Source organism: Lemur catta, chromosome 13, assembly GCF_020740605.2.
Source record: "Lemur catta isolate mLemCat1 chromosome 13, mLemCat1.pri, whole genome shotgun sequence".
Taxonomy (NCBI): Eukaryota; Metazoa; Chordata; class Mammalia; order Primates; family Lemuridae; genus Lemur; species Lemur catta.
The window spans coordinates 68,588,165-68,876,522 of NC_059140.1; the positions used below are offsets into that span (position 1 = coordinate 68,588,165).

The 288,358-nt window shown below is 38.4% G+C and overlaps 4 protein-coding genes across 8 annotated transcripts in view; 2 read left to right on the top strand and 2 right to left on the bottom strand.

Annotated features, from left to right (window-relative positions):
• Positions 1–397: 397 nt before the first annotated feature.
• On the bottom strand, positions 398–111,292 carry NHLRC3 (NHL repeat containing 3). 5 transcript variants are annotated; one of them, XR_006738841.1, is made up of 12 exons: positions 111,033–111,292; positions 110,509–110,661; positions 110,061–110,208; positions 107,790–107,990; positions 105,876–105,967; positions 102,528–102,640; positions 101,771–101,972; positions 93,035–93,113; positions 90,862–91,013; positions 90,521–90,622; positions 86,568–86,873; positions 398–583 (listed from the first exon to the last, which is right to left on the bottom strand). XR_006738841.1 is itself a non-coding variant. In XM_045566885.1 (7 exons), the coding sequence occupies exons 1-7, from the start codon at positions 111,114–111,116 to the stop codon at positions 101,720–101,722; spliced, it is 1,044 nt and encodes a 347-aa protein (XP_045422841.1). In that variant the 5' UTR covers positions 111,117–111,292; the 3' UTR covers positions 101,366–101,719. The 5 variants fall into 5 exon arrangements, 1 of the variants encoding a protein (XP_045422841.1); XR_006738840.1 differs by lacking the exon at positions 398–583 and adding an exon at positions 57,785–58,175; XR_006738839.1 differs by lacking the exon at positions 398–583 and having other exon boundaries at positions 86,436–86,873.
• A 329-nt stretch (positions 111,293–111,621) lies between these two features.
• Positions 111,622–139,570, top strand: PROSER1 (proline and serine rich 1). Its single transcript, XM_045566780.1, has 13 exons — positions 111,622–112,510; positions 115,857–115,922; positions 118,092–118,160; positions 120,300–120,394; positions 121,403–121,496; positions 123,374–123,484; positions 125,298–125,381; positions 126,705–126,783; positions 127,399–127,494; positions 132,160–132,204; positions 133,924–135,709; positions 136,198–136,348; positions 138,233–139,570. The coding sequence occupies exons 1-13, from the start codon at positions 112,466–112,468 to the stop codon at positions 138,353–138,355; spliced, it is 2,844 nt and encodes a 947-aa protein (XP_045422736.1). The 5' UTR covers positions 111,622–112,465; the 3' UTR covers positions 138,356–139,570.
• A 7,370-nt stretch (positions 139,571–146,940) lies between these two features.
• Positions 146,941–164,172, top strand: STOML3 (stomatin like 3). Its single transcript, XM_045566726.1, has 7 exons — positions 146,941–147,269; positions 155,575–155,678; positions 155,760–155,832; positions 158,522–158,604; positions 159,320–159,523; positions 161,188–161,322; positions 163,030–164,172. Exons 1-7 carry the CDS (start codon positions 147,218–147,220, stop codon positions 163,252–163,254), a joined length of 876 nt encoding a protein of 291 aa, XP_045422682.1. The 5' UTR covers positions 146,941–147,217; the 3' UTR covers positions 163,255–164,172.
• A 12,932-nt stretch (positions 164,173–177,104) lies between these two features.
• The window catches only part of FREM2 (FRAS1 related extracellular matrix 2), a 144,266-nt gene continuing 33,012 nt past the window's right edge, over positions 177,105–288,358 (bottom strand). Inside the window, exons 3-24 of the mRNA XM_045566735.1 lie at positions 258,261–258,407; positions 253,281–253,511; positions 243,646–243,771; positions 242,365–242,616; positions 213,017–213,166; positions 211,111–211,320; positions 209,528–209,725; positions 207,645–207,809; positions 206,933–207,115; positions 203,805–203,935; positions 202,044–202,202; positions 200,472–200,775; positions 198,412–198,543; positions 195,974–196,305; positions 185,544–185,736; positions 183,924–184,028; positions 182,324–182,451; positions 182,086–182,220; positions 180,852–180,978; positions 179,823–180,010; positions 179,464–179,610; positions 177,105–178,334 (exon numbers count right to left, since the gene is read on the bottom strand). Of these exons, the coding sequence (XP_045422691.1) occupies positions 177,828–178,334; positions 179,464–179,610; positions 179,823–180,010; positions 180,852–180,978; positions 182,086–182,220; positions 182,324–182,451; positions 183,924–184,028; positions 185,544–185,736; positions 195,974–196,305; positions 198,412–198,543; positions 200,472–200,775; positions 202,044–202,202; positions 203,805–203,935; positions 206,933–207,115; positions 207,645–207,809; positions 209,528–209,725; positions 211,111–211,320; positions 213,017–213,166; positions 242,365–242,616; positions 243,646–243,771; positions 253,281–253,511; positions 258,261–258,407 (4,250 nt within the window). The 3' untranslated portion in view covers positions 177,105–177,827. The remainder of the gene's footprint in view (positions 178,335–179,463; positions 179,611–179,822; positions 180,011–180,851; positions 180,979–182,085; positions 182,221–182,323; positions 182,452–183,923; positions 184,029–185,543; positions 185,737–195,973; positions 196,306–198,411; positions 198,544–200,471; positions 200,776–202,043; positions 202,203–203,804; positions 203,936–206,932; positions 207,116–207,644; positions 207,810–209,527; positions 209,726–211,110; positions 211,321–213,016; positions 213,167–242,364; positions 242,617–243,645; positions 243,772–253,280; positions 253,512–258,260; positions 258,408–288,358) is intronic.

The following is a 288,358-nucleotide window of genomic DNA, read 5'->3' on the forward strand; positions in this document are numbered from 1 at the left end:
GGTGAAAATCTTTAAACAGGGATTTCTTTGTACCAGTCAAAATGCATTTATACAGCTTAAGTTTACCTTAAGTGTAAACTGCTTAATATTATGAGAGAGAAGGATCTTAGTGAAACATTTTAAGTATAATTTGGAGCTGAGATGGTTCCTAGAGAAAACTACAGAAAATTTGCTATCAGGAAAGTGGGACCCCAGAGAACTGAGAAGATGAGTGAAGAGTCTATAGAGGGACAAGGACTGCAGGAGCCCCGACAAGGATAGAAGGTCTGAGAGCTGGCACTGCCAGGCCAGGCAACGCGAGAGTGGATTCTTCAGGACCGTGCCCAAGAGAGCATGCAATTCAGAGCAATCCACACCAAGAGGAGGCAATGTCCTTGTTCCTTTTCTACCCCACAGTTCTTGAAGATGATGTCTACAGTCTTGTTACTACTCTGAGCCCAGAGAGTTGCTAGATGTGACCCGATGCGCATAAAGAAGGCTGGGTGGGAGTCTGGAGAAGAGGGCGACTCTCACTCCTCCCTCAGAGCTAAAGGAGGCAAACGCTTTTCTCCTTTTTAGCTCCATTTTGTTTTCTGTGTAGAGGCTGAAAAATAAAAGATCAAAACAATAATTAAAAAAAAAAACAAGGATTAAAGGAAGCAACGAGCAACACTAGCCAACAGCTTTTTAATTCTGTTCATTTGTTAATATGTTGCAGACTGTACCTGTCAGGGTTTTCTAGAGAAACAGAACCAATAAGAAGCGTGGAGGGGCAGAGGGGAGAGAGAGAGAGAGAGAGAGAGAGAGAGAGAGAGAGAGAGAGAGAGAGAGGGAGGAGGGAGGGATTGACTTATTTTAAGGAATTGGCTCTGGCAAGTGTCAAGAAAGTAAGGCAGGCTGGCAGGTTGGAAATTTCTTTCTTCTTTTCTTTGTTTTAATGGAGAGGGTACCTGGATCAGGCTAGAAATTTCAGCAAGAGTTGATTTGCAGTCTTAAGTCTGAAGGTCGTCTGGAGACAGAATTCCTTCCTCCTTGAGGGACCTTAATCTTTTCTTTTCAAGCCTTCAACTGATTGGATGAGGCTCACCCACAGGGTGGAGGGTAATCTGCTCTGCTCAGAAATGTCTTCACGGCAACATCTGGTGTTGAAGCAAACAACTGGGCATTGTAGCCTCGTCAATTGACATATAAAATTAAACACCATGGTGGCAAAATGTTTCCAGGAAAAATATTAAATTAGGGTATCAAAATTGAATTGGAGGTTTTAAAATTCAAATCTAAGATATTTGTAGAACGGAGGAAACACTTTCATTTTGGTAAGCAGATAACACATGTTGTAGTACCATTTTAGTCACTCTCTGGCTGTGTGACTTTGGGCAGGTACTTGGCATCTCTGAGCCTCATCTCTGTCCTCTGAAAAATGAGTAGGCTGCTTCATGGATCAGTTTGTTCAATTTTCTTTCATTGATTTGACAAAAACTTAATGAGTCTCTAAGATAGGCCCACCTGGGTCTATGTTAGATGTTAGAAGTTCCCTCAAGATCTACATTATGGAGACAGCTCTGCAAATTATGATTGACCCTGGAATAACACATGTTTAAATTGTGTGGGTCCACTTATATGTGGATTTTTTTCAATAAATATATTGGAAATATTTTTGGTGATTTCTGACTATTTGAAAAGCTCACAAATCATGTAGCCTAGCAAGGGCAAAAAAATTAAGAGAAAGGTATGTCATGAATGCATAAAATATATGTAGATACTATATTCTATTTTATCAACTACTACCATAAAACATAAGATAGACCCAAATCTATTAGAAAAAGTTAAAATTTATGCATATAAGCAGTACTAAATCATAACTGCATAAAATTAACTGTAGTATATTTGCACTATGGTGATAATTTCATAGCCACCTCCTGTTGCTAGTGTGGTGAGCTCAAGTGTTGTAGTGTCCGTTTAAATGCTTTGTAACACTCATCGTTCTGTGTGAACAGTTCATCTCTCCAATTAATTACATAGCACAGTAAAAGGTGATATCTGACGGTTATGGGGTATTTTTCATCATGTTTAGTGCAATACTGTAAACCTTGTACAATGCCATGGGACTCATACAAAGTGCTGCTAGTGATGCTGGAAGTGCTCCCAATAGGCAGAGAAAAGTCCTGACATTACAAGAAAAACTTGGATTGCTTGATATGAACCATAGATTGAGGTCTTTGGCTGTGGTTGCCCACCCTTTCAGACAGACGATGCATCTTACAAACAGAGGATGTAAACTTACCATGTGGATAGATACAGTGCAGTGCTGTAAATATCTTTTCTCTTCCTTATAGTTCTCTTAATAGTATTTTCTTTTTTATAGCTTACTTTATTGTAAGAATACAGTATATAATACATATAACATACAAAATACATGTTAATGCACAATTTATGTTATTGGTAATGCTTCTAGGCAACAGTAGTTAAGTTTTGGAGGAGTCAAAAGTCATACTTGGGAGAGGCTGGGCATGGTGGCTCGCACCTGTAATCCTAGCACTCTGGGAGACCGAAGCAGGAGGATCCCTTGAGGTCAGGAGTTCAAGACCAGCCTGAGCAAGAGTGAGATCCTGTCTCTACTAAAAATGGAAAAATTAGCTGAGCATGATGGTGCATGCTTGTATGACCAGTTACTTGGGAGGCTGAGGCAAGAGGATCACTTGAGTCCAGGAGTCTGAGGTTGCAGTGAACTATGATGAGGCCACTGCACTCTACTCAAGGGTGATAGAGTGAGACTTGGATTTTTGACTGTGTGGGAGTTGGTACCCCTAACCCCCACATTACTCAAGGGTCAACTGTACTATCAAGTTAAAGATTTTGACAAGTAGCAACAACAGTGTCACAGCTAGTTCTGCTTCTTCTTTCAGCTTTCCATTTTTCTTTCAGTGTGAGGCAACTTCCATTGCAAGACCTTTCCACATGAAGAGCTGGAGGCTAGGATTTAAAATATTGATTTTTGCTAAGTATAGCTCTTGCTTGCATGTGATGGGTTCTTTGGTTAATGTCTAATTAATGACAAGGCACAGCTATGTAGTTTAATGAAAAATATCTTTAAAATAATAAAAATGTAAGTGACTTCCTGGCCTTCAGATATTGCTCTCAGAACAGAAAGCTATTTTATATCAATTTAAAGCCACAGTAAAAAAGAGATTTAGATAGACATTTTTTATATGCTGTGTTCAAGAATGTACTCTGTTATATTTAAATATATTAAATATATCATCCAAACTAATCAATGCCATTAGATGGTCCCCATTCTAGACACTTCTCTATGCATATATTCAAAGAGAATGATGGACGCAGAGAGTCTTCCTTATTAAGCACTTACTATGTGCCAGGCACTATTCCAAGCCCTGAGGATACAGAGGGGTCAAGACAAAGTTCCTCCATTCATGGAGCTTATTCTGGAGAGGGAGATAAACAAAAGAACAGTTTTGTAAAAATTATATATAATACAGTTTCAGATAGGAAAAGTGCTCTGAAGAAAAATGCAAATGGCTATGAGAATAGAGATCGATGGTAGCAGAAATGTTTGGTTGGTCAGCAAAAGCTTCTCTTCTCATTTGAACAGGAACCTGAGTGAAGCAGGGGTGGGTCCCTGAGGACACAGAGGAAGAGACTTGCTGGACGAGGGAAGCGCGAGAGGGAAGGCTCTGAGCTGGGAAGGGGCTTGGGGTATTTGAGGCACTTCAAATGGTCCTGTCTACCTAGAGAGCCCTGCCTTCACCCACTCCAGGGGGTTCCTAAAGTTTTTAAAACACTAACTTTGGACAGATTGTTATTGTATCACTAATTCACTTTAAAATGCTTCAGTTTATCGAAATGGTACTCTGTATGCCAGTTTGTGCTTTCCTCCTGGAGTGGGGAGCTCACGTGTGAGCAATACGCCCAGTCTGGGCTGGGCAGGTGCTCTCTCTCCCTGGGGAAGCCACTGCAAGTCTCCAACCATACGCGACACTGCTTTAACACACTGAGTGCCAGAGAAAACTAGGGGCTTATTACCATGATGACTACTAGAAGTGAACTCTCACTGAGGAAACTAAAGATATGAATTATAAGTGGATTTGCTAAAAGAGTTTAGAGCCACTCTCTGCCCCAGCCTGAACAGCCTCTAAGTAAGGAGCAAGTTTGTAACCTATATTCTTATGCACAAGGCCCCAGACACACTCGCTGATGGCCCTCTCTCCGGCCACAGGTGTACAGTGGGTTTTGACCGAATGGTGCAGCTTAGGACCCTGCTTCAGGAAGGTTGTCCTGTCTTCCTGAAATGAAACTTTTCGAACTTCACTGAACTTACAGAACCTTCACATGGCATTTTGTGTCTGCTTTGCTCATGGGTGTTGTGTGTAACAAATTGTGGTTGAATTTGTTCTTAGGTTTTCTTTTTTAATAACCTGGTAGGACGTTTGGGGGAGAGTGGCTAACCCTCACCATCTCAGACTCTTGGGGCAGCTACATTTATCTACCAAAAAAATCCTAAGAGTTGTTCATGAGTAAATTGACTTTGTTCAGTTTGCAACAGACATTTAACTCAGATTTCACAGCCTCCACAAAGCCCTCCTGGGCACCTCTTTACTCCTCTGTCAGTCGTAGGTGCTCCTCTGCCATGTTTCCACATTCCCTGTGGATGTTTCTGTCAATACACTGATCGGTTTTCTCCACTGTGCTGTGAATTCCTTGGGGACAGGTACTATTTCTTATTTATCTTTGTATTCTCAGCACAGGGGACTATAATTATTATTGAAAGGGACACCATTTATTAGCGCTATACCATGTGCCAGATACTGTAGTATGCTCTGAAGATGGAAACAAAAATACAGACGTAATTTCTGTTCTCCTGGAACCACAGTCTAGTGACAAGACCAAAATCCAAAATTGATGAAGTGCGATGCAAGCAATTATTAAAATTAATGAAGTGCTAGGAAGCAGATATACAGGTTACCAAGAGAGTATGTAACAAGAGGATGACTAAATATGGGAATGAAAAAGGAAATTTCTTCATAGAAAATGATTTAAAGTATAAGGTATAGTTATTTATCATTATGTTTAATATCTAAGAGTCCCAGCCTCCAGAAAATTGGGCTAAGGCACTAAACATCTTGTTGAAAACGTGAAATAAAGGTCTAAAGAGCCTTGTCTTTTCAGTCATTAAAATGTATTCCTTCTTAATGCCTCAACAAAAGGTTTCAAAAGTGACTTATCCAAGCAGTGCACACACAGAGCCAAAACAAACAGACATGAAATGCTCCTAGCCAGGAGTCTGGTATCATGGAAATGGATTCCATTCATCAAATGCATGTTTAGTCTGCAAATGCTAGAGAACTGATTCGACTAGGACATAAGCTGATTTTTCTACTGCAAAGCTGCTGGTGGATGAAGAGACAGAATACGAATGACTTAGCCAACTTTGAAATTGTTCTTTTCTGAGACACCAAAGAAGGCCTTGGGTTTCCTGATCAGGGCTTCGCACCCTGTGGTTACCTCTCAAAAGCACTTGGTGGCCCGAGTCATGAGATGGGGAGGAGCAGTGCAGCTGAGGGTACCAGGAAGAAGAGCTTGCATGGGGGGTCTTGGAAACGGTCACTGCCATCTTAGGCAAAGGGTCACAAAGCTGTAGCTACATTGATGTATGGTAATGGAACTAAAGATGATTTTTTTTTCTATTTTTATCTATTTTCTATGATGAGACTATCATAGTGATAATAGCTAACATTTATTAAGATTTCATAGTGGGCCAATACTATACTAGTTGTGTAATCATCAAAATAGTCATGTAAAATAAAATGATGTTATTATCCCTATTTAACAGACGAATCTTGGTGAAAGCTAAGAAAAAGGAAAGCCCCTAGCTGTATAATTTTTAAATAATAGAACTTGGATCTGAATCCATGTTTGTATTTAAGCTCAAGTCACAACCACTATATACTGTTCTAAAAAAAAATCAAAATTTCATTTTTAAAATCTTTTGGATTATAATTGTCTGGCTAATAAAACTTGCTTTAAACAAAATAATTTCATGACATGGGTTTGGTCTCGCTCAGTAGAATAACATCATAAATTGTCACACAATTAGGCAAACTCTTGGAACTACCCAAATTTAGTTGTTTAATCTTTTAAAGAGAGAAGGGTTGTATGGTCCCCAAAATGTAGGAGAAAATGTAAAATCTCATCAACTTCAAAGTTCTTTATCATCATATGGAAAATACATTTGCGTCCTAGGAGCCTATCAAATTCAACGGTTTTTAGAATTAGAAAATACTTATACGTATCTTAAGAACAAAAGAAATGTAAAATCAAATCAAATAATCTATTTAAGTGGGAGTGAGTTGACTGAGAATAGCTAATGTGAGCAATCCCCTCTCTAGATTTGAAGCCACGACAAAACGACCATAAAAGGCAGTTCCATAAACTTTCCCAGCCTGAAAAGGACCATGTGTCATATTTTCACTGATATCATGAAACATTGTTACCAGCAGCACATAAACCTCTCATTTTCCTTTCCAATCACTACCCTACCATATATCAGTCTTGCCTGTTTGTACACTTTATGTAAATAGAGTAAGACAGTATGTACTACTTTGAAAATGGCTTCCTTCAATCAAAATCATGTTTGTGAGATGTGTCCATGTGGTGAGTGAGTGCTCATTCTCATTATCTGAATTCCACAATTCATCTATCTGTCTTACGGTTGAGGGCTTTAGGGCAGGACTGGCCTGAGCATTCCTGCACTTGTACATCAGTGAGTGCACACTTGCATTTCTGTTGACTGTGTATCCAGTAGAGGACTTGCCAAGTCACAGAACGTACATGCAACCGTCTTTCACAGAAATTACCAAACACCTTCCCAATGTCGCTGTACCAACTGACCATCCCATCAGCAGAGCGTGAGGGTTCCAGTTACTCCACATACATTTTTCAATGTTTCCATCTTACTTATTTTAACTATGCCGATGGTGTGTTGAGGCGCCCTGTTGTGTTTTAGTTACATGCTTCTGGAGCCTGTGATGAGGGCATCTTTTACTGATCATTTGGATATCCTCTTAAGTGAGGTACCTGTTCAACTCTTTTGCCCATTTTAAGATTTTCCTCTTTGACTTTTTTCTTTTAAACTGATTTATAGTCTTCTACATATTCTTTCTATATCCCTTTGTTGGATATATGTTTTGCAAAATATCTTTCCCCACTCCATAGATTCCATTCTCTCTTCATTATTAAATTTTTTACAAACACAAATTTGTAGGTCTAATGTTTTCCAGTGTATCAATATTTTTTATAGCCTGTTTAGTGTGTTCTGTTCTGTGTCCTGTTTAGGAAATCTTTGCTTACTCCAAATTTGGAAAAATCCCTTAACAAGTTTTGTAATTTTTTTTTTGTTGTAGAAAATGTGTAAAATTAAAAAAAAAAAAGTCCAAAGAAGGAAATAAAAATCAATGGCAATGTCACTACCAGCAAAGTAGTCACTATTACAATTTTAGTTTTAGTCTTTTTATCCTGTGTGTGTGTGTGTGTGTGTGTGTGTGTTTGTGTTACATAATGGGGATCCTGTACATGTACACTTTTGTATCACACTCTCTTTTTTAACCATTCATCCCTATTCCTTAAAATTCTTTAAAGGCCTCTTTTTATAGTAATTACATACCCTGTTAAAGTCACAGAACATATAAAGAGTCCATTATAAATACTCTATATATGATATGTAATTCTTCATTATTCTAAATGAGATGAATATTTATCTGCATATATTTTAAGCATATCTAATAAATATTTATAATAAAATTCATAGATCTGAGCTCTAAATATTTGTTCAGTTCCTTGATGTCTATTGTGAAATGCCTTTTAGGAAAGTTACATCCATGTGGCTCCCTCAGTGTTTAATGGGAGTACACACCCCACTGCACTCTTGCCAGCACAACAGAACATACAGCATAACAATGAACAGGCTTGTGAAAATTTGATGCCAAAAATGGTAACATTTTAATTTACACTTCTTTGATTTTAAAAGCTTGTATATTTTTCAGATGTTTATTCACCATCTGTATTTATTCTTTCAGGACTTATGTCTACCTGCTTCCTTCATCAATTTTTTAGAGTTACAACTTGGTTTTTAGGATTCCAACAAATGTGTAATAATAATGTACATTTACTTGTGTGCAGATTTATGTATGTAGGTATGTAGGAAAAGACATGGAAAAATAAGAAGCTACTGAGATTATAGGAGTAGTTAAAGAGATTTTCAACCTTCTGTGAAATATTTTAATTACCTATGTATTTAACTAATTAAGAGTGGATTGTTAAAAAGAATACTCTAGTTCATTGTATGACTTCAGCTGCTGGTTTTGCTTCCATAAGACGTGAATGGCTCTTTGTTCTTTGGTGGCAATGACTACAGAGTTCAGCAACCTTTCACCCACATGACTGACATCCTGTAGCTTGGGGAGATCCGCTCACTTTAATCTCGTGGGCCAATTCTGACTGATTTTTCATGCCGGCCTATGGAACAGAATTGACCATCATTCTGCAGCTGATTGATCAATGCTGCTTGGCATGGGGTTGGGAGTTCCGGGAGCAGAGGGACAGCACAAGGGCCAACGGGTGATCATTTCTGCTTCAGATACTTAGATTTTACAATTGCATTACACCATTTTAAATGAGCCCAGGGACAGGGAGAGTAGAGTGAAACATAGCAGATAGTTTAGCACACAGGGCACATTTTGGACTAAGAAACCTACTTAACGCTATCAAAAACAAAACTGAAAATTTTTGCAAGTATCTTTTGCTATAAAAGAATATTTGTATGTAATTATCAGCTGATTTAAGTAGATAGTCGTGGATGCTAATTAGTTTTGAGATTTTCTCCCCTAGTAAATCAGTCTCTCCCTGAAACTTAAGATGTCATCATTTTGTTATATGATGACAGTTGCTAAATTGTTTCTGTCAGTTAATGTGCCATTAGCTGAGCTATTTCACAAGGATGTTCTTTCTAAGATGAAGAGGGCGTATTGTACCTAAGGATATTCATTTTAAAGACTGCAAGGCTATGGCCTCTATCCAACCATGCAGGTAACAAGGAGACATCTGGAGACACAGGTCCAAAGCCCTGATCATTTGATTTGCTTTTGAACTTCTTTATGCATCTTAAGATGTTGCGAGGGAACACTGACCTTGAAGAGTCAGCTAAGTAGCAAACAATGGTCTCTGAAATCCTAAAAGGGCGGGGAGAGTAGGATAAGGTGCAAGAAATGATTTAGCAGAGAGGGCAAATTTTCCTGGACTTTCACTGCAGCAAACACTGTCTGGCCAGTTTCAAATAATTATTACTAAGACCACCACAGGCCAGAGCTTTGCTGTAATAATCCTCTGATTTCAGTCTCTGTTGTGACTATAATCAAACTTTATTTAAGGCTATCAGCTATATCATCATCATCATCATCATCCAAATAATAACTGCAATTTTATTGAGCACTTAGTAAGAACTCAAAAATATTAGGGACTACAATTGTTTTCTTATGCTTCAGGCTTTGTGCTAAGCATTTTTAATTTAACACATTGTGCACTAAAATACTTTTATTCACACTTTAGAAACCAGGAACTGAGGTCGCTGATGGGAGGTAACCTGCTGCAAGTCATGAGCCTGGGGTCTCAACTCAGTTCTGTCTGGACGCAGAGGCCACGTGCTCTGTCAATATGCCACACTCTCCATCTTCACCCTGCTACCCACTGTCATGAGCCTCTCCATCTGCATGGTCACATGCCCTGCTGTGGCAGACAGGATAACAGGCACCCACAGATGTCCAGAAGCTGTGACTATGTGCTGTGTTACGTGGCAAAGGGGAATTAAGGTTGCAGATGGAAATAAGGTTGCAGATCAGCTGGTCTTGAGATGAGAGATTGTCCTGGGTTGTCAAGGTGTGGCCAATGTGATCACAGAGCGAGGTGGAGACTGTCAGGGTCAGAGGAGGAGATGTGATGACAGGAGCAGTGATTCTGAGAAACACAACTTGCTGATGCTGGCTTTGAAGAAAGAGGGAGAGCCACAGGCCAAGAAATACAGGCAGACTCTAGAAACCAGAAAAGACAAGGAAACACATTCTCTGTGTGATGGTTACTCTTGGGTGCCAACATGACTGGGCCGTGGGGTGCCCAGATTGAACATTGTTTCTGGGTGTGTCTGTGCAGGTGTTTCCACAAGAGATCGAATTGGTGGACTCAGTGACGTAGATGGCCTCCCCCAACATAGGTGGGCCTCATCCAGTTCTTCGAGGGTCTGAGAAGAACAAAAATCGGAGGAAGGAAGAATTCGTGCGCTTTGCTTGACTGCTTGAGCTGATACATAGTCTTCTCCTGCCCTTGGCCTGAGATTTGCACCTTTGGCACCGCTAGTTCTCAGGCCTTTGGACTTGGACTGGAATTACACCTCTGACTTTCCAAGGTTTCCAGTTTACAGACAGCAGATTGTGGGACTTCTCAGCCTGGATAATTGTGTGAGCCAATTTCTCACCACACACACACACACACACACACACACACACACACACACACACACACACACACATTCCTATTGGTTCTGTTTCTCTGTTTAGAAAACTTTAGTACACTCTACTAGAGCATCCAAGAAAGGAATATAGCCCTTTTGATACCTGATTTTAATCTGAGGCTCATTTCTGACCTCCTGAACTGAAAAATAATAAATTTATATTACTGAAGCAACTAAATTTGTGGCAATTTGCTCCAGAGGCCATAGAAATTTATTACACCTGCCTATGACAGAATGAGGACCTAAGTTAGTGGCCCTGGACCAAACCAGCGAACACTGGTGACAGCAGCCAGAAACAGACAGAGCGTGTGGCCAAACACAGGTGTAAAATCAGAGATGAGTTATTCCCACTCACGTGCCACACACTGTAAGGTTGGAGGTGGAGTAACACATTACACACAGAGAAAACTAAGCAAGGACATGACTAGATGTGAGACAGCCTGGCACATAGCATAACATAGCATAATAAGAGTATGCTATTTTGTCCAAATTATAAAAACGTTGAATGATTCCTTTTCTTATGCTTAATTGACTTTTAAATCTTTAAACTATTAACTAACTCAGAATTAAGTAACAGTTTTGATAATTAGACATAGTCTTAGTGATATTGACTGGTTGGCCATTATTACTAATTCATTCATGGGCAAAAATAATCCAAACTAAGTGTTATCTAATTCCAATTATATTCAAGAGATTTCAAAATTTAAAAGGAGGGACAAGGACATATATTCACATGTATAGTGATAGGCCACTCCTTATGGATTTGGGCTTTTAAGACTAGCTCACCAAAAGCATGTCATGGAGATGTAAGTGTGAATTCTAATTTTGCTCCTTAGTATCTAAATGAGCCAAGGTGAGTTACTTCTTCTCGATGACATTCAATTATTTTTACCTATAAAATAAAAATAACAATATCTACCCTATAGTGTTATTGTGAGAATTAAATGGCATTTTAAATTAAATGGGACTATATATAAATATGTATTTATATATAATTAAATGAGATTACATAAATATATATTTATAAATAATTAAATTAGATTATATATAAATATATTTATAAATCATTAATTGAGATTATATATAAATATATATTTAGAGCACAGAGAATTGCATTATGTTAAATGGAGATAATAAAATCTACTTTGCAGTGTTGATCAAAGGATTAGAGATACTGTATTAGAAGTACCTGACATTAGGAAAAGAAACCCTTGTACACTGTTGGTGGTACTGTAAATTAGTACAACCATTATGGAAAACAGTATGGAAGTTCCTTGAAAAATTTAAAATAAAACTACTATATGATCTAGCAATCCCACTACTGGCTATAAATATTCAGAGGAAAAAATATCAAGTGGGTCAAAGAGTTATCTGCACTTCCATGTTCATTGAAATATTTTTCACAATAGCCAAGGTATGGAACCAACCTAAGCGTCCAACAGTGGATGAATGGATAAAGAAAATGTGGTACATATCCACAATGAAATACTAGTTAGCCTTAAAAAAGAAGAAAATCCTGTCACTTGTGATAACATCGATGAACCTGGAGGACATTATGTTAAGTGAAATAAACCAGGCACAGAAAGATAAATACTGTATAATCTCACTTATATGTGGTATCTAAATAAATTGAACTCACAGAAGCAAAGAATAAAATGGTAGTTTCCAGAGGCTGGAGGTTGGGGAGATAGTGGTCAAAGGATACAAAATTTCAGTTAGACACGAAACATAACTTCAAGAACTCTATTATACACATCAACTGACTGCCTTCCAGACTGTAAAGAAACTGATTTATAGATTATTCCAAACATTAACCTCTGTTTTTCTTCCATCTGAAAGCTTGTCTACAACACCATCTCCTAAAATGAGACACAACTATTTAATGAGACACAACTATTTAATGAGACTGGCCTGTTTCCAGAAATGGGAGACTGGTTTAATGGGGTCCTTTGCCACTTGGTTATTAACAATTTTTCTCTTCACAGCCACCAACTCAGCTTTTAGTGTGTGAAACTTCTAGGGAAGTTTCAGACAGGGGGATGTAGGGCCACAGAGACCGATATCTCAAAATACGGCGCTTTGACATGCCGAAGCGAAGAAGCAGCCTCAAGGTCTCTCTGGCCTTTCCCTCACATCCACTCTCTCAGCCCTCCGTCTCCCCCAAAGCACAAGATGAAGTTGTTCTCCAAAGTTCCCTTATCTGCCTGAAGTCTGGACCCACCAAAGGAAAAAAAAAAAGCAAATACTTCTGCTCCCTTCTTTGAATTTTTATTAACTGAACTCATATCACAGGAAGAAAGACTGACGTCTGTCAAGACACCTGGATGGAACTTCTGTCACAAACCAGTGTGCCGTCTGCAGGCCCAAGACTTTGTCCCAGGCCACTGCATGTTCTTTAAGACCATCAGATTCCCATAAAAATCATTTACTAACCCCCTAAAATCACCTACACTTTCCTACCTCCCTTTCCCCTAAGAAGGTTATACATCCATTTGTACCCATGGCGTGGTGGGATAATCACTCCCCGTGCACATTAATACATTCGTGTGCCTTTTCTCTTATTAATCTGCCTTTTGTCGGTTGATTTTCAGTGACTCTTCAGAAGGTGAAGGAGTTTTCCCTTGAACCCTACACCTGCGTGTTGTTTGGGCTTCATTTCTCTGTCATTAATTTTAACAGTTAGGATGACTAGAGGATGGAGCCTCGGGTTTTTCATTCTCTTTCCTATGTTTGCACATTTCTCCCTGTGGTTATTTTTGGTCTTTACATCACATTCTGACCTCTCAGACTTTGCTTAAAGGCTGTCTTCTCTCACAGAATGTTAGCACTAAAGAGACTCCTAAAAGATCCACCTTTTCATTTTATATAGAAGGAAACTGAATCTCCACGAGGTTCCAGGATGCTCTTTGAAGTTGCCCAGCTAATTAGTGTCAGGGGCAATCTGTCGGCAGCTTCTCCCCTCCACACAGTGCCCATTTCTCCCTTGCACACAGCAATTTCTCTTTTATCCAGACCTGCTGCACCATGAGCTGCCCAGTAGTGACCTACATTACTGGCCCAAGCTATGCCATTGTCTGCAAGGGACTGACAACCAGGAGCCCAAACTAAAATGCTAACGAGACATCCTGAGCACTGAAAGAACACACAGAGAAGAGACAAAACGACAGGTAACAGGAAGGTCAAAAGCAGTCACCACACAATTAATGCTCTTTGGTGTGTTAGTCAAACCCATGGGGGAAAAGAAGATGCAGGGGGTGATGTCAGCCCACTCAGTTCATCTCAGGGAACAGCAACAGTGATTCCCATCCAGGTAGGCTGCTCCTGTTGTTCTTCTCAGGATGTTTTTTATTCCAGTTTTGATTCTATTTATGTGCTCCTTCAATTCATGGGTGTTTATTCTTCTCTTCCAGGGAGCTTTGTTTGTATTTTATAGAAAGTAGCGTGCCATTAGGTGGATGGATTCCAAGTCATAAAGTTTAGTAATAGGCACAGAGAACATGATGCCCAAGACCTCATTTCCCATTGCTTCTGTAACACTTCTCATTTCTTATAAGTCTGGAATTTGATCTTTGTATTTAAAAAAGCAACAAAAATGTTATTTATAAGATTTGCTTCTATTTGGGGTCATATCCCCTGCTTTCCAGGACTGTAGAAATTGGTTGGCATTTTAAATTAATTAATTAACTAATTTAAAAAATTGTCTTTGCTCTTACTCATCCAGGGTGTAGCCATCCAGCAACAATATGCAGTCCATAAGTTTATTTCTAGCTTCAGCTACTGAGTCACCATTGGAGCAGCTGGAATTTGGGGGAGTAGCATAAACTGCCATGTTGACAATAGCTTTGGAGAGAAACTGAGCATGTGAGCAATCATGTTTCTGATCTTATGTCTGCACCAATTAAACCTCCAGAAGGTTAGGGGTGGGTCAGCCAGACGAGTTAGCGATAAGCCTCTAAGATTCTCTTATTAGGGGTGAAATGGTGTCACCCTAACAGTCCCAGAGTTTAATGGTACAATAGAGTCAAAACATAGCACCAACAAATTTCTTCCTGCTCTACCCTAGCTAGCCAGATGACTGGAATTCCAGTCTTGGAGAAATCTACCCAGGTTTCTGAATCACTACGGGGACACTAAACTGCTGATAATTCTGGTGTCCAGCAGCCCTGATGTTTCAAATGGAGTTGAATGAAACACTGCTGTCATTGCCAGTGGGCACCTGTATTGATGCCTGTAGAACTTGCCACTTTCTAGTAGCTTCTGTCCATTCCAGAAATTTCAGAAGTGACATCAAAGGAGAAAAGCATTAGGACTAAATTCTGGGTTGTCACAAGCTTCCTCCTCTTCTCGGTTTCCAAGATAAATTTTAGTGGATAGTAGAGCTTTTACTTAACTACTCTCAATTATGCTTCTTCTCATTTAGGTCTCTGTCATTTTCCCTAATGAATCAGGCTGTTCCTCTGTCTCCACCTAACCTCCAGGGCATACTTCCAGTAGATTCTCTCCTAGACCCATAAGCTTTCCCTGTGACCAGTCTCATGCATCTCTTTTCCATCTAAGCTCCTTTCCCACCTAGTAGAGTGAAGAATAGGCGAGAATGGGAATAGAAAAGTAAATAGGAGAACCGTTCTTGTCTTTTTTAAACAGCTATGTCCTCTTAATCTGAAGCTGAGAGTCAACTTCTTGGCGTTCACTCATATTTCTTTCCTTCCAAACTCTCAGTTTCTTGTGCAAATATTCCCTGACAGGACAACCCTGGCAGCAATTCAGAAATGATAAAACATTCTAAATGGGATAAAAATACATCACCTAGAACCATGTGCTACGATTCTTGTCCTACCTACTTGCAGCCTTGACATCAATAAAAGGATCTTGGCTTTAGAGTAGTGTCTTCAGTGGGATTCTTAGGGAATCAGACTCTGAGTCAAAGACTGGATTGCTAGAGGTTATTGGGGAGTGATCTTGGGAATATTCGTAAGGAAGTGAGGCAGCAAGATTGGGAAGGAAGCAAGGAGAAAAGCTGAACGGCAAAGCGGTTGTGACAGAGACTACAGCCAATCCCACGGGGAATTCTGGAGTTGGAGTGGCCTTTCAGATTGGCCAGAGTTGAGGCCTGGAGGACAGCCTTTGTACTCCGAATTTACTAGTCATTGGATGTAGACTGCCAATCACTCCCCAGGAAGAGGGTAATCTTGGGCAAGGCAGCTATCTTCATTGGAGGGCAGTTCTCAAAGAGAGAGTCAGCAGTTAACACTCCTGGCAGCTGGAGGAATAAGTGTCTTGATCCAGAAGTGGGGATTTGGGTGACCCACTCCAGCACCCACTCCCAGTGGCAAGAGTTTCTTGTTGAGTTTTGGTTTTTTTCTGCACTCTGGGCATACCGGTAATGCTTGACACTTCAAACCCAGGGATAGAACATAAGGATATATAACATCATTAGGGAAAGTTTTTGCCTTTTTTCATTCCACGGGTCCTTTCAGCCCAGAAGCTGATAAGCAAAGCTGGCAGACGGCAGAAATATGTAATCACATGATCTATCACCCGCAGTGCTTTGCCTGGTCAGTGGCAGGTGTATCTGACCGTATTGCAGCCTTTACTAACTTAAATCCTTTTTTGTTGTATTAGTTAAGCTTCCCCTCCTATCATCATCTCCCTCTTTGATATTTCTCACTTAATATTCCCCACACCCTGCTCATATCTCTTTACAATGTTTGCATATTTCTAATGAAAGAGAATTCCATTGGTGATTCTGTCACTGTCATTTTGTTTAATATTTTTTGTATTTATTTTTTGTTATAATACAACAATACCAGAGGAATAATGACACTTTTACTATATAATTTTTTTCCTACAAAACTAGGCAAAATATTAAATGCTCTAATTCCTTCTTTCAAAGATACTGGTGGATATGGTAGCTTGGCTAACTTACCATCTGTTTCTCTCTCTTTCTAATGTGCCTTTCTGTATGCAGAGGCCACAACACTAAAGTTGCCAGTATGATCTAACTTCTCCCATTAAGATGTACCTATGCATGACTCAAATTCAAACCCAAGTCAAGTGAAGAGAAAGGGGCATGCAAGACATCTGTTTTTCTGAGGTAGATCTAGCAGGCTTGGGGTTACTCTAGAGCCCACCATTTTGGTGGTGGGTCCTTGATTCCTAGATTGTGGCTGACATATTATGGTCTGGCGGTCATCAGTTGTTTTGCAACCTCCTGACTTCCTTTCTTCCTGATGGTGCTAAAGGTAGTAGTTATTCTTGGCAGGCTAGTTCTGTGATGTTATTCTTAGTAGTAATCCTTTAGGCTCAGCTTCCAATGGTTTTGGAAGCATCTAATTCCTCTAATTAAATTTCTTTGTATTTGTTAACGAAAACTAAGTCCTGATGTATAAAAACCAGTAATTAAAAAAAATTAACCTCTATTTAGAAACATTGAGAAGCTATTTTTGACAGCCAGTTTTGTCCTAATATGTTTCATTTTATTGTCCTAAACATTGTCATGATTCAGAGATGTTCTCACTTCCCATTAAGGAAAGACTCCCTTGTGAAGTGCCAAGCCATTTTCAAGTCATTTCTTCTATCCTACTTAGTCTTATCTTTCTCTTGGACTTTGAAATTCAGAGAAGAGTGCCTAGAGTGAGTGAAGCAGGACCTAACTATAATAATCTCCCAGAAGCTTTAATCTTTAGGCATGCAAATTATCTTTCTGGCAGAGATGACTTGGCCTTTCCTGACAAACCCAATTTTTCTCCCTTGAGTCTGGGGCCAGTTGCATGTGGAAGTCGTGGTGACCTTCAAAGGAGGAGGCATTTCCTGCCCTCCCCCCTGCCCCTCACATCCCCATGATCACAGTTCCAATAACCTTAGCAGCTACCATCCTCGTCTGGTGACAGACAAAGATGAGAAAGCTTGTGTGCTTCCTGTCCTCCCAAGCTTCTTCGCAAGCCTGGCATAGCTCCAACCCCTGCTGGAAGAGATGGTGAAAGATCTCATTTGTGTACTTCTCATTCTCTTACTGTTCTGACTTTTGCCATGACCAAACCAACAGAAGAGCCCTCTAATCTTAAGACGCCTGCTTCCAGGTCATTTTCCTCCTCTAGACCACCACTTGGGTGAAACCCTTCAGAAGAGTCCCCTTGCCCTGGTGACCCAGCTCTCAGAACTTCCCTCTTCCTGGCTGCCTCTGTGGTTAATCTCTGTAGCAACTTCCTCTTGTCCTGGTCCTGTTGCTTTGCAGCCTTTTCCTTTACCTAGTGGTAGCTCCTTGTATTCCACAAACAGGAACATTCCCCAACACCACCACTACCAATATCTTGAGGGATATAAAATAGTTTCCCCACTTCCAAAATGAGAAATGTATATATCAAATTTATACTGACCTGGATTTAGTGTCCTTGGAAGAAATTTCATTCTATGAGATTGTGCCAGGGATGTGCCCCTCAGCCCCAGTGTCTCCATGGAGACCAGTTCCAACACACTGCTCTTTCTGCCATGTGGACAACAGGCCCAGCCCTCAGGGCTGTGGCACAGTGCGGACAGCAATCAAAGGATGCAGTAGGCTGTTGCGATTGCTCCAAATACAGGTCAGCATCCACAGGGCACCTGGACAGGGAGTTTTTGCCTTTTCCAGCATATAATTCTTTCCAAACAGAAGTGCTGATGTGTGAAGCAGGTGAGACAGTGTGGATATGTGACATTGTGATTTATTGCTGTACTAACGGTCAGAGTACAAAATGTAATAAGTCAACAGTACCCAAAAGTCCTCTCTGCAAGGTCTAACTGACCTGTACAGTTTCTCCCAGGAAGTGCTAACTTAATTCCACTTATGTCTATAGACAGCCCTTAATGTCCTTCCCTCTTTCTATTGGTGACCTTCCAAAATGAAGCTACCAGACTCCAAGAGTGCTGGAAGAAATTTTTAACACTTATATTTATTTTTTTAACTGATTGTTTTAAATTTTCTTTCACTGAACTTTTATAAAGTACATATATGTACAGTCATGCATAGCTTGACAATAGAATACATTCTGAGAAACGCATCATTAGGCAATTTTGTTGTTGTGTGGATATCCTAGAGTGTACTCACACAAACCTAGATGGGGTAGCCTACCACACACCTGGGCTACATGGTGCAGCCTATTGCTCCTAGGCCACACACCTGTACAGCATGTTACTGTACTGAATATTGTAGGCAGTTGGTAAATATTTGTATATCTAAACATATCTAAACATAAGCATGCATGGAGCTGTCATCTCCTGTGATAACAATGACTTCTGGAATACCTCCTGAAGGACCTGCCTGAGGTTGTTTTACCATCAACTTTTTTTTTTAATAAGTAGAGGAGTACATTCTAAAATAATGACACAAAGAATAGTATAGCATATACATAAACAGTAACACAATCATTTATTATTATTATGCATTGTGCACAACTGTATGTGCTATACTTTTGTTATGGAAACCACAGGGGGGTTTCAGCATAGGTCTATTGCTCACCACACAATGATCCAATTGTTGAGGCAACGAGGATTGCCAAGGAAGGAAGGATTTTTTTTAATATGAAAGACATTTTGTTGGGAGAAAGGGAGAAGCTGCCTCAAATTCTGTCCCCTGGACTAAAGGAGAGTCCTTAGTCCAGGCGTTTTAAAGAGGAGAAATTAACAAGGGGATACATGCATTTTGGCAGGTTGTGAGGAAATTAACAAGGGTCTAGTGCATGGGGAAGGTTCCGGAGGGATGGTGACTCTTGGTGTCAGGAAGTCTGCCCTGCAGCTTTCAGAATCTCAACTCCTTTGTCTTACAGAAAATCCACCATTTCTGGAAAACTACTCAAAAGGTCAAGTAGTTAGTTAAGAAAGAGGATTATAAAAAAAATATATAGGGGGTCAGTGAAATTTGTTCATAGAGTCAGTTACACTTTTATATGACTGGCAGCTCCGTAGGTTGGTTCACACCATCACCACAAACACATGAATAATGTGCTGCAACATGATGACGTCACTAGACAATAGATACTTCCCAGCTCCATGATAATCTTATGGGACCACTGTCGTATATGAGGTTTGTTGTTAACCAAAACATCATTATGCAGCTCATGGCTGTATATGTGTGTGTGTGTGTGTGTGTATTAGTATAGCAGCACATGCATACTGTTTATGAGTAAATATATACATATTGGACTGTATGAGCTCAATTTTTTTAAACTGTTAGTGACGTGTAATCAAAAGCTGACAAAACATCACTTTCATCAATCAACTCAACATGTAGGACTGTAGTATTTTCTAAATATTTGGAGCATCAGAATTGATGACATGATAATTTTTTTCTACTTATTGTTTGAAAAAATATAACAGACAAAAATTATGAATTCAGTAATGCTTTAAAATGGCAAGGTATCTTATCACTGTAGCATTTATGAATTTGAAAAATAATAGTGCATATCTATGTGTAAAATACATGCTTTGTACAAGTTATAGTTGTAGATTCTTTGCAAGTACCTCATGAACGCCACATAGACTGTGTAGCAGTGGTTGAGAAGTACTGGCTTAGTGTTTTTTGGTGTGACTTATAAGGTCTTTGTTTACAACCTTTAAATATATCTGACAACTTGTTTTTGTAAAAACAGGTAGATTAACTGTCTAAAATGAGCTGGTGAGAAATGATAAGACTGAATCCCCCTAGAGCGGTGGTCCCCAACCTTTTTGGCACCAGGGACCAGTTTCACGGAAGATAAGTTTTCCATGAACAGGAAGGTGGCGGGGTGGGGGGGACATGGAGCTCACGCAGTGACGTGAGCCATGGGGAACGGCTGTAAATACTGATGAAGCCTCACTCTCTCTTGCGCCACTAACCTCCTGCTGTGTGGCCCAGTTCCTAAGTTTCGTGGAAGATAATTTTTCCACTTGGGTGGGGAGCAGCGTGGAGCTCAGGCAGTTCCTAACAGGCCATGGACCAACACTGGGTCATGGCCTGAGGGTTGGGGTCTGCAGCCCTAGAGAACAAATATACCTTTCAGAAAGTTCCCCTTAGTAAACATTCATTAACCAGGGAATATCTCTGTGGCTTATCAGAGTTACTCCTTCCTCAGAAAGTGAACAGTGCACTATAAATTGGCTCAAGTATAGGGCAATAAAGTCTGTTGAGGCATCCAGGTGGTGGGGACATTCCTATTAAATACCATACACTGAAAGTATTACGTGCATTAGCTTTTAGCTGCTTTTCTTTTACAAATATTGGCATGAATCTCTATAATTTAACCTTTCAGTTGAAGAGATGTGACATTTATAATTAGGGTCATGTCCTTCCTCTTTATTAAGTGATGCTAAGGAAACTATGTCATCACCAGAGTACTCCAGGGGCGGTTAAATAGAATGAGGCTGACAACCAAAGGTTTTCATTTCTTTTCCATAGTCAAGCTGAGGATTGGGAATGAACACACAGATGAATCATGAGCCCTTTCTGGTTGTGATGATTTCAAAGGGAATACCTTTGTGGCTCACAAATAATATGTAAGAGAAAGAAATCATTGTGTTTAAATTTTCTTATCATCATGATTGGGTTTCTCAGTTTTTCCTGAAGCTAATGGATTATGCTTTGGCAACATAGTGTACACTAAAGAGTTGGTACATTATGACCAAAGCAGGTCACTTAGTCTTTCTTTGTCACCTCATACTTCAGAATTTAATTTAAGATACTGTCAAAAGAAAAATGTTTATTGTAAATGAGTCACCCTTCGGTGAAATCATTTTGGCAAATACAACCCCAACAGAAATGTATTCACTGTAATTGTCTCATGTCCCCTGAGCTCCCTTAAGTGCCCACCTGGCTCTTGTACCCTTGGTGAGGGCACCAAGGGATAGCGGTTTTTTGCACCATACAGAATCCAAACGTTCTATTTCTTCTGACTGGAAATCCCTTCTACTCCTGTCCATCTCCAGCTAAAACCTACTCACACTTAAAACTTCTGTCTTAATGGCATTTCCTTGGAGCCTTTTGATCCCTATTTAAAATAGGCTCTCTTGTTATAATCCCTCATTGCACACTCTATTTTGCCTTCGTGTTGCAATGCATTATAATTTTCCTACATTTTATACCAATTTACAATACTATGTTTATCTGTATTGTTATTTGTTTCATGTAAGATACCTAAGAACAAGGTTTGTGTCTACTATGCTCACATCTCTATTCTAGAATGTGATGTGGCTCTTTGGGGAAGCTCAAGATATAGCTATTGAATGAATAGACTCTTTTCTACATGATTTTATTAACGTATTTTAAAGCATTCGAATTTAAATGTATAAAAATCACTTTGCTTTATTATAAAGTTATCACTGTTATTCTCAAAGAGAAACTAAAAACTTTCAATTACTTTAAGGTATTAGAATTGTTGAAATATCTCTTTCAAGAACAAAGTAATTTAGTAAACGATGGTCTGATTTGCTTAGTGGGCACCAAATCAACCATTACTTTCAGAGTTGATGATTCATAAAAACTTCCACTAATAGGTGAATACACATTAAGAGCAATTGGGGTGCACATCCTTCATTTGGGAAAGAAAACACTTCAATATTGAATATCTTAAGATTAGAAGTTAAAATGTGATGAAAAGCTAGGCTTACGTGGTTGCAATGTACTAGTACTCTTTTCTCCAAGATTCTATTAAGAAATAATAGGAGTCCAAAGGTTGTTTTCTATATTTAAAAAAACCCAAGAACCATCATAACATTTATCCTCAGTAAGATTTCACAGAAAAACTGAAATATCATATTCTTTTGATTTTGATTGGAATTAGATTTATCAAACATAATTACTTACAGTGATCAGTTTCTTTTACAGGCTAAGAGGAAATGTTAAATCAAATCAATAAAAACTAGAAGCCTAATTTTTACTTTATAAATGTAGTTTGCTAGATAGTATCTTTAAAATACCTAAGGACTTATGAGAACATAGTATAAAAGGAATCTTTGATGGTAAAGAGTTTAGGAATCTCCATAATTAACAGTTGCAAGGAGAGGGATGTTTTCTTGCTGGAGAGCAGCATAAATTAGGAAATAAATAATGAAAACCAGCACTTACAGTTGGCCTATTAAAAAGCCTTAATTAGTAATGGTTTCTGGGGAGGTCCTAAGGGTATGACATATGTTCCACAGAAATATAAATTAAGAACTTCCAGGCACCCTAGGAAATTAATTATTTTTCCCAATTTCCAGCAAACAGTCTTGCCTCCTACTTTACAGAAAAATTGGGTATCATCAAATAGGAATTTCCCTAGCCATAGCTACAAAGTAGCTTGCACCTACCTGGAGGGAAGGTAGTCTCTACATATAAGTACCAGTTGCTAGGCATTATAGCAGGTAGAAAAACAGATTGAATGCTACCACTAAGACACAAACGACCAGATTCAGAATGTAGGATATTCTACAGCAAAAATACTCTGTTTTTTCCCCAAGATATCAGTGGCATAAAATAAAAAGAGAAGGACAGGGGAAACTACTCAATAATAAAAGAGACTTAAGAGGCAAACACAACATTAAACAAATGAGCCTTCTTTGGTTGCGTATTTGAAGAAATCAACTGCAAGAAGACATTTCATGACATTTGGGAAATTTGACTATAGACTGATTATTAAATATTGTTAAGAAATTATTCTGTTTTTCTTTCAGATGTGATGATCATGGTTATGGTTGAACAAAAAAAAGTCCTTATTAGCTATGGAGAAGAAGAAGGAGGAGGAGAGGAAGGAGAAGGGGAAGGACAAGAAAGAAAATACTACAGGGAATAGGTAAGACAGTAAGAAAAGCATATGTATCAATGTTGAAACTGGGTGATTAGCTTGCAGGATTCAATATACTATTTTTATTTTTGCTTGAAAATTTTCATAATAGCAATCCTGTAGAAAAGGGAAAATTCATATCAGATAATTTTTTAACTCAGCTCTATGCTGCTTTTTAAGACCAAAACTTAAGGAAAAATAAAATAAATAGATAATAAAGCTATGTTAAAAATATATCAGGAAAATAGGCAAAGGAGGCTATAATTACTACTATCAGAAAAAAGTAAATTAAAGGAAAAATTGTTATGAGAGTTAAAAAAAAGCACTAGTGATAAAAGGAACAACCCACAAAAATATAGAGTTATCATGAAATGGTATCATGAATGGTATGCATAAAGTCAAGTCAGACACAAGAGAAATGGATAAATCTACAGTCATGTATGAAGATTTAAACATTTCTCAGAAATTGAGATTAAAGTAGGAACATTTAGCAAGGACACAGGTAATTTGAACAATGCAAGTGCCAAACTTAATCTAATAATTTCCTATAAAATCCTAAACCAGTATTAATAAACAGAGAATATAGATTCCTTTCAAACATCCATGGAACACTTGTGAAAACTGACCCTTTAGGTTATAAAGTTGCAAAAGGTTGATAACCTGTAGATCATGTCCTTTGACCACAATGCAATTAGATTCAATGTCAGCCAATAAAAGACAGGAACGAGTAAATCACAGTGGAAATTATGAATTTCTTAAAAATAATTTCCAAAGAACGCTTTAAAATCTGATAGGATATAATCAGTGCTTAAAAGAAAATTTCTAACTTTAAAAGCATAATTTATAAACTGTTTAAAAAACAAGAAATATTAAATATAAATGAGCTTAAATATTCAACTTTAGAAGCTACAGCAGAGAACAACAGAGTAAACACAAAGGAGAACAAAGAAAATAATAAAGATAGGACTAGAAAGTAGTGGAAAAAAAGGAATATTTAGTTAACCAACAATACAAAAAAGCTGCTTCTTTGAAAAGACTAACTAGAAAGGTAGTAAATCCCTAAAAACATGTATCAGGAAAAAGAGGGAGAAGAATGTAAAGTGATAAAATGTAAAGAAATCAAATACATTATTAGTCAGGCTAGGATAGTTTGAGCTGTAGAATTCAATACAAAGATTTCAGTGGCTTAGCAAACTAACAGCTGATCTATGCTCACACAAGGTCTTAAAAATATCCAGGCGACTCTCCAAGATCCTCCCTGAGGTGGCTCAGCATTCTAGGTTGCTTTGTTCTTCTGACACCTGCTTCCATGATCACGCCACAAGAGAGAGCGATACACTGACTATCAGCTACACACTGGCAGCTGGGGGTGACACTTCTTCTCACATGGCCCTGGACGAACCAAGTCAGACTTGCAGGCTGGATGTCCAGGGAGTGGGGAAGTGTGATACCTCTGAAAGCCTCCTGAGATGAAGAGAATAAAAAATATGGCCACGCCTACTTATAATGCCTGCTCAGATTATGAATAACTTGGTGATAATAAATTTAAATATGTACCTGAAATAAAAATTTTCAAGAACAACATAAATGATCAAAACTGACTCAAGAGGAAATAGAGGACCTTTGTCTTGTGAGTTGTGTGTGTGTGAGTGTGTGTGTTTGTGTGTGTGTTTCCGTAGTGACTTCCCTTCACCCATTGCTAGAGATCTCTTGTCTGCAGTTCTCTTGGTACACATGGACATGTTTCCATCCCAGCTTCTCACTTATTTATTTTGTGGTCCTTCGGAATCTTGTTATAACCTCAGCATTCTTCTGTTGATACCCATGTGCCCCTCCAGGTGGTCCCATTTTGCAGCAACTAAGGTAATCTCACATCAACTCTCTGTTGCATATGACACATCTCGCCCTAACAAACTCTGGGAGGAAGACTGATCCCAGATGCCTCAGCTTCAGCAGCAAGCCAGCCAATCTTTAGCCCCTTAGCTTTTTAGGTGGGGGTCAGACATCAGTCCACTCTGTCCCCCTAACCTTGGAAGACACACAGCAAGCTGGCAGAGTAGTCCTGTTGGACCACCTTCTACTAGGTTTAAGGAAAAGAAGCAGACATACTTACTGTCCCAAACAGTTCCTGGTTTGAATTAGATCCTGCCCCATTGCACACAGGCAGTGCAGAAAGGATTGGGCCCTACAGTTCCCTCTGCCATGTGTCTATGCAGTGAACCCCCGCACAGACTGCTGCAGTGACTGGCCCAGCCCCACCTCTTGTTGTTATGGTAGAGGATTGGGGGGAGGCTCATGTCATATGTAACTCTTTACAGAAAAGTGCTCTTCTAAATCTTCCTTTGAAACTCTGACTCCAGAATCTCTTATATATCCTTGATTTAGGTGAAGGGTTTGAGAATCATCTAACAAATTTTTAGTCACCTCTCCTCCAAATTCTACTGGGCAGTCTGTTTCAAAGTTCACTATTGTCTGGTAGCTGTCATTTTAGAATCTCAGCCAGAACCTCCAGTTTAATAGCCTGTTGAACTAGCAAAGAAATTTCCATGAATGCTATGATTATCCAAACAGAAAATGCATTATTTTAATTCACTATAATAATGAATTAACAGAGAAAATATGCAGTCATTTCATTAGATGCAGAAAAAGCCTCTAAAAATAAAAATTCTTTTACGGTTAAAAACTCCTAGAAACCTAAGAGTGAAGGAAATTTCATAAATTTCATTTACTTGAGAAAGTGTATTTTTTTTTTAAACATACAGTAACATACTTCTTCTCTCTCTCCTTTTTTTTTTGTTAGAGATGGGGTCTCTTTTTGTCACCCAGGCTGGAGTGCAGTGGCACAATCATAGTTGTTCACAGCAGCCTTGAATTCCTGGGTTCAAGCAATCTTTCCACCTCAGCCTCCCGAGTAGCTGGGACTACAAGTGCACGCCACCATGCCCAGCTTCTATAAACATAATTCTTAATGATGAAACAATAGAAAAATTACCATTAAAATAAGGAGTAAGACAAAGATATCACTATCATCCCTGCCATTCAATATTATATAGGAATGTCTAATCAGCGCAATAATACCAGAAAAAAACAGAAGCTATCTAATGCTCTAAAAGGGAAGACAAAATTGACTTTTTTTCCTGACAATATGATTGTGCACATTAGAAGATCCCAAAGAATTTACAAACTATCAAAATTAATGAAAGATTTAATCAAGACCAGTTGATATACGGTCAACATAAAAATTAACAACAGCCTTATACATTAGCAATGAACCACAATAAAATGTAATAGGGAATAGTTATAAAAACAGATCTAAAAATTAAATCTAATACTAAAGGTACATGACCTTTATGGAGAAAATTATAAGACATTACTGAAGGGCATAAAAGTGGACCTAAATAAGTAGAAAAATATACCAGGTTCACAAAAATTCAATATCATACAGATAATTCTTCCCAACTTAATTGGCAAAATAAATGTCATTCCAATAGAAATTCCAAGTATGTTTTTCATGAAATTGAACAAATACTCTAAGATTCATATGGAAGAATAAAAGTCAAATAATAACCAAGATAATTATTTAAAAGCAAAATAAGGAGGGGAAATCCCTTCTTCCCATATAGCAAAGAATTATAAATATCTATGAATATATTGTAATTAAGACAACATACCATTATGTAGCAATAAAACAAACAGATGACTATGACAGAATAGTGAGCCCAGAAATAGAACCAACCATATCTAGGACCTTGGTTTATACTGGAGAAAACAACTGAAATAAAAGGGGAAATAATAGACTGTTTAATAAACTGTGTTGGTGTAATTCAAGTTCTATGCGGGAAATAAAATAAAATTAGAACTTAACTCATACAGAAAAATAAACTCTAGGTATATTGCAGACCAAACTATTAAATAAAAATTAAAACCCATCCTAAAAGAATAACTTTAAGATCCTGGAGTAGAAAAGATTTCTTAATCAAATCACATTACAAAACAAAGCACAAAAAAGGGGGAAATTGATAAAGAAATTAAAAGAATTAATAAACAAATTAACTGATAAATTTGACTAAAGAAAAATTTTATAACTTCTAAATGACAAGAAGTACTATAAATAAAGGTAAACATCAAACAGCACACTAAGAGAATATATTTGCCATATGTTCAAGAGTTAGTATTGAGAGAGAGAAAAACCATGTTCTCCTCAGAAATAAGAAGGAAACAAGAAAAGACAAGTGAAGATGCCAATAAATGTTGAGTTGGAGATGCAGAAATGATAAGATCGCAAGTTTTATGTTCTCAATTCTTCATGAGAGGAGGTCATCTTTTGAGAATGAGGGATATGGAGGGTGAAAAAATTGTGGCATAGTTGTTGGGACAAGTCCTAGACAGACCAAGGCTTCCATATGACTATTGGCATTTCTATTGGAGTTGAGATCCAAATGTGGAAAAAGAGTGGACACAAAATGATCTCACCCACTTCAAATATTTAGGGGTAAAAAGCATATGTTACTCTGTGAAAGTTTATCTCTCAAGAAAAGTCTGGATTCCAAAAGGCATTTCTCTATAAAAATATTTAGTCATCCAAGAAATAGTCATATATTAAAAGAATTCTAATAATTTAGGCCAACATCCACCAAAGAATGCTGGTTTCTAGCTGCTTGCAAAATAGTTGTAATTAATTAGCCCAACAATGTTCTTTTGTAAGATCCAAAAGGATGCCAAATAAGGGAAAGATGAAAGGCACTGATGAAAATGTGTTTTCTGTTAAATAGGTTATGGAAGAAAACCAAAAATATTGAAGTAGTAAACATTTCAAAGAGAAACAGTGGAGGGAGTCCAAATTCTCAGTAATTCCACTGGAAAAAATTTAGTAAGATTTGTGTGAGGTTTAACTCCCTCATGTCTTAAAATAAGTCACCAGGACATAGCAAAAGGTTGTCATGTTCTAATTAATTTAGAAAAAAGAACTCTTTAGAACTGTATTCAACTAGTGTTAAATTACTGAAGCCAAATCATATGCAACTAAATGAGGAATCTGTAAACTATGGCCAGAGGGCCAATTTCAACCTGCACCTGTTCTTGCTTTCTTTCATTTCTCTCTCTCTCTTTTTTTAATGGCCCATGACCTAAGAATGGCTTTTAAATTTTCAAATGGTTTCATTTTAAATGGTTACATAAGTACCTTCATAATATCTTTGATTGTGACTTTTGGCCAGCAAAACCTAAAATATTTACAACTTGGCCCTTTACAGGAAAAGTCTGCCAACCCCTGAGCTAACTGATCATGAGTTTGGGAAATAGGAACAGGAGGCAAGCCTCAAAGGGAGAGGAAATATTTCCAGATGTCACTGAAATAAGATTATGATGTTTAGTGACTAATAGTAGTCCATTTGCACCAGTTTTCCTGTAATAGTGAGAGGCTGGTCCTGCATTTGATCACTTATCTCCATAGTGACAAAAAAATCAATCCCATGCATTTGTGGAGGGCTGGCATGGGCACACGGATTTACTTTGTGATGCTATCTTGCTGGTTTGGATTACTGGCGTTGACTGTGGCTATGGTAATTGTAAAATAGATCAATCAAACACATGGTGGGATGCAGTGGCCTCCAGGTGCATACAGGTGTTTGGGAGTGACTGTGAGTTACTGAAGATGGTGGGTTCTGGAGCTAAAGGAACCATCTGTTGAATGGACTGAAGGTGAGTATGATGACTAATCTAGGTGGAAAGCAAAGATGGTGTGTCCTCTTGGAGATCACAATGTCTTTCTGGATGAGCTGTCCAAATAGACAGAACTTCCGCCAAACAAGATTCTCCAGAAAATAAAACTTGAAGTTGTCACAGCCACGGTTCCTACCTGGTCTTCTGCATGGGATTTGGCCATGTGCATTTCTATATGCAATGGTTGCCTCTGAGTGAGTTGGCATCTGAGAGTGGATGGCAGTTCCCCTGAGTGAGGTGTGGGTTCTATTGCGTCTCCTTGACGTATTCACTCTTGTTTAACAACAGAGTTCTGACCACAAAAACACAGTGCTAACAGGTGCTTTTTCTCTCACTTTCTCTCGTTTATACTCTTAGTAATCTTATAAGTTAATGCTATTTTTCCCATTACAGACAGGCAAGCTGACACTTAGAGCAGTTTGCAATGTTACCAAGGTCACACACCTAGTGTTCCTTTAATGACATGTTCCATTCCCAGAGAGTGTTGGACACTGATTTATGGACAGTGGGATTTCTTTTTATTGCTGGTTCATTTGGTAATTATTTTTATTAACTTTTATTGTTAGCAGCTTTATTGTGGTATAATTAACGTAAGATAAACTACACATATTTAAAGTGTAAAATTTGATGAATTTTGACTTATGCATATATCTGTGAGAGCGCCACCACAGTCAAAACAATGAACATGTCCATCACCCCCAAAGTCTTCTCATGCCCCTCTGTAACCTCTTCCTCCTGCCCCTCCCCACTCCTCACTTCCCAAACCCTTGCCCCATCTCCAAATCTGTTTTCTGTCACTATAGATTAGTTTGCATTTACTAATTTTATATAAATGGGATCATCCTGCATGTGCTCTTTTTTTGTCTGGCTTCTCCCACTCAGCATGATTATTTTGCAATTCAACCTTGTTCTAGCATGTATGAATAGTTTATTCCGTTTTATTACTGAGTAGTATTCTACTATGTGGAGATACCACAGTTTGTTTATTCTTCCACCTTTTGATACACATTTGTGTTTTCAGGTGGTTTCTTTATATATTGTGGATCAAGTCATTTATTAGCTACATGATTTGCAAATTGTGTCTCTCAGTCTAGGGCTTGTCTTTCCATCCTCTTAGCAGAGCCTTAGAAGAACAGCTTGTAATTTTGCTGACAACCTAATTCATCATGTGTTCTTTACAGATCTTGGTTTTTGCATTTGGACAGTTTTAAACTTATGGAGAATAAGCACACAGAAGATTTACTGGTGCCATAGAGTCGTCTGCTCTGCTTGTTTACCTTATCCCAGGATGCCATTGCTTATCTCTTAGAAATGATGAAAAAGTCTCTGAAAGTTTTTTCAATTACATATTTCATTTCCAGATAGTGTTCCTTATATTTGGAGATAAATGACTGCCCAATATTTTATTCATTTTAGATAGGATTTGGGGGTCCAAGTTATGACTGTAACTGAAAAATTGGCATAATTTACTGAATGTTGGTATTGCTCGAAAGGACATCATTTTGTCATGTTTGTAGAAGGCCCTTTATCCTAGAGAGATCAGATAATTTAGCATTGAAAAGGGACGTTAGCAGTCATCTTGTCCAGCTTCCTGTGCAGCACACAGCTTCCTTTCCATGGCATCCTCCCTCTCTTATGCAGGTTTTTGCTTAAAAGTATTGATTAGCCATTTCCTGATCCTGCCTAATATAGCAAAGTCCTCCCAGCCTCACCATCCTCAATTTCCTTTCTCAGCTTTACTTTCCTTTATAGTATTGATCACTACCTAAAATTCGATTGTATACTCTGATTATATTCACGTATTTACTTATTTTCTGCCCCTCCAGAAAAGAAGCCTTTATAAGGGGCAGACGTCCTGGTTCATGACTGTATCCAGGTACCCAGCCTAGAGCCATTCAAAACCTATTTGTTCAATGAATGAGTGTAGTCTCAGCCCGAGTGGCTTTTATGACAGATAACACCATATATTATAGTACGAAGGAGAACCACATGTCCTGAGTTCTTGGTTCATCTCTACCACCGTTGCGGAACTTTGTTCGATGAATGGGTTGACTTGGTGATATTTAAGGACCCTTCCAGCTCCACCACTCTATCATCCCAGGAAACTCACACCATGAAGCAGCCCCTGCCAGTGTGGGAGCCCTAAAATGTGAGAATGTTTTTTCTCTTTTAGGGAACCAAATTGAGCTTTTCTAAAAAAGAAAAAAAAATTAAAGCAAAATGGAGACCATTTCTATTTTATCTACTGGTCTGTGGATTCTCTTCCTTTGAGAAACTTCCTTTGATGACTACTAAGCATGTTCTAAGTACTTTAATGCTCACAGCAACTCCAGCAGGTATGTATTATTAATATTATTATCTTCATTTTACAGACAGGGAAACTGAAGCAAGAGTTGAGAAATTTGCCAAAAGCAGTAGTGAGCTAGTAAGTAATCCAGCTGGATGGAGCATGAGAAATTTGACTCCAGAGTTCGTGTTCTTTCTTCTATATTTTACTGCATTTTTAATTTAGTTTCGCTACTTAATAAATATTACATTTACATACTTTAAAAAGCAAAACAATATACAAAGTTAAATATTGAGAATCTTGTTCCCACCCTTCTTTCTCCTCCCTATTAAAAACATTTTACTCAATTTTAAAATTCATCTTTCCAAGGTTTCTTTATGGAAATACGAATATTTTTGTTTCTCTTCATTTTTGCCACAAAGGTAGCATCCTAGATACACTGTTCTATTTGTTTTTTAAAAAGTCATAGTTTTAAGCAGACACTGTTCAGCCTTTATTTTGAAGAGTTTTAAACCAATAAAGAAAATTAAAAAGAATATTATCATAAACAGTAACATATGCTTCACCTAGATTTTCCAAATTTTAACATTTTTCTACCTTTATCTTTTTCTTTTTAACTTTTTTGTTGTTGTTTTGCTGAATTTGAAGGTAAGTTGCAAATATCATGACACATCATTCCTAAATACATCAGTGTATAACTTCTAAGTAATCAAAATATCATTTTTACATCTTGAAGAATTAATATTAATTCAATACCATCTAACATACAATCCTTATTCAGGTTTCCCCAATTGTGCCAATAATGTCCTCTATAACTGTTTGTGTTTTGCTGATTCAGAAAATCATGAATTGCATTTAATTTTATGTCTCTAACTTTTTTTATTTAGAAATATTTGCCATAACTTTTCTTGTCTTTCATGATATTAATATTTTTGAAGTATCCACGCCAGTTTTTTTGTATAGCATCTCATACTCTGTATTTCTCTGGTTGTATTCTCATTACACATTTAGGACAAATACTTTTGGTAAGACTACCACATAGGTGATGTTATGCCCTTCCTACTACAGCACATCAGGGGGCACTGAATTTCAACTTATTCCTTTGTTGGTGATGCTACGTATGATTACTTGGTTGAGATTTGTTCACCAAATTTCTCCATTGTAAAGGCAACTTTTCCCTTGAGACTGTGACTATCCCGTTTCCCATGGTCTTTCATCCAATAATTCTTACTATTCATTGATGATCCTTGTCTGATTAATTTTTGCACTGATGTTGAAATTCTACCATTTCTAATTCTGTTATTCTTTCTACATTTATTAGGTAAAATTCTCAGTGAGATCTCCCTCCCACATACATAGTGTTTAATTTAGTATCATTTTGGTCTCCTGGATTTTGTAACCTCATACATTACAATCCATTACTGTCATTATTCTTTTTGATGCTCAAAACTTTGATGTTTCAAATTTGACCTGATCCTATATTCAGTTCACCTATTTCCATTAGTCTTTGAGTACTGTCTTACTTTCTGGCGCAAGCAGATGTTCCAGACTCACTCTGTACTTTACCTAATCACCGTGCTTTTTTCTTTTTAAAACATATCCTGGAGATTTCCCAAATCAGTGTATTGAGCATATCTTCACTTTTTTTTTTTTTTGAAAGATGCCACAGTAAGTGTTTCATTCTATGGATTATTTATTAAACATGTTCCTTTGCTGAACTTAGACGTTATTTCCAAATAATGTCATGATACGAAACCTTGTACATATGTCTTTTCATGCTTGTGAATCGGTAGAATAGATTCCTGGAAAGGAAATTGCTGAGTCAATGAAATACATGCTTAATTGTTAAATGTTGCCAGATTTCCCCTATATATTATACCATTTTGCACTGACACTAGCAATGCAAAAGAATTCCTGTTTGCTCTCAGATCCATAGTGTATAGTTTCATACTTTTGGATTTTTGCCAATCTGACAGATGAGAAATGATTTGTCAGTTTGGTTTTAATTTGCATTTCTCTTTTTATAAAAGGGATTATCATAATTTCATATGTTTAATATATTTCATATGTTCATATCTGCATTTTTTTGGTGAACTGTCTGTTTATACCTTTTCCTTATTATTCTATTGGGGCTATTGGTCTTGTTCATCTCAGTTTCTGGGACTCATTTATGTAACGGAGATTAGCCATTTATCTATAATATAAATGGCTAACAAATTGTCCCAATTTATCATTTGTGTTTTTTCCTTTGATTATAGGTTTTTTTTTTTTGTCTCACAAAAGTTTTTGATATTTATTGAGTCAAATTTTGTATGTCTTTTTGTTTGGTCTCTGCATTTTGCGTCAAACTTATAGCTCCAAGATTATAAAAGAATTAACTTAAACTTTATTCTAGTTCTTTTATGGTTTCATTTGATTAATTTGGAGTTTACCCTGGTTTGTAATGTAAAACCTATATATTCAGTTTTATCTTTTTCCAAAAGGATACCTACTTATTTGTTATTTATTAGAATGTCCATCTTTTCCCACTGACTGGAGATGCCACCTTCATCATACACTGAATTTCGGTATATTTTGAGATTTATCTAAGAACTTTCTATTCTGTTATATTGGTCTATTGATTCATGTGCCATAGCCATTATGTTTTAATTAATGAGACTTTACGATATATTTTAATGTATGTTTAAGATGGCCTTCTGTTATTACACTCATGTTTTAGAGGATTTTTTTTTCTGGCTTTCCTTGCTTATTTATTTTTCCAAATAAATTTAGAATGAGTTTGTCTGGTTTCAGAAAAAAAAAAACTTGGTATTTTCATTGAGATACCATTAATTAGAGATTACAAATTAATTTAGGGCAACTTAAAGTTGAACTATGATGTTGGATCTGCTTATCCAAGAATATGGTATATCTTCCAATTTAGATAAATCTTTCTGTGTAGACCCCTTCACAGAGAAACATACCAAAAGACACCAGGAGAAAATTCAGAATGTGGGAATACGCTACAGGACAATTGACTACATCTCTTTAACAAATAAATGGCAAGGAAAAACAGAGAGAGAGTGGAGCTTTCACAGACTAAAGGAAACTTAAGAGACATATCAACCAAATCAGTGTGTGGACCTTATTTGGATCCTGGTTCAAATAAACCAACTGAAAAACAAAGTAATGACTGGTCATTAAATATTAAGGAATTTGTTACTTTTAAGTGTAATGATAGTATTTTGTTCAGGATTTTTAGAAAGGGGCCTCATCTCTTACAAATGCATACTGAATTATTTACAGATGAAGTCATATGATGCCTGGAATTGGCTACAAAATATTCTGATGGTGTGGGGAAAGGAGGAGAAAAAATGAAGGAAGATTGGCCCTATGTTCATAATTTTGAAGCTGAGAGGTAAGTACATGGAGGTGCATTACAATAGTCTCTCTACTTTAGTATATGTTGAAAATTTTCCATAATAACAACTTTACAAAATAACAAATTAGAAAAAAATAAATGAATGCAGTGCTCTAGCAAATAAGGTAATTGAGTCATGTAAATACAGGGAAAATAAGTTCTTGGGTTGTACAGTATTGGTTTTGACTATGGTTACCAGAGAATCACATGTTAGTCAAGTTATAGTCAATAACAGTCCATGAGCATGCATAGGGAACCAGTCTTTGGTGATGTACTGGGTTCAATGGAGGCCTCCCAAAAGATATGTCCATCCAGAACTATGAATGAGACCTTATTTGGAAAATAGTTCTTTGCAGATTTAATTAAGTTAAAGATCTTGAGATGAGATCATTGTATGTTAAACTGGGCCAAAAATCTAATAACAAATGTTCTTAGAAGAGAAGAGAAGGGGAGAAAAGAGAGAGGAAAAATGACATGAAGACAGAGCCACAGATTGGAGTGATACATCTATAAATCAAGGAGTGCCAAGGATGGCTGACAACCACCACAAGCTAGGAGAGAGGCATGCGATGGTCTTTCCCTCAGAACCTCCAAAAAGAGCCAACCGTTCCCACATTTTCACTTCAGACTTCTGGCCTTTGGAACTGTGAGACAAAAAAATTTTGGTGTTTTAAGCTGCCTAGTTTGTGGCACTTCCTTATGGCAGCCCTAGGAAATAAACACAGGTGAGAAGGGAACAGAGGCACAGAAAGAGGCAGAGATGAGAGAATGGCTTACTCAGAGCTTGATGGCATCCCTTCTTTCATGTAACCCAGCTGTACTTAAATTCTATTATTTCTTGCAAGGATAGAAATAAAATTTTCTAGTGGCTAATTTCTGGAATCCAGCCTTCTCACATTTTTGAAAACAGGTGCAATATTGGCCCATCTCTCTAGTCTTCTGAGAAGGGAGTCATCCTGATCTCTCAAATGTCCTCCTAGATAATATTTTTTAGGGGAATTCATTTTAGTTCAATTCTGTGAGCCTCGCTCTATGGATTTAAAAATCAGGTTATTAACACTGAAGTATATGAATATGTTTAGTGTCATCAGTGATACCAAAGTTAAAACTTTGATCAACTTATGGGCCAATTCAATTTACATTGCCCTAAGACTTTATGCAGGCTGTACCTTAAGTCTCAACTATGCCTTTGATCATTGGTATGATCAAGAGAGTGAGGCTGGATGGGTAAAGATACATTTACTTTGATGAAAAAAAAATAACTGTGAAAGACACTGTAGATTCCCTGACTCTACATCATGTCAATGGCCTTCTAGTGCAATTTCCTGTACTAAAAAAGGATAAACCTAAAAGCTACATTTCCCAGCCTTCCTTGCAGCTAGGATTCAGTTTCTGCCAACTAGATGCATTTATGGGAAGTTTAAAAGGCAGAAATAAGGTTGAAACACTAGGTTTTGAGATACTTCTGTTTCTATCAGAAAGCACAGCCATGGGCAATGGGCTGGATTTTGAAGTAGATTTTAGTTATGACCTTTCTGGGGATAGAGACTGGGTGACAATTTTTTTTTTTAATCTTGCATATCTGGCAGGTATAGTGTGACTCCATTGTAGTGGTATCAGCTTCTGGATTTCTGGATTACTGCTAGTGAGGTGTATTTCTGAAGTTCCAGTGGTTTCCAAATTTCCCACCTTCCTGACTGAGGCTGAGGTGGCAGCTCCACAGGTCGGCCAGTTCAGTGGTGACTTTCTGGGAGTCATTCCTGGAGGCCAAGCCTACAGCCCACTCCTTGCATGCTTCCAGTAATTTTGTAAATGCCCCTTTTCCAGTCCTAAATTCCTTTCATTTTAAAAACCCACAGAAGTTTCAGCTTTATCTACTTGAACCCTGTCTGGTCTAACTCAAGGTTCAAGTCCTGACTCAGTTTATCATCTTCTACTAAGAATAGTACTGCCAGGTCCTCCTGTGGAGAAAAGGGCAGGTTAAAAAATATTGCATTTGCCATGTCATTTTATGTCTTTAAATGTTCCTGGAAGGGCATCCAAGAAAAATGTGATCTTTGTGTGATACTTTGTGTGATAAAATTACTGTGCTTTGATTGTTTGTTTGTTTTAACAAATGTAGCAGATGCTGTAAGTTCACTGCTTATATCTGCTTGGCTCACCCTGGGGTCACCTGCAGTTTCATCACACACCAGCTATACACACCAATGGTTTCCTGCTCACGCCCCTGCTGTGGGAATGTGCTTGGCCTGCATGGGGTTGGTCAGAACTGCTGCAGAGAGAATGTTCTAGGAGTGATGCTCGACTGGTAGGGGACATAGGTGGTGGACAAAGAACTGCATTCTTTGTCGCTCTGTGGAATGATTTTTGAGGCATAATACTCTCTCTCAGAGACCCCAGTGGGATTAAGTCCCAGTGGCCCATAACAGTAACCAGCTTATTAACACACTCCTTACTGGCTTCCCTTCTTTCTAGGCTTTCTTCCCCCACTCCCTCAGGATCACTCCTACCTCCTGGGATCACTTCTCAAATAGACAACTTGCTTCCCAATCCTTGCATCAGGGTCAGCTTTCAAATTAAGAAAACAATGAACATATATTATTCTTATAATTAGGGTAAAAGTTATTTTAAAATCCCGTTACAAGGTGGTGTCAATATATCAAAATTTCAAAAATGTGTTAAAGAGCATACTGATATTTGATATTTGATTTGGATTAAAAGTAGAAATCTTTATTTCCTATTATGATGGGATTAGACTTAAAGTATTAATATGGAGATATTTTTCCACATCACTGAATTCACTAAACATTTTTTTTCTCCCAAATCTTAAATCATTCACAGCAGAACTAGAAAATAGGCCCCAAAGGCAAGACAAAAACAACAAAACAAAACAAACAACTGTCTGACCTAAAAGAAAGAAATATTTGGTCGTATACTTGAGTAGTGATGTTTTTCCATACCAAGAAGATAAGTGACCTTCACCATGGCTTGGAAAAAGGGGTATAACAGAGAGGGAGCCCATGGGCACAGGGCAGCGTGTGAGAGGGAGGCAGCCCTGGTCAGGGTAGATGTTTTCCTCCCCAGCAGGACCACAGGGGCAGTGCAGTCTGGAGCAGTCCAGTAATTTTATTGGCCACTTAATACCTACCTCCAAGCTTCAAGGGTTAGCACATTGCCCTTCAATTGCCTCTTTTGGAGTTACCCTCAACTGAGCTGTGAAAAGGTGCACATGAACGGGTCCGTCCTACTCATTCATGTGGACAATCCCTGTCAGATATGCCAAGATGCTTGTCAACGTCACCTTCCCAAACAAGGTGGGGTGATCGGGACACCTCATGGGATTATGTTGATGTGAAGGGTAAATCTTGCCTTTGAGCAAGGTGTAGCCATAAAAAAGCACCTTGAAATTGCCTTGTGAGCTGAGAAAGTGGTGAAAATGTTCTCCCTATTCCTGCTACATTATGACTGCTATTACTAATAGCATTGCTGATTGTTTTTCAGTGCTTATGGTCTATGCTCTGTATTTAATTTCACAGCAACCTTTTGAAGTAGATATATTTTTTCTCTCATTTGATAGATGAGGAAATGAAGATACAGAAAGGGGAAGTAATACAGGGATTATAGCATTAATGTATGCAGAACTGGACTTCTCATACTACTGTGTGACTGAACTCTTAACAGCTACAGTGTACACAGCATCAATTCTGACTACTGTTGCATCGCAAACAAGAGAAATGAAAGAGGCACATTTAAAACTGAGCAAAAGCAGGTTAGGAATGGCCGTCATGTTGTTGGATTAAAAATGATTAATCACTTCCTGTTTTCCACTAAAATACAACGTTATTAATCATCCAGTTGTTATTTTTACTCTCTCTCTGTTATATAGCTAGAGTCTTGAGTTTTAGAGCAGGAGCATCAGATTCTCATTTTAATGTTACAAAAAGAATAGGCTTTGTGCCTTTTCTTGCTTGTGTTATCACCAGTGTTATTAGGATATATTCATTTGGTGTCATTCCTTGCTCCCATTACAACTTTTATCACAATAATACGGGACAGTATTGGAATTTTAATGGCTGATATATTTTGTGAAACATTATGGTAATAAACTGTAGTGCTTTGACCTCAGCTTTTTAATGTTGATGCATTGTCCATTCCCAAGTCACCTAGTTCCCCCTGTCCTCATGCTACTTGAATGGGGATGAGTTGGAATGGACACTCACTTAAAGCAGGAAATATTTACCAGGCAGAATAGAACTCTTCATAAGCCTTTTAAAAATGTATAGCCATTCATGTTCCATTTTGAAAAAAAATCACCATTTCTCCTCATGACAGAGAATACAAGGAGAATGCAAAATAGAAAAACATGAATCAGCTCTTATAACAAGGATTACAAGAACAAAATGTGACACATGCATCATCTGTCCTTGAGGCGATGGCTAACCTGGGAGTTGGAGGCGCTGTGAACGCAATTTTCTTTTTCCTGGTGTGGGTTGCATATATCTGTTGGCAAAGTCAAAAATATTACAAGATGAATCAAAGGTAAATTCCACATCAAAGAACAGCCTCATTATTCATTTAGAACCTATACCATAACTCAGGTGGAACCCAGAAATGGGAGCCCAGCCTTTACGGAACTAACCAAGAAACATGACGGCCGGAAGGAGTATTGGATCATGTGCGTCATGGCTCAATCTCTCTGTCGTTTGTCTCTTTATCACAGGACTCTAAAAACAAACACTGCAATTATTCTTGCTACAACCTTTCTCGACAAATGAAATGCTCTTGTTCTTCTGGTACCAAGTATATGTCTGTCACTTTTCTACAAAGTGGTGATATTAAAATGAAAAAGCTCCACCCCAAGATGGTATTGAAGGTTAAAAGAAAGCCTATGGCAAGGGAGAGGATGCCAGCAGAGGAAGGGGAGTAGCATTATCTTGGAGGATTGACTGTGCTATACTGTGTGATCCTCAGTTTTGTGAATTCAGAAACTCAATTTTTGGTCCCCCAGAGTTCATCAAGCTCAGTTGATTTAATCATGCAGAGTACTCCATGTGACAGGATGAGCAGAATGCTAATTTATTAATTTATAAAGAAAAATATTGCCACACATTGACTCCAAGGTTTAATTAATTGGATAGCCTGATGATGCATCTACCCTGACAGCAGGGAACTTCCTTCCGGAGATTAGATAGGGCAAGTCCATAGGGAAGGCCACCCTGTTCTTTTGTCTAATGAATTATTGACCATAATAATATCTTTTATCTGTGTTCCTATGCTTTATTGCCAACCCACCTTGCTTCTCTCGACTTTCTTTAGATTTGTTACTCCCATGTACGCTATGGTAGATGTCCCTTGCTTCTTTCTTATTTTATCATTTTTGCTTTTATTCCCAAGGAAATTTTGGATTTAAATATTTTGGCAAATGCTTAATCTGTGATGCTCAATTGGTAATATAGAACATGTGTCTCAGAAATATTATGAAAACAAGTGGGCCAATTTTGAACAATTTTGGGAAATGCTGAACAATATATTCCACTGTTAATGATTCATAATGCACTTGAGTATAATGAAGACTCTGAGAAACGTTATGCCATAAATACATATATTTGTTAACCTAGTGTTTCACAAATTTTCTGTCTGGGGAAATCCTTCCTCTTGTAACATCTATTATCATCTCATAGAAAACACTGATCACATCTGCTGTGTGCTTCTTTGATCACTTAATTCCCAATCAGATTCCTGGAAATGACCTGGAATCTTGATATGTCTCCTATACAGGCAGATCATTATAAAATAATTGAGGAACCAACAGTGCTGATAAACCCATAACCTTTTCCCAGCCTCCAAATTCATATATACAATGTCAGAATCACCATGTCTTCTTTCCTTTCTAAACATTTTTTTAGTTTGGTTCTTTCTTCATCTTATAGTCACTGCCTCTTTTCATATACTCATTATTTTGCAAAATTACTCACTCCTTCATTTGAGACTCCTCAAATTTATCCACATTATTATCAGAATGTTTTTATAAATTATTCTCTTTGCCATTAACAAAGAACTTTACAGTAACATATGATCATTTTAGATAATTTGGAAAGTACAGAAATAGACAGAGGAAATTAAAAATAACTCTTTAATTCCATCATGTAGAGAAAACTGTAGTTAATATTTCATGAATTGCCAATATGTGTCCTTTTTTGGGTTTGGGCAAAGATTTTATAGAGAAGATCTCAAAAGCACAGGCAACAAAAGCAAAAACAGACAAATAGAATTTAATGAAACTAAAAGTTTCTCTACCGCAAAGGAAACAACAACAAATTGAAGAGACAACCTGTAGAATGGGAGAAATTATTTGCAAACTATTCATCTGACAAGAGATTAATATCCAGAATATACAAGGAACTCAAACAACTCAACAGCAAAAGAAACAAATATGATTAATAGATGGGAAATGAGCTGAATCTCTCAAAAGAAGATATATAAATAGCCAAAAGGTATATGAAAAAATGCTCAACATCATAATCATCAGAGAAATGTAAATCAAAACCACAATGAGATATCATCTCACCCCAGTTAAAATGACTATTATCAAAAGGACAAAAAATAATAGATTCTGGCAAGAATGTGGAGAAAGGGGAACTCTTACACACTGTTGGTGGGAGTGTAAATTAGTACAGCCATTACGCAAAAAAAGTATGGAGGTGCCTCAAAAAACTACAGATAGAACCACCATATGATCCAGCAATCCCACTACTGATATATATCCAGAGGAAAGGAAATCAGGATGTGTAGCAGATATCTGCACTCCCATGTTTATCACAGCACTATTCACAGTAGACAAGATATGGAATCAACCTAAATGTCCATTAACAGATGAATGGATAAAGAAAATGTAGTATATATACTCAATGGAATACTATTCAGCCATAAAAAGGAAGTTCTGTCATTTGTGGCAACATGGATGAGTTTGGAGGACATTATGTTAAGTGAAGTAAGTCAGGCACAGAAAGATAAATACTGTGTGATCTCACTGGTATGTGGGAGTTAAAAACATTGATCTCATAGAAGTAAAGAGTAGAATAGTGGTTACTAGAGGCTGAGAACGGGAGAGGGAGGGGAGGAAAGGCTGAAGTTGGTTAACAAATACAAAATTACAGCCAGAGAGGAAAAATAAGTTCTAGTGTTCTATAGCACTGTAGGGTGACTATATTTAACAGCAATTTATTGTATATTTTCAAATAGCTAGACGAATGGATTTTGAATGTTCCTAACAAAAAAATAATAATAATAAATGGTTGAGGTGAGGGATACACCAATTACCCTGATTTGATCATTACACATTGTATGCACGTATTGAAATCTCATACCGTGCCCCATAAATATGTACAATTAATGTCTCAATTAAAAATAAATAATAAAAGCAAAAAAATGCATCTGTTGCCCACTATTGGAATGCTAGTGCTTTTCTTAACTGATTGTAAGAACTACTTATCTATTAAGAATATTAATCCTTGTATTTTATTTGTTACAAATATTACTCTTAGCTTTTACTTGTTTATCCAATATTTTCTTTCCCTTTAGGTAATTTATTATTACTTTATTTCACATTTAACTTTTTCATAGTAAGATAATATGCAAATGTGATCATATCACTGCCTCAGGGATAAACCTTCAGTGGCTTCTCAGTGACTCAGCATGGCTTTGTCTTCCTTTCCAGTCACCTTGTCAGCCCTCCCCTCCACATGTATGGTGGCCTAGTCTTTCCTAGCTACATGTAATTCTCCTAAAGAGACCTGCCTCTGCTCAGACTGCTTCCTTTCTACCAAAAATGTCCATCCTGACCCTTCACCTGAGAAATCATCATGCATGCTTTGAGACTCTGCCCAAATTGAATGTCCCCATTCTCTTTCCACAGCACTATATTATAATAACTATTTTTTATTTCTCTCTTTCACTGATCTAAGAAAGCAGAAAATTTTTTTATATCTGTATTCAGAATAAGTACAATACCTGATATAGCGTAGATTTCAATAAGTGATTGCAGAATGAATGAATGAACTAGTATGGGTGTCTAGAAGAAAGTGTGATTGATTCCGCCAGGAGAAATAAAGAAAGGTTTTATAAGAGAAAGTGGTATGTGCACAAGCTATTGAGAACATAAGTAGAGATTTTGTTTAAAAATAAAAGGGATAAAGAAAAGTCATTTCAAACAGCCAATAGTCAGAATCTACTTCATACTTTTTCACTAAATTGGGAGCAATGTGGTGGAAGATTCTTTTAGGGTAAATATTTTTAAGGTAGATATTTGGGGCCATGGTACCATTTAGTGATGAGAATAATTTTTTTTTAAGGAGGCAAAAAAACAAAAGCTTTCCACATACACAACAAAATGGAAAGTATATCTGTATAGGTTAGAAGGTCTCAAGGAACGCATAGGGGGTAAGTTTAAAAGATGAAAGACTTGACAACCTGACAGAGTGATCTGACCAAACTTCTTTTTAATCCTCTTAAATAATCACATGTAGCCTTTCAAGGAAGTAGTTTACTATTGACATCAAAGAAAACTTCTCCTTGAAGCAAGATGAGATGAATCAAGCAAGATTGGAGACTCAGCCAAGATAAATATTTTAAGGCAATAAGAAAATATTTGGGACATTCAGGGTAGGATAAAAAGGAATTAATGGGCTGTTGCTGAACTAAAGGAAAGTCAGTAAAGATATTAAAGAAAATCTCCTCGAGGAGCTGATTCTAAAAGTGATGTGATAAATGACTCTTGAGCACGCTCAGAGAGCAACTGTGCATTACCAGGGCAGGAGACTGAATAATTTAAAGCAATGATTACATGTATATGTGCATGAGCATTCATTAACAGAAAAGAAAACACATTTGTTTGATCTGTGTTTGATTTAGCTGCATAGGATTCCATGATCTGGGATGAACCGATCTTGTAAAGAATGCATAACCTCTGACTGCCTGCTTTCATCCAGTCCTGAACATTACTAAGTTTCCTGTGACCATGATTTCAGTTCCATTACCTTCTATAACCCAGAGACATAGTCCCTGTAAGTAGATGTGATGGTGCATCACCCAGATCCTGTCTACAGGATTCATTCACCCAGCTGCCAGGAGTGTTGGCTCCTTTGGGCTAGCTCTGAACCGTTCTCTGGGTCCCCCTCTGGGAGATTCCTCACCCAAGTCATCCTGTGACCTCTGGGCCTGTAGAAGTAGACCATTCCTTCATCTTCCTTTGCTAACTAGCCCTCCCCTCACCCTCTCACCCCATTTGATGACAATGCAGAGGCATCTGCCTTGCAGCACTGATCCAGCTAAGTAAGTGCCAACCCTCTAAGGGAGGGAAGGGACTATACTCTGAAGAAGCACAGACAGAGGAGCTGAGGTATTGTGCCATGAGTCCAGAGAGTGCCAGATCAAGAAGGCAGAATATCCAGTATCATAAGGGAGAGCTTATCCACATGAGAGTGCTCTCCTGAGACATGGAATGTAACATCCTGGCAAAGATCTCATGAGACAGTGCTAATATGCCAGTAGGTCGGCTCTTGAAAGCCTAGAAAACTGAGGGTCCACATGAAATGAAGCAGAAATGCCAAATGGTTATGGCAAATAGCAGTGGGAGGAATCAAAAGGCTCAGAGCAATGGGCATACTGGGGAAAAGGTGCCATGTAAAAGCAGAAAACCCACAAACTGACTACATACAGTGGGCGGGCCCAGAGAAAACTAGCCTTGCTGAGAAGCTCAGGGGTGTCGGCCTTCTCCAGGCCAGGGTGTTGATAGCAAATACTGTTCACAGAACCGTGTCTCTGACAGCAATGAGGATGATAGGATATGGAAATAATAGGGGCCAGTTGGAGATGCTTAACAGCCAAAAGCAAGTGAATAAAATGATCATAATAAGTGCTAAGGTCAAGTGGCAACTCAGGGAGTGTGACCCACAGAGCACTGTGGAGATGATCAGTAATAGCACATGGAACCCTTCCTTAGGGACGAGACAAATGGACAACCAGCAAGTGTGCTGTTCAATCTATAAAACCAGAATAAATTAAGGAGAAAGATTAGGAGGGTGAGGCAGATGCCTCAATAAAAAGTTATGATCCCTTCTCAGTTTCTGGACCTGAGCCACAGCCAGATAGTCTAAGTATGGCAGCCCCTGTGTCATCCACTGCAACCACTGCCTCTCTTCCAGCTCATATCTGTAGCTCCATATGTAGGTCCCCCATGGACAGCTGATAGAGGAGGTATGTGGGTGCAAGCCCAAAATAAACTTCTGCAGTCATCCAGCCCCACCCCCAGCTGGCAATGATAGACACAGGTGAAGGGAAATCTAAAAAAAAAAAAAAAAAAAATCAGAATCCTAGAGAAACTGGGCCCAGATGCAGTGAACTTACTATAAGAAGCAAATGGTCTCCAGGAGTTCAAGTTGCAGAGCTATGATGATCCTGCTGCACTCTAGCCTGGGGGTGAAGCAAATGGTGCCAGGGGTAGACACGATACTGTGGCTCATTGACCAGATTGCTCCCTTCAGACCACGCAGTAGTTAGCCCAGCTGCCCCAGGTGTCAGCAGCTGATGCTTCGCAGCAAGATCCCTCTCTGGGGGTGCTCTTGACCAAAGGGAGGGCTTTACCCAGGTTTATACTCCCTTCCCAGCGAAGTCCACATCTCATCAATGGTTGCTGTAGGATATGAAGGCCTGGCCACTTTTTCTCAATTTGGGACAACTCTGAAGGACCATTCCAGCTCCAGAGGTCCCCTGAGAATGAGCTGAAGCCTCTGTTAAAGCTGCATCACCTCACTGCTCAATTTCTCCCTCTGGCCAGATCTGCTTCCCTCACTTCCTTGCCTATGTTATGCCTAAAAAACACCCCCTAATAAAACTCGTGCACATAAAGCTCCATCTCAGAGCTTATTTCCAGGGAACTTTCCTTACGACAACTCTAAACTTCTTCATCCTTCAGTCAGAGTGAAATACTAGAAAGAAATATATTAACTCACTGTGTTATTTGCAGCACGAGGCAGTTCTGGTTTAGTTCAATGTTCAATATTTCCAGCCCCTCGTTCCTTGCCTATTCTAGACCCCAGACAGGCCTCCCTGTTTTCATTTCCTTATCCAAACTGTTCCTCCTTCCTCCATATTTCATACTTTTTTGTCTGTTTGTTTTACTCACATTTATTTACTGAAGGATGAACATAATGCATAAGGTGCACTAATAATAAGTATACACCTTGATGATTTTTACATGTGCATCTCTTCCTATAGTCATTATGCAGATCAAGATATGGAACTTTTAGCACCTTTAAGTCTCTCTCAGACCCTTTCCCATTCTATATCCATTTTCCATTCCTACAGCAGTAACCACTATTCTGAATTTTGTCATCATTAGTTTTGATACTTCTAGAACTTCAAATGAATGTAATTGTATAGTATCTCGTGTTTTGTGTCTGGCTTTTTCATTGCATACAATTTCTGTAAAATTCACTTATGTTGCCCTGTATTTCAGTAGTTTGTTCTTTTTAATCACTCTGTAGGTTTCCACTGTTTGAATATGCTACTATTTATTAATTTTTCTGTCGGTGGCATTTGGGTTCTTCCAGTTTGGGGATACTATGTATAGAACTGCCATGGACATTCTCATACATATATTTTTGTGGACATATGTGTTTATTTCTCTAAAGGATACACCTAAGTGTGAATTGCTGGTTCATAGGATAAGCACATGTTAGCTTTAGCAGAAATTGGCAAACAGTTATCTACAGTGCTTGTGCTACTTGACATTCCAACCTGCAACCTATGAGAGTTCCTGTTGCTCCACATCCTCACTCACACTTGGTATTATTAGACTTTTTAAATTTTTGCTATTTTGGTATTTGTGCAGAGATATTTCATGGTTTTAGTTTGCATTCCTCTGATGACTAAGGAGGGTATGCACATTTTCATTTGTTTTGCTACTTGATTAGTCTCTTTTGAAGCTATCTTTTGCCTATTTTTGTCACACACTACTATTCTCTGCAATTTCACATTCTGGTTGGGAAAGAATGGATTTAAATAATAATGTGAAGAATCAAGAATAGGCAGACTTTATCTCAATTTAAGAAAGTTTTATAATGATTAGAGCTACTGGCAATGAATGGGCTGCCTTGGGAAGCTGTGGAGGAGAATGGAATATCAGACTGATGGAAGGAGAAATGTGGTTATTTCAGCATTACAAGTTCATGAAGTGAAAAGATTCTGTTGGGGGAGTGACATCAGCAAGATGGTCAATTAGGAGCCCCTAATACTTGCCCTCCCCACTCCAAAGATAGCCAGAATAATGAACAAACAACTACATTTTAATGAAAATAACTGAAGGAGAGAGCACTGGAGTGCATCAGAGGAGTAACAGAAACTCTGGTGAGTATAGAAATTTGGGATGGCCACATCAAGAACAAAAGGAAATGCCAAGACTCTAGCACCCCTTCTGCCAACTGGGATCACCTGTGACCCAAGAAGAAATTCTTTTTAGGGTAATAAGGTAAGAAGGAGGACTCCAGCAACCCCCAGCAACACCTTAGACCTCACCACTGGGGTCCCCTGCACTCCACACAGGCACTAAGCTCAGCTGAGGGAGCTTCCTGGAGTCCACATAGCTGTGCTCCCCCAGAGAAGGAGCTGACACTGTGCCCCACCCCTGTAGCCCACACAGCTACTGTGCTACACCATCTTGGAAGTAGAAATATGGCTGGAGTCTGTCTTGCACTGGAGGAGAGTAGTCATGCCTCCCCTTCATCCCTGAGGCTGCTGAACCACTCCAGCCTGGTGGCCCAACATCCCCAAGCCAAGCTGTGGCCCTTTATCATGGGGCAAAGTGGAAGTGGAGCCATTCCACCTACCCTTCTCCCCATCCACTCTGGCCAGAGTTGAAGCAGTACCCTGCCTCCTGGGAAAACAATATGTTGGCTGCTCAGAGCAGTCATGCCTCCCTGGTGTCTAAGTTGAAGCAGAAATCCTGTATCTGAGGAAACGTTGTCTTGGTTTCCCACAGAGGTCACTGACCCTAGTACCTAACCTGAAGTGGCCCAGTGCATCCCAGGAGAACAGTGCCTCGGCTTCCCAGAATAGTTATGACCCCCAGGCCTGAGGTGAGTTGGCACATTACTCCATGGAGAATCAGTGCCCTGGCCAAGCTGAACAGCTGCACATCCCAGAGCTGAGCCAATGTAGTACCCCATGTCCCAGGGAAACAGAGCAGTGACTGAGCTGAAACACCTGACCCTATAGGCCAAACAACTCTAGTACACTGCCTCCCAGAAGCTGGACTAACCACTTAGAGTCTGAGATGCTGAGACATCCATCTCCCTAGGGAGTGGAGTCATGACTGTGCTATTTCCTACACTCCCAAAGTTCAATGCAATCCCCATGTAAATACCAATGACATTCTTCAAAGAAATAGAAAAAAAAATTCCAAAATTCATATGAAATCAAAAAAGAGCCTGAATAGCCATAGCAATGTTGAGCAAAACGAACAAAGCTTAAGGCATCATACTACCAGACTTCAAAATATACTACATAGCTATAGTAATCAAAACAGCACGGTATTGGCATAAAATCATATACCTAGACCAATGGGACAGAATAGAGAACCCAAAATAAATTCATGTATTTGCAAGGAACTGATTTTTGACAAAAGCACCATGAACATTCACTGTGGAAGGGACAATCTTTTCAATAAATGATTCTGTAAAAACTAGATATCCATATGCAGAAGAATGAAACTAGATCCCCATCTCTCACCATATACAAAAACCAACTCAAAACTAATTAAAGACTTAAATCTAAGACCTGAAACTGAAACTACTAGAAGAAAACATAGGAGAAATGCTTCAGGATATTGGTTTGAGCAAAGATTTTATGAAGAGAGCCTCAAAATCACAGGAAATAAAAGCAAAAATAGACAAATGGAATTATATCAAACTAAAAAGTTTCTACACAGAAGTAGTAAACAGACAATTTCCAAACTGGGAGAAAATATTTGTGAACTATTCACCTGACAGGAGATTAATATCCAAACTATATAAGCATTCAAACTCAACAGCAAATAATAACAATATAATTTCTATATATCTCCAAGTCTTCCAGACCACATTGGCCATAGAAGTTAAGGGTCTCAGGGTCACAATCAGAGAACAGTTAGGATAAAGCTACTAAAGAGGTATCAAATACAAGCACTGGCTTGAGAAATGTTTTCCAAATAATGCATTAAAATATTTTCTTCAAGATTTGAAGTTCTGGAAGAGCCTGAGAGCTGTAGCCTGCTGCTTCTAGAGTGGAGTGTTACGTCCCACTGTGCCCCCATTATACACACACGTGTTGCCTTCCTTAACCTTCCTGTAAGCTTCTATTGTTCATTTCTGTTTAGAAGAGCAGCCAGCTTCTTCTCCCCCACGTTGGCAGAGCAGAGGAAAAGCAAACCTGCAGCCATCGGCAGACCCAGCCAGCATTGGCATGTCCCCCACCCTAATTCATCTTTGCCTCCCAGTCATCTCCTGACCTTTTGAGATCTGACAGAACTCAAGGTGCATTTCTTCCAAAATCTGTGTTCCAAATCCAATTTGAAATTAAACAAGTGTTGGCCTTGTCTTTTTGACAACGAAAAAAAATAAAAAAAAAAATACAGACCCAAAACAGAAATAAGAAACCCTTAACTATTTACATTCATGTGCCACATTGCTCCACAGAGAAAAATTTAGAATGAAGACAGATTTATAAGCTTGTTTCTCAAAGTAGACACGTCCAAATGGCTTCTGGCATACATTTTGAAAAAGCAAATAAAAAGTTTTATTGTTTTTTTTAAAAAAGTTATCTATTTAGATCCAAGAAATACTCTTACTTTTAAACTGATCATTGTCCAGTGCTGTTTTTACATGGCCCACCAGAGAAATGAATGCTGTGTTTCCAAAGTACATATCATTCGGGATAAAAACACCCAGTGCTGATGGGAGTGCTCAACTTTTCTCTTCTTTGCCTGGCTCTGCCCTCCCTGCACCCACACATCTCATTGTTCACAAGTGAAAACCCTGTAATTAGATGTGGCTTGTGCCTGACATAATAATTAACACTGAACCTTGGCCATGTGCCAGGTACTTTACATGGACTATTCCCTTTAATCATTGGGGTAAGTATTGTTATTTCCATATGATGGAGAAAGTTGACACAGGGTGGTTAGGTCACCTGTCTGGGTTAGCTTTAGCTGGGAAAGAATGAAGCGGGCATTCAGACCCAGAAAACCTAATTCTAAAAGCAGTACAATTACTCCCTTAGCTGTACTTCTTACCATTTAATGTCAGTTCACAGAAAGTGCTTTGCAATGCAGCTCAGGGCAAAGATGGGGCAAATTCTCTCTTAGTGTAATAAGTCCTGGGTATCCAGTGTTGGTAGGCAAAAAAGAAAACATATAGAAGTTACATTATAGGCTGAATTTTTCATGCACATTTGGTGAAGTGTTTGGAAGGAAATCAGTCTGCACTATGGTGAGATACATTTGACTTTGGATACTGCACAAAAGGAACTGCTATTGTCCAATGGGAACACCTTCCTCTTGCAGCCCTATGGGCCTCTTACCCTCCATAGGACTAAAGCATATTCTGCCATTTTCCCCAAAGGCAAGTAGGTACATCCAACCAGAATCCACTCATGCCTCTTTATGGAGTGGCAGTCGTTGGATGGAGGAGAAACATAACTGAAATCTAACACAGTAGGTGGCAAAATCTGTTAAATACAGAAGAGACTACTGGAATCAGGGAGACCCTAACTAAAGGTGGGGGGCAGTGCAGAAGTGGAAAAAGCAAGGACACAGGAGGGAGAAAAGGTTTCAAGGAAGAGTGCTTTGGCAAGATAATGAAAGCAGAGAGTAAGAAATGAGAGAGGCTCATGGGAGAGAATAGGCAGGAGATCTGAAGGTCATCCACATGGGACTCTTGGCAAAAAGCTAAACAGTGAACATTGTAGGTGTAAAGGGAGCAATTCAACAAGACGACATAACAATCCTAAATATATATGTGCCTAACACAGGAGCTCCCAGATACATAAAGCAAATTTTACTATAGCTAAGTAAAGAAATAAATAACCCCACTGTAATTGCTGGGGACCACAATTCCCCACTGTCAGACCTGGACAAATCATCAAAGCAGAAAATAAATAAAGAAACGATGGGTTTAAACTGGACTCTAACAGACATTTATAGAACATTCTACCCAAAAAGTACTGAATATACATTATTCTCAGCAGCACCTGAGACATTCTCCAAGATTGAGCAGATCTTAGGCCACAAAACAAGTCTCAACAAATTTAAAAAACTGAAATCATACCATGTATCTTCTCAGATCATAGCAGTATAAAAATAGAAATCAGTCACAGAAGAAGCACTCAAACCTACATAAAGTCATGATAATTACAGAACTCTTTCCTTCTCCAAAGCTAGAAAAATATCTTTTTATATTGTCTTCTAATAGTTTTACAGTTTTATCTTTCATGTTTAAATATTCACAATACCTGGGGTTGATTTTTGTGTTGGGTACTAATTCAACTCCATTTTTTATATAGAAAACCAATTGTTCAGCACAAATTATTTAATAGCCCATTGTAGCCATAAATACTAGGTATTTACAAAAATCTTTTTCCCTTCATCCTTTGCACATGAATACTTCAGATCAAGTACTTTTCCCAGTCTTTCCTGAGGTTTGAATTGGCCATATGACCACATTATAGCCAAATACATGTGAGTAGAAGGGATGGGTGCCATTTCCACATCTGTGCAGTGTTGATATGAGCAGCATGTCATCTCAATATTCTCTTTCCCTTGCCTACCCATTGAAATTTGAACGTGGGCAATGACCCAGAATTGCAGATGGCAGTAATGTTCAACAGATGATGAAGCAATAATTTCAGAAGGGCTTGAATTTCATAAATGAAAAAGCAGAAATTAGTATAATCATTTATATTGAAACTACTAATTATGAAAAAAATAAACTTCTTTTCCATTTAAGCTAGTGTATTGTGGAAGCTCTTTGTAACTTCTGCCTATCCTTGCCCTAACATAATAATTGCTACCAGAAGTGGGGTGCTACCTTAGAATATATAATATTGGCTTCGTGGACAGTCAACAAGTGGTAAAAATACAGGCTGAAAAGATAATGATCCTATTACGTGATAAAATATTTGGCAAAATCACAACCTATGGTAAGATGAAAAGAAGCTCATATGCAAAACAATCCTATATGTCTAGAAAAGGCAGTTAGAAAAAGTCAGAATATTAATATATGTTTGGTAGTTACTGCCTTTAGCAGGTATAGATGAAATAATAGATAAAAAATCTACAAGCTCTGAAAGAATCAATAGTTTATAAGATGAAATAAAAGAAAGACTGTCCAGAAACATAGAGACTCAGCAGTCACTGCAAACATCTGGACATAAATTGTTGTTTGGAGCCTTTTCCAAAGGCTTCCTATTAAACCAAACAAAGGAATGTAGGTCCATTTGGAAAATATTAGGATAAGACTCTTATGTTCCCATTCTTGTCTATTGTTGCAGATGGCTTTAAGATAACTGCCTTTTAAAAAAAGGAGCAAGATATAGATCAATCAAGGAATCAAAATAATAAACAGGGATAAGAATCTTCCAGAAGAGTCAGCACATGAAACTGACTGGAAGAAAACAGCCCCGAAGCCTAAGATTTTTAGGGAATGATATTATTAAAGACACTATAGACCTATCCTACAAAAGTTCTTGATTGTTCAAGCTTCCCCCAAGGAGGACATGTTCTCTATCCATTTCAGATGTGGCCTGGAGAACAATGGACGAGGATCAACCTCTCAGATAGCAAAGCCAAGGACCATGGGAAACAAAGAACAAGGGAGTTACTCTCTAAGAGTAGGGCAGCTCTCTGTGGGACTTATTTTCCCGGCAGGAAAGAAAGTACTTGTGATTCCTGCTTTCTAGGATTTGATCATTGCTATGGACTAATGAATGCTGTGTGTTTCTCATTCTTCCAGTCCCCAAATTAGAGTCTCCATGTGCTTATCATTTTCTGCTTCAATATTGCCCACAGTAATTGTTTGCATATTAGTGCTGGAAGGGGAGCAAATGGCTTTGAGTTTATAGATCATTGGACCTAGGAGAAGTCACATCTGGGTCCCTTATGGAGAGGACAGCAGATGACCCAAGGATCCTGAATTGGAATGCATGGCCTAACGGAATGGAACTTTGAGTTGTCTCCCTTGTAGAGAATGATCATGTTTAATGAAAGATAGAATATCTGAAGGAAGAGGAAAGGGCTGATTCTGGCTTTATATTTCTCAAATGAGTTCTTAAGAATTAATTTTTAGCTATGTGCATTGTTGAAAAGAAGTTCCAGCATATCTTATCAATTCATGTGTTTGTTTTTTGTAGTCATTTCTCATTATTTTTTGCTGCAGGGCATCTAACACATCTGCCCATGACTTTAACTTGGGCACTAAGGCTACAGAGGCAAAGGCTGTGAGGGGTTCACTCTCTGATAGAGACGACAGTTGAGGTAAAGAAAGTCTGCAGAGCAGAAGTGGCAGAAGTATTCATAATGGTGTCCACTGGCCAGTGGCTAATTTGCAGGGCCAAAAACATTGATCTGGGGACTTTTTGCGTGTGGCTGAGTAGCCTCCCAGCATCATTCTCCAGCCTTGTTGCTATTCTGGGAACTACCCATTGTCTTTGTAACAAATTTCATTTGTGCTAAATCAATTTGTGTAGATCTCTTTTGCTTGTAACAAAGAACTCTAAGATAGTCAGTATAAAACTATGGTGCATTATAAACTACTTTTTCTGTTTGATGTTCCCTTGTTCTATTTTTTGAGAAAGCTCATGTGTAGAAGGCTCAGTGAGGGAGATAAAATAATTAGAAACTGTCATTCTCATTCTTGCTTTCTACCCTTTTGTGCAGAAGCCTGGCTTCTTTCTTGACTTCTGAGCCTCTCCATGTTTTCCCTATCTCAGCCCCTCGCAAGCTTTTTATTCTGCCATATCCCTGTCTGCAGTGTGTTCTCAATAGGACCCAATTTGGAGGACTTAATGAGACCCACTCATCCTCATGCTGATCCTTTTAGCTTTGCTCTCTCCCCAACACATCTTTAGGATTCTGATGAGCATCATCATCATGTGCTTATCAACATTCATTCATTCCACAAAATCACTGTGTCAGTTCTATGGCAGTAACATTGGTAAATGTAGGAACAGCTAGTGAAAATATTTTGAGGTGACAGATTGATGGCAGCTTTGCAAACAGATTCAGAAATTCTGTCTCAGACATATTACCCATGAAATGGTATTTTTAAAGCACTTCAATACAGCTTTATTTCAAGTTAAGCCTTATAAAAACAGGCATACAGAATATAGCAAGGAATGAAAAGACTTTCATGGAAAGTCTTTCATGATCAATTTAATGGATGCAACAAATATACTCAAAACTGTGGTGGTTTTGAGACAAATCGAATCACTTTAGTTCATGATTGAAAGCAACTGTCAGCAAGGCTTGAGTTAATCAATTTCACTTTTCAGAATATTGCTTAATACAATCAATTATCTACTGAATAGACACTGTGTGATAAGTACTGAAATGGGCTACGTAGAGGGTACAAAGGCAGCACATGGAAGTGCATGAAGCCTGCCGAGAAGTAAAAATAAAGACAGGGAGGAAGGTAAAGATTGGGGCAGGGTGGCAGGGAGACTTTTTAATGCATTTACTCACAAAAACATATTTGGTATGCCTTTCATATCTCCTTTTGAAAGGTGGGAGAACCAAATTTATATGCGTGTGATACCTATATCTATGCCTACATATTTATGTTGATATTTATATCTATGTATCAAGGGAAAGAAGAGAAGAAGAAGAGAAAGAGAGAGAGAGAAGCGTTTTAGGAAATTTCTCACACTAATGGCAAGGCCATGTATTAGTCAGAATTTAATTAAATCATAGAAACCAACTCAATTAAGTCTAAACAGCAAAGTGAAATATTGAAAGGACGCCAGTAGCTTACAGAAAGGTCAGGATGGTCAGGTGAACCAGGCTTAGAGGAAGGCTGTGCAGCCAGAAATTCCCTCCAGAGCACTGACCTGGCGCCGCTGCTCCAGAAAAATCTTGCTTATTGTGGTCCACGTTGCTGCTAGAGAGACGATTTTCTCCAGTCCCAGAGTTTTGTATCAGAAATACCTGGCTCCAGTTCCAGGATGCATCTGACCCCACATACTTGTGTCCTCGCTGCAAGGGACACTGGGAAAGTGAGATGCTGATATCTGGTATTTTCAGTTACTAATACTAAAACTGGTATTAGTTTTCTGTGGCTGCTATACAAATCACCACAGATGTGGTGGCATAAGACAACAGAAATTTATTCTCTCACAGTTTTGGAGGCCAAAAGACCAAAATTAAGGTGTTGGCAGGGCCATGCCCCTTACTTTTTAGAGGAGAATTCACTTTTTGCTTCTTCCAGCCTTTGCTGGCTGCAGGCATTTCTCAGCTTGTGGCCACATCACTCCAATGTCTGCCCGCATCTTCATATTGCCTCCTCTGTGTGTGTTTGTCAAATCCTCCTCTGCCTGTTACAACACGTGGTGGTGATGGCAGAGAGGATCCACACCAGTAATTCAGGATAATCACCTGATAGCAAGATCCTGGACATAATTACATTTGCAAAAAAAACATGACCCTCTAAGGTCATAGTCACAGGTTCCAGGGAATAGGGTCTGATAGCTTTGAGATGCACCTGCAACAAATTGCTTTTTATGTTACAAGGGCAATCTCAATGTGGTCCACACCTCTGGACCCTTAGAAAATTCATTAACAGGGCAAGCCCCTACATTTTTTTGAGATTTGTTTCCTACTCTCTTCCTTACAAGTGTCTTACAAATATGTCTAGAAAAGTTGCTACTTCTGGCTTGCTAGGTCCAATCAGAAAAGAGGTAAAGAATTCCTAAAATTTAATGAGGCACACAGGCTAGCCACCAAAAAGAATGATTAGTAGATGGTACAACTAACATACAAGATTTATAACATGAGATCCCATAGACTTTTGTTAGAAGCATATCATAAATTTCGTGAAACTAAATTGTCCTTGGAAAACAACAAGGTCACCAACTGAGTAGCCAAGCTCTTTGGTTCCTCTTGCTCTTCTCATCCCCGTAATATTTTCAGTCTAAACTTAAATGTACGTGGACTCTGGCACAGGCATGCAAGACGTTAAATAAGGGAAATAAAGGTAACTTTCTACCTAGTCTGGTATATCCTTCTCAAAGACGGAAGGAAGCACAGACGGCCTAACTGTGATATAATATATAATGCTGGTTTCATGAGTGGGAAATGGAGTAAATTCTCCCAAACGCATCCCATAAACCACACCTGTCACACAAGTGTCTGCGTGTGTTGGCTGAATAATGTTCCATTTGGACTCAATCTTCTGCTTCATCAATGGCTACTTAAATGAGGAAATAGATACTTAAATGAAGAAAAGAAGAACGAGCTTTAGGCTTGTCCTTACTGGTACCAAAAACTCGCCACGGGGCTAATAGCCTTCCCCAAACCCTCGGTTATGTGACTGAAGCCCTGCTAACTATCCTCCCCTTTTCTCAGAGTATGGCCCCTCTTCCTCTGGTCACTGTCTCTGGCTAAGGACCTATTATGACCCAGGCTGTGCAAAACTGAAATGTTTCCTCCTACTTGACTCCAAGCATCTCACCACCCAAAGATCTCTGAGTCAGCCAAATTCAACCTCCCTGGCTTACCTGCCTCACGGGCTTCGGGCCACTCCACTCAAGGGCCAGCTCCACAGAGGACTCTCCTGCTGAGACAGAAGCTAGAGTTTTCAGTCTGGCTTCTTTCCTTCTCCACTTGCCTGTTATACTGGAGTCCCAGCATGGCTTGAAGCCCAGCCCCTAGTAATTCTGGCAGCAATTAGTTGCCTTAAAATTTGGTTTCTGGGAGCTTAGAGCAAGTTAATAGTGTGCGAAGTTAGAGTCACATCAGAATCACACATTTGTTGACTTGTAGGTAACTTGGATTCAGTAGGTCTACGGTGGTGTTGGGAAATCTGTGTTTTTAAAAATCTCCACAGGACTAATTAATACCTCTTGTATTATCCTGGACAGAGCTGGAGCCCATTCTTCTAAGTGAAGTATCACAAGATTGGAAAAACAAACACCACAGGTACTCACCATTAAATTGGTACTAATCGATCAAAACTTATGCCCACATATGGAAGTAATATTCATCTGGTGTTGGGCAGGTGGGAGGCGGGAGCAGGGGATGGGTAAACTCACACCTAACAGGTACGGTGCACGCTGTCTGGGGGATGGGCACACTTGTAGCTCTGACTTGGGTGGTGCAAAGACAATTTATGTAACCAAAGCATTTGTACCCCGGTAATACTCTGAAATAAAATAATAATAATGATAATGATAATAATTTACAAGAATAAAAAAAACCCTCCACAGGTGAGCTCTCTGATGCATACCACAACTCACAAATCATTGTTGTAGAATTATATGCATTCTATTGACTAGCAATCGCAGAAGTAAAGGAAGTAATTTAGGCCAAGAAGTCAAAGACCTAGGTTTCAGACCAGCTAACCATTTGACCTTAACCTTAATCATTTGAATAAACCAATGGTTTCTATGGAGTAAAAGCAGTAGGATTGGAATCACTGATGTCCCTTCCAACCTGAAAAGGCTCAGAAACATAATAAAATGCATACCTTCTCAAAAGTATCAGGATTTTTGGTGAGGTGAGGAAAAACACAACTTTGAGGTCAGATATGAGTGTGAATTCTGAATTAGTCATTTACTAGCTATGAAGCTAGGGGCAAATAATAAACTCTGAAACACAGTGTCCTTATCTGAAAAGTAGGAACAATATTGGCTCCCTCTTCCATAAAATTAAAAGCAATAAAAACAGGGATAAAAGTTTTATTTACTCTTTGGGGTTGATGTGAGAATTAAATTAGTGAAGACATGGAAAGAAGTTGGAATTGTGCACATACAAGAAATGTTTGTTACTATTATTTTATTACCGTGATAGGACTCTGCTCAATATCTGGCACATGCTAGATACCCATAGATGTCATCTGCTTTCTTTTTGCCTACCCTCTGGATAATTAATCTACCAGAGTACTCCAAGCAGAAAGATCCTATGTTCAGCAAACGTGTTAAATTGGTTTTAACTGGCTGAGTGATTTTGAACTCTTCTTTTATCTCTTCCAGTTTATTTAAGTGACTTATTTCTTCTCTGTGTTGCACGTCCTCTTGACTGTGATAGGGAGCACGATGAACCTCACGCTCCATTTAGTACGTAACGCTTATTCACGGAGTATTGTTCATCTGCTATTTTTCAAGCTAGGTGCTCCGCTGTTTTTGTGGGTAGGATAATCAGGTTGCCTGTGGGAAATGGCAGTCGTGAAAGACCAATGAGTATAATGTAGGGTCTAAATTAATATCAGCTGCTGCCAAATTAAGGGTGAAACCACAAAAACATTTCTCTAAGCATAAACAAAACATGTTACAGCCTCAATAATGGTGTTGGTAATTAACCCATGGAGAGTTACAAATGGCCAATGACTCATTGATTTGAGCAGACACAATTACCTCTAGGAATGTGTTATGCTGGTCCTTAGAGTATATGAATGGATTTTCACAATCATTTCCTGGAAGGCTGATTACCTGCTACTTCAGCAAAAATGAGACCAAACTGGGATGCAATTGACATACGTAAAATGTAATCTTGACACTGGAAGTATATCGAGTCCAACATCCTCACTTTAAAGATGATAAGACTAAGGTATTAACACATAGAGGTTGATTCTAAACATTTTAGTTATACAAAGGTAGATAATCCAAACTAGCTTTAACGGGACATCTGAAACTGTAATATTTGGTGATTGGAACTTCTTTATACATTTACAAACATTTGTTGTATGTGGCCAAAAATGTCTGAAATATCAAAATTTATGTAGGTGCAATGAGCAGAATGCTTCAAAACAGGATGGCTCAGAAAATCTAAGATATATTATCATGATTGTCAAAGACTATACATGTCTTATACCCACTGAAAGGAACAGCTGAGTGATTAAGGGAGTGGATTCTGGATCCAGACTTTTGGGGTCCAATTATTGGTGCTGCCTCTTCCCAACTGTGTGTCTTTGAGCACATTACTTTTACTTTCTGTGCCTCAATGTCCATGTTGGTATAATGGGACAATAATAGTACCTACTTTATACAGGCGACATTAAATGAATTAATATAAAGCATCCAGAAGGATCTCAATATATAATAAGCACCATAAAATGTTGGGATGCTTATATTTCAAACCCTTACATTAACTGAGAGACTCCAGTTTTCAGTTTTAAAGCACTCAACAGCTGTGTGTGGGTGGAAGACATTTCAGAGAATGAGGCCACAGAAGCAGAGCCTGGTCGTAGGGCTTTGCACTAACAGTCCATATTTTGGAAATAATTGTGGTCCTGTGATGATCTTTTTTATAATTTCACTCTTTCATGATTTTATCTATTTGAAAAATTCATTTCTAAATCAGTTCTACCCCAATATGTTCTCAATAATAATCAAAAATTAAATATTGGGGCCATAGTGCAGTTCTTCATTCCGACACAATGTGATTGAGACCAAGATTCTCAGCATTTGGTCTGAAGAGTATCTGTTCTTCTGCGCCCCACTGCCCTGAGTCCCTTTTCCTCTCTCACACACAGCCCCTGCCCCAGCCAGCCAGTCTAAATGCCCCACTTTACTCTTTCCATAGTCCGTGTACGTTCTGAGCATCTTTTTCTTGCATAAGCAAAATTGTTATTTTAAGCATGTTAAGTAGCTTTGAGATTGCCTATTTGACAATGACTCAAATTATGGTCATATTAAGACCTTTACCAACTTCTGACAGAGTTGTTGGACCCCCGTCAATATACTCCACTCCCCGTAATACATAATTCAAAATAAAAAGAATATTACACCATACAACTATCAATAGTATAACAAAGTTGAACAAAACTCCGATTTTTTCCCCTATGATGACTACTTTGAAGGTGTTTTGAAATATCCTGTAGAAAGTTTTTAAAGTATAAACTTTATTTTTGGTACTCATGTCTTCTGGGAAACCCTTAGTCAAATTTCCCTTTATAGGCCTAAAATCCCTTAACATTTACCGGATTGGCAATGAATTTTCCCTTTTTGTGGGAAACAAGAGATTAGGAAATGGAGACTGTTGTCTACTATACTGAAGTAAATCATACAACGAATTGCCATGAAAGATAAATTTATTACTGTTGAGCAAGAAAATGGATATTCTGTCTATTTGGGGCTTCTAAAAGTTGTTAGACTCTGAGGAATGTTGACTTTGGAGACTGAGTCATGGAGCATGACCTCTTAATTACCGACCTTTCATTTTAGATTAACTTCCTTCCTTATTTTCTTGTTCCCAGCTCAGACCAGATGGCACCTGAGATGATAAAAGACCCCTTGACTATTGCATCTTTAATGTGGAATGCTAAGTTCCTTCCCCAAAAGAAACACTGCCTATAACCAATCAAATTGCTATAACTATGCACTAACTTTGTATGGAAAATGCAGAAGTCCAGCTAAGCTTCCCTAGACCTTGTCTATATAAATGACACTGAAATCTCTCTACTTCAGAAAATTGACCCCATCTTTTTGCAGTCTGTGTCCTCCCAGGTGGCCATCCTCAAACTTAGCACCCAAATAAACTCAATACTTTTTCATATTGCCTGAATCTCAATTGAAGATTGACATTTTGGTGATTATGAAGGGAACTGAAGCAGACCTACAGCGATGCCCATCACTTCACCAGCAGCTGGAGCCTTGGTACGAGTACGGATGACTTTTGTTCATCTTCCCTTACTTAGAGATAACAGAGATCCTTGGTGAGGCCCCTCTCAGGTTCAACTCCTCCCAACTTTGTCGAGGACTCAGACTTTATTAGAGCTATACATTCCCAACTCAGTGGGGTTGGAATTGTAGCTCTGCTGCAAGGTAGGAGTTTTATTTGTTACTCTCTAGAGATTCTGCTAATTGCAGATTTTTGACTTTCACTTTTCTCTAAAGTTATGATTTTTGTCTTTAATTACTCCTTAGACTTTTTACAACCTTTTCTCTGGTTTGAAATTTTGGTAAGGAGAAAGTTTCTCTTTGAAAATACAAAGTGAATTTTTGTGGCTTAAGCAAAAAAAAATTATAATCTTTAAAAACAGCCAGGTTCTGAAACTCGGTTCAATTGACAAATCCAAACTTTCTTTTTGAGTGATCAAAATTATAACATCCTTTTTATGAGGATAAAATAAGTCCTGAAGATAAGAGACACTGCTCTTCCTTGCAGAAAGGCATCTTAGGCACCAAAGGCCTGGTGGAAGTGTCAGAATTAATTGCTCATGACGGTAATGGTCTTGCAGGGAATCCCTTCAGAAAAACATAAAGGGAACCTCACTTGATCTAGTGGGTGCACATAAAGGATTGATCACCTATGGCCTTAAGCACCCAAGTTGCTTGGGATCACTGAGACACATAAGAGAGAAGAAGCAACTCAAGGATAACACCTTGAGTTGTGTCCTCCCAGGTGCCATCCTCAAAATGAGGAGTCATTCCCAGAAGCAGTACACTTGATCCAAAATACCTTTCTCTAAACCATTTGGTCTTCCAGGAAAGAAAGCACTAAATTACGGGCAACCGTGAATCTAAAACTAACCTTCCTCCTTGAAGAGAGACCCATCATTAGAAGCTCTAGCTGGATTTATGTTTAAAACCTTTGGCACCTTTTCACTTAAATATTTAGAAAATTGGTCATGAAAAACACACGATGACCCCAAATTACAATGGCCAAAATAGAATACCTTTGAAATGCCTAAACTAGGTTACTTGCAAGTTTAAGTAGAAAAAGCCATCTATAAAATTAAACAGAATAACTGGGAAACTTATTTTCATTGGCATTTGGAAGCTTTCAAAAAAGGCTCTGATAAAGTTCTTTCTTTACAGGAAGAAAACAAAAACTAGTCTAAAACAATTTCAGAATTTAAAAACATTCCTGAAATTTCTCCTCCTTCTCCGTTAGCTCCTCCTTCTCTTTTTCCTTCATTATCTGCACTCCCTTGACCAGATCTACCTTCTCTTCCTCCTTCCCCTCCGACTCCTGCTGTTCCAGCTCCATCTCCTGGGCAGTAGATGTCTGGTAGAGGAGAATCTGCCTCGGTTTATCAACCATGGCCAAAGGTATAACCTGAAGGCATAATTAAAGAATTTCCTGACCCTCACCAGGACCTTACTGGTTTTGCCAGTGAACTTGAACTGAATATTCAAGCTTATGATTCTGGTTTTTCTGATTTACATCAACTAGTTCATATGTTAGTATCAAGAAGTGAAGCTAAAGATTGTATAGCTAAGGTAAATTAGAGAAACCCCTTGGAAGACTTATGCATTTTCAGAGGCTGATCACAGACATGTTCATGGTGTTGCTAAAGCTTTACTTGAAATCACCATTTTAGTCTTTCAAAAATAGTTGCTGAAATAAAATACAACAATGGCAACAAAATCCAGATGAGTCATAATGTCATCTTTTGAGAGACCTGAAAATATCTTTATACAATATTTAGGATTATCTGAAGAGAGTTATGCTAATCATCAAAATGATACTCTCCTCAATTTTAATTTCATAAACAAGTCAGACAAGGAATTAGCTCTAATAATAAAAAGACAATGCCCTAGTTGGGCTCCTTCTCAAACTCTTAATTTGGTCAATCTTGCTGATCAGTTGTTAACTGAAGGAGAGAGAGATGCCAAACACAAGAGTAGGACTAACAAGGTTATGAGTTTACAGTTAAAACAACTATCTACCCAATCTGGGTCTCCAAATGCCCGTATAAACCTCAAAACAGACCTAACCTGCTTTGCAGTTACTGCGAGAAACCTGACCACTTTAGAAAAGATTACAGAAAACTAAAATGAAAGGAACAGCAACAAAGGAAAAAGAAAAAGAATAAGAATGCTCTGAGGAAATGTAAATGGATCTTTCTTTTCCTGCTTTCCTTTCTTTTCCTTTTTTTTTTTTTAACTAACACTCTGGGAGAAACAGAAATTATTTTAAATGGAGAACACACACAAGCTCTTGTTCATACTGGAGTTACATCATCTGAAATAATTCCCACCTTATTACAAGGTTCTACTACTCAGAGTAAACAACTCAAACGCTCGATGTCACCAATACGCCTGCATCAGCATATATGACTCAGCCTGTGGCTTTTCTACTAGGTCCCTACAAGGGAATCATGTTTTCCTCTTGATTCCATTTAGCTAATAGGGAGAGACTTTTTAGAATTATACAATAGCCACATTTCCTTTTCCCAAAAGAGGGATATATATTTAGAAATAGAAGATACAGAAAATTTTAAAACATTAGATGAAGAATTTTTAAAAATGTTAAGACACAGAAAATTTAAAACTTGCCCTTCACATTGCCAGAGAGGATACTGAATTATTGAGTAATGAAGAATTACAGGAACTTCTAAAAGCAGCATCTGATCAATTATGGTCAAGTTTTCCACTGATATTGGAAAAATTATCCTGGCTGCCCAGCAAAATTCAAATAGACCCATCAAATCATCTTCCAAACCTTAAGTAATACCCCCTAAGATATGAGGCTTTGGAAGAAATAAAATTTATAATTGTAGATTATATAAAAAGAGGCTTAATTTTTCCCTGTACAAGTCCACATAACACTTCAATTCTCCCCGTGAGAAAGCCAGACAGTAAAGGATGGAGATTTGTACAGGATTTGAGAGAGTAACATAGTCATTCCTTGATATCCAGCAGGGCCAAGCCCCCATATGGTGTTGACTGCTATACCAACTGACGATGACCTCCTTACTGGGATAGATTTATGTTGTGCTTTCTTTAGCATTCCTGTTGATAAAACAGTACGTTCTTCACCTTCGGTTGGGTGGAGCCAGTACAGGGGATGATTGTGCCTCAGGATATACTGAGAGTCCAACTTATTTCTCACCAGTATTGCAAACAGATCTCTCTGATGTCAACTTTTAAAAAGAAAATCCACTTTAATACAATACATGGATGCTTTACTTTCTGTTCGGAAGACAAACAAGCCTCTATAAGAGATGGAATTCACTTGTTTCAACAATTGGCTTTAAAGGAACATGAAGTCGTAAAGAAAAATTTCAGTTTCAGCAAAAACAAGTAAAATATTTAGGTCACCTGATATGACAGAAAGCCCCTTCCTTTAATCTGGATAGGAAAAAGGGATAGTGGCTTTTTCAACCCCAAAACTAAGCAATAACTAAGAGGATTTCTGAAGTTAGCAGGATACTGCAGAAATTGGATTTCCAATTTTTCCTGAAAACCTTAGCCTTTATATGTGCTCTTGTAAAACAAGACAAGCAAGACCCTCTGGAATGGACAGAGGAAAATTAGTTAACATTAGAAGTTATTAAAAGGGATCTCATAGATGCCCAGGCCTTAGGACATTCAAATTACAATATTCTGTTTATACTATCCGTACAGGAAAATCAAGGAAATGCCCTAGGCATTCTGACCCCAAAACATAGGGATCTAAATAGACCTATAGGATACTATAGCAGCAATTGGATCCAGTAGCAAGAGGACTATCACCTTGCATGACAGCAATAACAGCGCCCCCTGCCGCCGCTGGCTAGTAAAAGCAACCAAAGATAAAGTGATGAGATAGTTCCTCACTGTCTTCATTCCATATTCTGTGGAAGCACCTCTAAGTTCACACCATACTCAGCATTACTCAGTTAGCAGGCTGGCCTCTTGGGAAATCCTCCTTCTTTCTGCACTTCATATTACAATCTCTAAGTGCAATAACCTAAATCATGCTACTCTTCTGCCCCTACCTTCAGATGAAATGTTACATGACTGTATCGCCTTAACTGATCAACTTCTCTCTCCTAGGACAGATCTGCAAGAAACTCCCCTTACTAACGCTGATGTTTTTTAGTCTACCAATGGACCTTACTTAAAGGATGAATCTGAAATTCATCATGCAGGTTATACCATAGTGTCCTTAGCTGAAGAAATAGAAAGTGCTTATCTTCCAGAAGTAACCTCAGCTCAACAAGCAGAACTGATAGCATTAATTAGAGCTTGTCAATTGGCAAAAAAATAAAAAACTTGTAACATTCATAGAAACAGCAGATATGCCTTAGCTCATGACTTTGGAATGCTATGAAAACAAAGAGGGTTCTTAACCTCTTCTGGTCAGTCTGTTAAAAAATGAACACCTTATCTCACAATTATTAGGAGCCATTTTATTACTAAAACCACCATCCATTATTAAAATCCCAGGGCATTCCAAATCAGCTACACAAGACAGCACAGGAAGTAAGCTACCTCATAAGATAGCAAAGAGGGTGCTCTAAATACATCTAGGCAAGAAAAGCAATCCATTTCAATTTTTTAAAAAACCCCCGAATTTAACATAAAATTAGCTCAATTGAGAGCTTCAAAAACAGAACAAGGAAATTGGAAAACAAAAGGGGGAACAAGGATGAAATGTAGTATGGCCAAATGACTTGCCTATACTTCCTACTGAATTACGGTCATCATTTTTAACCTATGTACATGATTTGACTCACTGGAGACCTGATCAAATAGTTGCTTGGGGAAAACAGTATTATTGGAAACCTTCTCCAGCTATAGCTCATAAGGTACACAGTTGCTGTTATATCTGCCCAAAGTATAATCCAGGGAAACCTTTACATGGTTCTCAAGGGCATTTTCCTTTACCCAAGGCTCCCTTTAGGGTATGGCAATTAGATTTTATTAAGCTACCCCCATCACAAGGATACAAATATGTTCTAGTGATGGTTTGTATGTTTTCTCATTGGGTAGAAGCATTTCCACACAGAAGAACAGCCCTTAGAGGTAAGTAAAATTCTCTTGGAAAAAATTATTTTGATTTGTAGACTCTCTTTAGAAATTCACAGTAACAGAGGTATTCGTTTCATTGGACACATTATTTGATCTGGCCAATTCTTCAGCATTTTCATTGTGCATATTGCCCTCATCTAGGTTAGCAGAACACACAAATGGAATAATCAAAACTCAGTTGGCAAAATTAACCAAGGCTTGTAAAATTCCTTGGCTACAGGCTCTTCCATTGGTTTTGCTTAACCTAAGATCCACCCCTTTTGATAGACATCAGTTAACTCCAATTGAGATAATAACGGGTAGACCTATGAAACTATACCTAGAAATTATTAACACATAATGCTAAAAAGCAATATATTACATTACTGTAGTGACCTTATGAAACAACTAACTAAAAATTACAATTTGGTAAAACATTCTTTTTATCGTGACCTCCTGGGAAACAAAGAACTTAAAACCCATAGACTTCAGCCAGGAGATTTTGTCTATTGGAAATGACATCTTCTAAAGGATTTCCCTTCAATGGAAGTGGAAAGATCTCTATCAGGTACTTCTTACAAACCTTGCACTGCAAAGTTAGAAGGCACAGACTCGTGGATCCGCATTTATCATCTAAAGAAGATTGAGCTCCTGAATGGACTGTTTTACTGGAAGGTGATCTTAGACTTAAGTCAATGGCAGGCTGAGAAAAAGACAGCATCTGAAGTAGACAGCTCTCCCAAGACAACAGACCAGGCATATATCTAAACGAATGCTTGTATCTACCTATCTACTAGTGGCCATTATCATAATTGCTTCAAGAATCTTGTTAGTCGTTATTATTTAACGTGGCATAGGAAATTTCTTCCCTTGTCCTGTTGAGAAAATTATTTTTTAGGACTTTAGCAGGTAGTTCAGTTAGAACAAAATGGATTTAATTTTTTTCCTTATGATTGTCTCTTTGTCTGAATGCATGAAATGGCATGTTAACACTTTGATTAAACTATCCCAAAGTGTTTTTACTGGAGGAAACATAACTGATTGTTGGATCTGCCATATAATTTCTAGATCTATTCATGACCAATATATACCATTAGTAATACCTGTCACTAATTTTTCAGATTTCCCTAAATTTGCCATTACATATTTAGACTGCTCTCCCTCTAGGCTAACTTTCAAAGTCCAAATAATTCATGAAACTAATGCTCTATACCTTGTCTAAAACTATCAACTATCAAATCTCCTTGGAAGAATTTTGCTCTGGCCCTCCTCATTCCATTTCATATTGAATTAAGAAATGTGTAGCTGAAAACAACAAATCTCTACTCTTCCAATGTCTCCTTTTCATTTCATATCATATGAGCAGGTTCTGCCAAATATGTCAAAAAGGAAATCTCTGGTTTGACTTGATGCTGTCTATTCTTCCTGCTAATGAGGCCATTAAGGAACGTACCATGGGAGGAGTTGTTTGTGCTCCCCCAGGTTATGTGTTTGGATGTGGTGTTGGGACTGGTTTCCCTATACACGTTGGGCATGTCATTGCCTCAATAGTTGGCAAATAGAGGACTTATGCTTGTTAGGTCATTATGTAACTCCCTTATCCTTGCATAAAAATGTAGACGGACCCCCTTTCTGTCTCCATTACAGAGCTAAGAGAACTATGTTAGCACGGCATGATGATAACTCAGGTCAAAGCATTTTGGGAATACTAATCCTAAGTGCTGGAATTTACGCTAATAAAGATATGATTCAAAACCTATCAGCCACTATTGGTCAGGTAGCTAAAGACACTGCAAAAGTATTGCAGCTCAACAAAATCTTTGACCTCTGCAGCCCAGGTGGTAACAGATAACTGAATTTCCTTGGACTATTTATTGGCTGAAAAAGGAGGAGTCTGTGCAGTAGCACACATCATTGTTGTACTTATATTAACAACTCTGGAGAAGTGGAGACTTGATTAGAAAGAATAACTCAAAATTCCAAATGGTTACAAGACATAAAAAAAACTGATCCTGTAAATGATTTGTTTAGTTGGTTACCCTCGGGGCTAGGTTCTCTATTTCCTTCTGGTTTTCAACTTATCATAATCATAATCATAAAAATAGTTGTCATTTTCCTAGTTGTCAAATTACTCATGATTTGTATTTCAGCTTGCCTATAATCAACAACTAAAACTAGAATTATGATAGCTCAGAAAATTGCCTTAATTGAAAATATGGTCATGTGACCTGAACTGGACCCATAAGTTACTTTCCTCCTGTTGCCTTATAATTCATTTAGCTCATTTTCATCTTATAAATTAAACATTTTCCCCCTCTGTGGTACATGACTCTCTGGGAATGAGACTTCCTAGTAATGCAGGACTTAACTACTCTCTAACAAAATGCTTCTTCTTCAATGCTTTCTTCAAAATATCTCGAAGAAAAGGGGGAAATGTAAAAGAAAATGAACAGTCTGTCTATCTGAGGCTTCTGAAAGTTCTTAGGCCCTGAAGAAGGTTGACTTTGGAGACTGAGTCATGGAGCATGACCTCTTAATTACTGACCTGTTTCATAGATTAACTTCCTTCCTTATTTTCTTGTTCCTGGCCCAGACCAGATGGTGCCTGAGATAAAAAGACCCCTTGACTATTACATCTTTAATATGGAATGTTAAATATACCCTTCTCAGAAAGAAACACTGTCTAGAACCAATCAAATTGCTATAACTATGCACTAAACTTGCATGGAAACTGTTGATATGCTTTCAAGCTTCCCGAAAACCTTGTCTTTGTAAACAATCCTCAAACCTCTCCACTTTGGAGCACTGATCCCATCTTTTTGGAATCTGTCTCCTCCTAGGTGGCCATCCTCAAACTCTGTGCTCAAATAAACTCAGTGTTTATTCATATTGCCTGAACCTCAATTTAAGGTTGACATTGTAACAACAGAAGGATAACACCATGCTTGCAAAGTTTCTGGAGAAATTACTGCACAAAATTGTACTGTCTTGCTGTTTCTATTTAATGTTAATATTTTTAAAAAATCCAGAAGGTTCTACTTACTGTTCCAGACCTAAAGAAGGTAACGAAATGTTCATTGGACTTCACCATGTCCAATCATTTATGTGCCAAGAGAAGTTATAAAATGGGTCTATATATCCACATCATCTGGGAACAAATGTTTTGTGTCAGACCTTTTGTGTATGCATCCTAAAAATTTGGGAGTACATTTCTCCTTGGAAATTTGAAACAAAAAGAAAAATCTCACCAGCAGAGGGCTGAAACCAATGTGGTAATATGTACATGGTGGGTATAAGGTTGTTTAATAGTGTTTGAAGTAAAAACTAAATGGATGGCAACAATAGCCCTTTGCCTGGTGCCTGGGTCTGTTGGTGTTCAGAATCTCCTGTTTCTACTTTTGAAATTTATTATTTTTTACATAGGCCTAGTCAACAGAAGGCATGACTTCAGTTTTGGCACAAACCTGAACAGCTCTGATTCACTGGTGCCTTGGCAGGTACTCAGGTTGCTGTCTGCTGGAATGGTGCCTACAGATGATAAAGAAGGAAGACTGCAAGATCATGCAAAGAAGGAGGAGGAGTAGGAAGGAGAGGAGGAGAGTGAAGAGGAGGAGGAAGAGTAAGGAAAAAGAAGAAGGAGAAAGTGGAAGAGGGGGAAGAAAAACTACAGTGAAAGAAGAAAATCTATTGAGTATAAATTATGTGCTAGATACTGTTACTACACTAACTTTTCATAAAGTCTCCCCGAGGAATGCATTTTTATCCCCCCTTTTACAGAAGAGTCACAAGAGGTGGAAAGTTAAATAATAATTGTCACTGGGTCACAAGTGAGGGGGATTCTATCCATCTCTGCCTCAGTGAAGTATTCCCTGACTTCTTCAGGTGGACTTCTCAATCTGTCCCTGCTCTGTGGCCCAGAGCACTTTGTATAAGGATCCCACTGCTCTTCAGTGGTTGATTACGTTCCTTCCCCCCATAAGACCATGGGCTCTTAGAGGGCAGGGAAGCTCTCATTCACCTTCATGCTCAGTGCCTGGCGGAGAGTAAACAAGCAGCAAATGTCTACAGCAAGAATGAAAGAAGTGTGAAGTCAAGTAGTAATGTGGTAACTTAGTGTTGAAAAAGTTAACAATACTCTTCATAAAGACATAACTCATTCTTTATTGCAAAAAGCCTGACGATATTAATCCAAAGAAATAATTTTAACCATTTTAACTTAAAATAAAATCTTTATTAAATAATGTTTTCCCCCAGTTTTTAAAATAGTGATTGTCTTTATTTTTTCAAAAAAGTTAATTTGCTATTTTATGTAAACGTAAGCAAATCTACGCATCTATTGCACTAAATTGTTACGAATCTTCTGTGCAGCCAATTCAATTAAAACGGTTAAACCTATTTTGTGCGTGGCCAGAGGGCACAGAAACAAGCTTCTTGTCTCTTTCAGCTCCTCTGGAGAAGTTTATGGATCATCAAGTGATCGCAATCAGTTTTTAAAAATATAGTTTCATAAGAAATTTTAGAAAGTACTTGTATCAGTTTGTTAGGGCTGCCATAACAAAGTACTATAGACTGGGTGGCTTAAACAACATAATTTTATTTTCTCACAATTCTGGAGCTGGGTGCTGGAGATCAAGGTCTCCGTAGGGTTGTCTTCTTCTGAGGCCTCTCTCCTTGGCTTGCAGATGGCCATTTGGGCTTTGTATGACATTGGGCACCTTAACCCACCATGTAGTTCGTTCTACAGTGCAGTTCTGCCTACCCAAAGTGGCCACTAGGCACTCATATTCCACACCCAGCTCCATAACAGCAAGCCGGACTTCTTACTTACTTCAAGTTTGACAACAGGTTGCAATTGTTTCAGCCCCAAGCCCTCTAATCATTTGCTTTACCTGATAAAACTGTACCTTTATGTTCCAGAATGCCAGCTATTCTGAAGGAAACTTCATAGGGAACTAGCTACTAGATGGTTCGACTAGTCTTTCTGTGTCTTAACATAACATGGTCTTCCCTCTGTGTGTGTCTGCGTCTTAATCTCCTCTTCTTATAAGAGCACTAGTCATATCAGAATAGGACTCACTCCAATAGTTTCATTTTAACTTAATCACCTCTTTTAAAAATTCTACCTTCAAATGCAGTCACATTCTGAGGTACTAGGAATCAAGGCTTCAACATATGAATTTGGGGGAAGGACACAATTCTGCCCAAAACAGTGCCTAATGCCATGTCCATTGTGGACATTCCTCCTAAGAGATGGACCCTAAAAAGAGAAGCTGTTAGCAGGGCTGAATGTCTCCACCCAGCAGAGAAGGACCAATACTGAGCCTAGTGGACTCTGTTGGGTTGTTAGGTTGAGTGAGTTCTGCTAAATGAGATGGAATTTGCCTGGAAATCCCAAATCTGGCTCTATACTTCTCCAAAGGAGCTCAAGGATTTGGTGCAACAATGGATCATGCTCTTTTGTGAGCTGTTCTCCAAACTTATCCCTGTGCCTTGAGCACTGGAGGCTGTGCCTATGAATGTAATAGGCAAAATGGTACCTGATAAGCCACTTTCTCATCTCAGAAATATGAGAAAAATATAAAGTTATCTGCTGAGCAATGAGCCATGTCCAAGAACACTTGGGCAGCAGTAATGGTCAGAGGGTTTGGGCTCTGTGCTAATAGATGCAAAGCTTCCCTGCATACAGAGGAGGACAGTTCTCCGGTGACAACTGATTTATGGTGTCCATGGAAGAGCTTCTCCAATTAGTGACCAGAGGCAGACTCCAGTATCCTGAATGCCCCGGAAGAGGCCTGCTGTGTAAAACTGTCCCCTGAAATGATGGCATTGTCCTCTGTCTGTCTATTTGTGGTGTCATTAACAAGTTAAAATAAAACTCTTTTGACAGGTGTTTTTGTTTCATGACTAAGAGTTGATAGCTTTGTGAATTGCAGTATGTTTTTATGAGCACACATAACTCAGTAGAATATCCACTGCAGTGCTGCTTCCTCAATGAGACACAGAATGAGGAGGTCAGACAGAGACCTAGACATAAACACTCCAGTTTGCCTAAAGCTCCCATGCAACTGAAGTGCTCACCCTGAAGATGGGGATGACAGACTTCCCCCGGCCTCCGTGCGCTTTCAGCCATCCCTGCTGGCAGCTGAGAAGCAGCACACGTTGAAAGTAACACAATATATTATAATCTCTTGTCCCAGTTTTTTATTTTTGTGTGTGTGTATGATTGCATAAAGGATTTTATCTAATGTTTTAGAAGGGAGTATCCAGCTGACACTAAAAGCTAAAAGAAAAATGGAACAAGATCTCCGCCTGAAAATGTATCTCAATACTTAATTATTCACATACATAAATAAAGCCATCACTTCATGCTCTCTCACACCACTCCCATCATCCTGGTGCAAGAACATACCATCCACAAAGCCAAATCAAAGTGCTTTTTTTTTTTTATGGCAACTATAGAATAAGCCTTATCCTTCCATTAGCATCAAGAGGGAAATCATTTTCTGTGTTTCTGCTGTAGAAAGAAAGCTATTTGGTCTTAGCTTTGTAAAGAGAGAAATAGCTAATAAAATGATCAAGGATGATTTATATGTCTCATTCTGGCTGACGTGGCTAACTTCTTTTACAGTTGCTGAGATGACTAGAAGCCTGATCTTTCTGCAGAGAGACGCTCTCCAAAGGGACGTAGAATCTGAAAACTTTCTAACATGTGTTCCAAGTTTAAAAACCAAACAAGGTTTGGAAAAAATATTGACTGGAAAAAAATGAATTGCCCTGAAAACAGATTTTCTCCTAAAATCGGTTTGCAAATTACTCAATTTGTTCATGAGAAGATGGTAGAATTAGACTCATTTGCAAAAATGTATAAGTTGGAGGTCTAATTTCTCTCTCTTGCCTATAGTTATGCTAATTGAAGAGGGTATTGCTTATAGACAAGGTAACTTCAATCACTTCTGGAAAATAGTTTTACTTTTCATGTTCAAAAAAGTGACATTTTTATTTTTAGATTAATAATAAATAGTTTAAGATGCATTTAGAGTACTAGGCAAGCCAACATACTGATTGGTTTATCAACAACTATTCTAAGTGGTGCTTTACAATTATGAATGGAATTGAACTGGGCTTCAGTACATTAGATTTAGCCACTGAAAGTTGTAAAACTCTCTGATCCACAGCACACTGGAGTAGGAGGTGGCCAATACTTCACCACAGCAGTTCGGCTCATGCCTGAGCTGAAAGTTGGCCAGAGTTTCTAGCATAAGCGACCCCAGATAGGATGGGCGGCAGTCAACCATGTCAGCTTTTTCTCTACCCTTGTAACCTTAGGGAAGGTAATTTATTCTGCCTCTCTTTCCCCTTGACATCATTTTTCCCATTTTTTATGATCCTTTCTATATCCAGAGCGATGAAAATAACTTGAGGTATAGACAGCGCCTCTCACATTGATCTCTGATGTAATCTTTCTCCTGAATTTCAGACCTTTTTCATAAGGCCTCTGAGACAAGTCTGCAGAGGAATCACAGGCATTCTAAACCTTACAACTTCAGAACTAAGCTCATTCTCTTCTCTCCTCTGTAATCGACTCTCCTTTTCTTTTAATTGGCCCAGTAGCTGAATTAGACACTCTCAAATTATCTGGACTCTTTCCTCCTTCACCCTTTCTTGGACCCAGCCAATGCATTATTTCTCAAATCCTTCCCCCAACCGACGGCAGGTGACTTGCTTAATGTCCTTAGCACTCCACTTTGTTTGTTTATTTATTTTTTGAGCTTTTGTGGGGGCCAAGCACTAATATTAATGGATTCACACCTTTGTTTTATAAACGCTTAACACCTGAAAATATGGCAGGAACTGCACTAAGCAATGAGGTTACAGAGGGAGAAGATACTAGCCCAATCTTATAGATATGGAGAAATAGTTAAAGCGAAAAAAAGATTTAACTGGTAGAAGGCAAGTAGTGGGGGTGCAGAATTGGGGAAAGAGATTCTGATAATGTTTGTCCGAGCAGAGTTTGGAAAGAGAAGTTAGCAAGGTAAAGAAGTGAAAAGGACATTCCAGCAAAAGAAATGGTATGTACAGAGCATACACACAGAGAAATCACAGTGAGCTTAGACAACCCTGAGTAGTTTTGCAGAGCTGACAGATACGAATATGAAGAAAGTATACATAGACGTAATTTTTTTACTGAATTTTTGTTAACTATAAGAAATATATATTTTCTATTTTTGTGAGTAGCTTTTTCAAAATAAAGTCCTAATCCTTTTTTCCTATTTATCCTCAAATGTTGGTCACTTTAAGTTCTCCTCATGTGTTTTTTTCTGATTCCAACTATGGATAAAAATGACCTCCTGGCTGTATATTAACCTAAATCTCTCCATAGTGCAGTGATTTCTCTGCATGTTTATGGTTTCTGACAGAAATTTCCTCTTAGCTAGGATTGTGACTTTTTCAGTCTTAGATTTCTAGAATCTAGTGCAGCGCTTACCACTTTACATGCTTGGCTTAGGCACCTTAAGTGCTTGTTAAAAGAAGCATAGATAGGAGGAGGGAGGAATGCATGTTATTCAGCTGCAGGATTGGTCACCATCAGCTCCCTGCCAGGGAGCAACCATCCTGCCCTTTCACAGCCTCTGCACTGGTGGCCACGGGGCTGGAACTGTGCTCAGAACTGAGATGCTGTTGTGGAGGGGCCTGAGAGTTTTCTACTGGGGCGACCTCATCCCTGGGAGACCTTGTCCTTAGAGGCATGACCCGCCTTTTTTCTTCCTTCTGCCAGAGTCCACACTCGGAACAGTCACTGGACAAGTCAGCGCACCACCCTTCGCTTTGGTTAGGATGGCATCCCACAAGTGCAGCGGAGGGAGTGAGGAAGTGATGGGGGACGTGGACGTCCCTTCCAAGGAGGGTGTCCAGGAAGGGCCTGGATTGCAGAGGGAGTTTTGTTTCTAGTCCCTACATTAGAATTGGTATGTCTTTTACCTTTTAAGTGAGGCTGTAATTAGAGTTAGTTCCTAGAGTGTTATCATTATTCTACTGGTAACCCATTCTGGATCTATGCTCAGAAAGTCTTGCACTGAAAAAAAACTTTACTCGTACCAATTTTGAAAACACTTATTGATTCCCCATAATCTTGTGTGCCTTACACTGAGGTACCTATTTTAAATATCTTCAAATTCCTGATAACACACCTTTGCATTTGTTTAAAGCTGATTTCAGCATGCTTTTTCTAGAAGACTGCTAAGCTATTTTCCAGACATACCAAATCTTATTAGGATTTGTTTCCCACCTATTTATGTTTAAACAATCACCAAGCAGTCTTTGAGAGGAGAGTAGGACAGGTTAGTTCTCAAGATCTGCCATTGCCAGAGCTCAGGGAAAGGCTGTGTTCACCTGAACTCTCCTGTCACTGTGATCTTCTAAGCAGACGTGACTTACACTGTGAGATCGCTAACTCAGCAGGTGTGGTGAGAGACACAGACCCAGGCAGGTGCTAATAAAAAACCCGGAGAAGGACAAAGGGAGCATTCTCTGCACTCCTCAGGAAATGCCACGCACAGGAAGGGCAGCATTGTCTGCGAGGCATGGAGGTTTCATCATGGCCCACTAGGCAGAGGGAATCAGTGCCATTGTGGGTGCGGGGCTCAATGAACACCATTGTAGCTGCTGTAATGAGTTCAGTGACAGAGCAGGATAAACTCCTTCTTGCCCATTTCATCGAGGGGCCCACCTGCCACCTTTCCCCTTCCCATGTCAAAGTCAGATTCTCCCTAAAGTCTCCCAAGGTGATGCTTTCCTCTTTTAAGGATCACCCAGCTCTACATTTCTGTTTATTTTTAATATTCTGAAGTTACATTCATACACAAACATGTGGGAAGGACTGAGAGTGCAGAAATAGGTCAGTGACTGATTTTCCTAAAGAGTCACTGACCCAATCCAATTCTCTGCACCTATATGTTTGTGTCCATAAGTTAGTTCAGGTGAGGGTTTGGTCCTTCCCCACCCACACAGACACACAGGTTTTGCATGGTACATAGGTTTCTTAGGATAGAAAAAAAAATCAGATAAATAAATGTATACCAAGGTGATAGTGATAAATCAGATTTTTTCTTCCTGTAATACATTACAAAAGAATAGCCTGGTGTTTGGGGCAAACAATTTGTTCTTGCATAAGACAATCCCTTCCTCTGCAGGACATTTAGTAACTCAGCCTGCCTCACCTCTGCCCTTTTCCCTACTTCAGCCTCCTGCATTGTGATAAACAAAAATCGCTCTCATGTATCTCCAAATACTCTTGATTAGGATCTACCACTAGAGACAATCGTGCTTACAATAATAACTACTGTGGCATACTGAGTGTTTGCTATTTACTAAATAATGTGTGCTTCATCCGTAATCCTAGATAAACTAATCTCTAGTGGTTGAATTTCAGGCACGTGGTTGGGTGAATATTTGGGAGCAGATGAGCCTTCCCAGTATTACTCAAATCACACAGGAAGGTAAACTATTCATGCCTTAGGTCAGCCCTGGCCAAGACCAAAGAGAGGAAATCTCAATGGATTTGAAACTCAAAGCAGTGCTTGCTCCATCACTGCCAATTTCTGCAGCAAGGAGGCTTTAACCATGGACAATATGGTATTTTGTATGGTCTGCTTGAGGACATATTAAGAGTATAGCTGAAAAATAGACTATAGCTATTTTGTCTGCCATTACCAAAACTTATAACATGCCTGTCCACTTGACATGCATGCCTTCCCTGCAGCTACCAATATGGTGCTAATAGGCAGAATTCAGAGTATCTGAAGGTCCTCTGTGTTGCCAACTGGCCTGGTCCACGCTGGTTCATCGGCAGGCAGGCAGTGCTATTCTGACAAGGGGGAGAAAAACTCCCACAGAATTGTCATTTGACACAAGTCCCTAATAGTGGAGATTTGAATGTAAAGAGCTTTGCAAATTAATTTTAATCTATGGCAGAAAGAGAGCCACAGGAGAATGCCTCTGTCTTTGGCTTCTTGAAGGAGCTTCGAGGCTCTGAAACAATGATGAATATTTATACTGACTGAGGAATCTAGTTATTGCTGAGATCCATCTTTCACATTAGAATCCTTGCTAACATTTCATTAAAAAAACAAGAGTCTTCAATAGCTAAAAATATTTCCAGCTCAATGTTCTCTGCTCTGTTGAATGTTTAGAAGAAGAGTATTCCTTACTCAGTTTACTAGGTTACCTCTCTGAATAGGTTCTCAGAGCTTCCTCTAATGTAAGCCTTTGATTAAGACTCTTTCAAATGTTCATTAATCTCCCATAGGATCTATATTCCAGATTAGAGTGCATCAGTGGTTAAGCAATTGCCCCTGGGTCTAGAGTCAAAAGTACAAATCACAAATTCTATGCTGAATTACTCAAGATAAATTAAAGATAACATAAAAGATAGGTTAGAGAGAGCTGCAGAACCATGAGATAGGATAAAGTCATTTCCAAAATGAGTAAGTCAAGCAGAGACAGGAAGCATTTTACGGTGTTTATTTAAGTGAGCTTCTAAGAAACAAACACTCCAGGAAAAGGGAGTAGACATACTTTTCCCTATTCCTCCCACTATGTACAACTAACATCCTTGGACATTATGTATAAAACAAACATAAAACTCTGGAAAGTAGAGAAAAGAAGGCAGTCCCACTAGAGGCCGACAGACCCAAGGAATGACCTGGTGCTGAGTTCCTTGGGTTTTCTTTTTGCTTCTTACAACCCAGACTAGGTGCTAGAGACAGTACAACAGAGAAATGCCAGTGGACACAGACAAAAAATAAACTCAACCAAAGTCTTCTCTCTGTAGCCAAAGGACCAAGTAAGGGGCAGAATAATAAGACAGAAAATTTTTAGACAATAATGACTCTATTCCAGCCAAATACCACAGAGAAAACTGTGGACCCACCCCCATCCACTCCAGCAAAAGTCAAGTAGTAGCCTACATTCCTACCCTCACCCCCCAAATAATGCCAGAGAAGGTTGAGGAGTGAACTTGGACTACCACCCCATCTGGCAGTAATGAGGTACCTCTACTCATCTCCATTGGGGTGATGTCAGAGGATTAGTGGACAGTCAGGACTTTCATCTACACCCAGAGCTAATGAGGCCATCCCCACTGTTATGCTAGTGGAATAGTGAGGAGGCTTTCCTACCACTTCCAAGCAGCGGAGTATCACTGGAGGCTTGGTGGCCGCCAGTGGTCCAAGAGCTGCCTGGCAGCAATGAGGCCTCTCTAGCATCAATGGAGATTAAGTGGAGAACCTGGACTTCTACCTTCTATGGTAGTAGCAAGGTGGCTCCTCTTCTTTTTCCCCCGTGGGAGCACTGTCAGGGGAAACCAGCCAAAAGAAAAAGTTTAAATAAGATCCAGAGTCTTATAATACCCAAAATGTCCAGGTTTCAATGAAAAATCACTCATCACAGTAAGAACCAGGAAGATCTCAAACAGAATTAAAAAATAAATCCAATAAATGCCAATATCTATGTGACAGAGATATTAGAATTATCTGACAAAGATTTTAAAGCATCCACCATAAAAATGCTTCAATTAGCAATTATGAACACACTTGAAATGAAAAACATAGAAAGTCTCATCAAAGACATAGAAGATATAAGAAAGAACCAAATAGAAATTTTAGAATCAAAAAATAAAATAACCGAAATTTAAAAAAAAACATTAAAACTTAATAGATGGGCTCAGCAGTAGAATGAAGGGGACAGAAAAAAGAATCAGTGAAACTGAAAGATAGAACAATAGAAATCACGCAATCTGAATGAAAGAAGGAAAGTAGATTTTGAAAAGAAGAAAAACAGAACATCAGAGAAGAGAGCAGAATGATGGTTGCCAGAGGCTGGGGGGTGGGGGTGGAGGGCGGGGAACAAGGTGTCACTAGTCAGAGCGTACAAAGTTTCAGCTAGACAGGAGGAATAAGTTTTGAGATCTATTGTGCAGCAGGGTGACTATAGTCAATAACAATGTATTGTATATTTCAAAATAAGTAAGAGTAAATTTCAAAAGTCTAATAACCACAACAAAAATGAGGTGATGAATATGTTAATTAGTTTGATTTAATCACTCCACGTTGTATACATAAATCCAAACATCACACTGTACTCCATAAATGTAATACAATTATGATTTGTCAATTAAAAATAATATAAATTCTATTTAAAAAGAAACAAAATATTTTAAAATGCTCTTTTGGTTTTTGGAAAATTGCCACTATTGAAGGGTTCTACCAATAAGAATTAATTTCTTAATCATAAAAACCCCATTTAACATATGTGGAAAATGAGACATCACATATTTTTATGCACCACAACTATTATTTTACTTATTTGCAAAATGGGATAATACTTTTTTTCATAGGGTTTCTTCATAGCTAATATCCATAAAGGACTTGGAATAGTGCCTACCACATAATAAGTACTCAATAAATGTTAGCAGTAGTTAGTATCATTGTAATCTTACATTTACTTCTGTGATTCTTTGATTAAAGTCTCGCTCTGTCACTGTCTTGTAAACACTATCAACATGGATACGGGTCTCCTTTGTGCTTGCTATTACATCCCTTGTTTCTACCTAGTGCAGTCACGCATAGTAGATGCTCAATAAACATTTATAGACTAAAAAAAGAAAGAAAATTGCCACTCACTATAGTATAGTGCTTATTTTTTATGCCAGCTGGAACTTCGCAGCATAATTATATTAACTGCGTAGCAATATTGATAGAGCAAGTTATACAATTTCATCACCTCAGGCTAAGTTGTGCTGCAGTAACAAGAGACCCCCACATTTCTCATTCATGTTATACCCCATCGTGGGTCAGCTGAGGCTCTATCCCATATCTTCACTCAAGGACCCTGTCTGACCAAAAAGCCCCTGTCTGGATTTACTGATCTCCTCACAAAGGACAAGGAGAGATAGGGAACTATGTACTCGCTCTTAAAACATCTGCTCAGGGCCAGGCATGGTGGCTCATGCCTGTAATCCTAGCACTCTGGGAAGCAGAGGTGGGAGGATTGCTTTAGGTCAGGAGTTTGAGACCAGCCTGAGCAAGAGCGAGACTCTGTCTCCACCAAAAATAGAAAAATTAGCCAGACATGGTGGCTCCCACCTGCAGTCCCAGCTACTCAGGAGGCTGAGGCAGGAGGATGGCTTGAGCCCGGGAGGTTGAGGTTGCCTGTGCAGGGTCGGAGTGCACAGCCCTCCTGCAGGGAGTGACACAACAGAGAAGGCCCCACAGGAAAGCTTCCATTTCAGGGAGAGGCCACAAATAATTTGTAAACTAATAAAATCTACCACAACAATATATTTTGAACATATGAGTACATATTATAAAATAGATTGACTCCAAACCCCTGCCCTCATTTTTTAGCTTTTTCCTCATTGGCTTGAATTATGCTGTAACTTGAATGTTCAAAGCAAAGAGTGTATTTGTGAATTCATGTGAATCTGCAAATTATCACACACTCCCCTGGTGGGAGGTGCCCATCACTCTACACAGGGCAGATAAGCAATGATATAGAGCTTGTAATATTTTTCTCTAATATTGTCAGCACTGCTGTGCTCTCCAAGCATCAACATTTTACGTGGAAAAGAAAGTAGATATTAGTAATTTTCCAAATCAAGCAAAATAAATGTGTAGGGGAGCCATAATGTTATAGAGACCTCATTTTCTTGTGTTGCTTTAGAATAGTGAGTTTCCAAATGCTTGGATGTCAAAATTGATACTGCTGAACCTAAACCCCACCCAAGCACCACCTCATGCCGCAAAAGCTGAGTTTCATATTTCACCCTAGTGTAGAAGGAAAATTCTATAATTTCCTTCTTCTGTAATTAGAATCTAAAGAACCAGTTAGTCAAAGCAGTGCATCATTTTCTTTTCCTTTTTTTCTTCTTTTTGAAAAAAATCAACTTTTTTGCTTTGCCATTCTTTTTGGCATTAATACTTTGTACGTAAGCCAAGGTAGTTGCCTTCTGTGAAGGGGCGTACTAGAGTATAATGCAACCACCCACCCAGCTTGAGCTAGAGACCTGGGCATCTCTAAGAACTGTCACTGTCAAGCACTGTCTATTCCACCTGCCCTATTTTTTCTCTCCACCATTGACTTAGTTCAGGCAATTAGGATCCTTTGCTATATTAGTGCCTTAGCCTCCTAAGGGCCTTCCCACTTCTAGTCTCTTCCCTCCCTAACCCCCAAAACAGCCAGTGAGACGAGAGCTCCACCTGAGTTTTCTTTTGGTAACTGACCTAGAGAAGCTTGAACTAGGTTGCCACCAGTCGGAGGTAAGAGATTTGACACCCTTAATTTTGCATTTTTTGACACCTTGTGTCTCCTGGGGGCAAAAAATGTCAAAAGGTACAAAGAATCTGTTGTGGAGCCTTTTTTTTTTTTTTTTTTTTTTTTTACTGTTAGAGCTTAGGGGAAAAAAGAAAAGGGCATTCACATTTTGGATGAGGAGAACTCAAGGTACTTGAGATCTTGATTAAGCACTTAGGAAAAGTAATACAGTCTCATGAATCCTGGCTCATGGCAGCCCTTGAATACTTTTGGCTCTCCCAAGGAAAGGCAAACAGTGACTGGCATTTGAATCTTAAGGAGACACTAAAGTCGTTGCAGATCCACAACTGAAAAATAGGTGGCCCTGGGTGGGATCAAGGAAAGAACAGCATTTGAACATGGGTCTGGGAAAGATTTTGAACTCACTCCCATAGCTAATCATATTTGTTTATTTTTGGCTTATCCTTCTTATGTTTATTTTGCAAGATTGTGTGCCTGTGTGTGTGTACACACTTACACACACACATATATATACATATATATTAGATACGTGTGTGTGTATATATATAACCTCCCCTTATTTCTTATACAAAGTCGCACACTATCTTCTCACTTGCATCTTGTGTTTTTGGTTTTTTGTTTGTTTTTACTTATGAATGTACTTTGGAAATAGCTCCATACCAGTTCATAGAGATCTACCTTAGTATTTTTATTACTAACTAGTAATCTATTATATGGCTGTATCACAGTTTATTTAACCAGTTCTCCTTGAATATGCCCTACTTTGTCTCCAACATTTTGTTATTTCAACAATACTGCAATGTGTAACCTTGAGCAAATGTTGTTCTATGTTGTGGATGTATACCTTCACAATACATTTCTAGAAGGGGTTTTTCTGAGTCAAAGGCTAAATACATAGCTAGCATTAAAGGATATTGCTAAATTCTCTTACATCATGGTTGTGATGGTTAATTTTGTACGTCGGCTTGCCTGGGCCATGGTGCCCAGATATGTGGTCAAACATTATTCTGGATGTTTCCCTGAGGATGTGTTTGTATGAGATTAACATTTAGAGTAAAACAGACTGCCCTCCCCAGTGTGGGTGGCCCTCATCCAATCAGTTGAAGCCTGAATAGAATAAAAGACTGATCTGCCCTGAGCAAGATATTAATATAATCATGGTTTCCTAATAACAATAACTAATCCTTTATGGAATTCAGGATACACATGTCCTTTATTTCATTGTTTTTATATTTTCTTTTTTAATAAGCAGAATTCAATTAGCAAGGTAATATATACTGGGAAGATTTTTTGATAAAAATGTGTCCTCCTGATTGAGATTCTAGATTTTACAGCAGAATTGTAAAAACCCTCCGGGAGAAGAGATGCTTTGTTCAGGCACCTGGATTCCTGACCTGGCATCTTTCTAAGGATAGTCTTTACTTTCTCCCTCTCCTTCTTCTTACTTCCTCCTCCTCCCCAAAGTTCTCTGAAGATTTCTGTCTACTGATTGAATAAAGACAAGCCTGTGCCTTTTTCCTCCTGTAGCCAAATACTTTCCTTGATTAACACTAGCAAGTGTAAATAACTGCTCAAAAGGTGCAAAGTGAATGCATTTCAAGTTAAATCCACCTTCAAGGTGCTAATGCCAAAGAAAACTAAACTGTAACACGAACATTAATTTCCAGGGTGGATTGCTCACCCCTAAATGATATTCCATTTTCCCAACCTGTCAGCAGGAAACTTGTTTACTGTGAAAGGAGGTTGAAGGGATTAGCAAGCAGCAAACTAGCAGCTCCCCAACACGAACAGTTGCAAACTGGCAGCTTGTGAGAGGAATACACCTTACAGACGTGTTCTATTTTCTTTACATTTGAATAAATTGCATTTATTTAAAAACTCAGGAAATATATTGAGCCAGGTCCTAGTTTTTCTCCAATATTTTCTTTCAATCATGCTATAATTGGTGCATGTGATGAATGCAAATGTTGTTTTGTATGATGGAGATGTAATTTCATCATAAATTCCTAGAAGGGAGACTTCTGGATTGACAAGAATCTGAATGTTTCCTTCTGAAAAAATGGAGCATAGAAACTGTTTGCCAAAGTCCCCACTGCACCCTCTCATTAAACACAGTTCACTTCTGTCATTATCCTTACTCGTCTGGCACCAGTAGACATTTGAGTTTACAGTCCCTGCTGCAAAAAGCAAGGCACCCTCTGATCATGCATTAGTATCTCCATTCATGTAAAATATCCCTCTGTTCTCAAGATATTCCAAGCTCTTCCAGACCTCTAAATTTTATTCATTGTGATCTCTCTGCTAGGAGTAAGCTTCCACTTGGCTTTCTCCTGGAGAATTCCTGCTCCTTCTTTAGACCAAATTCAATGTCAATTTGGATGTGAAACCTGGCAAAATTTCCTGCTCCCTCCACTGGGCTCACAAAATAGGTGAAAGTATCTTTATTGTAGTGCTCACCATATTCCTATTACAGCCATGCATCCCTCTACTCTTCTAGACTGAGAGTTACGTAAAGGCAAAGATGAGGCTCTAACATGTCTTGGGTCCCCCGCCCCACACCTGTCTGGCACATGTTTAGATGTGAGACACGTTTGTTCTATGAATGAGCAGTGAATAGCTCCGGGGTCTAAAAACAATGTAGCACCAAGAAGAGAGAACAATATTGCTAGCTGCCAGACCTGCATCCAAAACTGGGCCCTAACCTCCTTAGGCACTTGGTCATTTGTGATAAGGGTTAGCAAAACCTGCCTTACAGAGTTATTGTGAGAATTACATGAGATACTTTAAATAAAGTGCCTATTACCACAACCGGCAGCTATTAGCACATACACGTTGTACGTGATTGGTTTGGACTAGTTGGTCTGCAATTCATATTTGAAGTTATGAAAATAAGCATATAAATGAACAAATAACACTCTTATTCTAAACAGATAAATTGTCTGGTTTTGACTCAGTCAACCGTAACCATGTAAACCAAATTCTTATTTAAAGCTCCTTAGATGCAACAGGGGTATAGCACAAGAGTGCAGAGTGACCCAAAATGAGCAGGAAGATCTTTTACATATGAAAGAAGGCCCTAAAAATAGGCCTCTAACAACCAAGGCTCACAAACACAAGCATTCTCATTTTCCTTATTTCCATTGCCTTTTTCTTTCATTTCTGAAACAACCATGAAAAGCAAAAATTTTTGTCCCCCTCTTCTCCCAAGCCAGTTGCTGGCGGTTAAACCAAACTAAGAGGGATACAGGGTTCAAGTTTTCTAAACTTTAAAACTGATGATGAATATCATTTCAGAAACTGTATTGGGTCTAACAGACATAGTTTTATCTACATCAGAAATACTATAAACATTTATATAAAACCTTTCTTTTTTAACTTAACCAAAAGGCTAATCTCATCATAAAATATGAGAAATGAACAAGGAGAGAAAAAGAAAACCATCTCTGGGAGCTGGCGAGTGAGACTTTTTCAATTCAATGAGACTCAGAATTGGTTGCTTTCCGAAGATATTAAACCCAAACCCCGATTTCATCAGAACTGTGCTCTGAAGGGATATTTTGAGCTAGAAAGCTACATAGGAAGTAAACATGACAGAAATTGCCATTCCCCTTGTCACTCAGAAGAGCCATCTGCTCCTGAGTTAAAGCCATTTTCTATTAAATTCACCAGCATGCTAATTAAAGAATGACTGGAGGAGAGTGAAGCTGCCAGATGCTATGAAGATATATCACTGTCTTTTTATATGGTTAGGCAAACGTTTAATTAAACCTGCAGCTGCTGTGTCTATTCCAGCCACCGATACAGCTAAATCTCATTTACCTGAGAAAATCATTTCGTATTAGTGTCTTTCAAGAGGTAAAACAACTCAAAACAGACTTTGCTGAAATATTTAATGTCTTTGTACATGATTTAATTATACGCATCAGTAAATGCATCAGGGCAACTTGAACCTGACTTTCCTTGGGGTTCTTGTTGTGTCTCCTGATAACTGATCAAATGTCTCCTCAGTGGTATCCTTATTTGGAGTAGAATTACAGAGAGCCTAAGAACAGGTATTGGTGCTCAGCCTACTGCTATTACATTTTACTTGGGCATATGAGCTTTAATGCATTTGAAAGGGCTCTTTTTGAAGAAAATTAAACAAGATGGAGAGGAGAGGGAAATGAAACATGGCATCAAGGTCTGCTCGCTATGGAACTGTTGCTAATGACCAACACTATCACCACCAGCACTGTGGGCCTCTGCTGATCTCTTTAAGAAAATATATAGCCATTTTCTTTTGTAATAGAGTCTTGTTTGAATTTTGGACTTATGTGCATTCTTCTCACTTTTAAATGAGAACAATATCTTGATCAGCAATAGATTTTAGCTGGAAAACATGCTGTGTATCACAAAATTCAAAAACAAATCATAATTATTAATAGATGCGAACTTCAGGTTAAAATAGAGACAGTTGTCTTGAGGATCCTAAAGACAGGATATATATAGTCTTCTTCACTGATGGGTTTGTAGGCTAATGTCTTAAGGTTCAAATGCAGTGCAAAAATTTAAAAAAAAAATGAAATGATCCTCAGCTGTGGATTTCTCTGCTCATGCTTGGGAAGGAAAAGCCTCTCTCGAGGCAGCCAGCTTCACCTCCCTGCTTGGCTGGTCCCCAGAGTGTGGTGACAGCAAAGCTGCTGAGATGGCTTGCCTGAAAGGGGCAGGGTGTGACAGTAAATATAAAAGAATCATCATCTGCCTGGATTGTGCTGCAAATGTAACCCAAGGAGTTTGGGATTCTATTGGCTCCCACTTCCCAGAATGCTTGGTGTCCTGGTGACTCCTCGCCACGCATGACTTAACAATCAGATCCCCCGGACTTTCCAGCACCAAGCCTGTTTCTTTCCAGGAAGAGCTGGGGAGAGATGCCCCAGTCACCATTTCAAGGGGATACCTCCATGATGTACAGCTGCTGGGACAGTATGTTGGCCTCTGTGGCTTTCTTTCTTGCTAGGAGGTGGAGGGAAGTTTTCTTGGAGAATATCTGTGATATTTTAAGTCCCATGCAGTAAGTATTACATCACTCCAGTAATGGGACAGCCTGGTGCCTGACCAACTAACTCTCCCCGCTTCCCTTAATAAAAAAGAGCTTCTGAGGCAATAGTTGCAGTTGCCCAGGAAAGCAGTAGAGGCAGCACACAGGGGAGGTAAGAAGAGTGAGCGCTTGAGAGCAGAGCACTGTCTTGTGAGCCTGCACTCCTTGTGTGAGTTTTGATCCGTTTCATTATGAAAATGTCAGATTGTATGACTCTGAAGCCTGTGGAATTAGACTTTTCCTTTCCTGGATTTGTTGTTGTTGTTTCTGTTTTTAAGGAGAATGTTCCCTACCCTGTAATCACACCACAGCTATGTTTTGGCAGCATAGGACACAACCACTAACATTCTGTCCTCCTTATTCTTTATTTAGCAGCAAACCAGTATGGAAACTAAGAAGGCAAGGTAACGGATTGGAGTGGGATTCCTTGGAAGTGACTCTATGAGCAAGTGTTAGACAATCATTCTTACCTGGTCTGTTTTATATTAGTCCTCTGTCCTCTTCTCTGAATATGAAGTCGACTTGACAAATTAAAAGAGTCAGATAATCAGGAGGCTCCAACTTGAGTCAGGCCTTTCTGATTTCAAACTTAGAGTTTTCTGCGACCTCCTCGCTGGCAACAGTCCAAGAAGACGTGTGCTGTGAACACAGCTGCCCCATGTGTTCTGCCATGTACATACGCTGGACTTCAAGATATTAAACCAAAAGCTCTAGATACAGATAAGTGTGCCGCCTGTTTTTTTCCTGCAGGATCAGCTGATCTAGGTGAATTCTCTCTGGAGAGAAATTGAAAAGTGGAGGAAATAAATATTCTTAATTGGAGTTCCCTGTTTTTTCTAAAAACACACAAATAGGTTTAGATTCTTGAAAGCCTAATTCATTATAAAAATCAGGTATCCAGGGTAATTTAAATGAAGAGACATTTACTATCCTGTGAGTCAATAAAGGGGGAAAAAAGTAGTTATTTATGTTCATAGTCAATTACGGGAAAGTAATTGAAAGAATATAACAATATTTTTCTTTTAATTTATCAACATGGAACTTACAGACCCTGTTTAGGAGAAAATTGACTTTGGGTTGATTTTCCAGTGAGGGGTTATTCAGTTCCACTTTTCTGAGATGACTATTTGTGACTAAGGATGTAATTTGTGACTTTGTCCTATGACAGGCTGATTGATCTTGGCCTTATTAGCACCATCTGCTAACCAGCTGAAGTGTGCAGTCAAGACAAAGCAATAATTTGTAGGGAAAATATTATGTGTATTTTCAGGGAGGCTCCAAATGATAGCTCTCAATAATAGCCAGAAATAGCTAATTCAGATGAGATTCATGAGCTAATTCACCCTCACAACCTCATCTAATCCCAATTACCTTTCCAAAGGCCCCATCTCTGAATACCATCACATTGGGGGTTCGGACTTCAGCATATGAATTGTGGGGGCTCACAAATCCATCCATAGCAGATAGGAAGAAACATATATTTACAAATGCACTTCTGACTCACCTGTGCTCTTCTTCACTTAGCAATTATTTTTGAATACTACTAGGGGCATACAAAGGATGCAGAAATGATTAAGACACATTTCCTAACGTTGAGTAGCTCACAACCTAGTAAGGAAGTTAAACATGGAAACCAAAAATTGCAACAGGATGTGATGATGATTATAATAAAGGTTTGCAAGAAGAAATGTGTGAAGGCTTTGTTACAGTGCAGCAGGTTAGTTTGTCATCCGTGTCTCTGACTTTATTGAGCCACAACTATATGCCAGGCTATGTGAAGACACTCAGAATATAAAGATAAATAAAAACATAGAGTACTGGCTCAGCCCGAAGGATCCAAGGAAGATTTTTCTAGAGACAATGCTGGTATGTGCTCACCCAAGGTCAGTAACAAGGGGAATGAGCAGTGACAGGAGAGTGTGCAAACACGCAGGGGTATGATGTATTGGCAGAGAACTGGACAGTGTGGCTGGCACACAAGGACAAGGTGTGAGAATGACTTGGACCAGGGGGATAGGGATGGGAGGAAAGGCATAAAAATGGCCAGATTCTAGATATATTTTGAAGGTAGAGCTATCCATCAGGGTAGGTGAGAGTTAGGATGGCCCAAAGATTTTGTTTTGACAAACTGGAAGAATAGACTTATCATTTATATATATAAAGACAGGTAGAAGGAACAGATATGTGGGAAGCAGCTGGTTGAGAATCAGGAGTTTGGTGACTGTGGAGATTCAGTCACTCCCCAAGTTTTTGTGTGCTTTTTTGTTTTTTAAGTGGGCTTTGAACTGAAAGAGGATAAAGATTTAAGAGTGATTTAGGAGGTAGAACTGACAGAATTTGTGGACTAAATAGATGTAGAGAGTGAGGAAGAAGGAAGAGAGTGGAGTCTTGGATGACTCTTGGTGGCTTGGATCACAAGGTGGACAGTGGGACCTTCCACAGTGACCGGCAGTACAGGAAGGAAATCCAGCATACAGTGGGGCATTAACAAGCTCCATTTTGCACATGTCACGTAAAAGGCCTGTGATACAACCAATAGAAATGCCATTAGGGTCTCTGGAGCTAGGGAGGAAAATGTGCTAGAAATTTGAGTATCAGCCATCAGTGGTGGAAACTGAAGTCATAAGGTGTATGAGAAAGCACCTAGCGACAGGATAGAATGCAAAGAGAAGCAATGTAAAGACAGAACCTTGTTGAACAACATTTAAAGAGAAGAAAAACCCAAAGAACATCAATCCTGATCTAGTTCAAACTTTCCTGTTGAATAAAAATACACATTATCTATACAGAAGAGCCATTAGAGACTTGGAGATCAAGTTAAATTTTCATAATCATGGTAAGAACTAGGTTTCAAAGATCAAAAGCAAGGCCAATTAAATAAGTTAATTCATCTGTGCTTTATACTTGAGAAATCTAGGCTATCTTAATTTAATACAGGTTTAAAATATCTTTAAACTTGTATTAAAATACAGGCATACAGAAAAGTGTACATATTATAAAAGTACATTTTGGTGATTTTTCATAGACCAAACACACTCATTTAACCAGAACCCAGAAAAAGAAATAGTACATCAACAGCACCTTGGATAACGTATTTATCAATTTTAATATCAATGGGCATTTAGGCATCTTCTAGTTTGGGACTAAAAAAGACTACTATAAATATTCCAGAACATGCCTTTTGTATAAATATGTATAGCAGTAGACTTGTTGAATCCTAGGATATTATATGCTTAGCTTTACTTTTCCAAAGTGGCAGTACCAGTTTATACTCAAGTAGTGTGTGAGTTCCAGGTGGGTTGAAAGTTTTCAAACAGGGGAAAGGTTGTTTGGTGGGTACAATGTGTGTTGTTGCTTCAGCGATGTATGCAGTGGAGGCCCTGACTTCATCACAGTGCAATGTATCAGTGTAGCAAAAGTGCACTTGTACCCCATGAATATATACAACTAAAAAATAAATGGGAAAAAATGAGGGAAAATTCTTGCAAAGGGATTTCTTCAATGAGAAGAAAATGCCCAAATCCCCAAACTGGTTAATATTATATTTTTTCTCATTTCAATTTTCCATGGCCAAAAGAATAGTGATGGAAATAGGAATTACCCCAGTACTGCAAATGTACATTTTATTAATCACTAGTAAACTACAGCCCCTGCTTGTCTTGCAACTTAAAGTTAACTTTCTCAAAGTCCAACTCAAATGCTACTGTCTCCATAAAGTTTTCCTTATCCTCTTAACTGGCAGTGATGCCACACATTAAAACTCTTTTTCACTTTATGCTATTCATGTTTCAACTTATGTTTTGGCCACATTGTGTATCTTATCTCCCCTGATTTATTAGCGTCTTGAGGGCAGAGACTGTATATGTATGTATATCATATCCGTCTAGGCTTCTGTCCATTTGCCCATAGAAAGTTTTTCATATACTTGTTCAGTGAATAAATAATTTTCACGTTTATTGTGAAGAGTTCCACTCATTTATTTCCAGCATTGCCATGCATCAGTATCTCTTTGCTTTAGGGAACAAATGACTAAAGACTTGATTTCATAAAATTTAAGTTTGAAGCTCATCTCCAACTTGCCCCAGGGAGCAGGGTGTGGGAAGGAATGTGGAGGGGAGGCAGAAAGTCAAACAATTTTTATTGTTCAAAGGAATGCAATGCAATATGCTCTCTTGGAGCTCTGGGGATTTAAATATCACAGGAATTGCTGGCAGCTTGGGTTTGCATATGCAGCACTGTTTGGGAATGCTCATATGGTGTGTGATTGTGCTATGCCTAGAACTGACAGCGCCATCTGTTCTTTGCTTTATTGAGCAATGGGATTTAGCCTGCTCTCTCCAAGTGAGCACACGTGCATGTACACACACACATATACACACACATGTATAGCTCTAGTCCTTACCCCAGCCCAAACAGAAAATACCTGATCGACTTTCCACTTCAAGTTTTAATCTCAGCAGGAAATTCAGTTAAGTCAGGTATCAGAATATAGCCATGGTGAGATCTTCCTCTTTCATGGAGAACTCTGAGGTCCAAGTGAGAAGAAAACCAGTAATTACCACATGCAAAGCCATTCAGCATGGACGATGAGTTATAATGACAGATGGTGGCAGTAAAAAAAAAAAAAAATAGTTCCGCAAAAAGAAGCATGTTGAAAGGGTACCAGTGCATAAGTCAAACATGGGCAATGTAATAAAATAGCAATAAGGGATGATAGAATCAATATTTAAGAAATGTTAAGAACAACTGTTTTGTTAAGTATACCTGTACATCTAGCCATCATTTAGAAATAGTAATTTCCTCCTATTATCATTGTCATCATCATCATCATTATCATCTTCATCTTCATCAAATAAAGAAAAACAAAGGGGCTCAATGTTCCACAGATGCAGCTGTGTTGTAGGAGATCATGTGTCCTGCACAGAAAGGGAAAAGCGACATGATTAATGAGGCATAGATGCAGAAAACATATGCCCAGGACTTTCCGTGATTGCCTCAATTTTATATAATTTTATTCTTTCAAAAACATGACTGATTAAAGCAGTAATAAGAATTTAACTTTTACACAATTGTCTTTTCACATAAAAAGTTCACAAATCAAGAAAAGTTCTTGTTTTAGAAATGAAGTCTTCATTTTAGATTTAGAAAACATAAACATCATAATGATGGACTTGAGAAAATAAATGTATATTGGTGTCAATGTATGCAGGTGGGTGGAAGCAATGATCATTTTCAGCAAGACATTGACAAAGTTAATTAAAAAAAGAACTCCCATTAAAGGCACAGAGAAATACTATAAATATTGTAAACTGACCCTTTGTTTTGGGTAAAGGGGGAGAGTGCTCATTAGTTTAGATAACCTAAGAGCTTCAGTTTTATGCCAATAGAAGATGAGGGCTTGGGTAGCCTGACATAAAAGTTTAAGCCCAAATAGGGTATTTGCATAGTTTCAAAGTATCTCCCCCCTCAAAATATGTAGTACTTGCAAAGGGAGAAATAGTAAATTTACAATGGAGCGTCTTGGCAGACATCATCTTAGCCAAGAGATCATGATTAATATCTTGAGTAATACATACATATTGACATCATGTACCCTGTTAAGATACATTGAGAAAGCACATCACTCTTCTTGTATCTTTCTAAAGGGTGCATAACTTCAGCACAATCATGAGACAACATCAAACAAACACAAATTGAAGGACATTCTACAAAATAACTGAGCAGTACTTTAGGAAAGTGTCAAGGTCATGAAAGATAAAGAATGAGGAACTGTCCCACATTAGAGGAGATGAAGGTGTCATGACAACTAAACCTAATGTGAGATCCTGGATTAGATCCTATTAATAGAACAGAAAAAAAGACAGTTGAAAACCTGGTGAAATCTAAGTTATTTTATTTTATTAGCTTTAGCTAACAGTATTATAACAAGGTTAATGCCTCTGTTTTGATAAATGTATTGTGGTTGTGGAAGATGTTAATACAACGCAAAGCTGTGTATCATTAAGGAAGACGCTAACACAAGGGTGAAGGGCGTGTGGGAACACTATACTGTTTTTGCAATTCTTTAAGGCTAAAATTATCATTTAAAAATTAACTGTTAAAAGTACAGTTATCAGTGACCTCACTGTGGTTAAAAGGGAATCAAAAGAAAAGAATGAAACATGAAAAAAAAAGGCCATTAAATCATGGCTACAATTTATTAAATTCAACTCCAATGAATTAGCAGGGCCTCTTTTTTCTCCTTCTTTGACTGTTACAAGCCGTCTAAGAGAGTGTGTGGACACAGGGCCCATTCACCCCTTTCCACCTGCTAACATCACCTGGTAAGTGACAAGCCACTGCTAATGGCAATGTAAACCCCCAAAGGAAGCCGTCTGAGAAGCAGGCACCATCAACGTTCCAGGTGGCTTGAAATTTCCTGGAAGCGGCTCCTACCTCCTTTAACAAAACTGTGGGCTGAGCACTGTGACTTTAATGGAACTGTAAAAGTAACAAGGCATTCAACAAGCCGCAGACTTAAGAGACTGGAAAAATGAGTGTGGGGGAATATGTAATCTAAATGAATCCAATTCCACTAATGATACATTCAATCAATGTAAATCAATTACTCCAGGTTTTATGTTCTTTCATATCCCTGAGGTTTTATCTTATATTTTAACAAAAAAAAAAAAAAGATTGAGAAAAAGTGAATAAGATGGATTGTTCTAGGAAGTGCTATTACTTTTCCTACAACTTGGGGGTAAAACACGGGGGTTAGGGGTGGAATTTGGGAACAACTTGACCTCTGACTGCCAGCTCTTTACGATTACCTACAACAGCATTTAACATGGTAGATACAGACTCAAGGACTAGAAGATTTTAAATGTGGAGAAGGAATCACAGAACATGACATTTGGAGCCAAAATGGTCTTGGAGGTAATTTGGTCCAGACCCTCACTTTTGATGTGAGGAAATTGAGGCCCAGAAAGATGAACGGATTTGTTCCAGGCAACACCAATGGTCTAGCAGGTCACAGCCTGAGGAGAGGGAGAGAAAGAAATGCCTAAGATACAAAAATACAGAAAGTTTGAAAATAAAGAGATATAATAAAATACAACAGAGAATATTTATCAAAAAAAAGCTGGCAGAGCTATCCTTAACTTTACCTTTACCATAAACTTTAAAGCAAAAACATCTCATCTTGAATCTACCACAAGCATCTCAAGTTCAAATGACATCCCAAATTGAGTTCATTGCTTTGTTTCTCCAAACCTGCAGGCACTCTTCTGTTTCCTTTTCCAGGAACCCCTATCCAGGAATCTGGAGTTGTTCTAAACTCCTGGCTGTGTGTCACTCTCCTCACCCAGCTTCATGTAATCCAGGTCTCGTGGATTCAATAGTCAGAATCTCACTCATTGCTATTTCCTCCTTTACTTCCCTACTGCCTTAGTTGAGATCCTCTTCATAACTCACTTAACTACCTCAGTGATCTGGGGAATCCCTGCCATTGGGCATCTGTGCCCTTTATCTCCCTCCCCAGACATCCTCCCCACAGCGACCAATCTGACCTTTCCAAATAGTACATTTACCTTGATGTTGCACTCCTGCTTAACACGTGTCACTGTCTCCCCACTTCAGAAGTCCCTAAACTCAAGTTCAGAGATTACTGCTGGACTGTGTTCAGTAAGCTTATTTGAGGGGTGACATAGAGGAGAAGAAATATATATTTTTCAAAAGCCCTACCATGGGATTTTAATGCACAGCCAAGTTTGAAATTCTCAGGGGAAAGGGCCAAACCAAAATCACGTGGGCAAAAGGGGATTAATCACTCTGGATGAGACTCTCATACTAGTGGGAATGTGACCTAAGTGGTACCCTGTGTTTCTCAGGACAGTTGAGAACTTCTGATCAATTGGATTAAGTCAAAGCTCAGCAGGTACAGAGGGCTCCCTAGAATCTGGCTCCTGACCTAGTTCCCTGTGCAACCCCCTGCCCTCATCAAGACCCCTGTGTTCCACCCATATAAAGCTATTTATAACTTGCTATGGTTATTATGCTATTTTGTCCCTCTATATGTTCACAGACGCTCTTCTCTGGATCCGGGATGTCTTTCTCCTTTACTTGGAAAACTCCTACTCATTCTTTAAACTATGTTAAATCTTCTTTGCTAAACATTCCTAGCCTCAGTAAAGCAGAGCAAATAACTGCTCATTTATTCCTGTATTCTTCCTTGGGCATGTTTCTATTATTGCACTTACAGTGCATTTTAATTCCATTGAAACAACCTATTAGCCTGTGATATCCTTAAAGTCAGGGGTAATATCTTAAGACATTTTTGAGTCCCTCATACCTAAAAAAATACTTAAACCACATAGATTCAAATGAATGAACTCCTCCAAAGATCTCTGCAAAAGATCAAATGCCCAAATATTAGAAAATGAAGCTAAATGACAAGGATTAGTCAGTCTTTGATCTAAATTAATTCAGTAAGTCAAAAGTCTTGATTAGTATTAACCAATGGTTCTTCTAGTCCTTATCAAGTCCTTCTCTTCATTTTAATGTGCTGATTCATGGGCCATTTGGTAAACGGTATAGATACCTATCTGGTGAGTCCAGTGTTTATAGTGTTTATTTTTTCAGGGACAAAAACAAACTAGCTACCTAAGTGATTTCAATCAAGGATCAACCGTTGATCTACTGAGGAATCTATTACATGCCAGGCTTTGTACTTGGTATTGAACATACAAAGATGAAACAAACATAACACAGTTATGCTCAAAAAATCTATTGGGGCACAAAGAGATACTTGGTTAATTCTGCCTGAAAGACTATGCCTGGTCCATGAATTCATGGAATATTAGTTTATGGAAGCCAAAATGTAATATCTTAGATAATAAATGGTTATTATTCAAAAGAAAATCTGTACAAACAAGATGACAATAATGCAGGTATTAATAGTCGTACTCTATTTACAGACAGGAGCCCAAGCTGTGACAGATGCCAACAGTGGCTGCAGCACAAGGAAATGATAGTCATCAGTGGAACCAGACCTATGTATAGTTGTTTATTGATAGGTTTAATCATTTATTAGATCAGGGAGAGCCCAATGTCTTAATTACAGTTGGTATTAGGAAAAAGTATTGACTGGGCCTGGATTTCTGATGTGAAAGTAGAAATTATAATGTACTTTCTTCATCAGTAAAACATGTTGGCAGAGTTTCCTCTGATCTTAGTTTTATGTAAAAATAACATGATTATTTTATGAAAAAGGAAACTGAAACCTCAGAGAAATAAATAAAGATTCAAAGTCACATATTGGCTGTCAACTTCACTGGAGATTCCAAGCCCACCCTCTTTTCACTGCATGCAAAGTTGGATTACCATAAACAATTGACTGGATTTACAATACAAGTGTAAAGTGTTACTGAATCCACTTAACTTTCTGTTCCAAATATGCTGTGGTGCAGCAAATGGTACACCATTCAAGCATAGTATTAAATGCCACATAGAAAAAGGGTGCATGCCATCAATGCTTTTACTGTCCGAGCTTCTTACCAGACATAAGATATGAGTAACTCAGGAAGAATAGTAATTTAAGAATGTCAGGAAAGGAGAGTTATGCTTTAACATTTCAGACAGCTCCAAAAAGGGACAAGCAAATGAAATTTCTCACTGTGATTTCTGTCTTCATGTGGTAGAGCTTCTGACCTGAAAGATGGAGAAAATGTCAAGAATTCTGTTTATAATCTATTAGGCATGTGTTGGCCAGAAGTGAGAATTGCTAGGCTCCAGAGGCTGATAGACCTTGGCCAAAATCCAGCTCAGTCTCTTTCTACCCTTGTAGTTTTGGCCCTCAGTTTCCCTATATAAATGATAACATTAATAAGCTGCCTTGGATGATAGTGGTCAGGAGTAAATGAAAAAATGTATGAAAGGAAGCCTGGCATGAGATGTTCTTAGTGTGGCTTCCTGCCCTTCTCCTTTCTTTTGTGGTGCCCCAGGACTATTTCTCAGGCTCAGATTGGCTCCCAGATCTTCCCAAAGCCAACATTAGGATGAAGTGAGTGAGGCACTCAGCTCAGGCACAACATTTAAGCAGAAGTCAAAATGCAGTAATCAAGATAAGGAATATTATCATGCAGTATTTTTTAAAATCAAAATGAATGCCAGAAAAACATACCCCATGATGAATATAATTTCAACACTTTTAATTTAAGATAGGATCTACCCCTCCCCTTGCAAGACAGCCTCACTTACCTTGTGTATACCACAAATTCTAATCAAAATCACATTTTCCTTTCAAATGGCTCTGTCTCTTCAACTAGAATGTAAATTCTAGGAAAGAACAGTCTTTACCTTGTTCACCACTGTATTCCCGATACCTGACATGTACTTAATCCGTTGGATGAGTAGTGTTAATACCAACTAAAAATATCTGTTTTCTAAAATGATATTTCTAAATGATGCTTTAGTGTATTACAACCATACCTCTAGTTTTCAACAGTGTGACTAAACACTGAATTAAAGACTAGGGAAGGTCATCTGGTCTCACCATTCTTCTAATCCATGACACTGCCTAAAGGTGGCATAGGTGCACATTTGGCTGAAATATCACTAGTAAATCTCTTAAGTTTTGTTGAGTGCTTGCTTACTATATATCAGAGACTGGGCTTAAATTAAGCTCTACAAGCACGATGTTATTTGTATTCACAATAATCCCATGAGGAAAATACCAGTATTTCCATTTCACAAATAGGAAAAAAAAAATGAGGCAGAGCAGCTCAAAGTAATGCAAGTTAGTGGCAGGACCTATAACTCTGGATTCCAAGCTATGAATCACAGAGCTTTACCACTGCCAGCATTAACACAGCCCATTCTACTGCTAAAGGAAGGTTCTTCTGCTGTGCTTGGCTAATTGGCCACTCTGTTATTTCTACTCATTGTCTTAGTTCTGCAAGAAAGCTCAATAAGTCTGATCATTTAATGGTCACCCTCTGAAGGCTCCAGAATTATTTCAAATACTGTGTTGTTTTAGTCACCTGCTTTTGAGTTAAACAGTTTGGGGGATTCTACCTTAAAATGTAGCATACAAAAGGAAACTCAACACCACAGGTCTGTTTACCAGGTGCATAGACTATCCTGTCTATGAAATTGCCATTATATTTACATTAATGTTGCCTAAGATTGCAACGAGCTTTTTCTTAACAAGGCTTGTAATGCTTTTGGCCAAAAAATTTCCCAAATCTTTTTCAAATAACCTGGCCAAATCATGTTTCCTTCCACCAGTTTTTGAAAGTACATATAGGACTTACATTGAGCCATGTTAAGTTTTAACTAATTCTTTTGATCCTGCTGTCCTGACCCTCATTGGGCACAATGCCCTTTGCACACATATTCATACTTACACACATGCACACACACTGCGTACACACTGTCACCATATACCACAAAAAATACTGAATACATTTTTAAAAATTAATATTGAATAAAAACATATATATAATTAGTTCCCGAATTCGTTTAGTTAAGAAAAAATGAGTATTTCAGTTTAATAGAGTAAGCATCAAAACACTTAAATAGTCCTTTACATACTCTGTGAAGAAAAATGTTAGAAAAACATTTAACTTTGGTGATTGTGACAATTTGTATGTAAATGTCCTGTAGTAAAAACAATTTTCATAACATATCTGGTTAAGAACAAATGTAAGAATTTTGACCATGCTACTATTAATAAAATTTTCTTCCTTGGGAATGAAGTAGTAAAGTGGCTGAAGCAAGTTTATTTTATCAACTTGTGACACATGCAGATTAATCTACCTTTTCAAAGATTTTATTCAAAAGACTCAACTCTACCTTAGACATGCTTGTTTCATATGTTAACGATGTATCTTTTATTTATGAATCGTATTAAGGTAGAATTAAATCATAATATTATTTCATTGTTTACACTGGAGAGACAAAAGTTTCAAGAAATGCTATTTTTCATTACTCTAATTCTATTGAATTCTTATATACAAAAAAAGTATCAACATGTCATTTAGTGTTTAGAGGATTAATTTACTCTATAAACTCATGGATTCTCTACATAACTCTCTGGTGGAGAAATGACTTAGCCTTTTTGTAAGTAACTCATTTTTGTTATTTGTCAGCAACCACAGGGCAAAATTGTTTTTTTAGGAAAAAACCTAGTAGGGAGAAAAAAAGAATAACTCCCTGCTAATACAAACATTTTTTATTGTACTAAACTCACATATTCAGATTATAATTTCACTTTTGTTTAAAATGAGTTCATTCACTTTTGGCTGTGAGTTTGAATTATTGAAAAGGTTTAACCTCTTCTCTTTAAATGCAGAAAAGTCAAATTAAGCAGTTAAAAATTTCCAACAACCCTTGGAAAATGTGTCATTTATAAATCAATTTCCTCAAGATGTAAGCAAGCTGCAGAAAAATAGGAAAAACGAAAAGTATGGTTAACATCATAGCTTCAATTAAAAAAAACAAAGTATAAAGAAGATCAACATTTGCCCACATTTGATTTCAAGAAATGCTTATCAAAAGCAGGACTCTGCTGCCCTCTTTTGCATCAAGAATGTAACACAACACAAGTGCCAAAACAAGGCATCTCCTAGGAAGTACTGAAATGCAATGGTTTAAGGAGCTTGCTTTCCCAAGTAGGTAGGGAACTAGTAGGTCAGAGGGAGGACACTTGTCTAAGTGCCTTTACACGTTTATTGTTTCATAACTTTTGGTTGAATGAATAAAGCTGATTACTCTGACTTAAAATTTTCACTTGATGATGGCTGAAGATATATAGCAGTGACTAAAACAATTTAAAGTAATATAAATTTAGAACACTTTTTTTATAATCCTCATTTATTTTGATGAGCCGAAAAAGCAAAAATCTGAGAGTTCCTGGTTTTACTGTTAGCTATCCAATCTATCCTGCTTTCAAATCCAAAAATGTTTAAAACCAGCAAAGGCAAAACAAAAGTTAGAACTTTACTGTCTTAGTCTTATAGGTACATTGCTTGAAGCCGTCTTTTAATGTTAAGTGACCTAAGCACAAATTATGTTTAATAATTTGTGGTAAATCTTTGTTTGCCACCAGACTACATTCAAGTTTTCTCTGATTGACAAATATTCCATCTTAAAGACCCAATCTGATTCTGAAGGTAAGGAAAGATAACTACTACACCTTTCGTTTTCTAATATATAATAGAACACTCTCTGCCCTGAGAATAGACCTAGAAAGTAGAGGGATAAAGAGGTTCCACTTCTAATGCAGTAATATTGACAATTGGCTAGTTATTATTCTTCATTGTGCTCACTCACCACCTCAAAAGAAAACACTTTAAGCCTTCCAAGCAATTTTAAGCAGTATTTATGGCACAGTAGCTCATACCCTGTATGTGTATGAAAAGGGGGATATTCTTAAAAGCACCAACCTGTGATTTCATGATTGCTGTAGTTCTTTAATATAATAAAAATTTTAAACTTTTTATGACAATAAAATCAAATTTTAATTTGGGAGCCAGATAATACTGTCTTTTCTTTATAAAATTTTAATTTGTATTTCTTTAGTAGAAAATACATTTATCTTTCATTTAATCAATTAATCTAAAGAAAAACGTGAAGTACTATGATTACAAGAATGCTAATAAAATAAACACTTTTAGCAAGATAACACAGAAACAATATTTTTGGCAAGTTTTATAAGAATCCAGTATAAAACGAAGTTAAATAAAACATTTTAGAAATGACAAAATCAGTTTGCCTAACCTAAATTCCTTTAAAGAGACATCTGTACTTCTTGTCCTGGCTTAAAAAAAAAAAAAAAACAACCCTAAAACCACTTTCTTTCATCTAAACCAATTGACCATATTAACTAAACTACATAAAGTTCATTGGGATATGTTTTGATAAAAGCTATAAACACAAAATTAAGGCAAACCTGGTAGTTGGTATCAGGTAAACAGCACATTTAGAAGGACTTTTGTTAATAAAATGCCTCTAACTCACCCAGAGCTACAGACTTCAAAGGGCATGTCTGTACCTGCTGCACGTCTGATCCTCACAGCATTTGCGAAGGAGGAAAGACAATGATGTTCCCATCTTACTGAAGAGTAAACTAAGGGGACTTGTTCAATGTCATAGAGTTTGATCAGTGGCACAAACACATTTATCAATGGCTTTAGATATAAGATAGGGTTTCCTGTTGGTAGATTTACCTTCCTAACCACATTAAAATAAGATCCTAGCATCAAAACAAGTGCAAGTTCCTTCAGGTATGGAAAATACTCCAGCCATAATGCGTGATGAGCAAAGTCAGCTCTAGATTTGTCATATGCTAGGGAATTTACAGTAAAACATGGATAAAGAGGGAAGCTGACGTGAGGAAGGGGGAAGAACGATTCATAATATGGCAGTGTTCCACCAAAACCTAGAATAAACTAAAACAAACAAAAAAATGATCTTAATTGGGAAGTCAACATTCAGACCAAAGGGGGAAAATGACATATAGAAGTAGAAAGGCAGGAAATTATTCATCTTAATAACTCAAAGTGTTTGGCACATCCCCATTTAATTAATTTTCCTAAAACTTCTGTGAGGTAGACAAATGTCAGGAATGAACTGAGATCATGTTTAAAAGAAGAAAAAAAAAAAAGGAACAAAGAAAAAAGAAGGAAGCACTGAGAAGAGGCCCCTTTTCCCTTCTTAATTCCACCTTTAAAAAACACTCTAGTTATTTGTAAAAACCACTTTCAGTAAAGTGCTTAGACGCCAGCCATTTTGTCCCGACATTTAAAGGCTGACACTAAGTATCTTACAGCTAGAGGATAAAAGCTGAACTTTAAAAAATTGAACTTTTAAAAAGAAGCCTAAAAGCCTGCCAAAGCTTACAGCAAGTTTATAATTTTTTGTACCTTCTCTACTCGGACCATGTTGTTTTCTCCTCCTCCTCCCCTGGCAAGCTCATCCTCAGTTCTCCAGTTCCAGCTCAAATTCACTTCCCCTCCAAGTCTCCACGAACCCCCCAGTCAGATGTGGTACTCCTCCTTCCAAAAGCACCACTACACTCCCAAGTGGCTGTTGCTGTGTCGTCACTGTTTGCTCACCTCTCTCCCCACTGGACTGTAAGCTACTCAAAAGGCAGACAACTCTGCTTCCTCAGTTTTGAATCTTCAGGACCTAACACTCTGTGGATACTCAAATTAATCTGTAGCTCATCTTACTCGTAATCTCTCAAGCAGTTCATTTTATGTAAGTTGAACAAACTAGAGGTTGCATGTCACATAAAATTCAATATATAATCCTACAGACCTGTTTTTATTCCCATTTTTTTACTCATGGAGAATTAGTCTACCAGGGGGAAACAAGGAGGTTACAAATTTAGTCCTAGACCCTCTTTCCAACCCCATTTTTAAAAGTTATATTTCTTTCATTAAAATATCCATATGCACTTATATGTAAAACTAAGTCCCAAGAATGGCAACAAAATATATGATTCTTAATGATATAAAAACAAATCTTTCTGATATTACATCAGGTAAAGACAAATCAATTCTTGTGCTTGAACACCATTTTCAAGTACTTAATGAATTTGAGAATCTGAACTGCCTAAAATATCTCCAGGAAAAAAACGTTATAAACCAAATAAAGAAACATAGCTATTCAAAGGGGCATATTTTTGTACTTGTTTTGCTCCAATTTCTGCTACATAGATTGCTCCAGTCTTTCTATCGACTTCTAAGAGATGTGGCAAAACTTGATCTGCTAGTTGGATGGTGCTGATCACAGAACAGTCACCGATGCTTCCCACCGGGGGTGCTGCTAAGATTGAGAGCCGGCTCAGATTCAGCTGGGCCACGATCAAGTACTGCCCATCAGGAGTAAACCTAAGGAGAAAGACATTTAACATAATAAATTTATGTGAAATAAACATAAATGTTTGCTTTTTTCAACATTTTTATCTCCTACAGTGCTAAAAACAGTAGGCACCTACTTGCTGAATGATTGTTTTCAGGAGAATTTAAACTTGCTCTGTTTATCAGGGATAAGCCATCCGTGATTGCAGACATAACCAAAGATTATCTTAAATTTTTAAAAAGTATCAAAATCAGAGTCCATGAAACTAATGGAGAATTGGTGTTAGTTTGTATCTGATTTTTGCCCTGTGTCTAAAAATTTACTAAATGTATCACAGGGTAAAGGCTGTAGGAGAGGTCCAGCATATATTAACTGAGATTCTACAGGGCACTGGAGTTTACTGTTTTCATTTCATTTGGCATTTGGAAAACTCAGATATCAAATTTCTCTGTACACTTTTTTCTTCCATTTTCACTGATTTAAAATTAACAATAAATATTTTAAACTTTCAGCTAGCCATTTAGAGGAAGTAAGCAAAACAAACTGACTAAAACAAGCATTTTAAAATAAAAAGAAACAATTACCTGACTGAAGAAGGTCCCTCTTCTGTGAAACAATTATTCCATGCTCCTAACCACTCTCCAGTGTCTTTATCAAATACTTGGATTCTTTTATTTCCACGGTCAGCAACCCACACCTGAAAAACCAAAAAATTGTCAATTGGAAAAGATCTATAACATGAGAAGAAAGGAAAAAAAAGGGGAGAGAATGCTTATTTTTATTAGTTTCACATACATTATCTTAATACTCAGAAGAAGGAGAGAAAAAGACTTCTTAATACTTAAAGGGTCCTAAAGAAAAGGTATTATAAGCTCCATTTTCAGATGAGGAAAAACTAAAGTTCAGAAAGGATAAATGCCTTGTCTGAAATAAGCTTACAAGTGGGACAGGAACAATCTTGTCTCAGCCCACAGCTTATAATGCTGTTTATAGTACTAAACATGTGAATAACTAAAAACCTGGAGTATTACACCATAACACAGAGGATTAGTAGATAATGCAAAGTGACAACATTCATTCATTCCTCTAATGAACATTCACTTTCACTGAGTACTACCAGCTTGTCAGTTCCTGGGAAGACAAAGAAAAGCAGCCTTACTTCTTAGGAGCTCAGGATAGCAATAAGTGGGGTATTCATTCATACTGCAATATCATTAAACCTACACCTGCTATTACTAAGGTACCTTCAAAATGCTGGACCACTTACAGAGGAAGCTTGGGGTATTTCAGTAACATATAAAGAATGATAGTAGTTTTAATTTAGGTTTGTAACAGGCTGTAATGAGTTATTAAGCAACTGTTGCTATAAAACAGGAAGTTAGATGCATTATTAATGACATAGCATAAATCATATGCTTACAATTTATGGCATACACAAGGGTTTTGATGACATGTGGCCAAGGCTGTAGAGAAGAATTAAGGAATGGACTGGAGGGAAGGCCAACCCTGCTGACCTCCACCTGCCCCTTTCAGGTCCTTTGGATTTCGTGGGTTTGTGGATTCAGGGACTGGTTTTTTTTTTAGGGTAAACCTGTCTATATCTTCGTCAATGTGTATAAATTTTAACAGCCATTGAATTCATCCCCAATCAGACACAAAGACTCATTATACTATCTTTAGAAAGGGTGCTGATGTCTAAGTAAGGTAAATTCTCAAGGTCTTCTCTTGATCTATAATTCTTTATGTAGGATAGGTTTCCTTAAAGATTTTGGGATCAGTGTCTCAGACAAATGACCAAGGGAGAAATACGGTTTGCACCCTAGGATTGAACGATACTTCAGACAGTCAGCATTATCTTTCCTACTCAACATTCAATGAATTTCGATTATGGGAAATCCTGTTTAAGAAATGTCAACTAAAAAATAAAATCCTAAGCCCCCCACTGACTGAACAGACTCCCTCTCAGCCAAGGGGACCCCAGAAAAATCCTCAAAAACCATGTTCCTGGACAAGACAGAAAGGGAAGTCTGACATGTCTCTTTATACCTCCTCCCTTGTGGAGTTTAGACACAACTGACCAGCATTAATGTTAAAATAGAGATAAGACTGACAAAACAGACTTTGTGGCAATAAGACACCTATTTATAAACAAGACCTAAGGTGCTGCCAGTCAAGGGTTAAGTCACACCTTACAATCTATAAAATCTAGTTAAACAGTTATAGTTTTTTTTAATAGCATGGTATCACATGACAGGTAACAGATGCCCTTAACTTAAGCAACCCTTCCTACTAACTCCAAATTTTTAGATAAAGCTTAATATTCTCAACCAATTGCCAATTAAAGAATCTCTAAATCCACCTATGACTTGTAAGCCCCCACTTCAAAATATCCCACCTTTTTGGGCTGAACCACTGTATACCTTCCATGACCTGATTTATGATTGTACCTGCAATTCCTATCTTCCTGAAACATATACAGCTAAACTGTAACCCAACCACCTTGGTAACATTTTCTCAAGAAGTCTTGAGATTGTGACTCCTTGGGGCTGTACTCACTAATACTGGCTCAGAATAAACCTCTTTAAATTATTTCACAGTTTGGGCTTTTCTATTTATAGAAACTAGTCTTTAACTCTGGAACTAATTAACTTTTCATATAAGGTTATAGTGATGATTAAATGCGTTTATCATGTAAAATGCTCAGAACAGCACTGCTGTTGTTATAAAAACACAAGTATGTAGAAATTGACACTCCTTCTTTATCACTTCGTAATGTCAGAGTACTCCCATTAAATGATTTCCAAGGCCTCTTAGAAGGGTGTTCCTCACTATGATGAAGTTTCAAACCATGCAAGACCTGAGATAGGTCTTGCATGGTCTGAAACTTGACCTTTTTCTTAGCACAAAATGGGATCAATTAACCAAGCTCAGGAGGGTGATGTGTAAAACCGTAATTCCAACTTTCCAGTTCCTAATTTACATACAAAGTTCACATGGTCAGGTAACTTCTAATGACAGACACGAAGATTTAAGGATCAAAACATTCTCACTTCGTCAACACAGGAAGCCAAATAATTAGAAGTTTGCTTGCTGAGCACAGAATCAGAAGTGGAGATAGACTAAATGTCTAATGGCATAAAGGCAAGTAGCCTGATGCATCCACTGTGTGTCAAGACATTTAGTCATTTAATAAATACATACAAGATGACTATGTACTAGGCATATAAAGCAAAAGATACAAAGTAAAAGAGATTCAGTATGTGCCCTCTTAAAGCCTACAGTCTATTAAGGGAGACAGTTAAATGAATATAATATAGCATGATAATCATTATAATCGGGAAGTACAAGCTATAATAATAGGAAAACAAGAGAAACTGAAAATTTTTTGGTGGGGTTTTAGTTGTAGGAAGGTAACCCCAAAGAAGTGATACCCATGCTCAGGTGAGTAAAAGCAATAGAGGTGGTAGTGGATGGGGGTAGGAAAGAGAAATTGATTGAAATTTGTTGGTTAAAGCTTTCTGTTCCCTTAATAGAGTGGAGTTAGTGAGAGCAAGAGTTTACCTACTAGGTGGCTTTCTTTTTCAAGCTTCCAAGATTAACCTCTCCCACGCCCCCCAATCCCCGCTTTTGATCAAAACATTTTTTTCTCAAGAATTGAAAATATATTCAAATGCTTTTAGTAGAGTTTTCTGAGTAGGAGGACAACTTTTACTTGGGAAACCACCTCACTATGAAACCCAAACATTTATAAGAGAGTATATGAGTATGTGTGCATACCCAGTCCCAGAGCAATTGCCCAGACATACCCACTAACACACATACATATGTCCAGATACACATGTACACCAAGATATAAACATGCCCAAGCACACACAGACTCACACACACACATTCAGACACACAGTCTCAGAAATGATGACACTATATTTTACCCGACCAGCTGAATCAACTGTAACGCTGTGAGGTATGTTGAACTTAGCAGGCCCTGTCCCATTTTCTCCACGCAGCCAAAGGATCATGAAATCTATAAACGGTAAAAGTATACTATCAGAGCAACATATAGAATGTCTTATGTATTTGCATATTTTATGATACAAGTTGCAAAAGACTATTCAATTATACCCCCAATTCACTTGACTATGCTTTCCTAGCTTCTTGTCTATACACCGATTTGCCTACTTCTTATGTTTTACAAAAAAAAAAAAAAAAAAAAAATCCTCTACTTCAGGCAATTAATCTACTTCTTTAACTATTATCTTCACTTGAATTTTTCATGATTACTTCAAAATCATTATTTAAGGTTAATGTCATCTTTTCCCTCAAACCAGTTCCCTTTCACAACTTATATTATTTGATATTACTGTTCCACTAAGTTTAAACACTCACATTATGTTTTTATAACCTATCTCCTTTATTACCCACTGTTGTGGGTTGAACTGTGGTCCTCCAAAGAAATGTTCAAGTCCTAAACACTGGTGCCCGTGAAAGCGATATTATTTGGAAATAAGGTCTTTGCAGATGTAATTAAGTTAGGGAACTCAAGATGAACTCATCCTGGATTTAGGGCCGGTCCTAAATTCTTATTAAGAGAAAGGAGTAGAGATTTGAGACACACACACACACAGAGAAAAGGAGGCCACATGAAGACAGAGGCAGAGAGGAGACTGTAGTTATGCTGTCACAAACCAAGGAATGTCTGAGCCACCAGAAGCTAGAAGTGGCAAGGCAGAATTCTCCCCTAGAGCCTTTAGAGAGAGCAGGGCCTACCAGATTTCAGATTCTGGATTCCAAAATGGTGAAAATAAATTTCTATTGTCTGAAGCCACCTAGTTTGTGCCAATTTGTCGTGGCAGCCACAGGAAACTAATACACCCATAGTCAATCTGTCTCCTAAATTTGGTTGTTTCTTTCTTAGAATTTGTTAGATTCTTGCTTACTCCTTACCCTATCTACCTGCTTTAACTATTACCAACCAGATTCAGTTACTAAGTGATAAATTAATTACATAGCCTCCAAATGACAAAGCTCCCTCAAAATAGATACCGATATAGTATTGTGTCTTATAAAAACTCTGCTTCTGTAACATCGCTTTCCTACTTAAAAAAACCTCAAAGACACTTTATAGGCAAAAATATGCCTTTAAAAATCCTCAGATAAGCTTTCAAGGACATCCCAAATCTTATTTTCCACTGCTCAGAAAATGCATCTTCACCTCCTTTCCTAATAACCATCTGTGAACCATGCATGATAAAGCCTCCATGAAATAAGTTCCTCTCATCCCCCTCTCCTCCCACCAAAACCAGTTTAGTTCAAGAACTACTGCCATCATGAAATCTTGTCCTACTTCTCCAGTCAATTTAGTTTCCCCTCCCAATTCCCATTTTACTTTAAGAATCAGTACCATAGATGACGTGTCATTGTTTCACACATAATAGACCTGCCCCTCCTGATACTGCAGAGGACACAGAGCAGGCACTCAATCAGATTCCTGCTGATTAGTCAGCCTGTAGGATACCTGACTCTGGGATTCTGGGTTCCTTACTTCTCCATTCTTAACTGGATAGGATACCCACTTATCTCTTGAGCTCACTATAAATTCTCATTCTGCCTCCAGCTCCTTTGGAGGAATCTCCTTGCCTTTGGTGAAGAATAAGCAGGTCTGTTATCAGAATCATTTATTGCTGGCAATTCCACCCATCTTTTTTCTAGTTTTCTCCTAGTAATACACTTTAGCTCTTTACACACAGTTTCATACACAACAGTGTTACAACATTATACCAAGTATGAAATACATTAAATCCAATTTATAATATTCTTATAATACCATAGAAAATTAGGTCATGTACCTTGGGACAGTTTGATCAATCTGTTATTCAATCCTCCATCTCCATCCACAATGTAAATATCTCCTGTGTCCTCTACATATAATTCTGCAGGATTGTCAAACTGCAGGGGATTCAAACCAGTGCCTTTTTTGCCTGGGGTACCCAAGATTTGAACAAGATCACCAAAGGAATTGTATTTTTTAACAGTATGACCATAGGCTCCTGTAAAGATAGATATGCACATCTCACAAATAATACCACTGTACAAACATTCACATTTTTCAAGTAAGCCAAGAGCAAAGATTTGATAAGAATTAAACAGCAATAAAAGGTTTATGGGCTTAGGTAATTAAATGTTACAACTGCCAAGCAAAAAAAGCTTCCTCATAAGTTATAGCCAAATTTGTTCATGAATTAAAATCTGTTACTCCAAAATAAGTAGATTCTAAATTCAAATAAATAACCCCCCCAAATTTGACTCATTATACAGAAACCTCATGATGTTATTAAATTATTGGTGTACTATTTTCTTTTTTAATCTAATGACTTTGAGAATAAGCATTGTTTGTAAAATCAAGAAGAAACTATAAAAGAAATAACTTATATTTGAAACCATTGATTTCAATCATTCACATACAGATCTTAAATTTCAGTAGGTCAACAAAAAAATTCTCTATGGTACTGATTTTTTTAAACTACATTTTCTCCTAATGAAAACAAATTCAAAACTCAGCCCCTCAACTTTTCTTTCCTAAGAAGGAAATAATCTTTCCAGATCACTAGTATCTTATTTTCTCACATTAAAATTTCTTTGAGTTAAAATTATCTTAGAAGCAAAAGCCTAAAGTAGAATATTAATAAATAAGGGAAAATCATAAAGCAGTTAACAGAAATCAACACGAACGTATACAAGACCAAACTAACTGATAGGTGTTCAAAAGACAAACTGGATACATTAGGTTTAGCAGAAATAAAGTGAATCAGTTCACATTACAATTCTATCTTCAAAAACATATTTATTAAATACTTGATTTGGATACTTGAGCTAAAGTGTATAGTAACAAGAGGATACATAAACCTCAAAGTTTCTAAAGAACTAGCAAAAGGGATAGAGTACTAGTAAATAACGTTTTTTAAAAAGTGGCTGATTTGTAGCCATATTTTTGATTAGAGAAAATTTATTCCTTTGGAAAATGAGAACATAAAACTGTCTTCACATCTGTGGGTAGGAAAATAAGTTATAATGGAAAGAAAGAAGAGATCATGTGTACTCCTTTTATTTCTAGAAATCACTGAAATCATACAGGATCACATGAATAGAATGACACACCTTTAACTATGAATCCTGGGGGGGGAAAAAGTGAAAACAGTTGAATCTCATTACTATGAACTCAGAGATAATCTAGATTTTTTGGTTTAACCAGAATCTTACCATCTAAAATACAGCTTTAAAAAATAGGTCATTAGCTGAGGCCCAGAAATCTTTTGGTTTCTGAGAACAGATGTGGTAATAGACACTACTTATAAAAACTGAGACCTCATTATTTCCTCAAAATAGTATCTGAATTAGTCAGACCTATGGAAAGACATCCTTCAATTAAAGAACTGGGCCAAGGAATACTAGAGATATCGTCCTTATAATCCTATTCCTTCCTGAATTTCTCAGGTAACGACCCCCTCTCTCTGGTACTGCCTTGTCTTAAGCCACAGCACAGGCAGATAACTTTCTCTGAACACTTTCTCCACAGCTGTAAATACAATTGTACTCACTTCATTTTTCAGCATTTTCTGCTAAGAATATTTGATAGAGGAAAGATTTCAGACATGGTTCAGTGAGTGGAATTTCAAAAATATTAACACCAGCTTCTGCAAATCTTTGCACTTTGGGCAATGAAGCAGTTATGTTATTTTTTTTAGCACAATCTCTTTTGACAGAGAACTGGTAAAGGAAAATGAGAGTCAAGGATTCCATTATTTCCCTTTTAGAGACTGCCATTTTATTTGGCTTCATTGAAGAGGTTTCGACTTATTTAATCTAAGAAGAGCAACTCACATTTTAAAGAGGAAAAGTCCCTTGACAACAAGTTCAAGTAAAGATCATGATTATAGCCTCCTTGTTAAATTTCCTGATTCTGCAGAAATGCAATATAAAGATTTTTAAAAAGTTATTTCATGAATCATTAAAGAAATTACTATTAGTTTCGGCAACTCTGATTTTAAACAGCACAAGCAGGAACAGGGGCAAAGATATGATTTTTAGCAAGATAATTTAATAGGTATTACTACACATACCACTTCCTACATCCGTGATCCAGACGGATTGTTCATGTAGTGTACTGGCTGCAAACATACCATGAGGTGTGTCAACTGTATAATTCCAGGATCGAAGGAAAAATCCATCCTCTGTGAACACTAATACCTTTGGGATGTTATCCCCTCTCTGAAGGTATACAAAAATAACTTCTTAGATAGGATCAGTTTTAAAGAAACGTATTCTTTATTTTGGCAAAGAGAAACAAAAATTAAAGTTAATCGAGAAATTCAGTAACATTTGAGAAACCAACTTCAAAACCCAACAATATTACTATCTTTCACATTCAAAACCAAAATACTTGAAACCAACTCAAAAATAAATTGTACAATTAGCATAATATAAATGCATATAGTTAGTTATTACAGTAAGGCTATTGTCGCCTTCCCAGTGTTCATATGTAGTTTTTTAAATCCCTATTTTACTTACTTGTGCTACGTAAACCAAACCGTTGAGGGAGTCAACTGCAACACAAAATGTTGTTCCAGTAAAATACTCTGAATACTTAGGCCAACCCACATCCAGCCGGTAAAGAATTTTCTCAGTTCTCCAGGAAATTTTAAAAGCAAAGTTCCTTAAAACCTTAAATAAAATAGGGAGATTAAGATTCAGTTTACCCTCTAGGTAAGAAAGAAAAAGGGGGGGGGGACTTTTTTTTAAGGCATGCCTTGACAACCATTAGTTTGCTGGACTGAAATAATTCCAAAGAAATGGGCTTATAAGTCTAAAGACCAAGAAGACCATAATACAAATCTGCAAATTATTTGAGGGTGTAGTAGGAGTTAGGAAATACGAAAAAATAAGGAAAGTGGCGATGCACCATATACAAACTTTTTAACATTTAAGAGTCAAGGAAACACGTTGGCAGTTCGGTCCCAGGTGCAGACCGCGGCGTCGCCTCCCAACAGTGCCATTCAGACACCCAACCGTCATTGCCTCACTATTCAACTCACTGGAGAGCCACAAAATCGCGAATGCAAAACCAGGAATGTAAGAAATAAGCCGGCACCGGCTGCGCAGACCCAGAACCTCGCCATGGCCAGACGGGAAGCCGAGAGAGAGACAGGAGGGTCAGCCGGTGAGGGAACCCCAGGCTGAACCCCTACTGCCAATCTCCTCTTCCTGGAGGAGCGGGCTTTGAGGACGGAAGCGAGCGGAGACCAGGGCCAAAGAAAATCAGAGAAGACCAATTCCGGATACCCTACACCCTCCAGAGTCCCCACATCCAAGTCAGGTGACTTGGGACGACCCAGTGACCACCCTTCCCCCGCCCCTCGGGGCGGTCCACGACGCGGACTTCTCCCGGACCCCAAAATAGGGGCGCCCATAGATATGCCTTAACCGATTGCCGTGTTTTTTTTTTTTTAATTCAGATTGAACAATCAAAGTACGGCACATCCGAACACGAAGCATAATGAGGTGGCACTCAAGAAAATGACTTCCGGGCTCTGGGAAGGATTTTGGCCATATCCTTTTCCGAGACATGTAGGCATCTGCAATGGACGCCTATGTTCCCACAGTAGGACCCCTCCGCTGGCTTTCAGGAAACAGTGGCCCTGGCTGGCGGCGCAGGGTTGAGTTTATTCGGGCGCGACGGGCTTTACTGCAGGTCCTTTTGAGCTGGTGGAGGCGACAGGGGAAACGGGGCCGAGCACCTGGCGCTGCTGGGGCCGTGGCTTTCGGGAGTCCCCTTACTCGAGGCCGTGATCCCCCTTGTCCCGCTCCCGGTTCTCTGTGGCTGCCGGCCCGTTCCCGGAAGCCGTGGCGGCTGATAACAAAGAGCCTGTCCGGCTGCCTGCTCTCCGGGCTGAGGGCCCGAGGGCTCAGGTGGCGCGGCTAGGGGTGCGCGCGGGGCGAGCCATGAGTCCGGGTGCGCGGCGGTGACGGGCGCGGCCGGCGGCCGAGGCGCTGGTGGGGGCCGCGAGGCCGGCGCCTCCCTCCTCGCCGTCCGCGAGGCTCCTGAGACTGGTACTTCTGGCCTCCCGGCCTCTCCGCCCGGGCAGGCGGCTTCACGACCGTCCCCCGGCGCCCCCTGGCCCTCGGCCGCAGCAAACGGCGCTCAGCCCTGGCCGCCAAGCTTTTGGATTTCTCTGCGGGACTCGGAGGATCGAGCTCTAACCCAGGCTGCCCTAAAGCTTTGTGGAAAGAAGCTAGGGAAACCTGGCGGGAGTGATTTTTGTTTTTAATAAAGTTTTTCTAAGTCTCCGTTTTTAGAAATTTTTGCAGAGTTTACAGTGCTCTCTACCTCTTTACGTCCTTTCTCCTGCTCGTGGAGTCTTTTCCCTCCTCAGCTATAAACGTTTTTATTGTCAGCGGGGAAGACCAGGGATGAACCTTTTGTGATTGAACGTGTAACTGTTAAACCTACGTCGAGATAGTAGTCAAGATGGACAAAAAGTCCTTTGAAACGGTGCTGGATGAAATCAGAAAGGTAATGACAGTATGCTCCATAAATTATTTTATGAGATACGAATTCTCATGATTTCTTTTTGACGTACCGTGTGTAGATTGCGCAAAATAAGGGTCCTGAGAGTTGCCACATTGGTTTGAATGTTCACGTGTAATGTAGAAGCTTATATCTTGATATGTTTCACGATACAAACAGAAATTAAGTTATGTTAACGCTATACTTGAGAATCAGTGGGGTACTGTCGAAATTATATTCAGACAATTCTCGTTTCCGGTGCCGGCTTTACAGATCCTTGATAGCGCTGTAGTTTTGGATAAGTGATTTAATATTTCTGAGTTTATTTCAGTAACACAAGAGTGACTGAAAACTAGAGGTAACACGAAGAAAGTTTCTTTTGTGGTAGTTATTGTTATGGTAGGTTTTTCCAATCTAAGGATAGGCAGAGTATGTTGTGTTGGCCAGACAAAATTAGTGTCCTAATGATGTGTGGCATTCGTTTAAAGTTACATTCTAAGGAATTGGCTGTAAATAACTTGAATTTCAAAACTTTTTTTCTCTTGCTTTCTGTGCTTTTGCTTTTTGAGGCTGTTGTTTGTATCCTACCTCTCAGGCTGCAAAAATTTTGGAATGCAGTCTTGAACTTAAAGTATTTCAAGCCTCAAAATAAGAGGTTACCTGTTAACCATTGTTATATCAACATGGTGTGCTTAGGCCTTCCGGGCAATTATTATCTGCATTTCCATGTCTTTATGACCCTTGACTGACCTGGAAGGAATTGTTTACATGTACTCTAGTTATTTATTTCACCCTCCGAAGTTATTAGTAAAACTATCTCTGAACTTGTTTTACTTTGTTCTTTATAGGGCTTTTTCTTTTTCAAATTGACATGTTTAATTTTTCACATTTGATAATATTGAATGCTCTTTTTTGAACAAATGTCTGCTTTTGCAAACCCAATTTGTCCAATTAAGATTTGAAATAAAATGTGGGTTTGGTAACAGTATACTTAAAATGTGTCACAACTTGTTCCTAAGCTGATTTTTAACTACTGTTTATGAGAAAATAATTTGTTAGTTCAAGTAGACCAGCAGATTTCTACTTTTGGAAAATACAGGTTGTCTTTGTGCATATTTTCTCCCTTCTAAGTGTTATCAAAATGTCACATAGTAAATAGTAATGATGAGAATAGGAAATTTTCCAGATGTGAAGGTCATGTTCACATGAGATGGCAACTTGAGTCCATGTTTCTGGTCTTCAATCAAAATATGTCTTTTGCTGGCTTTGCCAAATGATTAGATATAACTACATTGTCTTAGTCTATTAGAACGGAATGAAATATTGGCATATCTAGATATGAGCATTACTACTGATTTTTAAAAAATTGATCTTAGACTTTGTAAATGTAAGTCAGTTTAAACCAAGTCATCTCTTTTCCTGAATATCACCATAGATCTATTGAACATACTAGTTGTCATTACTGTCATTTAAAACAGGCATGTTAAGAAGACACTATGAAAAGAAATAGGAAGGGAGAAGAAACAGGAAAAGACAATGTTTAATTTATTTTTCATAAAGGGGGTAATAATAGCCATAATTAGGGAGCACTTATTGCGAGCCTGTTCTAAACACATTTCCATTCATTGTTTGTTTTGATCCTCTAACAACCCATTATTTTACAGAAGGTAAAACCCCCCTCATTTTACAGAAGGTAGACCTACCCTTTGTGAGGTTAACCAGTCAGCTCAAGGTTACCCAGCTGGTAAGTGGGGGGGTCTAATATTCAAACTCAGGCACTGTGACTCCTTAGCTCCATGCTGTCATGCCTGGGGTTAGAGCTGGCCTCTTAGGCATTGATTGATGAAAGAATTGAGACTTGGTGTCTCAACACAATCCAGGATTTGGTTCAGAAACTTGCATTTGACTGTGTCCAATGATTATAATGATAATCAAACTCCTAAGAGTATTTATTCAGAATGCCATTTCCTCCCCTTTCCAGTGAAAGTTAAACTACTGAATGCCTGGGATGTTTCAGTTGACTGGTTATAATATTTTCTCCTAGCAGAATGATATATATGGAAAGTACAAATATTATTTTGTAGTAAAAGCAAAGGGATTAGACCATTTTTAATGATTAGTGGCTGTCAAATTATAATAGCCTGGTGTTTCCATCTCTAAGCTAGGTAAGTAGCCACAAGGGGAGCACATGTGATTTCTGTGGGCTCTAGATAGTGCTGGGTCAAGGCCACCAACTTCTCTCTCACCTACTGACATAGAGGAAAGTAACCATCATGTTCTGAATATCTATTACGTGTCATATCTAATGTTGGCTATTGTAATCCTCAGAGTGACTCTTTGAGGTGGGTGGTGAATGGTGTTCCCTTTATGAGTGAGGAAGCTCTATGGGAATTAAAATGCCTCTCAAAGGTCCCACTCCCAGTTAGTGGCAGGTACAAACATTGAATTCAGGGCCTTTTGACTTCTTGCATTCTCATATCCCGGTAGAAATACTGAGTGAGTGCCTCAACTAGACTTTGTCTTATTCTTACTTCTCTATTACTTAGCACTGCGGTCCTCAACCCCTGGTTAGGTTTGTGGCCTGTTAGGAACCAGGTGCACAGCAGGAGGTGAGCAGCAGGTAAGCAAGTGAAGCTTCATCTGTGTTTACAGCCACTCCCCATCCCCCATCACCCACATCACCACATAAGCTCCTCCTCCTGTCAGATCAGCAGCAGCCTTAGATTCTCATAGGAGTGGGAACCCTACTGTAAACTGAGCATGCCAGGGATCTAGGTTTCTCTCCTTATGAGAATCTAATGCCTGATGATCTGAGATGGAGGATGCTAGCTAGCACCGGGGAGTGGCTGCAAATACAGATTATCATTAGCAGAGAGGTTTGCACAATAAATGTCATGCACTTGAATCCCCCCACCCCAGACACCCCCGTGGAAAAATTGCCTTCCATGAAACGCATCTCTGGTGCCCCCAGAAAGGTTGGGGACTGCTGACTTAGCTCATAATAGTTATTCAATAAATAATTGATGAATAACAGCTGATACATTTAATCTGAAAAATGACAAATTTGGTTGGATTTGGAATTTTTTGAAACTTTTTAATCACATATTCAGGAATTCTATATGTGATTTCCACTTGTAGGAGTGAGTAGGGAGGGCTTCCTGTTCACTGGGTGTATCCCTCACAATATGGAACCTGGAAAAGTAGAATGTCCTGTCACCATGCTGACCTTAGCTGCCTCTGTGTGCCAGAGCTAAAGGAGACCTGCCACTGTTGAATTGCTTAGGCAGTTTTGATGTATGCATATTACTGTGATGCTTACATATATTAATTCTATTTTTCTGTATTTTTTTAGGCTGTTTTGACAGAATACAAATTAAAAGCAATTGAATATGTGCATGGATACTTCTCTAGTGAACAGGTATTCTGCATTATTTGTTTAAACAAAGTCACATTTTTATGAGAGTGTTCTGGTTAATGTCTATTTACCTGCTGGTCAAATTCAGAATTGCTTTTACCTTTTTGCTGTATTTATTCAGGAACTTTAGAAGCTTTAAGTTTTGGCGGAATTTATAGCTCACGGACAGTTTTATAAGCCTACCCACTTTTACCACAATTCATATTCTAAAATGATTTTAAATTACATCATCTAAAAAAAGCAGTTCAAAGTGTTTATCATTCTGGACAGAATATCAAAGATTTATAAATTTGTAATGGAAAACATAGCCAATTTTGTACAGTTATTTATAAGATAATAATTGCAAAATTCACTGCATAATATGAAAGAAAGTATGAACAAATGAAATATGTTCTTATATGAAGCCACTAAATATAAATTTCAGCAATAAGAAAAAAATACATAGTGTCTAATAAGTAGTTTCTGTAACTGCCAGAAGACGACTAATGTTTTAAGCATGGTAGTTTAGTGGAAACTTTCACCCCACCTTAGGAGGAGTTCACTAATTAAAAAAAAAATGCGTATGTATATGTATATACACAGTAGGCAGGTGAGGATTTCTGAGGGATACCTAGAAAATTCTTGATAGAGAAGTCAGGCAGAAATAGAAATGTGCATACGGATTACAGTTCTGGGACGGATGGACAATAGATGAATCTATAGGTTGATTTACTAAATGCTCTAATTTTTCATTGATCTCAAAACTTGAAAGCTTGAATAACTTTAAGCCTATAGAAGTTCTGCCTACTAAATTCTCACAAGCTACTTTATGATAATGCATTTGTTGCTGCCTTTTTAATGACGGTTTTTTTTAGCTTTCCCATTGCTTTACAAAGTCACCTGAAGCTCTTTAAATGTTTTGAAAAGATTTATAATTCCTCGCAGTTAATAGCTTTTTTCTTTTGTGTGTGAGTGTGAGATATACCACCCTTAATGGTGCTTCCTCTTTGCTGAAATCATTAAAAACTTTATTAAGCCACTTTCTGAGACATTCTAAGCCTAATTACTATATTAAAGATTTTTCTTCCTATATCAGACATGATAGTTTGTAAAGTTTTATGGTTGATAAAGTGTTATGGTTGGTAAAATATGGCATTTACTATATACAAAGAACATTATTCCCGTAAAAGTAAGGACATACACTCTTACCAAATTAACTGGAAAGTATGCATAATACTTGTTTGCTGTTTATTTATCTCTTTATAGGAAGTAAAATGTATTTTCACTCTTCAGATACCACTCCAGTTTGCATCATTAACCTTACTTTGTAGAATAATTGAAACCTTAGCACATTTTCAGGAACTCTCTTATTGCATGTTTTTCTTTTCTTTTGTAGTGTGCTTGGAGAGAGTGAAACAGGGTGGTGGTAATGATTCTGAGACTTCAATGTTGTGATCTTTATACCCTGCTCATCTCTTGCTGGCTGACTCACAATGTTTCCTTCATATATATGAAGTTCTCTAGTGGTGGAGGAGGGTGGTGTTGGTGGGAGCCAGACTATCTGAGCTCTTAAAATGATGCATCCTTTAGAAGGTGCTGGAGTAATTCATGATGATTCTTACATTTTTTAGGGACTAGATCTATGGTTTGAGTATTATGCCCTCCAGATTCAAGTAAAAGGGTAGAAGTTAATGGACCTACACTAAACCACACTACCACATCCTTGAGAATGATTAAAACTATGCCACTCTCCACTAATGTTTTAAAGTTTTTTATTCATAGTACATCTTTGTATTCCTAAGCTGATATTTTATTTCTATCTAGTGCTTTTCAGACCTTTCTTTTCTTATTAGGATATTTTCTTTTTCTTGTATTACATATTTTCCTTTTTTTCTAGACCAGTACTGTGCAGAAGAACTTTCTGTGATGGTAGAAATGTTCTCCATCTGCAGTGTCCATTATGCTAGCTATCAGCTTTGCAAGGTTATTGAACACTTGAAATGGAAGTGATTTAAATTTATGTAATCACACATTACTACTCTGTTGGACAGCATAGTCTACACTCTGGTCCCACTCTCATCACCTGGGCCTGAGCTGGACATGTTGAATAGTAATTCCAAGTAGTGAAATAAATCTTATAGAAATGTTTGCAAACACACTGTCATTAGATCTAAATTAGTTCTTTGCTTTTAGGTGGTTGATTTACTGAGATATTTTTCCTGGGCTGAGCCTCAGTTGAAGGCAATGAAAGCATTACAACATGTAAGTAACTTATTTTTGCCCTAGAATATAGAATTAAATATTTTTAATTGTCTTAGTTTTCCGTAATTCATCTCAAGTTGTAATTTGTATCAGAAAAGCTAACCCCCAATTTTATTATACATTGATTATTTAAAATAATTATGTTAAAAAATATAACTTTCCAAACTGTAAATTTAAAATGAATGTGCTATACTATTAAATTGTATACCACAGTGTCCTAATTGGCAAATTGGAGAGAAAAAATATTCATTAGCAAGCAAAATATGGGATTTGAATTCTTAAGTGTTTTTATACACTTCCTTCTATTTTTTTAATCTCCATCTTTACCCTCTTGTATTTAGTCTTGGAAGAGTTGTCAAGACAGGTTATACTTATATTGTTTATATCAGCATTGTCCAAATGAATTTTCAGTGATGATGGAAATTTTTTTATTTGCACTTTCCATTGTGGTAGCTAGTGGCCACATGTGGCTATTAACACTTAAAATGTGCCTAGTCTGTTTGAGGAACTATATATTTTATTAATTGTAATTAGTTTAAATAGGCACATGTGCCTAGTGGCTACTGTATTAGATAGCACAGCTCTAGAGTCTAGGTCAACAGGGGTGTCTAGATCACACCATCACAGCAGGGGTATCTGGCTGTATAAGATTTTCCAAGCAGTATTAGGCATGGATAGCTGTAATGGAATCAATTTATGCATCCTTAAGTTCCTAAACTGGTCTGCCTAAGAAAATATCTGGGTCTGTTAGTGCTGCTTTCTGACCTCCTCTTTAACACCTTTTTTCTACTTTACAAAAGAAGGGTTATCTCACCTGTGCTTTGGGGGTAAAATGGTTTTTTAAGTTCCAGAGACAATGCTTTGCTCCTGGGAGGGAGAACAAAAACAAAGAGAGCTTCTGTAAGAAATATTGCTGAGGGCTTGCCTTATTTTTATCAAGAGGACAGACTCATAACAAAGCTCTTAAGGTCTGCTTGCCTGTCTACCGACCTTAGAATTAAAATTCACAGATGAGAAGGGTGTTACAGGGACAACTCAATACACTTATTTGAATTAAATTAAGTATGACCTTTTCTGACAAACTCAGTCCGATTTGACTGTTTTTTTTCATACTGGAGACTGCCTTTCCAGTTATGTTCCATAACGAACATTCCCATAAATTAAATAAATGAGCTAAATTAGTAGTTCTGAAGTTTTGCAGATATATAAATGTATATGAGAAAATTGATCTTTTGCAAGTATTTAAACTTCTGGTATAATCTTTAGATGTCAATTAAAAAATGTGTAAAGGGCTATAAAGTTTTATCAGTTCTCTTTCATTAATAATAATGTTTGAAAACCATTGCTATATATATTGGGTGTTGATTCTAACCGTCTTACTTCTTACATTGACTTTGCTTTTAAATTTTCTTCACTGTTAACATAAATCTATAAATTGACCAAATCACCTGGATGCTCTTCAGAATAAAAATTTTTACCCTAGGCAAAAAATTATGTAATATCCCTCACAATCTTGGAGTGTCACAATGCACATTAACATAGAGTTAACACATAACAAGAGTACTGCAGACTCTTAAAGTTCTGCAGTAAAGAAACCTGTTTATCTCAGTTTTTAACCTGACTTATGTGACTAATGTATCTTTTGTTTGGTAACACTATTTAGCACCATGGACTCCTTTTTGGGAAGTGCTGATCTGTGGCATACTTAACCCACTAACTGAGGAATATAATAATTTTTTCTAACTTCTTGAGCAATTTAATCTCATATATATATGTACAAATATCACCTTTTTATGTAATCTTTCTGAGGAAAGTACTACTTGTAAATTTTTTTATTCTATAAGTGAACACATTGAGAAATGTGGATTAAAAAGAGCTTGTAGAAGAACTTAGTTCTTCAACTGAAGTAATTACCTTGGAAGAGCATAAGTATAACATATTTAAACATATATATAGTGTGAAGTATTTTTAGAACTGCTTTTTGAGTGGTTTTCAACTAAAATGTGAAATATTAATTAAAATGCAAAATATTTTACCTAAAATTTTTATATTAAGAGCTTTTAATTATACTTCTAAAAAAAGGCAATCTCTGGCATGAAAAGCTCATGTTAGACATAAAATTATTTTTTATATTAACAGAAAATGGTGGCTGTGCACCCAGCAGAAGTGGTCAATATACTCAACTGTTTCACCTTCAGTAAAGACAAATTAGTTGCTCTTGAACTGTTAGCTTCGTAAGTATTTCTTTTTTTTTCTTTACCTCATTTAAAAAAAATTTGGAAGCCTTTTAAATGTCTCTTAACTCATTAGTGTGTGTTATTGTTTCAGAACTATATGAGCAAATAGAACTATAATAAAATATAGTCTATGAAATCATAATGATAAATTCTGATTTCTTCATGTGGATAAATATCTAGTGTACTTATTACACACATGGCTATTATTAATACTTATAAAATAATGGGGCTTATTGAGATTAATTATTTAATTTGATTGTTTTTGCATTTCTGTAACTTACTTGGCCTTCCTACTCTGAATAACTTGAAAGGCATATTGGTAAAGATAGGAATTTAAGAGTTAAAACAGATTCTTCCACTTATCAACACAATACATTTTTTTGGCAAGGTACTTATTATTTCTGAGCCTTATTTTTCTTAATTGGAAAAATAAGGATCTCACCTAGTTAGGTAGGATATATGAACTTTAAATACTATAAGATATGTGAAAGCGTCTAGCACAGCATTTGATAGATGATCATAGTGAGTGAAGCTCAAAGAGAAAAGAAGGAACCTTTGCATAATTTAACAGTGTATAATTTGTTGTTTACTTATAGAACATACTTTTAAGTCCATAAATAGACAAAGCATAAGGTAAAACTTTATTTTTAGATCAACCATGATTTTTATGCCTTTAACACATGGGTTGGTTCTATTGCTATAGCTCTCATAGCAATCATTGAAGAGAAGGTATAGTTTGAAAAATCTCAAAACAGTAATTTTTATTTACAGTATTACTTTGTAACCCAGTAATCAGTTAGATAAACCTCAGTTCAGTTATAATTATCACCTTTATATAAAGGTTATTTAAACTCAACTTAAAGTAGATAATTAATCACACTTTTCTCCCTATGTCCCAGGAAAAGCTTATTCAGATACATTTGTGCAGTAAATAAAGGTTGCTGACCTCTGTATATATGTTCGGGTTTTTAAATGAAAATTTAAAATTTGTTATTTTCTTGGTAGAAACATTGTTGATGCACAGAATTCTCGTCCTATTGAAGATTTATTTAGGATAAATATGTCTGAGAAGAAACGATGCAAGAGAGTACTTGAACAGGTAGTTTTCTCAAGATTGCTATGTACATGGTATGCGGGTTTTTCCTGAATGTTGATGAAAAAATACCTTTCTTCCTCCTATGTTAACTTCGCTGTATAACGTGAAAGCTGTTATATGATGGGTTAAAAATGAATATCCCTGCAGTCTCTAGAGTAGAAATAGCTTGTTGAAGGGGACACTGGAGGGGGATGAGATGGCTTGAGAGTGAGAAGCCAGCTGACCATTCAGCTTGAGCTTCATGGGGCATTTAAGTCTTGGTCCCTTTGCCATGGCTCCAGGCTTCTGTCTTTAACTTTATTTAGAATCGTGACTTTTCAAATTTGTTATCAGGTTTATTTTAAGTGAATTGCTAAGAAATGAATATAAAAACAAAATTCCAGTTTATTAGCTTAAAATCTACAAGACTGTGAGAGTACTGGTTTAAGCCTAGAAAACTTGATTTATCATGTGTAAGGTAGGTATTTCCTAGGGTTCTGATGGCTGGAAGCTGAATTAATAATAATTAGAAATCTACTTGAGGAAGATAAAGATTCCCAGGGCCTTGCAGCTCAGTTGTGTTTAATATTTAATCCTCAAAACCTCCTTTAAGCTTAGGGAGGGTAGGCTACTTTTCTTTAACCGTACATTATTTTAGTGGAGTTCAAGATCTGAGCCATGTTTCTTTACTTCAATAACGTCTTCATTGGTTTTCTTGACTAAAATCTTTAAGGCATCATGCATATTACTGCTGTAGTTTTTTGTTGTCATTTTATAAAGCATTCTGACCATGTTGCCCTCTTTCTCAGAAATATTCTGGGCCTGAGTGTTTTGTGGAGTAGGCCCTCTGGGCAATGTAGATTAATACAACTTTTCTAGAAGGTAAACTTGAAAAGCCTTTAAAATGTTTATACCTTTTGGCCCAAAAGTTCTACTTCTAGGAATTTATTCTAAGAAAATAATAGAAATATATACAAATTATATATAAGGGCATTCACCCCAATGCTGTTTATATTAATAGCCAAAAATTGAGGTGATTTTTAGGTGTTTAGTAGGGGGCTGGATTCTACAGCTAATATAATTATATGTGTTGTGAGTGGACTTATAAAACCAATATAGGTCTATAACAAAATATATAACATAACATATGTATATAACTGGATATTCCTTTAATACAAGACAGATCCAGTGGAATATAATTGCCCAGTATAGTGTTTTTTATTCATTTATTGAGTATTTATTGAGCACCAACTCAGCATGTGAAACATCGTTTTAGAAGCTAGAGATGCAGTAATAAAAAGCCTAGACCAAAATCCCTTCCTTCACTATATCGTATAATTATGCAATAGTATGTTGAGGATTGTGTGTCCAGATAACTCTTGCTTTTCAACAGCATAGCTCTTTGAACACCCAATGTCCTGTTATTTGTTTGTGTTTCTCTACTAAGTTGTAAACTTCCTCAGTGCAGGGACCATGTCCCTTTCATCTCTGTGTCCTCCTTGCCTTTACTGTAACATGAGCTTGGTGTTTATAGATTTGGACTATGTTATTTTTTGGTAGTTGGAGAAATGGAATAGGTTAGGTAATAAATAGACATTTATGCACACAATTTACAAAATCCGTTGTGACGGTATCTTTGTGTAAGAGTCTGTTAGTTGCAACATTAACATTATGTTACCATTTTAATAATTCCATTTAAATAAAGTTATTTTGCTTACTATTAATACTTTTGGTCATGCTCACCACTGTAATTACTGAATGATGGATGAACAGAATGAAGTAATACTGTTCCTTAATTCATGTTTTTTTGGCTGTGCTCCCCAATGTTGAGAATACTTGACTTTAAGAGTTCTTTTCTTTTCTTTTCTTTTTTTTACCACTCTCTTCTTTTTTTATTATAGGCTTTCAAGGGGGGCTGCAAAGCTCCTCATGCTATGATATCTTCTTGTGGAACTATCCCAGGAAATCCATATCCCAAAGGAAAACCTAGTCGCATAAATGGAATATTCCCAGTAAGCATACTTTTATGGCTGTATCTGAAACTTCTCATAGCTAAATATGAAATGTAGCATAAGTTAGTGATATTTAAAGAAAATGCCAGTTGATGATGCTTCTCCAAAGGAAAGAAATTTTATTATATGAGCAGTTTCATTCATAGCTTTATCACTGATTGAAAGTTCATGTGTAAACTCCATTAAAGTATTTGTGTAAAATCTATGTTATAAACTAAACAGAAAAGAAGATGATTTTGTTTTATTTTGTTTTTCCAGGCATTTTAGAAGTACTGATTTACATTTAATAAAGGAGCAGTTCTCAAATTGTCATTATTATATTCCCCATTTCACTTAGACTATGTTTGGGAAATTCTGCATGCAATATTTCCTTCCTGGAGAATCACATTGCATAATAAAGGACCTGAGAAGTCCTGTAATAAACAACCTTTTTATATCATCCAGTGTTCCTCAAACCACTTTGTAAAATAACTTTTTCAAAGAATATTTCTATTGTTAGTAACAAATAACCCCAGATCTTAGTGGATTAAAGCAATAAATGTTTATTATCTAACATAGTTTTTATAGATTAGGAGTGTGGGAGTGGCTTAGCTGGGTACTTCTGGCTCAGGTCATCTTATAAGGTTACATTCATCCGAAAGCTTGGTTGGAGCTCAAGAATATGCTCTCAAGGTGGCTCACTTATATGCAAGTTAGTGTTGGGGGTTGGCAGGGCATCTTTGTTCCTCACCACAAGGACTTTTCCATAGTACTGCTTGCGTAGCTTCATGGCACGACAGCTGGCTTCCACCAGAGTAAGTAATCCAAGAGAGGGCAAGTGGAAGCTGCAGTGTCTCTTATGACTTGGCCTTGGAAGTCAAATGCCACTATTTCTGCAGTATCCTATTTGCTCCACAGGTCCACCCTCTTTATTCTGGAAGGAAACTGCACAAGGGCACGTAGGAGGCAAGGGTCAATGGGGCCATCTTGGTATTTGGCTGCCATATTAGTGTATACCATTTAGGGGCACACACTAATAGGGAGACAAACTGTAATAGTCTGTCAGCCTGTTCTGATCTGTTAATTATAGCAGTCTTGAATGAGATCTCGTTTACTCTTGACAATATAATAATCACACTTACTATTTATAGAGAACATTTTTTCTCATCTATTTTCAACTGTAATATAGGTACTCTTTTTTTATTCTTTGAGAATTATCCATACTGTGGCATTGGAAGTCTATTTCTGTTGCTGCTTTTTGTGGAGGAGAAAAAAATTAGAACATACAGTATTTGCAAAAAAACCAAAAAATAACAATACAGTAATAAAGAATATAAATAAAACATAGTATATATTAATAATATAATAATTATTTACACAGTACCTACATTGTATTATTAATAGGTATTATAAGTAATCTAGCAATGACTTAAAGTATATGGAAGGATGTGCATAGTTTACAAATACACAAATACTGTGCCATTTTATGTAAGAGACTTGAGTATCCATGGAGTTTGGTATCCTGGAACCAATCCCCTGTGGATACTTTGTCTTCCCCTTCTGTCATCTCTGTATATTGCATGTTTACTTCTGAGTACCTTTGCACGTGTTACCTGGAGGGTTACATTACATAGGAGGATTGAAAACCTAATCAGGGTCATGCAGCCAGCCAGAGTAAAATTAGGTCTGGAATCCAAGTCTTAACACTTCTACCAGGTCCTTTTCTTCAGTGTAATACAGTGAGATTGGTGGTGGTTGTTGGTTTGGGTTTTTTTTTCTTCTTCTAAGTCTCAATTGCCTTTCTATTTTTTTTTTTCTTTTGAAAAAATAATAGGGAACCCCTTTGAAAAAAGATGGTGAAGAATGTACCAATGAAGGCAAAGGAATAGCTGCACGGATTCTGGGACCATCCAAACCAGTATGTTTAGAAAACAAATGATGAAACAAGGCTTAACTCCTACTTGAAGTATTCTGTCTATTCAAAGCATAAATTTTATTTTTGTGTTGCAAAGTTTAAAGTATGCTAGAAATTCTGGGAGAAGAGGGGAGAGTGAATAGTCTAGGGAGAAATAGTATAATTAGTTAACAGTATGGCTGGCCCTTTTGAGGTTAAGCATTTTGTTATAAAGTAAGACCAGTCAGATTGCTTTCTTTTTTCCTCTAGACATATTCAGCTGTTCAGTTAGAGATTGACATGTAGAGAGTTTGCTTTAATTAAGGTTGTGGTTTGGCCAAGTTAGTATTTATAAAACTACACTAGAGCCAGGAAGTTGAGAGTATTTACAAGGGAGTGATTAGAATGATTGGAATATAAACTAGACAGGAGAAGACAACCCTGTGGATTGAAGAATACTTGAGTTGAAGTACTAGAGATCTACACATAGTCACCAGGCAGACCCTGCCCATCCACCTGACAAGTTCTCCAGTGGCCGTTGTTTACGGCAGAATAGTCACAGATCATAATCCTTGCACAAGCCTAGTGCTTCAAATAGGACCACAGTTATGAGAGCTGGAAAGAATCTGGGTCCCTTACCCCCAGTACATCTCCTCTCCTGCCCCAGGGTAAAAGTATAACATCTGGCTTAGCTTTGGATACTTCCGGTTTTCTGAAGACCAGTTCTCTGAATGTTCTCTGTTACTTATATATAAGTTCCATCAACTGTAAAATAAAATATTTGTGGATTTTTGGACTTCAAAGGCAAAACAACTGAAATACTGAATTCCTAATTCTAGTCTACATTCTACTAGAGTTGTCAGAATGCTAAATGCCTGAAACAAACAGTAGTTCTTTTCTTCCAAAAGAAGGTGGGAATGATAGGATGAATTCCTAATGAGTTTAAGAGGATGTTGCCATTGGGGGGGGGTGGTTACATCATCGAGATTATAAAACCTAGCAGATTTCTTCTGTTAGTTACATAAGAGGAGAAAGCAATTCTTGGATTAGCCTAGGCTGGGTCTAAGAGGAGTTTGCTATTGTTTAAGATAAGGTCTGACCCTTTATTAGAGATGAATTAAAAAATAAACATCTCTATGGCCTTCTTTGGCAAGATTTGGAATTTAATAGGAACCACATTGATTAAACCAAAGAAATTTCTCTCATTTGTGCTATATAGCCCAGTAGCATTTGATATGCTAGGGTGTTTTTAGCCTATTAGGACTAAATATTTTCAAAGGCAGGTTTTATTTTGTCAGGAGTCACCTTGGTTGGTTTTCTTAACAACTGCTTTCCTCACTCCTCTAGCCTCCTTCAACATATAATCCACATAAACCTGTTCCTTACCCAATACCTCCATGCCGACCACATGCAACTATTGCACCAAGTAAGGAGTTCTCTTATTTTTTCCTTGTTTTTGTTTTTTGTTGTTTATGTGTTAAATGGAAAGTAAGTGCTAGTCTGTGTTCTTAGGAAATCTGTAGCACTTATAAAATTCCGCAGTACGTTTAATTATGCCCATAGACAGCTATTAGAATCCTGGTGTGTAACACAGTATCAGGCAAAATTTATTTAGGATGTTTTCCTTATGATAAATTAATTACAGATTATTTTTAATCATTCTTTGTGGCTTTTCACTTTGGTAAATTATCTTGAATCTTTCTATGATAGTTGGTATTCAGAAGCATTATTAATGCATTTAACTGAAAAAGGTCAAGTATATGTGTTTGACAGAAAAGACAAATAATTTAAGTATGGCAGGTTCTGTCTGCCATTTGGTGAGCTAATGCCTGGAATGAGCACGCAGTGGGAAACAGGAATCTCTAGTTGTCTCATTTGGTCTCAGTTTTCATTTAGCCCCAATCCAAACCTCCATGTAAGATGCAACTGTATTATATAACAGTTTTAAAAATAAATGGAATAGCTGCATTAATACAGTTTAAACTACTGGTCACAGAGTGATACTAAATTATATCTTTATTCTGTTACATTTTTATTTTAGGTGCTTATAATAATGCAGGTCTGGTACCATTAGCCAATGTCATAGCTCCAGGCGTGCCCCCTCCACCTCCATATACTCCTAATCCCACAGCAACAGGTAAAGTCATGTTAATACAGGGTGTTAAAAGTAAGTAATTTATTCATACACAATAATTTGTACTTGGAGGGGACAGTTGTTTTTCATGATGTATCCTAACAGAGGGAGCACAAGCTCAAGAGCCTGATGGATCTGGGCAGGAATCCTTAGCAACGCTGGGCAGTTTTCATAATATTGATGGACTTCCATTTCCACATTTGCAATACAGGATAATAAATAGTATTGTTCAGTAATGTGTTCAACTAATGTTAGATGATCCTACCATGTGCTATACGCTGGAGATACAAAGGTGAGCAGAGAGTCCTGGTTGTAAAGAGTTAACAGTCTAGTGAAAAATACAGATAAGGAAAGAGAAGGCGATTTCAATATATTCTGCTTCATTGGTTCTGAATTGCACATTTTTTATTTTTTTCTTTTATTTTTTTTCTTTTTCTTTTAAATCCCAAACCACAGAAGAAGAATTGCACATTTTTTGTAGTTTAATTTCTTTGAAATTGGAATGTGGTTTACAGCAAATGGCATCCTAGATTCTGAGAGATAAGATGATCAGTGCTATGACAGAGTACAGGTGCTATGGAAACTCACAGGAGGGGCATCCAACCCCCTAAAATAAATGTCCCACTAAAATAAATGTGAGCTGCTTGCTAAAGATAGTTGACTTAGTAATGCAGCTGCCATTTAATTGAATTAAGGTGAAGAAGAAATAGGTAAAAACAGGCTGGTAATGAAATATGAGGAAAGGCAAAGTAACAAGGATGTGCTTTCTCTGTCACCTGGAACTACCTGGGGCACTTTTTCAAAGTATCCTCAGTTCCCCATTTGTATAGAGATTCTGCTCCAGTGGATTAGAGGTGGGGCCCTGGTATCTTTGTTTTTTAAGGATCTCTAGGTGATTCTTCAAACAAACTTGGGAAATAGTATCTGCACATAACCCAAAAGGAATCAGTGCATCAGTTTTTTTCAAGGCTCTTTGTTAACTGCCAGATTGAAGAGAGCTGAGGGACTTTCTGCCTCCTTTACTGAGAATTTTTGGACACTAGGGCAGATGCCTATCTGACTCAGCAAAGGAGCTGTTGAGAGAGAACCTGAAATTGATGGATGAATATATATGAGGTTAAAAGTGGGGTACCAAAGGATACTCTGCCCAAGGAAGTTTCTCACATGCAGGTTAGAAAGTTGTAAGACCTTTGAAGGGGTGGATTTGGCACCCTGTGCCTGGCAGAGTGGGGAAGGAGCTGGGATCCAGCTCGCTGTAGCCTTAGTTCCACTGCCAGTTGGCATGGTTGTCTCCCCATTCACTTTATAGTGACATAAAGGCTACGCGCAAATGGCCTTGACTCACATATGTGAACACAGTCAGGTTGTAGAAAACAGAACTATTTCTCTCGAGTGATAAACGTTGACAAGCTATGGAGAAGTATAATTGACTTAATGAATGCCACCATTTGGGCAAATTAGTCCTACCATGGGGAGAAAGAGCTTGTAAGAAAGCAGTGAGAAGGGCTAAAACTCCCCAGCACTTGCCAACCTTTTGCTTTAGGTCTTTTGGCTACATGGGGTAAGAAGAATAAATAGTTTTCCATATATCGCCAAACTATTATATTCTTCCAGTTAATCTTTACCAGATTATACCTGCCCATGAGAATATTTGAGCATACAGTTTCTTCATACCCTTTCAGTGTGGAAGATTATTAGTTTTTTAGCTTTGCCAATTTGATATACTGATTTTAGCTTATATTTTTGTTTTTTTACAAAATCTTAATTTTTATTTAGATTAGTTATTGTTTGTTTGATTCTTCTGAGTTTTGTGTCTTACTTACCTTCTCCACCCTAACAGTATGAAAATATTATATAAAACAATTACTTTTATAGTGGTTCTTTTTAAATGTTTAGCTTTTAATCCATTTGCCCTTCATATTTTTGTATATGCATAGAGTAATAATAGAACTTACTTTTCTGCCCTTAATAACATATAATAAATTCTGTAATAAAATTACCTCTAAATTCTGTAGTGACAAATTTAAGGCTTAGAACCTATACGTACAAAACTATAATATCTTCTTGAAAGGGGTAAAATAAGCCATGGTGAAGAAAACACTACCAACTAGACATGATATAAAGACATACACATGAATGAATGGTAAGATGATACCCTAAAAATGTCAATTCTCTCCAAATTACTATATAACTCTCTCAACATACACATATATATAAATTCAACTGATATTTTTAATTGCATAAAATGACCTTAAGGTTCATATAAAAGAACAAATTTATAAAAATAGGTAAGAAAAATATAAAAATATATGAAGGGGATCTTGCCTTATCAAATATTGGAACACACTGTAAATCTACTAATGTAATCAATGTGATATAATCATAAAATAACTACCCTGCCACTGAGTAAAGAACCCAGAGTTATACCTGTGTGTGTATGAAAAGACTTTTTTTAAGTCTGTCAGGTTTTCTAGGCATAAAATAATATTAACTGAGTTATATTCTAACTATATATTTCTTTTTTCCCTAGGTTTTATTGAGTAATAATATTGCCCAACTCCATTTTCTTTTTAGCATACAAAAATTATTTTGCTATACCTTTATTTTCAACTTTTTCTCCCCAGGGTTTTGTTTATTTGGTAGACTAGTTTGGTTTGTAAATTATATGTAGCTGAATTTCTATTTTTATACCCATTGGAGACACTTTTAATTGGAATTTCTGATAATCATAAATATTACATATTCTTAGTCCTTGCATTTTATTTGTATATTCATTATTATTCTTTTATTTCAGTTTTTTGTTTCCTTACCTTTGCTAAATTGGATCAGTCAAATTGCTGTTTTGTTTTTTTAACAACTCTTCTCTCCTTGCCCCCTCCTGAACCTAAAAATGTTATCTTTAATGTTAGTAGGGATTACCTTCATATTCTTAATGGTTGTCAGTATAAAAAAACTAAAAAAAAAAAAAAAAAAAAAAAACTATTCTGTATATCATTTTACTTCCGTGCATTCTTTTTATCAATTTCTGTGTTTTGTTGGAATACTATACATTTTTGCTTCTGATATTTAATTTTTCCTTAAAATTGCCTCTAATCATGACTTGGTACTGTTTCTTCTATTCTTTGATACTGTACCCTGTTATGTTTGTTCTAATTTTCATTTGGTAGAAAATATCTTTAAGAAGTTTCTTCATAAAAGGCACATGTGTAGAGTTGTGGATGAGAAATCCAATTCCAGTTAATTTTATTTTCTTTATTGGAAACTTGGTCTCTTTCTGTAAGCTTACAAAGAAAATATTTTTTATCTTTGGATTTCAGGAATTTTACCAAGATGTCTAGGTGTGTATCTTGTCATTAATCTTTTCTAGCACTATGTCAGGCCTTTGAATGTGAAAACTCAAGTCTTTGAAACTTAGGAAAATTTTTTTTTTTATGCTTTTAATCGTTGCATTTTCATCTGTTTGGTTTTTTTTCTTCGTCGTCGTCTCCTTTTTCTGGTACTCTTACATTGTATTTATTAGATTTTCTGTATTTGCCTTCTTTACCTGTTCACTTATGACTTTTTTTTTGGTATTTTGGCATTCTAAGCAGGATGTTTTTTTTTTTATTTTCAACTAATAAGTTTAGTTTTTAGTAATGTTATTTGTAATCTTCGCCATTCCTTGCATTTATTAATTTGGAGTCAGATTTTTATATCTAAAAGTCTTTACCTTCTCTGCTTATTTCCTCAAAGTATTATGTGTATGCGTGTGTGTTCTTAATTTGTATTACAGGTTTTAAAAGTTCTTTTTCTTTTGTTACTTCAATCTCCATTGTTCTGGTGGTTATTTGTTGTTACCTTGGTTAAGCTAGTAAATCCCTTAAACAAGCTGTGATTTTTCTTTGCTCACTTATGCCAGGGCTTGTGGGTTCCCTTTGTACCTTATGCCTGTCACAGTATTGGTTTCTTTGGCAGTTATTCCCAAGCCAGGAGAGAGTAATTTTTTCCCCTTTGCATCCTTGGCAGATGAGCTGGTTGGACAAGTCCTTTCCCACGCGGGTGGGGAGGCATGTGCTTTAGGTTGTCAGTCTCCCGGACATCAAGTCAGCCTCAGCTAGGCTAGTTCTCTGACAGCTGTTGGCATTGGGCCTTTCCCAGAGCCAAATACAGCAAGTGGGCAGGGTGGTTTCTTTCTGTTGGCTTGGAAAGTCTGCTTGGGTGTCGGTGGATTCTGCGCTCATTCACCCAGCAGCCACTTCTCACTTCCCAGTCTTCCCATGTCTGGGCAGTGGTGCCCAGAGGGTGCTGTTTGTTAGCTCAGCCAATGACAGTGGGTGGTCCTTTCTGTACTCTAGCTGCCTGCTACACTTTCTCTTGGATGGCAGGCAGTTGGCATCTTTCCAAAAAGTATTCCTAAATACAGTGTATCTATAAAATAACAATGTGTGTTTAAAATGTGACAAGCTAAGGTTGGGGGGTAGGATAGATCATTTGCTCACAATCCTCCCAATCCTCATATAGTTATTACTGTCTTCATTTCTTTTTTCATGTGCATGTATTGTGTTTCCTAACACTGTATACGTATATATTTATATGCTAGGTTATTCTTTTTTACCCCAATCTCCATTTATTGTGGTGATTAATAATTTCATTAAAGCTTAAAGTGAACTTTTATTTATTTTTATGTAGAGAATGAAGACCTGTCCAATCAATCAAAACCTGCACAGAGTCAAAGTAAGTACCAAATTTGCTCCAGGGATAGCTGTTTGCTCTTTTATTCACTGAGAACAGTATGAGTTGAGTATATTTAGAATTTTTTATGTTTTAGGAAAAGTGCCTGGTTAAGAAATGTAATTAATACTTGTTAAAGGTGGCTTAATATTGGTACATTTTATACACACAACATAAAATGCACATATTAACTGGATTTAGAATTAATCTTAGGACTTTGTATCCTATTTGCAAAACTTGCAATGTAATGTAAATGCTGTGTGACGTTGTATCCACATTCATTTTACATTCTATGATATTGGAAGCCTCATTTCTCTTTTGATATAAGCACATAGGGTGATAAAAACCCTTTCTGAGAAATGCTATGTCAGATTCTGCTTTTAGATTTAATTATTTCAATAAGTATTATTAAGCATAACTTAGACTAGAAAAGAATAATGAGCATCAAAGCAGAAAATGAAATCGAAAAATGAAGATGAACTGTGGCCTAGGTACTGCCTCCAGATGGCAGCAGCACCATAGCACTTATTTTTCCCCTAGGTGAAGTACTTCATTGACCATGTCAGCTTCCTATGTCAAAAGTCTTAATTATGTATAGATTTAAAAATGTCTTAGTCCATGAAAATGTCTTTCAGTTGATTATCACTGAATAAGGAACATTGTCTGTTTACAGCTGAAACAGAATTTGACGTGAGTACAGGATCAGATGATAGTTGTCATTATGACATTAACTACTTAAGTTATGCTTTCCATTTTACACCAAGAAGATTATCACAGGCAGACATAGTCATTGAATTTATTCAGGGAGGAACACAAATCATCCCCCAAAATGCTAAATATTAATTATTTGTGGAGTTTATCAGAATAAAAATATCATAGCAAACTTTAGAAATATTATTGAGAATAGTCTTTGAATGGGTTTGGGAACTGTAGTTTGAGGTAATCATAATACATCCAGCATGGCAAACACTTAACTACACAGGTGCTGTGCCTGGTGCTGAGACTCTAAAGATGAATTAGACACAGCTTTTGCCCCTACAGGAGCTCCCAGGACAAGCCAGATAAAGGTTGGGGATTAATATAGTATAGTGTTCAATAGGAGCAAATGTATGTGGGGAAAAACTATGCAGATTAATAATCTAGAGTATTAAATTCAGTTCAGAGTGGCAACAAACATTACTGGAGAAATGGGCATAACTTCTGGGAGGCCTTATAGGCCCCTGAAAGGGAAGCCATGTCCTGAAAACCCTTAAGAGAGGGATTGACTTGTGATTATTACTCTAGATAAGCTGTTTAAAAGTGAGATAAAGTCAGTGCACCAACACTAATCACAATTAAAATAAATTCTGTGAATTTTAAAAAAGTGGAAAAATATAAAAGGAGGGTTTGTGAGCTTCTCGAGTCTTCCCGACTGTGAATGGGAGGGCTGTTCCTATTCTGAGCAGAGTCTAGAAGACAACTGGTTCTGACTGAGGCTCCAGAGTGAACATCAGGCTAATGGAATCCAGCGATTTAGATATTACAAGAGCTTATTCTACCTGTCATTGATTTTCTTTTTTTTTTTTTTTTTTTTACAAAGGCTTTCAGATGCCTGCAAGCCTATGTCATTGATTTTCTTTGATATCTGTTAAATAGTATAAAAATGGGTTATGCATTTCTTTTGAGTTAAAATTTGACATTTCAGCATGATGATACATTCTTGCCTTTTTTCCCCTCCCACAGCATTTTCCACCCTAGCAAGTCAACTCTTTTCTCCTCATGGTTCTAATCCTTCAACACCTGCTGCAACTCCTATCCATATTGCATCCCCGGTCAAGGCAGTAAATCACCCATCAGCATCAGCAGCTGCCACCATTTCTGGAATTAACCTGCCACATACTGTCCTTCCCGTGTTCCCAGGGCAGGTCTCCTCAGCCATTCACACACCTCAGCCATCAACCCCAAACCCAACAGTTATCAGAACCCCTTCATTGCCTGCTGCGCCTGCTACTTCCATCCACAGTACAACATCCCCTCTTGTCCCTTCTATTTTTTCTGGCCTAGTGCCACTGCCAGGTCTTCCTGCTACTCCTACCCCAGGCCCTCAGGCCACATCTGCACCTCGGGCCACTCTTACTTCTAGTGAATCATTTGCTTCTACTTCTGCTCCTTTCACAAGCCTCCCCTTTTCCGCCAACTCTACTGCTGCTTCTACCAACAACCAAAATTCTGCTTCATTGTCATCAGGTTTTGCAGGTCTTTCTTTGCCCTTGCCACCAACGTCCCAAGGCGTAGCCAATCCGACTCCTTCTATAATTGCCAGTGGTTCTGCTCCCAGTGTTGCTGGTCCACTTGGTGTAAACAGTCCTCTCTTGTCTGCATTAAAAGGCTTTCTGACATCAAACGACACCAATTTAATCAACTCCTCTGCTTTATCTTCTGCTGTTACTAGTGGGCTGGCTTCATTATCTTCTCTAACTAATCAAAACTCTGATTCTCCTGCTTCAGCCCCTAACAAGTGCTATGCGCCATCGGCCATTCCTACCCCACAGAGTTCTTCCACTCCTGGCTTGGCTGTGTTCCCAGGCCTTCCCTCTCCTGTGACTAACTCAACTTCCGCCCCCGCCACCTTGCCTGTGCAGTCTCCTTTAGCCACCCCTACGGCATCATCAACATCAGTGCCAGTGAGCTGTGGCTCCTCGGCTGCCCTTTTGCATGCCTCCCACCCAGGTACCTCAGACCTGCACATTTCAGCTACCCCTGCTGTAACGACTCTTCCTGTTATGATCAAAACTGAGCCCACGAGTCCTACTCCCTCGGCCTTCAAAGGCCCATCTCATTCCGTGAATCCCTCCCATGGCAGTTTAGGTTTGTCGGGGACATTGGGTTGTGCATATACTTCAGCATCAGTGCCCATCAGTTTATCTACTTGCCTTAACCCTGCGTTGTCAGGTCTCTCCAGTTTGAGTACTCCCTTAAATGGTTCCAATCCCCTTTCCTCCATTTCCCTCCCACCACACGCTTCCTCCACTCCTATTGCTCCAGTATTCACTGCTCTTCCTCCTTTTACTTCTTTGACCAATAATTTTCCTTTAACTGGCAACCCATCTCTTAATCCGCCAGTATCTCTTCCAGGGTCATTGATAGCCACTTCATCAACCACCGCCACCTCCACCTCTGTGTCTCATCCCAGCTCTACGGCAGCTGTTCTCTCAGGGCTCTCTGCCTCAGCACCAGTCTCGGCAGCACCCTTCCCCCTCAACTTGTCTACTGCTGTCCCCTCACTTTTCTCAGTTACCCAAGGACCTCTGCCATCTTCAAATCCCTCCTACCCTGGCTTTTCTGTCTCCAATACCCCAAGCGTCACCCCTGCTCTCCCTTCGTTCCCGGGGCTGCAGGCGCCCACTACAGTCGCAGCTGTCACACCACTACCTGTGGCTGCCACAGCCCCATCCCCGGCCCCTGTCCTCCCAGGATTCGCCTCCGCATTCAGTTCCAATTTCAACTCTGCTCTCGTTGCACAAGCTGGGTAAGTGAATAGTTTAGAAATAGGATAAAATTCTTCTTCACCTAACTTGCAGTTCATAGTCTTATTTTAGTAAGACTATGCAAAAGTCCAAGCAAAAGTCAAAATTATTTGGTGATGCTAAATGATGCTTTTCTGGGCTGAAACTTCAGTGCTCAAAAAATGTTTTATGGCTCTTGAATCATGTTAAGATAAATAAATAAAATATACCTATGGACATAATTTTTGGATTTATATTTTATAGTTTTAATTATAAAATAGCAGAAAGTATTATACAACAGATAAAGTTTGAATTCGGCATAATATACTTTATAATAAAAAGTTTTACATCAGCGAATGGCTGACTTTTATGGTTCCTTCCAACAGACAAATAAATCCTGAATTTTTTTTGTTTTGTTTTCAACATCTTAAGATAGTACTTGATGAATGTAGAAGCAATAGCTTTTGTGTCTTATCTGCAGTTTGACCTGTTTTTCTGTTAATTGTTTTAGGTTATCATCTGGACTTCAAGCTGCAGGCAGTTCTGTTTTTCCAGGTCTTTTGTCCCTCCCAGCTATCCCTGGGTTTTCCCAGAACCCTTCACAGTCATCCTTGCAAGAGTTACAGCATAACGCAGCTACACAGTCAGCACTGTTACAGCAGGTAAGTAGGCAGTGTCTGGCAGAAATAAAATGGTAACATATATAACTCACTTCCATAGTGTTAACATTGCTATATCCATTGTCATATCCCTACATTGGCAAAAAATGGCTATTAGCAGAATGTGTGGAGGTTGATGATTAGTTCTCCTAAAATTTGCAAATTATGTTTGTCTTCTTTCAGAAGAGTAACAAAGGTGATAAGATGTAGTCATCTGTGTGAATTGTTTTTCCTGCTTGTAGATTTTAAAAATTAGTTTGGAGATTTTACTTAATAGAATTTAAGAATCTTTATTCATGGCAGTTAAATTTTATTTAGGTTGGTGCAAAGGTATTTGCAGTTTTAGCATTGTTGAAATTTGCCGTTTGATACTGGATACATTCCTAAATAAATGTTATGATATACCATCATTTTAATGCGCATTTCTCACTTTATGTTTTTTTGCTGATGGCTTATTACTTGCTGTTTATTTTATATTTATTTTAGACTATGGAAATGATTTTAGACAAAAAGCAAATTCGAATGATTTTCTTATTCAAGTTCAAAATGGGTTGTAAAGCAGCGGAGACAACTCACAACATCAGCAATGCATTTGGCCTAGGAACCGCTAAGGAACGTACAGTGCAGAGGTGGTCCAAGAAGTTTTTCAAAGGAGACGAAAGCCTTGAAGATGAGGAGTGCAGTGGCCTGCCATCGGAAGTTGACAATGACCAACTGAGAGCAATCATCGAAGCTTATCCTCTTAGAACCACACAAGAATTTGCTGAAGAACTCAGCGTTGACCATTCTATAGTTGTTCGACATTTGAAGCAAATTGGAAAGGTGAAAAAGCTCGATAGTGGGTGCCTCATGAGCTGACTGAAAATCAAAAAATCATTGTTTTGAAAGTGTCGCCTTCTCTTATTATACACAACATTGAACCATTTCTTGATTGGCTTGTGATGTGCAATGAAAAGAGTATTTCATACAACAACCAGCGATGACCAGTTCAGTGGTTGGGCTGAGAAGAAGCTCCAAAGTATGTCCCAAAGCCAAACTTGTACCCAAAAAAGGTCATGGTCACTGTTTGGTGGTCTGCTGCTGGTCTGATCCACTATAGCTTTCTGAATCCCAGCAAAACCATTACATCTGAGAAGTATACTCAGCAATTCGATGAAATGCGCTGAAAACTGCAATGCCTGCAGCCAGCGCTGGTCAACAGAAGGGGCCCAATTCTTCTCCGTGACAACGCTCAACCACACATCACACAACCAATGCTTCAAAAGTTGAACAAATTGAGCTACAAAGTTTTGCCTCATCCGCCATATTCACCTGACCTCTTGCCAACCGACTACCACTTCTTCAAGCATCTTGACAACTTTTTGCAGGGAAAATGCTTCCACAACCAGCAGGATGCACAAAATGCCTTCCAAGAGTTCCTCAAATCCGGAAGCATGCATTTTTACACTACAGGAATATACAAAATTATTTCTCATTGGCAGAAATATGTTGATTGTAATGGTTCCTATTTTGATTAATAAAGTTGTGTCTGAGCCTAGTTACAATGATTTAAAATTCAGTCCGAAACCACAATTACTTTTGCACCAACCTTTAATAACTTGTCTTCTATAAGCTATCTAAAATAATAGACCATTAAAGCGACTTATCTCCAGAAAACCTACTTTTCTTTGAAAGAATGTTAAATATTTTAATGACATTTCTATGCATCTCCTTCACCTAAAGAAGTTTGAATGTTTCTTAAAATTTTTAGGAGACTGAGCAGACTTTATCCCCAAAGTTTTTTCTTTCTTTCCTGTCTGGATATCTAGAGTGTGGCGTAGGCACAAGCAAATGCAGACTTGACTGAACTTGGCGCTCTGCTAAACTACATGTTCTTTTCTCCATCAGGTCCATTCAGCGTCAGCCCTGGAAAGCTATCCAGCTCAGCCTGATGGGTTTCCTACTTACCCTTCAGCACCAGGAACACCATTTTCTTTGCAACCAGGCCTGTCCCAAAGCGGGTGGCAGTGAATATATTTTAACCTTTATTCTCCTTCAGAGCAACATCAGAATTGCTGAGGACTCCAGTAAACAATCTGACAAATGTGAAGTTGGCCAAAAGTCAGAAAATGAGAGTAAGGATAATCCTGGGGACATTGTGGCAAGAGTTTGGAAATCATGGTTGCATTTTTTAAATGGCACTCCCCCATGTAAATATGCTGACAATAAATTGTATGGAGACTAGTACTTGAAAAGCATTTGGGAACTTTTCATCTCCTATCCTACAAAATTTTGAATCGTGTATGTGATCTATGTAGAAAGAATATTAAAGAGGAAATTGAACTCTTTATAGCCGAATACAGCCTTAAATCTGCTTGTATAGCATCCATTGACAGAAGTAATAGTTGTGCCTCAGACTTAGGGGTTGCATGTGGCCCTGGGGGAGTTACTACCCTTGTTACGCATGAGTGGTTCCTACTGGCAGTACTTCTTATGTATCTACAAAAGGGACCTTGAGACCCACAGTTATTTTTAATTTCTGATACTAACAATCATGCATCCTGCTGAATTTAACTCAATATATTTCAGGTAAGTGAAAATGGTGCTTAAGATAGTCTTTAGAATGACTTTCAGGTGTTTTCGACTAAAAATATATATCCAGAACTACTTTCTTACAGAAATGCAAGTAAGGTTTATGATAATTTGCCTTCAAAATATTTTTCCTAATCTCAGCGGTATCCAAATGAGTGAGGGAACACTTGACTGACTCTCGGGCCACCTCTATTACTCATTCTACTCTGGAAGCTCTTGGTGAATGTTTACAATCATGGGATGTAGTATTTCTATTTGTACTTAAAGTCAAATGCTTACCTGAAATAATTATGTGACAATAAATAGAGAAGACTCGTTCTTGTAGTAAACATGCAGTGTGTACTCTATTTAAGGATCTGTGGTAGTATAATATGATCGAATGTCATTAATGTAAGAATAATAACTGCCACACTTGGGGGATAGGGGAGTAGGGACAATGGATTCCAATCCTGTGATTAAAAGGGTAAACTAGAATCTACTGTAGTACATTTCAGCATCTAGAAGTTTTACTTTTATAAAGATGGTGTCTGGAAGATGTTGCTAATGTATTTTCCTTCAAAATAGGGAACAAACTTTTTAAGTATATTATTAATAAATATTCCTGTATGGTTAGTTTTTAACAGTTTTTTAAAATAAACTTTATGGATATGACAACTATTTTATAAGTGTTTTACTATATTCTTGGATAGGCATTTTAATTTTTTGTATGTGCTAGGGTTAATATATTGAACATTTTTGTCCAAATTTAGTTGAAACTCAATTTATACTACTGACTGCTCATTCCTTTAAATACTATCTTATGCAAAAGTCATAACCAACACTTGAACAGACTGATTTATGTCTTTAATTATCTTTGAACACAGAATGTAACCTATAATTAATCTGATACCAGTTGCTTGAAGTTGTCATTTGTTCTTTTTAAGTCTATACTCATAAAACTTTCTAAAATTATATTGTATCTTTTACATATGTTGACCATCCATTCAGAAAATAGTTATTGAATGAGTAATCTTTATGCAGTGTGATGCTACTACAAGATACATTTCTGCTTCTGTGAGCCGCTTGAGCAGAGGAACTATGTCCTATTCACCTTTAACGTATCCCTGACATCTTGCACATGTTGAGAACTGAAAATTTTATATAAAAGTGAAGAGAACATTTTTGGAACCTGGGCACTAATTCCTGGGGACTAGTTTTATATATGTGTTTCACAGCCCTGTGAGATAAGTGCTAGTAACCTAATTTACTAGACAAAGAAGCCAAGATGTGTCGGTCACACACAGTAACTCAGTGGTAAATCTGAACCAGGCATTTACATGAATACACATTAGTGGCAGGGAGGGGAGGAATAACTTACTACCTGCCCGTGTCCGGGAAGATTCTCAGTGACGTTGAAGTCTTAAAGGTTGAGTAAGAGTTAGCATCATTTATAAAGGCACAAAGTGTGACAGAATAGCATAGCAATATAATCATTTAACTGGAAGGACCATAGTACGTAGTTTGAGTAAAGCCAAATAGCAAGAGAGGGGCCTGATCTTGAAAGACCTTTAAACCTTGCCAAGGAATTGGGAATTTGTTCTGTGGTTAAAAGTTTGGAAATGTATTATATCAGAGTGTGCTTTAGAAAAATCATTTAGGCTGTGGCGTGGAGATGGGATTAGAGGAAGTAAACTGGACAGTTACCGCAGAAGATTACCCAAAAACGAAGATTATGAGGATTGTGCTCTTCTGTGTTCCTTTTATGTGAAGGTCTGTAGTTTTCCAAAAGCTCTTAATGCATTTAATTGACTAACCTTAATTTTAAGCCTCACCATTTGATTTGCCCGATGAGTTTAGTCTGTGTATTTATAAAATATAGTTGGTATCAGAAAGAAAAGATTTCATTCCAAATTTAATGAGACTTTGGTGACGCAACTTACTGGTAAATGATATCTAATATAGTCAGTTACAAGATTAAACATTGAAGAATATTAGCAAGTAAAATAGGAAGGATAATAAAAAGTAAAGTGTCCCAAAGGTCCTTGCATTCAGATGAGGCCGTATGATGCTAAATGTAAATATAACGTATAAAGCGTATGTGTGTTTGTGTACACACTTTGTTGATGTATTTATATACAGGTTGAGCATCCCTAATCCAAAAGTCCAAAATCCAAAATGCTTCAAAATCTGAAACATTTTGAGCACCAACATGACACCACAAGTGGAAAATTTCACACCTAATCTCATGTGACAGGTTGCAGTTAAAACCCAGGTGCATGATGCAGTTTATTCAGCATCCCCTAGGGAAAAAAAGACCCTCCCAGCCCCCTTCAACTATAATGTATCTTTTCCATGCATCCCCACATTCCCCTGCACAAACATGCCCACAAAGGACTGTAAAATGGCATGTGCAGGCTGGATGCACCAAAGGCAGGCTCTCCACAGTGCCCCACATAGGGTCAATGCCTAGATGCATTACTGGGGTTTTTTTGTTGTTTGTTTGTTTGTTAGTTTTTGTACTTTCTGCTCTGTGGTGTAAACATACTGTTGAAAATGTCAAAAGGGCTTGCAGATACCCCTATTATTAACAATGATAAGAAAAAGAGGAAGCATTTATGTTGATAGCGTGGAATTGGAGAAACTGAACAGCAGTGTAAATGTGGGATGTCTTACAAAAGCATATGGTGTTCAGATGACCACCGCGTATGACCTGAAGAAACAGAAGGATACACTCTTGAAGTTCTAGGCTGACAGTGATGAACAGAAGTTAATGAAAAATAGAAAAATACTAAATAAGTCTAAAAATGAAGATCTCCGTAGTGTAAAAAAGTAGATTTGTCAGTGTTGCAGTGAACACATGCCATGTAATGGTTTTCTGATTATGAAACAAGCAAAGATCTATCATGATGAACTGAATATTAAAGGAAACTGTGAATACTCAGTAGACTGGTTGCAGGAATTTAAGGAAAGACACAGCATTAAATTTTAAAGATTTGTGGTGGTAAAGCATCTGCTGATCACTAATCAGCGAAGGAATTCATTGACGAGTTTGCCAAGGTTATCACTGATGAAAATCGGATGCCAAAATAATCTAGAATGCTGAGGAAACATAATTATGTTGGTGTTATTGCTCCAGAAAGATACTGACTATAGCTGATGAAAAAGCCACCGTAGGAATTCAGGATGTCAAGGCTAGAAAAACTGCTGGGATGCTAATGCGACAGGCACACATACTCGAAAGTGTGCTGTGACAGGCAAAAGCTTGTGTCCATGCTGTTTTCACGGAATAAGGTTTTTATTTAATTATTGTTTCATTTTTATTTCAATAGATTTAGGGGGTACAAACGGTTTTTTGATACATGGATGGATTGTATAGTGGTGAAGTCAGGGCTTTTGGTGTACCTGTCACCCAAATAGTGTACATTGTACCCAATAGGTAATTTTTGATCCCTCATCCACTTCCAACCCTCTCCCCTTTAAGTTTCCAAAATCCATTGTATCACTATGTGGCCGTGTACACCCATTGTTTAGCTCTCACAAGTGAGTACATGCGCTATTCATTTTTCCATTCTTGGGAGGGATACTTCACTTAGGATTATAGCTTCTATTTTCATCTAAGTTGCTACAGAAGACATTATTTCATTCTTTCTTATGGCTGAGTAGTATTCCATGGTGTGTGGGGGGGGTATTCCCCATATTTTCTTTATCCACTCATCAGTTGATAGGCACTTAGGTTGATTCCATATCTTTGTAATTGTGAATTGTGTTGCAATAAACATACAGATACTGTCTTTTTGATAAAATGACTTCTCTTCCCTTGGGTAGATATCCAATAGTAGGATTGCTGGATTCTAGTCCCAAGCATTTCAGATAAGGAATACTCACGCTGTATATAACAAGTATATATAAGTATATATAAAGATTACCCTTAAATTAGTAAGAAAAAGGCCAAAAAAAAAAAAATGAACAAAGGACATATACATGCAATTCACAGAGGAGAGGCTGCAAATTGTGAAATAGCCTTGTATAAGTTGTTTTGCCTCATTAAAATTCAGGGAAATTTAAATTCAGATTATAATGAAATACTATTTTACACTGACTAGATTATCAAATACTAAAAGGTCTAACAATGTCAAGTGCCATTAATGCTATGTAACAAAGGGAATGCTTGTACATTGCTAGTAAGATTAAATTGATGCAAACCACTTCAGAAAATAATTTTGCAAAGTTGTTTACAACAGTCTTGTAAAGTTGAACATAAAACATAGCAATTCCATTTCTGGATGTATACACCTTGATTTTATGGCCTAGATAAACTCTTGCATGTACATGTGTCAGGAGACATGTACAAAAATATTCATGGTAACATCATTTATAATAATAAAAACCCAAAAATATCCAAATAAGTAAGTGAACTGTGGTCTATTTGCACTATGATTTATTAAATAGCACTGAAAATTAACAAGCAATAGCTTCATATGACAATGTGGATGAACCTTAGAAACATAATATGGAATGTCAAAAGCAACCACAGAACATCACATGAGTATTTTTACACAAGTCAAAAGCAAAACTAAATAATACATGTATGTTTTTTTTTAAAAAACTGTATTTTAAAAGCAAGAGAACAATCAGCAAAATTATGGATGTGGCTATGGAGAAGTGGGGATGAGACCTGGGGAGGAATACTTAAGTAGTGTCAATGGTATTGGCAATGTTATAGTTGTGATGGTGGGTAGTATATTCATGGTTGTTTGCTTTATTCAGCAAATACATGCACAGGTGGTATATACACATGCATACATTGTATATATTATTTCAAATGTATCGATATTTTCATAATAAAAATTCCTTTATTCAATAGATTGCTTTCTAACGTGTAGGATATTTAACTGGGGGGACATCCAGGTAGAGATGTTTAGTCAGCTGATAGTTGAAAGTGTGTATTATTCTGTAGAGAGGTCTAAGCCAGAGTTGCAGTTTGGGGAGTTATCACCATAACTATCCTTACAGATCCGGGGACTTTATTTGTCATTTAAAAATGTGGCAATTCAAGAATTGAATAAATGAGAATGAATACGCTAGAATGTCTGATGTGTATTGGTGAAAAATTAATGAAATAAGAGAACTACTTCATTTAAAGAAAAGGGAATATTTTCCTAAGGAGGCAGCAAATGCCCCGGAACACATGGGTGCATCTTAGCAGGAAATGATGGTGATGATGTCTGGCTGAAGAATGTTCTGAAACCAGAACTTAGGAAAGGGAAAACATCAAAGGCTAGAATGGATTGTCTCAAGAGAAGCTTTGTGCTCTAAGATGAACATTCAGGGAAAAGCAAATATGCATACTTAGGAACAGACAAGCTGTATGTCAAGACTTTCACTAGTGTGGGAATTAGTAGAGTGACAGTGTAGACACATACAGAAAAATCTGCATTGGGAGCACCATCTAGCAATTCCCCTATCCTCATTTCCCTGTGATAAAGGGGAGAATACTCCATTAATGGAGTCCACAGATGCTAAGAATCTGGGCCTAATAGTTTATATTTTATAAATGAAGAAGGAAGAAACTTGCAAATGGGCTCATATTTCATTTCCTGAGGCCCTGCTACAGGGATTCAGCTTGTCATAGGTGCTCAGTACTTGCTGAAACCGTTCTTGCTTTCTAGGCTGAGATATTTGGAACATTCTGCAGGCAGAAGAAAAACAGTTGCTCAGTCATCTTCCAAGGGGATGCACTCTGCACTCATAGCAAGTACCCTCGAGGCTCTTTTCATGCAGCCCCCAGGGAACAATTATTGTTTGTGTTGTTTTGAAGCTTGCACCTCACTCAGAGACTGGCAATGCTAGCGTAAGTGGCATTTGGCTAATAAGAAGGGTAAATGTATTTAGAAATAAGCTAAACTAGCATCTCCAGAATACTTTGCTGCGTGACTGTGGAGGGACATCTGATTCAAAGGGAAAGGGGCTGCCAGTTCCAGGCAAAGATTGTCTTTGGCCTGATCATGAGGAATGATGGAAAACAGGACGTTTTCCCATTGCTCTTTCCATGAGAGGCTGGTCAGACAGTGAGGATGACGTGGTGATTGAGTAGAGGCCAGGAAGAAACAGGATGGAATTTACATATAGACAATGCAGAGCCAGGAATGGGCCTCAAGTTTTCAGATTCGTAGCAAACTGGAGTAGCACTAGAGCAGGGAGAAAAGAGAGTGAGTGACTGTGTTGACGTACCAAATCAATGTGTCACACAGCTTCCTTTCACTTGAAACCAGGGGAAAAAGGAGACATTGTGAAAATGGACTGGATCTTCCCATTTTAGAGAAAGGGTCACTGAGTCCTGAGAATTATAGTTTGGCTCCCATTCATGGTAATAATAGTTACCATTTATGAGTTCCAGTCATTATTCTGAGTATTTCACATGTAGTATTTCATGAGATTCTCACACAGACAACTCTGTTTGGTAGATACAACTGTCAACCCCATTTTACAGATAAGAAAAATAAAACACACAGAGGTTAAATAACTTACCCAATGTCACACGCTGGTTCATGACAGAGCAAGGATTTCTTTATATCCAGGGAGTGTGAGCCCAGAGCCTGCTCTCTTACCCACTGTGCTTCCTACCTCAAGCCATGACCAAGGGTGTTGAAGGAAAATGCACAGGCAAGTGTTTTGGAGCAGACAGACACTGGCTCCGCGTGTGTGCTCGTGTGTGCCTGGTTTAATCTGTGTTTCTGGCCTCCTTGCCTGAAGTTCTCACGTTCTCTGTTAATTCTTATAATTGCAAACTGTGGATGGCAGCCACAGTTATTACTGCAATTTGAGTTTGTGGGGAAGGCAATTAAGATTATCAAGTAGTTGGCAAAAGTAACCCACAATCTGGGACATGTTTAAAGATGAAGTTGCTAAGAAGAAAATAACCAGGTGGTTGGGAGAAGAAAAACTAGTAAAGACAAGACAACCAGGGAAAGAGCTGAGATTTTGGGTATTGTTTTAACAAAATAATATAATACAATGAATACAATAACATACAAAGGAAAACAAAATATTATTTGGGATATTGATAGAGAGTTGAACATCAGAAAATTATAAAATTGGTGTTTCTGGTATTGGAATAAGCTCAAGATTGTCCTTGATTTTGAGTGGTGTGATGAAAGAAGGAATCCTAGTACAAGAGCCTAAGGCTCTGGATTTGAGAAAGAGCTTTGCCACTTATGAGCTGTTGTCATTGGCAAATGATTCATTCATTCCTTCGACAAATATCTGTTGAACATCAGCTATGTGCCTGCATTGATTTAAATGCTGCAGATGCAATGGTAAATAATATTAGACCAAGTCACTCTCCTCATGGAAATTCATAGTGTAATGCAGGGATTACCAATCTTTTTTGTAAAGGGACAAATAGTAAATATTTTAGGCTTTGCATCCTATATGGGCTTTGTTGCAACTACTCAACCTTGTAGGTGTAGTGCAAAAGTGGCTATAGAGGATACAGAAACAAAAGGGCATGGCTGTGTTCCCAAACACTTTATTTTTCAAAAACAGGTATTAGAACAAATTTGGCTGGCAAGCTTTAGTTTACTAAACCCTGGCCTAGGGGAAGAAAGAGATACAAGCCAAATAATTATGCATGTGATAACACGTGCAAAGGCCCTGTGGCAGGAAGACACGTAAAGCTTTGGAGGGACTAATGGAAGACAATGGGGCTGTGGCTGACAGAGTGGGGGGCATGTCATGTGAGAACGGAGGGGCAGACCTGCAGGGTCTCGTATGGCACTTAGGATTTTGGTCTTTACCATACTGACAGTGGTAGTCTTGGACTATTTTAAGCAGGATGGTGACATGATCACATTTGAGTTTCAAAAGATCACCCACTGCAGTGTGTAGAATGAATTGGATTCAATTTCCTCATATGAAACCTAAGAATGGGTGGACTTGCCCTGTGTAACAAACAGCTCATTGTGGTGAGCAAATTACACAAGGTACATAGAAGTATTTTATAAAATATAAAGTATAGAGAAAATCACATAATGATATTTTACAGGAAGCAATGTCATTAGAAGGTCACATTCTTTCAAATTTTCTCTATTAGCAAAAGCAGGCTGAACTCAAGAAAGAAATCTTTTTGTTTATGTTACCAGGCTTCCTTCACCAGGGTAACTACTCCTTAGAGTGTTCACTAAAGAGAAGGAACTTCCCTCACTCTCTCATACTGTCCTTCTCCTCTTCCCTCTCCCAAGCTCAGCTGAATTGCTGCCTGGAGTCCAGGCTTGGCCCCAAACCCATGAAAATTTGCCAAGTATAAAGCATCTCAAGAATGAGATGGATTCTGGGGTGTCTACACCTGAGAAGCAAGATAAAGAGAATTTAGTGGGTAAGTTCCTTTTTCCTGTCTGAAGCTTGTTTTACATCTATTAAGCAAAACAAAAGTTGGTGTCTTATAGAGAATTATAGAGTTAAGTGAGGGATATACTTACTGAAATTGGCTTCAATTTCATTTAAAGCCCAAGATTTTGGATTCACTGATTATGCTGCTTTTGTTTACTTACTGAACATTGGTCCATAAGTTATTTTTTTTCTTCAGTTTTAGATAGAATTGGTGTTTATCTTTGCATTCATGTTTTTGGCATTAAATAGCAAAGATGTGTTGAAGAGCCTGACTGTTCTCCATCTTCGAATATCATCTTTGATGCTGTGATTAAAAGAAAAGTTGGCTTGTTTAAAAATAGAGAGAAGTTGAGAAAAATAAAACTTAGCCTCTGAGAACCAACTGCCATCCTTAATACTAATGACAATTACGTATTACAAAGCCTTTTGCTTGCATTATCCTTTTAAATCTTACAATAATTCTGAGGTAGGTCCTCTTATGATCTCATTTTACAGATGATAAAACTGACTCTTGGAGAGTTTAAAAACTTGTCCAGAAATGGTAATGATGATGATGTGCATGTGTGTGCGTGTGTGTGAGAGTCTATGAGACCTAACCTGTGCTCTGTACCTTGCGTTGCCAAAGAAGCCATAGCACAAGTAAGAAATAGAGAACACATTTGGCGCTATTGATTTGTAAAAGACAAAATATACATTTAGAGACATTTACCTGAATTGGAACAGACACTTTTCTCTTGAAGCAGGCATAGCAACACTGCCATGCTGGAGGCAGTAAGTATCATTTGGTAACGCAAGTGGGAGGTCTTGTCAAGAGTCCCCTTCATTATCTTTTTAGACAAGAAGTTTCCTGAGACATGTTCACTTCCGTTTGAACAGATTAAGACATCAGCTGGGTGGATGGCATGATTGAAGTTGCGTCATCAGTGAAATATTTGAAAGCACGCATGAGTTTTCTTGGTTTTGGTTTTTTAATATAGTGAGAAACTTGCACTATCTCAGAATGAACAGAGCTGGGGCTTCCCTTTTACAACTTCTGATTTCCTGTGCTTCTGGCAGTACTTTCGTATGCTTTTGGCATCTACGAGAGATGCGATGTGGACCATTCTCTGAGATTTGGGGGATAAGTTTGCCCTTGCTCACCTCCAACTTGGATACGTTATTCAGTCAATGGACAATGTTATTCAGTCTCTTAAGCAGTACAGACATTTTTGTTTACAAATGGTGAGGGACTTCCATGAATAGCTGAGTCCTTGTTGTCAACACCAGCATACGCCGGATGCAGTAGTGTGCCCCCACTGGCATTTGCAAGCCTCTTGCTTGTGTGCATCTCTTCCCAAATCCAAGCTCCTGACGTCACAAAGGTACATTAGACTCACCTGTAAGGGGAAGTATTGACACCACGGAAGTTCTATAAATTAGGGCTTTCCGCCACAGAGAGCCAGTTGTTAGACATTTACTAGCACACCACCACTTACTAGCTTTTGGCATTCTTTCCTGCCTCCTTTTGTCTCTCTTTCGTTTTTTTAAGAGTTAAAGTCGATTGAAATCTAGATCACCTAGATCTTAGATGCTCTTCTCAAATAATATGCAAAGGAGTGTTCCTGAAGAGCTTGTTAAAACACAGATTCCTGGGCCCAACCCCTAGAAGTTCTGGTACCTTAGGTCTGGATGGGGCTGGAGCTTTTGCATCCAAACAAGCTTCCAGGGGCTGGTGAAGTTGCCAGGGTCGGATCGCGTTTTAAGTAGCACTATTTTTCTTTTCAACAATTCTGTATTTGCTTGTAAAGTGTTCCTGAACGCAAGCTGTGTGCATATTTTAGAGAAAAAGGCAGGAGGGAAGGTGAATTACAGGGGATGAAAAGATAGTGTCTATCTAGGGTTTTACTTTAGATTTCATGCTTGATGCTCAAAGTCCTTGACTCTCTAGAGAAAGAACCAGTGCATTGCTGAAGTTCTGTTTTACTGACTGTATCTTCACAGGATTGGAGGTGAATACAGAGACAGGGTTGTTAACACTCATCCCCAAGCTGACGAGGGTGGTGGTGCTCACTCACTCCACACACCTTCTATTTTCCCCCTGAGAAACATCTGCTCTTTCCCGCCCTGGAAACACAAATCATTTCTTTAAGTGTATTATTTTTTCTCAGCCTCATGACTAGCTATTACTGTCATTATCATCATGCTCCAGGGAAGGAAACTAGGATATAAGCAGGTTTGGTGACTAGGGAGATGTCACCTCGCTGTTAAGTGGAGGTGTCTGAGTTAGAATGTGTGGCCAACAGGTGCAGGGCCCGCCCTTTCCACCCCTGCTCTGCCCCGCTCCTGTCCACACACCGACCGGCTCTGCCCAGGGTTTTCCGCTCTCTTCTTACTGAGAATGCCGAGCAAACAGAATCTTCTATTCTCACAACTAGCCTGATCTCACATACTCTGGTCTTTATGTAAATTATTGATCGAGGTACAGGTTGGGTATCCCTTATCTCAAATGCTTGGGACCAGCAGTGTTTTGGATTTTGTTTTTTTTTTCCCAGAGTTTGGAATATCTGTATTATACTTACCAGCTGAACATCTCTAATCTGAAAATCTGAAACCCCCAATGTTCCAATGAGCGTTCCTTTAAGCATCATGTCAGTGCTCGAAAAGTTTTTAATTTTAGAGCGTTTCAGATTTTGGATTTTTAGATTAGGGATGCTCAACCCATACAACGTGTAAACAGTAAAGTGTGCAAGTCTTAAGTGTTTGGCTTGAGAGATTGAATATACGAACAGACAATGGCCAGATTGTACATAAAAATATAACTTTGACCCACAGCTTGCAGCAACCTGCTCAGGAAACCAACTCCCTGATCTGCAATAAGCAACCCAGGAAGACAGTTTGCTCTAAGCCAGACTTGCAGGACGCAGATTGTTATCTCCAGTAACAATCCAGGAAGCCACACAATAACTGCTGTAAGAATCATCCCCAAATAGCTAAGATTTGATGAATAACTGGTGGCTTCCCTAATTTTCTCCTCGTTTCCAACTTAGGACAAACCAGTGAAAGTCAAATATGTCCCCACTAACCAATCCCACAGGATGCCCGGCTCCTGGGGAGCCTGCCTGCAGCTCCCCATGCCAACAGCCCCAGTCAGGGCACACCGAGCCTTCCCTATTTTCCACCCTAAAGACTTCCCACTCCTCTGCCTCCCTTTGAGTCTCTGCAGAAACACAGGTGATCGTGGCTGACGCCCTTGATATGGCAGGTTCAGAATAAACAGGCTTGCTTTTCTGATTTTGTTTGTCTTATGTCTTTATTTTTATACATATTAATTAATATGTGTAAACATGTGTAATCACCACCCATATAAACATATGAATCTCTTCCAGCACCTCAAAAGGCTCCCGCATGTCCCATCCGGTTAATACCCCAACCGTCAGCAGCCCTGCTACCCAGAGATAGCTGCTACTCTTAATTCAAACATAATAGTTTTACTTGTTCTTGAATGAAATCATACAAGTCAGATCATACTGTATGTACTGTTATACATGGAATCAAAGAGTATGTCCTCTTGTGTCTGGCTTATTTTGCCCAATATTATCTTTATGAAATGCATCTGTATTTTGCATATGGAAGTTTGTCTTTTTTCTTGCTGAGTAATATTCCTTTGTGTGAATATACCACAACTTTATTCAGTATGCTCTTGATCGATTTGGGTGACACTTTATTTCTTGACTTTTATAAATAAAATTGCAATGAACATTCTTGAATATGTTTTTCACTGTCATGAGCACTCATTTCTCAGGTATTACTTAGAAATTGAATACTGAGCCATAAAGTAGGTGTATGTTTAGTTTTAGGAGACACTTTCAAATAGTTTTTTAGGTGATTGTACCAATTTGCACTTACAACAGCATATCTGAGAGCTCTGGTTACTCCATAACCTTGCTAAAATGTGGTATTATCAGTCTTTGATATTTGCCATTCTGGTAGCTGTGTGTTAGTATCTCACTGTGGTTTTAACCTTCATTTCCCTGAAGAGTAATGTACATCATTCTATTTTGATAGCTTTAGATAACATCATGATACTTAAACAGTTATTTCTGCTAAGAAAGGAAATTACTATTAATGTAACACAGATCTGTGGTCAAATATTTTATGGTTGTATTGATCTAATATTTAAATATTGTTGACCAAGCCAAGGTTGAGAAACAAGCAACCAAGTTACCTAGGCTGTTTTGTTTGCTGTAATTCATTTCCGGTTATGTCATTCAAATGGGGCTAGCCATTTGAAATTTTCTCCCTTACATCCTGGACTCACACAAGTAAACAATCTTGCCTTAAGTGTTTACCCCGGTCCTAAAGGGTACGTAAGTCTCCTCTGATGCAAAGGGCTGTATCTAAGCACCAGGAACAATGCCCAGGGCCATGTCTCTACCAGTGAAGCTTGGTTTTGTCTCACTGCCTAAATCAATAAAGGTAGACATGAATTACTGTCAGTTTGTGGAACTTGTGGGTGCCACCTTACTTAAAGAGATTAAGATGATGATGACAACACTAAGCGGGGAATTTTCTGGCTGCAAAATGAAGGACTGGCCTTGGCTATCTCTAAGGTCCATCCAGCAGTTCCCGAGTGCTGCTCCCAGTGTCAGTGGCTGTGGGCCTCAGGCTCCGTATGTGTGGCTCTACCTTTCCCTTTGCAGGTTGAAAGGAAGGTGTCGACTAGATGCTCTGCTGTTCTTAGTCACAGCCACAGGCAGGAGGGAGTCCCCACTTTTTTACTGGCTGTAGCCTGCTTAGAAGGGAGCACAGCAGAGAACTTAACCTATTATTACACCTGTCCCTATTGTCTCTTTCCCCTCCTAGATTTGAACTCTTGATGGCAAGTTCCCCATCTTATTCTCCTTTGAATTCTCGGCTCTAGCACAGTGCTTGGCATATAACTGATAACATATTTGTTAAATGAATGAAGGAGAAACCAGGGGCAATCTGTTGGGGGCAGGAAAATCCAGTTCTCTACCAGGAAGTAAGCAATGATGGCTTTATGGTTATGTGACAATTTCCACAGAAAATACCTATTTGTGGATTTTGTTAAAACGAGTAATTAGATGTGGTCAGGAATTAGTGGCCAACAAAGAAGTTGTGCAGCCCCTTTTCTATCCATCATCCCCTCTGCGCCTTGTGTAGGTTGAAGTAAAGGCAGTACGGGAGATTTCTGAAGATGCTTTAACACAATCCCAGCATATCCTTTCAGCAGAATCGTAATCCTCAAATCCAGTTATCCGCACATCATCCTGGTTCTAACCATAGGAGGGAGTGGAGAGAGGCAAAGGCTGCCAGAAAGATTTGCTCTGTTGCAAGCTGCAAAAGCAGCACTTTGTGAGTTTCCCACTCCCAGCTGTGCTCACTCAGAAGGCTGAGCTGGGGAGCCTGCAGGGAAGGTGACAACTGCGCTCCCAGCCCCACTTTAACTGGCAGCTAATGACACCCCCAGGCTCCACCAATTGTCCCAGCAGCAGTGGCCTGGGTGACTCCCACGCTCAGGTGTAAATCTTGGAAGATTAATCGCACCCTCGTCTCTTGTCTTGCTCAGCATGTTGAGTACCTAACAGAGGCGAGCCTCACGCGTACATGTAACGATGCAAGCGTTTGATGGGACTCTGGAGGAGCTCCTAAGGTCACGGTGATTTTCTCCATGACAAACACTTGCTTATGAAGCTGGTGTTAAGGCTGTGGCTACTTTGGAAATGTCGAGGGCTTGGCTCTGGGCATTAAGTAGAGCTGGCATCCTTGTCGGGGTCCCGGCTGCCTATGTGTGTTGCATTGCTAAAATCACAGCCCCAAACACCCCGAGGTTTCTGAATACCAAATGTTGCAGTGTCAGCAGGGAGGAAACATACCAAAATTGGCAGAAACTCTGCTGCTTTCTCAACACTTTTATCAAGATTTTATGAAAGTGCATTTGACCCATCGAGACACATACAAGCACAGTTATTACTTGTTTTGTAAAGGCAGAATTGTAAATAACCTTAATGTTGACCAATAGGAGAATGGTAAGTAAACTGAGATGCAGGTGTCGGATGGAAGAGTATGCAATAATTAAGAAGAATGAGGTGGATGAGTATGTATTGACATGGAAATACGCACAAGATATATTAAGTTAAAAATAGAAACAGACACAGTGTGATGCCATTAATCACAAAATAAAATCTACAAATCAAAGCCACATATGTCCTAAATGTAGAGAGCTGTATGTAAACACAGAGGAATGGGTCTATAAGGATGTACAACAAACTGATAACTGTGGACTTCTCTAGATAAAAGTGGGACTGAGAAGAGGATGATTAGAGGGACTTTAGTTTTATTGCTTGGATTTTTTTTTCAATGAGAATGTCTATATACATGGGCTGTGTTATTAATACTGAAAAAGCACTAATACAGAAAATGCAACACAGATTCTCTGAGAAAGCACCAACTATCTATCTTGCACAATGATAGTCTGACCCACCTCAAGGTGGATCCAAGGCTTTGGAAAGTGATATTTGGGGAATTTACAGAGTGTGCAGGCAAGCATTTATTTTTTAAAATATATCTTTATGTGTACTTAGAGCCTATGAAAGGACATTTGTACTCAAAAGTTTTTAACGCTAGATACGTATCTAAAACTTAGATATTTTTCACCTATCAGAATGTAACGATTGAGAAGACTGAAATTATCTAACAAGGACAGGACATGTGGGAACAGGCTCACATATACTATTTGTAAGAGCAGAGGCTGGTCCAAACTATGATAGGTATTTACTGTCTATCAAAATTGTAAACACTAATCCCTTTGACCTAACATGTCCACTGCCAGAAATTTATCCTACACAAGTGCACAAGAACACACATTTAAAACATTCATCAGAGCATTGTTTGTAAGAGCGAAAGCCTAGAACTCTCCTAAATATTCAGAAATTTGGCTCAAGTCTCAAAGAATGAGTAGCAGTGAAGTGCGTAAGTGAGGATGGATTTGAGGTGTTATCATTTAGGCTTCGTGACTTCTGTGGTAGGATAGGGAAGAGGCAGTGATGACTTGAGCCTCTAACCTGGGCAGCCGGGTGGATGGTGAAGGCATTAACTGGGATAGAGACAGACATGGTGTTTGTTGGATGACTTGCGGATACCTAGGAAATATAATTAGTTCTGTGCTCGTGTATGGAGAATGTGAATCAGCTGAGGGGATGAGAATGGGGGTGGCTGTCAAGGTGAAAGGAACAAGAAGCAACAAGGATTGAAAAGGAGGCAAAATGGGGAATATTAAGAATTCTAAAATAAAAGAGTTGGCCAGACGTGCATGTTTTACAACAAGAATTCTAAGACTTGAGAAATTATGTAATTGATGTGATTAAATCTATACAATTTTAGGTAGGATTTGAACTCAGTCCCATATTATTGCAAGGCAAAATTCATTGGGCCCAAATGTTCCCGCTGTCACAATGTATGATTAGCAAGAAGAGATCTCATGCAATGGGCCAATATAACAAAACTGAAAAGTCAGAAATGTCAACTATCAAAGTCTGACGAGTCCGTGGAATACCTATCTATCTGTAAAATAAGAATACTAGTACTAACGTGTATTTACAAATGTAGATGTTAACGTATGGGCCAAGAGCCATGTAAAAGTAATTTTATTTAATCCCCATCAAATCCTTAAAGGTAGGTAACTTCTATCCTCCTCCTCCAGATGAAGAAATGGAAACTCAGACAAACTGAGCAGCCTAAGGCCATAGAGTTTGCAAGTGCGAGAATTCGCAACAGGGACTCACACTCGAGGCCTCTTCAGAATGTTTTCCCATGGACCACATTGTTCCTCTCCAGGGATAATAGTACCTACCTGCCCACTTTAGAAGTTGCTTTGAACTTCACCTGGAAAATTCATGAGCCCAGAAATCTGATAATCCAGTGATTCTGGTGTGGGTGGGTCCACAGATCACATTTTGAGAAACATTGTTTTATGTGTTTTGAGAATAATAAATCGTGACAGCCCTATATAAATGTAGTGATAATGATTGTTCTTTATTGCTATGAGACTTTTCTTGGAAGGGACAGGTCAATTTTAATTTCTAAAAGCCTGAATAAACGTGTGTGTGTGTGTGTGTGTGTGTGTGTGTGTGTGTGTGTTTAGCTTCATTCACACCTGTGGATGGATTCAGGTTTCGCCCTCAGTCACATCCGGTGTGGCCGGCTGTCTAAAGAGTTTCCTCGCCCACGCAGCTGGCAGGCCTTTGTACCAGCCCCATCAATTACAGACCTGCTTCCTTCTCATTCCCTAGGCATCAACAATAAACGGCTTGGTGTGTGCGGCTGGATTCTGTTTTCCCTTTCTTGCCTGTTGATGATCATTACCTTCCCCATCTCCATATGGATGTGCTTAAAGGTAATACCCTGGGAAATGAATTGGGCTCTTCCTAGGAACTGATGAACCACGAAGACTAAAAGCTCTCCCTTAATCTCTTAGATCGTTAAGGAGTACGAACGCGCCGTTGTATTCCGACTGGGACGCATCCAAGCTGGCAAAGCCAAGGGTCCAGGTATGACACTGGCCGCGCCTGCCAATGACCAGGAGCACCTGTTACCACTGCTACAGCCTCTGACATTTTGCCGGGTGCCGCCTATTGAGGGTCAAAGAAAAATCACGGGAAGCTGGTGCTGTTGCCTTTCTGTACAATAGAAGGAAGTTGCCCTATTTTGAAAGTTAATGGCAGTGACCACCAGTTGGAGAGTTTGGAAATGGGAGTCTGTTTCCTAAGCCTCCCTCTGAGGGGTTCAGTGCATGTGAGCAAAGGAACATCACTTATTACCAGGGCCACTAGGAGAATGTGGGAGGAGTGACGGGAGAGAAAGTAAAAGGGTGAAGTAGACCACTGAGTTGTTCAGGGAGAACATTCCAGGAGCTGATTTTTGATTCTCTTTGAAAGGGATAATGGAAACGCAAAAGGTAGTTGCCTCTCATGGCAAGTAGATTAGTAGAACGATAGAGCTGGAAGCCATTGTACAGCTCCCTTTGTCAAATCCCCTGCTTTGAAAATAAAGAATCTGAGGCCAACATAGGTTTGATGAGTTACCTAAGTTTACCTTGCAGTTGGAGGTAAAGATAAGTTTTCAGGCTTTCTCACACCTAATGTAGTATCTATTTCCATCCATTATCGACAACCTTGGAAGGAAAAATGTTCCAAACTGGTCATATTTTAAAAGGATTTTTTCATTGTTGTTGTGTTTGGTCAGGGGTGGGGGTGAGGATGTCACTCCCTAGAAGAGAGATATTGATTTAATACTCATAACTTCTTGTAGTGTATATTTCATCGAACCATATGAAATTGCTAATATTTTTTGACTCACAAAAATGGTGATTTCATGTGGTTAATTCTAATATTCTTGAAAGGAGAGGCAATCAAAAATAGCGTCTTAGAAGGCACATGAAACAATATAACACTTGTTTTCTGCTTTATGGCTTATGTGAATAAATTGTGCTCTCTCTAAATGTAAGATCTCTGGGGGCAGGAACTTTCTTATGCAGCTTAACGCTCTGTGTGCTGCGCTCTTGACCATAAACGATGGGAGGCCCTTGGATATGTGACATGAAAAAGTATAGGAAAACCTTGTGAAGAAGATTGGCCATTTTCAGTATAATCTTACTTGTCTAATTTCATAAAGGACTTAAGATAAAGAGGGCAAGAATTGCTTATTATGGATGTTAAGTTTGGCAAAACAGAAGTGTTGGAATCATCCAACTGAGGTATCACAGAGCAAAGTTAACCATTTTCCGGTTATGTTCCATCTGGTGGGCTGAAGCTAAAATAAAGTTGGATCTAAGAGAAGCAGAATAGCCATAACTTAAGAGGACTCTAGAGAAAAATTTATCTCTTTTAAATAATTTTTCCCAGAAGAGTTCGCTGTTAAATGTCCCAGGGTAACAACTCTCGTCATAGGTGTCTCTGGGGTTAACGAGTTACCTCAGAATGTCATAAGGACCAGAGGGAAGCAAGCCAAGTTGCTCATGGAAAACCTCTCCACTCTTGTAAATTGAGAATTATTCTTTAATAATAAAATTATTCATAATAAGAGCTGCCAATTCATAAGCACTAGATACAGACCTGACACTGTGTTTAGTGCTTTATTTCAACATCATGTTAAATCATGCTTGATCTTCACTACCGACTCATACATATTAGGTGACAGAAGCTCAGAGAGGTTCCCTGGTCCCAAGGCTACTAGGTGGTCGGGCTGGGACTTAGCTCCCTCTATTTCTAAAGGCCAGGATCTGAACCAGTGACCTGGCACCAAAAAGGGAAGTAAATTGGGCAGAAATTCTTACCGCAAGTCTCAGGAAGGTTTAGAAACCAAAAGAAAAAGCACCTTAGCAGCATTTTCTGCTGATGTTACCAGCCCTATGGTGTTCAACCTAAAAATTTGTTTCTGTTTTAAAAACAAAAACAAGAACACAACACCTTCTTGAATAATGGAAAGGGACTAGTGTCCCCACATTGCTGACATGCCTTGTGGTTCTAATCTTTGAAACTCTTGAAGTCGAGAAAGAACATTCACCAGGGTGATGTTAAGGACTCTCAGGGTTCTCCAAAGAGTCTTCTTACACCCATCCTTCCTCCGCCTAGGCTGAACCCAATACTTCACAACTCAGAGAGAAGTAAAGGTGTTTACAATTGGGAAATGCCATTGTTCTTGAACTAGAACTTGGCTATGGAGAAACTGTTAATTCTGTAATACGTTGGTTTTGGGGAATCTGAGACCCTGGGAAGATTTTAATTCAGTATTCCTTCAGTACTATTGAAGATGCCAGAGAATGTTGGCAGTCGACTGATATTCAAGGTGAAAAGTCTATTACTTGAATATTGGATATAGGTATCTTTATTTTAAGAAAACCAATTTCCTTTTTAATTAAAAAAATGTTCTTTTTAATTAATGTCAAATTAGACACTTGGATAGAGCTAGCTTGTTTTAAGAATAAAATCTAAAAATTAATCTCAAGAATCTTTATCTTCTTACCAAAAGACTTTAATTCGTAGGGAACTACTTTTCTTTAGGTCTGACTAATAGGAAAAAAACATTTTCCCAAAGTTATATGTGTTCATATTAAAGATCATCTGGGGAACACATTAGTGTATAGCCCCATGACAATATTGTCCCATATAGCTATGAGACTATTTGTTGTAGCTATTTTCAGTAGGGCAAAATTTTAAACCGATTTTCTTCTTTTTGTAGGTTTGATCGTGATCCTGCCCTGCATAGATGTGTTTGTCAAAGTTGACCTCCGAACGGTCACTTGCAACATTCCTCCACAAGAGGTAATGCTGGTTAAATATATGTTACTAGAAATAAAACCTGTTTCTTCCCTATTATATGGGCAATCCCAATTTAACGGTATATTTTTAAACTATAAGGGGGAGGCCGAACTGAATACCCCCAGAGACCTACCTGAGTTGCCCTAGGTGGCCCCTGAAACTAATGGCCCTTTGTTTTGCCGAATTTGAATGAAGTCAGGGGCAAGGGCTGAATTGCAGTACCGGCCTTTCTATTAAGGTAAATGGACTTTTCATTACTTGAAGATAGAACATGGTCTCTGGTGCCATCTACGTTTTCTAAGCGGCACTGCTTCATCAAGTCTGATAAAAATCGGAAGCCAAAAAAATCACAGGCATCAAGGAAACAAGTGTTCTACCTTTGCTTAGAAGACAGAAGACAGTCAAGTGCCAGAAGGATTCTACTATTACGTTTTAAAATGAAAGTGACTGTTCTCACCATGACAAATCAAGGGCTTTTGCCTCTGGGGTATAAGATTTCCCTAAGACAAAGTTACAGGGGCAGGTGTGACCACACCTGTGGAGGAATTTTGCATCAGTTAGGAAGATACTCTACTCAAGCTGGGGCAGGTTTTAGGTGACTGCAGCGTGACTGTCACTAGTGCTCTCCTTTTGTGGAGGAGGGCTCTTGGGCTGGCTGTCACTGTCAATAGCTGTGAAAGTCATCAACATGTGATTTTGCCCTGTTCTTGCTCTGCAGATCCTCACCAGAGACTCTGTGACTACGCAGGTGGATGGAGTCGTCTATTACAGAATCTATAGTGCTGTCTCGGCAGTGGCTAATGTCAATGACGTCCACCAAGCCACGTTCCTGCTGGCTCAGACCACTCTGAGAAATGTCTTAGGGACACAGACCTTGTCCCAGATCTTAGCTGGACGAGAGGAGATCGCCCATAGCATCCAGGTAAAGACAGCGAGAACTAACAGCCTGTACCTGTAACTCATTCATTTTATTATCAGTGATTATCAAACAGCAGTTCAAAGTGTCTCCCATGTGCGCATTTGCACCCACTCACACATACAACTGCTCCAGAGAGATGAGCTTCCCTTTGGGATTTCATTTATCTGTTATCACGAGGAATAGATTTAAATATCTGGGTGGAAGAAGGGAGTTATTGAAATTGTGCCCTTTATCCATTTTCTTTGAAATTCAAAATTAGGAATTAACATCACACACCTTAGCCTTTTCTGAAGAGGTTAGAGATCAGATTTATTTTTAGTTTAGCTTATTTCTGAAGTGCAGCCATTTCTCTGGCAACCCATATATTCCCACATTTCAGTGGAGTATGAAAGTTAGAAGAAGATTCATTTGAGACAGCATGGACCTGCCATCTCTGGAAATTCTTACCCCATGCCACCAATATCATTAATGATATTAATAGTAATAATGATTCTAGTGTTGATGAAGATGTAGCCGGTATTGATCTCATTTCTTGCACACTAGTTTATAGACAATCACACTTCCGTATTTTCTTAGCACAGTTACATTTTGATCCTGAGCCCCCTTTCTGTAAGTTAGGAGGAAATTCAACTTTAGTCCTTCCTGTTGTCTCTTCTAGTGCCTAAGGTAGAGCAAAGGCCCCAAGCTTTTATGAGTTAGTACTGGTTCTGCATAACTGCCCACAGTGTTTGTAAAAGCCCCATGAGTTTGACAACTCAAATGTTTCCCATCCTCGGCCAGGTCACTGACTTCCTGTGAGGTCTCCCCTTCTCCCGGAGTCCTGCAAGCATCACAGAAAGGCAAGGGATCACTTGCCCTCTGGGAGAAGAGATCTCTGTCCCCCATTCCCTTGGGGGAACTACCCTTCTCATCTCACTGTTTTCAAGATACTCTTCACTCCAGGATAACCAGCAAGATGTCTTCAATGGTTTTAAGCTTTTATAAAGGACAAGAATATCTTTGACTTTAAGCAGCTTCTGCTCTAAAAAAATATGCCTTGCTACTTGTTTAAAACTGGCCATAGCGCAGGGATTAAACAGAGCAAGGCAAATAATATCTATCTCAAAAAGGACCCAATAATGATAATATTCATTGTCATTGCTAGGCACTGAGAGATATATGTATTATCTCCAAATCTCATGACAACCTGAAGGGAAACCTTTTATAGGTAAGAAAACTCAGAACGAGAGAGGTTAAGAAACTGGCCTAATGATTCATAGCTGCAAAGGGCAAAGCCGGGATAAAATCCAGGTCTGTCTGAGAAGCCCATGCGTTGCCGAATGCTCCGTATCAGTGACAAGCAAATTTGGGATATTTGCTCACATTTAGTTCGCTATCATATACCTCCTAAGGGATGGTTTTGAGGTAGATCCTGCTGGTAGATGTCCCCTAAAAGATCTGTCAGATTTTTTTCCTGAATTCTTTGTGAGTTTCACTTTAAATTTCAGAAAGTAATCAACAAGAATGTTAACTTCTGCTCCCTTCCCAAATTATCTCACTCCAAATGCTACACGTGCAAAAAAAAAAAAAGAAAGAAAGAAAAATTTATCTTGCAAGTGTAAAGCGTATCAGAAATGCACGCCACACCCCTGTCTTCTGATCAGTCTTTTCTTCTGATTTGGAAACAGACTTTACTGGATGATGCCACTGAGCTGTGGGGCATCCGCGTGGCCCGAGTGGAAATCAAAGATGTCCGGATTCCCCTGCAGTTGCAAAGATCCATGGCAGCCGAGGCCGAGGCCACGCGGGAAGCCAGAGCCAGGGTAAGGGCTGGGCGGTTTACAGGTGGAGGGTGGGCCAGCTGGTGTTGGGGCAGACGAGGACAGAACTCGAATGGAAGACTGGGGGCTCTCCATTATTTTTTTAAGAAAAAAATTTATTTTGTTTACTGAGAATTTTTCCTGATCTAAAAGGTAACGAGCAGCTTAATGGACCTTGAGGAAGCTTGGTAGCAGGCCTTGGGGAGGATGCTCACCAGCACACTGAGCAACTTAGCAGAGTGGGAGTCAACTCCGGCTGTGCATCAGCCTTCCCTATGGAGAATTTAACAGAGCAAAACAAAACAAAACACCAATTCCCAGCCTCGCTTCAGACCCCCTAAAGCAGGGTCTTGGGTAGGCTCAGGAACCTACATTTTTATAAAGCTGGTGATGTGGATGTAGCCAGCTTCGTGCCTGTCTTTTGAGCATCATTGTTCTAGTATTAATATATTAAATGTTACTGGATTTAAAAGGGTTAATTAGCCGGCCATGGTGGCTCACACCTGTAATCCTGGAGGGGCAGTCAGGGGAGGCCAAGATGGGAGGATTGCTTGAATTCAGGAGTTTGAGACCAGTCTGAGTGAGAGCGAGACCCTGACTCTACCAAAAATAGAAAAAATTAGCTGGGCGTGGTGGCATGTACCTATAGTCCCAGCTACTCAGGAGGCTGAGGCAGGAGGATCGCTTGAGCCCAGGAGTTGGAGGTCGAAGTGAGCTATGATGATACCACTGCATTCTAGGCAGGACGACAGAGCAAGACCCTGTCTCCCCCCTGCAAAAATGGGGGGGCGGGGTGATTAAATACAATCCAGGTTAGAATTACAAAGTGTAAGTGCACCCTGGCCCTGAGTGTCCCTAAATCTGTTGAATCTGCAGCCTTCATGTCTGTGTGGATAGGTTTCCTGAAGTATCAGAAACCAACTGAGATTAGAAGCCTTTGTGTACCCTCTTGGGAGTCTAGCTGGTGCGCTGATGAAGGTGTTTCTTTGCCCTCATTCCTTACTCACATCTCGTCTATCTGCTCAGCTCCAGCAGCTTCCAAGCAGGGACTTGGCCATGAATGAGGGTTGAGAGATCACTTTGGCACACAGGCAGCAGCAATGCCTGCAGGTGGGGCGGCTGGGTCCTGCCCTGGGCATTCCTGGGCAGTCTGAGAACTGAAAAGAGAGGGAAGCACTTATGAGATTTCTCAGGAGTGTTGTAAGGCTGGCACTTGCTCCTATTTGTAATCAAGAGCTGAGAGAACAATTCTTTGTAAGAATGAGACTAAGGTGGCAACAGAATAAAATAAAAGCATCTCTTATGATAAGTAAAAGCTACAAAAAAAAAAAAGCCAGTTAGAGGCCTTAAATTTCAGCTTTCTCTGAAAACAAACACACTGAGCAGTGGAGCTCCAAAGCGCTTCCAGAGCATTAGTAGGGTAGATGCCAAGTATTCATTTGAATTAAAGATAGTGCTTTTATATTTGTTTGAAAATGAAATCCAGGGACCTCTAATTTGTGAAATATCTCTCCCCACTTCCTCTAGTCTCCTTGAATTTCCCTAATCACATTAGGATGTGAAACTCTTATCCTTGCCAAAGAAGTAACTAGGTAAAATACGTATAGTGCTGGGGCCGGGGAGAGAGGTATCGGTACACACCCAGAAAAAGAAAGCACTGGGCACAGTTGTAAACTTTTGTTTCTGAACTATTTTATTCTATCATTTTAGGTCCTTGCAGCAGAAGGAGAAATGAATGCTTCCAAATCTCTGAAGTCGGCCTCCATGGTGCTGGCCGAGTCCCCCATAGCCCTCCAGCTGCGCTACCTGCAGACATTAACCACGGTGGCCACGGAGAAGAATTCTACCATCGTGTTTCCTCTGCCCATGAATATACTAGAGGGCATTGGTGGCGTCAGCTATGACAACAACAAGAAGCTCTCTAATAGAGCCTGAGGTCCTCTTGCGGTAGCCAGGCATTGCTTAGACAGTCCCATCTACTCTCACAGAGAAGCCAGCAGTTAGATGTGGTGAGAATTCCAACACTATTCACACGACAGTAACTCCACAGCTGGAATAGCCTTAGCAGGGAAAAGCTATAGAGGCTACAAAAGAAAAAAATTTAAAAAAGGCAAAAATTATGTATGTATTAGGCTTTTATATTTAAGAACATAACCAACTTTGCAATAGCCTTATATAATTAATTAGTGGTTATCTCTGACATATAGCAAGAATTTTCTTGCAGCAGGAGAGGAAATCATTGGGTGACTGAGACTAAGATTTCAAAACTACTTTTTAACAGTTTTAAGGAGCGCCCTAGATCATTTGTAAAGTGACATAGGCCTCATATTTATACGGCATATTTGCTTTATAATTCCAAAGTAGCTACTTGGTAAATCTCCAATAGTTGCAACCAAACCCCATAATGCTGAAAATTATGATCGATTTAGATGTTAAGGACAAGAGAGGTATAGAGGCTTCTAGCCTCAAACATGTCACCAACCCCACAAGGCAAACAGCACTCGGCTCACAGCCCAGTGCTCTTGCCCTTGCTGCATGTCCTGCTGAGCGTGTTGGCCAATCCTCAGCCTTCCAGCACCTTTGCCAGAGGGTGGGACAAGGCACAGTGAGGTGGCAAGCTCCAGTCAATTCATTTGCTTACAAGGGAGGGAGAATGCTTGCCAAAGGTTTTGCTGGTCGAAGCTCCTGGGGAACATCATCCTGGGGATTTCATGTTTTCACTCTGTTCTTAGTCCCAAGAGCCACAGGTAATCGAGAACTGTTTGTGCACTCTACCCCCATGCCTGTCCCCACACACCTAAATAACCTGTTAAAAATAAAGAAGCTATAGAATGTGGATGTATTTTAAAAATTGCTTTGTTGGAGGTTATTTTGTTGCTAAAGTGCAATTTCCTATTATAATCAGTTTTGAGAAATGGGCTAGAATTTTTTAAAGTTACTATTTATTGACTGTCTTCTTTTGGTTACACTGTACTCAGCCCTTCATAGATGCCAAAAATTATCCTTATTTTACAGATGAGGCAGTGATGTCAAGAGGTTAAATAACTTACCCAAGGTCCCTCAGCCAGAGAGTGTTGGGTTAAGATTTAAAACTAGGTCTGACTCCAAAATCCTTGCTTCTAAACATCATCGAGTTTTACTGGGGGAAGGGAGTTCAAAGGAATAGAGTCCTCTAGTTCCTTTTTTTGACTTCAATATTAAACTTTTAAGTTCTGGAAGTCCAGGTACCCACTGTATTGCCCAGGACTTCACACGCATGCACACAAGCTTCACACGCCTTTTCACACTCCACACATACTCGCCACATGACCCCACCACCCTCACATGCCCAACCCCCCTCTGTCCCCATCCCTGTCCTCCCTTCACACACATCCGGTCAACACAGATGCATCAGTTACATACAAATGCAAAATTGGGATCATGCTCGATCTTCAGTTTTATAACCTATTTTTTTCCGTGAAAGCCTGTAAGTTTTGGACAATCCACAGCTTATGAATTTTGCAGTAGGTTCTACTGACTCTATGACTCGAGCACTCATCTTTGACTCACTGAGGTTCATATGTTTTTTCTTATAGACTAAGTAATTGCCTTGTAGCAGGAATCGAGGACTTAGGTACATAGGCAGGAGCCTAACGCAGGTCATCCACGTCAGCCAGTATCTGAGTCCATGAGGTTGTACCATCTAGACACTTAACTGGTAGCCCCACATCTTAAGAACAATGACAGACTTAACACAGGCCAGGGCACCTCTAGCACTGAGAGCCACCTGTGAAGGAGGACCTACTTATACAAGGGTATTTTGCTGGTCCACAGCAAAAAATCTCTTTTTAGCCTTGCTGCAGAAATTTACAGTTATTTCTTTTTTGGCTTCAGTGATTTGCATTAAAAATGCAAATCTTTCCTGGCAATGTACAGCAAACGTTAAACTTCTTGCTGGAGGTAAATGTTCTCTCACTCACTGGAACCTCTTTTTTAAAATGCACAGCCTGCTTGCATCCCCTGTGGCCTGGGAATAGGGTATGAGCGCTATGGCGCTGTGGGAGATGTATTTGAAAACTTCCTGGGGGATTCAAATGATTCCACCCTCCTCAGCATTAAGCTTCATTAATCCCTTAGCATTATAATAGGTCATTTATTGTATTCATCACTAAAGATTGAATAATGGAAGATCCTTTGAAGGTAAGTACATTTGGGGGTAAAGGCCTCGAATAGAATCAGGAAAAGGTCAGAGCTCTTCAAGAACATGAATTCCAAGGCTGATATTCAAAGCACAGTCATGCCCCCCACCCCCCAGAAGAAGGCTAAAGTTGTTTTCTTCTGGGGCAGGGGAGCTGGAAGGGAGGGCAAGGCCAGGAGGGGTAGGCAACCTGTCTGGGAAAGACAAGTGTCCATTCTCCTTATGATATATCCCTGGGGTCCCCCATCATCACCATCCATATTTAAGCCGGTGCAGAGAGCCCCCATCAGGAGGTTTCTTGTTTTAACAACAGGTGTGGCTTGGCACTGCCCATGTGCTGAAGCAGGGTGTGAAGTCCCCAGCTGTCACAGGCATTGCCCCTTTGTTGCTGGGCCTGGAGGTAATACCAGTGATGCTGAAATTACCTTAGTCTATTTAGCTACTGTAGCAAAACATGGTAAGCTGAGTAGCTTGTAAACAACGAAACTTTCTTTGTCACAGTTCTGGAGTGAGGAAGTCCAAGATCAAAGGTGCTAGCAGATTTGGTGTCTGGTGAGGGCCCACTTTCTGGTTTGTAGACAGTGGCGTCTGCCTGTGTCCTCACATGGGAGAAGGGATGGGGGATCTCTCTGGGTCCCTTTTACAAGGCACTAATGCCAATCACGAAGGCTCTAATCACCTCCCAAAGGCCGTACCTGCTAATATCATCCCTTGGGGGTTAGGATTTCGACTCACGAGTTTTGAGGGATACAGACATTCAGACCCTGGCAGGTGCTTGCGGGGTGAGTGTCAGTTGTGGCGAATGTTCACTCCAAGGGGCTCTGAGTGGCCAGAAGACCATGGAAGGGCACTAAGAGACTGTGAAAAGGGGGAGATGCTGCAAAGGAAATCTGGATTGGAGGAAATGGAGATGATGAAACCTGAAAAAGACTTTGGAGGTCATCCAATCCAGTGGTTTTTAACCATTATGTTTAAAGCCTTAAAATATTATTTGAGTGCAAATTTAAAGTCAAGCCCAATACAGTCATGTGCTGCATAGTGATGTTTTGGTCAATGAACTGCAAACACAATGGTACCATAAAACCATTATGCCATGTTTTCACTGTATCTTTCTATGTTTAGACATGTTTAGATACACAAACACTTACCACTGTGTTACAGTCACCCACAGTATCCAGTGCAGTAACGTGCTGTACCAGTATGTAGCCTAGGAGCCATAGCTATGCCATGTAGGTTTGTGTAAGTATTCTCCGAGGTTCACACCATGACGAAATCACCTAATAGTGCATTTCTCAGATTGTATTCCTGGGGTTAAGAGACACGTGACTGTATAAATGGTGGACAAACATGGAGGTCGTCTGGCTGCAGTAGGGAAGGAGGACCTGGGGCTCCACACATGGCGCCCTTTCTTCTCCCCACTCTCCATTCATTTTCACAATGGTCCCCTTGGACCATAGACTCTTTGGTCCCCTAGACTCTTTGAATCATTGCATGTGACAGGCTAGGAGACAGAGACCCAGAGGAGTGAAGCAGCCTGCCCAAGGTCACGGTGCCAAGGTGTGTCAGAGTTATGACCCGTATGTCTCTCAAATCTAAAGCAATGGAGTGGCAGGGAAGACCAGCTTTTCCTACTGCACAGTGAACCTTGGGGCAGTCCAATTTCTGGTGGTCATTGGCATCACACACACTGTTCACAAAGTGTCTTTGGCTGTGCCCTACTTGGAGAAGGGAGTCCCCCAAGAGATGATCACTTTCTAGAGTCCCAAATGGGAAATGGGGGGCTGGGAAAAGATCCCTTCCTGCTCTGGTCTTGCTGCTAATGTCACTTACCTAATGCAGCCTCTTCTCTCCCCACACTTCCTTCCTCTCTTTCTCTCCCTCCACCCTTCCCCAGTTCCCTCTTTCACCCAACCCTCTGACACTAGAACAAGAGTAAGTTTCACCCCTTTCTCCTCTCTCTGGCTTCCCCTTACACAAAACTCTATGACCTTGCCAGAAAAGCTCAGCCCTTAATGTCCGAAAGGGGAAAATAAAGCAATTTATAGAGTCCTTTATAAAGATGATTGCCTGGCTGTAAGGTTATTGTCTAGCTATAAAATCCCACTGTTGAATGCCAGAAGCTCTTTACGTTTCTTCCAGAACACCCTGATTGGAACTTACCCCAAATTCCATGGAAAATAGATACTTTAAGTATCAGGTACTCAGAAAGTCAAAAAAGATAAAAAGCATCTTAATAATTTTCAAAATATTGATATTGTCTGTTCCTTAAAAAAAACTAGATTATTTTTATTCCTGGGACATAAGCAAGGTAGCCATTATCTTTTGTGCTCTATTCATTTTTTGTTCCTCAAATGAGGGACAGAAATAACCTGTCTTTGTGTTTTTGCTTCCTTTACATTGGGTGGATATAGAAATGGTATTGATTCATATGGTATATTTGAAGCTCATGATGTGCCTTCTGGCACATCATTTACCATTTATTACTTCCTGTTATGGCTGAATTGTGTTCCCCCAAATTCATCTTCAATCCTAACCCTGAGTACCTAAGAATGTGACTGTATTTAGAGAAAGCGTTTTTAAAAAAGTAATTAAGTTAAAATGGTGTTCTTATAAGAAGAGGGAATTTGGACACAGACACATATAGAGGGAAGAGCATGTGTAGACACAGGGAGAAGACGGCCATCTACAAGCCAGAGAGAGAGGCCTCAGCAGCAATCAACCCTGCTTACAGCTTGATCTTGGACTTCTGGCCTCCAGAACTGTGATAAGATAAATTTCTGTTGTTTAAGTCACCCAGTCTGTGGTGCTTTGCTATGGTGGCTCCAGCGAACTGATGTCCTTCCCTCTTAGTGAGTCTAAGCTTAGAGTCTGGCAGTATCTCCTCCATGCTAATGACGAAGTGTGATGTCATATACATCTCCAGTGACCTGCTTAGAAGTTCGCAACCCTGGCTACCTTTAAAATAGTCTGGGGAGGTTTAAGAAATACTGATACTTGGGTTCCATTCTCAGAGTTTCTGATTAAATCACCGTGAGGCGTGACCCAAGCATTCCCCATGTGATGCTCATATGCAGTTGAGTAGAGAGCAAGAGTTTTAGAATGATTCTACAGCCTTTGCAGTGTTTGACGGCCTGTGATGGAGACCTTGTTTTCTCTCCCTCCTGCGTAGAATTTAGACAACGTGGATCTTGTGAATTCGGTGGTGAGCAATATGGTAGGCTGGCAAATGCGGAATCCGATCGTGCTGCTAAACATCGTGACATGTGAGGAGGACGATTGGGCCCTGGGAAGGCAAACAACAGAAGGACCATCTCACACTTTATTTTTATTTTTTTTTCATCTAAATGAGAGGTGCAGGTTGTAGTAGTAACAGGAAGAAATGTAATTTGCATTTCACTTGACAATGTAGTGTTTCATCTGGAGAATTTTGGTGAAAATTCATTTCTTTGAATTCAGCCTAATCCAGGGCCCACGCAGGCTAGTCCCAAAATATTCCTCTGGATTTTAGAAAGTCAACAAAATATCCTGAATTTCGGTATGACAGAATTTCTCGATCTTCTCTGGGCTCTTCAAGACTCTGTCAAAATCAAATCTATTTCCCTGACCAAACCCATTATAGTGTCATTTACTGTTTCTTTCCTAGATCTGAGAAATACCTAAGAAATAAAAGTTTTCTTTCTGAAATCAGCCCCAGAATAGTTAAGCAAACCCTGTGGCTTTTTATTTGCTTTTGTCCTTTTAGTGAGTTGTTGAAGGAAATCATAATATCTCCAGACACATCTTTTTTTCAATGGAGAGTCTGGACTGCTTGACTGATGCTGGGGATGCTGGAATCTGGGAGAACACGAGCTAAGGCTCCAGGTGCCCAAAACTCACTCCACACCCCTGTAGGGGTGGGGCCCTCCCTCAGTCTTCCTCTCTCTGAACCATGGACTTGCTAAATCTCCACCTGAAAGACGTAGGGCTCAAGGCTTAGACTATTCTAGTTCAGGAAAGAGAACACAAGTATAAAATGTTTCCAGTTTTTCCATCTTTTTTTTAACTACTAGGATAGAAATTTCTCTGCCAACATAATTTTTGCTTGCTTGCAACTTTGTAATACCTCTGTTAGTGAAAGAAAAAACTTCCCTCAGTGCTCCAAATTAGAAAGAGAAAATGCAAATTGGATGGCATCCCTGCCAAATCATCTTAGGTATAAAAAGGAGGCAGGGACCTCAGAGGGGAGAAGCAGAGGCCAAGTTACATTCAGGGAACTTGACTCTGTATGTACATCTAGTTTCTGGCCCTCTGTGTGGTTGTAGGAACTGGCTAGAAGGTAGGGGGGTGGTCTCCATTACACTTGGACCTGTAAACTAAAGGAAACCAACTCACTAGCAGATTGTGGGAAAAAAAGTGACTTCAGGAAACATGATTAGTACTTAATGTTGTTTTGGATAGAAATCCAAATTCTTAAAAATGCCTTCTGTCTTTTGGATGTTTTAATCTTTTATTCTTTGCCTTATAAAAATAACCTATTAATTAGAGAGTTTGGCAAGGAGAAGAGAGTCTTTACTGTTCTTTGGCCAAATATTCACTCATTCCGCATTTCCCCTCAAATGTTTGAAAGACCCACCCAGACACCTGCACCTCCCTTGCTCTCCCCCAAGTCTTGTTTCTATGTTCACAGCTCCTAGAGGATCTGCTGTGGCCAGACCAATGGCCCCAGAGGACTGGACACAGCTGGAGCAGATGCCTCATCATTGCTGCTCACATACTTTTCTTTTCCTTCCTTTATCCTTCGCTGAGGGAGCTGAGTGCTACCTGAGAGAAAGGAAGACAGTCTAAACTTTTATTGGTTTACTTTGCTGTGAAAGTCTTTCTCTTTACTGCTCTGGTTCTGGGTGTAACTAAATATCTTAGAGTTGATTAACAGATCCTGGCCCCTCTCCTAGAGTCCACTTACCTCTGTCCGCTAAACAGATTCAAAGAGGACATAACTATGGGAGTGGAGACCAGAAGTGTCCTGGGACCAGGTGGCAGAGCGGTGAGCTTAGTGGCAGAGAGAGATAGAAAGTGTTTTCTGATTCTCTCCCACCCCTTCAGCCTTGGTTGGATCACACTATAATTCACTCCCATGGCATCCTTCACAGCACAATGATAATTTAATACAATACATGTTTGCATAATTCTGACTTAAACTTTTTCTCCGTTATACTGTAAGCTCCTAAGGGTAGTGAGTACCTGGCTTAATCACCAATGTATGCTTGTACTTATCCTGGTGGCTTGTGCACAGTAGGTAGCTAGTAAAATACTTGTCAAATAAATTTTAAAAATGAACAAATTTGTAAACCATTGTAAAGGAATAGTGAGATTAGCTGTTACAGGTGGTTGTTTGACCACAGCTCCTCTTGGGTCCCACAAGCTGATGCTACTGTCTTGGTGGTTCTGGCCATTCCTGTGCCCGTTACAAGGTGTGGGCATCTTGCAGGTATCTGATTTGGGAGCTGCAGTATGTAACTAGTTGGATCTACCTTGACTAAGTCTGGTTTGGGGGTTTTTCCCTTAAATTAGGTACCTCTGGGTGATTGTGGCTTTATGGCAGGGATATCTTATCTCCCACTGTTAATAATGGCGAGGCTGGATTGGGAATCTTTCCTTCTCTGGTTCCCTTCCCCAAACTTCCTGAAGACCAGGTTTTCTCCCTAGCAGCTTGGAAATTTCCTATCGCATAGGCCAGTTGTTCTTTTTTTTCCAATGTTGAAGATTGGTTGAAATGTACATTTCTGTTGCTGATGATAACCTTTCTGTGACAACACAGCCACTTCTCTCTCCAGATCCAAAAGTGCTGAAAGAGCTTTTTCTTCTACTTCTCTCTCTTTTTTTTTTTTTTTTCATTTTGCTCTTTTCTTGGGATTATCCTTCAGTATGTACAAGAGGTTGTCTTTGCATTTCTTTTTAGTATTAAATAGTTGTGGCTTCATGTTAAAAATCTGAGTTGCAATCAAATGATCATTAACTTACATGAAGTTTGCATAAGGGTGACTAGTCCACCTGGGCAGTAAAGACCAGATCAGTTACTATACCCTCATCAGTGCACCTGGACAGCGTTTCCTAATTATAGCAAGGTCTAGCCACACTGCTTCCTGGGACAAAGGATTAGTCACTCCAGCTATGTTGTTTCCTCTGAACGTGCATCGCCCCTGGCAGGCCTGCGGCTGTATCTACACCCTTTACCTGGCATGCAGGTGCTAGGACCCTGCGGGGACATCCTGCTAAGGAGTGTCAAGTTTTTACCAACAGTAACAGGATGGTGGTGGGAACCCAGTCCCAAGGCCTGCATAAGCTCATGGCTCCAGAACCAGAACCAGTCATTGCAGACTACAGGAATTCTGGCACTTCGCGTAAATAAAAGTCATAGAAACCACTGCAATAACTTGGCCATTTGAACGTTTTATTTATATTAAACACATGATATATTTTGAAGCAAAGCAGGTGTAGTTATGACACACAAGTGGTAACAAGAGTTATTTTAGACACAGATTTAAGAGTGAATGGCTCCAAATTATTTGCATAATTAGATTCCTGGGAATACACTTCAATATCCAGCAAATATGTGGTAACCTAGTAAATATATGAAAAAATTAGACCCTGTTAGTTTTCGAAAAATTCCCATGGGAAAGTAACAAAAGCTATTAAGTTCTGCAAATAATTCCATTAGACAGAGATATGTCACTCAGTGGCTAGATAAACATAAATTTACTAAGTGTTATGGCGGGCACACAGGAAGGAAGCAGGCACTTAATACAATTATAAAACACACAGCCCCTTGTCCAGAATAAAGTTTTCTTTGATAGACAGATGGGCTTTAAAAATAAATATCTTGCCAAAAACTTGAATTCCTGAAGTCACAGTGAAAGATTTTGCTTTGTATTACTCTTTGTAATGTGCTTAGTTTTAGCTTGTAGAGAAATGATCTTTTATTCTTACCAGCAATTGCCTTTCTATATTTTAAGTGATTTTTATTATAATGCTCTTTATTTTTAATGTTAGTTTTTTTTTAAATTTACATTCTGTTATTTATTCTTTTCTAAGGTACAATACTGAAAATTCTTAAGTGAGAGGATGATCCAAACATTGGAAAAAAATAAATATCCATGGTAGAAATTTACCTGAAGTGTTTAAATAATCATATAATCAGCGTAGGCAACATCTGGCTAAGAGTGGGCATGTAATAATTGTATGTTTTAAAACTTCTATGCTGTTAACATTTTAACAGTTTCTTCCGGCTATTTATTTTATTGCAAAGTATTCAATCATCCAAAAGAACTTCACATATGTGATCTTTGAGTTTTTATTCTTACTCAATTAAATCCTCAAAGGGATTTTTTTTTTACATTTTAATGTCCATGTTGGACCTCCACTGAGAGATAAATCAAGGCACAGATTGTCATCATATTATTATGACACTTTTGATCTTCTGAAGGAAGATCTTTTTTCTTTCACCTAAAAGCCTGAACATTTTATACAGAAGGGGACACTGTCCAATTGCTGGGTGGACTTACCAGTTTTCGCATGCATGAGAATGCTAACTTTATCATGAAAATGGTAATGGTTTTAAAACGAGAAGGGAAGCATTACTGGAAGAAAGAAAAATCTCAAGAAAAGAAAAAGCTAGTCCATTAAATTAAAGAAAAGATAGCAGAAGTAAAAGTCATTGCTGGAGCAGTTCTTGTTCTTTAGCAAAACAAAATATTGAAAAATAAATACAAAGCCAACAAATATCAGGGGAAAGGAACTAAATGCACTTAAAAGATAGGGAAGAAGGCAAAAATTGTTTAAAAGTTTGCAAATTTAATATTCTGATTTTTCTTTCAATAAAATTAAATCAAAAGAGAGACCCACATTGGTATATATTTTTTTGCTCAACTTTAGTTCGAGAGAGAGTCAGTTTTCTTTCTTTATTGCAAAGTTTTCTATGTAATCTTTTTGGTGGAAACTGTAGGAGAATATCATGTTCTCCTATTTTCAAGTATTTTATCAAAATCAAATAGCTACCAAAATCTCAAAGCCTTTTTGTTCTTTAGCATCAATGGATATGGAAAAGGGGAAAATACACATTGAGGGATACTTTGAACTTATGGATAATATTTCCTAAAAATTTCTATGTCATTACCATACAATGCTGCAATCAATTCTAGGGAAATATCCCAAGGCAATATATTAACCATTGAACTAATGTTAAGAAACTCCCACAATAGTATGTTTTCACAAATGATCTTTCCATTAACCTTGGTAATCTTTTATGAGCCATTTCAGTTAGAGGTATGCCTTTAAGGTTATCTTTTTCTAGAAATGAGATGTTTGGTTGTTTTTATATGCATGCACGTGTGTGTGTGTGTGTGTGTGTGTGTGTGTGTGTGTGTGTGTGTGTGTGGCTGTGATAGCACTGGTATTTGTAGTTTCCTGCCAAATTACACATTTCTGAACCTTGGTAAGTTGAACTGACTGAACATTTGAGTCCCATTCATTTGCCATCTGGTTAATAAAGACACTTGTTTTCATCCTTTTATTATGGCTATCATGTCTAGAAAAATGAGTTTAAAAGAATGGCAACATGCCTATTTTCAGATTAATACAATTATGAAAATTCCCAAGTTTGTAGAACATTTGCATGGTTAAAAATATTTTCTATTTCCTATTAAAGGACTGAATTGGTTTCCAAGTTAATATTAAATAAGTATTTTCAAAATAAGAGCAGAAATATTTCCAATTTTTAAAATCTAAATGTCATTATATTTAGCTCTATTGTTGGCACTTTACTAGTCCTCAACCTGGGAACACTTGAACTCTTAGCATTGACATGCATAAGGAAAGGCTTTCTGCAGTTTTTACACAGGTCCATTTCCATTTTTAATGTTGACCTTGGAGTTGGTACCCTGGAAAAGAACTAGAGGTAAGATGACTTGATGATGAAGCTCTTTTGCTGCTGATAGATCTAAATCCCTTCATATTGAGCAGCAGGGTTCTAGCTGACCTTCACTCATATTGTTCAAACATTGCGGATGCCTGTGAGAGGGTGGACTTCAGAGGTGCTGATGATGCTGAAGGACTGGGAGGAGGGTTTATGTGCTGTACCCCACTCTTGGAATAAAGTGGGCGTATCTTCCACCGCGAGGAAAAGAACATGCAGTGCCACCCACAGCGCTACAACGTACTTCCTCGGTTTAGGTTTGCGAAGATCAATTCCACTAAATCGCTGGCTTGAAATATTTTGTATTAGATGTGTATGCTCTATAACAGGTCAAGTTATTTTTGATGAAAAAGAGTGGACTCTACTGTTGGACTCTAAATTGTGGTTCACAGATATAACCGGTGTGCTCTTGGTCCAGGAGAGAACCTAATGAAAACCCTGACACTGCAGTCCAGATAAAGAGCCACATTCAATTATAACCTGCCTGAGGACAGGGAGAGTAGCTAGTCTTAGGTAGCAGTCAGTAAACAGTAACTGAGGAAATAAATGAGAATAAATAAGACCATCATTAAAACATATTTATTTTAATGTTTCATGGTTCATATGCTTAGCAGAGCCCCGGGTGCTAATATTTATTTTTGTTTTTGTTTTATTATGTAATATCAACAAGACCTTGACAGGGGTCAGAGCTACTGAGTATCTAAGGAGCTATTATTACTTATATCCTATTCTGTATGGGAATTTTTTGTATGTATCTATGCTGATAATACCAGAATAGTTTTCTAAAAACAAAAAATTGAAAATAAGGGTTTGTTTTATTTAACAAAATTTTTTTGCCTGATTTTTCCCACTATGAGTTTTTTAAAAATATTAATGTATATTAAATTACATATTCAGTAAACAGGTATTAGGAAAATGATGCAAAGATCTAAGTACTTTATACTTAAGAAAGCGATATGTGCCTATTTCCCACAGAGAGGTATTTTTTGAAGGGGATGAAGGGAGGGAAGGAGATAGAGAGAGGATAGAAAGAGAGGAGATGGGCAGGGAAGGAGAAATTTCTCTTTGTGACGAAATAATAGACATATTTTGTATTTTATAAGCTCTCCAATTTATATACAGTAGCCTCATTAGAACACCCACTGTAGAGTGAAATTTGGTATAAAATTAGCCTGGCCCAAAGGCTCAAAGCAGACGTGTGGTAATAAACTCCACTGATGGACTCTGTTCACCGACAGAGACCCCCCACATTGCGTGATAGTCAAACTCTGCAGCTTGTAATTGCTAAAATATCAGAAAGTCGACTGAGAATACTTTCTGTAGCAGTCTACATAAATTGAACCCAACGCTCAATGCTAAAAAGTCCGCACACTATTTGAAGCTGCTTAAGTCATGTTCATTCCTATACAAAGTATGAGGTAGCCAAGGAAGCAGTGAAGCATCTGCCAGAAGGTAAAGCAAAAGAAAAGGGAGATGCTTAAGAAAGTATTGCTATTTTGATAGGTGACTTCCTGGGCTATGGAGCACTTTCTATTTATGTAAGTCCTTGGGAGGGACCTTTGAGGCACGAGTGCTATCTGTAAATTTCCCAATGGAAAGATGCTACTGTCTACTCCATTTTTAAAAAGACTTTGAATATGTAGTGCAGAGCTGCCTAAAAGAAGAGAGGCAAGTATTACACTTTTACCTCTCTCCCAGCACCAGCGTAGCTTTCTTATCTCAATCAAGAGACGGCTGGTACTGACAGACACTAGATTAAGATGTACATGTAAGACCTGAGAAGTTTGCCCTCTGAAATTCTCCATTCTACCAGGATGTCCAGAGGGACCAGGTCATGGCTGGACATGACACAGGTTCTAGGAAGCACCTGAGGGTTATCTTTAGGCATCATTCTTTGTCTCCTGACCTTATTTTTGTATGAAATATGTTTACTAGCTCTTGGGAGGCTGGTCAATAAAATATTGAAGTTTTCCAAGCAAAATTTCTGCCATCTGTCAAAAGCATATTTCTGCAGAAAGGCAACAGGAGGCTTGCCACACAAGCCTCAGGTTCCTTGGCTTTGTGAGGTGGATGATGAGCAGGGCTACAAAATACAGGTTTGGAGACTGAGAGTGACCTCCTGTACCAGTTTCCTGACCCGGGGGATGCCAGAGTGATGCCTTCTTGAATCAAAGAAGAAGATGTTGAATGATGCTGGCCACTTTTTCTAGAATGACAGTTGCAGAGATTCCCCTTGTTTAAACCAGATGCTGATTAGGAAGCTAATAAAATGTTCTATGGCTGATTTAAGTTGTGAATGTTATTGTGTGGCTATGCCATTCTGAGGGCTAGCCTCATCTGTTATCTGTAAAAATGTCCTTTTACTCTATAAAGATGTATAAGAGGCACTCTGGTTATACACATAATAGTAATAAATATAATTTTCTCCCTTCACTATCTGTAATGATGTTTCTCGTTATCATCCATGGGTTCAATACTGCAAACATCTAGGCTCAGTTCTTAGAGAACATTGTCTTGTAGTGACTCTAACTCTATGACACTTCTCTGTCATCCGGACATCACCAACCCTCTCATTTCCTACAAATGTTGAGCACCAATACCGTATACTACCAAGCTAGAGCTCTACTATTACTTACTACATGCCAAAACAGAGCAGGCTCTCTTACAAATCTCTTACAGAATTAACATATTCTTTGGTTTAATTTAAAATTAAATAAGCAAATAAAACAAGGAGGGTCTGATGAGGATGAGAAGCAATTCACATCTGAGTGAATGAATTCCCTTCCCTCTGTCTTTCCTTCCACTTTCTCCCGAATAGCAGATAAGGTGATTTGTGGGTTGATCTACCCCTCGTCGTAATTCTATGCTGTCTTCACTTATTTGAAAACTTGTCATGATAAACAGTGTGTTCACCATTTTTCCAGACTACCAATTAAAACCTTTCTAGTAATAATCTGTTATACAACGAATAAACAGTGTGGTAATTGCACCTTCAAAGTTCACACTAACTTAGTAACGATAGACTCTTCTCCCACTTCTGAAAGAGTCTGTTAGCACCTTGCAATAGGTTCATCCCCACCATGTAGAGAATATGTTTACAACAAGAAGTACATTCCTCATTGTCCTTCTATGGCTTTGTGTATGTGTGAATACGGTGTTGCTGCCTTCTGGGCATGAGGAAAGAGGTGGTCTTGATTTGTCCTTTGATACATCAAAGAGTAGACAGAATTCAAATCAAAGTACATTAGAGTACAGTCATGCCTTCTGAGCAGCTTCATCATGGAAGTCCCCAATTCTCTGCAGCTTATCCGAAGTATCTGAGGTTCTATTGCGGTCTTTTCTGAGGCACTTGAGGAAAAGGTTGAATTCCACCTGCAGTCATCAAACCTCTGAGCTGTCATTGTGGTGGCTCTGAGGGGGCATCATGGGCTGGCCGCTGCCAGAGCCCTTCGGGGCGTCCTTCCTCCTGAACCTCTCCTTGTTCTTGCACATCATCACTGCAATGCCCGTGAGGCAGATGCTGAGTAATCCCACCGCGATGCCTCCCACGACGGTGACCAGGCTGACCTCAGAGCTGGGACTGTCGAGCTCCCGGGGCAGGACGCCATCAGGAGGGACTCTCCCCGGGGGGATCTGCCTCTTGCTGGTGCAGTCCAGGGCAATGTGCTGGATGTTGGTTCCTCGGTTGTTTTCAGCACCGATTTCCCACGCCAACGGGGGCGTGCTCCTGATCTCCCTCCTCTTCCGGCTCTTGGGGGTGCCTTGGGGCTTGTCTTGACTCACCAGAGAGTGGTACTCCACACTTCTTTTGCCAATACCTCGATTGGCGTTGTCTTTTGATTTTACTGTGTAGATCGTGTGTATATACCATTCTCGGCCCAGAGCAACCTGGAAAACACAGCTCCATTTGTTAGGGAATTAGATACTGTATCTCATTTATGACTATTTGCAAGAGAAATTAAGAGCAGAGGTAATAATAAATGATAATTTAATTTAGTCAGCAGAATTAATTTACTTAATATTTTTGAGTGAGTAGAATGCACAAGGCTTTGTGTAAAGCACTCTGATACATTCTATGCCACTCTTAAGGGAGCATGTACTTGGTAAACATCTGGCACTTATAGTCATAGAATGTGAGAGCTGTAAAGAACTTTAAATATTACATGGTCTAGCTTATTCATTTAAAAATGAATAAATAAGAATACAGAGAAGTTAAGTGACTTTTAGATTTTCTGATGATTCTTTGAAATGTTCAGAGAGGCCATATGTTTTGAGAGTTAAGGTTAAAAATGAAAACAAAAAGTATCATACTTTAACTTCTTGTTTGAAAAGATTCAACATAATAAATATGCCTTCTTAAGATTCTTCCCATAGACTGAATAACATATTTCTACAGCCCATCTTGTCTGGATGATTCTTAATAAATATCCTAAGGGTGCATTCGCTCTCTCAAAGATTTACAATCTAAACACATCTCTAAATTTGTCGCGTTTGTCTGCTTGGGATTCTTGTGCCTGCCCAACAGAGAGAAGGTCCCTCTCCACCTTCTATCTCTGAGTCAGAATTTTCTATCTTGGTTTCTGAAATTTTTGAGAATGGAGATTTTGTGTGCTCCGCACAATTGCTTTTCTGAGTCTAGCAGTTCACACAAGATCACTCTAATTAAGATGTTGATGAAAAGTCAACAGGAAGGAAGTTTTGAATAAGAAAAGCAAATTACCCAACTGTCAGACTTAAATTTACATTCTGGGCTGGATAAAAGTCTCTGGTATATATAGTCGTAAACTAACATTAACATATTAATAAAAATAATATAAGCTAGAGTTTACGAAATACTCACTGTGTGCCCAGTATGGGGCTGTGTGGTTTATATGCATTGTCTTATTCATTGATCTCATTAACTCTATGCAATATTACTATTCCTGCCGTTTAAACATGAGGCATCCAAGACAAAGAAATATTCAGTAACTTGCACGTGGTTAGGTGGCCATTGCAGGTGAGTTTGTTTTTGGCCTACCTGAAAGAGTGGTGTTGAGTCGACTTTAAATCCATCAGATCCAGGCTGATTCACTAAGAGAATGGCCTCAGGGTCATCCGCGGCCAGCTTGGCATTAAACAGGACATTCCCAAAGCTGGTGGCTTGTGTCTCTGGCTGGGCTTTGTCCTTTAAGCAATAAGGAAAATGATAATTGCTGTAGATAGTGCCAACTTTTGCAAGGACAGAATGTTTTCCTGTTAGTTTTGTACAAGTACAAATTCCCGTAACAATGTTAACCTTTGTTTTAATTTAAAATGATGATATTGTTTTAAAATACAAGACAAAAAGGCTGAACTTTGAAAATCTGTCTAGTTCATGGTTTGGGTCAAAGCTCTTACCACAATTTTAAATCGATATAAGAGTGAAGGAGAGTCCGCCAGGCAGCCGTACTCTGCATTCGCCGGACTGTACTTGGGGACGTAGCCGTCGGCGCCAGTGCACAGGAACACCTTCTCAATGCTGCAGTAAAAGGAGTCCCCCAGATTCTGGACGGGATCCACCATAACACGACCATAAATTATATCACCTGAAACAGAGATGTGGAACTGTCACTTCCGTTATGAAACAAGGTCTTTCAATGTGACCGTGCAAACAGTTCATGATAATAATAACACAGAGATTATTTCCTGTGCTCCCTAAATCTGCTGTTGAGGGTTGAAGGCCTTTTTGTGTTAGCTTCATGATCTGGTCCACTCCCAGGCCTCAGATAAGACCACCGTGCACACTAACCACAAGTGACTGAAGATCTGCGGAGTCTCGGATGCTTCGCCACTAAGTGGGAATCATTTCAAGGTCTGGTCTACAGTTTGGCACTAATATATTCCATTGTGCTTAAAGTCCACTTTACACAAGTAAATTGGTTGGTAAGATGTAAGCTAGTGCAATACAGAATAACACTAAGAAAGAAAACATCAATAAAAATCGTAATTAGCTTTATTTGCTTTATCAAACCCCCTGGTACTGCATCATTTCTTTTTGCAGCTATTACTAAACCCCTACTATGTGTGCTAGGTATCTTGCCAGGTGCTATGTACACACCATTGAACAAGACAGGCTCAATCTTTGCCTATGAGGCATTTATGATCTTATGTAGCTGCAGCATTTGATTATATGCAAGCTGAAAACACATTCAAGAAAAAAATCCAAACTTGTTCCAAAAGTCACTCAAGTGAGGGGGATAGAGGTTCTCCTCCTCAGTATATAAAAAAATCCAATTTCAATGACTTCTTACACCTCCCAATGTAGATAAAGACTTAGTTATATTCTGAAATTCATGGAAGAAGCTATAATTTCTGCCCCTGCAACCGGCATACCAATAAAGCAAAGCACAACAGATTCACATGACAAACAGAGCAACCCTCTGATACCTTCTGCAAAAGCAACATCACTCTCTTGCCCAAATCCCATGGATCCATCAGACAACCAGAGACTCTTCTTGGAGAGTAGGTACATTTGGGTGTTCAAGCTAAACTCAGCCGCCACTGGATCACTGACCTAAAATCAAGTGTAAAAGCCCTTTTATGTATTGTTGGGAGCTCTGATGGTGGACAAACAGTTACAGATACACACATTCTCTGTATACTGAGGTGTAGACACTAAACACTGCATTGCATTTTGCCAACCAAGCTAACTTAGGGAATTGTAACATTGATTTTGTTCTTGTGAAGGCAAAACTGATGGAATTAAATTATTTTGTGAATGGGACTAAACAGCATTGCTTGAGCTCATTTCCACTGGTTTATAGGGCTATGTAAGGACTTGTAAATATCACGGTAAGTGGAAGGCCAACATTTAGGGTAAGTTCATGGGCAAAAGATGCCATCACATTTCTTGTAATACACAATGGCAGGCCGGGTGTGGTGGCTCACACCTGTAATCCTAGCACTCTGGGAGGCCGAGGCGGGTGGATTGTTTGAGCTCAGGAGTTCGAGACCAGCCTGAGCAAGAGCAAGACCCCGTCTCTACTAAAGAAATAGAAAGAAATTAGCTGGACAACTAAAAAAAAATCTATAGAAAAAATTAGCCGGGCACGGTGGCGCATGCCTGTAGTCCCAGCTAGCTGGGAGGCTGAGGCAGAAGGATTGCTTGAGCCCGGGAATTTGAGGTTGCTGTGAGCTAGGCTGACGCCACGGCACTCTAGCCCAGGCAACAGAGTGAGATTCTGTCTCAAAAAAAGAAAACAAAACAAAAAAAAAACCCACAATGGCAACTAGGTACTTTGAGGGGGTTTGAACTACAGGATTTCATATTCCTATTGTTAAGAACAAGACAAAGAGGTACAGAAGTCTGGGGAAAATTCTCAAATCTCTAAAGCAGCAAACTTCAGGAGGAGACAAGATAAGATCAGATAAAAAAAAATAACCCTGGCATACACTTGAATTATAAATTTTATATCCTGGACTAACAGATAAAGGGCCATTCTTTCCTCCTCCTTTCCTCCCTCACTTCTTTACTGTCTGACTTCCTTTTTTTCTCAGCATGCAATAGTTAAAGTCATCCATGTGTGAATACTTTCTTTTTTTTTCTTACTAATAAAGTAAACCATGACTTTAACAAAGTGGGATTCTGCAAGTCAAGAGATGATGATTCTATGAGACACACCTGTTGGAATCGGATGTCCAGGTCAAAGGTGACAGGCTCTCTGGGGTTGCAGGTGACGGGCAGGCGGTACTCCTGGTGGGGTGGGGTGGTACATGGCAACAGTTTTACCGTATAGGTCCCCGAGTAGTCACGTACCTTTGAGAGGAGAGAACATTATTTATATATTTCATATAAAAATCCGAGGTGCCATCAGAAGGCAGCAGAAAAGGAAAATTAAGTAAGGGTCTCAGTCACTTACTGCAAAGTCAGAGACGAAGCTCCACTGCTGCACCGGCTGGTTATAGGTGGGTTCACTCCTTATGAGGCGGAGGGAGAATGTCAGGCCCGGATGATTAGTTGACATGATCACTGAGCTTGTAAAGGAGGCTGGTGAGTGCCAGTAATGACAATGGTATAGTGGTTAAATTAAAAGAGTACATAACAGGTTAGAGTTTTCAAAGTACGTTATCATACAGTATTTGTTTTTTTTTTTTTTTTTTTGAGACAGAGTCTCACACTGTCACCCTGGGTGGAGTGCAGTGGTGTCATCTTAGCTCACTGCCACGGCACCTGGCCTTGCTTTTATTCTTATAATAAGCTTGCAAAGCAGGGATGGTTGGTATACTTATTCTTATTTTACAGATGAAGAAATTGGGCTGAGAGTGACTATGTGACTTTCCCAAAATCACAGGGCCAGGACATGTGACGTTTGATTCCTAATTCAGTGCTGTTTCTGCACTGTAATTCTGTCACAAGGTAATTGTATAGAAATGCTCAAACTGTTCAGGGCTACTTTCCAGAAGTCCAAGCAATAAAAAAAAGGCTGATGTGAATGCATTTATTGTGCACCAAAGCTATGAGCTGAACTTAAAATAGTCTATTAGTATCCACACAGCTGGGCAAACCCAATTTATGAATAGAATCTAATTTTAATTAGATTGCCTGTAATTGTGGCTAAACAAAGCTTCAGTTTATTAGAAAGGTGGACATGTGGAAGGAAACTGTAAAGACCAGGAAATCCTCATTTTCCAGAACTGTCAATTACAATAAAGCAAAATGATTTTGTGTTTTTAGTTCTTTATTTCTTGTAGTTCAGTCTCATAAAAATACAACGAAGCCTCTTTGTCTTCCTAAACACCAGCCCTCTTCGCTGCTTTGTTAGAGCTCATGCCCAGAAAAAGGAAGGATATAAACATGGTGAGTGAACTACTTTCCCTTTCCAATCTCAGCTGGCACTCTGGAAAAACATGCAAACCAGCTGAGTAATATGGAAAGTCAAATAAAAAAATAAATTATTTCTAATGACCTTTATTAAAAAACAAAGCTTTTGACTGCACAGTCCATCAGTTGGTAAAACTGCATAGCCAATTATTAACATAATTCATTAAACATGTCTGAGACTTAAATACGAATAGTGGAGTACTGGTTCTGACTCTATTATAGAAAGCGTTCTCACAATACCTCGGTAAAAGCTGTGAACAGAGAAGTGCTCGCTGAATGAATCACCTGAAATTCAATTTTTTTTTGTACAATGGAAGCAAAGCAGAGAAAGGGATTGTTATTGCTGTGCTTTTTAATTGAAGGAAAACTCCACTTAAAATGAACTCAATAGGGCTTCCTTTTAAGTTTACTCTAATTATTTTGCATTTTCTCTAAAATTTTGCATAATGATAATTTTGAGGATTATAAAATGAAGCCAAAAAATTATCAAGCTGTCGTGGTGATAATTACACATATATAATCCATTTGAAATTAAGGGCTTCAAAGGTAACAAGGAAGCGTGCTGAAACGTGTCTGCGTAAGGAAAAACTACATCCTTGTTGTGTATGGAGGGGCTGTTAATGGATAACGGGGCTTACCCGGATGTGACAGCACAAACAAGCCGTGGAACTGAGCCTTGGTCTTGAAGTGCACAGCCAGGCGCCCCTCCTCACCGATGCGCATGCTGGTTGGGTAGAGGGAACCTACAGTGGGAGAGCACCCAGGGGGAAATGTGAGTGGCCAGAGACCCCTAAAGTACAGATTCCTTCCAAAAGTGAATGCAGATCTATTTTGTCTCTAAGAATTCTAGGCAAAGGGTATTATCAGAGAATTCTGAGTAAGAGAGGCAGAAATATTTTCATTTTCTCTTGTAAGGAGAAAAGGTGTCTAAAAGGGAGGCAAAATGGATTAGGTATACTGAGTGAGGTCACTACGAAATACACAGATTGATTGCAATAGATTAAGTTGTTTTTTTTTTTTCCACAAAACTTTAGTTTACAAAAAGGAAGCTGTAAATTGAGACACATGACAAACGAACTTGTCAACATTATGGAGATTTGGACATGAAATGGGTTTCAGCTCTTCAGAATTATTAATATTTTGAATTTTATAAACTTAAAGAAAACTCTGGAGCTTTCCCAAGAAACTCAAGTTTGACAAAATTTATTTTCAGAGATCAAGAGAAGATCAAGAGATCCTCACGTAGAAGTTGAGAACCACAGAGAAGACCCTCATTAAGATTCACCTAAATATGTATCTGCTAAGGGCAAGACATGGAATCAAAACATTTGAAATAATCTGGAATGATTATTCAGGGTGATCATGTTACCTGTCACATAGCTTTAAGGTAATTTTAATCTGTTTAAGACAGTAGATTTATATTTGAGATGCACTATCAACTTTGTTTTCCTTCTGGCTAGTAAGAAGTAATGTTGGCATGGTGCTATGACATTCATGGATCCAGAACAGTAATGCATGTCTGAAAAGAAAAAGCACTGATTCTGTTAATGGATTAATTAGCTTTATGTTTGTGGATTTTGAGTTATGATTCTGACATGGAGATTGAAACAAAGTTTTGGAGATGTTCATGGGCCCAGTAGTTAGTGGCAATCACAACCAGTGTTTCAAGATATTCAGCTAAAGTATCCCAGAATAATAGTATTTTAAAACAGAAAGAGATATTAGAAATTTTGTCTGTCATTCAGAGGAAATTAAGTCCCCAAAAGATTAAACAATATGCTTGAGATCACACAGCTAATTAGCTGTAGAGTCAGAACTAAAATTTAGGACATAATTATTTATACTAGACTTTAAAATGTATCTTTCATTTTCAGAAAGAAACACGTGACCTTTTCCCTTGGGTTCATTCCGTATTTTTGATTGGAACTTCCTCTATCCATTTTCTAGAACCCATGGAAATATATACATGTGTTATGTAACACATACATGATTAACCAGCTAAGACAGACCACAAGAGTAAAATATCCATGAAACGCAGAAAATTATATTTAACAGTTACGTATTAGGCAAAATTTGAGGCACTCGTATGATTTAGTTAAAATAAAGCTTTTCCATGACAAAGGTGAAATTATCTTATTACTGGATAGAAAAAGAAAATATATCAAAAGTTGTTTCTATTATTTTTAGCTACAGTAAAAAATCCTCTGAAGAAATTTAAGCAGGTAAGAAAATGGGTTTTCTAAGTCTTATTAACCCACCTTGGAGTTCCGCTTCTGGGGGGCTGCCAATCCCATCGTTCCACAAGATGGCAGTGTCATACACAAAAGTTAGACGAAGCTCCGATTTCAAGTCAAAATGCTGCCAGCCTCCTATCCCCACGGGGGAATGGAACACGTAGGAAACATACAGAGGGACTCGAAGGGTCACATAGGATTGCACTAGGTTTAGGACCTAAAACAATAAAATTGTATCTATCAACACCATCCAATGTTAACTAAATGAGCCTAATTTTGTACAAGCCATTTTCTGCTTTCACTTAATCACTGAGGAAAGAAAATGATAGCATGTTATACTTTTTTCCCCTCACTTAATTTTGGAGCAATTAAATAGCTACTACCTACTTCCATTTAAAACAAAGAGTATGTATCAGAAATCCTTCAGATAAACGGCATTATTTTGAAAATACTATATACTTAAACAGTCCTTTTAATTTTCTAGCAGTTTTATTAAGTTCACATACATATAATTCACCTATTTAAAGTGAACAATTCAATGGTTTTTCATATATTCAAGGAGTTGTGTAACCATCACCATAATCAATTTTAGAACATTTTTATCACCTCTAAAAGGAAGGTAATAGCAGTCACCTATTCCCTCCTCCCCTGGCAACCATTGTGTCACTATGTATTTGTCTGTTCTGGACATTTCACATAAATGGAACCATGTATGTGGTTTTTTGTGATGGACTTCTTTGACTTAGCATAATGTTTTCAAGGTGCATCCCTGATGTGGAATGTCTCCGTACTTCATTCCCTACTATTACTGAATAGCAGCCCATTGTATTCATGCATTACATTTTACTTATCTATTCATCAGCTGACGGTCATTTGGGTTGTTTCCAGTTCTTTTCTATTACGAAAAATACTGTTATGAGCTACTTTTTCATTACATACAGGAAGATAAAGCAGGAAAGATCTGGGAGCAAATATGCTTAGTCATGACATGTAACATTTACAATGTCTCAAGAATCATTAGTTGAAATGAAGTGTCTTACTTTGAATTTTATACTTTTCTCCTTCAAGTTTTTAGCAGATGGGTTGGGGGCAGTGGAGGATAAACTATCTATTGAGCACCTACTATGTTTCAGACATTATCTTAGTTTCCCCAAAGTGCTATTTATTATAATATTTTCACTCTCCCTCCATAATCATATTTATATAATATGTATGTGTGGATAGTTGGATGGATGAATGGATAGATGGATAAATGGATGATGGATAGAAAGAGAAAGAGATAGGATATTTAAGCCTCAAAGAAATAAATTTCCCACAAAATTCTCGAAACCTCCTGAGTGGCTCTGCCAAGATTAGAACCCAGCTTTTGACCCATGTTTTTTCTACTCTATCACACGTCATCATATTCCAAACAAAGCTGAGGGCAGTCCTAGGATCATCCCGCAAAGGTTATCATATTTAATTCTCAAAATAGCTCTGCAGAATAGTAGGGTGTATACAGCTAGCCTCTTCTACATAGGAGGAAAGAAAGGACTTAGGTCAGATCACATTCCTTAGAAGTTCAAGTCAGGCTGTCTGATAATGGTCTAGTTCTTTCCTCCACACTGAGCTGACAACAGGAATCACATACATGAGTCCGCAGATAATTTAAATCATGAGAACCATAATTTATAACGTTATCATAGAGTTAAAAGTAAACTCAAGGTCACAAAAATGAAAACCTCAATCCCTAATAAAATACATAAAAACAGAACCATCTGTGTGGTAACCAGCACTTCCCATTACCTGCTAACCTGGCCAGCAGGTGAGATACCTAGCAATAAAACTCCTTTGAGATAGTATTTTCTAAGGGTGGCTATTATTACTGTCATTGAGCAATTGATTTTGAAGTTCAGTATTAACACTTTGGGGAGGGTGATTAAGTCAGTCCACATGCCACTAGTGATTAAGATTAATATTTTAATAAACTATGATTTTTTTAAAAAATAGGCACTAGGCATGGATTTTTAATTAAACTTTGTAGGTGCTAAGAATAATTGTTGCCAATATTATATTCTATACATCAAATGTCATTGAGTGTGCTATTTTGGAATGAATTACCAATATTCAGTTCCTATGAATAAATTACTTGGAGTACAGCTCTCCGAATAATTCTTACTTGATTTCATTTGATTCTTGTGGGAAACTAGAGTTTGATCACTTCTGGACACAGAATCTGCACCTTATTGCACTTTCTTATTACCTATGGCCAGATCTTCTTTCTGTGTACTTAGAATCTCTACCTAGAGGAACTGGAGCCCACATGGGAATCACCTCGACCATCCAGGTAACCTCCCTGTTTATTTCTTCAAACTTGGAGAACACAATGCAACCAATCTAACTTTTATATGCCATCTAAAAAAGCACTTAATTTTCTTTCAGCCTGTACCACAAGACTTTTTAAAGGCATTTGTTCATACTAAAAGAAATGTATATGAAGTCTTAAAGACACTGAGACACAATGAGTGATTTTATGTTCTTACTGATGTTCGAAGTTTCTTCAACAAAGGCAAACAACACTTTAAATTCCATATTTAAAAGTAAAGTGTAAAATGCACATGACCTGGAAAAGGGAACCCACTGTCAAATTTATACTATTAATACTATACTAAATGGCAAGTATGTATTTAGGGAGGGTATTGTCTGCTTTAGGGACATAGAAAGGCCTCTCGTCTGTGTGTGAGATAGGCAAGAAGGGGAAGAATAGAAAGAAAGGAGAGTAGCCCAAAAGAAAAATTATAATATTGTTTATGGTGGAAGTTAGTATTGAGGAAAATTGCAGTAGATTTAATTCTTCACTTCTTTTGGCCATATAGTTGTAGCTATCCAATTTACATGTTATCTTCATGATGTTTTAAAATTCCCATAGAAGTAGGCAGTATATATACATACACATTAGTGAAAAATAATCTAGGTTTTTCTTGTTCCTTTGCAACTTTCGCTTGAGCAAGGGTATATTTTACATTTGGAGGACTTAAGCCATGGAGAACTGGCTTGCCCAAGATTATTCAGTGCAATCAGGACCAACACCCAAGTATCTACACCAGCACCATTCAGTACAAATATAATGTGAGCCCACATATGTCATTTTGAATTTTCTCACAGCCACATTCAAAAAGTAAAAAGAAACAGGTGAAATCAATCTGAATAATATAGTTTACTTAGACCAATATATATTAATATACAATCAATATCAAATAATTTTTGATAAGATATTATACATTCTTTTTATGGACTAAATCTCTAAATTCTGGTATGTATTGTAATGTACAACACATATCAATTCTGACTAGTCCCAGTCTGAGTACTCAATAGCCACACATGGCTGCTGGCTGGACTCTCCTACCCAAGGTCTTTCAAGTAGACCACATATATTGAAAAAAATAATCAAATAAAAATATTTTACCATCACGCATAGACCCCACTTTCATGTGGGATATGAGGTTTGTGTTTACTTCAAAGATTAAAAACTGGGCCAGAGCTCTTGGAATTTTATCTGAGGGCCACCCCTGGGTAGGGATTTCCCACTGGTTGAAATGTCTTTCTGTTGCTGCTTCGGCTGCCAGACACATGCCTGTAACATCAAGACGGTGGTGTTTGTGAACAGGTAAGGAAGGCTCATCGATCTCAATAGCTTGAGTCTCAGTAGAATGTATACTTAGCTACTCAGGTGAGGTCATTGTTTTAACAAGTTAGAATTTTAGCCAAATTCTCTGAGTAACAGCAGATTACACATCCAGGGACACTTAGGGGAAAAAGACTTTGGCTTTTGTCTAATTACAAACCTTTCTGAAGGTCTGTAGTATCACAGAGGCAGGAGCAGACTCTGGGATGAGGGCCAATACTGGTCCCCAAATTCTTTAGAATTAAGGACAAATCTAGGGGTATGGGATAAGGCAGGATGAGAAATAATCTAAATGACGAACAATAGGACAGTTAAATAAATTATGATCACACACTCACAGGGTGAAATATCACATGGCCATCAAAAGACATGTACCTGAAGACTACACCTTGTCAGGGGAAATGCTTACATGTTAAGTAAAAACGGTATATAAAATGTTATAAATAACATTATGCCACTGCTTTAAAAATGTATATGTATATTGAAAAGAGATTAGAAAATATGTCTATATACAGTGATGGTGTGATAATGGATGAGATGTTTTTTCTTTTTCTACACTTCTTTAGTTCCCTCAATTTCCATGGTGATTTCATTCCTTTCATTACAAAAATACATTATTAAAAAAGTAACTGGTAAATTTGACAAAATAGAAAGCAACAACACTTCATGAAAATTCTACATTTTGGATTTCTCCTGCTATTAATATTTCTTTTTTTTTTTTGAGACAGAGTCTCACTCTGTTGCCCGGGCTAGAGTGAGTGCCATGGCATCAGCCTAGCTCACAGAAACCTCAAACTCCTGGGCTCAAGCGATCCTCCTGCCTCAGCCTCCCAAGTAGCTGGGACTACAGGCATGAGCCACCATGCCCGGCTAATTTTTTCTATATATATTTTTAGCTGTCCAAATCATTTCTTTCTATTTTTAGTAGAGATGGGGTCTTGCTCTTGCTCAGGCTGGTCAAAGCCGATGGCCACACCCGGTATTATTCCCCGGCGGTCTCCCATCCAGGTCCCGACTGGCCTGACCCTGCTTAGCTTCCTAGATCAGACAGACGAGATTGGGTGCCTTCAGGGCAGTGTGGCCTCAGACTCTTGACAAATGAGTTAGAGTGGCTTACATATACAAGAGAATCAGTGTACCAAGTGTAAGAGAATGAGATGGAAAAAGACGACTTCTAAAGTATATTCTAGACTCAAAGCTCCATATTTCTATATCAAGTACACTGTAAAAAGGGAGCAAATTTTTTCCTCAAACAAAGCAAGTAAGAAAAAACACTTGTTTACTTTTCCAAAATCATACTACATCTTCCAAGTCCATTACAATTTCATGTTTTAATTGTAAACTGTAATTTGGGTTGCATTTCTGCAGCTTATTTATGCACATTGAACCACACTATCAGTTGCTGTTTGCCTAACAAGGTGAAAGAGTTGAGATTCTGACCTTGTAATCCAGCTAGCCAAGCCCGTAAAAGGTAAAACAAACTACAGTGTTTTATTTTTCAAATAAATTGTTTTCAAGACAAAAACCACCAAAATATTCAATAGTTTTCAAAACTTAGTTTAACTTTATAACCATTTGGCATCAAAAGTGTCTTTCATTGTATGCCCAAACAATTTTAAATTTTATTTATAAAACACATGTTGCACATAAAGGGGGAGTAGAATCACTCATTTAATCTACCTCTATTTTTCTTTTCCTGCTGTTTATCTTCTTTTATATTTTAGAAGCTAACTATTGAAAACAATTTTAGAGTCAAATATCATTAGAGAAATTCCAAATTTCCTTTTCTTGGTATGTAACATTTTTCATTTTTATAGAAGTGATGAGGTGACTCTTCCAACTCTATTTTGTTGATGTGTAAGCTTCCTATCTGGTGTCATCACCAGGTACCTGATAAGCTCCCTGGCACAGAGTAGGTGTTCATTAAATATTTCTTTAATGGATAAATGTACAAATGAATAGGATGTCAGAGCAGATATAGTTTTAACATCAGCTGAAGCTAGGTATAGTCAAATGCATAAAACTTAATCAAACTTCATTGCTGTTAACAGATAACTATTCTGGTTTTTCAGGTGATTACCTTGGAAACTCTTTCTTGTAAGTTAAATAATTTGAATTGGGAAGTTGGGGCAGGCAGAAAACCCTTTCAGTGTGTGTTAGAAACAGGTTTTCAATCACAAAGAAAAATGCAGGGACTTGGCAATATTTCGTGGTGGTAGCTTTAGCTACTAAGAACACATAAAGAAGGAAAAAATCAATTCTCCATCATTTTGTTCCTGGCAGAAGCAATTACCAGTTAATAAAATGTGTTTGCACAGTGATTACCTTGATTTAAGATGCCAAGTCTGGGAAAGGACGTGAAGAGGGAAATAATGTCTGCTAGGAGCCTGGCCAGAGCTCTATGGACTGTGGAGGACAAACAGACCTGGGCCAGCCTTGGCTTCCCACAGGTGCTGTTCACAGGGGTGGCCAATAAAACCAAGAAGCCTCTCTGAAGGACATGTAGCCCATGCTGCCCATGCTGATGGGTCACTTTTATTTTTGCCGGCTTCCCAATTCTAAATGCATAAATGGAAAAGTGTGTAAGACTCTCACGACATTCTAAAGCAGAATCTATTTACCAAGCATTTAAGTTTGCTTTCCTTCAGGTGCCATCTCATGAAACATGGTTGCATTCATAATTGCTCTGCCTGTACTCAGATGAAGCTGTAGGCCAGTGTTGTTAGAAGGTGGATTTGCATTGTTTTACCAGCAGTGGGTGTGGATGTAATCTGGCACATATTTTCATGATTGCTGTTGGACAGCATTCTTGTACCAAGAACAAAGAAAAGAGTTCATCTGGCTTTCTTGCAATTGCATCTGTGACCATATCCATTCCTCATATTCACTCACTCAATTTAATGCCCAGATAAGCATTATGATGTGTTAAGAGCATGGGCTTACAAGTTATTTGAATTCTCTTTGCTTCAGCTTTCTAATGTGTAAAAAGGGAACAAAGATAGTACTTATCTCACAGGCTTGTGGTGAGGACAGAATGAGCGGAAATATATAAAGTGTTTAGAAGAATGGCAACGTTAGCTATTACTATTATTATTACCATTACTGTTATTTTTAGTACCATTGTTAGACATTTTTCTTCTTCTCTAGAGCCCAAAACTAATAGAATAAAATATTTCAGAGGGTTAACTTTCTTCTACTTTACATTTTCTTCTCCTTCAACTATATTTAAATAATGTGCATGTGTGTTGGGGGAGGATATAGGAGAATATCAATAGCGAGAGGAGAAGTAAAAGTATAAAACCAAGGATTAAAGTAGGGGAAACTGAATGGCCATCTGTGATGGTTAATTTAGGTTGTCAACTTGAATAGATTAAGGAAACCCCAGATAATTGGTAAAGCATTATTTCTGGGTGTATCTGTGAGGGTGTTTCCAGAAGAGATCAATGTTAGAATTAGTGGACTGAGCAAGGAAGATCTGTCCTCATCCAATGTGGGTGGGCACCATACAACTGGCTGAGGCCTGGATACAAAAAAAAAGACAGATTAAAAAAGAAAAAGAAAAAGAATTTTCCCTCTGTGGTTTTTTTTTTTTTTGAGACAAGGTTTTGCTCTGCCGCCTGGGCTAGAGTTCAGTGGTGTCATTATAGCTCACTGCAACCTCAAACTCCTGGGCTCAAGGGATCCTTCCACCTTAGCCTCCTGAGTAGCTGGGACTGCAGGTGTACACTACCATGACCAGCTGATTTTTCTGGTTTTTTTTTTTTTTTTTTGCAGAGACAAGGTCTTGCTATGCTGCTGAGGCTGGTCTTGAACTCCTGGCCTTATGCAATCCTCCCACCTCGGCCTTCCAAAGTGCTAGGATTACAGGCCTGAGTCACTGTGCTTGGCCTCTGTCTCTTTCTTCAGAAGCTGGGGCAAACTTCTTTTCCTGCCCCTGGACATCAGAACTCCAGGTTCTCTGGCTTTTGAACTTTGGAACTTGCAGCAGCAGCCACCCAAGGTTTTTAGGCCTTTCGCCTTGGATTGAGAGTTAAACCATGGGGTTCCTGGGTTTTTGGGCCTTTGGACTTGGACTGAGCCACACTACTGACTTCCCTGGTCCTCCAGCTTGCAGACGGCCTATCGTGGGACTGCTCAGCCTCTATAATATTGTGAGTGGATTCCTGTAATAAATCCCATATATCTGTATGTCTATTCTATTGGTTCTGTCTCTCTGGAGAGACATCTCTAAGCTTCACTCTAAGAGAATAAGCAATATGTTTTATTAGATCATAGTACCATTTAGTTTACACTGAGGATTTTAGACTTTTATAACAAGGTCCTGAAATCTCAATGATTTATACTGAATCCAGTCATCTCTATGATGTTGATCATCATGGTTATGCTATTAAACTTATTTTCAAAAATGCAAAAGCAGGAAAATCTTTTCAGAAGGAATTCATACACGTTGGCCGTCTTACTTAGAAAGGTAACATGAATTGTTTTTGCATTTTTTAGTAGTTTCATTTATATTGTCTGCCAAACTAAATGGATGATGTTAAGCCAGGCATGGGGGCAATTGTTAAAACAAGGATGAATGTTTTCTAATAAAGTTTAGCATAAAGAAAAAAAGTAACACAAACTAGCTAAGAATTGGATGGTGCAATCATTCTTACACTGCACTCTCTCCTAGTATTATGTAACAAAAGCCTTTCTGGCAGGTGAAACTTAACTGAAAACCTGCAATTGCTGGTTTCCCCTAATGGGGTAGAACTTCTGGCAGCTCAATAGAAGCAGGGCAATGACTTTTCTAGCTAGCAGAAGTAAAGGGAAGGAAAAAAGATACCTAACTTGAAGAATTCAACAGAGAAACTGATATTTAAAAATCATCAAAATATGTCTACTTTAGCTGAGCGTTTTATAATAAGATTTGATCTGAGAAATGAACACATTAGAGGGCAGGCTTTGCATTCAAAATGCCCCTGATACACTGGAGAAGTGGACAGATACAATAGCGTAAAGCCTAAGCAGGACAAGTGCAGGACTTTTACTAGAAAAGTCTACTTGGGTAGCATGTACTAAATATGGAGAAGTGCTGCCATTCTGTGGAGAAGATAAAAACATTCTTGAGGGTAAATACAGACCATGAACACAGAGAAGCTCTATAGTATGAAGAAGTGATTTTAACAAGGAAGAATGAGAACTATAATGCAATCCTATAACTGTATCCAGTTTTGCTTATGCCAATAGATCCTATGACTTAAGCAAGAATCTGAGAGAAGAACAACTGGAAGAGAAATATAAATGATGTAGTAGTGGATTGAAAGCAACTTTATGAGGAAGAGCTAAAGCAACTACAGATACTTGATCTATAAAGGAAAAGGCTGAGGTAGATTTGTTAATATGAACCTTTATTTTTATTCTGGGGATAAGATCTCTTTTTTTTTTTTAACGTTTTTTTCAGGTGGCAAAGACAGGCTGGGAAAGAGGGACCTGAGGAATTAGCACTACTAAGGTTTAAGTAACTTGCCCAAGGACACACGGCTAAAAGATACCAGAGCCAAGACTGGGTGTGCATTTGCTTGAATCCAATACCTACTAGAACCTTCCCACCATTTCATACTGCCTTTTGTTGGTGTTTTTATTTAGAATTTACTTGCAATCCCTGCAAGTTACTGAATATTGCTACTTTCAGGGGAGGTGGTTATGATGTGTCATTATCTTTGAGTCCAGTTCGACATCAACACCAGCTGAATTTGTCAAGTTCTACGGCTTTACTGTGGGGTTAAACCCATAGTAGTTATCTAGTTTTTTCTTACTACTACTTGTTTTATATTTTAATTCTTTAATATGTTTTATGTTATAATATCTTATATATATAGCAATATATACAGAAAACACAGCCTCACTTTAGCTAAATCTTGAAGGGCATGATATTGTCTGCATCCCATTCAACACTTTAATGCATAAGCCTACTTATATAGTTCCTCATTCAGTCCAGGTAAGACAGAGCATGCTTTTAGTTCAAATATTCATTATAATTTTAAATAACATCCTATATATTTTAGATTCTCCATTATAATCCCAGTGGAGACCTTGCTTCCTTCTCATTTTAAGAACTCTGTTGCTGCTGATGGTGGGATGCAGATTTTTGTGTGTGTATTTTACATGTAAATGTCTGTGGAGTATGAAGAAATATCAGTAATTGTAGAGTAAAAGTAACAGTAGGCTTTTGATGAAAATACCTTTGACTATGTTAGTGATAGAGAAATGAAAGAAGGAGGGAGGAAAAGAGGAGAAAATGAGAAAGAAAAGGGAAGAAACCAAAACAAGAGGACAGAAGGAGAGAAAGACAGACGGTGGTTGGAGAAGAAAGTTAATAAAGAGGGAGAAAAACTAGATTGACCCCCAGGATTGTTAAGTCCTCACTTTAGGTGGTTCCTGATACAGTATCACAGGCATTTATGCATAGACATGAGAAATGATGATGTGCCCTTTGAAGAGAAATCAGACTATAAGGATTTTTATAATATCAAAGTAGATTTGGAGCATAAGGCAATAATTATACAGGGTCCTTTCGAAACAATGATAATATTTCTAATACATCATCAAAAAATACATATATTTAGGCCCACTGCTCCAGAAATAGACATGGATTTTCACACCATCCATGCCAGTTGTCTGGTCTCTATAGTTAATGACCTACCTAACTAAGATGCAAGATTAAAGTTGGGATTTAGAACAAATCTATGAGGCAGAACAAACAACTGGTTTATCTAGTGACCAAAGCTCAAATGTTAAAAGCCTGTACCTGTCCATCTGTTCCAATGGTGCCTCCACAGTCAGTGAGGAGTTCTGACATGTCATAGTAGCTGACAAACTCCCACAAACAGGCCTCCAGGTTCAGGTTTCGGTAGAAGCGTAAGGTACTAGAACCTCTGATAGATGAGCTGTACTGATAAGGATACGTCTCTCCAATGATTTCTGGATTTTTCATAGCATCAGTCAGGAAACCATGGTGGGTCTTCACTTCAGTGTAATCCAAGAGGTTGGAGCACTTGTGGTTTCCAACTCTTGTGCCATCGGGGCTCAGGGTGAGCTCAAAGTTGGAAAGCTCTCTAGTGGAGATCACAGGGAGCATGCCTAAGAGAAATGGAAATGATTGTTAAAGTTCTTACAGGCAGCCAAGAATTCTCAACACTTTACAATTTCTTTATCTCTTGAAAAAACAAGTGTCATAAAATACTGCACAGCAGTGATTATGAAGTGGTATCCTAGGAATCTTCGGGTTCCCTACGAATTTCTTAAGAGATCCATGACATTAAAGCTATTTTCATAATAATGCCATGTTATTATTTGACTTTCCAACTGCATTCTCTCATGAGTGTACAGTAGAGTTTTTCAGAGACTACAAGATGTGATGGATTGCAAAAGGTTTCATGCAGAAGCAGATATGAGAAACCAGCTGTCTCCTATTAAGCCAGACATTAAAGATAATGTCAAATATATTAATATATACAATGCTACTCTTATTATTATTTTTTGTTTTATAACTTATAGTTATTTTTCTTAAGAGATACTTTTCATGGTAACATGTAATGGATTTATTTTTATTTTTAAATGAATGAATATTTAACAGTTCTTCTGTTTTAGTTTTAAATCTAATAAACATTTATAGATATCACCCACAAAAACAAAATGTCTTTGAGATCTTCAAGAATATTTAAGATGTCCTGAGACCAAAAAAAAAAAAAAATTGAAAATTACCACTATACATATAGGCTAAGGATAGGTGAACTTCTTCTGTGAAGGGCCAAATAGTAAATATTTTAGGAGATCTGTAGGCCTTGAGGTCTCTGTTGAAACTTTTCAATGCTGCCATTGTGGAGCAAATGCCAACACTATGTAAAGGAATGAACACAACTGTGTGCACTACAATTTTATTACGGGCAATGGATTTGAATTTCATATAATTATCATGTGTCACAGTCTTCTTGTTTTTCCCCCCAAACACTGAGAAACATAAGGCCATTCTTAGCTTGCAGGCCATAAGAAAACAGGCAGCAGGCTGGATTTGGCCACAGGTCATAGTTTGCTGATGCCTGGCATAAGCAATGCAGCAAAGGGCTATGGATGAGGTCTTCTCTCTGGGCCTTTCCCTCCTCTCCCTTTCAGGTCTCCCAGAGCAAAACTCGGCCCCACGAAAGAACTGGTCAGACTCCACCATGCTTCTGGCAGAGCTGTGGCTATTGAATGTTTCAGAAAATGCAAAGTCAAGCCCTAAGAGTGGTATAAGGGACTGGCCACTCTTTCTATTAGGAAAGAACTGTTACAGGTCTGTTTGTCCCTAATGGGTCCCTTCTCAGCCCTTTGCAGCTGAAGTCACATCTCCACACAAGCCTAGAGATACGGTGGTCATGGAAACCAACATTACACTGTAAAGTGAGGAGATGCAGATTCCTGTCCACCTATACCCCCCGAACCCAGGACGAATGTGGGGTTATCATAAGCAGATAAAGCAAGATGTCCTTGTTTTGAGGAAGGTAGATTCTACCTTGTAGTTCCTAGTGTTGCTTAATGTTCCTTCTCCCTTACCTACATAAATATAAGTAACATATCAAGTAATAAAGTTAATACTAACAATTTCCTTCAATTATAAAGTAAATTGAGAAGAAAAAACTTGAAATGCCTTCTGTACATGGGGAAATGTGTCGATAAAGTTACCGACTCACACATTCTGGTCATAGCCCCCTACCCAGAGAAAATGAAGGCAAAATATAGTACTGGTTAGTTTCATTTTTTTTTAAATTTTATTTTAATGTCTAGAAAATATTTTAGCTTTACAGTAAATATTGAGAGAGACTTACAAACCTCCAGCTATGAAATAGTAAATACCCATCAAAGGCAAGCACTGAGATACCAAAATGCTTTACTGGAACTCCAAGTTCACATTTGAAGATGCATTTGTACTCTTTCATAGAAGCTAGCATATTAGCCAAAGTTTTGTTTTATTGTGTTTGGACATGTATTACGTTTATGTAATTTTGTTAAAATAAATAATGCTTAAATTGCCAGACTTTTAAAAACTGGGTGGAACAAAGCAGAAACAGTTGAAAGAAGCAGGACTTGAAGCTCAAGTTGCAAGTTGAACGCTTTTTAAAGCTTGGTTGTTTAGAAGATTAAGTAAAATAAAGCAGGTCATGAGGAGCCCAAAACCCTTCCATGGATTTGCTTACCCAAGTCACCTACCGTCTATGTGTGGCATCGTGACAGTGAGCTTGATAAGGTTTGTGTGGTCTGGGTCCTCAGGGCCCGTGTAGCGCAGTTTAGCTGAGAATGGCTCTGCCCCCACGACCCCAGGCACGCGGGGCTGGCAAAGACCTCGAGGGAAAATGAACATATTTATGATAAAGGAAGATTATAGATAATGCTTAAAGAATGTTAAAGAATATTTTAAAAATAGAAACTATTATTTTTCTACGTACTTTTAACATCCTCTATGGACTAGGGCGTGGCTAAGAGTGTATATTGTAAGAGAACAGAACACCACGGTCTAAGCAGCAATCACAGCACACAGTTTAGTGGCCACTTAACATTTTAGAGATTTACAAGTTTGAGAAAAAAATAGTTGCCGTTCAATGTGATTTAATAGGTGTTGGTCCTTCTAGGTCATGATCATATTCACAAAATTATTTTCATATAACGTATGAACAGAAACAGTAGAAATAAAGCCAATCAGAAAAAAATAAGTGTAGTTAAACTAAGTACATTTGATTTTACCCTAGAATAATGTACGTATGATTAGTTATAAAATATACAGTATTTATAAGTGAATAAAACTAAAAATACACTCATTTTAAAAATAAAAACTAAAGTCTCATTAAAATCAGAGAGCAAAATGGGTATAGGAGAGTTTTCTCTCTATATATAATTTCTTACAGAGTCTATATTATGATTATAATCCATTTTATATCTCTCTATTTCTCTGTCTCATATCTCTCGGTGACACTCAAGAATTTTGACATGAAACTCTTCCTGCAATATTTCCTTTAAGAGAATTGCAATGTTTTCATTTGAATATCGTGGAAGGGACCAAGATGCTGGATTATAATTTCAAGAGAACTAGAAAATATATAATTTCTTTGTTATTTATACAAAATAGAAAAAATAAGTATTTACTAGAATAGCAATAAAATCAGAGGCAGGTCCCAGCATCTGGGCTGTTTTATTAATAGAGAGACTCATTTTAAGGCATTTCAAATTTTTTTTTGTACCAATACAATAGTATGATTTTAAGAGAAAGTTAAAAACCATGTATTTTAATCCCAATAAAAGAGCATGTTGCTTATATACATATAAAATATATATCTCAATAAATATTTGATCCTGAATATATAACAGTGGGAGATGGTACATTCGACCTTTATGCAAAAAATGTTCTTCTGAATACTGTATGCAAATGGAAGCTTTAGAAATAGAGTTGTATACATATAATCTTTCTTAACAAATTGGATTTAAAAATACTTCTGTAGAGTGAAGGATTCATTTATAAACTGGATTTCTTGCCTTTCCGATGTTGTCTCCAGTCACATCCTATTCTCCACCCCGAATGCATCCTTGGCTTCAGCCGCAAACACAAACCCCCTTGTAATAACAAGTGTGAGCACCTGCACATCCCTCCCTCCCTGTCCCCAGCAAACTCCTACTCATCCAGCAGCCAGCTGAGCCCCCTGCATGGCATTTGCACTCCTTGTCCGGATCTGACGCTTGCGTGTCATCCTGCTTTGTCTCCCGGTCCTTCCCCCTCTCCCTCTCACAAGCTTCCCATTTCCCTGCTTATTGTTTGCAGAATATTCCGTGTTCTTTCATGCTTCCATGAGTCCTTGCTCATGCTTGTTTTCCTCCACTATTTTCAAGCTTCATCTTCAGCATCTCCTCTTCGAGGAGCTTTTCCTGACCCATTCATGTAGAACTAATCACTCCTACTTTTGTATTTCTGTGCCCTGGCCATACTAACATTTGTCTGTGTCCTCAACTTGACTATGGATTCTTCAAGGACAAGGACCCTGCCTTATTTTCTTACTGCCAGCATAAAGCCCTGTGTTTGGCATGTCATAGGTGCTCAACAAATGTGAAATGAATAAATTGTTTGTTTTCTAATCAATATTTTTGTAAAAAAGGATTTTCATTTTTAAAGTGCTTACAATGTATTATGGCATACATTTGGAAGAATTAATAATCAGAAATTAGACATTTGTGATATTACACGGTATCGCAGGGTTCTTCCTGGGAAAAGGGCAACGTCCTACCTTCCTCTCTGCCAATGGTTACAATGGTGCTCATCAGCTCCAGGCCTTCGTCCCCATCGGCGTTCACAGCACGAGCCGCGCACTGCACCCGTGAGCCGGGCTGGAAGTAGATGGAGTCCAGCGTGATCATCTTGGATGATGTAAAAAAGGTGTCGAAGTCCAGTTCTCTCATGGGGCTGGTTACACCATCAGGGCTGGCAGGTGCACTGATCAGCCATCGGTACTGTGTCAAAGTGTCATTGATACTCTCACTTGCACAAATAGAGCCTGTTTTGTCATAGTCTGAATATTTGGGGTTGCAAGCCTACGGAAAACAAATAACTATGTTAGGACCACAGTAGGACTACAATGCGGAAACTATACCTCTCAAGTTCTCTCTGCATGTGTGCACTGCTGCTTTGCCCCCAGTTCTACATGCTGCCCATGTGACTTCTTCATTTCTATACCCAGCCATGATAGCTTCTGTGAACTCGAACTTCTATGAACTTGAATTTTACATTACAGATAGCTTAGATTGTACATTTCTACCTCTAACTTAATATGGGTAAAGTTGTTATTCATGCCATAATCTCTTGAACCCTCAGCGTTGCCAAGCTGTTCTTGTTCTTTCTCTTTCCCTCCCTCTCTTTTCCTTCCCTCCTTCCCTTCCTCTCTCATCTAACACCAGTGGGTCAGTGAACTTGATTGATTCTTCATTTGCACTGTTGCTCAGCTTGGTCCCTTTTTCTATTCCAAGCACCACCTCCCTGTCTACTGCACGGCCTTTCCTTCCAGCCCAGGGACACATTACCACCCTGTTGACCGGCAAACAAACCCCTCGGATCATCCTTATGTGCAAGAACTCACTGCTACCCAACAAAGTCCCAGTTCCTTAATATGACATTTAAAGATTTCTATAAATTGGCACCAAATTTTTTATTTCTGCCTTCCTAATTCAACAAACATTTTTAGTGTACCTATCATATGTATTTCATTGGGGCTGTTGTGCTATAAAAATAAGTCATAGTTTTAGCTCACAAGGAGCTTCAAGAAAAGGCAAGTAAAAAAAGTAGTGATAATGTGCCATTTCTCATGCTATTCCTCTGGCTGTAGCTCATGCTGCAATCCCTTCCTCCTGGAATGACCACCCCTTATCTGGCTCTTATCCTAAAACTGGGGGTCCCCCTGCCCACCTCCTGCCTCCCCTCAGCCATTGAGATGAGGCTCTAGCTCCTCCTTTATAGCGTTCTCGTGATAATGATCACATCTTGCCTTTTATTAGAGTTACTGATTTCTATATATTTTTCTCTTCCTTATTTTTAAATTTCTTAAGTACAGAGTTTTTATTTATTTTTTTATCAGTGGCAGACTCTGAGATAACACACTATGTACACATTAGCTAGTGAACCTTTGTTGGGTTAAGGAAGAAAAATGGGAGCTTTGTGTGATTAATGTTGTATTTGCAAAGTTCAAAGCTGAAACCTGTAGTATTTTCCTACTTTTGTTTCTTCACGACAAAGCCAATACTACATTGGTTAAAGTTTACAATTATTTAAAATAATGATCTTACAATTTTTTCAATTTCCTACTCACTGTGATACAGATGACAGGATAGCCAGACACGGGTCCAACACTCTCCTTAGCTCTGGACATGTCATCGTACATCAACAGGGACACGATCTGAGGGATGGAAGGAAAAGTGACATCTGCCATGCTGTTCATTTCTTCTATATACACAATGGCCTTGGTTGCCTATAAGGAAAAGGTAATCATCACTGATTAAGGAAATATTAGCTTTTCTGTGCTTTGATTGTACAGGACAACACACTAGGCAAACTCATGGCCTCATTATGATGAACACTGTCATACTTGGAGCCCCTGCAGAGCAATGGGCCCCATGTGGCTTGCTGCACATGACCTTGGCCTTGTTCACATCTCATGGCTCCAGGGGAGGGGACCTGAGACTGGGGCAGCTAATCCAAAGGTTGGTCAGTGGCCCTCGAGGTAGTATCTGGACACTGATTTTTTTCTTCAATCGTGATGATAGTAGCTAAGTCTGTCTTGGGGTTGTGAAGTCAAAGTTCTATGAAAAAGTCAATCAGTTGACAATGGAGGGAAAGCTGAAAGACAGCTGGAGAGAAGGGACGTCATGGGATAGTAAGGCCACGATGAAGCGGATGCCAGGGGTAATGAGCAAAGCTGTAAACGAGACAAGGCCAGAAGGCACCACTTGAAACACAGGCAGAGCGGACGCTGAGTTCCAAATAGACAGGGGATCTGTGCAGCTCTGCTGCTGGACAAGGTGACAAGAACACCTTGCCGTAAGTTTGCTCCCGAATAACTTTCAATATCTCACCACATATTACAGTTTCCAAACCTGTATTTACATGTATATTCTTAAAAGAAGCTTTCATCCCTGGAAATAATTTGAGTGAATCTCTCTTCCTTTCACCCAAAAGTTTCATATACTACTTCATGAAAATAATATCAAAGATTCATTTTTATGTGATCAAGACATAAAAATACATTTGATAAATATTTTCTGCCCATACTTCTTGAATTTTAAATATGACTTGAAAAAAGGCAAGGCCCTGTGGCAGAAATGCAATTAAATGATGAAGATTAAAAAAATGACAAAAATATTTAAGGAAAATAATGTTTTCAACTTGATCTCATACTAATAGTGAAACAAATATTAATAATAAAAACAATACAGTATATTTAAGTATACATAAAAAACAGATCTGTTCCTAAAATGACATGTAGTTTTAAAAACTATTTTTGGTGTAAAGGTCAAAATTCTGTTTATTTGGAGGAAAATCTGGTTGATGATATTAATGCAATATAAATTAAGTAAGTGTAGAAGACAAGTTTGAGGACTATAACATTTTGGTCACAAGGCTCTGGACATCAAATTCTGATAAAGCTAATAGAAATAGGTGGGGATTTTGAGGGCTAAACAACCATTTTGTGGGTTCAAATGTATGTTTTAATGAATTGTGGCACTGAATTAACAGTCCCCTCTTCAAACTGAGATGATTCTCTCTGGAGGTTAATCCCAAATTCAGTCATTACTGATTGACACAGGGAAGGGAAGTGGGCTAGCATGGGGCCCAGTGACTCTGGTCCTTGAGTTTCTACAAACATGATTTTTCAAAGAAAGGGATAAGAATTTCTTGATTATGACATAATCAAAACAAAATTTACTTAGGTGGTGAAAATGAATTACGCATGTCTCTTTCATGTAAGGCTTATAGAAAGTCTCCTCACTTTGTTGTATGCTAGTGACAGCTCATATGCATTTTCTCTGACAAAATGCTGGCCGTGAATTTATAGACACGCTGCATTACTTACCTGAGTCTCTGCTATCATATTTTCATCAGGTTTTAGGTGAACTGTGAAGGCCTCTCTCATCTCTCTTACCCCATCAAAGATGACTTCAATTTCAACATTGTGCTGGGTTTCTCCTTCCTTAAACTCGATTTCTGCAAATGTAAAATCACAGATTTAAATCTTTTGCATCTGAACATGGGAAGTTTTTTGCCACACTTTTTTGCGTGTGGTCTGCAATAAGAAATACATTTTACATTGTGGCCAAGTGTATTTATATGTGTGTAAAGCAGAACCAGAAGTTTAACATCACTTATTCTCACTCCATCTATGCATTACACTCTGATATTTTCTATTCTCTTCTATTTTATCTGAAAGAAAATTCTAATGATAAGATATTGATTTGTTGGCCCACAGTTTGAAATGATGCTCACTTATGGGACAACCGGTAGTTCTACTATTGGGACATATCAGATAAAATCACCTGTCATTCTTCAGAATTTCTAAACCAATAGAACTCAAGTCAAATGAATGAGATCACAGGTATATTCAAATGCGAATGATATTTACATTATGCATATATGTAGGAAAGTTGTATATAAAATTTTGAGTTTTTATACAATGTCAAATTATATTTCAAAAGCTACCTTTTGTTATTGTTCTTGGAAACTCAGAAAAGTTATTTTAGATAAATGTTAGCATTTTTTTCCCTTGCCCCATCCCTCTCACTAAAAAGAATTGCTTCATTGTCATGAAAATTGAATCCGATTATCAAAATCCTTTTCTTAACCATCCATTTTGAAACTATTAAAACATTAAAACTATTAGATTTTATTGAACTCATGACTAACCAGCTGACTGTACTGCTAACCTTTGTAGAAACTCTTTTGTTGGTTTTACTATACCTTTGGAGATACTATTTCAAATAAGCAAATACAAAGAATATAAAGCATAATCATTCTAGTTAGAGGAGATAACAGTTGCTGCTTTCTGATGTAATTCCAGTTCAATCATTATAATTCGAAATTATAAATTTTTTAGAGTCTGGCAGAAGAAAATGCATCTCCAGTGTATTTTACTTTGTGTACTTCCATTTTTTAATTATCAGGTACAAAGAGGACTTTTTTCTCTTTAACTTTAAAGATAAAGACTTTTTTTTATCGTTAAAATTAGTTTTCTCTGTTTCTAGGTACAGCAGTTTTTCCCATCAGCCTTAGTGTATCCTTTGAGCCTATCAGTCCTCGGCTTCTCAGACCCTGAGAAAACTTGTGGTTCTTATTCCAGAAAATGAAGATAGCTGATCATTGTTGGCCTATTAATTTGTTTGGTTTCACCTGTATAAGAAGACATTAAAAAATTAGTTCCTAATATTTAAAAGTCTGGGAATTTTATAAGAAAATGCAGATTTTTGAGTTCTTTTGCACCTTTCTGCATGGCAACAGTCTATGGCAACCAGGCTATGACAGTACAGGCTTTTCTCAAGAAAGGAATGGACTTGCTGGTTTAATGGCATTGCAATAATTCCATTTTTTCCTCCCATTTCCCTTGCTTCTCCCATTTCCATGGCTTGTCTTAGCCCTGTAAACATTAAAGTTTTTGTAACCCCCTGAGTTATACAAACCAGATTTCTAAGACATTAAAAAATTAAATATTTATTTTAAATATTTAAATTATTGTTTCCTGATAGGACACTTGCTAGATGATAGTCAAGTTTTCTCATTCACATTTACCTTTATCTGTTACTTTAGACTTCTGTAGCACACAAAAAATTTCAACTTTTATTCTATATTTAATTTTTTTCTACTTATTTGCAAAAGGCTAACCTCAATTTGAACCATAAAAGGAAATACTAGAATGTTCCTGAAAAAAATTCCTTAAATTTTTACAGTAAACATTATAAACAGCATGTTGACATATATGGGATAAAAGAGACAAACAGGTTGATTTGATATTATTTAAATTTTTCTGACTTTATTTGCCAGCGATTTACTAGATAGCTATAATTTTCTTTCTGTTTTAGCAAAAAGAATCATTTTATTTCTAAGAAAAACCATTTCTGTTAAAGGTCGTATTATCAATATTTAGAAGGTTTTTCTTTCATGTAAAATCTGCTCATTATAGAAAGACATTTTAGATTTCATAATTCACTAGCTAATCAGTTTTATTTTCTTTTGGCTTATATGTGATTTACTTTAAATATATTATTATTCTTAGAGAATAACCTTAGGATAACTTAGATATTCTGTAGTGGTTTATCAAATTTTTATTATACACAAAGAAAATATAAGCTCCTTTGTAGAAGATGCTATTGTTTTCTATTGCCTCATTAACTTCATTATTGATTCAGTAATACCTATCAGTCACTTTCTAAATTTTGTTTGCAAGTTAGGGGATCAAGACGAACACCTGAAGTGCTATGATGCTCAAGAATTAACCTTTACTGGTAGTTAGAGTGGTTAAGCAGAGTGATTAACTACACAGTGGTTAAGCAGAACTCCAAACAATTCATAAACTTATGGACATAAATGTATGCTTATTCCATCAGCAAATAATTCCAAAAGAAAGTGAGCAAGAGAGAAGAACTGATTTGTTTTAATTACTGATCAAAGTAAACAGAGAAATGGTCCCAAACTTTGCAGCCGGAGAGGGATGGAAAGCATTCCTAAGAGGCTCTTAAGTCCCGGAGAATTCACGGTCTCTGTGGTTGGTCTTTCACCATACTTTTACTGTCCTCTGTTAACAAAAAAGTTTCTAGCTTTAGCTTTGGACCGCTAGTGTTCTCTAAGTTAAAATAGATTATCATCCCACTATCATGCATATTTCAATGTAATAGAAAATTACAGGAAAATTATTACTTAATATGTGATTACTATAACAAAGGCAGAACCAGTAGGATGTTAAAGTAGACTCAGAACAGAAGGGCATCTGGCACATCTAAAACTTTCCCAAAGTCGTAACATATGTACCCTGCAAGTCATAAGGGAAAATCCTGGAAATAAATTTCATTGTTTCCATGTTTCTGAAGACAAACTGAAAAGAGTGTGCCTATTTTTATTTCAATTGGAAGTTTCTCCTCTTTTTCTCAAGAGTTCCAGCACTAACACACAGCGTTGGCAGGAGCCATTCGGGGACAGTCCCCGGGAGCCCCGTACCTTCTGACACGGGGTGATAGTCTTCTCCAGAGGTGGCCGAGCCGTCCTTGGTGTGGACTCTCACAATGGAAACCTTCGAAGTGTCTCCTTGGCGGATCACTGGGATTCTGATGACCACTGACTCTCCTGGTTCTTTGGGTTCGGTGACACTAAATTTGGTCTCTCCAAATTTAATAACAGTCTCTAAAATTGTGGGAAACACAGATAAATGGAATCGTTAGAAAAGGGAATGCTTCTTCCTCATTTCTCGTGTTTCTTTCTATGTAAGAGGAGCTTAATTGCTGCTACAGTCGTGGCTTCTCTCTGTCCCCCACTCAGTATTGGTGGTTTGTGTGAAAGGAGAAGCTGATGCGTGTGGCCCAGCTCCTTCCTGGGAATTAAATAGCTCCTGGAGAGAGCATGTGCTCTGGGCTGTCCCTGTGTGCCCTAAATTATATGGTAACAGGCCACTCAAAAGGGGAGGGGAGGGAGGAAACTGTTGGTCTGTGAACATTTGGGATTCGGTGTTTAGGTATAAGTCATATTCTCCAACATCAACTTTTCAGTTTAATGGTTTATTTTATTCTCCATTTGTCTTAGTCTTTTTCCTATTGCTTAATTGCTTAAAAACCCTAGTCAGAAAGAGGCGGTTATTTTCTGAGCCACCTAAACCTTTAACATGGGTAGATTTCAGTTCCCAATTTATAGCTGAGCACAAGAAATGGCCTCTTACTATCAGCATCATCCCGGATCCTTATCAGAGTTTCATTTTGTTCACCAACCGCAGCCCCAAAGGGGGAGCTGCTTTGTGGGGTGCCCAGTACCAGGCGGAGCTCCTCCACCTCTTCGTAGAGTACGTCGTCCATCAGCTCGAGGATGCAAGGCTTTTCAGTCTCACCTGGAACAAGAATAATGTCAGAAGGTCAATCACATCCCATGGGCCAAAGGGCCACATCTGCAACTAGAATGTCTACACTGCAAAGGCAAGGATATTACTTTTTTCCTGCTTTATCAGTGTGAACAAATAGTGTTTGGCATACAATAAGCCTTCAATAGGTATTTGCTGAAGAAGTGAATAAATGTTTGAATACGTTCAATATCAGGCCCTTATTTCTACAGAGACTTTCTTTAGTTCTTGTCTTGAAGTTCTGTCACTCGTCTTAGAAAACAAGGGAAAACGTAAATACCAATTTTGTTTATGAATTTCTAGCATTATGATCGGGAAGCAAAGTTAGCAGCCTTGGACTGGTCGATAATTGTTAATTTGACATCAATACTAGTTTCTACTATTACTAACTTTTGACTTACTGGACAAATCATTGAGCCAAGAACAATGAGGTCTTTGCCTCTAAAAAGTGGGACCAGTATTATATCTTGAACTTTCCCCTATCTAATTAATAATTCTTTAAGACATTTTTAATGGCTATAAAATATATCATCACAGAGATGTCCAAATAAATAATTGTCTAATTATTGACCATTTGTTTTCAATATTCCATTATTATAAATAACTTTGTGATACACATGCACGTAAGGAAATCTTTCTAAGGCACTGGATACATATTAAAAATATTGTGTCTGTTTCCTTTTATTTCATTCCATTTAAATATTAAGTTTAATTCCCATCATTGTGAAATCTATGCATTTGATATATTCTTGTCCACTAAGTTTTGAATAAATAATATAGCATGTTAGAGCCGGTTCCCATCTGCCCCGGGAACAGAATCAGAAGACTCATCCAGAAGAATTTGCAGTTTTGAAGGTGCCAGGGCGGTGCATTGTCAAGCCTCTGCCTGGGGCTGAGGAATGTCTCTCAGAGGCCTTCCCCTGGCCAAGACACTCGACTCTGCACCTGGTCTCCAGGCACCGGTGGTCGCCACCTGCCCTATCTTAGGGCAGGATCTCAGTGGAACCTCCAAATGTTATGGTCTGAGATGCGAGAAATGACCACCTGAAGACCAAATTGAGCCAAATCAGGAGTCTTTATTAGCTGGCCAGCGACTGCCCTCTGCACTGCCCGAAGGCGGCACAGAGAGCAGCCGTGAGCCTTTGAAACAGAAAGTTTTTATATTGTAAGTTTGTGGGTGGACAATTACTAAGACAGAGCATGTGTACAAAAAACCTTGAGTAAGCATGATATCATTTTCTTATCTTTGGTGTAACAGGATCTGGGCAGTTTGGGCTCTGGGCCATATCTTGTTCACGTAAAACATGAGTGTCATAATAGCTTTACACAAAACGTGGGGGCTGTCATCATTTTACGCAGAACATGGGTGTTGTAGTCACTTAGGAATTTCTGTGTTGGGGGTAGCAAGCAGGAGCAAGCAGGTTTACAGAAGCAGAATGGCAGATTAATGATTTTTCAGCACAAAACTCAGACTGTAACAAGCACATCACTGGAGTGCTGCTAATACAGAATATAGTTATTTAACACAGAAACAAAAAGGGCATTCATACAACCTGCTAATATCTACCTCACCTTATCATCATTTACTGCACATAAAATCATGCCATATGCATATCAAAATTAAGAAACTTGTATTTCCCTGACATACATTTCTCAACAAAATTTTGGCTTCCTCAAATTTTATATAAAAATTTCAAGCTGAACCTTACCAGGGAGGAATGTGATGGTGGAGACATCAGTGTTTGGGCGTTCTTCGAAGTCCATCATCACCTGTGCGGACCCCTGCCGCGTGTAACATCTCACCGAAGACCTGTACTGGCTGTCTCCACTCCTGTGGATCATTGCCACTACCTGCCCGTCATTCTCACTGCCAGTATATACTCGTTCTTTGAATTGCATCTTGGGCACTGCCAGAACAAATAAACTCATGGATCAAAGTGAACAGGAATTTCCTCACAAAAAATGACATTTCAGAATATGTGGTTTAGTGGAAAAGACAACAGACAAGTGAGAAGAATTGGATCACCGCTCAGTCATTTGCCAATGTTGTGACCTTAAGTAAATTACTTAACTTTAAGAGGTCTGATTTTCCTACCTTTGAAATCCTGCCTATTTTGGGGAGTTAGGATATGCAACGAAATGCTAAAAAGTAGATAAAACCACAGATCTTAAGATATTTGTATCTATATATGTTTTTTAGTCATGAGCATTTCAGAATTTCTTGATATGAAGAACACTAAATGTTGTGCACATAATTACAAGCATAGTTTACCCAGACCATGTTGGGGAGGTTGACAATGGGCATGTGTGTATGTGTGTGTGTGTGTATAATTTTTAGTCGACACCTATGCTAGGTCAATTATGTAAGGGTCTCACTGACAATAGGTTAGACTCCTTCAAGCACTGTCAGAATCATCATGGTTGAAGAGTGTTCAGGATTCCCTTGAGATGACTTGTCAGAGAGCCCTGCCATGTCTAGCAGTTGGTTATCTCAGAACAATGTTTTTGGCACCTTATTAGGGAAATTTCAGGAGTGTCTGGGGGAAGGAGATGACAGAAAGTGTCTTGTGTTGAGAAGCGGAAAAAGACCATTGACACTCAAGGGGGTGTGTAATTCCACATGGTTCCACCCACCTGTGTGGAGGGGAATTCTTGAGACACAATCAAGACTGATGACGACACTACTTTTTTTCTTCAAATTTTGAGAGGAAGAAGACTAAAAGTTTTCTTCTGAGACTGTCTAATACTATCAAAATAACCAGGAGAAAAGAAGATGTGGTCTGCTAGGGTATTTGTATGCATTGAACTGTGTCCCCTGGAAATTGATATGTTGAAATCCTAACCCCCAGGGCCTGAGAAGGTGACCTTATTGGTACGTAGGGTCTTTACAGGTGAGTCATCAAGTTAAAATGAGGTGATTATGCGCATCCTAATCCAGTATGACTGCTGTCCTCATAAAAAGGGAAAAACTGGGCACAGAGACACACATAGAGGCACTATGATGTAAAGAGACATGGGGAAAAGAGAGCCATCTACAAATCAAAGAGAGAAGCCCAGAACATCCTTCCCTCATGGCCCTTAGAAGGAACTAACCCTACCAACACCTTGATTTTGAACGTCTAGCCAAAACTATGAAATGACAAATTTCTGTTGTATAAGCCACTCAATCTATATAGTGATTATACCTATATATAAACTCTATTGGCTATATATAGTTTATCATTTTACTTCTTATATATATAAACCTTAGCTTATCATTTTACTTATCATTGTAAAATTAATAAACACTCACAGTCAGAGACAGAGTCATTTATGGACACCGTGGCTTTGCTGGGCTCACCGAGGGCTGCATTCATAGGCATACGAAGCACCAGTTCAAATTTCTCAATTCCCTCCAACACTGGTTGTCCAAGGTCATCCAGAATGACAACACGAACAGTCTGCATGTTGACTCCAGGTGCAAAATCTAAATTACGACTGATTCCCACATAGTCTGTTCCAGCTATGACAATAATAAAAGAATTAGTTGGATACTAACTAAATTTTTTAAAAAAGAAATAAATTACGTAGATATATTTATAATTCTTTTTTTTTAATAAATAGAGACAAACATAACCCTACAAAAAGTACATTTACTGAAATGCAAACGATTAGTATTTACATGGTTATTGATGTGGTAGATCAAAGAAAAGGTTCTGAACTTTACATCTAATGGCTGGACTTTGGATTAATTAGTTTAGCTTTCTGTGTGACAGTTCCTCTGTCTTTATTTTGAAATCCTGCAATAAAGTTTATAAAAATCAGCATATAAATCAAATGTATATGATCATCATAATTCACATATGAAATATATACATTTAAACTTTTATTAACACTAGTTAAATATCTATATTTCTTTGCTGGAGCCACTACAGGAGATCCTATGTAGGTGTGAGGTTGCCTGTTGGTTAAACCGACACGTCTCAGTTATAAGCTCCGTCCCCTACACCCACTCGCCCCCGCCACAGGCGGTGAGAGGAAGCTTCTGTTCTCGGACACGTATTTGATCTTTGATTTAATACTTCTCAAACCAATGGGTACATATCTAATGTTGCTACTTCCATTTATAACTAAAGTGCTTAAGAATAAAACTGGTCTTTCCTCTTTAATCACTCCATAAAGACTCAGAGTAGAGGAGGATGGTTCAGTAGTATTGCTTTTTTCTTTGTTTTCATACCTTTTGCTTCTGTCATTTACATCTGAATGTAAAACCATGTTTGAGTTCATCTGTCTTTAATTCATTTTTTAAAATATCTGTATCTCCTTGCAGCTCTTTGTGTAACTTTTCCTCTTCCTCTGCTTCTTCCCCTTTGTTCTCATTTCTCTCTCTCCCTCCCCCCATCTCTGATTTGAATTTGTCTCCTAAGAATAGCTAATGTGGCTAAGCACATGTTTACTGGGAACCTACTACATGAAAGCACTATGCTGCTTCTACTACATTGAAAAAGTTAAAACCTAAGGGTGACTTACAATGCTGTGCCCTGATTGCTTTCTCTGATGAATGTGTGATGTGTGTGTGACACACATGTGTGTTCACGTGTGTGTGTGTACGTGAGAAAGAGAGAGTTTGAATCACTGGTCATTTAGAGGAAGAAAAAAAAAGAAATTTTGAATCCTATGCTTGCTCTAAACTTTATGATCAACTTTTTGGAGATACAGATGCCAGAATAAAAGGGAGGTGTGTGCTAGCTGGGACAGTTGTATAACAAAGTGTGGGAAAAGTCTTTTGGATCTGAAGTATTTATGCGGACATGTGGTTAAAAGGAGGAGGGAGCCAACTGAAGACACACACCTGCATGACACTTAAATGTCATTAGATTCCTGTGAGGGTGGTTGGCCTATAATATCATAACTTTCAACAATGTTAGATTTGCCAAGAGAAGAGAGCCAATTCATGCAAACGTAGGCATTAGAATTTAGAGTCTTTGAGTCTTAATTTGTCACCCAACCTCTGATTCATAGCCCTCAACCGTACCTTCTCATTGTAGTAAAAAAGGCCTAGATTTACCTCCTAGGAAGCATTAAATATAATTTCAGAAAAAAATACATTCAGCCAAACTGCAGTAATAGAAATGAAGCATTTTAGCTTTAAAGACATTTATGTCCTGGTAGTTGAAAACTGCAGAACAATCAAAGAGCTGACGCAGGAAACCACTCACCATCTGCAGAGGGAGGATCCGTTTTCCGAGATCTCACCGTGACACTAGAAGACCTGGACAGGTCGGTGCCACTTCTCCACACCTGCACTTCCACGTGGCCGGCACTCTCATCCACGGAGTACGCCACGTCGCCAAAGTAGAAGATGGGTTCTGTTAGGAACAGAGCAGAACAGAACCATTTCTGTTATTTTTATTTCTTCACGTTCAACTCTATTATCACCGTATTTTTTTAGTAAGATAACATCTCTATAATCTTTAGATTTATACAGTTTTCAGATTAAAATTTTACTGCTTAAAGACAAATATACATATGGTAAAGTGCCTAATGGAATATTCGAATCCTGAGGCATAAGAGTTAGTTTGTCCCCCATATGTGGGATTATAAATGGCTTCTAAATGTACCTCCTGGAGGCTTAGCTAAAAAAGTATAATAGAACTAAATGAAACAAAACACATAAGACTGAAATTTTTTAAGTCTGGCTCAGCCACTCATTTTATCATTTTCTACCAAGTTTCTACTCTGGAACAGATATGTAGCTATTTGCATGATGCCATCTTCCAATCCATTAGATTTGGGTTTAATCCACTGTATTTGGGTCTGTTATAACCATTAGAGTTAGAACCTATTGGAGTAACTAGATTAAATATGTATAATTACCAGTCCTGAAGACTTTAGGGAGATCAGGGTCTGGTTGTAGGTTATCTGTAGAGTTTCGGGGATGAGGTATAACAACTGATGTTTCACTAAATAATCTCACACGAAGAGGTTAACATTTATCCTAAACATGTATGAAAAGGATGCAATGCAGATCACTAAACTACAGCACGTACTTTGAGGACATGGTATTTTTCTCTAGTATTGATGATGAATTTGAACTGATATAATCATTGTTTCCTGTTTGATTCTACCTGTGACCAACAGTTTACCTTATGGTGTAGCTGCCAGAGGTCTGAGGTGTAGTAGTCTGATGAACAAAGAAAACTGAGAGATAATTTGTGAGTTTACTTAAAAAAAGAATTTATATATTTTGAAATATATATAGGTTCATAGGAAGTTACAAAAATACTGCTTACCCATTGAGCTTATTTTACAAACAATCATTAACAAAGATAAATTAATTGAGTGAACACACACAAGGTAAACAGCACTTGGACTTGAGACATTCTAGTCATTTGTCTTTGGTCGTACAAGATTCAAAAGGACTAATCTGAAAGGACATGCAACTCACATCACTATTCCTTAAAACACAAAGCTGTTAAAGACATGATGTCATATTTCAGAGCATCCAATTGAATTCCCAAACACACAAAATCAAGCAAAACCCTACAACAGTGTTCACCAGCCATTTGGAAAGCCAAAGGAAATCCATTTTGTGCCCTGCTCAAGCTGAGTACAAATTCTTTATTTCCCTGCCCCAAATAAACCACCTTTATTAAAACTGCAAAGGTTTGTTTTCTTCATTTCTTCATATGGTCACCATTATTTAAAAAAGCATATAGCTCCCCTGAGTTCTTGAATAATACAAAACCAACCTTGGAAATTTTGTTTGCGTATTTTGGTTCAGGGGGTGATAAATCTGCCTACAGCACAGCTCACCTCCTTCCCATCCTTCCACCTTGGACATGTGAGGGCGCAGGTACAAACGAAGGCGTTATCTCGCTAACCTCTGTCAAAGCAGCCTCAACCACCAGCCAGTGCATTCCTGACATTTCTCACTCCTAAGCAGGGGGCAAAGGTGAAGACAGAGAACCCAGCAAATGCTTATTCTGACCAGATGGCCAAACCAGGCACATCTGTCTGTCTTTTAAAAGGCTTTTATAATTATCATGGAGGCTTGATCATCTGCATCCAACAAATGATCTCTCCAAGTCTCCTCGCATTCCTGGCAAACCGTGTCATCACCCAAATTAGGTTTCTGAGTTAGGGGAGAGAGCTGTGAAATGCAGCGAGGCAGGATCTCCTATCTAATATTGACACCTCCCACTTTCCCCTCTCCCTGCTCCTCACAGACACGCCGTAAACATGGAACAGAATAAAACCACTCAATGAGTCCAACTATTAAACACCAAATGAGCTACACATCAGGGACAAAATTGTGTTTTGCACGTGTGTTTCAGACTTATTCTGTCAACTATAGAACAAGTGTTTTACTTTATAGCTTAACATGTAGTTTTTATAAGAAAAAAATGGGAGTCCTATGTATGTGGTACTCTGAAAACTGTCATGCCAGTTGTCATTCAGAATGAAGATTAATGATAATAGTTACCATATATGTATACACACGTGTGCTTTATATGCATGTGTGAGTGTGAGAGAGAGAGATTGGGGCAGTGTGGCACATGTAACAATGCCATAAATCATAAGAGTTCCACGAATTATGCAAACAGTATCATCATATTGCCTATTGTATAGCACATTGTTACCCCCGGTGAAAGGAGGAGGAATGCAAACAGAGTTTTAACACCAAATCCTTCAATTTTGATATAGCAGCTAATAGAAGGAGTTAGAAGAGTTAATGAACTACTTCTCTAAAAGAAAGTTTGATTATCAGTAGATTTAAGTTATTTAAATGATTTCTCTCCTTCTCTGTGCTCCACCCAAGATGACTGAAAAAACCAGTCCAACAATTTCAGTCATTGCAGTTAAGGTTTGAAGTGATTATTATGAGATTAAAACACAATTCAATAGTTTCCATAAGAAATAAAAACCTTGTTAACCACCTAGTTTCCTGAGCCATGAATAAAAAGAAATGGCTAGACATCAGGGCCTTAACTTCTGAAGTGTAGATGAATGAGAACTGAAAAGAGTGATTATTTTCATTTCAATTTCTCAATATCATTTCAAAAATCTCTAAAATTTGAATATTATTTATAATCATTACCATTGGGACAAAACCTTACGTAATATGAATGAGTTAAAGATCCTTCAAGCAGTGAGTTGAGTTATAAATGTCACTTAAGAAAAACAGCAAGATGCTCCTGGAACATTTTAATGGGTGCAAAGCAAGTAGAAGGAATAAAAGAAGAAAGGGATGAAGGCTGTCAAGAGTTGAAGGATACTAATGCAAAATCCAGAATAACTGCTTGTCCTGGGAAATTATTATTATTTATAGGTAAAAATTTTTAACTCATCTCACTCGGGTAAACTTTTTTATGGCCTAAGAACATTTAAAAAAATTAAATAAATCAAATATCTTTGTAGATTAGTTATGGAAATACCACATTAAACCTTAAAGTAAATTAGAAAAAGCCTCTTTAATTCTGTAATTTACATCTTCAATACACACTGTGCCTTGTACTATGTTTAGGTTCACAAACTTAATGGAGAAAACAGTCAGTGGCTGATATCGTTACCTGGAAGGGAGGATGTTCACATAAAGCCCCACATCACGCAGCCTACACACACTTACTACCATAAAGCAGTCATTCCTCATCACTCCACCACCCTCAGATGACACTCCAGAATGCATGTTTATTCCCTCTGCAGAGGAAAGATAAGTTATATCCAAATTGTCTGGGAGTAGTGTAAGGGAGGTTTTGAAATGGCCTGGTGAAAGAGTGTGAAATTGTTTTTTTTTTGAGATAGAATCTTGTCCTGTTGCCCAGGCTAGAGTGCTGTAGCATCAGCCTAGCTCACAGCAACCTCAAACTCCTGGGCTCAAGCAATCCTCCTGCCTCAGCCTCCTGAATAGCTGGGACTACAGGCGTGCGCCTCCATGCCCAGCTGATTTTTTCTATTTTTAGTTGCCCAGCTAATTTGTTTTTTCTATTTTTTAGTAGAGACAGGGTCCTGCTCTTGCTCAGGCTAACTTCAAACTCCTGACGTCAAGAGACCCTCCCACCTCAGCCTCCCAGAGTACTAGGATTATCAACGTGAGCCACCATGCCCAAGAGTGTGAAATTCTTAAGACAAGCCAAACTCTACTCTCTATCCTTTGTGGTCTTATGCTTTTCAATAAAGGGCATAGATCAAGGCATTGACCACAGATGAGTGTATTTTAGCTCATTAAACATCAATGTGCTTCTCAAACTCGGGGAGACTTTCACTACATACGGCACAGATAGGATCACATTTGTTTCCTACAAATGTAAGAGAAGAGGAGGCTTGGCAAGCTAATAGCACACACACCTGCAACAAAGAGAAAGGGAAAAGAAATTAAGTTTTTTCCCCCAGAGGGAAAAAGTGAACTTTTTTTGGGGGGAGGGCGGTGTCTAGATGCATGTTTACAATTACACTGTGTCTCAGGAGATGAAAGGCAGAGGTGCCAGCAGTAATTGCTATCTGGAGCCAGATCTTATTTACCCGTGTGTACACGGACCATCAGTCAAGGAGGCTTTGTAGATCTAACTACCATGTTTGCTTAAAACTGAATGAAGTAAATTATAATAATGCTGTCTTTTGGTTAAGGGTTGAGAATAATACAAAGCAACCTCTTCAAACTGTTTCCACCTCAGCTCTCTCTTCTGAGCTCTGGACCTTGAAAACTCATTGCCTATTCAACCTACTTCCCATGGGCACCTCAAGGCAAACTTCCCCAAAACAGGGTCAGTAGGGTCACCTCCACTCCCCATCCTCTGGGTTCTCTCTGTCTCACTGCCACCACCCTACATGCAGCCAGCATCACCTGCCATTTGAATTTTCCCAGCCACCACCTAACCAGACTCTTACTGAAAGTGGCCATCCCCCAAAGCCAATCTCATCATGGTAGCTAATCCCTTTGCCTAAAACTGTTCAATGTTTCTCACTGCTTTTAGGGATTGTTCCCAAACTTCATATCATGGTTTACAAGACACTGAAATATCTGGTCTTTGTTTCCTTTTCAACCTCATGTTAGCCCCTTTTCCACTTTACAATCTGGTGTCTTGTATATCTTATATGTGTCACTCCCAGTCTTTGCCATGCCACTGCCGCTGCTTGGAACCCTCCTCCCTCCTTATTTGGATAACTGCTGCTCTGCTCATCTTTCAGGCTTCTGTTGAGAACCCATCAGAGCCCTCGCTCACCTTCTCCTGACACTGCATGTGTGTGTCCCACTGTCTCTGAGCTCTCCCAGGGGAGGAATCAAGCTTCCCTCATTCACTGATGTTTCCCCAACACTTAGCTTAATCAATGCAATAGATGTTCAGTCAGTATTTCTAGAGTGAATTCACATCAAGCAAAGCAGAATTATTTATTTGCTACTGCAAATGTCTGTCTTCATGGTGGGGGAGTTAGAAGAGAACACTGCGCCAGGCAGTGGCCATTAACAAGCCCTGTGTGGAGGAACAAGTGGTTGCCTTTGCAGTAAAATGGCTCATCAGGCCACCCGCTGGGTCTGGAAGAAGTCCACCAGGGAAAGGGAACTCAAAGAGAAGGGGCTTTTTCTACCTTTTCTTTTTAAATACTTTGCCTTCAGTGGTTCCCAACTTCAATGTGCATTAAAATTACCCAAGGAGACTTAAAAATACAGGTGCTAGGGCCTTGGAATCAGAATCTCCAACAGGTGCCTTCAGGCACCAGTGTTTGTCTGTTTGTTAATAGGCTTTATATTTTTAGAGCAGTTGTAGGTTCACAGCAAAATCAAGCAGAAGATACAGAGATTTGCACCTACCCTTTGCCTCTACACAGGCACAGCACTAGTGTTTTTAAAAACCTTGATAGACAATCAACTTGGAGTCAGCAATCTGCATGTTGCTTTAACTCATTTCAGGGTCTTTAGCAATGATAACTTAATTGTTACATATCACATTAGTCATATGAAATTCAGTATTTTATTTCCTCCTTACAACCAACCCCTGAGGGATGTACTATATTAATCCTGTTTTCACAAATAAGGAAATCAAGGATTAGGGAGATTAAAAGATTTGCCTAAAGTTGTACTGTACATCAGGGAAAATGGTGCAGCAAGGATTCATCTCTAGGTAAAGCCTGAGCCCTCAACTGATATTAAGGCAAGAAAGGAGTCTAAATATAAAAGATTATCATAAGATTCTAAAGGGTAAGACATTTACCCAGCAATTCAATATATGGGGATTTATCACATATAAATGCTACCATAAGTGTATATAGACACATGCAAAAGAATGTTTATTGTACTTCTTTCATTTGTTTTAAGGTGCAATTGGAAACAAGCCCACAATCCAATCAAGAGGGAAATGGTTAAATTACAGTTCTTTCATAAAATGGACCACCAGGCTATGAAACAGATATATACATACATTTTTCCCTCTAGGTAAAAAATAAACAAACAAAAAGCTAATTGAGATATTTATGATACAGGTGGCTCTATGATTCTATACCTTGCATTCTCCACTTGACTTTATCAGCAGCAATGACAGATTAAAAATTAAAGGTAATCTGTCATTTCTTTTTGGTAGCTTTGAAGATTTTTCCCTTTATCATTAGTATACTTGATAAGGAAAGAGAGGACTATGCTCAAAACAAGATACACATCTCTGTGGAGTGCAAATGAAACAGCACATCGTAGTGGTAAGTGGAGCCGGGATGTGTGGTTCTGCAGGTCTCTAAGTCTGGAGACAGGCAGTGAATCAACTCTTGAGGGAGTCATAGGAAACCAAACAAAACCACAATTCAATAGTATGGGCTAAACCTAGATCTTTCAGGCATCAAAGAGGAAGATGTTTCATCCACCTATAGAGGCACACTGAAAAATTATTAAAAGTGCAACAGAAGTAAATTCAAAGGACTGTGAATGCAAGAAACTCTGTTGAGCAAAGAAATCTAATGATATTAAAATATGCTGGCAAACCCAAGTAACCACCAACTATAAGCACAAATAACAATATTTTTCAATTTAATGCTGAAACTAAACATTGAGACAATAGTAAGGAAGTTATAAATGCAGAAGTTCAATGAGTAGCTAAACTATTTTAACTTGTCTTATTCAAGAGTGCAAACTTTCTTAGATGGATAGTTAAGTACCTTTGTTAAAATTATAAGGGTTGCCATCAAAAGGACAGAAACTGGCAGAGAATGAAAAATAACAAGAATAACTTTCTCAACATAACAAGAAGCTGAGAAAGAGAAAGAAAAAAAAAAAAGAAAAAGTCCATATGCATTAAACCAAATAAAAAGCCCAAAGATATCCATAATTAGGATAAATTTAAATGAATTAAGTTTTCCTATTTGAATCACTTCATTAGGTTGGATTAAAAAACAAAGCTACATGCCATTTATAAAACATTGCTGTAAATTAAAACTACAGGAAAATGTGGAAAATGTAAAAAGCATATATTAGATTGAGAGAAACAAAAGTAAGTGGTGCAGCTGTATTAAAAGCCTAAATATAATTGAAAGCAAAGGCATTAATAAAGAGCAATTCCACATAATACAAAAAGACAGTGCACCAAAATTAAATGATAATCTTAAATTGGTACTGAAATACATAAAGCAAAAATAGACATAATTACTGAAAAACATGAACTAATCTACAATTATAGTGAGTTTTTTATTGCACAACTTTTAGAAATTGATAAAGGAGGCACAACGATTTAGTAAAACTATTAAGAAATTACAACATAAGCTTTGTCTAATGTATGTATGTATGTTCCTACCCCCAAAACAAAAGATTAGTATTCAAATAAAAACTTCCATAAAGTTATAACACAGAGTCTAACAACAAATGGCAAAATTGGAAAATTATATAAATGTGCAAGTCTCAGAAGAGAAACTTGTATTGTTATATGTAAATAATTTGATTAGTACTCAGGGAAATGAAAATTAAAACACCAGTGAGATATTATTTAATACTCATAAGATTGGCAAGACCTAAATAGTTCAATAATTTAGGGAAAACAGACATTTTCAGAATCTGCTGGTGTGAATGTAAATTGATTCAATTACTTTGGAGAGATTTTGCAACATCTGGTAAAATTGAAGTTGTACATCCAGAACAACCCAGCTATTCTATCTTTAGGTATACACCTTACAGAAGTTCTACATATGTGTGTGTGTGTGTGTGTGTATATACATATATATATATATTTACAAGTATGTTTAATGAAACATTATTGATACTTACAAAACTAGGGGAAAATCCAATGTCTATCAGTAGGGCAATGGATAATTAAACTCATCTAAAGGCATCAAAATTACTAGATCTTCAAAATACAATGCTGATTTTTTAAAAAAGCTAGTTGAAATAGATACATAACCAATTTACGGGTGTTGCTGCTCTTGGTGACTACGTCAGTTGAAAGCTACAAGTAGAGACTAATAACATTTTATGTGTAGTGTTTGATACCTTTAAAAGATTTGAAGCAACTATGAAAAACAGGAACTTGGTTAATTTTATATAGAGCATATATTATGCTGTATTATTTTTGTACTTTTCTGTAATTAATTTTTTAAAACATGGTAGTTCTAGAATGATATGCATAAAATAAATCAATTTTATTAAATTGTATGTATATATTATTCATGCATGGAAAAGTAAGTAAGACTATAAGTCAAACTGCTAACTGCTTACTCCTAGGGATGGAATTATAAAGAAATTTCACCTCCTTTGCTGCACTGTTCATACATACATTCATTTACTACACATTTAACTTTTCTTCAAGTAGCATCTATAGTTTGCAAATATGAAAAACAAAGGAAAAAAAACCCAATGAACTGCCCCCTGTTATTAATGGTGACATCCTTTTTGAAAAATTAGTTTTAAATGATTTTGACTAGGCCTTTCTCCACTTTTCTTTCGAGAAATACTTTAAATACACAAACACATATTCTTAAGAATGACCTTATATCTAGTCTTTAAAAAGCATTTTCAAAGTTCTTGTTGAAAAATTAAAGTGCAAATGTATATAAAAAGGGAAAGTTTGAAATTATATATCATTTTAAAGGCATGTTTTGACATTTCTTTTTCTTGCCAGCTATAATTTTCTCAGTGAGAATAAAGAAAAGTCAGTACATATCTAGAATCCTGATAATTTAAGACCTGAACCTTCCCAAGATTTCAGTTGAAAACACATAGTGAGCCTTTCTCCAAAAAGATAATGTTATCAGAGATTAAACTGTCCATCTAGTTTTCACTCTAAACACTCTGCTCTTGCCTTTTCCAGGGTCAACACAGTTTAAAATAAAATTTAAATATCACAGTCACCAAAATTTTCCAACATCCAGTGGCATTCAAAATTTTCATGAGTACTCTTTATTCAACAAATATGACTGAGCTCCCTGCCTTCTAGGAGATCATTTCTAAAAACTTTGTAAATTTTTCCTATCCTATATGTTACCATACCCCATACATGAGGGAGGGGAAGGAAAAACTAGTCGTGACCTACTAACTGATTTCCCAACTCAATGGGATGCAATTTATGATTTCTTAAACATGATTCCTTATGGTAATATTTCCTAAAGATGGTCACAGGTCTGTATTTTAAGTTCCTGAGGAGTTTTAAAATGGAGATTTCCGGGATCCCATCTTACATCAGCAAAACAGAAGTTTCTAGGAGTCAAAGATTTTATACTGGCTCAGATGAATGTTGGCATATCAGAGTCTGAGAATCAGTTGTTGCCCTCCTGCAGCTAGTCTGGGAGGGCGCAGGGCACAGTCATTGCACCAGGTGACAGCTGCTGTAGTGCAGAGGCTCCCAAGGTGGAAGGCTGGCACAGGGTAGCCACTCAGAGAAGAAAAAATGTGAGTTGGACTTTGCAGACTGAGCTGGGCTTGGCAGCAGCAAAGAGGCAGAGCATCTCAGGTGAAGGATAAAAAATAAAGGGTTGAGTGTTAAAGGGGTGAACACACCTAGGTTGGGAAGTGGTGTGGCTGGAATACAGTGAACTTGGGAAATGGCAAAAGGCCAGGGAGGAAGTTAAGGTGAGAGCCAGGCTGTGCAAGTTTTTGCATTCCATGCTAAGAGCTACAGAAAACAGGAGTCACTGCTGATTTGTAAGCCAGAAGCGACAGGATCAGAAATTGGTACGCAAAAAAAGAACCCTAGCAGCCTGGTGGACTGATTGAAGCAGGGTTAGACTAGAAGCTGGAGGACCCCTAAGAGAAAAGTGCAACCCAGGGGAGCAGTTAGTGAAGTCTTGAGCTAGGTAACTGGAGGTGGGAAGGTCAAGAATTCAGATTCCAGAAGAGCTGTAGAAATAGAGTGACAAAGCTGTGTGATCTGTCACACATGGAGGATGTTAACAAGGTGGATGACTGGGTGACATCCAGCTTGGTCACCTGGGCAGCTTTTTAATTGAGAAGGACTTTCATACTGTCATCCATCTCCGTGCCATTGCCAACTGATTTCTCTGACACAGTCATTCTCCTGACCTTCATTTGCTGTCTTTCCCAGCACTCTTGTATGATATATTTCTTTAAAATTATCTGGGTAAGAAAATCTATATATCAACATGTTTTATTGATACCTGCACGTCCCTTTTTTAGGGCAGATTAAAATTCCCAGTTATTCTGTGTAGTTAATATAGATGAGGACGTCCTCTAGATTTTTACAGAGATAAAATATGTGATTAAACTTAAGGTTATAAGTACAATTATTTGGGAAGACTAATGAAGAATGTATTTAGTCAACATAATACCTATTTTGAAAGACAAAAGCAAAGACAAGAATTGCAGAGAAACAACTTTTGACAGTGAATCACTCATGGAAAGTAGCCAAATAGTTTGATGTGGGTAAAATAAATTTCTTTCCAAACCTGTGTATTCCATTTGTATCTTTCAGTTTCCAGTCATCATTGACATAATTTATTTAATCACATAAAAAAATTATAGAGGAATGAACTCTATACTCAATAAGTGAAATTAACACATTGAAATTGAAACTAAAAAGAAAATAATGAATATGTTTCACTAACGCCTCCATTCCTATACTATATTACATAGTGCTCTAGACTACAAATGACACAGTAGACTCCCAGATGTTATTTCATGCACCATAGTACTCATAGTTTTCCCTAGTGTTAATAATAAATATTTGCCTTTTGTGTAAGATAAAAAATGAGGAATAATAACAAATGGTTGAGTTACCTGTAATTTAAAAAAAAGTCTGATATATTTACTTTCAAAATCCTGTTAAAAGGAAGCTTAGAAAGGGTTATTTTGCCATCATAGGTTGGAATGGGCCTCATTTCTGGATAAGGCCCATATCATCAGATGCTGTCTAACTAAGGGATATAATATGCATCTGTTAAAAATTTTTGCTATGGACAGCCAGCAATTAATTATAGGCTATGTTACAGCAAATTCCACTACACATATCTTTTCACAATTAAATACCTTTGCTTTGTAAGACTGCCTGGGTTTGATGGAACCCTCACTGAACCACTTTCTAGCAGTATGGCCTTGGGCAAGTTACCTAATATGTCTATGTCTCACTCTTCATCTGCAAAATTAGCGTACTGACAGGACCTGCCTTGTGGATTTGTTGTAAGGACTGAATGAGAGAATTTATGTAAAATGCTTAGAGCAGTGCTTGGCATGTCACAGGCTCTTGGTAAGTGTTAATCATTATTGTCATTACACAATGCAGATACTTATAATTGTATTATACATTTTGATACATCTGAAATTGAATGGAATGATAAAGACTTAGGCAAATAAATGACGTCTTACATGTGTGAAAAAGGATACTTACTACAACATGTGTGTAATTTAAAAAAAAGATCTGAAAACAACCTAAATGCCATCAATAGGGGATTGTTACAAATGTTATAGCCACAGTGTGGAATACAATGTAGCCATTAAATGAACGAGTTGGGTTTATAAGTATTGACATGAAAAGCTTTTCATGATATATTCCTGTATGAAACAATATATATCATAAGATAATATAAATATGATCATATAATGGTAACAACCAATATTTATTGAGTACTTTCAGTGTACCTCTAACTATTCTAAGCACTTTATGTATATTTCTATCTCTCTATATGTATCCACTTAATATTCTTAAGAACGCTTTGAGGTAGGTACTATTATCATCCCCATTTTACAGATGAGGAAACTGATATCCAGAGTTCAAGATCAACAGCCAATATGTGCAAAGGACATCAGTTGGCCTTTAGAATATCAAAATGAAACCAAAAGTGCACGTGTTAACTAAAGACTCACATCAAACTAAAGTGACCTCAAGGGAGAGGTGTGGTTCTGGTGAAGGAGATGACCAGACCATCGCCATTTAGTTGGTGCACTTCTGTTCAGTACTCGTGCAATAATTTTGTAATAAAAATTATTATTACTATACAAAGATTAACCTGCATAATCTATCTTCTTTAAACATAATCTCAAAATACTGGACTTAAGAAAAAAATATTATAGAGCAGAAAGTCTCTCCTTGTCCAAGATCTTTAAAACATTTTTTACTCTTAACAGGTTCTGGTACCTTTACCAACTTGCTACTTGTGAATAATTATGTTCTCTAGGGAACTGAGTAAGTTATTGCACTTTTGAAAAAATCATTGTCTAAGAATGTCAAGGTCTTCAAAAGTTTGTGTCTTTCCATTCTTACATATAACCTACTTTCCGTTGACAGCTGTCAAGCAAGTCCTGTCTTCTCACACTCCTTACATTGCATTTTTTATGCTGTATTCCAATGACCTATACACACATCCATCTTCGAGCTCCCCAAAGGCAGGAATCATGTATTGTGCATCTATAAACTCCGGTGAGAAGCATGGAGGCTGGTGTATGGGAGGTCACCCAAAATGTACGGAGGCATAAGCTAAGACTGATAATTGCTTCCAAAGTTTCCAATCAAAAGTAATCATTTTGGCTATAAAGCTCATCTTGTATGTGAAAACACACCAATTAACATCATAGTTAATGTAATATTAATATTATAATATAATATAACAGCGACATTTACTGAGTGTCTGCCTCTGCAAGTCATATCAGAATCTCTAGAGTCTTTGTTATATTGTCTTTAGTGCTGCTCACAACCATCTTACAAGGTGACTATTTTTATTTGCTGTTTACAAACAAAATTAAGTTGAGACTCAGAGAGGTTAAATAACTTGCTCAAGGTCACACAGTTACTATGTAGTAGAAGCAGGATTCAAATATAAGACACTAAATACTGCAAGATCTGTATTCTTTTTCATTAAGAAATACCTTGAAAATAGTTACGAATCTGGAAATCAACATTTTTAGAGGTTTAGATTTTTAGAATATTTTCTTTAAAGATGCGTAATGAGAATCTGCTTGAGGGAAAAGGGAGGAGTATGATATTTTACGTAAGAGAAAATTAAAATACGTTGTATAGACCAATATTCCTAAGTTGTGAAGGTGAATTTCTTAATTAAAAAAATAAGGCGACACCATCATAGGAAGAAGGAAAGAAAACGAGATGTTACTTTATGCTTAAACTTTCCATACCTTTAAAATTATCACTGTTTCAAAAATCATCAATCAGAGGTTATATATGTGCAGTTTTATTCCTACTGACTAAAAGAAGTTTTATAAGTGAGATTTCGAAATCAGCAGAGACTTTGACAGGAGGGTGATATATTTGGGAATCCCAACAGCTGAAGGAAGAAAGACTACAATATGATGTTAAAACAATCTGTGTGAGGTCTCAGGAATAAAAGCATGTGGCTGACACTTGAAAAATAAATAATCTTGGCCACAAACTGCTTAACAACTGACACTTGAAACATGCCTGCAGGGGGCCAAGGAAGAGATTCCAGAATAAACAGCTAAAGACACTCCATTTCAGGCTGAAAGGAATGTGCTCCTTTATCGTGGGAATGCTTCTTCCTTGGTTATCCTGGTGAGTGTTACTCTGTAGCAGCAGTCAACTCTGTTGCATTGCTTCCTAGTTTGAGGAAAAAAAAATCACTGTCCTACAAGCCATGGTGCTAGTCCCCTCTCAGTCACTTACGCAATGCCTGACATTGGAGAAGTCAACCTCTTTGGTTCTTGGATCTCTAATATGCAATATCCACTTGGGCCTGTGAGAGGTCAGATCAGGTCTATGTTGGGTCTATGCATACTCTTCTTGCCCTTCTTAGAGGTTTGTGTTTTTTATTCTTGATATGATTCTAGTTGGCAGCGATTTCTCTCGCTCAACATTCATGCGATCCATTCATGATTATTTTCTGCATTCTTTACTGGAAGAGAAATCAGTGCTTCCTCTCAAGGAACAACAGGAGTTAGAAAACCATTCTTGTCTCCTAAACAGGAGTTAGAAAACCATTCTTGTGGCCTCAATAGGAGCTATGGAAAACCATTCTTATCTCATAAACAGTTTGTGATGAAGGAGCAACCATAAACTAAGATGATAAAAGCATAGGCATTATGATTTTCACAGGACTTCTCGTACAGATAAAATTCACTCAGTAACATGCATGGCTCTTAAGAGAACACCTTGTTTAATCACTTAAACTTGTGTTTTCATTTATAGAGAAATGAAAAACAGTCTAATATTTTTTTAAAAACTAAAATAAAATAAATAAAGCTGTATCATCTCTCAGGCTAAAAGGAGCAGCTATGAGTCAGGGTGAGAGGCTTGGTCATGCACAGCTTTGTGAGCTGCCGGAGTAAAAAGCAGCTCGAAGAGGAGGCTGGGTAATGGTACTGGACAGCTAAATAAATGGCTTATGCAGAGAAACTTAAACACCAATTAAGGACACTAGTGTTCAGATAAATGCAATGTCACTAAGATGCTGTTCAGCATTCCTCCTGTAACAGCTGAATATAAACTGCGGTAGGCAGAGCTTTCTAGAGCAAGGACAATGCCTCACTGCAGCCTTTAGGTGGGAGGCTAACCATTGCCTTTCAGAGAAGGATGCAGGAAAATTCAAGCGAGCTACAAAGCACATATTTTGTTCTTAGACGTTTGACATTTTATAAACATACTGAATGTGTTTTTTTAAATAAATAAAGATTTATTCTTTTTGTCTGAAGTTGTTTGTATTATAAAAACAATACGTAATAGCAGCAATATTAAGAAAGGTAGCCCTGGCCAGCCTGCCTGCCTCTATGCATTGATCTATCCATTTATCACCTATTTATGGGACACCTATAATGGGTCAGGTGCTGTGTCCCATGCTGGGAGTACTGACAGAGACATGGCCCTCAATTTTGAAGAGTTTCTGGTCCAATAATTAAAAGAGAAACACACACAGCATTGCGCCATTGTCTTGGCAATAATAACAATGATGGCAGCTAACCATACTGGTGTTCTAAGTGCTTTACATATATTAACTTATTCTTTATAACAACCCTATGAGGCAGGTGCTATTATGAGAAAATTGGGGCAGAGAAGGGTTAAGTAACTGTCCCAAGGACATAGAGCTTGTAAGACAGAGCCATGATTAGATTGCAGGCAATATGGCTTCATAAGCATATCCTGCCTCCCCTTGCATGAAGTACTTCTAACTGCTTGGATTGTGCACACAATTTTACTACTTTATTTTTGTTGCAAAACTGTATCTCTCTTCTCACTCTTTTTTCTCTATATAAAACCATCAAAAAAAATTCTTTGCCTCAATACTGTCACTCCTTCGTCCACCACCACAAACCCACTACTATTAATATTTGATCTTAAAGTTTCTCCTTTCTTCCTTTCACTTGAATAACTTGAAAGACTGCCCATTATCCTCATGTTCCCAGCTCCCGTTAACTTTGAAACTCATTGAAACATGGCTTCATCCTCCACAACACTCCAGAAATACTCTCTCCATGTTGACCAGTGCCCTTCGCTTTGCAAAAATCCAACTGCACATTGCAAATCTTTGTCTTTCTTTATCTTTACAGAACTTAATGCTGTGGGCCACACCTTCCCTCTTGCACCTTCATCCTTTTCCTTCTGTGATACCATTGTCCCTGGTTCTTCTCTCGTCGTGTCTCTCATTTCTTTCCTGTTCTTTGATTGTGTTTTCTTTTAAAGGAGAAATAAGAAGACAACCATAAAATATGTAGCACATCACCTGCACACGAAAGTGCTCAGTCAGCAGGAGCTCCTATTGTTACTAGCAGGTGGATTTAGAGGCACCGATGGGAGTCAGCCAGGTGAAGGGAGTGGAGGTGGACAGGGGGAACTTCCCAAGCAGAAGCAGGAGCACAGAGGTAGAAACAAGGCATAAGCAGACAGACTCACGTGTTTGGGGACTGCAGAGTTTGGCGTGGGACAGTGTGCTGCCCAGAGTGAGGGGACAGGAAGTACAAGGAAACCAGGAGGCAGTGGCCAGGCCATGCAGGACCCTGTGGTTGGAACCTTGTCCTAGAAGTTATCAGGTGAGAGGTGTGCTCAGCGTTGAGAAAGGGAAGGATGTGACGAAATATGTATTTAGGGGTCTGCAGGATGGATGGGCTGGGGAGAGGGTGGGATTTGGGCAAACTGGAAGCAGAGAGATTAGTTAGACAGCAAGCGCAGGCATCTAGGCAAGATATGAAGCCAGCCTGGATCAGGTGGTGGTAGTTCAGATGGGGGAAAATAGTAAGGATATAAATATTCAGAGATATGAAGGAGGTAGAATCCAGGATTTGGGGTGGGGGGTCTAGTACTAGTAGAATCGTTCACTAAAATTAGGAATACAGGAGAAAAACCAGGCTAGAGCAAGGGCTAACTGTATTTAGTTGTTTTTTTCTGATTTGCTTTGATTCCTTTCACAATTTAAGGCCCTAAGCCCTGATAACTTGTGTGCCTGTATTATTTTTTTCTTTTACTGTTTAAAAAGAAGAAGAAAAGAAAGTCTTCATACATAACAAAATTATTGGGTCTTGTATAATTATAAACAGGGTTTGATGGAGTTTCCCTCTTCACAGAAATGTCAAGGGATGTAATGTTTTGAACAAGGTAATGAAGCTTTCCTCAGAGAATTAAACAAACATCTCCTCCTGCTCATAGTTGGTTTGTCCTCCCAGCATATCGAACTAGATCCAGTACCTATTAGTATTTAGATGTACTGACATTTTAAAGAACTGCAACGTATGTACTCTGGACCCACGTCAGTGGACATATGCATGCTAGAGTTATCAGGAGCATGGTGGTCCCCGAGGAAAGTGGGTATAAAACTCTGCATCTCTTTCAATCCTCCTGTGCAGTGTAGACAGTATTTTACCGGTTTACCAAGATGTAGACTGTGCACACTAGACCCACAAAGTACAAAGCCAACACCTAGACCGTTTCTAATTGTATCTTGCATTTATAGGATCATTTTGCAGCCTTGGGACTGGGGAGAACTCTGTGGTTTTGGCTCTTTAAAGCTTTTCCTGGCAGTGAGTGTGGTCCTGAAAATCACCCCTCTGAATAAGTGTGATTCTTTAAAAAAAAAAAAAAAAAAAAAAAAGAATGAGCTCCTTGTTGGCATTTTGACCACAGAGCTTTAGCTTTGTGGTGTATTTCCTGAGATTGTGAAACTCATTCTTTGTGAAACATCCTCAGGGAAATTGAAGCTGAGATATATTTCAGCCCTGTAAGGTGTAAAAAGAAAGCTGTTTTTCTCTCTCAATGCCTATATGCTCACTTTTAGAAAAAGTACTGCTAGTAAAGATCTACCCACCATTTTATTCCTTTTTCCAGGCTTGTGTTTAAACTCAGGGACTGCTAATGTATACCGTGACCTTAGCTCATCCCAAGTAGTGCAACTGAGAGATTGTCACAGCCTAATTGTCACATGTGATGATGTGGATCAATTTACTAGCTGCCAAGTCCAATGACTGTCTCCTCAATTCTTTGTGTGGAGACCGGGCCTTCCTGGAACCCAAGGCCAAGTTGGGGGACCTTTTGAAAGTTCCCACTGCATGTGGAGCCTGGTCTTGTCATTTGCCACATTGCAACTGTTCATCTATTTCCTTGTCGAAGTTCTCTGTAGATTGGGCGAATCTTATTCACCACTTTATCCTTATAGCTTTGGAGGGAATAAATGAAAGGAGGCCAAATCCATGGTCCCTGTTACCCTAGCACAGCACTGGAAACACAGGAGTTGTTCAGCAAGTGTTTTACATGAATAAATGCATGCATATATGTTGCTTCAAATGTTCTGTTTCTATGAGACAGAATAGAGACCTGTTTCTTAGGGAAATGATAAGACAATGCTTTATGTCTCTGGCAGTGTGAAGGGAATGCTTTATTCATAATTTTAAGTGCTTCAAATTATTACAAATGGCCCAAAGAAAGGAGGCATTTTTAGTTTTAGCTAAATTGTATAGTCCCCATATAGATTATTATTGTGATTAATTGTAGCATGATGTAGGTCACAGGTGTTATCAAATAACATTACCCCTCTACTAGGTAATCTATCTCTCTAGGTTAGTAATGAGGTTCTCTACATAATTTTAAGGAAAATTTAAGGCCAATTACAAAACAAGTTTGTGTAAGATTTATAAACTAGGACTAAAGGAAGGAAAAGGCGATTCAAATATCTGATTCAGTCAGACAGGATGAAGACCTACTTCTCATGGAAAATGTAAGACCTACCTTTTCCCTGTGAAAGGTAACATCTGTCTGTAAAGAGAAAGGAAGGTACGCAGAGAACCTGGGGACACCAAGAATTCCTAATCAGACAGCTACCTACGGTTTTATAAGGAAGCAAACTAACACGGTTCTCACTTCTATGGTGACCACTGGTATATCACCAGTGTTGGAAAACAGTACACGTATTCCAAAATTTTTTCTTAATTTTTCATTCTGATACCATAAATGGAGATACTGCTGTCTCCATTATATATATACACGTATATACACACACTCAGTTATAAAATCTTCATGATGGAATTTGTGAAGTGCACGGTCTGGAATTACTAAATAAACAATCACACCCCTGTAAGCCCATCGTGGCACTTCTCAGACTCTGGTCTCTCTCTGCATCACCGAGGCAGGCAGGCCAAGACTTTGAAGTGCTGTGCTTGCAGCCAAGTTGCAGCATTTGGCTTATTGAGCATTACCTTTTATGATTTCAACAAAAAGATGTACCAGACCCCTGTTGTTGACAAATAATTGGGACTTTCTGATGCTAACGCTAGTACTTATGAAGAGATCTTTTCTTTTCAACCTTTTATATATTTTATTAGTTTTTATTGCAGTATTTCTTTTAATAGTTTTAAGCTTACAAATTCTGAAGTCTGGTATCTAAGAAGTGGCTTCTCAGATTTATGTGATTTTTAGCACTAAAAATGGAGTTTGTCTGGGACTGAGATTTTGAGGTTCCCATAAATGTTTAGTAACCTGCTTTTAGGGTTTTAGTGATAATAAACCAGCAGTATTTATCCTTTGACATCTACAAGATGGTATTACATGGCCAGCATTCACTCTACTGTGTGGAAGAGATGAGAGTCAGGCAGATAGCATTATTATGAAAAAGACAAAACAACGTAAGACGGTATTTATCCATAAGGACTTCACAAGAGAGCCCAAACCCAATCCTTCAGAAAGGCAACCACTTCCACCGGGTGGTTTGCTAAATGACGTGGAAAAAGCAATGCTGTTCCTTATCCAACTGAAGTACCAGACTGCACTAATGTGCTTTCCTAATGATCCTAGAGGAATTATAATTGGCAAAAGATGAACCAGAGTAGTTCATTTACAAATTATCCTAATATCTGTAGCATTTTAATTATTCGAGTGCAATATTAAGGTGTTGCATGCATGTAAAAATATATATGTAACTTATTTTATCTTGTAATGTTCTCTATGAGGATACCTAATAACACCAGAGTACAACAGTGCAGAATCAGAAGGTAGCTGTATATATTAAATATACATACTGCCAGTATAATATGAGGTGAACCATATAAATGGTCAGCGCCATAGACCCTTTGGTGAGACTGGCCAAATGCTTCCCAGATGTTTGACCTTGATAACCTCTGACAGATGAGGAAACCAAGGCATAATTGCTCATAGGTGTGTGACTGTGTGTGTGTTACATGAAATAATTCAAGTGAAAGTCTTAGCACACCTAGGAAGGTGCTAATGTTAGCCACAATTATGTAAAATATATGATATCTATGAAGCCCTGAAAAGTAATGACCTCAGTTAATTTAATACTGTGAACAGCATGAACTCATTCAATAGCACAACATTAATATCTTAAAGCCACTCTAACAGACTACATATCTGCAAATGTACACAGCATGAATTTAAGGGCTCATTTCTGGATGAATGGGCTCTATATCCTATATATACACTCTATATACTCTATACCCTCTATATCCCTGGCTCTATATACTGGCACAGTTCCCTGTGCTCCCTTTCTCGTGGGTAAAAGGGTCATTTTTCAGTGTAAACTATACAAAATGGTTAACTGTTCTCATAAAGAAGTCTGGAGCCTTTGCTTTTTCTGGTAATGGTGGTGAAATGTTTTCATGCAACTAGCAAGAGAGGTTCAACTGGCTGCTTGCCAAGCTTGCGTGTGCGCAGTGGAACAAGGCTCTTTAAAGCCTTTCCCGTGGTGAGCAGTGTATTGTATCAGCAGTTTCAGAAAGTCCAGGGGAGTCCACAGCAGTGTAGCACCAAGGTGCTCTGGATGTACTGGCCATAGCAGGCTGAGTCAAATGTACTCCTATTGCTAATGGACCCAACCTAGCAGTCTCCCACCTGGCTCATTTGCTTTTTCTTTTGTCTTATTAATTTATTTTTTAATTGACACATAATCTTACATATTTATGAGGTACGATTTGATTCCAATACATATCCACGTTGTTTAATGATCCAATCAGAGTAGACAGCATATCCAGCACATCGTGCATTTATCATTTCTTCATGGTGAGGACGTTCAAAAGTGTCTTTTCCAGCTATTTTGTAACATACACTATTTTACTGTTAACAGTAGTCACCCTACTGTGCAAGAGAACACCAGAACTTATCTTTCCTATCTAACTGTAACATGTGCCCATTGACTAATCTCTTCTCATCATCCCCTCCCCTCTTCCTCCCCAGTCTCTGATAACCACAGTTCTACTCTCAGCAGAGTAGAGTGATATCAACTGTGATATCAACTTTTTCTTTCTTCATAGATTCCACATATGAGTGAGATCATGCTATATTTGTCTTTCTGGGTCTGGCTTATTTCACTTAACAGAATATCCTCCAGGTTTGTCTATCTTGAAGCAAATAAGATTTCATTATTGTCGATGGCTGAATAGTATTCCATTGCATATATACAGCACAATTTTTTATCCAATCATCTGTTGTTGGACATGTAGGGTGATTCCATATTTTGGCTACTGTAAATAGTGCTGCAATACACATGGGAGTGCAGATATTTCTTTGACATACTGATCTCAAGTTGTTCGATTAAATACCCATAAGTGTGATTGCTGGATCATACGGTAAATCTATTTTTAGTTTTTTGAGTAACCTCCACACTGTTTTTTATAATGGCTATATGAGTTTATAATACCACCAACACTATACAAGTTCCTTTTTCTCCACATCCCCACTAATACTTCTTTCATTCCATCTTTTTGATAACAGCTATTCCAACTGGAGTGAGGTGGTATCTCACCATGGTTTTGATTTGCTTTTTCCCTGATGATTAGTGATGTTAAGCATTTTTTCATATACTTTTTGGCCATTTGTACATATTCTTTTGAGAAATGTCTATTAAAGTCTTTTGACTATTATTCTAATTGAGTTATTTTTGTGTGTGTGTGTGTGTGAGTGTGTGTTTTGCTGTTGAGTCCTTTATATATTCTAAATATTAACCCCTTGTCAGATGTATAGTTTGCAAATTATTTTCTCCCATCCTGTAGGTTGTCTCTTCACTCTGTTAATACCAACACTAACAGGAGTTTGGAAGAAGCTGATTTTAACTCTCATGGATGACTGAGTGGTTCAAGGTATCAAGGGAGGAAGTAATGGCAGATGTGGTGAAAATATCAAGAGAACTAGAATTAGAAGTGAAGCTTGAAGATTAGACTGAATTGCTGCAATCTCATGATAAAACTTTAAGAAATGAGGAGTTGCTTCTTATGGATGAGCAAAGAAATTGGTTTCTTGAGACAGAATCTACTCCTGATGAAGATGCTGTGAACATTATTGAAATGACAACAAAAGATTTAGATTATTACATAAACTTAGTTGATAAAGCAGTGGCAGTGTTTGAGAGGATTGACACTAATTTTAAAAGAAATTCTAGTGTGGTTAAAATTCTATGAAATAGCATCACATGCTATAGAGACATCTTTCATGAAAGGAAGAGTCATTTGATATAGCAAACTTCATTGTTGTCTTATTTTAAGAAATTGTCACAGCCATCCCAACTTTCAGCAACCACCACCCTCATCCATCATCAGCCCTCAGTAGAGACGCAAGACGCTACACAAGCAAAAAAAAATTATGATTTGCTGAAGGCTGAGATAATCATTAGCATTTTCAACAATAAAGTATTTATTTAAAGTAGGCACATTGTTTCTGTAGACATCATGCTATTGCACACTTAACAGACTATAGTACACTGTGAGCATAACTTTTATATGCACTGGGAAATCACAGAAATTTGTGTGACTTGATTTATTGTGATATTTGTTTTATTGCAGTGGTCTGGAACCAAACTCACGTCTCTGAGGTATGTCTGTAATAGCTGAAAATTTCCTAAGTATTGGGAGAGATACGGACAACCAGATTGAGGAAGCTCAAATTTGCCTTTATTGTTAACTGTGCCTCCCATTCTTGTGGAGTTGTTCTCCATTAACAGTGGTGGGCTCCAACTGTAGCTCCAAAATTAAGTAGAGAGGCTATTAATTGGGACCTCTGGGGCCACAGGTCCTCCCAAAGGTGAAACCTGGAGGAGTCTCACTTCTCTGGACCCTTCTACTCATATTTAGTGAATGACTCACGCACATTCACAATGCTCTCTTTTTTCCTGCCCTCTCCCACTCATGTGTTTGTTAAAAATGAATGAATGCTGTAATTTTGCGACCTCTCTCCTGAAACCATTACAATAAAAAAATGATGTGAAGCAACTCTTTATCAGAAAGTGGTTTAAATTTAACTGGAAGGATTTACAAAATGATGGAATGAAACCACATTATAGTATTTTAGTTTTTGCTTATTTTTGAAAGAGGCAACACTTAAAACCAGTTTATTTGAAAGGCTTAAAGGTGTACTTTTTATTTGACAACTCCAATAATGTACTTAATCTTTAATATTCCCACAATTTTCTTGTTATATAACAACTGATAATTACTATTTGCAACTAACAGCTAATCTATATATTAAAATTTAGTAGAACTATAATCTAATAACCTTTCATTATTCTACTCCACATACTCGATTTATTAATATTATAGCTATATATGAAATTCTACTGGACAGCAATTCATTCTATTCACCCTTTCTCCTCTTCCTTGTAGTTGTCATCTACCCAACATTATTTCAACTATCACCATCAGACATGTGACTTCCGAATCTCAGACTGCAGCTTAGTTAGTTCCACATTTATAACAGCCTATTGCTAGTTTCCCCTGCATGTCTCACAAGTAGCTCAAACTTAGTATTAGCTTTAAGATGAGTTTAAACAGAATTTCTCATTTCTTCCATCTTCCTGTCCCTAGACTGGTGCCCTCTCCTAGCCTTCTATAAATGGTGCCTCCACTTTCTGGACCCTCCATACAAAAATTTTTTTGAATATACATTTTTTTAATTCCCTTCCTTCCTCTATGAGGTCCTAGCCATGGCAGGTTTTTCTTAGCAATGAGTCATTTCCTTTCCAGCCTCACCTCATTATACTATACTTCCAATTTCTTTTCTTTTTTCATTTATAACCTCCAATTGCTGCTCTGATAATTTCTTACTATCTTGTTCAAAAAATTCCAGATGCTCCCTACCAAATAAACTCAGACTTCCTCATTCATAGAAGGTACACGCAATGTGCTTCAACCTATTTTTCCAGACTCTACTGCCAAGGATTCTTTTGTTGTTTTTTTAAAGTGCTTTCATACAGATCATGTTATTTGGTCCTCACAAAAATTCTGTAAGGTAAGGAACTCAGGTGATAACATGCTCATGCTTCTAATGTGGAAAAGAGGCTGAAGAAGAAATGATTGATTAAGATTGATTAAGAATTGTTGACTAGAAAGTATCAAAAATGTCTGTTACAGTCTGAGTTCTGCACCAAAAAATCAGTAATCTGCCATTCTGCTTCTGTAAACCTGCTTGCTCCTGCTTGCTACCCCCAACACAGAAATTCCTAAGTGACTACAACACACCCATGTTCTGCGTAAAATGATTACAGCCCCCACGTTTTGCGTGAAGCTATTATATCACTCATGTTTTGCATGAACAAGATATGGCCCAGAGCCCAAACTGCCCAGATCCTGTTACACCAAAGATAAGAAAATGATATAATCCTTATTCAAGGCTTTTTGTACACGTGCTTGCTCTGTCTTAGTAATTGTCCACTCACAAACTTACAATATAAAAACTTTCTGTTTCAAAGGCTCATGGCTGCACTCTGTGTCGCCTTTGGGCGGTGCAGAGGGTAGTCGCTGGCCAGCTAATAAAGACTCCTGATTTGGCTCAATCTGGTCCTTAGGTGGTCATTTCTCGCGTCCCAGACCATAACAGTCTCTAGAATTCAGGAGCCAGGCACTAAGCCTTTCAGATGAAAAGGAAGCCTGGCCAAACTTCAATGCCCAATGCTTCCAAAAGCCTTTCACTCCTGCAATCTTGAACTACTTGGCCTTATTCTCCATTCATCTAAATCCTTTTCATCTCTTAAAGGCTTTAGCGGTTCCTCCTCTGACTCATAGAATGATTCATACAACTGCTTTTAATTGCACTCTGCCTTCTGAGCCTCCGTTTTACTGTTTTAAATTCTTATTAAAATGAATTATTCTTATTTAACCTTTTATGTACTTAGTTTTTTCTCCCAAATAGATTTTAAGTACTGCGAGGTCTTGGCTCAAGTTTTAAATGTCTTTGTATTCCTTCCATACTATATTTAGTAGGTGCACAACCAACATTTGCTGCATGTGTGTGGTATTTGGCATTAGATATTTTTTAATTGGCAAGATATTTTATATATGCTGTTTTATTTTATTTTAGTCTTCAGAGTTGAGTATCTACATCACTTTATCTAGTATCCTTCTCATAGGGAAAAACTAGCATAATTTCTGTTATTTGTGAACTCCTGCAATGCTTTGCACAGAGTAGGGACTCACTAAACATCCATCAGCTTTCACTTATTCCTTAGCATCGTCAACTATATTAAATAGTCCACTAGTGACTGCAATGCATTAATATTCTGAGAAGTCAGAAACTCATTTTTCTTGATTTTTAATATTGTTCTAACTCAAGCAAACTAAATACAGACTGTGACTTAGTTTTGTCAAGTTGTTACTTTACTTGAATCTGGCTAACCTTACAATGACTTCTGGAATTACTTAATTGAAGCTTACACTGATGCAAATAATTATATTCAAGATGAAAAAGGAGGGCGATTAGGTCTTTCAGTTCAGCACAAGTGAATACAAAATATCTCACCCACACACCCACCATACCATGCGGCATTTTTCTAGCACTAGAAACGTTTTCTTCTCTGAGGTACTCCTGCTGTTGAGAAAGCTTTTCTGATGTCAGTAAGCTTTTGATTGGTATTGAATTGAGTTACATCTACCACAGGGCTCACCAGGTTGCCCTTTAAATGTCCCTGGCTTATATGTACTATGGTAATTTTTCCAGGGCGGTCAAGGAAGCCAGTCACTTTAGCTCAAACCCCTACAGGTTGTCACACAAAAGCAGAGAATAGATTTGGCTTGAATGCTCCCTAATTACCTTCCAAAGACTGACAGCAAAGATTAGCAAAATATTGCTAACACTGACTTGATACTGGCCCTAATGAACCAATATTGCAGTATTCAATTATAACCTTACTGAGGTACTGAGGACTAAAGATATTTATGTAAGACAGTTAAGAGATCTGCACAAAATAGAAGCATCCTTCTTAATGTTAGTTGTGTTGCTCATGTGTAACATGCTGCTCTCTTCCAAACACAATGAAAATTTTAGCATTTTCTTAAAGCTGCAACACAGACTTGATCAAGATGTATTTCTGTACTTGTAGAGTCCCTGCCCTACTTGCATGCAGTTAAGAGTTAATCAGCACAGAGAAAACCTTTGGACCCCACTGTGTTTTTCAGATATTTCCACTTAAGAGAAGTCACTAGCAGCCCACTCTACAGGCACAAAAACATCTTTTTATTAATATAACTTCATTGAGAAATAATCTACCTTTGGAGAATCAATTCACTTTTTAAAATTCAGATTGCCCTGAGTTACAAAGTTACAAAGCGGAATGGGGGGGGCATAGGGTTCAAGATGGCCGATTACATGCAGCTAGTATGCACTTCCTCCAGGGAGAGGAACCAAAATAGCAAGCAGATATTCACACTTTGAATAGATCATCTGAGAGAGAGCACTGGGATTCGACAGACAAGTGGTGGGAAGCGCTGAGAGCAACGGGAAACAGGGAAGCAAGGCAGCCTGCTGGGCTGGAAATGGCCGGAGCTGGGAGAAGCTCCCGGATGCAGAGAAAGGGTAAATGAGAGAGGCCCCAGGACTGCACACTCCCACCACGATCTTTTACCATCCTAGCTAAGGGAGAACTCCTCAACTCATGTGGCCTTGAGACTAACATAGGGAGCTACCCAGAGACTGCAGAGAGACATTGCTCCAGAGAGGGAAGTCATGCTGGCTCGCACAGGCTTCTGAGCCCCGAGCAGCTGCAGCTTGGTGCCATTCTGAGAACCAAGCCCCCAGCAAACTACATCCTGCCTGGGGCCAACGCTGCCTGGCCAGGCAGGGAGAGGGGAGGCCGGGTACTCCCATCTACCCCTGGGAAAAATCCCATTGCCATTGCTGTGGGCTGTAGTGGAACTGAGGTGTGAGGAAATGGTGTGTCCCACAGCTACCTGCCTACCTGCTCCCACTCAGAGTGGTCCCATCTGTCTTGGGGATAGGCCCACAGCACAGCAGCCACTGCCCGCACCTGAGCATGCTATTGGCAGCATGGAGACCATCCAGCTCTTGGCTATCACAGATAGTGTGTTCAGGCCAGGGGGCCTAGGACAGGTCTGCAAGCTTGGGCCCATCCTCCCAGTACTTCAGCACACTGTTCAGGGGTCTAGGTATCACCCAGCCCAGTCCAGCAGTGTTGGCACCTGAACACTCCTCCCACGGTCTGAGGTTGGGCTGACCTAATCTGCTGATACCACCATAGCTGGCACTCACCTGCACACACCGCCAGTTGCTACCTGTCACAACCACTGCCAACACCAGCACAGACCTCTTGGATTCCAGTGGGTTGCTCCACCATTGTTACTGCCATCACCTACATCGTACCTGTTGCCTAGGTAAACTGGGAAGCCACTGACATGCCCAGGCCGCCACTGCCATTAACAACATCCATGCAAGCCACCCGGGAGCCCAAGCATTGACCCTCCTGGACCTACTAGCACTGGTGCCAGTGTACACTGCCAGGGGGCACAAGGACAGGCAGACTCAGCCCACTGCTGCCACCACTGAGGCCTGAAGACTGGCTCCTTGGCATGCTAGTCCCCAGCAAAACTTCACCACCGCCTCCTCCAATAACTGCACCCTAAGCCACCGAAAAATCACAGACGCCACTGATGCTGTTTACAGCTGACGAAATCATACAGAGATTACACTACTGCATGCACCCAAAATCAAAGCCAAAGTGCCCTACCAACCAACACCATAAATACGTCTTCAGGAAAATGTTGTCCCCTATGAAAGCAAATTCAAAAAAGTAGAAGAAGCAACTGTTAAACCAGATGCACAGATATCAATGTGAGGACATGGGGAACATGAAAAGCAAAGAAATATGACACCAAACAGAGATTCTGAAACTTAAGAATTCATTGAATGAAATACAAAATACATTCAAAAGCTTCAACAATAGACTAGATCAGGCAGAAGAAGGACTCTCAGAACTTGAAGACAGGTCTTTTGAGATAATTCAGTCAGACAAAAAGAAAAAAAGAATAAAAAAGAATGAACAAAGCCTTTGGGCATTTGGGATACATAAAGCGACCAAATATTTGAATTATCAGTGTATCTCAGGGTGAAGAGGGAATGAAATGGTTGGAAAACCTCCTTATCTAATTTTAGATGAAAATTTCCCAAATCTAGCAAGAGACTTACACAACTAGATATAGGAGGCTCAAGGATCCTCAAACAAATATAATACAAACAAGGCTTCTCCACAGCACATTATAGTCAAACTGTCTAAACCCAAAGCAAAAGAGAAGATACTACAAAGAACAAGAGAAAATTGTGTAGTCAACTGTAAAGAAATCGTGATCAGACTAAAAGTGCATTTCTGAGCAAAAACCTTACAGGGTAGGAGAAAATGGGATGACATATTCAAAGGGCTGAAAGAAAAACTGCCACCCAAGGATAATACATCCAGCAAAATTATCCTTCATAAATGAAGGAGAAATAAAGTCTTTCTCAGATAAACAAATGCTGAGGGAATTTATCATCACTAGACTGGCCCTACAAGAAATGGTCTTTGCCACTTAAGTATCAAAAATCTTTCCTAGTAGATTATTTTCAACTTTCCAAGTTTTAAGATTACTTGGGATTAAAGTCTTTTGATTGTCCTCCAGATTCTCTCTGACCCAAAGACTCACCCCCCAGGTCCTTCCTCTTTCATCTACCACGAGAAACCTTCCAAGGAGGAGAGAAGAACAATGCGGTGTGGGGGAATCCTATCTTTCAGTTTACTGCTCTCTGCTTTCCTCGCAAGATCATTTATACTCTTTCCTTTGGTCTCTCCATCCTCACAAAAAAACACCAACTCTTTCTTAAGCTGGGAATATCAGGATCCCATTGCTCCTTTTTTCATTCTGGAGAGAGGGATGAATTCATGGTAATTTAATTTTCCTGGTGGGAAAAATGATCCATCACATACCCCCTCCTTTTTTTTTGAGCAAGGAGCTGCCTGTTGGACTTAATTTTCCATATATTTACTCTTTGTCCCTTTAACAGCCTTGCCTGATGCGTTGCTTTGGAAAACAGGTTCAAACACTGAGAATAAAGTCATAAAATATAAGCTTTTAAAAGCCAAACAAAGCAACAAAAGAAAATCAAACCAAACCAAACAAAAAGGAAATAAATGAGGTTTATCAAAATTGCTTCAATGCCTCACCACGAAGTTTGAAGTTTAATCACATCACGGTAAATGGCACTGTCAAAGAAACTGTCCAGAGGACAAAACACGTAAGTGTGTCTTTTGCCCTTTAAAACATTCAATCAAGAAAGACAAATTCATGCAGCCAACTTGGAAACCTAATTGCAGTATAAAATCAAGCATAAAATAAATGTGCATGTTATAATTCTTTCAGACTCCCATTTTTCTGTCTAGAAAGTCGTTCCTAATGTGGATCTTTCTGGTAAGAAGAAGAATTTTCAGGAAAATTAGTCCTTACCATCATCTTTGTCAGGGACGATGGTGACCTGAGTCGCTGGGAACTCTGCTCCGACCCTCCCGCCCGTGGGCATGCTCAGAAGGACCTGGAAGGTCTCCTCCTCTTCGTACAGGGAGTCGTCAATAACAACTATGCGGCACATTTTCTCGCGTTCATCTCTGTCAAAGCGGACAACACTGGTGTGGTCCTCAGGCCTGGATATGTAATCAGAATAAGACAACACTGAGGTGGGCACAGTTCCGGTCGCCGTTCCTGGAGGCGGAGAGAATCCAAAAGGTTTTTATGTAGAACATATTACAGGGGTATGTGCAGAAATGCAGCATTGTAAAGGTCAAATATGGCACACGAACACCCCTGCAATTGCAATAGCACTGCATACTTACTGTTCTAGTATCTCGAGTCAACTGCAGAATGACCTCAAGCCTATGAGGAATATTAAATGGCAAGTGTTTTCTCCTGTCTTTCCTGCCAATGGACTTTTAGGTCAACAGAATATTACAAAATAATACCTCCTACTATTCAAATGCTTACTAGATACAGGCAAAGTGCCAAGCACTTTACATACTTGCCTCATTCATCCTCTCAAGCACTCTACTGCATTTTACGTACTTGGTAAGACTGCGATTTACAGAAGTTAAACCATTTGCTCTGGGACCCAGAGCCCAACGCTGCCCCTGAAATCTGTTTTTAACCTGTACTGCTTTTCGAGTCATATACATATTTATGGAAATTTTAACGGAAGTCTGCTCAGATACCAACAGAATACCCGACTTTTTCTTTTGCACTTTTATAAAAGCTACTTGCTGGAAAGGTGTTTAGTATATCAACGAATATTATGTAGTAATTTAATTTTTCATTACATAAAATCACCTTTCATAGGATGCTTACCAATGAGCAAAACAAATATTTTGATACTTCCTTGAAATGAGTTGCAAACTAGTATCACTTTGTCTCTTTTCTTTTAAACAGTAACCCCTTTCTACTTGAGCAGGCTTGGGTGGGCTTTAGTTCCTTGTAATCCAGAAAAGACTTGAGTATTACAATAAGTGACCAAGTGAAGTCAGAAACATTCAAGGTACACGGCAGCAGAGTCCTTCTGGGCTCCCTTGGAGGAGTCCTCGAATGTGCAATCCTGAACAAAGACTCCTGCATAAATGTATTTTTGAAAAACTTAATAATAAAGTATACCCCTTATGGCAGAATGTTACGGCTCCAACATAAAAGCCTTATTGATATCGTCTGGGGAGTATTTTAGGTTTTATATTTTGCAAATGGAGCTACCTTGTTGGGTGTAACAGATCACCATTAACTCCTGGCTGACGTCGCCACTTCTCCTGATAGGAATGTAGAGTTCACCAACATCTTCTTCAATGGAGTATTCGGACTGGGGAATAAATACAGTAGATTCTAAAGAGAAAACACAATCACAGTCACTATTATTCTTATCTCTGAAATAATCCTATGCAATTAAAATTTCTCTAATGATTATTTTTTCCCTCTTGCATATTCTTTCAGAATAACAGAGTGGGGAAAAGGAGGGAGTACAGGGGAAAGAAGAGGGTATAAAGCAGACAGGCTCTGGGCCGGTGAAATTTTTAAATCTAGAAACAAAACCCAACATGGCTTTTATCTGTAGTAATTGTTTTTTTTCCTCAATAAGTGCTGCTGACACAGCTCCTTTAAGTCCAGCTTTCTTCTTTTGGCACAGAGTAACACCTTCCAATGGAGCAGAATTTGAGAAGTGGCAGATGATCTCAAAGATCGTCTTGTCCCACCTCTTACTTACAGATGAGGAAACTCAGACTCATATATTAACACACTTTTTTCCTAGTGGCCCTTCCTGGTCGAGTTAGGATTAGAACTCAGCTCCTCAAATGTCTACTCCGTTGTTCTTTTCACCCAAAATGTGTTTCTTTTGGACAAGTCATGATTAAAAATATAACAATACACATAATACATTGTTCAACACTTTTAAAAATAGCTGTTCCTTTAGAATTTATAAATCCATTTACCAGCTGTAATGAATATTTCTGTGGCTTCCTCCCTCCCCTCACAGAATAACAATAACACACAGTACACAATATTATATTTATACAGTATTATAAGTCTCAGTGGTTCATTTTTTAATGCGGTTGAAAGGTACACTAAATGATAAGCATGGCATAATTGAATTGTTTAAAAATGCAGTTATTATATAAGACTGTTTACAACAATTTAGTTCAATAGTTTGACATCGTAAACCCCAAACACAGACTCTGGTATTTGACTGGGATTCTGCTTCACTGATAGTCTCACAGCCACACGGAAAGAGTTTCATGATTATTTCTAAAACAGCCCTTCCCACCACCACTTTTGATGATTATAAAAGACTGCTGGAACTGCGGATATAGCCCTGGAGGTCCCACTGCACCCGGCCCCACCCAGCTCCGGCCCCAGGAGCTGACTACTGTGAACTGCATCTAATGTTTCCCTTGCACTCTGGCTTCTGGTGGGTCAGCCAAGGGGGATGCAGGAAGGAGCTGGGAGGGCAACAACAGGGCTGGTCAGGCATTTATCTCCCTGGTGCCCGTCAGGGTTTCCAGAGCTGGGTGCACCCCGCAACTAAAGGTCAGAGTGCCTGCTGGGGGCCCTGGCTCACTCCTGGCTCAGCTAGCTCTGGTCCCCTGAGCCCCTCCGGCCTAGAGGTGGTGATGTGCCCACTCTCACTTTCTTCGGGCACCTTACTATGCCTGGGGTTCACAGATCCTTGCCCTCCTCTTTGTGAAATTGTCATGTGATTAAATTATTTTAAGTATGCCATTTATTTTTTCCTGGGACTCTGATACATAAACTAATTTTTAAAACACCCCTATTTTTTAAAAAAAAATCTGTGGAATATAAGACTTTATGACTAATTATTCATTTATCAAATATTGATTGGGTGAGTTCAACTCTCCAGGCACTGTACCAGGAACAGGGGATACAGAAGTAACAACACCCTTGGCCTCATGGAGTTTTCATCCTAGGGGGGGTGTGGGTAGGAGGAAGATAAAGGGCTGCTATCCAGGATCTACAAAGAACTCAAACAAATCAGCAAAGAAGAAAAGAACCCCATTAAAAAGTGGGCAAAAGACATGAACAAGAGTTTTTCAAAAGAGAGACAACTGGCCAAGAAACACATGAAAAAATTCTCAACATCACTAATCATCAGGGAAATGTAAATTAAAGCCACAATGAGATACCACTTTACCCTGTCAGAATGGCCATAATTAAAAAGTCAAAAAATGATAGATGTTGGTACAGATGTGATGACAAGGGCACACTTACACAGTGCTGATGGGACCACAGATTAGTATAACCTCTGTGAAAAATGGTACCGAGATTCCTCAAAGAAATAAATGTAGAGTTACTATTCAACTCAGATACCACTTCTGAGTACCGACCCAAAGGAAACAAGTTGTTTTATCAAAAAGACACCTGCATTCAAGTGTTTACTGAAGCACAATTCACACACAATTGCAAAGATGTGAAATCAGCCTAAGTGCCCATCAATCCATGAGTGGATAAAGAAAATGTGGTGTATGTATACCATGGAGTACTCTTCAGCCATTAAAAGGAATGAAATAATTTCTTTTGTAGCCACTTGGATGGAACCGGAGATTTTATACTTAGTATCTCAGGAACGAAAAAACAAATACCACATGTACTTTCTAATAACTGGGAACTAAACGATGGGCACACATGGGCACAGAAAGGCATAAAGGACTTTGCAACCAAGAAGGTGGGAGGGTAGGAGGGGGTGAGGGAGGAAAACTTACCTATTAGATACAATGAACACTATTTTGGTGACAGGCACACTAAAAGCCCCAACTTAAGCATTATACAAGGTCTCTATGTAACAAAAACCTTTCTACCTCTTTAATATTCTGAAATTAAAAAAATGAAATTAATGATCACAAGACTCCGCTACGAAAAATACACAGAGTGCTACTGAATATTGAAGTCAAATACTAAATGAGTTTCAATGAATTTCTTTTCATTAACTTAATGGAAATTCCCTCTGCTATCACCTAGGTTGTGGCAGTCTGCAGGTGATGGACTCCACAGCATTAGCATGGCGTATTACAGAAAGTTTGGTTTCTTTATTAGGGTTTATTATGTGTTGGTTGTTTGTGTTACCCCTAAATTTATATGTTGGAGCCCTAATCCCCAAGGTGATGGTATTTGGAGCTGGAGCCTTTGGGAGGTGATTAGGTTTAGATGAGGTCACCTGGGTGGAGCCCTCAGGATGAGATTAGTGTACTTATAAGAACAGAGGACAGAGATCCTCTGAGCATGCACAGAAGAAAAGTCTTGTGAGGATATAGTGAGAAGGGAGCTATATGCAAGCCAGAAAGAGGCCCCCCTCACCAAGAACTGAATCTACAGCACCTTGGTCTTGGATTCCCCAGCCTCCCTAACTGTGGGAAATAAATGTCGGCTGTTTAAGGCACCCCAGTTTGTGGTGTTTTGTTATAACAGCCCAAGCTGATGAAGACAGTGTTGATTATACATAATATTTACTCCATACTACTGATTTATACTGGCCAGTTTTTTTCAGATAAGTTATTTTGAATTAGTCCATGTATGGGATTTTAATTGAATAAGTCCCTTTCAGATTTAAAGCTCGAGAACCTGAATTTTGATTCCATGACCATTCCATTCCTATGACCCATGCAGGTTTGACTGAACAAGGCAGGACTTCTTGCCAGTGCCAGCAAGTTTGGATTATGAATTAAAAACAAAACTGGGTGTCTGGACCATGCCCTTAGCTCTGGAATTCCCTCCTACAGTTGATCCGACAGAGAGTAAATAGTCCCAGTATCAAGTTCAGGTCTTCTGTTGACCTAACTTCTCAAAGAAATGCGTAGTCTGCGGCAGGAATTAGAAAAGGGCATCGGGAAGACAAAGAAAGACTTTCCTGGTAGACTTTGCAGTTAACATTCTATTAAAACTTCACTTTATATGCACAATAGAAGTGTACATGCAGACTGCCTCAAGCAAGCATAGCTCTTTAAAAAAGTCCTAAAAGTGGCATTTTTGTGTTATCCTTAAAAATGATTAGCTAATACACATGGAGTTTTTTCTATTTGCTAAGCCCTATTCTAAACACTTTACATGATTGGCTAGCTTTGTCCTTGCAACAGCCTTTGAGATAAGGACTATTCTGACTGTTGCTTTACCTCCGGGGACATGAGGCACACAGATGTCGAGTAACCGGCCGAAGGTTAGGTTGGCAGGTGGTGGGGCTGGGATTTGAACCCAGAAAGTCCATCTCAGAGCCCATGCTCATAACCACCATGCTCCACTGCGTAAAGGAAGAACACTCAGGGTAGCTGGGAGTGCCGCTCACACCAGAGGAAGACAAGAGGCTAAACTGAGATGATAAGAGAGAGACATAAAGTACCGCCAAGGCAGAGAGACGGCAGGTGCAGCAGAAGTAGAAAAAAGGAAGCTAGAAATGAGTATTTTGAGAAAGATTCAGTATTTTCATAGAAATTATATATATATGATTGTATACATACAAAACTATAAAGATGTGTACAATTATATAATGCATACAATATGCATATTAATAAAATTACAGAAGTACTATCCAAAAGTCTCTAATATGTATAATATACTTATGGGTGTGTACATAGAATATAATAACATACATATACTTTAATATAAAAGTACACACATCGAATCCCATGAACACATTGGATTGGAACTGCAGCCATCTCTGAGGAGGTGTCCACTGAGAGATGTAGCAGGGGTTAAATTACAGAAATGGTAAACTCTCACTAAGTAAATAGAAACCCATATTAAAAAAAATAACTGCAGGGTTGTCCTCTCAAACATTAACAATGGTTATTCCCATGTGGTAGGGTTACAAATGACATTTAAAAAAAAATTAATGGACTTTTTTTTTTTTTGGAATTTTAGGTTTACAGAAAAATGAGTGGGAAGTACATAGAGTTCCCATATATTTCCTCACCCCTCCCATTTTACGCTAGTATTAATATCTTGCATTTGTCTTTCTGACAATGAACATGTGTTGCTTCTATACTTGCAGATTGATTTTATTACCATTTATTGTGAAAGATAAAGCTGAATAAAGTGAACGCATGGGTTATTAGTCAGTGGGACTGGATTGAAATGAGTACCGCAATTTGTAACCAACGTTTTTATTTTGAGGTTTTGACTGTGCTGCAACTTAGGCCAAAAAAGGATGACTTCTGTTTGTAGAAATAAAGCAGTGGTAGCTACATTTGAAAGAGCATGTACATGCTGTCCTTTCCCTCAATTATACTGGGCAGAGGGAAGAAAAAACAAACTCTGTTGAAAATATGATAGAACAAAGTATTTTCTAAAAATCTGCTACAATAGAGCAAGGAAGGGAAAGAAATTGCAGTACATGGATGAAGGCACTGGGTGTTTCTTTGCCTGTAAAAAATTTGGCACGTTCAGAAACAACTCTGAAGATATTCTGGTATGTCTTCGGGCCACGATGGTGCCTTTAGATTAGCCAAGAAGCGGCGCTGAATACAGCAGAGTCTGTCATTGATGTGTTTGAATGTGGCCAGCGCTCTCACATTTCTGTGGCTTGTTTATTTGTTTTACTCTAAAACAGACATGGTGATACAGACTAATTTTAACAGGGGCTGGAAAAAGAAAGACATGAAAATCATGAAAACATACCTGAACCACAAATAAGTGTTACAAGTTCACATAATGATATCACGAGGCCCCCAAATCATCCTTTTGTTACTCTACAAACTTGTGAGAGTGAATCTTTAGGTAATCTTTGTTTTTATCATTAATTTTCCATTTTGTAAAGACTTTCAGAAAGTTTTTATGACAAAAATTGTTTTATTTCACACCATCCTTTTTTCTTATCCATCTCTTGGTGTCAGGAACAACATGCTATATTTTTTTAAGCTAATGCTATATAATATTTAACAGAAAATAAATATGCTATTCAAAAGCAATGTGGATCTTAACATACCTCAAAAATCCCTAATATTAATGGATACATTTAACAAATGTTTGGAATTTTTTGTTTCTCTTAAGATGATGACCCATGCATCACACCAATAGAGACTTTTTTTAAAAAAAAGGTTTGACTCTCACTAAAATTGAAGCTGTTGCATGCTTTCTTTATCATTTCTCTGTCATCAGTTGCAGTTGACTATCATTTCATTAATTCTGGACCTAGAATTTTGGCACTCATCTCAAAATATCAGCTAGCCAATGATCTCCTTATGTCAACATTGACAATGGTGCAAAATTTCAAAACTAAGAATTTATATTTGGATTTCATATTATAGTCAGCCTATGCAACTGAATTCTATCTCATGAGATGGGTTTGGTTCACTCAGAGCACATAAAAGTTTGTACTTTTTTTGTATTCATTAACATTAGGGATTTTTGAGGTGTGTTAAGGTCTACATTCCTTTAGAATAACATATTTATTCTCTACTAAATATTACATAGCATTAGCCTAATATGGACCCACCAAAAATGATTACAAATGTCAAATATTTAATCTACTGTTAGTTCATGGCTCTATTTTGGTATCATAGAAATAGCAGAATGACTCCATTTCTATCAGAAGTTTGTAGACATTTCAAATGTACAAAAGAAGTAATTATATAAATACAGGCTTTAGTTATATGTGCCAGGTATCTGTACTCAAATACCTTTGTATTTGAGGTGTGATTTCTAAATAAATATATGTAACACTCAATTTACTCTGGCTAGAAACTATAAAGTAAAAACAATAGGATCTTTATATAAAATAAGAAGTTTTACCTTTTACATATTTCCCTTAATAGAACTTAAAATGTTTAATATTAACTAATATCAATATGCTTCTAACAGGAAAGATGGTATAATTTCTGAAAGTTAGAGAACTTAATATACAGAAAGTTAAGAAACTTCATCCTAGACCTTTCCTTCTCCCTCAAAACTGGGTTAGATATTCGTTCTATGGGCTCTGATTGCTCCCTTACATAGCACACAGAATTCTGTATTGCTAATTGTAACAATGTAGGCGAATGAAATCACCCAATGATATGCCCAACTTCAGGGTTAGTATGCCTTCTTCACTGTGGCATCTGTGTCCTTAGCTCCTAGCAGAATTCCTGGCATAGAGGGATGCCCAGTAATCACTTGTTGAATAAACAGATAGATTATGCAAGAGCTGAGGTGGTCTTCATTATTTTCTTAGCACACTTGGTTTTATTCATCTGTACTAATATATTGGAGGTTTGAAACAGAAAGAGAAAAGACAACAGAATAAGAAAGGCATTACTTTATTATTGTTTTCATATATAAGAATAAGTGAAACAATGTTGCTGTGGTAAAGTACACTAATTATGATTTGTGGTATTACTTCTTTTCTAGTCACGTGAAATGACAGAAAACATAACTCAGGAGATAGGAAAGAGATTCAGAGGGGAATTATTACATATATTCAAATACTGCCTCTGGTACTTGAGAGCTGGAGGACTTCGGGGAAGTGAATTCTTTGAGCCTCACAAATCTCATTTGCAAATTGGCATATATATCACAGAGTTGTAAACATAAGGCTTAATTGAGATAATGTTGCAAAGCTTCCAAAGCAGTGTCTGGGTCACAGTGGGTGCTCAAAATGGTAGAGATTTGTATTATGATGACCATCTTACCCCTTGGCTATGGAATGCTTTTGGATGCTGGGGGATGAGTTAGAAAAAAGGTCAGGGGGAATAGCAGTGACCTGAAATTCCCTTGAAGTCCTCCTTGCCACATGGAAGTCACCGTCTGCCTTGTGACTGCAGTCCAGCTTAACTGCATAGGATTTCCAGTGGAAGACAATAGTTACCACTCAATGGAATTTGCAGGGGTTGCCTATTCCCCAGATGGAGTGTAATCGCACCAGTACTAAAGAAAATGAAATTAAACAGCCCGCAAGTGGTTGACTTCTGCAGACACTAAAGGATGGCTCTATTTCTCAGGTTCCTTATCCAGAAAATGAGTTAAATGATTTATGAACTTTAAAACCTTTCTCAGTTGGAACTTTCCATGCACATATAAAAAGGAAGGAGATTGTAGGCCAATTACTTAATTTTTAAAAAGGAAATCTAACATTATGATACTAGAAATATTTGTATCCTGCTTTATGTTTTATAGAACTTGTTCATAGGAATGCTATAACATGAGAATTATTAAATTTCCTATTTTGAGCATTTGGAAAGTAAATCTTAATGACAACTGTTTGATTTAAGGTCATACAACTAGAAATAGTAGAGTTGGGAATCAAATCCAGGTCTTATAATTTCAAGACCAATGGCCTTCAACAAGACATGGAGCACACCAGGCAATATGGAACACACTTGTTAGCCATCAAAGGATGATCATGGCTTGATACGAATAGGGCTGAACTTAATCTAGAAAATTCTAAGACAGCTTAGGTGATCATTACATGAAATGAAATTACGGCAAAGTTTTATGTGATATAGCATACATTAGGAAGAGATTATATGAGGGATGTGTATGTTTGCCTGTGTGTGTGGTGTGTACATGTTTTATTTTGTTTTTAATATCCTACTGCTGAGATATATCATGGATACAGAAAGTCACTCTGGAATTATAAATAGGAAGGCACAAATGAGTGTTTTATTCCTTCAGGTAAAGTATAGCAGTGGTACTAATTGGCAAATAAAATATCAAAAAGTGGCTTCCAGCTTTAACTAATGGACCAGTTTATATTTATTAAAGCTGTCATGGGCTCATTTAAAAGAGAAGAGCTTTATTATTCAAGCACATACCCAAAACTCAGGACTAGAAAAAAGTTTATTTATCCCTAGATAACGCAGGTAAAATTAAATGCAATTAAATGCTAACTGTTCTTTAATGACAATTATAAACATAATTGAACTTCATATTTAACTAAAGGCAGAGCTGTTAGTTAAACAAACAATATCAGAGCTCCAGATTTCTTATCCAGTCTCTTTAATTATGCTCAGTCTTTTAACACAGGGATTTCCACATAGGTCTCCATTTCATGTACTCAGGAGATTGTATCTTTGCAGACCATTTAAGAGTTTTCTGACTGACAAAATAAAGTAGGCTGGCAGTTTAAAAGAAAGTCATGTCTGGCTTCTGACAGGATTTCAGCTTTAGAAGTCTCTACAAGGTTTGTATAAGTGCCAGCCCTCAAAAAGCCATTCAACATTTTTTTTCCTTTCTTTCCTGACTACATCAAGACAAGCCAGGACTACAGAAGTATGGCAGGGGGAGGAGAAAGGTCAAATTACACACAAAAGCATTAAGGGTTCACTTTTACCAACATCAGCCAAGGGTATGCATTGACAAGAAAATGTAATCTAATAGAAATTAAGAGCAATGAGGCAAGACGCTGTGTTCACTACAGAATGGGGGTAGGTTGGGTGGGTGGGTGGATATTATGAACAAATGTGAACACATATGGCCAAATGAAAATTTTTGGCTGTAGATACATGAAGAAAACTCGAATAATTAAATGTAATACAGGGGAACAAACGAATCCAAGAAGTGTCTAATTCTCAAACCATTTGTTTAAAAGGTATTTTAAGACATTTAAAGGACTTTAAAATGATGAATTAACTCAAGGAAAAGAAGATGAGCAATATTGGTTTTAAAGGATAGAATCACAATAACAAAGAGAACATGTTGGTAATCCTACACGTATCACTTACTTGAAAAAATATGGCTTCCTTTCATTACATTTTGGTTTCCCTCTTCCTATCAGCATATCTGAGAATACTGAACCATTAATGTAGAAAATTCTCTCTATACAAAGTCCAAACATTGAGTTTAAAACTTCCTCTACAAGGTATTTGGTCATAAAAGCCCAAAGGCAACAACATAAACACACTGATAATGGCTCTTACCGTCTCCTGGGTCAATGATCTCCACCGTGGCCACTGTGGGGAATTCTAGCGCTGCCAGCACTGGCTCGGAGAGAACCACCTGGAAGGTCTCAGACTGCTCGTGCTCCCCGTCACTCAGGATCCGCACTCTCCACGTGGCTTTGGTCTGGCCTGGGTTGAATTGCACTTGTTTCTGTGCTTTGCCCTTGAAGTCTTTGTCTTTCTTTGCAGTCCCGTCTCTTGTGCCAATACCTTCATAGAAACATAATATCATATTCCTAGTTTTATTTTCACCTGGATTATTAAGGTTTTCCTGGTTACGTTTTTGTGCGTCACTTTATCCTGCAGAGCAGAGTAGATCCTGCTTTGAGTCCATGACATGGCTAATTGGGTTTGAAGATGAAAGTGTTCTGCTGCAGGTGTTGAGTCGTTTACGATTCTGGTCTACTCTTGCCCTAATGAGGGTTTTACCGTCTATTCTTTGAGCTAAGTTTGTGCTAGAACTTCTTGTAAAAAAAGACTGAGTAAATTTATATTCATGTTGTACAATGTCCTTGTTCCCACAAGTTCATACAGTCCTACAATGCTTCACATTTACTTTCTCATGTGTTGCTACATATTTTAAAAGCATAAGAAAAATTCACTAGCTAGAAAATATAGGCCAATAAGAAACTCTGTGACTCAAAGGATTCTTTCATAATCTAAGTCATAAATGGCCAGGGAGAATCATAAAAAGTTATACTATTCCCTAAACACTTAATAGAACTAGGACTCTTAAAAGAATCCAATTCAGTGTTTGTTAACATGGTCATTGCTGGATTTTTCTTTGTGGAGCACCCCAGAATTCCATGAAACCATGTGAACAGAATTGGAGAGCTAAATATGTATGATTATTATGAGCAGTACGCTTTGCTTACTCTGGCGGTTCATTCAAGGTCCATTTCAGTTAGCTGGGAAGGTTGAAGATCTCTGAGTCTCTACCTCTATTGCAACATGGTCTCTTCATTATTGCTCTGTCAGGTACTCAAACCACAGGATATAGTATTCAAAAAGCAGTGAACAAATTCAATGTCATAGAAAAATTATAAAATTACTATAGCAGTTGTACTTGTATCCTTAAATATAGAATCAGAACCACTTGAGTCAAGTTAATAGAATAATTTTCAAATATATTTCTCTAAACATGAGCATTTTCAGAGAAGTTGATAGGACAGATTTAAAAGCCAGAAAAATAAAGTCTTGTGACTGTTGGACTTTTAAAAGCCTGAAAATAAATTATTTCTAACATTTCTCATTTAATCAAAAATTATTATAGTTTTGGAAAATTTCTTTTGTTTTCAAACTACAAATAAAACTGGACCAAATAAGATCCATTCAGCCACAAATATTTATTGAGTACTTACTATGTGCCAGGCCCTGTCCTACATGCTAGGGCTGTATCAGAGAACGAAATGGACAAAAATCTCTGCCCTTGTAGTGCTTATACAAGATTAATTTGAATATTTATTTCTTCCTCTGAGTATATGGATGACTGTTAGTTTAATCGTAAAATGAAGATGAAAATAAAGGCTTTATTAAAAATATTTCTGTATTATAGATCTCAGACAGGTAACTGACATAAATACTGGATTGCATTTTCCTTTTTCAGTAGCAGCTAAAGCACAATTTATTAAATGGCAAGAGAAAAAAAAGGGCACAGAACCAGAAATTACACCCCTGCATATCTTGCTGAATGCTGTAGGCTTCCCGTTAGCTCTTTGGTTCTTAATGCACACAGAGTGGTTGTCAACACCTCTTGGATCCATCACAATTCACTGCCGAGGTGCTGATGAAAGGAATCATTCTCTCTGAGGTTCCAGAACACATGCTGCTCACTGACCCAGCGATCCCCTGTGGCAAAAATCTGCTAGTCTGCCTCTGATAGCGACTGCCCGCTTTACTGTTTTGTTTTGTTTTAACAGCAATGCATTATATTCCTGGAGATTCAAAAGGCAGTTAAGACCAAAAAAGAATCAGTCTGATACAAGGAATGTCCACTAGTTCCAATGAGTCATCCTGGCTCCATGACACGTCAAGTCATCCAGCCTGATAAAATCCAAGTTGCAATACCAAATTCCAATTGTTGCTGCTAAAAACAAAGTAATTTTTTACTTTGGTTATTAAATGAAACTGCCATTGCATCTTTTTCCTCTGACATAGAAAAAGAACATGGAGGTTAGGCAAGGTACTTGTGGAATGAGAGAAGAGATTTTATATTTCATCTCAGCCACGGAACAGCTGTGGGATTGTAGGCAAGTTATTAACTTCTCTCAGTTGTTGAGGATGTAAGAAGCACTGTAGTGCGGTGGTCAAGAGCGTGGGCTCCGGGGCTGAATATCAGCTCTGTCTCTTATTAGTTGGATAATTTTGGGCATATCATAACCTCTCTGTTTTTTCCTCGCCTGTAAAATGGGGGATATAATGGTTCTCTTTTCATGAGGGTTGACTCATGTAGGGTATCGGGAGCTAGGCCTGGCACATCATATGAACTCAATAGACATTAGCTATCATTATCACTCATAGTCTATTACCTGACACAGCACCCAGTGTGTAATGAGCTCTCATGAAAATATTAGTTGAGTCAGTGAATAAAGAGTTGTAAGGAGTAAAAGAGACAGAGTGTTTTATGTGCTTAATGAAGTGCTTTGCCTGTGCTAAATGTTCAATAACCAGTAGCAATAAGATCTTTGAAAGGCAAATACTACTGTGAAATACAAATACATATTTAGTTTTTTAATGGGTTATAATGGTTTTGAAATGAATAATCATCTTCCAGAAAATACATGCAAAAATCTCATGTAATTTAAGATTTCTTAACTGTGCTCAAGTGATATTTTGTCTTTAGCTATAAGTGATACTGTCTTGAGCTGTAAGTGATATTTTTATCTTTAGCTATATGTGATATTCTGTCTTTTGCTATAATGCAATCTATCTCATTATAAAAGTCCATAAACAAAAGAGGATTTTGCATGTGGGGAACAGTTACATGAAAATATTCATTGGAACTTCTATGAGGCTAACCTTCACTTTAATCTGATTTCCATTCCAGGCTCTAGCATAAATTCTATTCCCATCTTTAATGACTGAAGGATGTGGACCATACACAGAAATCTCTACAACTTTCTATCAATATCATCCCAGGTTACTAAATAACTATGTGAGGTGAACCAAGTAAAACTATAGAGCCTTTGTAGGACTGCTGGTATCTCCACATTTGTAGGCAATAACAGTTCATTGAAAAAAAAATAACAAAAAGAGCTCTTGTTTGACATTTTAGTGTTCAGCTTAAGGGAAAAAAAGGCAGTGAAGGGAAAAATGCAAAAAGATAGTTTTAAAATCTTTTCCAACTATTAGCTTTCTCAATGCTATTGATAAGCTAGTTGTGCATAATTAAGTAGACTCACTAGGAATAGAAATTCGGGTAAAAAACAAATAGATAAAAACTTCTTAATAATTACTAAGGTGCTCTGTTTTTTAGTTTTCATTTTCCATATGACATATTTGCTATACTTTTAAGCACAAAGCACAGTTAAGAGTAATTTCTCGCTGACAATAAGACAGGATCTGTAGAGCATGTATGCGAGGAGAGAACATGTCCCTAAAAGAGACAGCAATGGGAGCAATCCTTATGTCACAGAAGATTAAACACAAAAAGTGTGAAGGACAGCCCCGTGCGGGCACATGGAAATAACAAAGATAGACACAGAGGCTGTGGGTGGGTCTGGAGGTAGACCAGCTCACTGGAGCAAGAATAATGCCAAAGGATAGTGAGAGCGTAGGGTAAAAATCAGGCTTCTAAAGTTAAAAAACAACAACAAAAAAAAGCATCTCTAAAGTACGGGGCAATTAATAACCAGAATCCAAACATGTCAGGGGAAAGCACAGTGGGTGGCATGGGTTGTGGCTGCGGCAAAGGTGTGGTGGTGGTGGTGGGGGTGTGACTGTGTGTGTGTGTGTGTGTGTGTGTGTGTGTGTGTTGTGGATGGGGATCTACTGTTTAAGACTTTTGAAGTTCGTGGACCAGTAAATTTCAAAATAATCATTTTGGACACAAACACGAGGTAACTTTTTATTTTGCCAACATTTCTCTAGATTCCTACCTTAGTTGATAATCTCATTCAATGAAATCTCTTTTACCTCATGGAAATTCTATTGGCCTAGATGTCTACAAACCATATGGTACCAAATGAATCTAATTGCTTGAGGTGCTGCCATTTTCCATCAATATACCAAATATTTTGTGCCAACTATATTACTGCTTAAAATACCAACATGCTACCTACTTTCTGTATTTTATGCTTATACGAAATCAAATATAAGCTTGAATTTTGGTTGAATCAAGATTTTATTCATTTGCTTTTGACTTCCAGTTTTACTTAAAAGAAGTAAAGCAGAAAAAAATGGTGAATATTTAATATTTTACTGTTGGTTACAAAGAAAAGTCACAACACCTATCTTTTACGTAGAGCACTGGTATTCATGCAACTTTTAGTGAACTAGCAGAGCATTCAAATACAACAAACAAACAGCAAATTACACTTCAATGCCTAATAAATTACTGAATAGCTTTTAGTTTACTTATTATTAAAGTAGCTCTCACATATGTTTTACACTGTTGTTTCAGAAGACTTTTATCTTATGGATAAATTACAAATTTGCCTAAGCCTATTCTAAGATCTATTGACATTTGTTTTATTTTTTAACTTATGAGTTATTGCCAACTTTGTAAAGTTATTTTATGTCAGTAAAAGATCACATTTAGGTAGAAGGAATGAAGAGCTACATACCTTGACACAAATATGTCCTTGTTCCTTCAGCAGTTAAAGAACCTTTAAATGTCCACATCTCCCTAAGCTTTAAAACTGTATCAGTGAACTAAATGGATATTTTAATCACTAAAGAAAAATTATAAACCTTTGTTAGAAAATAAAATTTTGAGACAGAAGTAAAAATTAAACTTACTTATAAAAGAAGTTTCTCCCAAGTAACCTCTACGTTTAAGAATGACATCTAAAAATTTGGAGTCCTCATTGATCAGGTAATATTCCTTTTCAAAGGAGATCCATGCCCAGTTCAGACGAAAATGCTGGTTGGTTAACTTGTTTCCACCTTGAAAATAAAAATTTAAAGTCCTAAATTAGTGCTTTCTTGAATGAATGACCTTAAAAATTGCATAGACTACTTTAAGGATGCAACATTAAGAATCAATACAGCTACTTGGCTTGACACAAAACTCTAGATGTACATGGAGATACAGCTTACTATTCTGTGCCTGCTATACATAAATTCATACCTGGAATAATTCTTCAGAAATCCCTTGCTTTGTTTTTTTTTTTTTTTTTTTTTTTTTAGGAGGGAAATGGGTAAGGGGGAGGTAGCACATTACCAGAAGCAATTTAGTTTGATTATGAAAACTGAATATCCAAGTTGCAGGATGACTCACTTGCCACAAGGTGCCGCTGGAGAGCAAGTTTTCTCTAGCGAGGGCTGTAAGGCTCCTTTGTGATGTTCTTAAAACACACAACTTCACAAATACCTTTTTCTGGTTCACAGAGCAATTGGGTGGAAGGCTTTAATTATAACCACTTAAGGAAAAACAAATATCCCTACTCCACCTCCCTTCCCCGCTATATTCCACTCCATTCCTTAGAGCAAACAGACAGCTCTTTTCATTGATTTCCATTCTGCTCTGAAGATAAGGTTTTCTCCTCCCACCTCCCCACCAAAACGGAGCTGGTTCCCCATGGGGGAAAATAACCCTTGCGTGTGATCTCTCTAATGTGAAAGCTCCTATGTTGGGTAAATGAAAGGAGAAACGGTTATCAGCGGATCACTCTGCACATATCCTTCTACTGCTTTTGATCTACACCAATTATTTCAGAGTAAGGTGAGGTTTATAAACAAAGGCATCAGTAATGCCTTTTAAGTCTTTCTGGAAAAGATTGGGGAAAAAAGCCCAAATAATAAACACAGCTAGAGGCACAATTTTAATTCTAGTTGCTTCTCTTCTGAGTTCACATAGGGAGAGCTTCACTAGAGAAAAAGAAAAGAGATGGGAAAATATCAAGACATTAATAGCCCGAGAGCAAAAAAAATCTACACAAGGGGAAACATAAACGAGTGAGCAAACACATGAAAACGCGTTCATTTTTGCTAGAACTTTTAAAAAATCAAAAATGCAGCCACTTTGAGCTATCGATTTGACACGTACTAAAGATTAAAAAGAAATTTCCTGTACAGCTGAGATTAGGTAGGGAAATGGTTTTCTTGTTTATTGTTGTTTGAATTGTTAATTAGCACAAGCCTTTTAGACAGCTTTGTGGCAGTGTATGCAAGGGGTAAAAAGATATTTAAATCAGTTGGTCTTGTAAGTCCTTCCGTGGGATTTTTTGCCTCAAGAGAAGCAAAACTATATTTGTAAGCAATTATTCATTGTAATATTCTCTATAATAATCCCAAACCTTAAAATTTTGGGGTTTACTATATTGTGGTACATCAAATCAGTAAAATGTTATTCAACCACTAAACAATAAAAATGAAATTCTTTTTGAAACACTTAAAACACTTTAAAAACACAGAAACAAATTGTACTGATGCTGTGAATATAGCTACATAAAATGAGGCATTGCACATAGAAAGCTGAATGGATGGGATCATGGACCATTCAGCTTTTAGTTACTTTTTAAAATATAAGTCAGTTTAAGAAGGGAACTCATTTCATATTTTGCCCTTGAGAACTTATCAGGCCTGACATCTCCTGGACACTGGGCACCGTCCTGGAGAGGAGAAGCCACGGTCTAGGAGGCTCCTCAGACCTGGAGTCCCCAAGGCTCACGCACCTCACTTCTTACCTGCTACCTGACTTTGAGCAAGTTACTTCTCTAGAGTTCTGTTTTCTCATTTCAAGAGTCAGGTGAGAGTGATATTAATTACTGCCTGTGACTGCTTCGAGGAATGAGTGAGATAACCTATCTACACACACATTGTGATGCAATCCATAGCTCACTCTGCCCTGCCCCCGCCCCCCACACACACAAACCCACCCTGTGCACCCACTGCCCGGCTGCTGTTCACCTGCCTGGCACCCACTTCAGCTCATTTCTCCTGTGCCCCATTTCCCTACAGCTGTTGCATGTATCAAGTCAACAGTTTTGATTTTTTTAAAAAGTTCTAGGAAAGAGGAACGTATCTTCATGCTCACTCATATACCAAGTCTAATATTCTTTGCAGATTTCCAGGTTCACCCTGCCCTACCCAGATTGTTCCTGCTGCCCTTTAATCTGCTCACTTGGAAGTCAAGCCAAGATTCTTGCAGCTCCAGGGATTTGCCATCCTTACTCTTGTTGTCACCCTTTGTCCTCTTGCCTAAAATGATGGCCCCATTGTTCCTCTGATCACACTTTCCCTTCCTAATGCTCCTTTATCCACCTCCTGCGTGAAGCCTCCTACATCTGCCCCAGCTCTCTCCTCCCCTTTGTGACTCTACAATTGTTCACTAGTCGATTACTCTTTATAAATGAGCACTTCAGCTGATATCCTCTCTTATTGTTTAATTACACTAATTTACTAATTGTACTAAATTGCAGTCATTTATGTCAGAAATTGAGAGTGTCCATTCTTTTACTATAGCCAACACTTGGTCTTCTTGTCTTTAAAAATATTTGTTTAAATGATCTTCTATTACTTGGAACATTGTCTAGACAGTAATAGAAAATAAAGAATAGAATAACGTGATCAACTAAATTAATGCAGAAAACTGCTCTGATTTCTAAACCAATAATTACATGAAAACAACTTTATGCCACACTTCCATCCCCTGGAGATTGTGGCTCCGGCAAGCCCAGGTTTTATTCCAAACTTCTTACCATGCTATACCAATCCATTTCTTGTCCATCCTAACGCCTATACTTCACATCCCATCACTTCCCCCTCTAAGAGAAACATCCAGCCTCGTCCAGCCTCCCACTGTTTCCTGAACAAAGATAGGTGGTTTTGCATGTGCTCTGTATTCCGCCCAGAACACCCTTAGCTTTCCTAGTCCTCCTGGCAATCTCTATTTCTCTAATGTCGACAATTTGTGGCTAATTTTTAAGATTTGATTCTAACCCTTTCATGAAATATTCAGGAACTTTTCTCTTCTAAACATGACATATTTTAAGAATATTGAGTCATCAATGCCTTTTCTCTCCACTCTTTATAAAACAGTAAGAACCAGTGCAAACTCCAATACTCTCCAGCCCTTTTATTCTGATCAATTTTTCTCTACAGCACTTTCCACGACCTTATATCCTACATATATTCACTCTTTTGTTGGCCCATTTTCTGTGTCCCCTCATTGGAACACAGGATCCAGCAGGGCAGGGAGTTTATTTTGCTTACTGTTAGAAAAATGCCTATTGAATGAATTAGAAACTCTAATGTCTTATGAAAGAAGTTTAGTAGTGCTTCATTTATCAGGCAGTATAAATTTCCTACATAAATGTCACATACCTATTTCAGTACTGAAACTTTATATAAAAAAAAGGCAATTGTTTTAATGACATCTTTTCTAAAATGTCCTGCTTACTTCCTAAACACCAAGCAAAGATTTGAGTGATTACCTATAAATGTAAATTATTGTAATTTATGTTTATCTAAATGACACCTCCGGGGATTATTGATGGCTAAAGGGCTGTTGAAACCCTTCCATTCCATTATGAAGTAGTGTGGATGATCACAGGTGATAGGCCAGCTTGCCGGTTAATCAGAAGTTTTAAATGACACATAGCTGAACAGTTTGCCAGTATTTCATGTCTGCCTACCACCCAGAGACTTTATTTGAAATAAAATTCAGAAACAATACCAAGAAAATTTGCTTGATAAGACAGTGAGATGGTCCAGGGTAACTATTACAGAAACCCAGAGTTCACTCTAAAACTGGGATTTTTAAGTAAATATTTAATCGGAGAATATGAAGTTAAGTCTATAAAGCTTAACTCAATAGAATTTAATACTACATAACCCTTCTGAATCATGCACATGTGAGTCATATTTAGTTTCAGAATTTGTAAATCTTAGGTACTCACTTATTATGCAAGAGTGATATAGGGATTTAAGGAACCAAGCTGAGGCTTACTGTAACTCCATTTATTAAAACTGTGATCTTGCATAATTGAACTCTGTACTTTATCTAAAGAATGGAAAAATACCTTATTTACTCATTTATGACATACCAGGTAAATGCCTCTAAAACCTCAAAAATGGGGATAATAAATGTTGACTAACAAAAACTACAGCCTACTGAATGTGAAATTTTAGATAAAGTTAAACAACTTGAAAAACTGACAAATTTTTACTTAAATGCGATGAAGCTGCCTTTCTAAAATAGGTTCTGTCATCTACGATGCATGAGGAGCTAGTCTCAACATCTCATTGGAAACAAATTAAAGTCCATAACTTGTGTCATAAATCCACACAACAGGTGCCTGACAGCTGATAACCACACTCCCAAATGCTTTGTCCCCAAACCCTGACACTAAAGCCATTAAGATTTTGATGAAAAGACCTCTTTTGAACTTTTCCAGCTGGCCTTTAGGCTTCTTCATTTTCGTTTTGCATTTGAACTCAATAGTTTTCTTAGAATAACAAAGAATCCCAATCTCCAAGTAGCCCTCCCTAAAAGCACAGGGCTGCCTGATTTCTCAAAAGGCAAAGCATTTTTCTTCAATAACATGAAATTAGTGTCATAGCTCTGACTTGTGTTTGATCAAAAGGGGTGTCTATGTAGCTTTGACAACAAATTTCTTCTTGGAGAAAAGTTAATTAGAGAGGGTTCTTGGTATTTTCTAGCTTGGTAAAATTTCATTTTCCCAGAATAAAGTTCAGCTTGGAAGCTGAACTGGAAATCAATGATACAGCTGGATATTATTTATATTTTTATATATGTAGTCTTTTAAATCAGCAATAGAAATAGAGATTTATATTAGAAAAGATTCAGATAATAATAGTGTCTAATTTATTGGGGAAATTAGATAATTTGATGCTAAGCATACTTTTAAAAAGTCTTGTTCTCTTAGGGTAAGGACAGTGATAAACAACTATGCCACTACCATCAGGATCAATGTTAGTCATTATGGTGAGAATCGAAAATTTAGGTTAAAATAAAGGATTTATTGCATAGCCATTTCTGTGACAGGATGATCTTCTCTTAAACTTTGCAATTACCTTGGAATCTTCCATGGGAGAATCTCTGCAAGCTCATGGAATCCTGCCCTCTGGCTCTTAAAGTGAGGTTGATTTTACTGTTTACTGAAAACCACCTGGTGCAAAGTGAAAGCCAACTTGGCTCTTACCCCACCCCTGGGAGCTGGCACCCAACTACGGGCGATGGCACATGCTCACAGATAGGCAGATAGTGTGCACAAACTGGAGATTGGCAGGTGTGCGAGAAAGGCACTGATTATGAGCTGTGGGAGTTCAGGAGAGTGAGGGATTACTGCAACCTGAGGGATCAAAGACAAATCATGGAAGCGATAGTGCTTAAATGGGGCTTTAAGTACAGGGTGGTATTGGACATTCAGAGAGATGGAGGGAAGGCGTTCCTGGAAGATTAAGCATAAGAACGGAGATAAGAAATGCAGTAAAAAGGGAACTTCAAAGAATTCAATTCAGTAGGTGCTCAGGGCATTTACTAAATATTTATTCCCTTTTTTTTTTCTATTTAAGTGATTGGATATTAGATATTAGATTGGATATCAGAGAAAAAGATACATCCAAAATCTGCTCATCCTGAGGTGACCCTGAGACCAGTAATGACAAGCTTTGGCCCAGGACCAGCTGCGCTTTCATGTGACTGATGGAGCTCCTGAAACCTTGGAGATAGACCCAGAAAAGTCATCAATGGCTTTTATAACTTTGTAGACTAATTAATAAGTTCAATGGTTATTTTATTTCAATGGTACCCACATTTCTATTGAACTAAAGTAAGGTATTCAAGAATCGCTGCCATATGCAACTTTTGATGATTGATAACATCATTTTCTTCCTTCTGTCTGTACACTCCCACCCCACCATCCCACTGCCTTACACATTCTGTAAAAGAGGTAGCACAGCACAAGGCTTCAGATCCATGAGGAAATACGGAGACCATGTAGAGAAAGGCATAGAAAGAGGAGAGGCATGACAAAGACCCAGGAGGTGGAGAGAAACAGGCACGGCACACAGAAATCTCTGCTGGACACATACACTTCCGTGGTGATCTTTGGGCCATCTTCAGCAAAGGCATATGCAAGCAGCACACGCTTCATAGCCAAAGGAATAAATGGAGCTACAGTATCTTGGTTATTGTCACATGCACTACACTGAGTTGAGCTCAAGTATGGCTTAGTTCACACTCATACTCAATATTCTTCTGTAGATTATACAGGTAAGTTGCCAGATGATGGGTAGAGATGGGGACTGATAAAGATACCACCATTCACCTTAGAATCCAAGAGTATTGCAATCCACATTACTACATGTAGTTTCCTTCCTTGGAGATGTGATATGATCACAATTCACGTATACCCATAATGGGTATATAATGGGTATTTGTACAAGAGGTTACAAAGACTGAAATTCCTATTCATCCACTATGCCAGAGGCTAATATACAGTCAATCCTCATCATTCCTGGATACCATATTTACAAATTTGTCTATTCATGAAAATTTGTTTGTAACGCCCCAAATTAATCCTCATGGTGCTTTTGTGATCATTCTCAGACATGTGCAGGGTGGTGTCAAAAAATGTGCACCACCTGACACTTATTTCGCCCTCTTATTTCAGCTTTCATTCTATAAACAAGTGTCCTTTTCATGGTCTAGTTAGTGCCATATTTTTTACATTTTTGTGTTTTTTGACGATGTTGCTATTTGAAATGGGCCCCAGTCATAGAGGGTTGAAGTGCTTTCTAGTGTTCCTAAACCCAAAAAGGCTGTAACATGCCTTATAAAGAATATAAGTTAGATAAGCTTTGTTCAGGCCCGAGTTATGATGCTGTTGGCTGTGAGTGCAATGTTAACGAATCAACAACATGTATCAGATAAGGTGCCTTTAAACAGAAACACACAAAAACCAAAGTTATATATTTGATGGGTTGATGAAAATATTGTAACCAGGGGTTCCCAGAAGCCCAACCCTGTATTTCCCCTAGGAACAATGCTTCGGTATTTGCTAATTCAGTATTCACAGTGGTTCTGTAGAACATAACCACTGTGAATAATGAAAACAACTGTACTCACTCAGTACAAGTCACAGTAAGTTATTCTTTTGGGACACACACAAGAATGGAGCACGGAAGTAGAAACGTGTTCTACCCCACACTCGTTTTGCCTCCCTTTAATCAATCTTTTCCCTGGCACAGGCTCAGGAGTGTGAACTGAAAGGAACCCTCATTGCATTCTCAGATGGGCAGCCCTGGCCTTCCTGCAGCCATCTGTCCCCGGCCACGACGGCACTGGGATGTAGACACGGCTGTGGCTCATGGGCGAAGGGCATACTGGCTCCTGCATGGCTACCTGCTGTAATTTGAGAATAGACGAAGAGAATTTATAGGATTGCTATTGGCCTATAGGAAAGTAATAACATAGAATGAATTGCGATACAGAATCACTCCTAATCCTGCTAAATAATTTTAGGATAATTCATTCTAGGGTCTCAGTTTAAGCAACAGCCCCTGTCTGGGGTTCATGCCTACCTATGCTTTTGTGGGGAACCGGAGCACCAGACCCCCAGACCTCCTAGAAGCTGATTTCCTTGGGCTATAAAAAGCCTCTGGAAAGAGAACTCATTGTAATGGAAATGGATGTCAGGCACAATGATGGACTCCGCACAAAGTTTTAATCATCGGAGTGAAACTAGGATTCAAAGTGTAGTCTAAGTTCATTCATCTCTAACTCTTGGCATGGCTCCTGGATGAATGTTTGAATTCTACGGAAACAGAATACCATAAGTGGAAATTTAAAGAGATAATTAATCTCTTTTACATGCCAGGATCCAAGCAGCACTCTTTTGGATACTCTTTTCCTTCGACACAGAATAACAGCAAAGATCTCCACACAGTTCTGGGGCCTACCACCAGGGGCTCTTGGGGCCATAGGCAGGATCCCTGCTACCGGGGGCTAGGCATGGCTGCCAGGATTCCTGGCGGAGCTGGGCGGATGTTGTGCGACTGGGCTTATTACCACCTATCCTTGGATGAAAGTGATAGTAAAAATAATCTTGACCAACCAGTGGCATGGGCTTTGATCATCAGAATTGGCACAGCACAGGCATTGGCCAATCAACCCCCCCCCTCCAAAACAACAAAAACAAAAACACTCAACAAAAGCAATGGGAATGCAAGTACAGGTGTAAACTGGCTAAAGTCAGCCTTGAGGATCCTGAAAATGCTCAGAGAGGAGGTCTGGACAGATGGAGGGCCATGGTCACGGTGATTTCAATAACATGCACATTATCTCAATGCGTCTCCCCGCAGCCCTGCAAGTTAGGCATTTCCGCATTCTATGGTTAAGGTAAATGAGTGTCAGGTTAAATTACTCACGTTAACAATTCCTACAGGTATTGTATATGACAGATCTAGATTCAAATCCAGCCTGTTAGTATTCTTTCGCTGAGTAGTCAGATTGCTTCATTTAGGTCAATATTCTATTTTCAGGTGACTCTAGCTTAATTCTAATTTGCTTAATTTATAAATCAGTGCTATTGAATAGAAGCAAAGCTGTTGTCTGAGTGAGTTTCCCTCTACTGTCAGCAAACACTGAAGATGAGGAACAGTGAGGCTGTCAAGTTAAGAATTAAGTGAAAAACAAACGGCATGAAGGTCAGTTTCTAAATATTTGAGATGGAATTATAGAAAAAGTAACACAGGCTAAGAGTTAAGACCCTCTTGTTTGAGGAATGAATTTGGAGGCAAAAGCCAGGGAAGCTAGAAGGAAAATCCTTCTTCCAGGGTGAATGGCTTGTGCGATCAGGCCACAGGTGGGTCAGACTCCGCAAGCCTGGGCCTGCAAGATCCTCTGCATTTCCCTAAGCACAGCCCCCTTCCCCAGCTCCATTCCAAAAAATAAATAAAAAGAATGTGTTTATCTCCTTCCCCTGCAACAAAAGGGAAAGAAAAAGGGCCAAACCTTGAGTTTACATCCCTTTACCTCGGGGTTAAGCATTATTTCCTTAATCAAACCTGATTTAATTAGGTAACATTTTACTTTCTTAATTAGAAGCTGATACTCAGTGGAATGAATGTCTTTCCTGTTGGTATGCATGCCTAGGATAAGGAATTCAGGTGTACATCTACAGAGGACAAAGGACAAAGCAAACACATAACTGCAAGGCGAACTCTCGTTTACAGCATTCACGTTACCAGGTTATCATTTGGAGTCTAAATTATAAATTAACTCAGTCATTGTATAATAACTCTGTAATGTGAATGGCTAAGGAATTCTTTTTCTTTTTTCTGAAAATGTAAGTGCAACATTGTATTTTCAATGAGAACACAAACTAATTCAAGAAATAATCATGTCGCCGAATAATACATACATAGAGTCCATGCGTCTTAGAGTAAGAATGAATGTTGAATTGCAAAAGTTATCTCAATGCCCCAATGTATGAAGATCCAGAAATGCTTGGATTTAAACAAGATTACAAAGCAGTTTAACTTCCCAGGGGTTTTCACTCCTGGTTTAGTGGTCATTCCATTTAATAGTCTGTAATCTCAATACTGTTCTTAAGTGTAATATCACAAAAAATTGTATTTAAAATTATATATATATGTATATGTACTTTTATTTTATTTGGGGGCACTTACTTTTTTAAAGCAGACCCAAAATAATTTTTTTATCCTTTTCCCTACTTAAAAACAGAAGTAAAAAATTAAGAAAAAAATCACACTATACTTTTATAGAAAGAATAACTGCTTTACCAAGAGCTAAGTTTGTCAAGAAGATCCACACCCTCTTCTCCCTCTGGGGAAAGGAACAAACACAAAACAAAACACCTGGTGCAGCAAGATTTCATACATGCACTGCCTGAAGCTACAAATAAATTTATTAGATCTCTAGCAACACATTCTTAAAATAGACTTAATAGCCTTCAGGTCTCTGTTCAAACCAGAGCCTAATTCCTTCTGTGGCGCCAGACATCTCCCTCCACCCCCAAGGAGACTCAGAGAAAGAGAGGAAAGCAGTGGTTTTGCACCTCTCCGCCTCTGGGAGTAACCGGTTTAGCACCATTTAGTTAATTCCCTGCAAAGTGAGGTTGTTTTCTAATTCCTATTTGTATAACAGTACCATAGCCATTACTAGAAGACACTATCATTACAATTAACATGGATTACAGTCTGAACTATATTTTGGATTACCTTTTGAAAATGGCTTATATCCACATTAAGAGACAAAAAGAGGAAAAAAACAGAAGTGCCTTAATCTGACTATTAATAAGAAAAAAATATCTTTAACCTAACTTGTTTCCATTATTAGCAAAATTTAAATGTGATGGCTGGGATGGAGAGATCAGAGTGTAATGGGATCATAAAAGCTGTTCTGTGAGTTAAAATATGGTGAGTGAATTTTAACTCAGAACCTAGGAAGTTAGAGCTAATGAGCACTTCCTGAAGATAATTTTAGTTTGATTTGTTGTTATCGCTGTTTTTAAAATCTGAGTTGGTAGCATGTTCTTAGCTCTATTTGTTTTCAGTAGCAAAGTCAGGATTTGGAATTTTTAAATTTCTAGACTTAAAATTAAAAAGAAACATATGAAACCATACCTGGTTACTTGGCTATTGTTCTTGTGACAAACTAAAAAAGAAGTGCCATTGATTTCTGTCAAAAAAGGACAGAGGGAAGGAAGTGAAGAGAAAGCAAGAGAGAAGGAAAATATATATGAGAGAGAGACACACACACAATGAGAGGAGGGAGTAGAAGAGCATTGATGTTGTATGTTTGTTTCTCACATTTTTTTAATTTATTTCAGATTAGTTTTGCAAAGCTAGCTTTTGTGCTTAACCTGTAGTATTATTTAATTAGTCAAACACTTTGGTAACTGCTCTGATCCCTTTAAAATTATGCCAGAGCTACAAATGCAGTCCTTTTTGGTGATTTTATGATCTCAGATTAATATAAAAGCCACCATTTACATACTTAGCTGTCAAAAGAAAATTCCACAATAAGTATAAAGACAAGTTGGTGTGATCTTAGAGCACCAGACTGTATTGGGAAAAAAATTATACAGCAGTTTTATTTAATGTGTGTTTGAACAGAGCTCTATGCAAAACGCATAGGTTAGGAAGTATGAAGATGGTCTACGTCTCTGTTCTTGTGCCAGTACCATGCTGCTTTGGTTGCTGTAGCCTGCAGTATAGTTTGAAGTCTGGTAAATTGATGTCTCCCAATTTGTGCTTTTTATTTAAGGGTGCTTTAGCTATATGGGGTCTTCTCTGTTCATATATAGTACTTTCTGTAAAACTTATACCTTAGTGAGGAGGGTAAACCAAATCCCATACATAAACTATAATACAAAATGTAAGGGGAAAAGGTAACCATAAAGTACCTGGGGTTCAGAGGAGGGAGGGGAGAGCATTGCATTGCAGAGACTACCAAAGGCTCAGCACAAGGTGCACAGTGGAGGGACACCAGAGGATGGTGCCATTCCAAGGGGAAGGAAATGCAAGAAAACAGATGCAGGAGGACAGTGTCCTGTGTTATGTGGACAGCAATAAAAGAGTTCAGCTCTGTAGGGCTTGTGGAAGGAAAGGCGGAAAGGAGGAGATAAACTGGAAAGTCAGGCTGCCCAGGAAGGAAATTTGGGATCGGGAGAGACATAATGCACATTGTGCTCTAAGAAATACTGATTTGGAGATAACAAGTATTGGCAAGGATGTGTTTTTTTGTTATCTTATTTTTCCTGGCTGTCAATAGGTATATTTTTAAATTTTTTATTTACTTATTTTAGTTTTTTTTATTTCAGCATATTACGGGGGTACAAATGTTTAGGTTACATATATTGCCTTTGCCCCACCCAAGTTAGAGCTTCAAGCATGTCCGTCCCTGAGAAGGTGCACACTGCACCCATTAGGTGTGAAACACCTGTCTCCTCCTCCTCCTCCCCCCATCTGCCCAACACCCGATGAATGTTATTACTATATGTGCACTTAAGTGTTGATCAGTGAAACCAATTTGATGGTGAGTACATGTGGTGCTTATTTTTCCATTCTTGTGATACTTCACTTAGTAGAATGGGTTCCAGCTCTAACCAGGATAATACAAGAGGTGCTAAATCACCATTGTTTTTTGTGGCTGAGTATAACTCCATGGTATACATATACCACATTTTATTAATCCACTGTGTACTCATGGGCACTTGGATTGTTTCCACATCTTTGCAATTGTGAATCGTGCTGCTATAAACATTCTAGTGCAGACGTCTTTATTATAGAATGTCTTTTGTTCTTTCGGGTAGATGCCCAGTAATGGGATTGCTACCCAGTAATGGGTAGTTCTACTTGTAGCTCTTTGAGGTATCTCCATATTACTTTCTACAGAGGTTGTACTAGACCAGCCCTTGAAGTTCCACAGAGCAAGTGACCTGGAAACCAAGAGTGAAGGAGACACAAATTTCTTGAAGATGGCAGACGAGAAAAACCACCAACCAGAATGTTTCTGCAAGAAAGACAGATTTTAGAAGAAAGTGAAAAAAAATAAAACAGGCAGACAAATATAGATCGGATGAGGGTTGGTAGGAAGGCTGCCTGAAACTACAGGAGACTCCACAGGAAGAAGTTACAAGGAGCACTGGAAGGAGAAAGGCTCCCGAGAGGCTGGGAGACCCGCGACAAGGGTAGGTGGAGCGGTTAAATTTCCCCTCCCTTGAATATCAGATTGCTGCTGGGCTCCTGAGAGGTTGGAGAGACCTGCCGACACCAGCCCAGAGACAGCTCCCGCCAGTGAATGGTGATCATCTTGCAGACAGGGCACCAGGCTCCCAGCTCCCTCTGGGCACCTCCTCCCCCATGGACCCAAACCAATTGGCAGGCGCCATATTGCTTCATTCTCCCCTTCCCCTTCCCTACGCGTGGCTGCCAAGAGAGACAATTTAGCCACCACCCAGAGGCATCTGAAGGGAATGGGACCTTTCCTTTTGGGGCCCTACAGTGGACTGAGGGGTACTCAGACTGTGAGCTCCCTACCCACCAGCCCTCCCGGGTGCCGCTTGCCTGCTGACTCCAGCAGAGTGGGGCAAATCCTCAGGTGGAGAGACACTGATCCAGCTTGGGTACGCCGTGGGTGACTTGAGACCAGCACTCGTCTCCCTGGCAGGGTCAGGGATTGATCTCTGGGGCCCAGAGCACAGGCCTGCTGGCCAGATCCCATACACCCAGGTCTCAATTGCATAGTCCCGTGGCACAGAAGGGTTATTTGTGCATGAGCCTACTGAGTGCATGTGCCTTCAGGGGCAGATCAGCGCTCGAGGGGCAACCTTCCTCCCACAGGAGGGCAGTGCTCCCAGCCCAGTCTGCAATCGTGGGCAGGGAACCTCCCAGCTCACATCACAGTCAGGGAAGATCCGCTGACTTGAAGTCCTGCCTACCAGCAGAGGCCGGAGAGAAACTGCGGAATAGGGGAGGGTGGAAAGGAGCGAGGCCTGCTCCAGACTGCAGGTCCTCAGAGAGCCCCACCCCACTTGCAGAATTTTTGGCTGAGTGAGGCCATTTCAGCCCCTCCCTGGCAGCTTTACCCAGAAGCAGAGGACAGAGCTTTGACCCCTGCTAACAGCATCTGTGGAGCTTGAGGGCAGGCTCACCCTACCCAGCTCTGCCCAGCCTCACTACCACACCTGTCCCCCTTGAAGTGGAGAATAAGGACACCCCTGGAAATCCCAGGGCCCCACCCTCCACCTGAGGCACTAGAGTGCCTCTCCAGAGGAACAAGAGCTGGTTATAGGACCCAAAAACAACACTGCAGCCTGTTCCTCCCAGCAAGTGACACCTACTGACAGGGAGGTCAATTTACACACACTTTTACTGCATCTACTGACTCATCATATAGGGTGTTGTCAAATCTCACCTACAAACACCACCTACTGGCTCAGAGACTAAACAGGGCATGCCATTGTCCAAACAAAAATCTACAGGTAAGAAGCAACAGCTGATCCAGATGGGAAGGAATGAGCAAAAGAACTCTGGAAGTATGAAGAATCAAACGGAAAGCACACCCCCAAAGGGGAAAAGCAGCTCTCTAGCAATAGACATCAACCAAATGGAGAACAATAAAATGACAGAAAAATGAAAGGAGAATTTTGAACATGGATTGTAAGAAAACTCAATGATATATAAGAGAAAATGGATAACCAACACAAACAAAACACACGCAAAAATCCAGGACTTGGAAGAAAAATTCACTAAAGAAATTGAAATATTAAAGAAAAATCAAACAGAATTTCTAGATATGAAGAATTTATTCAAGAAATTACAAAACACAGTAGAAAGCTTCAAGAACAGGGTAGATCAAACAGAAGAAAGAATCTCAGGGATTGAAGATAACACTTTTCAATTAAGTAAGTCAGTTGCAGAGATAGAGAAGAGAAATAAGAGAAAAGAGCAAAGCTTACAGGAAATGTGGGATTATGTGAAGAGGCCTAACATGAGAATCATAGGCATCCCTGAGGGTGAAAAAGAAAATAACAAGGGTTGGATAAGCTACTTGAGGACATAACAGAGGAAAATTCACCAGGCCTTGCTAAAAATCCAGACACCCAGGTACAAGAAGCTCAAAGGACTCCTGGGAGATTCATTGCAAACAGGAAGACACCACAACACACAGTCATCAGACTGACCAAAATAACCACCAAAGAGGCCCTCTTATGAGCTGTAAAGTGAAAGAAGCAGGTATTTTTCTTTTTACTTACTCTATGTCAACTAGGAGAGAAGTATAGTGCATTAAGCCATGTAAAAAGAATTCTTTACTGCAACAATTCCTAGGCCCTTTAACATGTGAATGTGTGCTGAATATGTACAAGGATGGTATTAAAGCATGCAGCATTTCTCAATCCCATCTCACCAGGGAACCCATGTCTTAACGTATCACAGTAAGACTGTTTTACAGCGTGCACTTTGGGACAAGTTGGCTTTGAGTATAAACCATTTAAAATACAGATATGAGCAGAGAGCCTATGTACCATCAATCATATTCAGGTCACCTAATTTTCAACTTCCACATTTGACACCAAGAGTTGGAAAATATATTATATTTTATAATTTAGAGAAACAAAATCCAATAAAATTAAGGGATTTTTTTTTCCCTACCTGCAGTACAAATTCTGGTTCAAAGCACTTCCCTTTCCTAATCCAAATGGCAAAGTAAATATGTTAGTCTGTAGAATGTCAAAAAAAAAAAAAAAAAGCTAAGTTCAAGTAAACACACTCAGCTACTACTGGCATACTTGTTCCATGGAGCCCACATTTATCACTGGAGACACATGCTTTGCTTTTTTGTGGGTTAACAGTGTAGTGCACCAGCCTGGGTTTTTAATTAGTCAAATGTGGGATCAGATCTCAGAAGAGACAAAGATTAGGATTTTGGCCAGTTCCAAAAAAAACACAGCTAAAATCACCACGATGTACAACAAGCTATGTCAGCCTCCCATTTTCAGTTGGATCTCACTCCCTGTGGATATTTGAACCCTATGGATCTGCCCAACTCTGATAAGGGATTTAAAGGCTTACTAAGAAGAATGCTTCTGAAGCTATTAAAACAACCAGCACGGGAAGCATGGACTAAGCTGGGTTTTGGAAAGAGGATAATGCTGCAACATAAACTTTGAGGCTGATAAACAGATAAAAATTGTGAAAGCACATTGTTCCCTAGTCTGTACTTCTTCCTCATCCTGATCAGTAACTGCTTCCCATGAGAATATCAATAAATACAGCAGCTTTGTACTCATCAATTTTGGAAAGAAGCAGAAAGACAATTTTGAGTCATCAATTCACATCTCAACTGGTTGCTCTAATGATATTAACAAGTTCTACTGGGAAATACCTTTTATTGACTGAAGAATTCAGTGAGTTAGAAAATGAAAATTTATTAACCCTATTCCTATGTTACATATGTATACAGGAATATATGCATATGTGTGTGTGTGTCTGTGTGTGTGTACACCAGGTGCTCTGGAGACTAAGGGCAACAGAGGGGTGTGTGTGTGTGTGTATGTGTGTATCATACACATCCCAACTTTATGCATTCAGAAAACTGTAACTGAAAATTTTTATAAGAAGAGAAAATGCACACACAGAGAAAACCAGACTGTAAGTACCTTTGAAAGAATAATAGGAAAACTATCTTTTAGCTATAGAGAATATAGAAGATTCTCAGAATGCATTCTTAAGAGAGGAAAATCTTATAAATATCTTTTAGTACCTTACTGATAACAAAGTGAACTAGACCATGGGGAACGCCTATATTTCTTCTGTTTCTTATTCTTTTGCCTCTCTTTTCTCAATATGAGAGGACAGGGTAGGCAGAGGATGGGACTCAAACAAGGAAATATCTGATGGAACGTATAGAAGAAGCTGGACTTAATGAATCGGAACAAGGGAAACTGGGCTGAACTGCCCAGTTAAGATAGCTACATGGCTTTGGAGGCTCCAACCTGGCCAGTGTTTGGAACTCTGCATGGCTTCCATCAGGGACGCAGGAAATGCTGCCAAATGGGCAAAGGTTGTCTCTGTGTACCTCCTGCCTCAGTAAGCTTCTCTTCCATACCTTTATTTGTTCTCTGGAGGAGTTAAATCCCTTTTTGGTCATTTAAAGCCCTCACTCCCTTCATGGCAGCCACCCAACTCAACAATTTCCGTTCTTTCCTCCTCACCTCACTTATAAAACCCTTTACCTGAATGCTGTTTGTTAGGTATACAGCAGTTTGTTTTAATTAATTATTCAGCCTAAAATATGCATAAGTTTATCTCTTCAAGATTTCCTATAAATGAGTGGTTTCGAGACATCAAATATTCATCAGGTAGAGACGATATTTTTAATCATGGTATTTCAGTAGTCTTTGCCTACTCTAGACCATTATTCTTAGCTAATAGGCCAGGTTGTAAGTTCATAAAAACGTATGGTTGGTTCACTTCATCTTTCTGCTCCCACCCCCAGCCCCGGTCACTTCTATGGAGACAGTTTCAGCTAGAAGAGTGATCTGGGTATGGTGAATAGGAATCTGGGCATTTTTATGTGTTATGGCAAAATCTTGGTCAGAACTTTATTGTTCTTTAGACTCCACATACCTAGACATCATTACAAATTTTTCATTGGGAACAGCTTGAAGACATACAGTAGTTTCATTGTCCACAGGTTTGTCTACTTATGAACCTGTTTGCAAGCCTTAGCAAAAAGTAAAACAGGGTTGGGATGTTGTTATGCATAAAAAGAATTCACAGTTATTGAGCCTATGTTTAGAGTTCCTACTTAGCATAAATGGCCTAAAGACCAATTTAAGACAGATGAATAGAGATGAATGCAACTACAAGAGTTCTACAAAAATATGCACTTGCAAACCTAATAATGAGTATTTCTGCTGTGTTCTGGGAGGCAGGATTGTCTAATTGATGTGGTACAGGAATCATGAAAGTAAGAAATGGGATTAGATTCCCCACATTGAGAAATTCTATGAACTAAAAAGGGGACAGTACTGGAATGTGAATTTGACACAGGGGACAAAACCAGGGCTCGGCTATGGGAAGCTGGGAAATGAGGACATCAAACATATACAGGCAAGAAATTCCAGATTTTGTCCCTAACTCTGCTCTTAGAATATGGATAATAACCCAGCATTGAATCTGTCAACATTCTGGTTTCAATCTGTGCTGATGAGATGTTGGAAGAAAACAAACAAACAAACAAAATCCCTTTTCCATGGAAAGGATTTATATATAGTGATACCTGAATACAGTGACTGGATTAGAGTGGCAGCCTAGACTTCTTAGGTCAACAGAGGGGAAGAAGAGACAACACCATGGAGGGGAGACTGGAATAAGTCTAATGTTTTTAGGACCTGAAGAAGCAGTACTTTTTGACCTTTATAAACAAGCATACCAGAGTGAAGAATAAACAGCAATATTATTTATTCAGCATACCCACAGCTTTTATTAAGTATGGGACAGGAGTTCGAGTAAGTTTATTTAAATGAGGTGAATCACAGGATTGGTTTTGCAGCCCAACTCAGAACACCTTTTTAAAGATGTATCACAAAACATAAACAGCATGCTCAGCAAAGTTTTTCTTTTTAATATAATTATACTATCAAAACATACTTCAACAGAATTTAAAAATAATTGAATCAGATTAAAATCTAAGTAATTTATATAAATACAGGCCCCCAATTTATTTCAGATTCTATAGGCTACTTGAGTGTTCCTTACAGCTCAGTTTCCATTCAGGCATTGCCTTAATATTTGAGGATTTTCGGGTCATTCTTCCTAGTTAATATCTTAAGAGGAATGAATTAGTTTTCTTTAGAGAAAATAAGAATAAACTAGAATGTGCACAGTGATTTCTAGCACGAAACAGGTGATTTGGTGAGTTTCAATGTCATGTTAGTTTATAAACCAAATGAATAATGGCTTTGATTATCTGCTATTGCACCATGGCCTCTGTGCGTTAAAGTACTGTTGGCGATGCCTAATTGCCTGGATAAGGAAGGTGGTCTGCCTTTTTTATTAAAGAGTTGGTTGCTTTTCTGCAGAATCACTGAAGTTTATTTTAAGTTAAGTAACAAGTTGGGGTCATTTAAAGAAAAACTAAGATATGCCATGAATCTGTAAGCTAGAGGTATAATAACAGAATATTTTAGATGCTTTTCTTCTGACTCAAATGTTAATAATTTATATTCTTAGCTGACCCTCTTTAAATTCAAAAATATCTTTGTGGGCCAGGCGAGATGGCTCATGCCTGTAATTGCAGCACTTTGGAAGGCTGAGGCATCACTTGAGGCCAGGAGTTTGAGACCAGTCTGGGCACCATCGTGAGACCCTGTCTCTACAAAAAATAAAATAAATTAGCTGGGCATGGTGATGCTCCCCTGTAATCCCAGCTACTGGGGAGGCCAAGGCATGAAAATTGCTTGAGCCCAAGAGTTCAAGGCTGCAGTGAGCTATGATCGTGTCACTGTACTCCAGCCTGGACAACAGAGTAGGACCCTGTCTCCGCCCCCACCCCAAAAATCTTTGTGTTTACTCTATTCACTTTATCTTTCTTCCCCTCTCCCCATACATTCCTATGAGATTTAGGGGGATTTCTTTTTATTTATTTTGTTTCAAAAGTAGTTTCCTGATCCTCATCAAGATTTACCTGTAATTGTTTTTATAAAACATACCTACATATATATGTTCGTGTATATGTATATATGTATACATGCCATTCTATGAATCCATTTATACACAAATCATCATGGTGACTGTCATGGACTAGGCACCGTGCCCGTGGAGGGGATGTGGATGTTGAAGGCAAACTCATGATACAGTGGGGGAGATGACAAAGACAGACTGTCACTGTTCTGTTCAGTAAGGATTAAGATAGCCGAGGGTAAAGGGTGCTACGGTGGTTTGGAGGAGGGACACACACAGGCTTGACGACTCCAGATCCCAATTATGAACAGCTGTTATTGCACTGCTCTGTAATAAAGTGATGTGTCTCGGCTCATTGAGAAGTACAAGACTTTCTGTACTCGCACTAAATAGCCTCCCTTCTGCTATGTGAGTTTCTGGGCTTGTTTTAAAATAGATTTTCTCTTTCTTCCATCGCTGTAAATTGTCAGCTGTCAAGTATGTTGTTAGTGATTCCCTCTTTTGGAGACTCTCTACCCCTATTCTAATGGGGTTTTTTGTTTATTGTTTTTTTTTTTTTTTTAATCTGCTGGGGGCCTGAAATAATGAGAAAAACTAAACTTCACAGGCTCTGAGTAAAGCAAATATGAGAAACCTTACTATATATATATAGTATCTATACAGTGTGTGTGTGTGTATATATATATAGTATGTACCAAGTGTATATTTGGACAAGAGGAGACCCTCACATAGGGGCACACCTGCAAGGTGAATGAGATAGCTTACGGATTAGTGGCATCAATTTTATTCATTGGGAGCTTGTTTTGCTGCTTTGCCCCATCTTACCAGTGTTGCATGTAGATAGGTTTGCCAGGTACATTGAGTTTTAGACACATATAGTGTTAACAGTATTTGCCATCCTAGTTTAATGGCTAAATTATTCCAGAAATCCTGCTTTGGACCTTGCTATTGGGCCATTTCCACCAACAATGTGATGCTGGCACACCAATGATTATTTAACAGCTGCAATGATTCAAAAGTGTTGGTTCTTATCCACGTGGAAGACAGGGAACCAAGCTAAATCTTCATTTAAGTCCCAAAACTCACTCAATGAACTATCTCGGTGTAGTAGAGGACAAGGCTTGAGGCTCAGGATTAGAAATCTATGCACAGATTACACATAGACAGCTCTACCCTCTTCGGAAGCCCCACAGAAATTATAATCCTATAAACAGTATAATGGCATAATTCCTCCGGAACAAAGAGAATGGGAAAAAAGGCAAAAGCAATGTAACAATTGAAATCTGGAAGGGAAACAGACAAGTACAACACACGAAGGATATTAGAGAAAGTAAAAATTGAAATCAACATTGGAAAAACCTAGAGATAACCTGATCTGTACCTAAGGACCCTGGAAGACTCAAAAACTGATGGTACCAGGTAGCTCCTCTCAGCCATCCTCTATTCGTCCCCTGTGCCAAATTTACATTCCTGTCCCTTTCCAGTCCATATGATATCTCCATATGAGGAATCTGATCTCACTTCTAACTTTCATGATCCTTGTACCGTATAAATTAGGGGATTCTGCCTCCTGGAATGCAGAAGGAATACTCATTGTTAGATTTGCAAGTACATCTTTTTATAGAACTCTTATAATTGCACTCATCTCTATTCATCTGCCCTAAATTGTTCTTTAAACCACTTATGCTAAATAGAAACTCTAAACATAGGCTCAATAACCAGCAGAGATACTTAAACCCTGAATAGTTGAAGAGCACTGTAAGGAAGAAATGTTGTCAGATGGGAAAATGACTGTCTAACTGTTACTGTAATTAAAATGCAATTTTGCGTTCTTTTAGTTCAATAATTCAAAATATATTTTTCGCTGTTTACGCATAATGTATTTCCAGCCTCTGCTCAACATGTATTTTTTTTCATGGTCAATATTTATGAGATAAACAATAAAAAAATAATAATCAGAAAAATCTCAGGGCCTCCTGTGTCACACAAGCATGTAACAGTTCAGCCCTAGATTTACACATTTAAGCTCTGAAAAATTTTCCACAAGTATATGGATTAAATGATTCCCACGTTCACATCCTCATAAAAGTGCACATGCCTAAAGCAACGGATCCATAACAATCACCCTCCGTGACTGATGAACACCGCTGCTTCAACTCAAGTGAGGGAATGAAAACAACCGATTCAGAAGGCTAAGAATCAGGGAGTCCACTAACTAAGGTGCTAGTAAGGGTTTAACTAGCTGAGATTTGTGATGTGTCCTAGAAAAAACTAAAATCAAGTATCTCCAGTACCTTAATTTCCTAACAATGACTTGCTTGAGACAATAGAGGTCCATACCTCGAGGTGTTCACCACACACTGCATTTGTTAGCCTCGAGAGCTGACCTCAATTGTCCCTGTTGATGGATTTTTAGAAGCATTTAGTGAGCCCCCAATATGTGGTGATTCACTTCAGGGTACAAAAGGTGTTCGCTGGGGAGAAATTCTGCTGGTTGTAACGTGGTGGATATGATATTTCTTCCATGTTTTAAAATATGTTAAAAGAGCATGGGATACTCCTGGCACTTACTCAATTTTGTATTTCTGAATGTCTAACACTGCTTCCCCAACCATTGCCTTCCCAGTGCTGAGTCAGGCATGAGCCTTACTTGTCTTTTTTGTGACCATATCGCCTAAAAGGCAGTGTGATTTAGTAAGAAACGTGGTTTAGAGTTGGATAGACCAGGGTTTGAATTACATCTCTGCCAATTAATCTGTGTGACTTGAGATAATGAATCTCCCTGTGCCTCAGTTTTCTACCTTGTAGCAGGAGGATAAATACCATATTGGGTAAGGATTTGGAGTCAGTGAGTATAAAGCAAAAGTATATATTCTTTAATCTTATTATGGAAGATTTGTGTGTGTGTGTGCATGACCTGTGTGTACACAGAAGGTTGCATTGTTGAACAATGAACTTATTCTACACTTTCCAGAGGAACTGTCTTCCTCATCACTCTTCAGGAAGAAAAAGAGTCAAGAATTGTAAGTCAAGTCCTGATTCCTGTCTTCCTCAAACAGTAAGTACTAATGAAGGGGCAAGCTTCCAATTTAATGCTATAAATAAATGTTTCCTAAAACCTTAATATACAAGAACACAATTCTGTTTCAAAGTGATAGTATACGACTGTGTTTCTATTTGCAATTAAAATTTTAATTATCATCAACATTAATTGATGCCCACAGGGCCAATAGCACTCTACTAAATTTTCCATCATGACAGGTGCTATCAGACTTCAGAATACAGAGTAATCCATTCCTTTTCTTATGAATAATAATGATTGAAAATAGGATACTGTAATTTTCTTTGTCTCTTTTGTTCTCGCAATGAAGAAGAAAACAGAGCAACATGATCATTAGATTTATCTATCTGTTCCAGTTAACTATCTCAACCGATTAATGTATTTTCAAGTTCATTTCAGATGCTATTGCTCCTAATAGTGTAGACATTATTAAAGACCCATTTTGAAATGTGCATGTTTAAAATATCAATTTACTCTCAGTCTCTCATTTTTTCCTTCCCTACAAGTCTCTAATGTTTATAAATTGAAGTGATATATCTCTAAAACATGAAAATACAGTACATAATGAAATGTGATATTAAATGTTTTTTCTTTATAGCTTACATATTTGAGCAACCTTATTCTACTGCTTATAGTGCAATTAATAACTTGTTTATGTATAGAAAAACATTTTAATTGGGTACATCCTAAAATAGATTACTATAACTCATAACTGAAAGTTTCCTTAGAGATTATAAAACAAAGTGAAAAGTTTTTGTAAAAGTATGCATTTTTGGCTTCAAATGGCCAGATTCAAATGGTTAAATTAAAAGAAGGAACAATTGAAGAACTGTGATCCCTCTTGTTATGTTAAAGAAACTTAAAACACAAGCCAGTCTAAACTGAAGGATAAAATTTTGCTAGTTATCAGTAGACAATGCCGTTCTCTGAAGGTTCTTAGGCCTTAACTATCTATGTAAATGTGAGGTTCTGATATCAATATCACATTTCCTAAGTTACTGAAAAAAGCAACTTTAAATTATGTCATAATTGTTCCAACTGCTTTATCAATAAAGTAAGATCCAGGTATGCATTACATAACCAGATAAGACCTGGAAAGGAATCTCTGCTCTTAAAGACTTGGGTAGAAACCCCCTGGGAAATAGATGACTAGCATTAAGGCTGTCGATAGTAGGTGACGTGAGCACAGCACAGGGCTAAAGGAGTAACACAGAAGAGCCAGTGAAGGGTGGGGGGCGGTTGAGAGAGGGCTTCCTGGAGAAGTTGGAAGTTTGATGGAGTCTTAAAGAGAAGGATGATCAGAGTGACCTTGGGCTTTCTAGGAATGGAAACAGTATGGGCAACAGAAGGCAGCTACAGGTGGAATAATTTGGCTTCATGAAGAGCCAGGTTGGAACTGAGCAGAAACACTAGGCTGAGGACACTACAACTAACTGTTGCCCTATTTTTCTCCTTCCCGTTAAAGCCAAAAGAGGACTCTACCCCAGTTCCTTCCCCTTTCATTAATACTTTGTCGATAGGGCTATAAGTCTTCTCATCCCATTAAAGTTGTGTTTATCAAGGTCACAAAGCAAGTATAAGTTGTTAAATCCATTGGGCAATATTGGGTGCTTTGCTTCCTTTATCTTTTCCCAATATTTGTCAACTTTAAAAATTATATTCAATTGTTTTTGAGACTTTATTAATAATAAAATAGTGATGATGATAATCATTGTAGCTACTATTAATATTACTACTCTACCATTTCTATTACTCCTGATACTCCCCCAACCGACAGCAGTTATTGTGTACTTACTGTGTACAATGTGGGCTGGGCATTGCCAAGTGCCCTACATGTAGAATATTACTTAATCCTCACATAAATATTGTGAGATAGACTGTTATCACACCCTTTTTCAAAGCAGGAAACTAAGCCTAGAGTGATACAGCTAGTACTTCTGAAAATGAAGCTCAAAACCATGTCTGTCTCACCCCAGAATTTAAGATGTTAACAGTGTGACCTCACCCTCTCTTGGTTTTGCTCTGGGCTTTCTGGATGTCTTATTTCACTTTGCCTCACGGGCTTCTCTTTCTCAGGGGATCCCTTTGTCATTGCTGGCTGCCAGAGTTCTGTGCTCAGCAACCTGCTGGTCTTATACTCTGCATCTGACTGAACTTTATCCATTCTCATGGCCCCAGCTCCCTCTTTATTGATGCAGAGGTTACTCTAAAATCTGTAGAGTCACCCAAACCGTTTTTCTCACCTGTAGACCAAGATCATCCACTTTCCATTGCGCATGTCTGCCTAGGTGTCTCACAAGCCCCTGGAACTCAAGTCGTATGTCCAAAGCTGAACACTTTCTTTTTTCCTGCCAAGCTGCTTCTCCTCGTGTTCCACATTGTAGAAAACAGCGCTTTCTTCCTCTCAGCTATCAAAGCAGAACACGAGGAGATACCAGCTTCTCTCATTCACTGACCTCCATGTCTAATAAGCCACCAAGTCCTAAGCATCTCTAGAATTCATCCCCCCTTTTCTTTGCCACAGCAATTTCCTTATTTCAGCCCCACACAATCTTTCACAGTGGCTCTGCACATGGTGTATCTGACTCTCATTTCATTTTCTCCTCCCCCTCCATCCACTCTTCACTGGGCTCCCCAACAGGCTTCCTAAAATGCCAACCTAAATCATATCCTTTCCATTCAAAAACCCTTCACTAACTTCCTACTGACATGAAGATAAAACCTAAAACCTTAGAACCTAAAACCCGCATGATTTGGTGTCTACTTACTTTCCCAATCTCATTCCCCTGGGTGCCTCCACACCAATCCTTCACTTAAGTCATGCCAAACAATCTGCTAGTCCAGAAACACGATGCAGTCTCTCAAGCCCCCGTTCAACTCTACTGAATATTTAGTGAGCATCTATCACATACCAAGCCCTGATTTAGGCTGTTTCTTTCACTGCCGCATCCTATTTTTTTCATAAAATTCTTGAGAGTCACTTAGTTTTAATTAACGATTAGTTCTAACTTTCAAATTATAGTTCAGAAGTGGTATATACTCCACAGACCAAAAAAAGTTTTCCTATAGTATTATGTATGCTGGATAATCCTAGCAACATGCACTTTGCCATAGCTCTTACAGAGAAATATGCTAACATTGTTTTATTCTTTCCTTCAGTGTCTTGGATGCTATTTTTTAATTAAAACAATCTATGTAATAAAAACATGTGCATTCCATCCATATAGCATTACAATAACAACAGTTTAGAGACCTTCTTGGGTTCCTGATTGTTCAAAAGCTAAATCTATTAACTGGTTTATTCATTTTATTCAACAAACTTTGGAAAATGTACAAGGTTTGAGGGGCTCTTTAGGGGTGGTGGATACAAAGTTGAAGGAGACATATTCCCCAAGGGGAGACAGACAGGAACAGCAACTACTGAAATCTTCACACGTGACACACACTCTCAGGATGCTGGTGGTTGAGGAGCACAAAGCAATGGCATCCCATCAATCAGCAATGGTTTCCAAGAGGAAACCATTTCCACGCTGACACTGAGGCTTAAAGACAGGGAGGATTTACTTTAAGTATGGAAGGGGAGTAAGGACATTTGAGCCAGAGAGACTACCAAATGCACAGGCCACTGAAAGTAAGCTGTAAGAGAGGAAACAGAAACGAAAAGAATCAAGAAAGCAGGAACAAGAATAAACAATTTGTATGTAAGTTACATATCTGTATATCTTCTAGTAAAAGTTAGCATTATCTATTGGTTAATGGAATTTCCATCAAAGGGAAATGTTTAGTTTTTAGCATCAATACAAATTTCTTTACATGACAATTGTCATTATTATTTCAACTAGGAATATCTACTAATTCTTTACTTTATTTTCCTACTGCATGAGGAACCAGGAATCTAACGGTCTACCGCTTCCATATTCTCATGCTCAAAACAGTCTTGCTATATAATATGTTCCACACCTGACAGTGGATAACGAAAACATACTGTTTTAAATAAACATTTGAGAGTGTGTATGTGCGGGCAAAATGTAAAGATTTTTCTTACAAACCATCAAAAAGGTTTCACGTGTTGAAAAAGACATAAAATCTTACAATAAACTATAAGTACTTTGTCTCTAGCTTTTTGAAAAACAATGCCTGTTCCCTGGTTACAGAGAGGTTTTGATGATACACCATTTAATAAAATCACAATGCTTCTAAATAAGTTCCCTTAACATATCAGCCTCTCAACCCCAATTTCCAGTCATCCACTTTTAGGCCCATTTGTTTCCTCTTGAAACAATTGTGTAGCTTCCTAAGGCCAGAAAACACGTGCCAGTTAGAACCACACTTGCTAAAAATCATTCTTATAAATAGGTTACTTTCTAGTTAAAAATTATCTTTCAAGGTTTGAGATATCTTGTATCATAAGTGAACCTCTGAGGCAAAGAAAAGCTTGACTGAATAAACACTGCAATCTAGTCTAGTACTGAGCGACTAGCGCCCAGGGTAGTTAGGGTAAAATGAAGTTAGTTTAACACAGCCAAGGGAGCCCTGTTCCGCACAGCCTCCCTCCCGGACAAGCATGTCCCCCACCCCCCCCATTCTGCCACTGACTGCTCCTCCTCTGTTTCCTGGAGAAGTGAGGACATCAGCTTTTGCACCAGCACCTCTGTGTCTGGGAGGGGTCAGGTGAACTAACTCCCACTACCGTAATCCCCTGGAAATATGGGTGGAGATGGCTTATCAGATAGGGAGGCTGGGGACACAGCTATTATTATCTAATCATGCAGCTGCTCAGAACCCTCCACCTGCCTGGGGCAGCACTTCAGATAACAGAATCTCAGCTTCTGGGTCTCCTTGAAAAACCACTCCATTCTCTGACTAACCAAAGCATTTTTGAGCTCCATTATCGTATGCTAAGCTTTTCAGCAACAACTATTTAAGTTTTCCTAAGTAAGCATTTTTTTAAAAAGCTCTTGCTATAATTTCCCGCTGTGATGATGACAAGTAATTACTATTTTGATAAATGAATTTTTTTTTACTAGCATAAAAACTGAAACCAAAATGACAAAGAAGTGGTTATCTTTTTCACAGATATAATCAGCGAGAACCATCAAAGAGAGTAGATAATTCCTTCCTTTAATGAACTTCACTTTCAAACATAGACATTACTGGATGTGTATGTTGCTGTCATAGGTCTCTTTATCTAAATTCAACCGCATACTTGCTAAACTAAGGTGCACATTTATAATTTGGGATGTGAGAATTGTTGTAAATTGGGATAATTTTAACATTATACATAAGGCAAACCTCAATTTCTAATAATCAAATATAGCATGAAGATGGAATTCTTTGTAAAATGGAAAGTCCACTGAGGCTGGGTTTTCTTAATGTGTGTCAACCAAAATGACATGTCACCACAGATTGAATGTAGAATCAGATGTGAGAATCCAGCTGTCTTCTATTAAGCAAAACATTAAGGATATTTCCTTAAATATACAGCACTGCCACCCATTTCACTAAGATTTTTATTTAGGAGTGTACAGTCACTGCAAATAAAAATGTTATTTAATATGTTATATATTTATCATTATCATTCTATTTAAATGACTTAATGAATACTTTAAAATTTTCTCATTTTAAATCATGGTATATATCGATACATTCCAAACAGAAGCTCTCTGAGGTCCTCTGTAATTTTTTAAGAATGAAAAGGGGTTCTAAGTCTAAAAAGTCTGAGAACTGCTACTGCATGATATGCACAAACAGTAATCACAAAAAGTCTCCAGAGTTAAGAAAAAACATCTTTTAACTAGTTGTAGATAAAGAAGTTCATAGCTGAAAAAGAAAAATATACATTTCTTCCTAAAGATTCACGAGGTCTTTCCTTTCTCAGATTGCCCTATGCCTCTGGCCAGGCTCAAAAATGTATGTTGAGCATGTAAAGCTTAGTACACATATGTGATTACCGAAAGAAAAAAAAAAAAGATATAGGGTAACACTTGCTATTTTTTTTACAAATCAAAACCTCTTTATGACTGGTTCATTTTATTTAGTTTGTCCACATGAAATGATTTTTTTTATAAGAACATAAGAGTTAATCACAAGGTAATCTAGTTTATAGCGTAAACGATTGCTTTTCTTTCATTAACTTATACAGCCTATTTATTGGACTTCCTAAATATTTGTTTAGGTGAATTTGTTTGTAGATTCTGGTTATTAGTCCTTTATCAGATGTACAGCTTGTGAATATTTTCTCCCATTCTGTAGGTTATCTATTTGCTCTATTGACTATTTCCTTAGCTGTGCATAAGCTTTTTAATTTAATCAAGTCCCATTTATTTATTTTTGTTGTTGCTGTGATTGCCATTGGGGTCTTCTTCATAAATTCTTTGCCTCGGCTGATGTCTAGAAGAGTTTTTCCAACATTTTCTTCTAGAATTCTTATGATTACATGCCTTAGGTGTTAGTCTTTTATCCATCTTGAATTAATTTTTGTGAATGGTGAGAGATACGGATCCTGTTTCATTCTTCTGCATGTGGCTATTCCATTTTCCCAGCACCATTTATTGAATGGGGCTTCTTTACCCAGTGTATATTGCTGTCTGCTTTCTCAAAGATCACTTGGTTGTATGCAGATGCCTTTATATCTGGATTTTCTGTTCTGTTCATTGGTCTATGTCTCCATTTTGTGCCAATCCCATGCTGCTTTGGTTACTATAGCCTTATAGTATAGTCTGAAGTCTGGTAATGTGATGCCTCCAGATTTGTTCTTTTTGCTTGAGATTGCTTTGGCTATTCAGTCATCACCATCTCTTGAAAACTTTTTCCCTTTTTGGATGCTACATTTTAGCTAGATCTTCAAACCACACTTCCTCTTTACTTGATGTCTCTACCAGCTGCTTGCAGTTTCCCTCTCACCAGCCTCTGCTGCCATCCTCTAAGTAACTAAAGAAGAACAACAACAAAACCTCCATGATGAAGCCTCCTTCATATTGTTCATGGCAAAGATCCTCTCCTGGCATCACTTGCACCCCCGACAATTCTTTAACCATCGTCAGTTACTGACGTCAGTTACTGAAACAATATCCCGATAACACAGTAAAATATTTCACTATTTACCAAGTCAGTGTGACCCCCCACGCCCAGGCTCCTAATATCTGCTGGAGGTTCCCAACACCACGTGTGACAGTGTTCTCTTCAGACTCATGATGTGGCAGTAATGAATCTTCACTGAGATTTTCTTGATGTCTTAACTCCCCTTCCTACTCTTGTTAGGATGTTTTCTTACGCCCAGAACTTCATTTTCATTACTTTCTTCTGTGAGCTTCAGTGATGTTTAGAAGGACTGCACAGCTGGGGACACTACACGTGAAGTAATGGAAGCCAGTTCTGACTCCAATGTCACTCTTTCCCTCATTTCCACACCACTCCTTGTCTTGCTAATCTGTGAACCACCATGTAGAGCCTAGCATACGGCCTACACAGAGCAAGCATTCAGCAGACATGTGTTGAATTGATATATAGTACAATACATTTTGAAAATAATGGCTGTCATAACTAAAGTAGCTTATTAAGTAAACATAAATCACAGATTTTAATGAGCGCACAGCCATGACATTTTACTATTAGTAGCAAATTCTGTTCAATTAGCAACACCCATATATTA

Coding starts and splice junctions, on each gene's coding strand:
- NHLRC3 (XM_045566885.1), bottom strand. CDS start 111,116: ATGGCGAGGTTCTGGGTCTGCGCAGCCGGTGCCGGCTTATTTCTTACA. Junction 110,209..110,508: donor GTTTGGTTTACGTAGCACAA/GTAAGTAAAATA, acceptor GTATACCTTCAG/AGAGGGGATAACATCCCAAA. Junction 105,968..107,789: donor ATTGATCAAACTGTCCCAAG/GTACATGACCTA, acceptor TACCGTTTATAG/ATTTCATGATCCTTTGGCTG.
- PROSER1 (XM_045566780.1), top strand. CDS start 112,466: ATGGACAAAAAGTCCTTTGAAACGGTGCTGGATGAAATCAGAAAG. Junction 120,395..121,402: donor GCTCTTGAACTGTTAGCTTC/GTAAGTATTTCT, acceptor TTTTCTTGGTAG/AAACATTGTTGATGCACAGA. Junction 123,485..125,297: donor GCATAAATGGAATATTCCCA/GTAAGCATACTT, acceptor AAAAAATAATAG/GGAACCCCTTTGAAAAAAGA.
- STOML3 (XM_045566726.1), top strand. CDS start 147,218: ATGGATTCTGGGGTGTCTACACCTGAGAAGCAAGATAAAGAGAATTTA. Junction 147,270..155,574: donor AGATAAAGAGAATTTAGTGG/GTAAGTTCCTTT, acceptor CTCATTCCCTAG/GCATCAACAATAAACGGCTT. Junction 155,833..158,521: donor TGGCAAAGCCAAGGGTCCAG/GTATGACACTGG, acceptor TTCTTTTTGTAG/GTTTGATCGTGATCCTGCCC.